The following is a 243,793-nucleotide window of genomic DNA, read 5'->3' on the forward strand; positions in this document are numbered from 1 at the left end:
GAAAGATTTAGTACAATACTTAAATTATTTGGATAAAAACGACGACGAATATTTAAAGTATTTTGCATGGCGTAATCTGGAACCTCCTGAAAGACAACCTAACATTTATTGTGCGTGTGGGAAAATGAACCTGGTTGATGAAAAATTGTGCGGATTATGTAGAACCGTGACCGATGGTTCGAAAGGAAAATCGAACTTAAGTTTAAGTGAATGGTGGTACGGTGGCGAGAATCCAGAGTGTCTTCAGAATAATCTTACACATTTGGAATTGGATTTCAACAAACAATACGGCATCAAATAGAAGAGAAGATTTGCAGTTTGAACCTCTCCACGTTATAACAGTTGATATTATATAGAAAAAATTGACTGCGGCGTGAGACTCTTAAACATTGGAAGTAATCGCAGAATTTGATTATCGAGATATAAAACCTACTGCCCCACGAAATATCCTCACGCGCACCCACCAATTCCCCTGCACTCAGTGATGGGATTCAAAATTTCAAGAGCGATTTCTCTTTTTGTACTGTTGACGTGAACATACACATTAGTTTTAATTATTCTTGTCTCGTCGATCATGTTTAAACTTTCTCTTGTCTATTTATTTCTGTGAAGAAAAAGTGTGACATATTATTCACTGTATTGCCCTGCCTTCCTGGATGGAATTTCACTGGACTTTATACTTGTTTATTAACTTTCATTAAAAGTTCATTTTATATGTGTTGAATCAACACGACACGCTTCACATAAATCTAATAAATAACTTTTGAAATTTCAAATATATATAACGCTAGTTGTCGGCCGTAGAATGGGTGATCGGTATAATATTACTCTAACCCCATAATTGTCCAATGTGAAAGTGGCAAAATAAATTAGGGACCTTTTAAGGAGAGACTTTTTCGTGTGTTTTAAGCTCTTTCGGATTTCTTCTATTGATGCAGAGCATGCAATGTCATGGCCCCATAAAAGCGTCTCGTGTCATGTAAAATTTTCCACCACATCGTCTTCATGGTGTTCCCCTAACATCGTATTTTGCATGAGTCTTCCGAACTACCGAATAATTAATATATATATTCGTCTGACCAAAATCAGACTTCCTCAGACAAGCAGTTTACAACAATGACAATAAAAGAACAATCATGTTTTCATGTGGTTTATCATTGTTGTAAACTGCTTGTTTTAGGAAGTCTGATTTTGGTCAGACGAAACGTTACAAAAATACATTTGTGTTAGCGTGCAGCAGGACTCATGAATTGCATAGCCTGGTGTTTTTATTCCTGCTACAGCATCCTTGCATTATACGCCTACGGATCCACGGGCGCAAAGGCATTGTGGAAGGATTGGGAGTTAGCCTCGCGCAACCTACTGTTAGTTAGGGTTTTGTTTTTTATTAATTCTAAAAAAACATCGTGTTTTGAAACAAGGACTTGTTTTAAATCAATTTTTTTCTGTATTTTTTTTATTGAAATACCCCTTGCATCGCCGTGAAACTAAGCCAAAACGTTGCATTCTGGCAGCTGCACACGCAGTCGCAATTATAATTTCAAAAATGTAAGTTAAATTTTTTATTTTTACCACTATTGCGTACATCTATAGCCACTTTATATATCCCCTGAAGTCATAAGATTTTACCCGGAATGTTTAGCCGAGATATCAGAGAGACGTTTTGAGTGAGAAAAATCATGAAAATTAGCTCACGAGCCTACTACAAAAGCAATTCGATCAAGTGCAGGCAAAACGAGTGGGTTGCGATAATGAAGAATATGCTTATATCGGCGGTAATCTACTGATATGAACGATGAGACACCCTAACCTAGCTAATGTTAATTGTAAGAGTTATCCGATGCAAAGACGCCACAACTCATCTGTTATGACGCCATAATATGAATTCCGAGATCACGTATTGACATTTTTCTCATAAAATGAAGTCATTGTTACGGTTAATACTGTTCGGTTAATTTATGCTTACCATACTTTTTTTAAGGTTGAAGAGAGTTTTTCAAGGTTATACAAACTCATTTATTCGATCGCATTTCAATTTTCGCAAGGTGGTTTCATCGCAGCAGGGTCGTTCACGTAATGGCTTTTCGGTTGCGTCTTACTGCGCCAACCACTGAACTACAGCTTGGGAAGGTCCATTTTTCTTCAACCTATTTAATACAAAAAATCAAGTAGTACAGCCATTTTAAACAAAACAGGCAAATTGTTTTAAAACAATTCTTTTTGAACAAATTCCTACTGATAGTTATATATATACATTACTAAACTTTGAAATGAATAGGTTTTTCTACGAACAAGTTCGCTAAATGTTCGTGTTATCATTTTAATTCCGGGATTCATGTATTCATTTTAAAGTTTAATAACAATAAAACGCCGCCAAAGTAATTTTATTGTATGGCACAAGCAGTCGTGCTATTAAGGGGGTTTGCGCGAACTTGTTCCTGAAATGTGTGATACACAATGAAGCCGTCATTGATGTTTTCAGAACACGGGCAGCGCCGCTAGTGTGACATCTTATGGATCATCTCACTAACATTTCATGTCTGCTTGCTAAGCGGGAGATTAGATGGCTCAGCAAATGGGATACGTGTACCGCAGCTGACAACTAGCGTTATATTTGGCCTTTAAAAAAATTATGTATTAGATTTATGTAAAGCGTGTCATGTTAATGCTAACCTTAGAATAAATTGACCAATTCGTAGTTATTAGCCTACATTACACCAATTGAATCCTCAAACAAAGTTACTGGTAAAAACAGTGACGCCTTTTATAATTCTTGTCAATGCGCCGCTTGTATGTAACTTGTTTGTTCAGCGCCGGTCGTTAATGCTCTCTGAAAACAGGTGTAAAGACCAGCGATATAATTGCATGTGATGATATGACGCGGATTTGAGCCATGGAGATCATGCATGCGAATCGAAAGTTAGGAGACAAGCGTATTTATAACACTCATGACAAGAGTTTTACTGCATGCAGAAGCCAACTTCATAAATTTTTCCCAATTATAGCTATCGCGTAAATATTTTCCTTACGTTGACTCGTTAAACTTTGATCGCACAACGTGTTTAGAATAGGGAATTCTATACCTCACTGTTACTGTTACCCTTTCTGTAGTCCTTTATCCGTTTTCAGGAAATAAGTGCGAATGCAGTCATTGTTTTCGCTAGCGAGACGTATTCAACAAGCCGTGACTGTGACGAAACACGCTTTCTACTGAATGAAATATCTTTTAGTCGAGATGGCAAGGTTGAGTGCAGCGCGAGGCAAACTGGATTTAATGTTTCTGGAGGATTTTCGTAATATATATCGAGGTGCATATTAGAATTTTGCTGAATGAAATAATGAGTAACTATCTCAATGTGACGAATTAGGACGCAAAAATATCGCGTGGGGAAATGGTCATCGATGCCGTCATAAATTTTTCATGGGATGCTTGGTTCAATTTATACATTTTTAGGAGCAACAACTGAAGCCAATCGAAATCATATCACTAAATAAATTAAAGGGATTTAACAGTCGCAACTGTAAATATACGACTTGTTTTCGAGATTAACGGAATGAGGAATGTTACGAATTTTGAGTATATTTTAGTTTGGCATTGGAATAAATGATGACATGAATAAAGGGTTAACATTTCAAAAAGAAAAAAAAATTCATCGAGCTTTTCATTGCGAATACAAGTTAGGTTTACAACCCGCGGCTGTGCTGGTGTGTGTTTTAAAATGAGCATTCGGCGCCATTTCTGAAAATTACCTAGAATTCACGCAATAGCTTATGGCGCCGTTGTACTTCCTTATTGTTCACAACTAATTGCAACATCACCATGTTGTTTAGGTAGCAATGTCAAAAAAGGTATTGAATTATGTTTCGCGTTGTTGCAATTGGCTGTTGCGGCAAAGTAGTAATTGTGAATTTTAATTGCGAATGGAGAAATATTACCGATATCAGGATTCCAATTTCAGTTGGTTTGCGTGAACCCCTTCTTGCAATACCGTGATACCCATTCATGATTAGTTTGTTCTAGACGTTAGAATCTAACGTGGGCAAGGTTTTTGAACCGAGGGCCAAAAATTTTGCCCACCTGTACTAGCGGGCCATGTAAGTCTGACGTATACAGTAACATTTTATAAACAATATTTACAGTGTTACAAAGCAGAGGTGGAAAACAATATGCCTCGTGCCAAAACTGAATTCAACCACAATCTCAACAAATTTCTTGAGCTATTTTTAGCTGAAACATCAGAATTCGATTTCTATTTGATTGTGGCAGCATCAGGCGGACCAGATTAAATTACCCGATGGGCCGGATTTGGCCCGTGAGCCATACTTTGCCCATGTCTGTGTTAGACGATGATAACGAATGTGCAAAATGCACCGCACCTGCCAACGATCGATTCATTTTCCATTTCAAAATTTGTGTATTCAAATTGATGTGAAGAATGTTAACGTGGCATATGAGCGTTGGAACATAATACATTTTCTGAAATGAGAGAATCTTTTAGTAAGATCGATACAAATGAGAAACTGCTTTTGAAATTTAGTATCCCCTTACTGACAGAAGCACATATTTCTCTCATGTGTAGTCAACTGTGAATACAATTAATGCAAAGATAAATTTTTGTCGCCATATATTTTCGCAAGACTTCTCAAAATTATCCACAAACAAGCAACATCAAAGGTGTGATTATTTGTGTGAATCGAGTTACGGAAAGCCAAAATATATGAATATTGAATCGAATATTAAAGTTCTTGAATGGCATTTAACTATTCGGATAAATGATGACACGCGAACTATGCGAAGCTGAGTGAAACAGAAGTCGGTATCAAACGACCCGATCCCATATGGGAGTTTTCTCACGGCTGTCGACAACAGCATGAGACGTGAAAATCGAGTATATATGGATATAGTTTTACATGTAATGCCAATGATATCGTTTTAATTTCTTACTAAGACTAATGCGCACCATCACCAGATGAATGTCCACGAGGAATGTGAAGTCGGTTATGGGCATGTTTTCACCACGGATCCCTCCGCCATCAAGTCCATGCATCTGAAAACAAATACCTGGCTAACTAATGATATGAGGTGGTATCCGGACGAGAGGCCGTGGTTCGCCATATTATTGATTAAGCCGTCTTATTGTCTTTCATTTCTCCCAGGATAAATATGTAAATCCTATCCTATCCACTAGAGCCCAATTTTTAAACTGCACGGAGTCGGCAGTTGGATTCGAATTTTTAATTCGTCGAAGTTGGAATTTCATAATTTCAATGGTGTTTACTGAGGCTTACCATACCAATGATTTTGATATGAAAATTCGATTTAAAAAAAAATCGGAGCTGGAGTCGGTGTCGATAATTTTCACGACCCAGACTCGAATTTTATTTCGATTTCACCGGTCTGATTTAACTTTTCATGTGTCGTTTCGTAAATTCAAAGGCAGCAAACCAGGTAGCTAGATATTATATGAAAAATATCTTGGCTACGTGAAGATGCCATTATTGATTTGATCAACAGGGAAAGGTAACAGTGGTACATCAATGGCAGGCTGGCCACGTTACCGGTGACTTCGTGGAACTTTTATTTTAAGCGAAAATGCCACAGGCGTAATAAAAAAAATACAAGCTGAAGAAAGTCAACATCGTCTTCGCGAATATCCGAAGCCTTTGGTTTTCAACGACTTCCTCGCCTAAAGTACTTTTTGTAAGAAAGAAATATCGACACAAAGCGTATTTTCACTTCCGGCTGTAGATTAATACTATCCGCTATTCGAATATTTGGTATTCATTGAAAATATTCGGCAACCCACAGAAACATTTATTCCGTAAATTGATCTGAATTGTAAGATTTTCATTCAAGTTTTACGCAAAATAAAAACCATTTAGACTTAACTTTTCAGCAACTCAGATTGCACATCTCGGGCCCATATCTCATTGCCCTTCTTTATGTGTAATAAATTGAGTAGGTAATGCCACATCGGAGTTATTACGGTACTTTCAAATAATAAGTAGCTTCTTGCATATAGTTAGATGTCAATGACTGGTACAAGGCCTAGTTCTGAGCAAAAGGTAGAATAAGTGTCGTATACCAAATAACTATAGCTCATGAAAGACCTCGGCGAACGTAGTCCTTTCATACAAACTTATTGCTATAGAGAAAAAAAATTTACCCGCTTGATTTCGATTCACATGCAGTATTTTATGTAATTATGTTATTATTTCGGATACTCAGCGATTCAAATCCATTAACAGCTAGTTGCATCTTCAAACGTTGTATATCGTATTATGATCGTATTTTGAAATATATATTGACTAATATATCTTATAATATATAACTAAGTAACTAATATATAACTAATATAACATCGATATCTTACTACATATCATTGCACGATAGTCAACTCCAGCAGTAACGTGGGCATGATATACCGTATTCCATAGTAATGAGGGCGTTGGTATTTTTTATTAAGTGTAAAGCAAATTATTTCTGCTCGTGGGCAGGCAAGCTGGATGACGTAATCTTTTACCGTTATGCTTTATTTAGTTTGATAAACCCAATGTATAATTTCTCATATCTAGTTCAATTAGACGGCATTGGGGTTTTCTGCGCTGTCTGGTTTCGACGCATCTATTTATATATTGTTTTTGTGTTTACTCATGCAACCGTTGGTTGTATTAAGTCAATTTCTGATCTTGGAAATCGTGGTAGCCTGATAATTTAGGTATGGCCGCTTTGGTTCACTAGCTATGATAACAATTTACTTCATAATTTCTATCTATCGCGGACCTTGAATCCCCGAAAGAATATAATTGATCGGTCCCGCGTGTGTGTGTGTATATCTATATAAGTTGCTCATATCATTTATGTTTAATATTTTCTATTTAAGCAATATTCACTATATACGATATGTTTAACACTGTATTGCATACGATTTTCACTATGTTCTAATCAGACTATCATTTAGAAATTGAGCTACATCATACAGCGTGATATTCGTGAAATTGAATTACCTCTGTTGACCTTTGTTGTCAACTGTGAATCAATTGCACAAAGCGGGAAACGATACGCCAGTCATTGACGCCAGTCACAGTACTGCATAGACGAAGATGGTCCAGACGGACAAGCAACAGTACAAACGCATCAGGCAATATGTTATAAGGACATTTATTTTGTAGGTGTTTTCGCATGCTATCACAAAATAAAATTCGAAAGCGTGGTGCGGGAAAAGGATATTGGATAGGGTAAATATACGTAATTTTGTAGACGAAAATGTACGGCTTGGCACACAAATTATACAGTTTGAGGGTAATTTTTGTGAATGCTAAAAAAAAATTTTTTTCACAAGGCCGTTTCGTAATTTCACTCTGAGGATGACTCTACAATTATTTCACAAATTGATATGTAGGAAAACATAGGGTAGTTTTTTAAATGTATTGAAATGTCCTTCTCAATACTGGCAGATTTTGCCGATTGCATTAATCGATCGTATTTACTCTAAATATTCCATTGCTTTGTATGTATTATTGTACGCCTGCCCATCGTGGTAATAACATTATGTTTTGGAAGAAATGTTCCATGACTTCTTTTGAATATGGCCATAGACGCACCTTCACTAGTGCGGAAAGATCTACTATGTTTATTCAGCCTATATGAACTGACTGTTCCATCTTAATTAAGCGAAGAAAACGATAACCCAAATCACTATATTGTGTAGTGTTTTGCCGAATTAATATGCATTTTATCGTAATCATAGATTGTAAAACACGATGATTAATGTTAGCGTTTAGTTTTTACGTGATAGACACCACATTGCTGCATGATGGCTAGAAGAAGAGGCGAGAGATCACTACAGAAGGTATTGAATGATTGTCAAGGAAACTTTCTTGAAGTTTGTGAAGATTGTTTCAAACTGGATCCTCAAATTATCGCAGAAATAGATAAAAGTGAGTTAATATTGAATCTTTTCACGTGGACAAAATACCGTAAACAGTTTCTATTTAGATAGCTCGAACCTCTATTGAAAGAATATTATATTATGCACAATATTTGTGTGGGCTCTTACTGTAGAAAGAAATTATATTGCTATGCCATTCTTAATTGTTGTATTTTGAGATGTAGAATATAAATCAAAGCTTCGGAGTTTAAAGAAAATTTTCATAGTCATTCAAAATTTTACGCACTTAGGATTTGAAAAAAGGTTGGATTGCACCATCAAATGTTGTCAACTTTAGGAAGAGTATAATATTTAGACTTACAACCTTCGAGAAATCCAATATACTACTCTGACAACAAAGCCCTGAAATAAACATAATAATATTTTTTCATACATTCCATGGCATTTTATTTTGATTGGTAACTATAAAAATACATGCATATTAAAATTGATTTTTCTTCTAGAGGCCTCCAATCATTGCTCATTTAATTATGCATTACATAGACATGAGTCAAAAAAGTTTTTAAAAATATGAATGATAATGACTAACTATTATGACTGAGGTGAAAAACAAATCAGTTAATATATAATAAAAAAGTATTAAGGTATAATAAAAAAGCAGAATTTGACTCATTCAGTTGATTGCTTCCTTGTTAATGATGTTCCCAATATGCTTACTCAGAAAGATTGTTAAATTCTTCAATAAATTAGGATTATTGTTTTTTATTTTTCCAATGATTGTAAAATTTGCCACCATATAGGTTACTAAGAATTATGTTAATGAACATATTATTTATTCTAATTATAGTTTTCTATAAGTTTTTTTATGAGCTTTGTCCACTTCAATTTTAAATTTTTTTTCTGAATTTGTTTTCTATAGACATGAGTCAAAAAAGTTTTTAAAAATATGAATGATAATGACTAACTATTATGACTGAGGTGAAAAACAAATCAGTTAATATATATTAAAAAAGTATTAAAGTATAATAAAAAAGCAGAACTTGACTCATTCAATTGATTGCTTCCTTGTTATTGATGCTTCCAATATGCTTACTCAGAAAGATTGTTAAATTCTTCAATAAATTAGGATATTTGTTTTTTATTTTTCCAATGATTGTAAAATTTGCCACCTTATAGGTTACTAAGAATTATGTAAATGAACATATTATTTATTCTAATTATAGTTTTCTATGAGTTTTTTTTATGAGCTTCCTCTATTTCAATTTTAATCTTTTTTTCTGAATTTGTTTTCTGTTCACCCCCTTTATCTGTCATTGATCATTCATTCATTATTAATGATGGTCGTGCATCTTTGTTAATAAAATTTCAATACCTGAGTCAATACCTGAGTTAATTCCAATACCTGAGGTAATACCTGAGTCAATACCTGAGTTGATAATCAATACCTGAGTTAATTCCAAGAATATGCGCTATTGTAAATTTATTATTTCTAAGCTGTTTCATTGACTGAAATGACATTAATCTGTTCATTTGGAATTACCACTGATACAAATATATAAATAATTTTATTTTACTTTTAAAAGACTCTAAATTACTTGCATTATTTGTATTTTATTTAGGTCGTGGTTCTCATTGTCCCCACTGTGATGGCGACAAAATAATTCTGGTGTATGAAACTAAATCAACCAATAAAAAGGATTCCATATTTTATGAATATCAAACCATACGTAAAAGAATGTCAAAACATCCTAAAGCAAACAGATATTGCAAGTAAGATTAAGAAATTGTATTTCATTATCAATAAAAAACTAACTGACTAAGAGCAATATTCACACAGCTTCGAGATATGATTCATCATTGTCCTATCTGCTCAACATGAATCATTTTTTATTAAAAACAACAGATTTTGTACAGTAAATTTGGACCTACACAACAAACCATTTTAATTAGTCATGACTCATGACTATACATTACGCGTTTGCTTTGTAATTCATCAAGCCTTATGCGTGTGTGTATTCCATCTTCATTTCAAGGCTAATTTACATTGTTTTAATGAACTGTGAAAATCAAATAAAAAACATTAATACACCCGACATGGACTGGTAACTTAGAGGGTCTTTGGTTTGCGAAATGCTTGAGCTGTCTTATCAGATTTCCTCTCCCTGGGATAAAAATTTAAATCTTATCCTATCCTTTAGCCAAAGAAACTCATGTGATCAACAAGCCTGCAGATTTGTTCATACATATTTAGAGATGAAAATATGGATTTTGGAATCATGTAGAATAACTCGAAATACTTTATCACAACATTCAAAGAAGAAATGTGCTCGAACAAAAAGTGAGCTGTACCTAAATGTAGATAATATATTGATACCCTGCTTTGCGGTTGCATCAATATAAACTTTGGGGCTGGCAACATTGCTGGACTGGTATCGCGGAGTGCATACATTTGGAACAAATAATTGGATAACTATCGCTATATCCAGGATACACTGGCAACTGAGAGACAAGTTGCGAGGCAGGAATAAGCTCTCTTTTCCGCTTTTTCTCTCTCCTTCAATTAATTCGAAAATTTTATTCTGTTACATGTATCATCAATATCTGTCTTTTTAGGAATTCAAGTACTGAATAGTACGGGATGTTTATTCTTCTAGTATTTACTGGAACCAATAAAACTAACACAGACAATCCAAAGAATCTATTTCGAATTTCACATTTCCAAATAGTTTTGCATTTGAGTAGCATAAATTATCATAAATGTTCTAATTATCATTTAATAATTGCTATGGTTAAAATTAACCCATAAGTTAGTAAACTCAGTAATAGCAGCCATTGTACATATCAGAATTGGAACAATTCTGGATATTTGCTAAGATATTATGTCGTTAAACTTTTTCTTGGTCAGATAAAATTGAATTAATATTGAAGTTTTTTTTTTCAAAATACGAATTTCAATATCGTTGTTGCAAACTTGCATTATAACACCTTGTCTTATACTGATATTTTTACTTGAAATTTTTTAATACAGTTCTAGAAAATTAGTTTTAGTATTTTGTGAATTCAAATATGGGTATTTCATTGCAGATATTCAATATCATTGTTTCCACTGTTCTTGTAACTTTGATGACTATGCAAGCTACTCAACTCATTTGGAATCACAGCTCCATACTCATATGCAAAAAATAAAAAGAAAGTATATTGTTTGGAAATATAAGGATTTTCCAGAGTCTTTCGATGTAAAAATATGTGCAAAGTGAGTGGCAGTACTGTAATTGTCAACATGAGTGATGAATCTCGTCGAATTTAGCAGTTTTATTGTGCGTCTTAAAAAAATACCTACCGGTACTTCAAATAGTATATATATATATATAATTTATTTTCATGGAAAGTGTCACATTTTTGGTTTGAATGAGAATTTAGACAAGCATTCTGATCATAGTCATACCTCAATCAGAAAGGGCCAGAAGGGCCAAGTTTATTAATATGCAAACATAAGCACAACATGCAAGTGGAACTTTTTTTTATTTTACTGTCTTATATATTGCTTTAGGTTACCTGTGGCCTATCAAAGCTGATTTACTTTTAAAGCGACTCATTCGACTCATTGCTTCTTATTGATATATTCATTATATACAATATTCTGATACTCTTTTAGTATTGAGTTCATTTATTTCTCTTACAATCTGTGGGATCATCGTGCTTATGATTTTTACAAAAATATAATTAATATGATGAATTCACATCTACACTTAGAATGCCATTTTCCATATTTTATTTTTTACTTTATGTTTGACATGTTCAGGGAAAATGATCATCATGGGTATTTGAGTTGTGAGTTTGCTCACAGTAATCTGGAATTAGAAGAATGGAGAATGAGAAGAAATATCGTTGCAGCAAGAAACTGGTAAAATAGACTAAATAGATTCTATGCTATGGAATTAGAGTATCAAATTCGATTTCGTTACTGTTAGTGCTAATTCATAACAGCAGTATTATGCGGTTTGGGTCTGTGGCTTCATTGAGTGGTTAAAGAATTGAGAATTTTGAGTAGTTGGTATAAAATATAGAAAATAAGCTTTCATCGCATTTTTATTTTGGTGACACAGTGGTACAGGTAGGATTTACAGGTATTTGTATAAAGTTTTTCAGAAAATACTTCAGCAAGTAATTACATTGATGAACTCATTAAAAGAACTCAAAAGCAGCAACTTCAGGTCAGTAAACGGATTGCAATTATCTGTAGGATGGTGCTGTGACATTTTGTCCTAGTATATAACTCTTAAATATTTGTTGTTTTATTTTTGAAGGAACTTGATGCAATACTTGAGAAGAAAACCATTCATATCGATGACAGAACCGCTAACTGGAAATTTCGTATATCTAATAATTCAAAGGTATTTTTTGTTTTAGTTTATGAAGTCTTCAAACGGAAGATTGTAAGTCTATATTTAAAAAATTATATATTTCTCTCAGAGGAGTCACAGGATGACAACTGCAGCATTAAAAGCTATAACCAATATGGGCAAGTTGGTATATATTGGTTGACATTGGACTTGGTTGTATTTAAGTGATTGCTGTCAGTCTAACAACTTTGTAAAAGGAAATTCTTCAAAGTAAAAAGCTGAACCATTTCGTTCTATAGCAGAAAAAAAATGTTAGTCTTTAAACTTGCATTATATCATATTTACCATTTCCAGTTCATTTTTCAGATTGAATATGCTGCTTTTTTGCAACCAGTTTTTAAATTGAAATATTCAGCTGCAAAAGTTTATACTCAGCATGTAGAAATCAGCAGCAATACCACTGCATTTGATGTAAGTAATTGTATGCGTCAGACGGTCAGGGTGATCCAAACTGTGTCAAGTGAGCCACATACGGGGCCGAACAATACATTGTTTTGCTTTATATATCTTCCCTAAAATAAATAATAAAAATGCCACCGATGCAATATAACAATAGCCTGATTAAAAAGGTAAACTCTCATTCAATAAAATATTCAAAGTATCTACATTTGCAGTGTTTTGATCACTTTTAGGTTTTTCCAACTGCGGCCTGCAAGGTCTCCTCAAAATTTTTTGTGACCCTTCAATCTCGCAACCTTAGACCATACTTTATTTTAGTTTAATCTTTTGGGATTGCAAACTTATCACTATGTACACCAGACCAAAAGTATCACTTATTTAACATTTTCTCTGACTTGTCGACTTAAGTAACATGTATCTAGAAACATGTACATGAAAAAAGACAAAGTAGAAAAATATCCAATAGAAGGTTGTATTAGGGTCATGTCATCATCAACCATTTTTTGTTTGGTTAATTAACAGGTTCAGTTTGAAAATCCTGGAATATATGGAGAATATAGTGGAACTTTGGTGTTTGATGTTGGGCCATCATCACCGTTGCGAATTCTTAATATAAATGTCACTGTAGCATGTTCTGGCATACAAACACCACAAATTGAAGTTTTGAATCAAGATTGGAGTGTTAACAGGTATTTGTTATAAAAACACTCTGTTTCTGTTTATATTTCATGATATTTTAAAATCATTGAACATTTTCAGAGTTGTCATTGAGTATCCCGAAGAGGTCTTAAGTGAGGTGCAATATGAAAACAATATAAAAGAATTGCAAAACAAATACAAAATACCAAAGGCAGAAAAACTGGATGATATTTGTCTAGATGACTTAACACCAGAAAACTATGCATATCAAATGCACAATTTTTTGTATAAAGAAGAAGCTGCAAGGCAGTCTGTACTTACAGGGTAAAATAATATGATAGATCAAAAATAGCCAACACCAGATCAGAAATATAGCTGATTTATTCTACAAATCAATATACAAAATTTTGTTGGTCGAAAAAATGATATATATTATGATTATTAATCTATGCTGAAATAATAAAGTAGAATATTAGTACTTCCCGAAAAAAAGAAAGCTATTTTAAAGGCTATAACTATATAATAAAAATGGGAATTTTGGGAACGCATCTTCACTAAATATAACAAATATGAATTCTTCTGAGGTAGAGGAATTGAGGTGTCATACTGGTTAATCTGTTATTCATTCATAATGAATAAACAAAGTTGGTAGAGAAAGCTGTAGGTTACTAGTGACTTTACGAATTACCAAGAATTATTAATAAATCCTGAAATACTTATTCACTTAATTCTTTTAATTGAGTTCCTAACTGCAGTTACAAAAATTAGTGTTTATCTGTAATATCTATAGAAATTTTTTTCAACAGATTGAATATTGAATCTGAGCTGGTATTTTCAAATCATGTGTTTCTTCAAAGTGGGGATTTTATAGGATCAAGAAATTCAAAACAACTGTTTGCTCAATTCTCTAGTCCTGTCAGGTAATATTATTGCCTTTCTGCCAAATGAAACTGGTAAAACAATGAAAGCAAGTTGTGTGTTATATACTTTGACTTTTCTGTTACTTCAGGTCAAAAATGTTGTAGCTTTTTATGCTTTTGTTGGTTAAAATTTTACCGATTTATTTCATATTGATTCTATACATACAATCTTTGTAAAGCATGTGCCAGTCAAGGTTAGAATGACATTGATTTTTTTGTGTTGAATATTATACCAATTGCTAAACAATTGCATTTTATGTTACTGTTTCTGAAATGTGTGAATTTTCAATGTTCTAATGGATCTCAATTAGAGAGGTTTGTCACAACGATCACTTTATATAAATATGAATTGATAATATTAGTGTTATTTATATATGGCTAATATCTGAAGTTTTGTACCTTTTTTGCCTGCAGACTTTCAGCTGATTCTGACGAAGGAGGGTTAATTAGAGATAGCTGTTCAAAGGTAAATTAATTTTAGTTGACCAATTATTCAATTAATTGCCAAGACTTTTACCGTAAGATTCAATAGTATAGAATTCAATTCAATAACTGAAATGGAATATATATAGTATATAAAGCCAGGAAGGCAGAAAGCACTTTGTTTAATGTTCCTTTTTTGCATTTTATGACGATTATTATCAATCCAGGTTCTCATTGGTATGAAAGAAATCTCTGCTATAGCATATGAGTGCAAGATCAAAATGTGGGAGAAAAACATCATTTACATTTATTTGTCTGAGAGGTTTGTAAATACTATTCAATAATTATTTTTTTTGTGTATGTATATTGTTGCGGTTGTGTGCATTGCGTTGGATATTCTGTGTTATAAAATTTTGTGCATGTGCACATATGTGTGTTTATTAGTCACAAATACCAATTGCTTGGAATACTCACAGGGATTGCTGCACCTTTAATATTCAAAAGATATAAGTATATAAGTATTTTTTCTGAAAAGGCTAGGCGGTTTGGCGCATCTTTCTAGGCATTAAGAATTCGCTTGCCACAGCACTTCTGATTTCCTTGCATGGGTTCACAGGTTTGAATCCTGCTGGGGATAATTATGTGCGAGGGGTTTTTCAGACTCCTCGCTGTCGTAGGGTGGTTCATGTAACCACTGGTCGGTTAAGGCTTCCAAGTCCGTGCATCTCAAAAGAAAATAACTGGCTAAGTAATCCCATACCCAACAAGGACTGGTAACCAGACAAGAGGCCGTTGTCACCTTGAGATAAGCCGCGATATGGGCTTTCTTCTCCCATGGAATAAATATGTGAATCCTAATTCTAAAAATTCTTTTTTCCAAACAAAAATAATTTGAATTGTAGAATCTCTGCTAATAAACTTTTTTTCATTTTTGAAGATGTGTCAGAGAACTCAAACTGAGTTCCGGTGACAAAAGAACTATGATTGTTCAGTTCAAATTGAACAGGAGTATTTTTTGTCTAAGGCATTTTGCAATAGATAACTTGGGTCCCAGAATGAATCTTATTTGCCCACTAAAAAAAGCATATGCAAGATTGAAACAATCTACAAGTGAAGTGCATGAATTGGATGAAAATCAGGTTTGTGATATTGGATAACTTTTGATTGTTTTTTCTATGAATATAAATATTTATGTCAACTTTTTTTCAATTATTTTCGATGTTTTTTTCCATAAATCTGAGTTTAATTTGAAAATAATTTTTTTTTCTGATTGGATGACTCATTGATTACCCTTGTTTTGTCTACTATTGAAAAGAAATTCCTAGATTGTTTTCAAAATGTATTGTCATTATTTTTTAGAATAGTGTCCTTCAAGGAATTCTCAGTATGAAACTAAACAGTCGGTTTGATGCACAAGACAATAAAAGCTATCCACCACTTGTTGTTGCTGGACCTTTTGGAACCGGAAAAACACACACTATCAGAAATGTAATTTTGAATATCTTGGAGTGTAACGGCACTGATTCGAGGATACTTCTTTGCACACATTCAAATGGGTGAGATATTTTTTATTTCAATATTTTGTTAAAATAACAACTTAATAGTCTCAAATTCACGGAGGTTTGGAAGGTTTAAATTTCCTAATCTAATTTTCAGTGCTGCTGATCTGTATATTAAAGATATATGTCATGATCCTCGCTGGCTTGCTTGGAAAGATAAAATTTTACGTGTGATGTATCATGGACGGGATTCAAGAACAGTTTTGGTATATTTTTTGTTATAGGTCAATCCAGAATTTTATCATTATCTTAGCAGGAAGGATGATAAAAACTGGATTTCCTTTTTCAAACTTTTCATCTAAAGATACGCTAATAACAAATAAATTGCTGATAGGAGAGTTGCAATATCTATCCATACACTAAGGCTACATTTGAATATTTGTTGATAATAAAACTTATGAGGTGATAATAGAGCTCTTATGAAAAAGATTTTATATTCATTCTTATTTTTAGGTTAAAGAAGTGAAGAATTTCTGCCTATTCACAAATATCCATACATTCCGTTATCCAACCCTTGCAGAAGTTCGTAAATACAAAATTGTAATCACAACATTTGCTACATCACCTGCACTTGGTCCACTTGGTACTGGACTACATGGGAATGCTTTCACTCATATATTTTTAGATGAGGCATCACAGGTACAATAGACTGGTATACCTTTTTATTTTAGAAAGTGTTGTTATTTACCCTGTTTTATAGCAGCGAATTTTATTTACCGAGCGTGTTTGGCATGGAGAATACGCTTACCATCACACCACTGATTACTGTGCATGGGTTTGCATGTTCAAATGTCATGGGGGATAATTATAAGCTAGAAGATTGCTGGTGGTTGATGTGATAGCTGGGTGGTAACAGCTTCCTCCACCATCAGGTCCATGCATCTGAAACAAAAACAGACTAATTTCATACCCATAGACTCGTAACCAGACAAGGGGCCGTGGTATGCCATGGGATAACCCCATCTTATCAGTTTTCATCACCCCCACGATTTCTATACAAGTTCTATAATTTGTAATTATAATTTGATTCTATAATTTTGCAGGCTATGGAACCAGAGGTCATTATGCCAATCTCACTTGCTAGTGTGACAGATACAAAGATAATTATCGCTGGAGATCATAGACAAATAAATGAAAGAGTAAGTGTTCTTTGTATCAACTAAACCCTGTTAGCTACATTTGGATCTGATTCATTCAAACCTATTTTATAGTGTATAAGTATTACATATCAAATAAAAATCCTGTCTTGACAGATGTTTCTATCTGATAAAGTAAGAATTCCAACTTTACTAGAGCGGATGTATGAAGCATATTCTGAATCGTTGAGAAATTATAGAATCCTTCTTTGCAACAATTATCGGTGAGCCAATAGGAACAATCTTTACGTTACTTACAACTCTAATTCATCTCCTTTTATTCGTGACTTTTTGATCTTTATTATGAAAATGATTTTTATGATAAAATGATAATTATTTATATGTTATGTTTTTATATGAAGGACTTAAAATAATCAAAAACTAGTTGCTTCTCACATATCATTAGATATCAGTGAGGCTTGTAAAGGGTCTTGTACACACCAAAATACATTAATAAATTTATCAGGTTGTCTGTCAAATTCATTTTTCACATGATCATGTCCAGCATTTCTAAACGTTTTGAATCTGCATTGCAATAATGTTTATACTGCATTGTGAGATTGATTTTATGAAAATATTATTTCATGCAGAATTTTGATGCAATATTGATAAAATGATTTTCATTAGTTATCTTGTGTTGAATATATATCTATTTTATTATTCTCAGATGTGTTGATGGGATTTTGCAACTTATTTCTGAGTTGTTTTATAAAAAAGGTATTTTGAAAAAGACTGGCAATGTACAATGCATTCCTGGATACAGTTCGGTGCAGTTTATACATGTTCAAGGTATATTGAGTTTTTTTTTAACAAAAACATAATATGTTTCAGATGTCTGATAATCCCCTTCTAACTACCAAGAGTACTAAATGCTAAAAGTTTATTCAACTTCTAGCATTTGTTTTAACACAATTGAGGACAACCAATATTTTTGTTGATGTTATCTAATATATCTTCATGCTCATTCATTATATCTTTTTGTATATTTACCTAGGAAAATAAAAAATGATGGAATAGCTAAATTACATGACAAACTTCCATACAGTTTTTATCAGTCCAGTTTTGTGTATGGGAATGGCTAAGAAGGTATTTGTTCTAAATGCATGGAATTGGATGGTTAAGGAAGTCATACCCAACTGAAAGTTACTTGCCACAAAATACAAGACAATAGCAAACATGTACCAAATACTCAGCATAATGTATCAGATTCTTTCTAATTCTAATTCATTCACGTATTTGAAAAATGTTTTTTCAGTCACTTTCATGTTATGTTCAGGTGAATGCAGAATTCTGGATTCTGGAGATTTCATTAATGTATCAGAAGCTGAGCAAATTTTACAGAAAATTGAAGAACTCATCTACCATGTTGATCCAACTGAGATTGTTGTTACAACTGCTTACTCAAGTCAAGTCTGTATCAACATAATTTATATATTTATTCTTCTTCACCTTTTAAATTGGCATTTGAATAGAATACTTTTCATATGACATTCAATTATGTACTTTTCTTCATTGATCTTGTTTCTAGGTTACTCTGTTGAGAGATTTGTTGAGAAAGAAAGGATACAGATCGGTTACTGTACATAATGCAAGAAATCTTCAGGGTAGGTATTTTTTTGCGTGCGTAGAGCTGTATTTTACTAGTTCTTTACTTGGTATTTTGATACTCTGGGTAGTGCAAGTTTTCTCAAATCTGTCGGTATAATTTTCTTGTGGTGTCCGAGTTTTTTTCAAAACCAGAGGAAACATTTCATTGAACAAGATATATCTCAATAGGTTCAAGGTACATGGGAACAAATTAATTATCTCTAACAAGAAGAACCTGAACACTCAAACAAAATTTTTAAAAAATTGTGTCATATGCTACTTCATGACCAAAAATAAATTATTAAAAACAGAAAAAAATACTAAAGAATCTGTGAAATCGTTTTAGCTCTACAGTACAAGGTTGTGATTCTCAGTTCTGTATTAAGAAGAGTAACTTGCCTTTCATGTATTGGCAAGAATTTCGGATTTTTATCTGACGGAAATCTTCTCAATACTGTTTTAACAAGAGCAAAATCGCTTGTCATTGCTGTTGGAGATGCAGTTACTTTATGTTCAACTGGTAACTGTGATAAAAAATGGAAAACATATATTGAGGTAAAAATGATTAAAATTTTTTAAGATTCTTGATTGTTTTTAAATATTTCACTTTATAATTAACTTCCCCAGGCCCACCTCATTTTTTCATCAGAAGACACACCAAGTTATGATACCGAAGGCTTTAACTGAGCGCAAGCTATAGACTTGTGAGTCTACTGAGACTATCGCACACAAATGATAACATTTTTTTTATTATGCTATCCATTTTTAAGGCAGCTTTCAGTGATTCGAGTAATTGCTCCTAATTTTAGTTTCCATCTTGTAACACATTTTAAATTATGTCTTTGTATTATATATTGCTCTCAAATTTGATTTGTGTCAGTTATTTGTAACTCTTCTATTTTTGTTATTATATTGAGGCTCTTTCCGAATTTTTCTATTATTCAATCTTTACATTCATAGGGTCATCCTTGACAAATTACAGCTAATGCTTTTTTATTCTTTTCAGCACTGTGAAAATTCTCAAACAATTTATCCTCAACACATATCTTTGAAGTCAATAAAACAAGAAATTCAATTTGCTAAACTCGATCTTAGAGCTACTGCAAGTGAATTCATACCCTCCCATCTACAAAATGATACAGTAAGTGCATTATATCATACATGGCTACTTTGAAACTTGTGAGGATTGATACTGTGCGAAATTCCTCGCCCTGGCCGGATGGTCTATATCTAGCAATATATACAAAATATGGTAGGGATACCATCCAGATAAATCATTATATTTTCTTCCATAAGATAAATTCTTGATTCTAAACTTTATCTCTTGTTAGATATTGTGAGATACTCAAGTGATACTTGTGGTTTAAACACAACTATCATGTCTGTTAATATTAACACATAATTCAAAATTCAAACAATTTTCCCTATTACAGAAAATTTTGTAATAAATAAGGTTGTTCACTCACTGAAGACTGATTGGAAACGTTATTTCTTTAAAAAGTTTAATTTATTATATTGAGCAAAGTTGTTTATTAATTATTTCAAGAATGAAATATCAACATTGCAGTTACTTTTACAGAGTCAGTCATCACATTCAGAATTACAGCCCTCCACAGAATTGGATGAGGAATATTTGGAAGAAGAAAATAGCGATCAGAGCTTGAGCAGTTATGATGATTCCTATTCTGATGTGAGAATAAAATCTATTTTGTTACAATATTTTTGATACAACACTGATAAACAGAAGTGCATAGTATATTGCATTATAACACCAGTTCATTGACTACCTGATTTTCCACAAAATACATAAATAATAATGTAAACAAAATTTTAGATGTACATGAAGTGATACTTGTCATAATGATTTCTCTTTGTATGGTCTTCGCATTCCTCCCCTTTTTATTTGATTGCGTAAAGGTGTGGTATCAATAAATAAATTTCTCAACTGCTTTTCCGACGAAGTCTAACCTTGGTCAGACTGAATGTTACAGAAATGCATTTGTGTTAGTATGCAGCAAGACTCTTGAATTCGTGTTCCTTCTTCTTTATTCCTATTACAGCATTTTTGCAATATACGTATATGGATTCAATAGAGCATAGGCAATAAAGAAGGATTAAAAGTTTGTCTCGCTTAACCCCAACTGACGGTTTCGAAAGGTAGTTTCGAAAGATAGTTATTGTATTACGGGCTTTACGGATATAAGTTAGTTGCAATTATGACCCAACACACAATATAATTTTAATATTATTCATTGCTGATTTTTATCGTTTATACATCTAGGAATCAGAAGAAGAAGAAGATGATGATCCTATATTGAATGACATGCTGCAAAAAGCAACAGGTTGCGATCCAAACAAATTATACGTTGAAGTTGATTCTCAAGGACGAGAAATGTTAAATTATGATACCGATTCTGATTATGATGACAATGAAGATCCAAATGAAATTCACATGAAACCATCGAAAATGTACAAAATAATTTACTTTAGCATATTTTGAATACTAGTGGAGTGAAACAAGCATATGTAGGTAGTTATCAATTTAGACTTGGTTTAAACCTTCTGTAGATGTCGAAATATATTTACTTATCTATAAGTAGTAATTCTTTTTGAAATTTTGTAAGAATAAAGTAGAGATTGCTAATACAATTCTTACATATATTTATTTTTAAACATGATTTGTTTACCAATAATATAAAATGATATTAAACTATTGTGTGGGTAGTTCTTGGGATAAACTTGAAATTGGAATAAATACGGGCATAGTTTTTTTATATATGATGTGAACATATTTTTGTAATTTGATTCATATCAGGGCTGTAAACTTTTTCTATAAATTATTTCTTGCGATAGAAGTCATATAAGGGTTATTAGTAAACAAGAATACGGGTAGTTCATTTCTAAGATATCAATGTGTTTAGGAGCTTCAATTATTTTTTAGACATGAAAAACATAAGCCAATTTTTCCAAAACACAGTTTGGAAGAATTGGAAGTTATGCTAGCAAGATATCCTGAACAATACAAAAGATGCCGATTGCATATCAACAACTGGTTTTCAGGAGAAGCATTAGAAATTGATGGTATGTAAATATATATACAAGTTATTTTGACAGTTAGGCACTAGAGACATGCATAACTGTTCTCTATATTGGCTTGCAGCTTCAAAGTTTTTATGAGTTGATTATTTTTAGGCAAATTGCTGAACTCTCTGAACTCAATTGCAGGTTTTACATAACCAATGCTCCTGATACATCTCTAATCCACATATCTGTAATAATGACTGATTAGCTATTTTCGTACCTTACCTTGAATGTTAACTTGGCCTTCAATTACTCATCCAACGCTGTGGACATTTAGGCCTAGTGTATTATTGACTTGTCACTGAGCGGTGATTAAACAAATTAATGTCCAAACTCAACATATTACAAAAAAATTGTCAAAAAAGATTAGAATCAGATAAAAATCATTCAAATTCTTGAAAAGCGAAAAATATATGAATAACAGGTAAACATCATTCTAGGCCAAATTTTTTCTTTCAAGAGATAAAATATTGAAAAACTGTACAGTGTGATATCTTGACTTATATTAACAGCTTTTGTATTATTTCAGAATTTTCAGGCCTCGAGAAAGAAAATTCCGCAATCCAGATAAATTCCAAAAACAACCTTGGAAGAACTTTTCATCTTGATGAAGTTGTTGTAAAAGTAAAATAAGTACTTTTATGTTTTGTTTAATAGTTACAGCATGGGAATTATTTTTAAAAGTTGAATATTCATTTTCATCAGATTTTAGACCCAAAACCAACTAGAGCAACTGAAAAGAAAATATTTGGTCAAGTCATGGGAGTGTTAAAAAGGTATTATTGTTATTTTTCATTAACTTGAAAATTTTTTTTATTTACGCATAAACAGTGTTGAACGTAGCAATGTTTTCGACTTCAAATTTGACTAAATTTTGTTTTAACATAAATAATCGATAGATTCTAAAATGTTCATTATTTCCAAACTTTTTTCTTAATATTTATTAATACGAAATGGACAGTGTTGGTCAGAGAATAGAAATAAAACAGCTTGTCTTAAGACAGCTGATGTTGTTTATTAAGCAATTTAACAATTCAAAATTACCCAACAAAGTACACATTACAATGATCTTTGTGGGCAAGCAAAAAATTTTGTAATTGTTGGGTAATATTCCTGTAGACTGTAACTTATATTTAAGTGCTGGTGAAATAATTGCTGCTCTACATACACTTACTTAAAATTTGTTCACAGAGTTTTATTTTTGATTCAGGCATAAAAATCCAAAACAAGGATATTACCTGTGCAGACCTGATGAATACAATTCTGGAATAATGTCTCCTATTGATAAAACTTGCACAAAATTTGCCATAGTGTCACCAAAAGATCAGAGAAAAAACAACCCAAATAAAGTTCCAGTTTACAGCATTAAACACAAAAGTAATCTTATAACATATTCTGGCTATAGACGTTTGGCGTATTATTCCACCCAATTGTCCTACGAACAGTAGGATTGGATTTTATATTTATATTGGAGAAGTGGAAAGCCAACGGTGTGGATTAATCATATGATAAACAGTGATGAGTCCTCCAAACACATGAATTACTGAAAACATAGATTCCATCACTCAGTCAGTTTGCTGAGTTTACACAAAATAAGTAACATGTTTCATCAATTAAATTAAATAACTCGCAGTGAAGAAAAGTGTCATATGTCACAATTGCATGTTAAAAATATGGCTTCACAAAACATTGTGGGATTCACCTAGAAACAAGATGGCGGCAAATCGGTCGATTTTCGTTTTTCATACTTTACTTGCAGAATTTTCTTCTTTACATAGAATTTTGTTGACTTGTAATCTTTTATATCTTTTTGTCTTTTTATTCTTTATACAGGGCGAGCATTCACATCACTTGAACTAATAAATTATGAGAATGTCAATTGGAATTTTGCTTATGCTGTAAAGTATTTAAAATGGGCAGAATATTTTCCTTATCCTCTTGGTTATGTGGCAAAAGTGATTCCAATTGAAAATTACCAAAAGTGTCTTGAATATGAGTTTGGGATTTCAAAAAAAGAAAAGTAATTTTTTTTTATTTATTTATTTTTTGGATTTAATTGTGATTTTTGGTTTTGAAACAATTTATAAAATGTTGTCTGTATTCAAATATTAATAAAGAAAATTTGTAATTTTTTTCATCAATTTATCTTGTTTTTTTTTTGTTTTATTCAAATAATACAGGGTGACCTCAAAAAACAGAATGTGGCAAATCATGCTAAGCGTTAGTAATACGCTCGCTACCGCACCTCTGATTATGCTGTGTGGGTTCACAGGTTTGAATCCCATACAGAGTTGATTATGTGCGAAGGATTGCTGGGCTCCTCGCCATCGTAGGGTGGTTCACGTAACTGCTGGTTGGTTGCCTCTTCCTACACCATGAAGTCCATGCATCTGAAAACTGGCTAAATAATCCCAGACCTGACATGGGCTGGTAACCAGGAGAGGCACCATAGTTAACCATATGATTAAGCCGCCGTATCGACTTTCCTCTCCCCCGGGATAAATATGTAAATCCTGTAAACCCTATCCTAAATTTCTCAATCACTTCTACGGAAATGAACAAAATTTATTTGAACCAAAGTTATGTTCCATCTGGAATATGTTTCAAATACCTTGGGTTCTGTTTTGAGTCACTCTGCAATATTTGTACGAATATTTCTCTTATGAATAGAATATATAATAGCCTACATAAATTAATTACTGCATCTTATGAATAAAATATGCAAAATTTACAGAGAATCTGTGATCAATCAAACAAAAAAAATAAAACTACCAGAACCTGATTCTGAAGAAGTTGTTGATGTTTTCACTATTGATCCCAAAGGTGCAATGGATTTGGATGATGCCCTGAGTTTATCTAAATGTACAAAACATAAAAAATGTTTTATTGTAAGTTTTACATTTCTTTTTTACCCTGTTAATTCGATTGTATTCTATATAAATATATATTGAAATGTTTTATGATAATATCAGCTTGGAGTTCACATCACTGATGTAGCATCGCTAGTTGAGAAAGGAACCCCTATTGACAAAGCTGCTAAAAAGCAGGGTGGTACTTTATATGGTGAAGATAGCGTAACCCACATGCTTCCTAAAGAAATGAGCACTGATAAATGCAGCCTGTTGCCTGATAAAGTTCGATCAGCAATTTCAACCTACTTTCATTCAAGTAGGCCTCCACCCCATCTTAGTGGTGAGTCTTGAATATTTAAATTCTTCCAAATAGCCTATATTAAAAAAATCTTTAAATAGTGGAACTCAATGCCTAATTAGTACATTTATTTAACATGTGAAATGTGTGATGATATGCCAATTAAAGATAAAAATGAAATATTTGAATAATTTCCAATTTAAACAATGCTGTAAAGCTGATATTACGTCAATAGAAAAGTAATTTGTGTTCTGACTTGTACAATCGTTGAAACATAGAATTCGAAAGCCCATCACCAAATATAATTTTTGCTACTACATGATCTACTCATCTGAGATTTCCACCAATTTACTCCAAAATTTCTTGTGAAACTGTTAGACTGATAGCTAGCCCTCAGTCATTCATGTGTTCTTTCATATTGGCTAAATTACCTGACTTCTTTTTCTTGCCCTAGTTATGTATTTACGTCAACTATGTTTCCAAAATAAATAATTAAATTAATATTTCGTTGCTGAGCTCTATTTTATTGATGATTTCACATTTTGCCCTAAATTTTGTCAAACATTTAGAATTATTTTAATGGTTTGGGGCACTAAATTGTCTAAATAATATTTGCAGGAAATGTAGATGATTTCAATTCACCTCAAAAGTCATTTGTTAAATCAATAAAGCAATACACATATGAACAGGCGGAGAAAATACTTTGCAGTTCTTTATCTGAACAATGTTCCACTCATTCATTACAAAATAAGAACTCATTAGATGTTGCAATGGGTGAGTATGTTTAACTCTATACATTTATTAATGGATTACAAGTATCAGTATAGCTGAAATTTCAGTACTCCCGTAGTATGTTAACCAAGGTGGCAGACACCAGAACGTAGTATGTGTACCAGGTTAGGGTTAGGTATTAATTTCAGGTACAAATACTACGAAAGACATTTGGCTAGTCCCCAAATTCGTAATAGAACTAAAATAAGGAAAATTGGAATAAAATCACTTACTACGTTCCGGTGTCTGCCATCTTGGTTCACATTATACGGGAGTACTGAAATTTTGATCAAAGCAAAGTTATTTTAGCAAATAACTTATTTTTTACCACTTTCTTCTCAACCACAACTTGTATCTTTAGTAATACAATACTTGTCTTAGTATTTATAGATATTTCAGCAGATTTTGAAGTTTAAGCTTTGCATACATTTTTGACCCTCATTGTTTCAATGAAATCTTCCTTTGAGAAAACGAAAACTAATTTAAACTGAGTATTGCATAATTTAAATAATATGTGAGAAATTAACACACATTTTTGTGTTCTCCTAATTATCAAGTTTGTCTTAGTTTCTCACCGACTTTCTCCATGTTGGTATTATTGCCTTGTTATTGCATCTAGTAAATTTACGCATTTTATTAATAAAAATGTGGCATTCATTCATTTTTTTCCATCACAGGTGAAATATGGCAAATTTTATGGAGTTGGAGATGTACTAGATTGGGTGGGGCAGCTTATTACAAAGAGCCACGTAATTATTTTGAACTTTTGAATGAAGGCCGAGCTCATATTTTGGTAGAAGAAGCAATGGTTGCATCTAATGCCAACACTGCCAAATATTTATTGTCTAAAGTAAGAACAAAGTGACTCATGTGCATTTATACTAATGCAACTACAATGATTTCATTTATTATGCTGTGTGTTTGTTTTTGTATCAGTTCTTTGCATTTTTAGCGCAACATGTATGTTAGCAATTCAAAATTTTGTTGTATATTTAGTTTCTCATAACTCATATATCACCCCTTATTGGTGCGCCTTTATAAACTTACCTTCGAAAGGGTATTATTTTTACAGTAGGCTTACCTGTATTGGTAATATAATTTTTTTGTAAAAGCCAAGTGTATATAAAAACCGTAACTCTTCAGAATTTTCAAATAAATTTACGAGTACAAAAGATTCCTGAAAAGGAAAATTGGTTATCTTGGAAGCGTGGAAATGAGGAAAATATTGAAACTTCACCATACCTTTCATCCATGTCTGAATATCTCAAAAAACAACATGAATTGCAAAGAAAATTTACTCGCACTGTTGACAGTCGAGGACAACAATATGAACAACCCTCACAAATCAGTGAAAATCATTCTGATTTCAATGTGAGTATACCGATATTTATTGTACGAAGGCTTTGACAATATTTTACTTACATTTATCTTGATTATCTATTTTTTATTATATTATGTATTAGAATGGAATACAAATCTATGCATCAACTTGGAAAAATATTTTAGAATGCAGAGAAATTGGTGATCTCGACATATTGCTATTTATTATATCTCTTGCTGATATTCATCCATCTCAAGTAGCAGCACTTGACCAGTATGTGTAAATTTTCATTTTTTACATTTCTTGAAGATAGTGATGAGTGATAGTCTGATAGCCGCCATGGGAGCCCAGCAATCATCTTGCACATAACTTTGCGAACTCGCACAAGGTAATGAGGGGTGCAGTGGTGAGTGTAAATTGATGCTTAGCATGATGCGCCACTTCGTATCTGGAGTTCTTTATGATTTTTTATATTTCAAAGCTGCACCATATTTTAATAAAGTTTAAAAAACAGTAATTCAGAGATTTATCTAAAATAAGATTGCTTGAAATTTGAAATTACCTATACTATTTAGTTACAGGAGTATACAAAACAGATCTGAATGGGTTTCTAATCCCGGATGTAACTCTGTGCATTCTTCAATGCGATTGCTAAAATATACAAAATGTTCTTCTCCGATACGGCGCTATTCAGATCTTGTCATACAAAGATGCATACATCGTGCTTTAGAGGGACTGTATCCCATTAATGAAACAGGGTTCGTGAATACGTATTGTAAATTTTGTTTCTATTCTAAAATTATATTGAGATTGACAAACAATGATGAGTTCATATTAAAAATACTAATTTTTGTTATGCGTCTTCTGCAGTTTCGATTGTGATATTGATAGAAAATTGAACAGTTATGAACAGAAATCTGAAATGGCAAAACTTGCTAAGAGTTTGAGAGAACAGCCTACAGTCTTGACAATATGCATTTCACAAGTGGGTAGTTTTTATTTTATTTAATTTCGGAACTCCACAGGAACGTAGTATGTGTACAAGTTAGGGTTAGGCTAATATTTCTGGTATAAATACTTGGTGAGTCATTTGGCTAGTCCCTGAACTCGTAATAGAACTAAAATATGGAAAATTGGAATAAAATTATGGCCTAATATACCCTGGTATACATTCTACGTTCCGGTGTCCACCATCATGGTGCACATACTTCTGGAGCACCCTTATTTTAGCAATATTTTGAGTGTTTGTATATAATCTTCTAGCAATCAGTGTGGTTTCAGATTCTATTTGAACTAGCCAAATTCAACATATTATCAGTGTCATTTATGACATTATTAGTAAGTTCTATTTCATAAGCATGATTACCTTTTATTATTATGTATCTACTTAAAGTTAAAACTATAATTCAACTCAGAATGTGTCATACAAATACAGTAAATTATGGAATGAATATTAAATTTTTACTCGGATCTCTTTCTATTTTTGTTATATTATTGTTTGAAGTTGTTTTATTTATCTTCTGTTTCCAGATTACTGATGCTAACATAAAAATCCATTTTTCATCACAAGCCAAATTGATTCCAAATATGGCTAAACATTTGGATTTTGGCCATTTAATGCTTGATATGGAAGCTAAAGACTTTATTGAGGGTCGATCAGAAGAGGAGATTGAAAGAACCAAATCGGGAGATGTTTTACTTGATTTGCTAAATGCCATTTGGAGATTCAGGTATGAATTCATGTCAATATAAATCATAATTGTTGTAATTAAATTATGATAGATATCAAATGAATACTTATTTCTGATGTTATCAAAACTTCTATTTGTATAACAAAATTCAGCCATACTGCACACCCAATAGATATTTCAAGACTGATTATTAATTATTTTAGTCTGGATTTTAAATCGATTTTATCCACATCATGGATTAATTTGTAATTTTTTCCATCACCTCTCATTTGCAGCAAGACTTCTGGTTAAATTCAAATTGTGATCATTATTCTTACTATAAGGTTGTTACATTTTATATATACAAATTCAATAACACTGAAGCATATGGGAAAGATAAGAGTCTCTCATACTTAAATAAGAGAATTCACAAGTAATTAATATTGATGGATTTTAGAATGTGGGTTCCAAGATTCTCGTTAGATATTAATTCATAATAATGTAGAAAAATATAGGCAGATACTGTCTGTAGATGTCATCAAGATTTTAGAGGTTAGAAATAATATGTAACATAAAATAGACATAAGAAAATGATCGGTATATATTTCAGATTTTATGATTATGCAAAATCACAAGGTTACAGAGTTAGCAAAAAAATATTGCAGAACAAAATTGATAACCTTGTTGTTACTATCCCTCGACAAAATTGGCAAAACCTCATTGATATAATGAAAAATCCTCCTCGATGGATCGCAATAGATCAAGAAAAAATCGATTATCGAAAAAAATTGAAAAATGCTGTTGATCAGTAAGTACAAGTTAAATTATATATTGTAAAGATTAATTTAATTTTATTGTACACATTTTCGTTTTTATTTATAGGTTGTATATTTACATCTATAAACTGAAACAAGAACCAGCCAATGTCCAATGTTCGAAAATACCAAAACCTTTTGAATTTTCATTACTTGTTATTCAACTTGCTATAACTTGCTATTGTTTCACTTTGGATAGTTATTGACTGATTGAAAAAATTCATGATACATTGTGCTAAGCATTAGGAATATGCTTGCCATTGCACCCCTCATTACCCTGCGTGAGTTAGCAGGTTTGAATCCTGTGAGGGATAATTACCCATGTGTGAGAAGATTGCTAGACCCCTCATCGCCATGGGCTGATTCACATAACAGCTGGTAAGTTTCAGTTCCCATCACCATCAAGACCACGCTTCCGAAACAAATAATTGGCTAACTAATCTCATACACAACATGGACTGGTAACCAGATTAAAGGCTGTGGTACGCCATATGATTAAGTCGTCTTATATTTCCTTTCTCCCAGCATAAATATTAAACTCCTATTTTACCCTATTGTTTGATTTTACTTTTGTATTTTAGATTATACTGTGAGTCTGAAAGCTCAAAATACAGCGACAAAATGTGTGGTCAAACTCGAAATAGTCCTTTTCCTATTTGTCACCATCGGGAAATAAGAAAGAGTCTTGTTTCTGGAACTGCTATTAAAATTCAGCTTTCAAGTTGGTTTGGCAAAAATAGGCTTCCGGAACCTTGCGCTCAATTACTTTGTGTGGCAGATGATTTGGACATTTGTGTACATCATAATCGGGAACCTTTACATATATTTGCTCATGATGCTAGAACTATAAAAGGTATCATTTAAATTTTTAAAATGTACATACAACTATCAGTAGTGATTAATCCTTATCGTTCCTCCAAACTTTTGCAGTAGTGGGCACGTATACATATGTGTAGAATGCAAGAATGGTGTAACAAGAATGAAGATGACTGTCTTATGTAATTTAAGAGACTTGCTGCACACTATCATAAATTATCAATGGTCATTGTTTGAATTGCGGTACTTATCTGGGGAAATCCGATGTCAGGCAGATGAAACGTTACAGAAATACATTTGTGTTAGAGTGTGGCAAAACTATTGAATTACATAGTGCATAAAATGGTTTTCTTTTAAACTATTTTAAAAAAGAATGAGATTTTATGATTTCTGATACATATAAGTATACAGGGTTGTCAATAAAGTTCCTTTACAATTTCAATTTTGTCAGGAAGTCAGTTCTCAATCTATCTTTATTAGGTTTGTTGTATTCAAATCAGTAATTATTTAAGTATTATTACTTCTTTTAATACACCTGTGAGGGCCATCGATAAATCCCCTTTTCAATTTCAAAAAATTTAAGACTTTATTGACACTATGTATATATATGACAATTTCAGTGACATTGTTTTATCTTATTTTTTTACAAGTATTCATAAATGTAAATTAAAGTGATTTTTTAATTATTGTTTACAATTTAGATCATACTCCTACCACAATGAAAAAATATCAGAAAATATGGGAACCTTTAGTCAGAATGGAAGCTGCTTTTAATTCAGTAAAGGATGGTTCTTCTTTCATCTTGAAAGGAGTCAAAATATCATGGGATATTGGTGGATTTACAGGTTAAGACTTGAAATGCTTCATACTTTCATTTTTAATTTAATTAAACAATGGGTTTAGATCATTCTACTTATACTCATGAACAATTATTTGGCAATTATATTGAAAAGTGGTAAAAAATGCTACCTCATTTTATATAAACCTTTTATTTAATTAAATCATATATTTTGTTATTCAATATTATCCGATAGCTTATTCAAACCTTACAACTACATTGCTATCTTTCATAATTTGAGTATAATTTCAATATGATGAAATGTCATGGCATGAATAGGGGTAATTATTATTGGACACGAAGTGGACATATCGTTTTGTAAATTTGTATTTTGCTTCTTGGTGTTGTGAAAAAAATCGCCTTTGCTTGACATTTTCATTGGTTTAAGATTGCTGTTGTCACTGGAAAGCTATTACTTTTATTTATTTCCAAAATTTACTTGGGCTCTATGGAATAATTAAGTTTAAGTTTTTGTGCGATGATGACATTAAACTAAAAAATTTGCACCATGTTCTGTGATCGCATTTCAGCCTATTTTGTGGTCAGACTACCGGTACTGTGAGATTTGATGCTGCTTCATCTTGGCCGTTGTGTCCCTATATTGAGCCTTGTTGTGTTTATTGTCTCAGCCATAGCCATGTCTACATGTCTTAAATATTTTTACTGAATTTGTGTTTATTTGATTCTTCAAATTTATGTTTAAACTAACCAGTAATTTGTATGAATTGTGTAATCACCAAACAGTGTAGTATTCTGTTTATTTATTTATTTTTTTCATTCCAGAAAACACCCCTCAAGAAGAAATAGAAAGTTTGGATATTGGTTCTTCAGAGAATCATTTTGCTGTTAGTTTATCATTCTGCAAAGAACGATACATAGAATTTAACAGCAGTGATTTGTTATGCCTAAGACTGAAAGGTGTTCCTATTGCAACTGGTATGAATTCTAAAAAATTTTCAACATCAACAAACTTTTACTAGTATTTGTGACTTAGTAGACCATCCAAAAAAGTAGCAATTTGATAAACTTTATGTATCCTGCTTGTTTTCTTGCTAGAGATTAAACCAACACATTGAATTGGCATAACACAATGTCCAACCCAACTCGCACGCTTTCAAGCCAGGCCAAAATTTTAAGCAGGGCATTGTTGACTTGGAATCATCATCGTCTTTCGAAAATTTTTTTTTAAATATCTATGTATATTTGAGCAATATATTATTGAGTTGTCTTACCAGTACTTTTAAATTACTGAAAAAATCTTAATTTTTTAACAAAAGTTTGCTTGCAAATCAATTTCTTTTCAGTTATCTTATCAATGTACTGCATTTGCGATGTTATTTACATCTACCAGAAATAATTTTTTTTATATTTGCTATATGTATATGTTGAACTATTTTTATCAATATGTCTTCAGAAAAATCATCGCTGACGTTGGACAATTGTGATCCAAGTTATACAGTTGTAGTGCATGGCATTATCACTTCAGTGGAAGAAAGAAAACCGGTAAATAAGCATTCATTCAATGTTTATAAAAAAATAAATAAACATCACTTTTTGTGACCATGCAATATGTAGAATAATTAGCATCTATAAAAAGGATCTAGGGGAATTAGAATAAACTTGAAAACAGTTCAAATTTAGAATTATTTAAGTTAGTGAGTGGATTGGTCTACTTCATGTCTGGTAATGTTGACGTATTCAAAGAATATAAATAGTTCAATGTATACTTTGATTATTTCAGAGTACTTCAAAAACTAGATTACAATTTTCAAACTATGCTGTTTTCTTCAAAATTTGTGACACAAATATGGGTAATATTCAATACACTCTTCAAAAAGAAAACTTATGGACAATTGAAGTTATTCCTCTCAGTTTGATGCATCGGTATGATAAAGAAGTTCAAATTATATTATACAATAAATGTTCAATAAATCCATATTTGATATCACTTTTAAAATTATCTGATCGGATTGTCATTTTTTAAAAGTAAATTCACCTGTTTTATTTGTGCGATATTTTTCTCTACAAATACTTATGTTTAAAGTAATACAAGAGTCTTGCTGCACACTAACACAAATATATTTCTGTAATGTATATTTGGCCAAGGCAAGACATATGAAGATATACATAATTCCACCAATTTCTCAGAAAGGTTGTCCAGACTAAACTTCACAATATAGTCATGTTAGTGTGCTGAAAGACTTGAATAACTTAAAATAGTTATTTTCACTCATGCTGCAGCATCATTGCAATATATTCATATGAATCCTCTAGCGCAAGAGCATAGGAACAGGATGAGTAATCCTGTAGATACTCAATCAATAGCATATTTTATATTTTATTCCAATTACTATAAAATTATTTTCTTTTAGATATATGAATATTTATAATGTATTTTCAGTGGAATGCAGAGTTCTCTTAGAAAAGTTGCTAAGTCTAAGCACAATTTGGTTGAGAAAATATGTATGGAGACAATATCTCCTGCTGAAAAAATTGAGTTACCTGAGGGATCAGATCAAATTTTACAACAACGAAAACTAATAGGATTTCATTTTGATTTGAATGAAATTCAATACAGACAAAAACTTAATTCTGCTCAACAAAGGTTCACTGTTATTCAAGGACCACCTGGTAAGTAACCAATTCGGACATGACAACTTGATATATCATTTTATTTTGGATAAAATTTCACCCCATATGTTGATGAGCTTTACAGTTCTCTTGTTCTTTCGGAAACATTGCACTCCATGTTTCATTGGCTTTAAATATAACTAATGTCTAAATGAGATTACAATAAAAAAAAGTCTATGCCAAAGAAATTAAATAGGGATACAAATATATATGGAGAACTAACAGTTGTGGGATAAATATGTAAATCCTATGTTTAGTGATCAAATAATTACACTGCTAACAATTTCACAATCATTACCAAAAACCAGATACAGTACAGTTCACCACCAATCTTTTTCTAGGAACTGGCAAGTCATATATGGGAGCTCAAATTGCAGCAACTTTTGCATTCATCAATAGATTAAGAGATCCTAAAAATCCAAGAAAAGTGTTATATTGTGGTCCATCTAACAAATCCGTTGATGTTGCTGCAGGTATAGTTGAACATCGTTTTGTTTCTATTGTGAAAAGCATTTTGTGTATTTTTGATAGTGTAATATGATAGAAATTAATGTAGAAAAGCTAAGAAGATAGAATTTTGAATATGATACACAGACGAGGAAGTTTATGTGAGGAATCTGCATATTTATACAGAGGTAATGAAAGCGCATATACGTTTGGGAATGCATATAGATAAGTAGTCGTTTATTTACTTATATAGGGGGGTCGCTAGAAAAGCAGAAAATTTGGAATAGGAATACGCTCGCCACCGCATCTCTGATTACTCTTCGTGGGATCGCTGGTTCGAACCGCATGCGGGGATGATCATGTGCGAGAGGATTGCTGGACTCCTCGCCGCCGTAGGGTGGTTCACGTAACCGCTGGTTGGTAACGGCTTCCTCATCATCAAGTCCATGCTTCCGAAAACAAATAACTGGCTAACTAATCCCATACCCGACCTGGACTGGTAACCGGACGAGAGGCAGTGGTTCGCTATATGATTAAGCCGTCTTATCGGCTTTCCTCTCCTCCGGGATAAATATGTAAATCCTGTCCTATCCATATGGTACAATTAATTAGTTACTCTTAACCCATTAAGCCTCCCCATACTGTCCTGCAGTGGTAACCAGAAGAGATTTTGTGGTTTGAAATATACCTAATTAAGTCATTGTTTATTCTAAAAATTCTTTTCTTGCTAAATATATTTTTCAGGATTTTTAAAGAATGCCGGACATTTAAAAGTCATTCGAATGTACAGTACAGGTTTGGAAGAAAAAATCTTTCCAAACCCAATAAAGCCAAAACCTGTGTTTTCTAATCCTGGGGATGATTTAAAACAACCAGATCCGAAGCTTGAAAGCATTTCACTTCATAACATAATCAGAAGGAATGGCAATCAATGGGCAGAAGATATAAAATCATTTGATTCAAAGTAACTAAAAGAAAAAAAAATTGCAAGAACCATATTCAAAAATGAAACAGACATAATTTTTTGATGTGTTCATGTGTCGAATTTCATGTTATAGACATGGAACAAGATGAGAATAACTTTTCCCAACCAACTTCTATGTTGCTTGATTATTTTTACCCTTAACTTGATTCCAGTAATGAAATGCTAGAATAAATCATGAAAATTGTATTTGTTAATCATTTTTATTTATTCTTCGTCTTTTTCATTGTTTTATATATGGTATATTCTCATCTTGATGCAGAATATTCGCTTCTCAGTGTGCCTTTAGGTAACAGTGAATTTGACTTTTTATTAAACCAACTATGTGTCCAACAATTTCATCTCCCAGATGCTAAAATTCAACTTTGCTCTATAATATGCAATTGACTTCAGTATTTGGCGTTATTTGCTTAAGTCCATGATATTTCGGCTTATTGCTGAAAATCTCTTTTCTCAATTCCAGGGTCAAAGATCTGAATAACAGATTCACAAGAAAAGAAGTTGATCAATACAAAGGTTTAGTAAGGAAAGCTAAATATGAAGAATTAGTGAAGTGTGATGTGATAATATGTACTTGTTCATTGTCGTCTTTATTGTCTACACTCAAAGAAGAAGGATGTGAGTCTTTTTTAAATTGTTGTCTGTCAGATTTGATGCATTGTTCCATTATTCTAAGACAGGGGTTCCCAACCTTTTTATTTCAATTTCCCACTTCCGATTAGGCTGAGTTGGTATTTCCCATTACGTATGGACTTGTTTGAAAAGACTAATTTTCCTGTCAATAATAATTAGTATGACTTTCTATAATAAAGGCTTGCAATTGGTGTAGAGGTTGAAACCCCGTGAAAACATTCCTTCCGTCGTCTAGCATCCCAATACACTGACGATTCGTGTAAAGAAAATCAGTGTTATCCATCGAATTCAAATCAATTCTGCCATTTTTTTATATGGTAGACCGGAAGTCTGAATCTATTTTTGAAAATGCGCAGTGCTGTTGTACAAGAAGATTCGTTCATCTTTGGCACCGCAGACTTGCTCGGCAGAATATCATCACACTCCATGAGACAAAGTTTCATTTATGTCCCACGGATGTTATGGAACTTTTGGTTCTTGCTATTCGCAGGACATCTACAAATGACGCAGTCAATATCACCTTTGAACTCATTTGAAATTGCCCATGTTGTCGAATCTTATCCTGCTTTTCTTTTGCATTTTTTTAGCAAACTGAAAAGCGAATGGATATTTGAAATATTTTGCCTCATTTCACAGGGTTACATAGAGCCATTGGAGATGGTCTTAGTGCATAAAAACGCATTGCGGCAGTTGCTCAAAAATTTTCGTTAAAAACATGAAACGTAGCCGAGATGACTATGATCGTACTTTATTTTTACATAAGCCATTACCTTTTATTAACAATTTAGCAGAATGGAGGGACGGGTCAAATATTTGTTCATCAGCGCGCGTGCCTACCCAATACTTCTGAGACTTTTGAATAAAAACTGTTCTATTTTGCGCCTCTGCAACGAAAATCTTCTTGCGTAATGTTCAAAGAATTGGTGCTCGTTCAAAGATCAAAATGAGTTGCTTAGCACGATCAGAATATCATGCCCAACAACGTGATATTTTACTAAAGTTTTGATTAATTGAATGGGAATCTTTTCCCGCTTCATGGCATATGTTGTGATTTTCCTTGTGTAATATTTAATAATTGTGTTGTTGTGCGTACATTTTTAGAGGAGCATTAAATTTCCCACCTGCAACGTCCGAATTTCCCACTAGTGGGAAATTTCCCACCGGTTGGGAACCACTGTTCTAAGGAAGAGCAAAGCTATCTAGATCAAGGGTCGGCAAACCGCCGACCGCGAACTAATTTTTTGCGGCCCTTGAACGTTCCGACTTTTAATGCATAAAACAAAATTTTGAATATAAATTTATTATTGTCTCTACACGGATTTGCGTGGCAACGAGTGCTGCTGTACGGCGCTTTTTTGTAGTAAGTAGTGTCAGTTGTATGCCATGCACCTGATGTTGGTTGTAATTATAGGTTTATTTTGAATTTTAAAAATATAAAAGCGTACGGGAACGTTAGGAAGTTTGCAATGAGGGTCGAGCATTCCGAAGTGCTTCTTTTGCGCATTTCAAAACCAGTTTGCCTGATATGCCACGTCAACATCTCAGGTATTGAGATATTCAATGTTAAACGTCATCAATAACTTACAAATAGAAAGGTGAAATGAATTTATTGATTCATATACACAGCATTTGGAAGAAGAAACAATTGAACATTTAAAGTAAATACAATTTGTAGAATATTCAATCATATTGCAGTTATGTTTATCACAATTCTGTTAATTTTCGCGGCGCATCTAGCAACTCGTCACGGCGCACCTTTTGGGAACACCTGCATTACACTAAGAATGGGTTTCGCACTCGCTTGTCAGATCGTCATTTGGACCACTTGCCATTTAATTTCAACGCTTTGGCCATGACAAAGAAAAAGCATTATCCGAAACATTGATGATAAGTAAATAAAAACAATGTATTGTTTGATAATATATAAATTAAAAAAGGCAATATACACGTCTCACTGTGGCACAGAATAGAATGTGCTGGTGCGCCGTAATTTGAAGTTTAATGTCGTGATTGTTCTCAGGTGGAAATTAATGCGGCCCGCACGCTACCATAAACGTGTATATTTGGCCCGCGAGTACATAAAGTTTGCCGACCACTGATCCAGATTATAAGGCTATCTGTAAGGAAATCCATAAAAATTTTATCTATATATATGGTAATAATTTGGGTTTAAAGAATAGATTAGGACATATTTGTTTAAAAAGAGAACTGTCAACTTCTGAAATAAAACAAAATTGGGCCCTCCCGAAGTATGTGCACCAAGAAGGCGCACAACTTGAACCCTTATCTGGTACACATAGGTTGTGCGCCATCTTGGTGCACATACTTCTGGAGGTCCCAAAATTGTTATTGTTTAGCTATATTCTTCTCCTCTTACTCCTCATCTTGTTTTGGTACATCTTGGAAATCACCATTCTGTTTAAAATTTGTCAAGGACATTATTATTTTCTTGTCTTCACAGCTATGAAGTTTGGTCAGTGTATTATTGATGAATGTGGAATGTGCAGTGAACCGGAAACCCTAATACCTCTTACAGTGGCTGACCCTGATCAGGTATAAATTCTCTATAAATAGGGAGTGTTTAATTTCAAATAATAAGTAAGAAAGTAAGCACAAGTTACAATGTGAAACCTGACATTGAATTAGTTTTGTTATCGATGATTAAGAATTTTACTTGGGCTGAATTATGGTAAAAATACTTTTGAAATTAATTGTTTACTCATTCAAAATGTTGAAATCTTTGATACTATTGAAATCAAAAATAAGCTGAAAAAATCATTTTCAGATACTTAACGTAATATTATGCACTTTGTAGAAGATTCTTCATGGGTAAATCTAGAGTGGACATTGTATTCTGTCAGAATCCTTGTATTTTATACGATCCAAGCTATAAAAGTGATAATATATAGGATAGGACTTACACATTTATCCTGGAGCAGAGGAATGCCACTAGGACAACTTAATCATATAGCGAACCACAGCCTTTCGTCCGGTTACCAGGCCAGGTGGGGTATAGGATTAGTTAGCCAGTTTTTGTTTCAGATGCATGGACTTGATAGTGGAGGAAGCTGTAATCGACCAGCGGTTATGTGAACCACCCTATGACGGCAATTCTCTCTCACATAATTCGAACATGCGAACCCACTCAGGGTAACAGAGGTGCGGTGGCGAGCGTATTTCTAACACCACACCGCCGATCCTAGGGCCTATAGGGTTTAGTGAAGTTGATTTTCCCATTTTATTCCCAGGTTGTTATAATTGGAGATCACAAGCAGCTTCAGCCTATTATCAAATGTAGGAAGGCTGAGAGACTTGGTCTTGGAATATCTTTATTCAGTAAATACAGTGAAATGGCTGAGATGCTGACAACACAATACAGAATGGTATATTGCGTATAACTAACGTACCTTGTAAATTCATTAGGGTGTCTGAAATTGAAGTGATCATATTAATTTAGAAGTCAGTCAGTAGTTTATTTTTTCACCCAACTAAAAATACACTTGATATGAACATTGAATAAGAAAAAACATAAACATATTGTATATATATATTTATTGTCATGTACCGTAAATAGTGTAACAGCCTTCCAATGGTATGTTAAGTATTTCAAATGCAAATCTAATTTCATAGGCCATTTGAGAAGTTATATTTTGTGTCAATTTGTTTCAAGGTATGTATTTACACAATGTGAGTGAAAGTGTCCAATTAATATTGTCATTTTTTAAATGCCACAAGAAGTAGATGTGGAATTTTTTTTATTTAGGAACCAGATATAATGGAATTTCCATCAACTCAATTTTATGATGGTAAGTTAAATTGTGATGCTACAGTTCTTCGTAGAAAAAGAGTAATATTACTTCCTGGAAGTGAAAAAACGATGTTTGGTCACGTCGTTGGGAAAGAGAAAATACAACAATTCAAATCAATTCATGGTGGAGACAAATCAAAATACAACCTTGAAGAGGCATTGGCAGTGGTAAGTAATATGCGTATAGTGATCTGCGAGTTTGGTACAAAGTAAGAAGAGCTATAAGCTGAAGATTGAAAGCTAATAGAAAACATTCTACTAAAGGATTGAATTTGTTTCATCATATTTCCATTAGTTGATCCAAGTAGGACGAGGTCATTTATTAACTTTCTAGTATCAATGTTTTTATAAGCAATATTTAAAATTGCAAGATTAGAGATTGAAGTAAACTAATCAAGCTCTATGAAGATGGGTGATAACATTGAGTAATGTCTAGTTATCAGAAATTTTAGCTTGTCAATTCTAATTTTTCGAAGTAACCTCCATCCCCTACCTAGTCAACAATGTAAGAGTGGAATATCTGAAAGTCGTAAACTGTTGCAGCTATGACAGAAAAGATACCCAATACCTAAAAAGCATGCACCAGCAAAAAAATACATCAAACTTTAGTGGTTTTCTGTTTGATTTTATTTAAACACCACAGAAGTTTAGCATGTCCTGCTACTAAAATTTATGCCAAATCGCATCATGTTTAATGCATGCTTTATCTTTCCAGGTAAAATTGTTGGTCTATTTAAAAAATGAAACTTCTTTGAAAAATTCTGACATTATGGTATTATCACCATATACTGCACAATGCCACAGAATTAAGGACATCATCAAAAGAAATCGCTCTCAATTGAATGACATTCATGTTGGTACTATTGTTACAAGCCAAGGTAGGGAATATGTTTCTTGTTATACATTTAAAACCTGTAGAATACCTGTAGAATTAAATCATCATTGTGAAACATTAGGGAATTTACTACAATTAATTTTGCTGTTGTTCCCTCTTTTGAAAACACTATCTTATCACAAGTTTACTGATTGTTTTTATAAAGCTCTATAAATTTGTTTTATAGATTTCATCTTTCCCTATATGCGAATTTATGCATTTCTAGTTAGTAATTTTTGAAATTGCTAAAAGGTTTGTCAAGTTCCCAACTTGGAAAATAGAGAATATAGTGGAATATACCTAGTTATTATTCAAATAACGGTAATAACACAATACACAATGAACTAGAAAATAGAAATTGGTCATTAAGATTTCACACAATATTAGTTTTTATGTATCAAAATCTATCAATTATCAGCCAATATAAAGTGAATGTTATAATATCAAAATGACATATCATGAGGAACAGTGTTCACTATTAGCGCACTTTTTTGCGAAAATTGCGAAGCACTTTCGCAACTTTTTTTAGGGACTGCGAAATAGCACTTTTTTCCGATTTTGAAGAGAAATAGCACTTTTTTTCGATTTTGAATGGAATAAAAATTCAAAGTTGACAAATGTTTTTGTGTGCGTATCAAGTTGACAAATAAGTAACATACTAGTACTTTTGTAACTCAATTCTGCATATCATAACGATATTTACCGGAATTCTAACCTATGTGGTGAAGACATGGAAGATAAAGCTTTTGCATTAATGGCAAAATTCTTGTTTATAATATGATTATTATACAAGCACACCGATTCCGCTTCGACCGCGAAAACGCTCGGCGGCGTCTTTGAAACCAGATGTCCGAATGCAAGGCAGTGCGTTTCTCTAAACGAGAGTGGTCATGTGACTGTCAATGACATCGATGAATTGTGACCAAAGTACACGATTTTCTAGTACTGGTTTGACAGGTCTGTGTTTTCTTCTTAGTGAATTTACTGGAGCCATTCAGAAATTTCTGATACTCGACGCGACATTGTTTAGTAATGGAATGTAAACTTGGGCCATTGTTTGTTAAATTAGAAGAAACTTTTAGCAGCATCTCACAGATTTGCAAAATCGCCAAATTGACAAAATACATACCTCGTATTAACATTTAACAGCCATTTTATTGTAACCACGAATGTTAAAAGCAAATGGCGTTTCGCGGAATTTTGCGATATTCAGTATTAGCTAGTCTAGTCATTCACGATAAATCAAACTCAGACCAGGGTCAAAAATCAATCTAAACTATTTCCTCATTAATATGCGAGTAGGGGTGGGCAAAATCGAATATTTTTTCGAATTGAATATTTTTAACGAATAAGAAATATTTTTTATGCACAGCAGGAGTCTAGAACGTCGGTCGAAAAATTAGCAAGGAAGCCTTTTCTACTGGTTAATTTCGTTATAATAGCTAATTGTTTTTGTCACCGCAATCGTTTTGGCGACTATATCCTGGGTTTGGCAATCCAGGCTTACGCGTGCGTTCACATCGGCAACAGCTGTTAAGGGCATCAACGACAAATTTCAAAACCAAAATAAACATTTGCGTTGACTTGATATTACTTATCAACGTTTGTAAATTTACTGTCCCAATTTTATGCGAATGGTATTATTATTATCGATGCCGGAATGCAAATATTTAATACGATAATTAACTTTTATAATTTTTTTATGGTGTCTGTATTAATTTACAGATAAATCTCGCAAATCTGAGATTGTACCAATCCTGAATGTTGATTTAAAATTGTGATTAAATAATTCTGCAATAAAGGCATTTCTGCGTGGCCATAGGACGAGATGACTTTAATAAACAGCACTTCTTTAAGGATATTTCACATATGCGACTAATGCTAAAAACATTGGGCTCGAGTGCTCTGGTGCCTAATCAGGCGCTAATTGCAACTAATTCAACTCAAGTTTCAACGACTTTTTTCATCTTCACGATATGTTATCTTTTTTTATTCGGTACTGATAATGATAAATAAAAAATGTGTAATTGTTGATTGCAATTCCGGAAAACGAACGAATTTAACCGCGGTTAACCGCGCATTGGAAAGCAAAACACAATTTATTAACATTACTTTACAATGAGTTACGGGTAAGAATTAACCAGACGGCTATCGCTAACATGTAGAAACAATAAATTTGAAACGATTTTGTATAAAGCGTGTCAACATCGTTTTTGCAAATTTAGAAACGTCGATAAGTAAGACAAGTAAATAATGTATTTTATGGAACTTTCATGAGATATTGGTGAGAAATATTATTTTGACCATGTCGAAATGCCATTATTGCCGATTTATTCACGTGTTTAGTTACTATCAGTGTTTTAACCCAAAGCTGAGTTACGTAAATACTTAACACTGAGTACTCAAGAGATAACCAATTTGCGGAGTTTTTCAATTATTATTTAATACGAAAGTAACACAGACACGATCTAAAATTAAAAGCATAGAAATGTCAACTATCTGCTTCACAAATATCGCATCCCGGGGTCAGTAATAATATTATTGTTCGCTTAAACTCGGGAGGGTAATTTACGAACTGATACAAATCCTACACAGAAGATAAAAATCAGAACAAAATCAATTTTCGTTGTGAATACGCTCATTAATAGTTGTCTTTAAAATCTTCGCCGATGTGAATTCACAATTCTATCCGAAATATAAAAACCAAACTACGATGTCCGCCGTTACGTAGAATTAATATTTGCTAGTGAATAAAAACATGCTTTAATATAGTTTAACAACACGATCGCGGCGACAAAAAATTTACTGCAGCCTTCGATTATGACAAAATTATGAAATAATCATTGAATGGCAATAAAAATTTAACTTCATTAACAATAATTCTCAAGTAATAGTTTCACATTTTCATGATTTTGATCGTCGCTACATGCGAGCGAGTTTCTGTACATATAAACCATGATGACACTACTGACATCTGCGAGTTATAGATCTCTCCAAATTTAATTTTCGCGATTTTTAATGTTTCACTTTTAGATGCGGATGCCCGTTGACTACGGATAAATGGTCGATGTTTAAAAATAGGACTTCGGACCGTTGGGCAAAGAAAGCGCATTACGTCGTCGCGAATTGCAGTTTTGGTGTAATGTTTTAACTTCCCCCTAATCTCCCGTTGAAAAAATCCTGGCTGCGCCCCTGCCCGGTGATAATTCTAGCTAAAATGTTACAATTTTATTTACGGAATTTGCAAATTCACCATTTTGATAATCACGCCCTAATTATTGGTGCAAAAATACTCAAAATATCACGAATTTAATCATTTCCGATGTTACTAGGCGCAATTCATGACGGCGACAGTGTGCGTTGTTACATCGAAATTCACGATTGATTTTACGTTATACTCTTGTTCACGATTTCAACACTCCACCCGCCATGCATGGCTGAGTGGAAGGTTAACATTTTCGAAACATTACCTGGCCAAGGATGGGAGGGATCACTAACGAGCTAATTGAAAGCACATTAAAAGGATTATGACTTGTCATTTTTTTCTGGTTATAGCCTGTACATGTTATACCATGTGTGGGCTCTCGGAACGTCAATTTAACTTTTAATTTTCGACAATCAATTGTATGTGCGGCTCCTACATGAAACGGTAAATTCATGCTGCCAATATACGGAGTTTGAAATCTGGGATATTTATTTCGAATAGTCTATTTATTTTGACTCTTCTAAAATTAGGAAGCTTTGTTGGTACCTTTTTTGGTGCAAAGTATGAAATTGAAACGATACGAATATTTTGCCCAGTCTTATAGGCGAGGTTATGATATTAACGCAGAGAATATTTGTAAGCATATCACTGGATGGAAATATTTTGCACCAAGACTGTTTGCAGAAGTTGATTTATCGAATACACGGAAAGTATTTATTTATCATCTCACTTGCGAACATCGGGGTTTGGGCGGAATTATACGATTATGTTGTTGTTCTTAAATAATAACTTTTTCGATGAATGTTTATTTTACTTTTGTGTATTAATTATGATATGTTGAGTTTTCGTTTATTTCAAATTCGAAATTGTCGGGAATACTCAAACAGGTGTAATAAGTGTAATATTGATAGTATAGTGTAATCGAGTAACTAACTTAGAAGTCTTTAGAGATGTCTAATGAACTTGATGTGTTACGGGTGTCGTAACCCCCGTTTTTTTTTTATTAAATTTGATTGTTCTACCTTCCGCTTATAAAACAACATCGTTATACGGTCATCTAAGGTAACTCTCGCGACCAAATCTTTTTGTTCTGTATGGCATCACCTTAGCGCCATTTATTACCGACTGAATTTTAATTGTGATTTATGATAAGTTATTTTCTGTTAGTTGGCGCTGATAACGTGGCTAATTTCTTTATAAACATTTTTAATATGTTTAATTTTAAAATTTTTTTTAAATATGTTCCTTACGTCTCTGCTATAATTGACAAGCGATAGCACAAGATTCAGCAGCAAATGATAAGCAAAGCTATTTTATAATCATGGGTTGCTTAATAAAGATTTGCTAATTATGGCAGGATATAAAGAACATGGCCTGAAATATATAATCAACAGAACGATGTTTATTTTTCAGTCGACGAAAACCCTTAATAATAACGATTGCCGAAATCGCGAAAAAAATGAATACGGATTTTCGATTGTGATCAGATGAATGAGAGAGCACATGTTTTTTTCTCTGTTCAAAGCAGATATAAAACGAATACCATGTTGCCGAAAAGCGGTTACGTGTTATCTTTCTTTAGCCAATCAAAATAGTGGTAATGGTATATACAAGAGGTTTCTAAACTTTACAAACTCGGAACGCAATTAATATTAAAATTACAAGTAATGGTGCATGGAAAAACGAATTTGATTTTATTGAAATTGAAACGCACACACATAAGAGTTTTATATTTCATGCACAACTAACCGATGCTACATGTGAGATTTGTGCACATGAACGATTATATATCGCGATTATTTATGTGAGAATGCGTACTTCTCTTTCAACTTTAATTTCCAGGATTTCGGCGTTCATGTGGTCGACTAAAAAAGATTTATCAAATGGATTGGTATTTCGCGTCACACTCAAAATTATTTGGGAACCACTATCATGTCATTCGTTTATTTTTTACATTCATGTTTTTTTCAAGAATCACCCTGTTGTATTTCCTGTACCTTCGCAAAGGAAAACTCTTTGGTGTCATCATTACTATTAGTGTAATTGAAAGTGGCGTTGAGATGCGAATATTTCATACTAGGTCTGCAGCATTAGAGAGAGCGTTATTTATAAATGCTGGGAGTACATGGCATTTCTAAAAAAAATTGCAAATATATGATGTTTTCTACCCGATTTGAACTAACTGGCACGCAAACCAATGCAAGTCGATATTTGAAAATTACACGTCTTAGCGTAATCCGTGAGACAGTATAATATAAATTAGGCCAAGCTAGCTCATGAAAGGGATTTCAAAGTGATCTTGCATAATATTTCGGAAAAAAAATCTTCGATAGAAAGTAGGTCACTCTATCTATAAAAACAGCGGTCCTTTCATGGTGATCTTGCGTTATTTCCCAAAGAAAAACTGGCCGGAGAAACATGACGTTAACCAATCTCTTAAAAGGGAAGAGGGCGGACTACTTTCAAGCATATTCTTTCGGACGAGGAAGCGTGTTATACTAAAGCGATATTGGTGATGGGTCATGGGGATGTCATTTTGCCCGGGTTTTGTACAAATGATCCCCCTCCCTAGCTATGGCCGGTAGTAACTAATATCTGCATGTATCAATCGGTGTCTGTTAGATGGAAGAAACAAGTTTGCAAGGCTTGTCTGTTCAGGCGGGAGTGCGCTTCGTTACTGACGCTGGTGGTTGATTGCACGAAACTTTTATTCCCGACAAGTGTTGCTTATCAGGTGTCCTTTGATGAATTCGCTTGTTTTTAACAAGAGTTTAAACGAAACTCCGTTAACGGAAAGACTTCAATTCACAATATTAACGCAAGGAGCGCTTTTTCGAGTATCTATGCTGTTTGAAATGAGTTTAAACGAAAGCTAGGGCACCTAACTAGTTAAAATCAGAAAAAAGCACTTTCGCACTTTTTTTTTCGACTGCGAAGCACTTTCGCACTCATAATTTCCTTAGAGTTAACACTGATGAGGAAGATTCATTTAGATCTTTTGGTGCAATTTGCAGATTATGTCACCAAATGAAATTAGATTGACCAATTGATGACCAAGGTTGATATTAATCATTCTAATTTGTTTACCCAAGTTTTATTGAATCATGTTTACATTTTCAAAAGGCTTAATTGAAAAAACGAACAGTATTCCTTCTTGTAAGAGTAATATAAAAAATAGAGAAACTTTTGAACAGGCATACAGAAAATGCTAGTTAATTCAGTTATCGAAATGAAATTAGTTACTTGAGATTTGATTGACAAACATCGAAAATTTCAATTGTTCTATATGCAGGAAGTGAAGCAGATTTTGTGATATTATCGACAGTTCGTTCACTGCCGGATGAGGCAATAGTTGATGAGCCAAGTTTGGTATGGCAATATAAGCATCTTGGTTTTGTGTGTGATCCACATCAAGTTAATGTTGCTATCACTCGAGCAAAATATGGAATGTGTATTATTGGTGAGTTATTCAGAGAGATCACAGATCAGTACAATACATTTCTTCATTAGGCTAATTTGAGATAATGCAGATGACCTTTTGTATGCTGGATAAAATAATTTTTTGTTATATTTATCATTTATCATGCCTAGTTACCATATTTGGCTTTGATAGGTTACTAGAGAAAAACTTACAGTTGGACTGAATAAATTTGTCGGTAGTTTCTTTTCTAATCCAAGTGTTTATTTTAAGAATGTTATTAAATTTTCAAGGTCTGGCAGGTAATGCACAAATTTTACTTTAGTTCCCACAAGTTACTCAAAACCTTTTTTGTTTGTTTTTTACTTCAAGATAATAAAAAAAACGTGAAATTTGTTCTAGGAAACAAGAACTTACTTGGAGTCAATTCTTTGTGGAAAGAATTAATCAGCTCATATGAAAGAAGAAGAGCTGTTTTCAAATTTACTGATCAGTTCTAGACAATCATAGCTGCGCTATTTCTTCAATGACAAAAATTTCAAAGTTAGCATGCATTAGTGGTTCATCTATGCAATTCTAAAGAGCGAAAACAAGGAAAAGAGGAATTTCTTATGTTTCATTGTTGATGGTACTTATAAATCCAAAAAAATATAGCTCAAATTACTCAGATTGAAAGTAATTATCACTTTTATGTGTATGTTTTTAATTTTCAATTTTATTGTGTGAATAATGGGGTGAATTTTTATCAATAGCTCCAAGCATTCATTAGTTTTAACCAGGTGTTTAATGTGTTTTGTAAAGTTTTTAGACGTGAATATATTTTTTCAGTTGGTTTTTATGTAGGAGATAATCATCATGTTCGAAAGTATTTTAGCATTAGCATTACTTTTTATCGATCATATTTTATCAATGGATAGTATAACATTATACAGTTATTTATTGGGATAAAAACTGCCACTTATTAGGCTACCACCAGTGCTTGTTAGAATTAATTACCGTAATCAGTTTATTATATTTTGAAGAGGAATTTGGGCCCATTTTGAGATTGATTTTTCTAATCACGATACATTCTAGTAAATTCTTGATGCACTGACTGTTTTGTAAGTCAATTTTTTTTTATATATTTCTGAATTTTGTAATGAAATTTTACTAATATGCAATCAACCCGCATCACTTCAAATCTTACAACTTTTTAAAACACATTGCCGAAAACTGCATAATCTGTGAATTTTCTGCAGTTTATTCAAATTTATGCATACCATTACATTTTACATATGTATTCCTATTAAGTGATTTGACAACAAGGTTGCATTGAGGATGGCGATTTTGTTGATTGCTTCAGGGCTTGTATGTCGCTTGTAAATTGATTTTTTCTGGGCTAATATTAATTTGACCTCTTTGTGATATTTAGTTATGGTGATGAATATTTCAAAGTAAATTAGTTTTTGTAAAACTATGATATGCATACTATTAAACCTTCCAAGATTTATTTGTTCGTAATTTTGATAGGACTCACAGCAGGTGGCAGAATGCATCTTACAACTGAGATAGCTTTGAAAATTCTGTTCCAGCATAGCCAACTTATTTACAATAGGAACTTATTTATTGTCAACGAGTGGAAAACCACACGATTGGAAGCAAAATCCGGCATTACACATTTTCTTTCATGTACCCACATAACTATGTCATATCATTAGGAAAGAATTTTCTTTACCCATAGACTTGACTACAGATCAAAATCAGTTTATAGAAGGCTGATAAATCTTGTACTTAGTATTTCCATATAGCTCATTATAAATTCTCCTCTCAATGTGAAGCCTGTCCTTACAACTATTATTATTTCAAGGCAAAACACCATCGTGTGTCATTTTTATCCCTATCACAATTTAAATATGATTCAATCTCTTCTGAGCAAAGTCCTAAATCTAAATCCATCATCATATGAATCGACCTATATATGTTATATTAAGGAGTGTTGTAGGAATTGTCTCAATTGATAACGAAAATGGTGAATGTTTGAAGGGCATTTACGGTATGTGAGTTTCATGCTACTTGATGAGTTTTTGCTCACCAAGGATAAGGTTGTAAACTTAGAAGTCTTCACATACCCATGTATATATCTTATCATACCTAACACCTGACAGATAAATATTTATCAAAAATTTATTTGTAATTTGTGTAACACACAACAATCATTAATACATATATATATACTGACTTGAAAAATGAAAGCGTAAACAAAACTGGTGAGAACGAAATGTTTAGTTTGCAAAATATGAACTGTTAACTTCACATTTGATAAGATTAAAATCAGTTAATTAAATTTTATAAGTTTGAAAATCTCCGTTATAAATCATCATCTCGAGTAATTGGTGGCTGTGCTGGGGGTAGTATGTGGCCTCCTTTTCGAGATAGTAAACCAATTTCTTCCTTCAAAGCCTGCAAATCAAGCAGTTTGAAACATTAAAGATAGTGAACTTAAAGGCAAAGTTGTGGATAATAGAGTATTTTTGTCAGACAATGACATGTATATATATAATCGATAAAACAAAAAATCAAAAAATATGTGTGGCGGCCTAGTGGTTAAAAGAGTTGAACTTGATTATATTGGCATCATAGGTTTTATAAGTCTTGGGTTTGAACTACGTGCCCACCAACTCTTCCATGATATAATAAATTGGGTAGTAAGGCTATTTGGAATGATTCCGGTTTTTGCACAAATAGTAGCTCTTATGTAAAAGTAGCTGGTAGTATAAAGCCTTGTTTAGAGTGGCAGATGCATAAAAAGAGCACATGAATCAACTATTCTGCTACGCATAACATCAACATTAAACTGAATCATGATACATGTTTTTGTATCACAGACTGAAAGATTGTAAAAGCAAAATATTTTCCAATATATATATGTGTCCTTAATTGATATTATATTCATCTGTGAGTAAATATACCAACAGTCAAATTTACTTTGAAAACTATGATGACAAATACCTGAATTTCTTGAGCTTGCAGTTGTACAAGTTGCATTAGTCTTTGTCTTTCTCTTGTATCTGACTTCTTATCTCCATTTTGGTCAAAATTCTACAAAAATTAAATAAGTAAAAAGTCATGAAAACTCTCTTGCATAAATCAATATAATACAGTTTAAGAGTTATTTAGCTTTACTGCATTTTCTGATTCTATAGGCTACCAGTCTGAGTTTGACCAAATTAGATGGTTAACCGAAGTCAGACTTCTCCAGAATTTATCACACATAAGTGTTCAAGTAAAGTAAGGAGGTGTTTTTTACATTGTAAACAAGTGTCTTGATATTAGGTGATTCTATTTTTTATTAGTTTGCACTTGACACGAGTATTTCGAAAACTAAGTTTTTCCTAATGCATTGATTTCCAACCGCTTTTTTGTGTAACACTAGTGTGCCGTGAAAGACCTTCATGTGTTCCACATTTTTTTTTTCAATGGTAGACTTCAAACTAATATAAACTAATTCCAAGTCGAAAATATAATATTCAAAGTATTTGACAGTGCCAAATCTTCTGCTTTAGAATCCCAGAGTATTGCTTTATGACATTATGAGAAAATCATTGGAAGACATTCAGTTTTTTTAGGATACTGTCTGGTCATCATCCTTATTCATAATGTATACCACACTTTATATCAAATACACCTGTCATGTTGGATAGATATTGGAAAGGGGAAACTAAGAGTGAAAAAAAAATGCTGAAACCAGAGAATTACATGTCCAAGATAGTTCTGGTAAAACTGAATGTTATGGTGTTCCGTGAAAAATTCAAGATATTCAAAATGTTACACAGTTCAAAAAAGGTTGAAAATCTCTGTCCTAGTGAAATAAGGTTAATCAATAGTATAAGAAGTAACTAGGCTTATATGAATCATCTATTTCACCAGATAAATTGAAAATGAAAAAGCTTTTTTACAAGTTCTCCGCTATTTCATTTATTTACGTACCAAATCTTTTTGTCGTTGATCCAAGTTCTTTTCAAGACTAGTTTTCTGATTCACAAGAATATTGTACTTTTCCAGATGACGGGTGTTCACTCGAGTTAGCTGAGTTATTGTGTCTTTCAATTCACTTATAAGGTTCTGTAAAATGAATTCTATGGAGGTTACAAAAAGAAGCAACTATTCAGACAACCAAACAAATACGCTGTTCCATTGGAAACCATTGTTCTATACAATTCTTACACAATACTTACATCAAGCCTCAGAAGTTTTGCTGAATTTTTCAACTCATTCTGATGAACTTTTTGTTTTAATTCCTCAACAGTTTTGTTGATTGTGATAGAATCAAGTTTATCGAGATCAACAATTCTTCCGAACTGTGAAAGATAATAGAGAGACGAACTTATTACAGTTCTCAGTGAAATAAGTTCAACTAGACTATTAGCGCCTCAATGAAAGGAGACATTTTAGCACTTTTATTTTCCTCAATACCTTTTTAAATATGTCACTATGGAAGCAAATTGAAAAATTGTTTCAAGGACTAAATTTGTGTATTCATTGATGTGTGAGTGAGAAATTTCTTACCTTGTACCACTAGCAAGGCATGTTGCAGTGATAAAGATAGATGGGGTGATTATAATGAATTGTAACTTTTAAATACAGAAATTATTGAACTATTAATAATTATATATTCCTGAGTCTTTGCATGATGCGCCAACCAACAAACCCGTTATGATATCTGCAGTTATAAGGTCCAAGTGTGCTTAGTAAGGGAACTGTTAAAGTACAGCTGAGCCATACCTTCAACATCATCATTTGCTCGCATTTTTCTTCCAATCTTTCAATTTTCTGTTCCATAATCTTTCGGTCTTTGATTAAACGAACATGTGACATCCGAGCATCCCTGGAGAGATTTTGATAATAAAATTATAATGTGATGGATAATAGTAGTAGAGTGATTAGCAACATTGTGTCTCTGTGAGCTGTGTTTGTGTGTATTCATCTTCTACATGGGAGGAAAATTATGAGTTTTCTATATATTTCTCTGCTTTGATACTCAAGCTTTTATAAGACATGGCCAGGAAATTTAGTAAGTCTTTTGAAGGAGGAAGGGACTTCGAAATCAGAAATTCCATGCAACGACTTCTGAAACAGCTGCCAAGACTATACCAATCTCCAGAAAAAAAATTTTTTTCAGTGGATAATGATATTTCTGTAGCACAAAGTATTTAATTCATGATCAATACCAGCATTTAAAATGTCTTATATTAATTTGTGCTCAACATAGTTTACTCATTTTTTGTCTCTCCTAAAATAATAAATGCTTAAAAAGACATTTTCAAATGAAAATATTCTAAGTTCCTAAGTTCTATTATCAAGAATTCACTTAATCGAATATAACCAATTATAATGTATTCGAATATTCAATTTGTTTTGGATATCCCCGAGCATTAACACTTTGAAATACCACGACAATCAACGAGCCTAAAATGTGTGGTAAACTGCTTGATTATATTCAACTTTGATTCATATTATTGAAATCTAGCAAATTTATCAATTCTTGCAGTTGGCTGCTTGGAATGCAACCAATATTCTTATAGTATATAAAAATAAACAAATAAAAAACCAACTTGAACAATGATCTTTGTTCTGCTTTTTCGTGTTGAAGTTCTTTGATTCTTCGTTGAAGACCGATCAGAGATTGGTTTGTGAATACAAGACATGAAGACAGATCAGCAGGAACAACACCATTTGATACATGCTCTACTTGGTGAAGATGTAAAGGAACTACAACGTCTAATTCATTCAATTTTCCTTGTTTTTCAACCTGTTGAAAGGATTTCAAGTTCGAAAGTTTTTAAGGCAAATGGCAAATGTTGAAATTTATAAAAAAATTTTCATTGAAACATATTACGAAGATATGGGTGCGTTTAAGGCTGGCATCCAAGCAATATTCTATTTTAAAGCAATAAGTATTTCAATAAAAAGTTATAGTTTAGAAATAATACATTTACTCATTATCCCAAATCAGCTTTTTTCGAATTATTGTTTTTCAACCCCTCGAGTTTATTATGATAGAATAGGAGTAAGTTAATTTTTATTTAAAAACAATTTGCATACATATCTATTGTAGGGATTCCACACAATACAGGGCGAATATCACTGCTAAATATATACCAGTAGTACACAAACCTGAAATTCTTCTAATGCATCTAATGCGGTTTTCAGTTGGCTTTCCATAACTTTTGATTTTTTCACAAGAGAATCCATATCTTTCTTCTGTTGATCTGCTATTTTCTTCTCTTCCACCAGAGCTTCTTCAAGGTCAAGGCGTTTTTCTCTCAAGTTTAGAACATCATCGAATAGTTGCTACAACAAAAATGGAAGCAATTAAAATATATTGGTTTATAACGTCGTTGGCAACTTACAACTAGCGTACCTGGTCACAGCCTGGTGGACATACAGAGTCATCAAAACCTCCCTCAATAGAGTCATCTTCTTCTTCTTCACTTGACCAATCAGATTCATCATCTGATGACATATCACTGCCTTCTTCTTCCTCTCCTATAATAATATGATTTGTCTAATTATAATAGATAGCATTTGAATGTTGAATACAAAACCTTCAGATGTCTAGTAGGCTGTCACAACTATGTGGAAATTCTTGTTAGAAATATTAGACTAGTTGTTGGTTACAATACTCGATAGAATATGATGCAAGAGGATTGCTCGACTCCTTGTCGCCTGAAGCTGCACATAACCCCTGGGCAGTCACAACTTCCTCCACCATCAAGTTCATGCATCTGAAAACAAATAACTGGCTAACTAATCCCATACCCGACATGAACTGGTAAACAGATGAGAGGCTGTGATTCGCGATGCAATTAAGCTGTGTTATCGACTTTCAAATCCCCCCGCAATAAATATCTAAATCCTATCCTAATATCCTACCCTCTTCAGCTTTCTTCTTTTTTGCTCTCTTGATTTTCTTCTTAAAGACTCTAGTTAGAAAATCAGCAAACTTATTGTTGTCTCCAAGATAGCTGTTGAATGTAGCATACAATTGCTTTTCTCTGTCAGTTAGCTTTTCAATGTCACGTCGCTTTGATTCCAGCTTCACTTGCATATCAGCAACCTATAAGCATATGTTTACATTTACATATAATTAGCCTTGAGTTTGATAAACTTTTTCAAATCTATCAGCTGGAAAAAATTGGCATAGAAAAACAGTATTTCCTCAGAAATTGTCCTGATAGCATCCCAACAATATGATTTAAGTTTAGCAAATATTCTCGTTCACACAAATAAGAAGCAATCATGAATATTCTCAAACCCAGTCTGTTAAATTAGAACCTTGTCTGCCTCTATTGTTGCATAACTGTTATGTACCAATAGAGGTAGACACTACTTGCTGCTGAACTGGGTTTAGCGAACATGAGTGATTTTCATATTATTACAAAGGAAAATCAGGCAGAGATGACGAAGAAGAGTTGATCTTTTGCCTTTTACAGACTTGAAAAGGCATAAAGTACACATTAACAAAATTAAGTTTTAAAGGCAACACTAAGAAAGTGTAAGTTTCGCAATGAGTGTTTTCCCTGATGATTTGGCACTACATGTACAAAAAGTTTGGAAATCGCTGAACTATGGCATTATTTTAAATTCTTATAAATTTCACTACAATATAAAAAACAAATTGACCTTAGTATAAACATCATTCAACTCCATTCTTTTCCCAGATACTCTTCCCGATAACGTATTTTCACGTTTCTCATATTCTTTCAAAAGAATCAGTTCTTCAAGCAAGGTAATTTGCCTATAACAAAATATTGAAATTAAAAAGTATGATATTAACAATTATTTTGTGACTTTTGCTCTGAACAAGGAACTGCACAAGAAGCCACTGTTATGTGTAGAGCTACTATTTTTGTAGAATCTTACAGGTTCTGCATTCTCTACCCAATTTATTACACTCTGAGTGAGGTGGGGGGTTGAACCCGAGATGACAACACAGTTGAGTCTAACGCTTTACCCACTAAGTCAGTCAGTGGTTGCAAACCTGCAGCCCGCGGGTCAAATGCAACCCACAAGAAAAATTGTGTGGCCCACGTGGAAGTGAAAATTTTGAATGGTGTGCGCGCAAAACGAGATTTTTTTTAGTTTCATCTAGTCAAGCAAGTAATTCCAATCTCTTTGCGTTGAAAAGGTTATACCCGAGTCCAATTTATTATCTATGCCAATAACGTTATAATGGGCTAACAGCTAGCCTGTGCGATGCAAACAACGCATGTCATGAGATCAATAACCAAAAACTTTGTGCCTGCAACTACCAGACAGCCTGTTGTAAATAAAGGTGCGGACCGGGGTTTCACCCAGTCATTTGTATCTGGCACTCCTGTATTAAATGTCGCACACCCCTGCACTAGGCCACCACTAAGTTTAGCTAAGTTTTTCAATTACAATTAATTAGTAATCCTATTTTCAATTGTTTGCTTTGAAAACGGCCATGTAAAATCAGTTACGCAGATGTTGGAAACTACTAAATTTGAAAGGATTGTTGTTTAACAATCAAACTTAAAGAAAGATACTGGATTTAAGTGGAACAATCGACTGACTGACTAATTTATATATTCATATAAATTTGAATTGCATCTAAAAAATTTACAGTAAATGGTTTAAAAAAGCTGATTACATAATGTATAAATATATGAACATTAATTAAAACCATTTCATAAAAAAAAAATTTTTGATATACCTTAAATCTGCCATTTTAATATCAACGTCTAAATGTGTTTTCTCATGTCTTAACAAATGTAACTCTGCATCAAATGCTGTTATGCTTTGATTTATCAATCTCAATAACTTGTTTCGTTGATAAACGAGTTTGATTTCATTGATCTTCGCAATCTCAATTTCAAGACGACTTTGTGTCTTTGATGCCTGAATTAGAACATAGAAATAGATTAGGTTATGCCGAACTGCGTAAAATTTAGTTTTTCTAAAAAGCACATATCGGTGGCTGCTTTAAAGAGCCCTCTTTGGGGTGAAAAAGGGTGTTGTATAAAAATGTATTCTTTTGAGATTCTATTTGAAAACATATAACATAATACTTTTGACAAATGTCTACTTCGGCTTGGTGTACTCGAACTTTTGACACTTTTTGTGGTTTGTTCTTCTTTATCTCCTTCTGCCTCACCATCTTGTCCACCTTCCTGAATATAGAAATAATTGGTATTAGTGATATCACAATCACAATTTACAACAATGTTGTACAAATGTAGATTCGACTCGACTTGTTTACATATCATTGCAGGAAAAAATTAACTTTTGGAAAATATTAATTTTTCTTTCTGCACCGAGTAGCCTACCTAAAAAAATGATCATCAGGATAATATTTTGATATGTTCAGAGTTTCAAGACAGAAGGGCGAATGAATATTGGAATAACAATAAATTTTCATTTGAAAATAGCATTAAGAAATAGATAATCTCTAATAAGCTGGTATCTAATCATATAAAGCAATATTCTATTTAACAGAGTATTTCGATGGTAGGTTACAGAAGTATAGAAATCAAAAATATTCATTTTTCTCGATTTTCTTTTGGCCTTCATATCAATGGAAGTTTATTTTTTCCAACCAGTAAACAAAACGATGAATACGACAAACAACAAACTGGTGTCCAATTATCAGTGTTGTTAACACACCAATAGGCTAGCTCAATTTAAAATGCGATCCTCAACTTTAAGAATACATTTATTTTGAAACTTTGATCCGAACAGAATACCAGTTGTAGGTAAAACAAACCGATATATTGGCGAGAAAAACTTGTTTAATTTGTTAACATAAGGCTGATAACATACAAACACTTACATCATCAAAACCACCAAACATTCCCATTCCAGATCTCTTTTTACTTGCATCAGCCAATTCTCTTTCTTTTTCTAGAGCCTGGAATTCAAGTAGAGTATCCCGGGTATAATCATATTTTCTAAATAGAAAAGGATGATTGAAAAGCAAAATTAAAGAAAAGAGGATTTGATAGTCAGTGTTCTTTTCTATTACAATGGAGATCTTACCAAGCAAACTGCCTAGCAGTTAAAGCGTTAGACTTAACCATGGTAGCATTGCAGATTACACACCTCAAATTCAAATTCCACCCTAGTTGAATTACATCTATACTGAACTACTTAAGTTGTCTAATTATTTTGCTAATTTAATCAGTAATTCTATTCAATTCAAGAGTCTTGCTGCACACAACCACAAATATATTTCTGTAACGTTTCGTCTGACCGAGGTTAGACTTCTTCAGACAAGCATTTTAGCAAGACTCTAGCATTCAGAAATACTCTTGAATTGAATAGAAAAGCCATTTACACTCTAGCTACAGCATCCTTGCGTTATACGAATACGGATCCACCTGCGCAAAGTCATATAGAGCAAGGAAAGGTAGTTAGTTTCACGCTCAACCTCAACTGTTAATCAGTAATCATCTCATTATTTTTAACCATGATGAAAATATTCACTAAACGAACACAAATGAAAGTAATTTTTAAAAAAATCGCATTACATAGCAAATGCAGACACACGCAGCGCCGAAAAGTCCAACGATAAATAAAAGTATGTTGAAGCAACTCACTAGTTGGACATTTCAACAAGCGAAAAATGACAGACCAGAGAAACAATATTTTATCTTTCTCTACCTAAGTTACATAATCACCTTTCTGGTAATTCATCTGGTTTCATTTTAGGAACTTTTGGAAGAGTTTTTCTCAATGTTCCGTTTAATTTCTTTTGAATTTCCTTCAATTCTTTCACCCATTCTTTAATGTCACCAATTCGTGATTGCTTGTTGTCTCTCAATGATGTTAACTTTGTGTTAAATTCTTTTTTTGCTTGAAATATCTGAGAAGATAAACATTTGATGTTCAGTTTCAACAAGCAAAATCATGAAAAAAACGCTCAAATATACACTAAGTGGTACGGGTATGCAATATGTCACTGTAACCTACTGGTATCGGATCACAGCTGAGCAGCAGATTTGAATTTACGTGTAAGCGGAACAACCTTAAATAACGCAACTTTAAAGCACACAAAACTCAACCCAATAGAGGAAACAGAAATTTTAGAGATAAAAGAAGTAATACCCATTCAGCAAAAATGCAATTTTCAACCAATAAAAATTTCGAAGCAATTGGTCCAGTAATTGATGAAAAAAAAATTGTTTACCCAAGATAGAGAAAGGAATTACTAATATGATAATCAACAACAAAATAACAAAACAATACATAGTTCCACTTCGTGTCCAATAAATAATCACAAATATATTCCAATTCTCAGTTCTAATTCTTATTCATTCGAGAATCACTGCTCACATGAAAAGCATATGTATGAGACTGATGTCTGTACTAATGGTTTGAACAGAAGATTTTCTCGAACAAGACAACAATTCGTAGACAATGCTTTTCGTGCATCCTGTATTTCAATAAAATCAAGCCGCCCAAACTTTTAATAGTTCGATGAATAACAGACCTCGAAGTTGAAAATACATAAAAAAACATAATAAAATTCCTCCACAAACCAAAGACATGTTGATTATAAACTATATCATACCAAACCCTGCAGAATCAATATCTGTGTCTTCTTTTTTTCAGTGTCCATTCGTAAATGTTCTGGTACAACATAATCAGAAGCAGTCTTCAATTTGAAATCACCAATATTGGCTTTAGCTTCTTGAATATCTGATATATCAGCTGGATCTTCATAATTCTCAGCAGGTTTGCTCTTGTATAAATCATCCCACTAACAAATAAGAGATTAAAAAGTTTAGTATCTGGATAGTGAAAAAATTTAGTCGCGTTTCTAAAACAAAAAATTGAAACGTGTGCAGATAAAAGTACGAATTGTTTTTCCTAGGGCAAAATATAAGATTCTGGAGATTACACTAAGCAGTTATTTTGGGGCCAACTTGCAAGGAAACAACATCCGTAACATTGATAATTTTACAAGCGATATTTACACACAGATGTGATAAAAAAAATAGATAGGTATTAGATATTTATCCCAGCAATGAGGGAAGTCGATAAGACAGCGCAATCATATGTTGAACTACAGGCTGTCATCCAGTTACACACCCCATATCGGTATTGAAATAGTTTAAAGCAATTTCCATTTAGCTGCAGCAGTTACTTACGTGAACCACCCCAAAACGGCAAAAAGTCCAACAAATCTCTAAATATTTCCCACAAGATTTGAATATGCGGACGGGTAATCAGGAATGCGATAGCAAGCGTAAATATTAGATTCTTATGCAACTTAAAATAATCAGCAAACCTCCTTCTGTCTTTGTTCTCTTTTCTTTTTAGCTTCTTCAGCTTTTTTTATTGCCTTTGCTACTTTTTCTGCCTGTCTACCTTGTAATGTAGTTCCTTTTTGTTTTTTGACGGCACCTTGAAGGAAGGATTGCTGGTGCTCTAGTTCTTCTAGATAAAAAAAGAAAAATAGGTAACCAATTGCTTATTTCAGATAGACTTGATGGTGGTGAAATTCATAGAGGACCAGCAAATCACCCTATGCTGAGGAGTCCAGCGATCCTTTTGCACATAATTATTCCCCATTAGTTTAAACCAACACAGGTTAATAAGTTGCAATGACAAGCGTTTCCTACCACTTAGCATTTTCCAACTATAGTGGTAATACTGAAAAAATCACATCTACATTTAGGTATATCTGATAAACATTACTGAAGACAAAATAATACAAACCTTTTGTGCTTTGCTTTCTCCCTATATCCAAACCATCGGATAATCTTCGACCTTTTATATTCCCTCCATCCAAACTACCGAGTCGAGCTCGTTCTGCGATATTCTTTTCAAGCTTGAAATACTCGTCAGCCAATCGAGTGATTCGATATGAAGAAACGGTGTGCTCAGAATTTAAAGCATGTAGTGTGATCCGTGGACAATCTATCATATCCGAAAATCGATTCTAAAATACAATTGGACATAATTTAGAATGAAAATGTGAAATAAATTTATTGACAACAAATTTATTCACTGATAATGCAATTACTTTGACTTTTAAAGTATTTTATTCCTTTACATATTCTTCGAAATTTCGACTAAGATCGCTTACTTTTTATTACCGTAACGATCTGGCCTACACTGGCTAACGTCAGTCAACCCGAACGAAAATAGGTGCAAGGAGTCGGAATCCGAGAGTATCTGCTACATTAATAGTTGATTCAAAAATCGTTCAGAGTGGAGAGCGATAGCTTATTGCCCTTAACCTACGTTCGCTATTATTTTCAATGACCAGGCCGTTTTATCTTTTCCTCTTTATTATGTACATTATATAGATGTAATAGTTTGTTTGTATTCCTCATTAGACTCTATCAATTTTTCGTAAGTGTCTCCTAAATTGCATTTGCTGTAAATATTTTCGATTTACTGTTTGCCTTATATTGCTTTTAGTTGCATATTCCGCCAAACTTGCCCTTCCTATATTTTTTCTGTGCTTTTATCTTGCTGTAGGTGTCGCTGCTTGAAGACCTTCTTAGGTCCCTCCGGCGACCCCTTCTTAGGCGACTCCGGTCACGCAAAAACATGATTAGTACTGTAATTTATTCATTGTGTCACTTTATGTTTGAACGTGTTTTTTTGTGATGACAAAATAAACGATTGATTGATCGATAGTAAACTATACATGGGTTTTCCAGAAGAGGCCATTGATTTAAAAAAAGACAAAAATTATATATGTCAATGCTTGGCGCATATCTTGATTGTGATTTATATTCTATATTGATTCACATGACTTTCACAATAAAGTAAGCGAAGAAATTTTTGCCATTTTCCTGACCTTTAACTTCCTTGTAGCAAGATTCAATTTTTCTTTTTCCCATTGCATTTCCAATCTTACTCTTTCAATTCTTTTGTTAGTTGCTTCATGCATGTTTACTCTCAATGATGGATCGAGCTCAAAATCCTAAATTATATTTTTAAACTTTTCACACAAATTTTGCTAAAATCGATAAATTTTACCAGTAAAAAAATTTTCAACCCCTTGGCCTCCCTCTCACCTTCATTCAAGGCTGATATAGAATTGATGATTTGAGGATAGGATTTTTGAATTTATCCCAGGGGCGAAAAAAGTCAATATACTGTCTCAATCATGGCAAACCATGGCCTCTCATTCAATTACCAGTCTGTACCGGGTATGGAATTAGGTATCCAGTTTGTTTCAGATGCACAGACTTGATGGTGGAGGAAGTCAAAACCGACCAGAAGTTTAGTGAACCACTGTACGGTGCGAAGAGTCCAGCAATCTTCTAGTACATAATTTATTCCTCATTCAAACCTGCGTCACCCACGCAGGGTAAGCAGAGATGCAATGAAAAGCATATTCTAAACGCTTGGAATGATGCGTTGCCAACAGCCTTTTCAAATGGCGTTTCAATCATCATTTTTATAATTTATTTAAAGCTATTATTCCTCTAAGCAGCCACCACACAGATTCATCCTTTCACATCAAGCTATTACCAGAGCTTAATTTATGTTACAAACAACAATAAAAAGCATAACTTGTCAACTCACCTCTCGTTTCAGTCTCACATTTTCAGGTAATTGATCATTCTTTTTTATTATATCAGTAAAAATATGCCGAAGTTTTTGAATTTTTTGTCTTTCTTCAGCTTTCTTTGCTTCAGCTTCTTTCATATAACGATCATGTTCAGCTTTTAATTTTGCATCTTCAATACTGTATGCTTGTGGATCATCAATGTCATCTGCAGGAACTTCATCTGCATCTTTCTGTAACGGGTAAAATTTTATTTCGCTGGTATTTGCTTTGTATTGCTTAAGGCTAATGAGCAAGAGATTATATAGTGTATGCAGCAGGTCGGGGATGGTCGGGCAAGCCATGATTTAGAATCTGGAGAGACAGTTTAGCATGCTTTCATAGATATCGTGATGGGAGTCATGTTTTCAAACTCGGAATATAACATCTGAGCCAAAGTCGGGATTCTATGGTTGTAATACAACTTTGAACTTTTGATGATGAAAGATGAAGAAAATCTACAAAGCGCTCTACAAAATGACAAGTTGAAGAGAAATCGCATATCCCAACTTTTTTGTGGTCAAAATTTAATTTTTTTTTAAATTGAAAGCTGGATTTGGATTCAAAACTTGCTGATTGATTTTTGGAGTTCCAGAACTATATTTTGAAATTCTTGGAGTCTGGAGTCAGAGTTGAACTCTCTGAATGTCGATTTGCTAAGACATAAATCAGAAACAAAATTTTCAACTGAAACTACAACAGGACTGCAAACGCCAAAGGGGTCAGAAAAAAATTTCTACATCTGGAAGCCATTTCCCAGTTTATCGTATTTCAGATTGTCAGAATTTTTGTTTGAATCACGACTCGAGTCGAGTGCTTACAGACAAACAAATTCATTGTCAGTAGAATAAAACTTACTCTAGCCGAAGGCAATCTCGCTCTTTGTCCTTCCATTGCTTTATAAACTTCTTCAAACGGTAGAAAGTTATATCCATAAATATTACCATCATTACCACCAGTGAATAAGAATGCACCGTCATTACTTTCACATATGCTGGATACGAATCCTAAAAACGAAAATATCTGTGGGTGACATGGCTTAGGGGTTAGTGCAGTATGGGAATAGTTAGCCTGTTATTTGTTTTAGGTGCATGGACTTGATGAAGAAGGAAGGCGTAACCGACCAGCGGACATAATTATTCACCTACGAAAATCAAACTTGTGAACCCACACAGGATAATCAAAGGTGCAATGGCAAGCGTATTCCTAACGCCTACCATCGATATTCCAGACTAGAACTCACCTGTCTCATTGTCATGCATGCTTAATTGCCAGTATGGTAAGGTGATGACGTCCATTTTGAATGTTTCCATATTGATATCCTTTTCCAATGGATGCACTCTTATTATTCCATTTTGAAATCCAACCAATAGACAATGTGCATTTTGACTATGGTAAATAGTTGTCGCAGGTATATCATTCGACTCTATATAAAAAAAAGTGCGGTGAGTCAAAAAGTGAATGAATTTGCAGCAAGACTCTTGAATTAAATAGAACAGTCATCTTTATGCTTGCTACAGCGTTCTTGCGTTGTATGCGTATGGATCCATTTGCACAAAAGAATAAAGCAAAGAAAAATAGTCAATCTTGCGTAACCCCAACTGATAGTAGAAAGAATTGAAAAAAAAAAGATTGTGGCTGGCATTTTGAATAAACCATGTTGAAAATAAAGATTCGAGATAAAGGATCAAAGATGTTTCATTGGTAAATCCAAGCCCACCTGAGCCTTGTTTAGAGCAGTGAAGTGAAAATTCAACACCATGGAATTCAGAAAAAAATAATTGAAAAGAAGAGATATTCATTCGGAAAATCAAAGTTTTTGGCCCTTCATACACCGGTTTTTCAAAAGGCCACACAGGGATGATAATTTGAACTGGAATTTGTAAGTATGGCACGAAAAGAGTAAATCTTGGAAATCTCTGTGAAAAGACACAGTCGGAACACATATCGTAATCATTGGCAAATTAGAAAAATGTGTATCAGATTACAAAAATCTGAAATAACTTGAACAGTCCAGTTGATGAAAACTATTAAAAATAAGTGCAATCCACGTACCTGGGACAGCAAGAGAGTTGATAGGTTCTGCAGGAGCAATGTCAGGATTTTGCACTGAGACTGCATCAGATGAAAACTCACACTCATATAAATATCCTGCATCATAATCCCCTACTGACAAAATAAACTTGTTTTCTTCGCTGTAAAAAGCAGCATGAAGTAGTGAGGGTTTTGCAGGGAAAAAGAGTGGTTCCTCCTCTTCTTCTTCCTCCTCAACATTGAGAAATTCTCTCTCTTCCTCCTCAGAGAATTCCTCACCTTGAGTAAAATACATTTTTTGTAAATATAGAGTGCAATATTTTATATACATAATTTGATAATGTATTCTGTATCAAAAGTGAATGTAACTTCACTTGGAGATGTGTCTCCTCTACTTGAGTGAGTGCATGATCTTGCTTTGAGCGTACTCTCTTTGGTATGCAGAATTTGTAAATGTAGCTGTAACTTTGCTCAGAGATGAGTCCACTTTACTTCTGAGTGAGTATATATGACATTGCTCTGAGCATATTCGTTTTAGAAAGTATTTTTTCTGTTGGCGTCTTGAGATAATCGCAATTGTTTCATCTCTACCTCTATCTTTTCTTCTTTTTAGTTCTTTCTTTTTTTCTTTCAGTTTATTTTCTTTTTCAATTCTTTTCCTCTCCCTTGCTTCATCTCTACGCAGCTGTGATTTTATACTTTGGAATGAAAAATATCTAAAAAAAAAAGAACAGAATATTTGAGAGATAAGCTATGTCTTGATTGCCAACAAGCTTTCAGAAATCTGACAAATCTGTCCGAAGACGTTAACAGAAATTGAAATACAATACTTACAAACTTTTCCAATCATGTCACAATTATTGGATTTAAAGAGTAGGTAAATTGTCTTGAAGTAGAGAAATTCTAACAATTCGATAATCGACCAAAAAATTATATTAAAAAATGCTGAGAGACCCGAAAGGAAATTCGATGCTCGAACACCTGAGCGGGCTGCCGAGTGAGATGACGTTATCCAAACCACACATCTCAGCTGCCTTTAAACAATTCAACAAAAGGATGATGCTCGAATATATGGACATGAAGGTCAAAACGGAGTTGTACAGGTATGCAATCTGTCACAGTAGGCAAACAGCACAGCAATCTTCATGACTAACACGAAAGCGAACCGCCACGCACAATTTTTGATGACATCATCACACTCAAAAACGAATCCCATAAAGCCCACAGAATATTGGTCAAACATACAGTAACTGATACAAATCTTTATCTATATTATGTACACATTTAAATAATTAATTTTGATTAGGTGCACGCTTTGTTAATATTTTGGGTATTTTGCAATGCGCAAGAACGAATTAAAATAATCACCATTGTTTTTTATGGCAAAAGTTTCGATACTCTGTAGTCAAACACCAATCCTGAACGGATCACTATAAATCAATAATTCTTTACTAACTTCATTGGTAAGGTCAGTTTATATGAATGAGATGTATCGAAAGCACCTATACCAGGTTTCGCCACCTCTGCTACTTTTCCATTGGAGCAGCAAACAAGCAGAGTGGAAGATGACTGAAAAAAAAGAATTCATTTTCAAATATATTGAATTGCTTGAATAAAAAGGTCAAAAGAAGATACTTTGAAACATCCAATATACAATCCATGCGCCTGAAACAAATAACTGGGTAACTAATCCCATACCTGACATGGACTGGTAACCGGACGAGAGGCCGTGGTTCACCATTTGATTAAGCCGCCTTATTGCCTTTCCTCTCCCTACAAGATTAATAGGTATATCCTATCCCATATCATCCCGAGGAGTCCAGCAATATCCTCATACGGATTTGAATAAGCAATCAACTTATTGGATTTGACCAGCGAACCAGCACAGGGTAATCAGAGATGTGGTGGAAAATGTATTCCTAATGCTAAGCATGATGCGCCACACTGCAACCACACCATAATGTCCAGGCTTGAATGCAATACAACAACTTTTTTTTACCATTTTCTATGCTAAGTACAATATAAAACCAAATTTTAACACACTCACAAAAGAGTCGGGTGACCATTGTAAATGGGAGACAGGTCCAGGAACTGAGACAAATCCTATTGGCTCAATGACCGAGTTGAGTTTGAAAAAGAAAACAGTTTGATCTTTGCTTCCAGTCGCAAGTATCCTGTCATCAGGATGAATTGCCAAAGCAGTAACTTCTTGAGTGTGTGGCTTGAGAACCTAAGCACATTGTATAAGATGATAAATATGAGTAGGGATTGAGTAGGATAGAATAATATGAGTATAATATGATGAGTGGGGTGTGATGAATATGAGTGTGTATATAGTGTGATAAAAGTATATGAGTAGCCTATATCATGAGTGAGGTGTGAGGTGATGAATGAGTTGCCAAAATACAGATATGACATGTAAATTGACAAATATGAGTACGTGGTGACCGATGAGGGAAAAATGATGAGTGACTATAATATGAGTACGATATGACGTGAATATTTTAAGTGAGTAATGCATGATATGATAAATAAGACACTTGATAAGATATATATAGGAGTATGTAAGTACAAATTTCAAAACAAGTTAGATAATTAAAATGAGTATATATTGAGAAAGGTATGAGATGAGTTACATGAGTATGAGGTGAAAAATAGGTTGGGTGAAGAGATGAGTAATGCATGAGATGATAAAAATGAGCACAAGATGAGTGACTCATGAGATGATAAATATGGATATCCTCAGAGGCTATGAGTGAAAATAATTAGTAGGCTACAACATTATTTTTTGAGATGAGTTCAAAAACAGATAATATACTCAAAATAATAGTTGTACCTGCTGCAATGTTAAACTCTTCTCATCTTCATTTGTCTGAAGAATTAATGATCTCAACAAGCCATTTGAAAATCCAACAAGAAGAATATTTGACTTGGCATAAATCTAAAATGTATGAAGATCTTCATTAAGAGAAGAGACAGTACATCAGCAAATGGAGAGTTCCTTTAAAATCTAAGTTTACTTATTAATTGAACGAAAATTTGACAAAAAAGCAAGATCTGAAAACAGCAAACGCACATTGGAAGTGCCTAACTCAGACTTCGGGCTGACCCGCCAAAAAAACTCAGTTCATTTGGAACATATCTTAGAGAAAACGTAAGTTTTGTGCAAAGCGTCCTAGATTGATAAATGTTTGAATACAATCATACAAAAACAGAAGTTCGAGTGTCATATAAATTGTCTTTATTTTCATAGAAGTAATTAAGAAATTTATGTGTTTTAATTTTCGGGGGTCACCCTGTACTACATTCAAGTATTTTATTAAACGATCTGGTATAAACATACAACAAAATATCTCCTACCTACGCTAATATAGAATAAAAAAACCACTTACCAACTTTCCAGGCCATAATATGGAGGAACTGTTAGACAACATTGGACATTTGTATTCACAAAGAGCATCTTTCGTAAGGTAATCATAAATACGAACACTTGTATCTCCAGTTACAGCAACCATATGACTTGCAGGTGACGCCGTAAGCCCGCTAATTTTTCCAGCTGTATATGAATACAACTTTTCTGGAGGTTTTGTCTGAAGAGATATAGGTTATGAGTACTTTTCAGCAAAAATTCCTTTTTAAATTGATCAACAACAGTTTATATGCTTCTACATTTATATTACCGAGGGAGTGATCATGATGCCAAATAAATATTACCTCATAGATTGATAGGACACAAATTAGTTTTTCACCATATAGTAAAGTCAATAGAATTTCAATAACATTAGTAATAATGGCAGTCTTATTAGAGGAAACTGTGTCATGCATGCCATAAAAATAGGAATTAATGCAAACTGCCTTTAGTGGGAATGATTGTTGTGAGGGTGCAGTTTTGCAAAAACAGATTTTTTAGCAAATGCAGTTTTTCGAGTACAACCTTTTACAAATTGCAGTCTTGCAAAAATTTGATTTTGCATGAAATTGAACTTTTGAGTATATTAAACATATTTCCACAAAAACATTTTGCATAAAATTTCACTTGAAAATAAGTTGGCTTTTGCATTTTAGGCAAGTAATGGAGTGAATATTTCGAGAGAAGAGTATGGTGAGCTAGTTTGAGTGTAATTTTCACTAATATTCTTATACTTATATTAGTTTATTTTATTATTTCTATCCTTATACTTTTATACTGGTTTTCATTACCAAATTGCCGAAATCAAAGTTGCGAGTAGTTCAACTCAAATGTAAATAAATCACTAATATCACAAAGCATCAATGATGCCTTGGGAACGATACAATACAGATCTTATGTTCCAATCACAAATAGGATAGGATTTTCATATTTACCCCAAGGGAGAAGAAAGCTTTTATTAAGAGAGCATAATCATACAGTGTGCCAAACCCTTTTGTGCAGTCCACGTCAGGTATGAAAACAGTTAGTCAGTCATTTGTTTCAGATGCATGGACTTTATGGTCGAAGAGACCATAATTGACAAGTGGTTATGAAAATGAGTATACTTTGCTAGATTCAAACCTGCAAACCCACATAAAGTGTGATGGCAAGAGTATTCCTAAGGCTTAGCACGATGCGCCAACAACCGAGCTGAGATATCCTTTTACACAGAAGATTCCTTGCCCACGGATAAAGTAAACAACTAATATACAAACAACTTACAGTGTGTGAAAATGACAAATCAAGTTTCCAAATGCCGCCATTAGCATCCTGTGCAAACCATATAGATTCAATTGATTCTTCCGATTCATCTGCAGGTTTTGTTTCTCGCAGTTTAACCATACTTGTCAATTGAACCTCAGATCCAACTTTTAATTCATTCATTGGTTCGACTTCAAAAACATCAGATTCATCAGTCGTATCTGCCGTATCAATTGACTCCATTTCCCAAACCTTTTGAAAAAAGAACTTGCTTCAAACATCGAAAACATACTTAAAAATCTAGACTAAAAGGCAGCTAAAATACAGCCCAACATAGAAATGGACATTAAACATTTTTGGGAAATCAATCTATCAAACTACATATTGAATTTGATAAAAATCCTAATAGACTTTTCAAACTGGTAAGATACACTAATGTGACAAGACTGCCAGTCAATAATACATTGAAAATGAGTATGGAAACCCTATTTTGACAACTTGACAGCGAAGATTATAAAGCTAGGTATACGCAATTCAGATTTTTTCGGGCAAATTCGAACGACAACAAGATATCTTCAATAACGACAACAATTTATTGAAACAATCCATACTTCATAGGTCCATATTGTGTCTGAAAACTGGATACTTACCCTTACAAATCCATCAACACCAATAGTAATCAATTCTCCTTCATCAATGACAAGTTGTTGTATAGAACCTGCATGACATGATTTTCTTCCCTTTCTACAGATTTCAACCTGATCAAATGTACATGTTATAATGAAATATGATATAAGATTGGGTTAAAAAATGTAGAAAACAGTCAAAATCATTTTAATGTCTTTCATCCTATCTATGCTGGTGTCTAAATTATCATCTAGCGTAGGGTTTAATTAAGATGGTATGTTATAATGAAGTGGGAATTTCAGAAAAGATTGCGTCATCTTTAATTTGTATGTATCAGAGGATGTCTATCTATAGCTATCTATATAGAACATACATAACTCTCGTGCAAAACGTCCTAGGTCAGGGCTATTCACCGGACCTTTCGAGTATTAGAGTTGGACCACACCTAATTATTTATTTTGGGTCAGTAGCCCTACTTTTTAAATTTCCTATTATACAATGACTCTTATAGTTTTGAATATACATGGAAAGAACTATAACACCATACAAAAAAACAATCCTGTTTAGTTAATAATCATTAGTCGGCCTAGGAAGTGCGCGATTAACGATGCCAAAATATAATTTAGGAAAAGGCTGGACCCAAATAATTTCGAAGTTTTGTATGCGGATCCTCGGTAAAAATAGTTGAGTAGCCCTGTCCTAGGTTACTGACACTTTTGGGTACAATCATACATAAACAGAACTCCAAATGTTAAAAAAATTTTCTTCATTTTCAGAACTGTAATTAATAAATTTATGGGTTCTGTCATATTGGGTTACCCTGCATGTATCACCACACAAATAAGAAATCTTTTAAATGAAATCAAGATGCCTGGGTAAGATTAGGTACAAAAGGGTTTTCAAACTTCTTTCTGCTCTCTAAATTTCTAGATATGCCTTCCTCCATTAGTCATGCCCTTGCATACAGGACATTGAAATACATTCACATCTTTTTTTCCATAAATTTGACTTTTAATAGTATGGGGAATGTAATTTATTTTCCACCCATCTGCTATATTTATATAATTTCATCCTAGCATAAGACTCCAAATGTTTCTTTGATAAATAAATGGAGAGAATTTATGATTACAAATCTAACAAAAAAAAACATTCCTAGTACCCCACAAAAATTCAAATTCAATTCAATAATAAATTATAAATTACGTTACATTAAAAAAATACTATTAGCATAGTTCATACCTTGATCAACCCTCCATCCCAAAGTAACAGATTTCCCCACTCAGATCCAGAAAGCACTTTGCCGTCAGGTAACTGCACAAAACCACCAATGTCAGATAAAGAAGTTTTGCCAAAACGTCCCAACTCTCCTTTCAACTTCAGTCCAGTAAAAGTGCGTGCCATCTTCCAAAATCTTGAAAATTGAACAATTTGAAATAATACAGTGAAAACGATATAAATTGGTCTACAGAAGAACCCACCAAGCAATTAAGCTTAAGAAATTTAGCTATATCAGGAGGGAAAGCTGATATAATGCCTTAATAATCTGGTGAACAACGTTCTCTGACCAGCAGTGACATGAAGCACAGTACATCGGCGAGGAATACAGCAATCCTTTCATACATAATTCTAACATACATACATGTATTCATGAATAATTCCCACAGGATTCGAACCCATGAAGGCTAACCAGAGATGCAATGGCAAGCATATTCGAAACAATTAGCCTGATGCGCTAACCACATAACCATAATTTAGTTATCCCGCCTACCTGATATGTCCTGTTCCACTAGAACAAAGCTGGCCTTCTTGTTCCGGAGCAAATTTAACTCTGAAAATATCTTGTGAAAATGCCTGTAGAAGTAGAATGAAACGTCAAATCTTTTTTTTCCAAAAAATCAACAAAAACAACTTTCTTTATATTACAAAATATAAGTATCTTATCTTATCATCGCAAGTTATACATGTTGGGTTCATATCTCATGGGGACTCAGGGTGTAATAAATAAGGTAGAAAATGTCGAATTGGGAAGGTGCCGGCACTTTCAAAAATGGTAACTTTTTATATATCATAAGATATCAGCAGATGCTTGTACAGGACTTAGTTTGAAGCAAAGACCCAAATGACCATAAAAAATAAAAAATTTATGATTAAGATTCATGTGAGAAAAACTGAACATAGACAATGCCTGCCATATACTAATGAAAACACCCAAAAAAAACACAACAACACCGATGTGTGTAAAGTAAACTAGGTAGATTGATTTCATTTTTGAAATAAGGTATATCTGGGAAAAGATGGCATATTTGAATAATTACCTTCGTACGCAACATAATTTTTTCATTTATCCAATCCCACACAGTAAGCATGAAATCTGGTGCACAACCAACTGATGCCAGAAGATTTCCATTTGGATTGAAGTCAACAAATGAATAAGCTCTTTCTGTTCCCTCTGTTGAGAAAAAAAAACAAAAGGATAAGACAAGTATTACAATTTTTATCCCAAGGGAGAGCAATGTCAATAAGACAGCTATATTATTATAGTCCATTTACAAATACAAGAATAGTTGACAAGTTATTTGTTTCAGATACATGAAGATGAACTTGATGGTGGACGAAGACATAAACAAGCAGCGGTTATGTAAAACACCCTACGTTGGTGAGAGGTCCAGACAGGTAGAGGTACCGGTAAGATCGGGTCTAAAAATTCCAGCCCGGCCTGACCCAGGCCCTGGTATGAAACCCGACCCGAGCCCAAGTAAATAACTGGATTTGCAGGCCTGAACACGAAGCAAACCTGAAATTTCATATTTTATTTAGGTGTTCTTTGAATTGTCACTGCAAGAGTTAGTACAGTATGTGTCGTGTTGATGAGGCAACTTCTGTTTTTTTGCAAGACATGGTCTCTCCTGGCCAAAACAAGGCCGAAACGCCTCATTTGAAAAAAAAGTCAGCGATAAAGAAGTCCGACCTGACTCGAACGTAATGATTGACATTTCAGGCCCGAAATTCGGGTCGGGCTTTCTATCTTAGCTCTACAGTCAAGGGCATAGCCAGAAGAGGGGAGGCTAAAAAAAAAAAAATGCATATTTCCTTATCATAGATAGCAATTTAGCGTTGCACGAAACACTTTCATACCCTCTTGGAAACTCAAGTTTTCCGGCCTCCAGACAGACACGCTAGCTGTTAGGGTCTAACTTGGCACCTAGAAATTTCAGAAACCCCTTTCGGAAATTCCTGGCCTCGCCCCTGGGTCCAGAAATAGTAGCTTTTTACATCTTCTTAGATATCTGTGGCTATTTGGGAGCAGAAGACATGATTAATATAAGTATAAATATATTTTACCTTGCAAAATCCTGAACAACTTGAGTGATGGAAATTCATAAATCAAAATATGAGGTTTTTGTCCTTTCTCAGCAACAGCAAAATGAGTCAGCTCAGGATGAACCTTAATAATAGGAATAACATGATATTATAAAAAAAAAATATTTTGGTAATGAAATAAATTGACTAAATGCTGTTTGATTGAAAGTTTGAATTTATTTTTTAGGAAATCTTTCTCAAAGGCAATGCGAACTCAGTCAGAAAATAAGGAAATTGGTCTCTAAGCGAAATTACAGTCTGTGTGTGATGGAGATCTACTGAGACTATAAGAAATTATAGTGTAGATGTACTCGTTGGTAAATTGATGCATAACTTGAAGCTCTTCCTGTCAATATGATCTGGAAAACAGCTATGAGGTAGTGAATTCCACATAACTGAAGTTCTTGGTAAAAACTTCGGGCATAAATCTTTTTTGTCTGGTAGGTGGGTGAGGATGGTTTACAGCCAACCAAGGTTGACTATAAAGCTGACTGTAAGAGTCGAAGGTGGAAATCTGTCTGAATATAAGCTATTTGAATATTTTTATTGATTACTCACAGTTACAGCACCAATACCTCCTCCACTACTACTTCTCAAAAATTTGTGAGTATTCGCCGATAGATCAAGCAGATGCACCTAAAAAATCAAATCAATAAATTTAATAGGTGCTCCCGAAGTATGCGAACCAAGATGGCGGACATCGGAACGTAACATGGATAACAGGTTAGGGTTAGGCGATAATTTTTTTCCAATTTTCCTTATTTTAGTCCTATTATCAGTTCGAAGACTAGCCAAGAGCCTCCCGTAGTATTTATACCTAAAATTATGGCCTAACCCTAACCTAGTACACATATTACATTCCGATGTCCGCCATCTTGGTTCGCATACTTCGGAAGCCCCATTTAATATGATCTGCACATTTACTGTGGTAAATTTATAGAACTAAAATATAATAAGAGAATTACAGGAGTAAAAAAGGAAACATTTGCATATGCATTGAAGATACTGGGACCACAAACCAAAACCTCAAAGAATTGATTAGCAAGATGGTCCAGTTATTGTTGTTGAAGGGTTGAACTTAATAATCATATTATGTAATTCAAAAGTCTTGCTCCACACAAACACTAATTTATTTCAGCAACATTTCGTCTAATCAAAGTCAAAGCACAATTGCATTAATAAAGAAGGATATGGAGTTAGTGTAGCATAAACCCAACTGATATGACTCAACTATAATGGCCAGTGTAAAAATTCTCTATTTTAATGTGAGCCACCTCACCCAGGGTATAACAAATTGGGTTGGCAAAGCTGAACCAGAAAGATCCGGTCCTTTCAAAATGATTGTATATTTGTAGTAGCTTATAATCTTGCAAAGAGTAAAAGGTGTAGAAGTAAAAGGATGTACTATGATAGAACTTCTCAGCATCTAATCTCAACTAAAATCTCTCATATTATATACTGAATCTCAGCAGGTTTACATGTTATAGTGAAGTTAAATTTAGTTTTATTCATAACGATCAATTTTAACGCAAGATGACCTAGTATTCTAAAGCATAACATTCAACTATGATGGAATCGTAGATTAAAATCTCGGGTTCAAATCCCATGCCCTGTCCTGGCTATAGTATTGTATTTCCTTACCTAAAAGCAGTTACTTGTGCAGAGTGAAAAGCGTATACATATGTCAAATAAAAACATATACTCAGTATTTCAGAGTTGCAATTGTAATCAGTAGATATGGTGTAAAAATGGCAGAGTTCCTTACGCATAAGGTGACTTCAGAATTATATTTAAACAATAAAGTTAAAACACTAAGATTCTTACTAGATTTCCAGCAGCGAAGACAGCTGTTGGCCCAGGTAACAAACTTAAGTTGGATTTTTTCTTGCTATCATAACCAAATGAATGAAAAAGGTGTAAAATATTTTCAGGAATGCCAGATTCTGGAGAGACGTAACTTGTTGAAGCATATTCCTATATAAAATAAAATTTAAACGTTATTAGCTAGAAATATTATATGCAGTATGATTGTATAAATGTGTTAAAATTCGAATGAGCAAGATTTCACAAATATAAAGTAGAAATTCAGAAAATGGGGATTATCAATATTAAAGAATACATATAATTCTTTGCAATTTTCTGAGTCGATGCATCTGAAACGAATAACTTGCTAACTAATCCAAAACTGGATGTCGACTAGTAGCAGGGCATAAGGTCGTGGTACGCCATTAGATTAGGTCGTCTCATCGTCGTTTCTCTCTGATAAAAATGATAACTTATTGTTATTCTTAAATCAAATAGAGCAACGAGAAAGCCCTTGCATGTCCTTCAACCAAAACTGTTGAGTTAGTGTCTGGAGCGGGGGTTTAGAAATATTTTCAGATTATTAATGATGATAATTACCTCATAGTCATAGTAAAAATCTGATGGCTTCGAGTCATCTCCTTCTGAATAGAAAAAAAGTTGTTAATTACAACAATTTGGTTTTGAAATTCTACATAAAAAAACGTAAAAACTAAAATTTGAGCAAATTAAATTGTGAACAGTGATAGTATTAATTACGGTAGGTAAAGAAGTGCATTGAAAATTACTCAACAATGCAACTGAATTACTGGATTAGGCTTGGTGAAGCTTTTTGAATGCACAACAATTGCAAGCTTACATAAGTAGTAATAAATAATTAAATTTCAATACATTAAATTGTGTATTTAATAAATACTATATTCAATATCAAACGAAACTTATGCATAGTTAATGACAAAAAAAAAACACATCATAACATGTTAAAAATTATTTGACTAACTACGTTATTTATATAGTTAAAATGGAAATGATCAACATAATTGAATAATATTAAGGGCAATAGCATGCAAATAACAAGTGTTACAATTAGTAACAACTAAATTATATTTAAAATTAGTACAACAGTTAGTTAACAATTAATGACAGTAATATGCATGTTGGAAAAAATGTATTCTACAATAGCCTTGAAAAATGAAAGAAAAAGATTGAAGGAGTATGTAATAAGGAATAGGTAATGATTGTCGAAGGCCTACCAAAAATCAAGTGAATAGCAGCATGGTACATGAATTATAATGAGCAAACTAAATATTTCACCAAAATAAGAGATATTAGTAAAATTACATTGCGGTACAAGGTTGACCGAAAAAACTAACTTTTCCACTAACTGGAGATGTTAGTTAGTTAATGATTATTACATGTTTGCAATCTCATTACATAATTAATTAATAGAATAAAGTTATTACGATGATTATTCAAGCAAAACCACACTACAGCATGCAGTTTCAAATTCAGTCATGCAAGTTTTACCAGCATTTTCTGTTGGTACGTCAAAAACAGGCGGTTCAATGTTTGCTTCGTCACTTTTTTCCACTGATTGTCCATTCTCTTCCTGTGCTTTTTTCTCTACTCCTGGTTTTCCATCCTCTTCTTCTGGTTTTCTATCCTTTTCCTCTGGTTTTCCATCCACTTCTTCTGGTTTTCCACCCTTTTCTTCTGGTTTTCCATCCTCTTCTTCTGGTTTTCCATCCTCTTCTTTTGGTTTTCCCTCCTCTTCTGTGTTTTTCTCTTCTTTTACAGCTTTATCTTTTTCAATTTGTTCTTCTTCCGCAGGTTGTGGTTTTTCTTCCTGTGCAGAAATCTTTTCGGACTCTTCCACAGGTTTTTCATCATTAACTTTATCTTCTTCATCTTCCTGACTTGAATCTTTTTCTTTCTTAACTTCGGAAGCTTCTCCAGAGTCATTTTTTGAGATGTCGTCCTCTTTGGTTTCCACATCAGAAGAATCTTGTACATCAATCTTCTCAACCACTTTCTCGTCATTTGCTTCCTCTTGATCAGTGGATGCCACTGTAGAATCAGGTTGTTCATCTTGTTTCACAGCTTCACTGACAATTTCAGACTTTTCAGCTTCTTTAACATCCTCATCTTTTGTGGATACTTCTTGTTTTTCTTCAGTTTTAGAAGAATTCTGCCCTTTATCTGGTTCTACCGCATCTTCAGGCTTCTCTGAACTCTGAATATCTGGTTGTGGAGAATCCTTTGACACAGTATTTTCATCCTCGTGTACACTTGGAAGTACATCAACATGATTCTCTGCACCTTCTTTTGCTTTATCCTCATCCACCTTTCCATCTTGTGTCTGGTCTTCAGTTTTTATTGAAACCTCGTTAGAATCTTCTGTAGTTTTCATCTCATCATCTTCTGTAGTTTTTATCTCATCATCTTGCTTTACAGGAGATTCTTCTGGTATTGGGTTAGCATCACCAGAAGGAGAATCTTCTAATTTTTCAGATTCACCTTCATCTTGTTGCTCAGTAGTTGGTGCTGGAACTTCAGTCTCTCCAGTAGGAGGGTCAGCGGAGTCTTCATTACCTGCAGCAGGAACAGTTACCACATCATCTGTTTTAATCTCACCTGTTTGATCTTCATTCGAAGACATCGTACTCTTTTGAGAAAGAAATATTCAGTGCTGCATGGATATGAAGTTGTGAAGAAAACAAAAAATGTACTATGAATATTAATTAATAACTGAAACAAAATCCTTATTTTAAAAGGTAAAAGCTTCAAATTCTTAGATTTAGGTCATGCAAGTGGCATAAAATTGAATAATTTTGGTCAGTGATCCCAAATTAACTCTTGTGTACAAGCAATAATATAGAAATACCACTACCAGCTGAGTTGGTAATTAGATGAAGGTATAGTCCATAATGGTTAACTATATATGTTTAAACAGTATTGACTGCTTCACAGTTTACACTGAGATAGTATTTTGAGATGATTTTTAAATACGACTACTACAAAATTCTAAACTATTTTAAATAATGTATTAAATAGTTTGAGTACACATATATTGAATGTTTGTAACCTGTGGTTATTAACTAGATATAAGTATAAGTTGATTTCAAGAAGCTTCTTAAACATTAGATAATTAGGTACATCAAAACAAAACCCATAAATTTCTTAATTGCTTCTACGAAAATGAAGGAAATTCATTTAACACTTAAAATGCTTCAAATGACATGGGTTCTGTTTTTTGGGTCCACCTTTATGCCTTGTCCCCACTAGCTGTTTTGTCTTGGCAAGTACAAATTGCAGGAACCCCACCTTCAAAAATTTTTGGTCTGCCCATGCACCTGGCATTCATATCAATAAAGGCTCTATTCCACTTCAGAAAATAGTCAATTAGTATTTATATATTTTCAGTTCTACATTGTAAAATCTTCTTCCTATATTAAGGTAATATGTGTCCTCAACTCATATATATTACCCACACATCAGTTGCTTCTTAGTGTATTTGATTCAAATAATTTATTGAAAAAATGAAATGATGTCATTTGTGAACAAAATGCATAAGATTTGTAAGTTACCACTATTAATTTCTATAGTTCATACACACGAAAGATAATACACTCTCGTTTTATTGTTGTGTTATTTTGGTATTCCATTGTTTATAAGCCAAGGATGATATCTAGTTTACAACATTTGTAAGGTTTTTCATCCTTCTAGCTTTCTTTTTTTTTTATTTTAGAGTCATTAATTTGGCAGTATTTGTCATTTCCATCACAGAGTAGTGTCAAAAGTAGAATAGTAGGTTAGACCTTAGTACTGGTATTAGTAGTAGTATTTTTTTCATATATTCATTTGTTTTTGTCTGTTTTTTTCGCCCAAATCGGTAATGGCTGAATGTTGCAGTCAAATTCTATTAGAAAATAGAAAATGAAAAAAATAGAAAGCGTCAAAATCTTTTCAAGACTATAACTTATGCAAAATGTCAACATGATTCAACCACTCCGCCAGGCCGAAAAGGAAATGCAAAATTATTCCGACTATACATCTTAGTCTGATATATGTACAGTTACATTATTGCAGTCATAGAAACTGCCTGCGAATTTGCACACTAAGGCAAAGACATTGTACTGCAATATCAATAAACTGAACACAACACACGGGAAACTTTACTGCGAGGTGAGTGTGACCATGGAAACGAAAACTCAAACATGAAGCGTTTTCTCGACCTTTGATCCCAAATATTAAACTTCAAGCTAAGGATGGAATTTCGAAGCCAGCTTTTTACAGTATCAGGATATCCCGGGACTGATCCGTATAATCCTGGGATTTTTCGGATTAAGTAAAAGATTGAAACAACTTGCATGGCAATAAAATCATGTATTTGTATTTATTTCATGTAATACAGACGCAGAAATGTTAGAGCAGTGGTTCTTAACTTTTTCTTTTTTTATATATATATTTTACCCCTTCAGCAAATTTGGCTACGAGATTTACCCCCAAATACAGACATTGGTGATCATTTATTAAAAATTTGTCAAGCAAAGTATAAAGATGTGGTATCGATTGGGTTTCTACAATACTACCAGTAACAACTTCTACGTCTTCTATTCTTTTGCGCCGGTGGATCGGTATGCATATAATGCAAGGATGCTGTAGCAAGAATGAAGATAACTATTCTAAGTGATTCGAAAGTCTTGCTGCGCACTAACACAAATATATTACTGTAACGTTTTGTCTGACCAAGGTCAGACTTCCCCTGCAGACATACATAGTTCAACATTGAGTTGTGCTTTAAATTTTGGTTCTAGGAAAATTCACCGCAGAAAATTCTCGCCGCATAGAAAAATTAGCGCATGAAAAATCGCTTATTTAAAAAAGATCCGTTATTTAAAGAGCATACCCTAACCCTATAAACCTAAATGTTTTTATCACATATACTTGTTTTACCGTAAATATATACTAGCCTACTACGTTTTACAATACTTGTTTTGGTTTTGCTCGCCGTTCCATATTACGCTCTTATTGGACACGTCCGTGTACATAACGATCGTTCTAATATCATGTTGTTGTTCTTGATATTTGTCTCCTTCGTCGTGATAAATTTGCATTCTTCTTCGAATACTGGACCAATTGGATAGGATAGGATTTACATATTTACCCCGGGGGAGTGGAAAGCCAATAGGACGGTTCATTCATATGGCGAACCACGTCCTCTCGTCCCGTTACCTGTCCAGGTCGGGTATGGGATTAGTTAGCCAGTTATTGGACACGTAGTGGACATAGCGATCGTTTCAATATTAGGATAGTATTTACATATTTCTTCCGGGGGAGAGGAAAGCCGATAAGACGGCTTAATCATATGGCGGACCACGGCCTCTCGTCCGGTCACCAATCCAGGTCGGGTATGGGATTAGTTAGCAAGTTATTTGTTTTCGGAAGCATGGACTTGATGGTGGAGGAAGCCGTAACCGACCAGCGGTTACGTGAACCACCCTACGGCGGCGAGGAGTCCAGCAATCCTCTCGCACATCATAATTCGAACCTGCGAACTCACGCAAGGTAATCAGAGATGCGGTGGCAAGCGTATTCCCAACGCCACACCGCCGAGATAATATGTTGTTGTTGTGCTTGTTGTTTTTATTTTTGTTGTTCTTGTTCTTTGACACGTTTTTAAAAAGTCGCTTTTTTCTTCGATTACTGGACCAATTGCGTAGAAATTTCTAGTGAGTAAAAAATATTACTATTTTTTGCTAGAGGGCTATTACTTTTATTTTCCGCTATGACGTCATCAAAATTATGTTGTGCTACGTGTCCATATATTTGAGCATAGCTCTCTTGTTCGTTATCGGAAGCATGAAGTCCATGGTGGAGGCGGCGAGTAGTCCAGCAATCATCTCGCGCATAACCATCCCCGCAGGGGATTAGAAACTGCGGACCCACGCAGGGTAATCAAAAGTACGGTGGCGAGCGGCATTCAAACTTTTTCGTTCAGGATTGGTGTTCGACTAACGATTAGTTCGAGTACCGAAACTTCATTTGCCATAAACAACAATGGTCATTATTTTAATTCATTTCTACGCATTCCAAAATACACAAAATATTAACAAACCGTGTACCTAAACAACAATAATTATTCAAATCGGTCGGGTGTTCGGGCACTGAATTTCCGTTCATTTAGGCTACCGGTACCGTAGCATTCTTGACTGAAATTCTGGTCGACTACCGAATTATCCGAGTATCCAGTCGTTCAACTACAATGTTGGTTTTGTTTGAAATTATGTATTAAAGTTTGGATTCCTTTAACATCCGAGTATATGTATCTGGATTACGACAAGGGGTTTGGTTTGTAAGTATGACCTTGTCCAACATCAGCAATTGTCAGCTTAAATATATTTCTTTTTATTAGAAGACGACTAAACATCATACATACATACGATGTTTTTGAAGGCATTTAGGAATTTAAATCTTTTATTTTCGTTTTTATAGAAAATTGTTCACATGAAACATGATATGTATCATTAATTCGCTATACGCATTTTCAGAATTTGATTCTCGATTTTCAGAATTGAACCTATGAATCAATATCTTTCTGTCAGATAAATATCGTTTTGAATGCCGGTGAAATCTTCTCCACATGGTGTATCTTGAATAGGATCTAACTGTGTTTTTAATGTTCGTCAAAGCAAAATTTCATTTTCTCTTGTCATTTTTTATTCAAACCATAACATGAAATACAATAATCTCATTCGTGTTTTAAAATGTGTGATAACCTTGATATACTTTATGTTTTTATTCTTATCAATAATGAAGGTATTGTATCAAATTTGCACTTCAAACATAGTCAAGTTCAGATTTGCACCGAAAAATTTTCGACCTTCTTATTATTAAACTTTCTAAGACTTTTTTAAAATTTGATGGCTAGAAAACGCTCATGCTTCATGCACTATTCAGGGAACACGCAGATTCATAGAATAGTTGATATTCCCGCCAACTGAACACAAGGAATGTATTAATTGTTGACAAATATTAAAATGAACTAATGTGTTAATTTAACTCGTTTATTGTTTCAAAACTATTCTAAAACCGAGTTTGCATGGCCCGAAGGAACAAGCACGCAGCGAGATTGAGCAAGACTTTATTACCACAAAAATAAAATAAGGCCCAAAAAGTATTTCAAACGTATTATTCGATACAAAAAATAAGAGAGAATATAAATATGTTTGCTACTATTGAACAACACGAAGCTGTCAAAGTAGTTACTGTGTGTAGCAGCCTCATAGATCAAAGGTAATTTATGAAAATGATGAATAATTGAGAATGAAATGTCATTAACAAGAAGTAAGGATACTATTTTATTCCGAGGACGATAAGATGATAATTCTCTTGAAAAACAAGCCATAGTGCTGAATACGTAGTTATTTTTTCATGCTGTCAATTCTTGTTTCATCTATACTAGATAGACAGAAAAATACTAGCACAAACAGGAGTGGAATTCATACGCGCACAAGTACTATCGCACATGAAATACATGGTGCATACGAATGCCTATTGGACAGACAGATTACCAAAACGTGATTCAACATTGTGTTTCACGATTTACATGTTTTATTTCTCATTGAGACAGGCATTCTTCATACTTCCTTTTTTCCTTTCTTTTTCTGTATATATGGCGTTTCAATTCGGCTTTCAATTATTACGAATCAAGGCTAACACACTTTAAATGTTTTAATTTAGATTGACTCTCACAGAATTTGGGGTAGCGAAAAACTTGATTTGAAATAGCCTACGTATCTAAGCCAAATTTAAAATAAAAATACGCATTTTTATAATTCAATTCTTCACTTCATATTCTGCTTTTTCTATAACTTCTACATTTAAACATTTTCTGAACTTATACCATGAATTTTAGCATCATATAATTGTTTCATTTTTGTATACTTCCAATTTTTCAGAAGAGGTTAAATCTTTCAACAGTTCTAAAGATTTTTGGCGTAAGGATAACAGAGCTTCAAAACACCAAATTCACCCCAATTCGAATTGAAATTATGAAAATGTTGGAACAGAGTCAGTTCACGAGTTCGTCAACTAAACCTTGCCAGTCAATCATATCTGATCGCTAGAAGCAAACTCAGTGGTAAAATCAATATTCAAATGTAAACTGATAGGAGTTTTAAATTTAATGAAAACAAGTGAAAGAAATGATTTACTATTGTATGAACATATGAATGATCTCATACATAGGTCAATCATGATGTGACATGACATTGACAATTTCTATGCAACACCAACTTAAATGGATAGTACATGAAAAGATTCCAATGTCCAAATTTATGCATCATTTTGATTTAATTGATACATAGATAGTGAATAGAGAAATGCCAAAAAACCCACTTTGGCTGTTTTCTGATTTTCTGTCTAATTTTCTATTTTCTAATTTCCATGCAAAAACTAACTAAATCGATTAATTATTGGTAACTATATATAAAATGTGTGCACGAATTGGATGACCACTGATAATATGGATTAACCTATATTCAATGGATATAAATTGGACTATATATGACACAAAACTCCGGTAATGGTATGGTTTTATATTTTAATTGTTACATATATTATTGAACTTGTGGGCAATGTGTTTGAAATTATGAAATTGTTTTAATTGGGTGCAAATTATACTTATTCGACAATAAAATTAATATACGAAAATTCCGTTTGACATTGGAATTTATTTGGCAAAAAAAAAAAGTGGTAAAAACAAGTTCTTGTAATTACCGGAACGGACCCTAAATTACCTGAACGGGGTGGTGTATTTCAATGTAAATTGTTAACTTCTCTAGTATTTCTTCAAATCTTAGAAAATGCGGAAGTTTTAAAAACAGGAAAATGAAAACCTATCTCTTGATTTTCTTTTCAATTGTAATTCAGTGTGCGGAATTTGTCTTCTCGTTTAAACTTCATGTTACCGAAGAAAGGAAAGGCGAACCGTGCACCCGCACATCACCTTGATCAATGGGAACACTTCATTCTCACGAATGTATGGTGCAATTTGGTCACAAGATTATAAAGAAAGATGATGCGATATTTAGGTATTTCTGTTATTCTGTACACAGATAGGCTCCAGCTATACATATGCTGTGTACGTCGCGATAGCCAGGCACAAAAGTGTAAACGCGGTAACGAAACTACCGATTTATGTGAAAATTCTACTCGATTCCCGTGTCCGTTAATTTAGGATTCATTCAATTAATTCGGTATACCGTAAGTTAAAGGAGTAAGGTACCGGTATGACTTACAGACTTGAGTTATACCTGTATACTGTTATAGGCAGGGCTGCCATACGGTAACGTCCTTATTTCTAAGATTCGTCCTTATTTTGAAGGTCTTTGTCTTTGAAAATATTTTTTTGAAACGTCCTTATTTTGACATGTGTCCTTATTTTTGTTTTAATTTAGGGGTACGGTAGAGGTCACTTCGAGCTGTCGAGTGATTGATTTGCTAAAACATGTCAGCATGTAGAAATAATGTTAGAACCTCATTCTGTCATTCCAGCATTCTGTCATTGATTGCTATGAGCATTCATGATGTAATAACAGCATTTTACTGTATTAATTCACACAATGTCAAAACAATAAACAACTTAGAAGTGAGATGGAACAGATACCGTACCAGTAGTTTCTAACAATAAAAAACTGCTGGAGAAGATCCTTTCTAACATTTGCGAAATTTTGAAATATGATGAAGGAAAAGGTATAACAAGTAAAACAGTACAAATCATGTCTTCTTTACTGTCTTTATGCAGTTATGAGACCGTTTGGCCACCACAGTCCTAGCCTATATTGATACAAAAATCACAAGCCTGCAAGCAGAAGCTGTGCGATAGCCCGTGCTTAGAAAAAACGCAATTTGGATATCTGAATACCAAGAGCATTCTTGTAATCCGCGAGCTGTGAGATACTGAATCTAGTTTAGCCAGTTTGTCTCGATATAAAATCTGAGCTATGATCGATAGCGAACTTCACAATTTCCAAACTATGGGAATATCAAAAATTAATCAGGATTGCAAACTGGGGAACCACATTAAATATGAATAGTGTCACACTGTCACTTTAAATTGGTATTACAATACCTCTGTGTCAAGGTATATACGGTAGGTATATAAAGGCATGTCGCGATAGGTATCTTTGTGGTGTTAATTTTTTTTTTTTTTTGCTTATTATAGATTCTATGTTACATCTGTACATATTTAAAATAAAAATAATACTTTCAGAAACAATAAATCAATCCGCACTTCATTATTCAAAATTTTCCTATATCAGTATGCCATATATTTGTATTGATCATCGTGTTGCATTAAAAATTTTCCTTTACATAATGTACAACAATAAAAAAATTTTAAACGTTGTTGTTCGAGGTTTGTGATGAACCATTTTAAAATACGACCTTAACTTATGTTTAACTGATAACAAAAAATGAAAACTTAACTATGTGGAATTCTTATATATATATAGCTTATATTTATTATGACAGAGACAGATTATGATGAGATTGTACTATAAGTATATTTAAACTTTATATTATTCTAGTTGAATTTCTTTGTCATATTTATCTATCTCTCTTATTTTTTTAACTTGATTTTGCTTACGTTTCTGTCATTAATTTATTACACGGCTGTCGAGGTTTATACTTTGTCAATGTTTATTAAGAGAACAACTTCAATATTTCAAACATGAATCATTATTTTTGTTTGAGTATATTTTGTGTATAAGGAAAAGGATATTAACTCAATCTGCAGTTATCTCTTATGTTTTCAGTCATAGTTTTTTTCTGCTGCTATTGTTAGTTCGTTACTGTCTACCACATTGCATGACGCTTGCCCACACATGACTTTTGTCATTCAATTCGTATGTGGCTGATAGTAGAGAGCTATGAATATATTGTTTTATACTAAGGTAATTATTTTTAAGAAGTAGAAATGCAATTTCTGTTTCAATGGCATTGTTTATGATTTAATAATAAACAATAAGATAATAAATAATATCTTAATTGACTCCTTTGTTATTTGTTTTTCTTCTGGCACATGGTATTAGCAGTGTGATACTAATGATGTCTCTTCCGTATTTTTCCATTTTCCACCATATTGTTTAGTATTTTGATATGGTGCTAAACAAACAATTGTTGCCTTTTTATTTTTATCATGCTCAAATCAAACAAGTCAGTATTGTCAGTGACTCGTGTCTGGTTTCTAGTAATGATTCCAAGGTAGAGTCATAAGGTTATTTTCGAAGGAAACTGTTGAGTTTGGTTTGTGGATTGAGCTGTTTAATGAGTACATTTCATCTTTATTATTTACTCTATACTAAATTTAACCAGACAGAAAATGGTGTGAAGATTATATATTATTCAGGGTGAACCTGAGAAAAAACAGAAACATTAATTTATTGTACGAAAAGGGAAAAAATGTATTTAATACTTGAACTTCTGTTTGTGTATAATTGTACCCAAAAGTTTCAGGAATTTAGGATGCTTTGCACAAAAGATGTTGTTTCTAGAATATGTTCCAATCGACCTGATCTCGTTTTGAATTTGAATACTGCGACTAATAATCAACCTAACAACCTATTGCGCATTTTTATTACAGATCGTAATAGGCATATAACTGGAATCCTACGATCAACCTTTTGTTGTCAGAAATATGTCCTGTTTGCCTTGGAAAGGGCATTCGAGACATATGGATGCCAATGATGTAATAAACAGTATCTATCACGAAAGACAACGATATGAATTATGTGCTCTTCACGCTCTTAATAATATATTTCAAGATCCGAATGCGTTTTCGAAAGAAATTCTTGACGACATATGCTACAAGTGAGATATTTTGGTTGTTTGTTATTTAGTCAAATATTAACCGCACTGTTTCTGCATGTTGATCTAGTGCTGCCTTTGCCAATAAGAATAGTGAAAGTACATAATTTCTATTCATTTGAAATATATAATCATTCTTTCATCTAGGATGTTATCAAATTTAAACAGAGTTGATCATATCCTCCTCATTGAGAAAATTTTTAGATAAGAGATATTTCGAAAATCTATATTAACAATTATGTTTACAAAAATGTTTGTTATTTGATATTTTGACAATCTATATTGTTTAAATTGGATTGTACCTCTTTGTAATTAGTGTGTAATTTCACTGCTAATTATGCCAACATTTTTGATGAGGATTTTCGATTGATACAATAAAAACTTGAGAGGATTTATGCATCACCTTGTGACGGGATGAGAATTTTGAAAAGCGCAATTGTGAGAATCAATTATAGTATTCTGAGCTGTGCCAAGCCAAAACTCAGAAACAGCTAACCAGAGTCAGGTCAAGTTTCAATATTGACAATCCAATGATGTGAAAAATTAGTTCTTATAAGTTTTTGGAATTCTTGAAATTTGACTCTTAGTTTATCTATGGCTCGGGTATGACTTGGTATTAACTCCACCTTCCATCTTTATTTTAGTTTCAAACTTGAAATACAAACATGCACTTGATTTGAAGATACGTAATATAGTAATGAATTTGTTCCATAGGCTACTATTATTATATTTTTTTGTTATATTTTTCAGGTTATCACCAGACACAATGTTGAATCCACATAAAAGCGTACTCGGTACTGGAGATTATGATGTAAATGTTATCATGGCAGCTTTACAATCGAAAGGTTATGCTGCCATTTGGTGGGATAAACGAAAGTGAGTTTTCATGTTTGTTTCATTATCAGTAATGCTAAAATTTTATTGACTTAATAAATTAAATGGTCATTTGGTACTTACTGGTTACTGATTTTTAGAACTGACTCTTCGATTTTAGACTTAAAAAAACACCAGGCATAGAATTTTGATAATTATCAATGAAAGAGTACACTCATGAGAGCCGAAATCAAAATTGAATACCCTCTCCATGATATTCTAAATTAGATATATTAGATGCAGTAAGTTGGTTTAAGAACATTTCTAAAATATTCCTGATATAATTTTGTTATTCGAAGCTATTGACATTGTGTAATTAAAGGAGAATAATTAACATATATTAACTGTATAAATAATAAAGAATATTCAAAACAATGGTTATTTCGACATTTCTACGTTTTCAAATTCAATCGCTATGAAATTGAAATGATTTATGCATTTTTCTCTATTGAATATGGCCTGAATTCTTCATTTCCGAATATTAGTTCAAAATGAATTTTAAATTGTAGATTAATATTAAGTAACAAAGAATATGAGTTTTAATGAGGCTTGTTATTGATTTATTGAATATATGATTTTTCTAGGTTGCTTACTAAAGTAATTATTATGCTGTTTGAACAATTGCCTATTCATTTCCTGATTTAGTAAAATTTTATTATTGTTCACATCACATTAGTATGTTAATCTCTACTAGCGCTTATCAAAACATGCAGATATGATTGGGGTTATTACTGAGTGAGATTTAAAACCAAGTAATGTATAAAGAATATAGGTCATAGGTTTGTTCAATGTTTGCATCAATGAGAAACTTGCTGTTACATCTTTTCTGAAAGTCTAATAATCTTGGGGTTGGTAGGTTCTGGCTTCACTCGTGCAATACTTATATCCGGGTACTCGATTTTGTGAAATTCATGTGAAGATCAAATGAAGATAAGAACCAAAAATGTTTTCAAAAGAGTGTGGGAGGAAATGGATGTTTCTGCAACCTTTGAGTTCACAAAAATTGCACCTTGCGTTACTATTGCGAAATTTTCGAAGTATGTTCGCAAGTTGGCATAAGCAAACTGGTGCATTTTCAATATCACCATTTCACTCAAAAAACATTCGAGCAGGTTTCATAAAAATGTATTGAGATTTAAATTTTTGATTTTAAAAGCCCTGTTTATCTTGCTTTTTGATTACTGTAAAACCTAAAGCTTACAAATAACTCTGGAACCTACAAAAGCAAATCAATGTTGCAATCATGCTTGAAAATCGGTCTTTGTAAAATGTATCTGAGCGTCTTTTTGAATTTTAATTGGTATGTCACTGTGGACTTTTTGCTGATTAGTCATTGTTACAAAAATAAACAAGGAAGTCGATGCTCTGAGAAAACGAAAACGTCAATATCCACTATGAGATAATTATATTTTCTGCTCCACTTTCAACATCACTCCCAACCCAACCAACTCATTTTTATAGGCTTTTAAATTTAATAAATTTTGTTTTCAAATAGGACTCACTTGAGAGTCTTATCATTTACGTTTTAATATTGGAAAAGCAAATTATTGGAGAAGCAAATCCACGCGAACTTGAATAATTCTAAATAATTCAAATCCATGATTTGTATGTGGGGGAAAAATGAACTAGGGAAAGTATCAACCAGGGATCTCCGAAGAGAATCGAATATTTGAATACATTCAAATTTCATTATATTCAATACAAATAATTTTTGCTTTCAGTAATTTTTTCTTTAAATTAGAGATTTGGAGCTGTCAGACAAGCAGATCAACTTTGTAAAGAAAACAATTACCTTTGTATTTACGTTGTTTCAGACATGTTCAACCTGAAATTATTTTCCACATGAACTTGCCTCCAATTTAGAATGTACCGGTAATCGTTAGTGAAAATTTTTTTTTCAAAATATTTGGATTTGGCCATCCCTAGTGTCATCCAGTTTTTATTACTGAATAAACCTTCAGAAATAATAACCTTAAGCGGCTAAATATCATTTCATCACTAGGAAAGTCACCCCAAATACAAACTTGGGACACTTTGTGATCCACCTGTCAGTGATTTGCCACCTCTGCCTTATAATATACCATTGTAACAGTCTTAATCTTCTATTTCAAATGTTATATCAGTAAAAACCAAAGCTTCGGGCTCTTGGTGCACAGTATTTTTCCACTACTAGTTTGTTTGCGTATTATGGCATCGTTGGTATTTTCCATAGAAATTATACTTCATTCTTTACCAAAAATGAATGCTAATATCTAGTATGATTGGAATGTTATTTGCATTTATATTTGTAGGCCACTGGTATTTGGCTCACTCAATGTATTTTAGATTTAAAGAAAATGCATACCGGTATTTATAAGCAATGACATAATACCATCATTTGGTCAGGAAATTGATTCAAAACATCTGGCTTGAATTTTTGGTAGCTCATTATTTTTAATTTGAATACAGTGTAGCATAATGAAGCGAGAGGGAAAAAATGAGATTTTTTTTATCCTGTATTATATCCAAATGGCTGGCAGCAGTATGAACTTTAGACGGATATTATAGCAATAAAACTTTCAATCATCTGTTCTATTTTTAAATTTGAAAGTGATTTCAACCATTTGATGAATGTTTTAATTATTCATATAATTTGCTAAACTGAGTAAAACTTATCTAGATCAGCCAAATTTGGTTCAATAGCAGGTTAAATGTACTAGTAGAATGTTCATGTATTTTTTTCAATATACTACTGGATTTCAGTATTCAAATTCAAAAAATAATTATATTGGAATGCCCTGTGATTTTCCTACACCTCCCAGATATGCATTCTATGTATTACATAATAACATAATTTGACTCTGGGTGGCATATTTGCAGTTACCTAATTTCAGTATTTGTGTAATTATTTTATTTCATCTGGATGGCGCAATCGCCTAGCGGTTAAACTATTAAGACTTGATAACTGTGATGGCTTGGCAGAAAACACATCTCAGGTTAAAATCCCATGCGTCCAGCTCACCCAGAGTGTATTAAGTTGAGTAGGCAATGCCGAGTCCTTTCAATTAATAATAGCTTCTTACATTTTATTAGACATCACATCAGTGGCTTCTTCTATAGGGCGTTAGGGACTAAAGGCGAGAAATAAGTGTTGTATAATAAAAAAAATTATCAGCAAATTGAATCTTAGTGAAATGACAGGTTTGGAAACAAATAAACTCTTTTTCTCATCTTCTATTTTACCTGGTTGAATGTAATTAAATTATTCAACTTTATTTTTCAGGAACATAAGTTCCCTTCACCTACCGAGTGTCAAAGGTTTAATGTTGAATATTCCATCCGAAATTGATCTTGGCCTTTTCAAATTACCTCTGAAACGAAGACATTGGATCGCGTTGCTTGCAATAGATGAGGTTTTTTATAATCTTGACTCAAAATTGAAGAAACCATCGTTAATTGGTGGACGAGACTTAATAAGGTGAGTTGAGAGTTTAATATGAATATATTCTTGAGAATATTTTATTAATTTATGATACTTTAAAGTGAGTTTGAACTAATGCTTATTCTTAAATAGCGTTATTCAAGTGGGGTTTTCGCAGTCTTAATGCTTGACAAAACAAAAATGGGGTTCTCTAAGAGTTCAATTAAGTATAGTGGGTTTCTGTAATTAAAGGTTGTTGCATATGCTCATTGATTAGTGACCATGATAAAGCAGACAATGAGACAAAAAATTGTGTGAAATAATGGAAACAGTTTCCTTCGCTTTATTCTAACCCTCTATTCCTTAGAGTGGGTAGTGTTAATATAGTCTCGACATGGGCAAACTACTCCCTCTGGCCAAATCTGTCCCGTTTCATGACTTAATCCGGCCCTGCAATAGGCTTGTTAGATTATGATTGTGTAAGCTGTATTTTTGGTTGCCACAGACTTTCATGATATGGAATTTTGACAAAACTTTAGGTTTATTTGCTTACTCTATTGAACAGTGTGCTTTTCACAGCTTGTTCTATTTCTCGCTCGCTTGCTGTGTGTGGTCACATAAAACATTTCACGTCATACTTATATGGCCCTGGTCCAAAAACCTTGGCCACCCCTGGTAAAGTCTATATTGTATGAATATTCGAAAAGTTGTCAAAACTTATCGCTTCTTTTTCAATAATATTTCATTTGCTGGCTATTGATCGCTTTTATGCCGTTACAATGTTAGCAAACTTGTTATGTACAAACATGCGCTTTTTTTCACTACAGGGCTTACCTCGAGAAACTACTCGGTGCCAAGAACAGTGAACTACTCTTGGTTGTTGACAATGTAGTGGAGCAAACTCGAGAATGGAAAACTGTGACTCCCAATAATTCTGAGAGTAGTTTAGAGACAACATAGCAGAATGATCTAAAAAATGCGCTGCCATGAGAATTATGTTTGCAGTAATTGACATGTTTATAAATACCGTAATCTGGAATGCCATCATTGATGAGGTATAGCCGTTAGCATTTTCTGGTAGAAGTACTGATAGCTGAACTGAGAATGGTTAAGCGATTCGTCGGAACGTTTTGTCTAAAGTTAATTTTTTCTGTGAAATGTTGTGTGTGTATTTTATACTTAATCTAAGATTTATTATCTTGGATAACATAATTAAATTTCATACTTTAACAAATATTGAACTATCAAATTATTGTGAAATTTGCATTGTTCGAATCGTTTCGTGAGGCACATCATATCTTATCGGTATTTATAATTCAGTCTTTTTCATCTTCCTGCTTCCTGTTTTGTTTTGTCAATATTTTATCATTCAGAAGGCTTATGTTTGAATGGAATTACACTTGCAATCATCGTTTAAATCAAACAAATATAGCTAATAAAGTATGCTTTTATTCTGATATTATAACATTTTCAATAAACCACTTAGAATTTTACGGTACTTTGGCAACAAGAAGTCTGGGATTTTTCATGCAGTTTTTCATGCCTACCTACGATTGCCTTTGATCGCTGTAAAAATGATCTCGTCTTATATATATCATTGCCTCGCTGTATACTTAACGACCCTATTAATGTAATTCAAATTTGTAAGTTTTGTCACCAATGTGATTATGTGTCACCACAAGGCATGGTTTTTGCACCATCAGTCTTTTTACTTTATGATGAATACTTTCTCGTCCAGTGCATATATGTAATATAGTATAACTTAGCTAACATGGCATGTGAAATGTCATTGTCATTCTCTAATCAAGTGTGCAGTTTAACTTGTTTGTTTGTCTGGTTGAAAATAGCAATCAAATTGGTAATCCAAGTTTTTCACTTTCACATGTTTCTGTATTTAAGACAGCAATTTCTTCTCGCCTAATCTATGGTAATTCATCCATTTTTGATGGTTTACCCGAAGATTTCGTTTCATTTATTTTATTTTCAAATCTGTATATTGTTTTCATGTACTAGGCTTTCTCGAAAAGTCGTTCATACAAGATTGCTCAAGTTCAAGATGTTTTAGCAACCGATTTACTAATGCTAAACTTGAAATTGAATGAAATATCAACACCCACAAACTGAAACTTAACATTGAAACTGAATGAATGCATATATATACTGGCATTTGCGTAAGAACTCTTTCCTAACTTGAGTAACTGATGTATTTGGGTTTCAAAATAAAATGATGAGGTATGGATGTGGCTAGGTGGAAGTTGATTATTTTCTTTGGTACCCTATTTTGGTGCATTTGTTATTGTTTTTTTTTCTCTCAATATATATTTCACAAAGTTTAAATAGAAAACGATCTGATATGTTTATCATATATTGGAGGGTAACCAACCATTCGCACGCAGACTAGGTATTTTGCAAGCATGTGTGAGAAATCGTTGCTGAATAATTTGACCCAAGTCCGGAAGCTTGTAAAATTTTATATTGTAAAAAACCATTCGTTTTTTGGAGCGTATATCGGAATACTGCAATTTTCTGCGCTTGCCCTTATCGTTAGATTCCTGCGTTGGTGGACGCGAGTCCTCTTATTTGAGGCCAGCGATGTGAACTACGATCGCCCGTGACGCGACTCCGGGCTTTTAAAGACCTGTATTGTATCCAACACTGTGATACTCATCCACGTCAAGATACGAATTTTACTGGCTTGGCTTTTATATACCGGAAATCACAAAATAGCATTTAGCGCGAGCTAAGCGTTGGGAATACGCTGGTCGGTTACGGCTTCCTCCACCATCAAGTCCATACTTCCGAATAGTGTAACTGTAACTGACTAATCCCATACCCGACATGGAATGGTAACCGGACGAGAGGCCGTGGTTCGCGAGAGGATTGCTGGACACCTCGCCGCCGTATAGTGGTACACGTAACCGCTGGTCGGTTACGGCTTTCTACACCAGGGCTACTCAACTATTTTTACCGAAGATCCGCATACGAAACATCAAAATTATTTGGGTCCTGTGTTTCCATAATTTATATTTCGGCATCCGTGAACTCGCACTTCCTCGACCGGCTAATGATTAATATCAGCTAATCGAGATTGTTCATTATGGCGTTACAGTTCTTTTCATATATATTCAAAACAATAAAAGTCATTTTATAAAATGAAACGTTAAGAATTGGGTGCGGTCCGAATCAAATTGTCGCAAGGTCCGGATTCGGACAGAGATCCGCCAGTTGAGTAGTCCTGTCCTACACCATCAAGTCCATGCTTCCGAAAACTGCAGTGCCGAATAAGTAAGTTAACGTGTTCATTACTAATTGAGGGCCAAGTTACGATTAATTTGCACGATTTAGTTTTCTGGAACAGTTCCGATACTTACAAACATCGGTAGAGAGATTTAAAACGAATGATACTTGAGAATTTTATTTCAGCCGGGCCTCTATTTAGGTCTTCGTCGTCTGATCAACTCAAATTGTTTCATAAAACACTGAGGAACCACTGAAAAATCCTCTATGGAAATTTCTGTGCTGCGCCCTTTTCCTTGTTCCCCTGAGCACGTGCTTATTTTGTTTAATAGTTAATCCAGCACTGTATGTAGGGTAGGATAAGATTGACATCTTTATTCCGGGGGAGAGAGAAGCCGATAAGACGGCTTAATCATATGACGAACCATTGCCTCTTACCCGGTTACCAGTCCATGTTGGGTATGGGATTATTTAACCAGTTATTTGTTTCAGGTGCGTGGACTCTAATCTCGGATGAAATTGCAAGATAGAACAAAACTAACTTATAATATTCTTCGAGAAATAACATTCTTTTATCTAATATCGTAAAAATAATAACGCACTAGAAATGAACGTTCAAAAACATTGCGCATGTGCGATACTGAAGAAATCGTTTTCTGTTTGAACTTCCTTCGACTATTCAAGTGGTTTTCGCTCGCAGTTTGAATTTCAATTCCAGAGTATTATTCGTATTCCCGATTCAAAATATTATGATTTTGACGTTTCGCCTTACATCAGTCCTGCACAACCCAAATGAACGAAAGGGCTGCAACATACAAAAACAATTGTTTACGGGCCAAAAGTTATCATTATTACCGTATAACCTATATCGTGTAATATTTTTCGTAATATTGAGTACAAACGGTGTAATATATGATCAATTCGACACAATTGTGTTTGTCGACGACAAGCTCCTTATACATATCCATTCAATTGTTTGATTTATTTAGTTGAATAGTATTTCCCGTCAAGTTGAAAAAAGTTACTATTACATTCGCCCCTCACAGCGCATGAGATATTATGTGACAAATGATCATAGTGCCAAAATCATACGTCATGTGCAAAGGAATTTTATTGAACAAGTTATAAGAAAATGGGCAACTTGGTCGCTATTTGAATATTTAGAATTTAGATTATTAAGTTATCTAGAATTGATCTTTGGCACCGATCGTCAGATTTTTGTATGCACAAGTACATTGGAATAACCTCGCTGACCACATGCCTTACATCGTTTATAAGCTTCTTATCGGCATCGGCAGTTATGGAGCTTCGTCCATACGAAATATCTTCTCAAACTCAAATAAAATTTCCTGTAACATGCACCCTGAAATCAAATACACACATCCCAAAAAACATTCAACATGAAGGTTGTGTACTATTACAAAAACAAAGGCACTAAATAATGCAATGACGGAAATATCAGTACCGGTAAATGGCAGAACAGAACCTGATAAAAAAAAATACAAAATTGAACAACTGCTCAGAAATAACAGTAATCAAACACCAAAATGTTCCCATATTGGTTTTACATCAATGTATCACTAACTACACTCTTGAAGCTGATGATTTGCAGATTTGGTTAGTCAGACTTCTCTATGTGCTCCATATTCAATTGTGAATGGTGGTAAAAATGGCTTGCTTTGTCTGTTCATAGATCATGATTGTCCAGTTGAACCAAAGCCCCCCTCACCTCTGACAGTGTCATCGAGTTTCTAAAGAAAGAAATATTTTAATGCTACATACACATTACATCTCAAAAAGGCGAATCCAAGATTTTGATCAGAACATAGCTGTAATATTTTGAATGGGCTAGTTGTGTCCCAAGCCAACTTTAAAAATGGCAGATAGGATTTGCATGTTAATCTGCTTTATAATCTGGTGAAGCATGATTCCTGGTCCGGTCCTTAGACGGGTGTGGGATTGATTAGCCAGTTAAGTGTTTAGGATGCATGGACTTGACTGAGGAGGAAGCTGTAACCGACTAGCGGTTACGTGAACCACCCTATGGTGGAGAAGAGTCCGGAAAACCTCTTGCACATAACAATCCCCCACAGAATTCGAACCCACTCAGGGTAATCAGAGAGAGGTGCGGTGGCGAGCGTATTCCTAACGCTTAGTACGATGCAGCACACAGCCAAGATTAGTGAACATTACCCAGGCAAGATGGACCCGTTAGTAATAATTGCGACACTGCTAATTAAACTGTTATTCAAATTGGTGATCGAGTATTTCAAATTAATGTTCGCATTGCTGTTGATCAATGTGGAAACAGATAAACCTGAATGGTATTTTTAGAAACCTGGGCCTAATCAGTGTTGAACAAAATTAGCTTTTCAGTTGTACTATTTTGCAGCAATTGCTTCAGCCTTCAGATGTTATCATTCAATTCATTAGTCTCTCAAAATTAAGACATGGAGGCAACAATGTTAAAAGAATTGGGAGTGGTATTAGGTATTTACAATGGAGGAAACTCACATCAAGTTCTTGCAATTTAGGAATGAATATTCTTTCACAAATCAATTGTGCGATACGAGCACCTTTCTTTACTGTAAAACAAGTTTATTTTGTTTATTGCGAGAACATGAACTGAAGAAAGAAAATGAACCTGTATGATATTGTCACTAAACGACTTCAAAAAACAAAGATAATTTTAATATTGACTACTTTGGATTAAAAAAAAACCAAGTACACATTTCGAAGTTAAAACGTCGTTAAGCATTGATTTAACTCCACAAAATTTATGACAAAATGGAAAGCTGTGCAAAGAACAAAAATTACGATTATTCCAGACTTTAGTACCTCTATATTAACTAGCTAGTAGCTACTACTACCTTCATTCTAAGTAGAATTTTTCGCATAAGACTTATTTGGTGTGAATGTAACAAAAAAAAAACAACCTTTTTTCCATTTTGCCACTTCATAGGTAGTAAGAGAAAGGTGTTTTATCTATTTATCTTGGGGGAGGAAAGAGATAAGACGTCTAAATCATATCGCGAACCATGGCATCTCATCTGGTTACCAGTGCATGTTGTTGAGTATGGAATAAGTTTAGCAGTCATTTGATTCAAATACTTGTGGTGGAGGAAGCCATAATCCCCCAGGGATAACATAAACAGTGGGAAGGGGTACAGGAATCCTCTCACACATAATTATCTTCATAGGATTCCAACCAATTAACCTATGCAGGGTGATCAAATGTACGATGGCAATCATATTCCCAACGCTTGGTATGATGCGCCGAACAGAGAAAGTTTCATGGAAGTTCTAAGCAATTCAGTAGTTGATTCAATAATATTACTTCAATGAACACGAATATACCTTCAAATTCTTCATCTGAAAAATTGAACAATATGACACCAACATTCCCTCTGTAATCTTGATCAATCACTCCAGCCCCAACATCAATAAAGTGTTTGTGAGCTAAACCAGATCTTGGTGCGACTCTTCCATAACAACCTTCAGGTAATGCTATTTGAATATCAGTTTTTGCAAGAACCTTCCCTCTGGATGGGATTTTATAATCATATGCACTGAAAAAAGAGAATCATATAAATTAAAACAAGTGGGATTGTGAATTGGAATTGATTAATATTGAGTTTACAAGACTGAGTTATATGACCCAAAACAAAATCAGCATGGATGATTATCCATGCTTCTATAATAAAAGAGCTTGTTTTTTTTGTCTATGATTCTTAATAATTGTAAAAAATATTCATTTTATTAATATAGGTAGCAACAGTATAAATTAGTACAATGCCATACTCCCCAATCAGGAAATCTGAACAAATCATCATATACTCGTAGACTGATCATTTTAGTGATGAAAACTTGAGTCTAGTATAGTTTAGTACCACAAGTACTTCCAGTGGGCGTAGCATAACGATTTTTGCATATGTTATTCCTAACCCTCACCTGACTAAAATTACGAAATCCAAAAATTACGTCACTACGACGTCACCATCACGTCATAGGGATTGCCAAAGTATAATTACGATCGCCCGGAATGGCATCTGCGCCGCCAATAAGAACTTGCTAAAGCCGGCTCTCTCTCTCCTATCGTGATCGTTGCAACGTGAAAACGAGAGAAATAGATTGCTCAATTTCGGGTTATCGTCTGCGCGTTTTGGACGGCCATCCGCATACTTCGGTGAGCCTTATTACGCCACTGTGATGTCGGAATGACGTAATTTTTTGGTGACGTAGTCAGGTGGGGGTTAGGATTGACATATGCAAAAATTGTTGAGCCAGGCCAACTAGAAGTGGATGTGGTACTAAACTATACCAGACCCGAAAACTTTTCATTTGTTTCATACAACTGTCAGAAATTAAATAGGCATGTTTAGTCTGCAAATTAAATCAGTAGATGGCAATTGTGCAGAATGAAGGTATTCTAAATTATGTCTAAATTGAGTAATTTTAATATCCAATATAACCAAGTTTGAATGTGAATGTATGGCTTTCGAAAATTCAATTCATTTAGGACATCCCTGCTCAACAAACAGCACTGGTTTATTGAGTCTGTTTTCACCGTGAAATACTATTCATGCTGTATGTAGGCTACAATGTGTGTTTTCAGTATGGTGAAAAAAAAGGATTGATTTACCACCTCATTACTGCATTAAGGCACAAATCAATTAGGTGGGTTGAGCCCTTTTTCGAATATAACACTACAAATTGACTGTATACTGGTATGTATATGTAGAATATTGTTTGAAGAAAATATACGAAAACACTGATAAAAATACCTGTATAAATCAAACCCCGCAGCAAGTTCAGATCCTCTGGTTGGTGTAGTTGCTTCCTTAGACAGTTTGGCAAATTGTAATGTTGGGATGCTAGCATCTGACATTCTAGGTTTCTTGTTGATATGCCCATCTGCATAACCTGTGTTTGTGTCAATTTCTTTAAGTGGTTGATGGACAACTTCCATGATTAGATATATGTATGAAGTTTGCAAGGAATAATGAAAATTAAAACTAATAGGAAAAATTAGGGAGGGAATGCGACTGAATATTAGTGAAAACAAAGTTGGTTATATTATGTTCGTAATCACTTTTTCCATACCGCTGTACTGACCTTAGCTAGAAAATGTCTGTTGGGAAAAGAATAGAGAAAAGGTTTGTAGTCTGATGGCTGAGAGGATAGAGCCAAGGGTACGAAGGTTGGGAAGTCTGAAAGTGGCGTAGGCCACGTAGTCAGGTGGGAGTTAGGATTGACAGGTGAAAAAATAGTTATGCTACGCCCACTAGAAGTATGTTAGGTACAAAACTACATGAGACCCCTTTGTCAAGCTCTATGACATGAATGTCAGGAACAACATACAGACATATGCAAAATTCTGAAATTTGTTATGCTACGCCCACCGAAAGTACCGTACTTCTGTCAGTACTACTAAACTATACCGGTACTGTACCCCAAATTTCGGGTGGATATTCATGAAAAATTAAATCTGTTAAGTCTAATTCAATTGCTGAACTGTTAGACTGCTTTTCACAGATTCAAGGGGTCTGCCGCAAGGGTCAGTTGCATTTTTACCATACTGCAGTACAAAACAAAAAGTCAGCATACCGTGCAACCAAATTTTCTCCAATACCCGTACCGGTACCTTTGGATCTTGCTCACCCAGCTTGAGTTGGGAAGGCGAAGGACGCGCGTTTAGTACACGTAACGTTAGGTACCGGTACCGTACGTGATGCAGCATGCCAATTGCAGAATTGAGACTCAAACCATTTGTGAACACAATGACAAGAAAGTAGGGTTCGCCAAGTAGACTAAAAAAGAACGATGCGATACAGCATACAAGCTTGCGAGAGAAAATAAGAGAATACCTAAATGGGGTAACATTACCCCCAAAATTATAGTCAGTTTGCGTTCACCCTCAACAGGAAATGACTTTCTTTGTTACCCAAGTTCTTGGATTTTGCCGCCAATAACGACTTTATTAAGAACCATTAAGAGATACACCGCTAGATGGCAGTGCCGATTTTTGATTTTCATGTTTAGGATTTGGATGTATTCGCTGACAAATCAGCAAAGTAGGCCTACGCGTTTTTGTACATGCCGGTAGGTAGATCAGAATACCCGGAAATGGTGTCTACCATAGGGTTTTTTAATCCAAATCAAGTCGTTTAAATTCTCGCTGAACAGGGTTGGCAAAACTTTTGTTGCTGGTTGAGTAAAAAAAATCATATTTTTATCACGAAAAAAAAAATTGTGGGTTATAGATATTTAATTTATGTCTGCCTAATTGATAAACTTACTGAAACATCTTTGAGATTAATGTAGGATATATATATTTATGATATTGTGTAGTTTTGAGCTTTACCGTTAGTTTAAATTAGGGACGGAATTTATGTAGGTGCAGCAAAATAGATCTCTGATGCAGGTTCACTTACCTGCTTTACCTTTACTGCCTTTTGGTTGAACATTTTGCGGATTTAATGTGGGTATCTTGATAATTGGACACGATTGTAGCTACAGATCATTTTGTTATTATGTTGTTGTTGTTCATATCGTTAGTATTTTTCTTCTTCTTGTTTTCACTAACGGACCAATTGCTAAGAAATTTTCAGGGGTTAAAGATTATTGTTATCGCCGAAAGGTCATTACTTGTATTTGTTCCTAAATTCTCCCTGTTTATTTTCTATTTAGGAAATTCAGGGAGGCTTTCAATCCGCCAAACGTGACGATTGTCTTTTGTTTTGACTTTGGAAACTCGTGCTACGCAAAAGTCGGAAATTTTTCGATACCGGTGTAACCGTAACGCACTGTAGACTGAGGATGGTAAGTATGATTATATACAAGTATTCGATTCTTATCCGATTCCTAAATTTTCGATTTCGATTTTCTATTCCGAATCTCGACTCTTGGACATAGCTTATCGAGAGAACATAGCCACTTAACCAATATCATATGAAATCGGACAAAAGAGCGATGTTCAAATACATGGACATAAAGCCCAAGTTGAATCGCACATAAAAAAGGAACCCTTAGAACCCACAGAAATTTCTGAAATACATAAAATAAACGTAATAGCTTTCTAGAAAAAAGGTTACAATTTATAGCCACTGAAATTTTCAAAGTAATTGTTGAAGTAGGTGAGAAAAGTTATTTTTTCATAACAATACCAAGAAAATTAATTCTAACAACAACAACAACATAATAACAAAACGGTCTATATGTTCACTTGGAAATAAAAAAATCACTGTTGTAGCAAACAAAAATCTATTGCAATCTAAAGTTCATTTCGTTCACATGCCTTCCTGAGTCTTGCTATTTGGAGACAGTAAGCTCCACTGAGCTAAATGCTCATTCCGATGCAGCGGATGTTGATGAACGCAGAGGTACTTTTGGATGAACTGCGATGTTCAGATAAGAATTTTTGTTTTGTTGCCACCATTGCAACATTTCTTCTTGAATCGCTGATATGCGAAAATTTATGTCATTTAAATATTTTGATATCTCAGCTGAAGCCTCCACCGCTCTGGTCAATTCACCATTGTCGCCACCCCTTGATTCGAAGCTGTCAATACCATCGTTGATGAGATTCTCCATATATATATGCTTAATTTGTTCTATTGGAGAGCTATGTTGCTATTCCGATCTGCCGTCATAATGGCGCACTGTGACTTAGGCAGAAATGTGTCCATTACTTGGGGACATACGCAATTTTGCAACTTTACTATATGCACCAGTGCTGAAAACCAAACATTCCAAAAACGAATGTAATTCCCAGTATCTACAATGTCTAATCCCAAAAATACTTAATCAGTTTCAATTACATTATTTTTAATGTTTAAAAATATATATTTCATTTAATATAACACGTTCTGCACACCCACCGAAATAAGACCAAGATTAAATATAAAAAATAAAACAGCAATGCACCCAATATAAAGCCATCCAAGGTGAATTGGACTCGGACAGTGAATATCACAAGTGCACGTCTTCCTATATTGTAGTATGATTTATTGAATTCAAATTAATACGCGCTAAGCTAAATCCGAGATGCAAAAACTCGAAAATACTTCGCCAAGGTTATTTTGCTTTTTGTGACGTCACAATAGTACTGCGGTAACAATGATAATTTATTATGACGAAACAATTGCACAAATTTGCATGTCATACTAAATCTGCATTTTTATGGTTTTCGGAATTCTAAAATAAAATCTGAGTTAACAGACATGTGCGCAGCATTACATAAATACCTATAAAAAAAAAAAACTCAAAATCGCCAAAAATGACTTACGCAATTCGGTTATTAGCGTGGCGATATTTATGTGTAACAAATCGTTATACATGGGCTCACCATAAATCTGAAACCAAAAACCGGGACGGTGCGATTTGGCAAACATTCGGCCGATTGCCAGTCTTTGTAATATTGAAACGTCTACCATGCCATTGCGGGCCATTACATCTGTAAATCTCTACTGATCATTGAATTAGAAAAAAACACAAAAAACTAGTTTGTATTATTTATTTAGACCAAAAGTATTTGTTCGCAGATGGAACCCTTCTCAAAAGTTTTTTTTTTTGTTGTTTTGAGACATCGCCATTAAATTTGCAGGTTACGAGTGCTTTTATATTTTCTTCTGGCATTCTGAACCTGCTTTCAGACCAAAAAATTCTAACAATGGAGAAAATCCGCTCAAAAGATGCCGATGTTCCGGCAAACAAAATCAACGAGTTTCTGCAAATTCGAAATGCTAATATTTCTGTTAGATAAAACGTTAAATATCTCTGTCCACTTAAACTCAACCGCAAAATAGGCTTGCACGTAATTGACAAAAATCAATTCCGTAATTACGGCCAAATCGATTACGTAATGACCCCGTAATTGCGATATTTTTTTCACACATTTAAACCTATCATAACAACCAATTTAATCCACTTTTATTCCGAATGGGACATCGAAGTTTGGTTTTCATATTCCCGGCAGTACTACACGCCGGCGACAGATGTTAAAGACAAATATCAAGGAGTGAATTCAAAATAGTTTTGTTCTGATTTTTATCTTTTGTATTAGCTTTGATTTTTTTATCCACTTTATCACCAAATTTTATGCGATCAATTTTATCATTACCAACACTGGTAATATATTTAAGAAACGATAGTTCACTTTTTTAAAATCGTATTAACGTATTAATACGACTTTCGTATTAAATGAAAATTCCGGGTTGCTAATTTATCAATCAACTACAAGCGTATTCTCTCGTTTGATTATACTTTCGCTTGCCTCGCGACGAAGACTTGTTATTTCACCGTTTTTTACAATATCCGACTTTACTACTTAGTTAGCATTTTATAATAATTATTGATGCCGACTTATTGACGATATTCCGAATTCCATGCTTCATTTTACATTAAATCATTTCGCGGCCTAAAAGTTATAACATTATTTGCGATAAATTTAGATCAAATATTAATTATTTGCGCATTATTTAAAATACCGTACTTATATGACATGCCTTCTCCGAAAATACAAAGTTATATCGCAAAACAATGCATTTTGTGACATTTATTTTGCACTCATGAAAATATTAATTTATTTTTCTAACTCAAGTCGACAATCCTATTTGCCAAGATTGACACAAGTTTGGTCGAGGGCCGGTGGTATTCGAGTCGACGATAAATCAAAATAAGTTGCCGCATTTGGTAAAGACAGGTAATCATATTTGGCCGACATATTGCGAGGCATTGTGCAAAACATATTGAGCAATTCCAAGTCCGGACAGATATATAACGATAAAATCGGTAACAGAACATCAAGATTTTGTAATAGAAAATGGATCTCGCGCAGAATAAACACAGAAAATCCCGTCGTATTGTTGTTTCTCTGCCGTCTCAATCGCTTTACCGATGCCGAAAAGACTAAGTTGCGTTGGTTCATTACGCAATTTCTCTTCCGTCTTTATATTGCTGTTTGATAAGCGCGACATTAATTATCACGGCATTTACAAATAGATCATGTTTTATAAGTTGATCTCTTACATTCTTTAGTCATTTCACCCGAAGAAGTTGAAACCAGGTGTGTTGACGTCCATCGGTCTCAACACAATTTTATTCCTTATCTACGGTTAATATGTACATTGGCCATCCTAGATAAGTTGATAATAGGTTAGTAAATGACGCGTTATGCCTTCCCCATCTGCCTAACAAGAGAGAGGAAAACGGCTGCGAATACCGGAACTCTAACTTCCTTAACTTAAACTTTAATTTTTTACAATCGACGGAATTGGCTGCTCTGAAGAGAGCTCGTTTCAATCGCGAAAGCGCTCGACCAATAATTACGACTTTACGTAATTCGTAACTTCGCTTCCGTAACTCGAAATAATTCCGTAATTCCGTAAATTCCGTGCAAGCTTACCGCAAAGTAAGCCAAATTGCATTCGAACCATGCTCAGATAAATATCTCTTTATCAGTATTCATTGAAAAGTGCATCGCTATTCAAAACCTAACTAGAGCTGCGTGCAGCTTTAACGGGCTTCCCGCGTAAAAAAAAAAACTGAAGACGCGTTTTGCTCACTGGAGCGTGAAAGCGTGGTCAGTCATGCATAAAATTTGCAATTTATGATGGGGGACTTATTATCTGCATGTGATGTAAATTTCAAGTCTCTAAGTAGTGTCGTTCTCGAGAAGAAGATGAAAATGTAAAATCCTATATTTCTCACTGGAGCGTATCGCCGAGGTCACTTAGTCATGTGACCGGGAGTGCTACCCCAAAAGGCTAACATAAGTTGTGGTGTATCAACCGACCTCAAATACCAAGTTTGAGTTCTTAATATTCAATAGTAATTGAGATATGCGGAAAAAACTGAAAATTATGCTATGTGCACTGGAGCGTGAAGCCGTGATCAGTCATGCATAAAATTTGCAATTTATGATGGGGGACTTATTATCTGCTTGTGATGTAAATTTCAAGTCTCTAAGTAGTGTCGTTCTCGAGGAGAAGATGAGAATGTAAAATCCTATATTGCTCACTGGAGCGTATCGCCGAGGTCACTCATGCGTATCCTTGACATATCGTATCCGGAACATGTCCATTAATCATTGTTATGAATTTCAACCCAATAGCATGTATCAATTTTGAGAAATAGCAAAAAAACTGAAAACGCGTTTTGCTCACTGGAGCGTGAAAGCGTGGTCAGTCATGCATAAAATTTGCATTTTATTGCTAGCTGAGAACTTCTGCACATTTGAGGTGAATTTCAAGTTTGTAGGACCAATTTGAAAAAAAATAATAAAAAAAAATAATAATAAATAAATAATAATAAATAAACGAGAATATCGGTTGGAAACCGAAGACTTATCGATCGATAGTTAGGGGATCCCCCAAAACAGAAACTGCAGTTTCGATTCATCCGCTCTTGTAACTTGCGCACTGCGCATCGCACACACACACTCGGCGGGTTTCAAAATTCTCTCGCTTTACAAAAATCTAGATCACTATATCAATAATTGATTGATAACTCGCTAATTATACGACATAATTCGCCCAAAATCAATAGGCTTCTGGTCCGAGATAAGATGAATGCACATGCAAAATCTGGAGCAGATTCAATCTCGCTTTCGTGAGATATCGCGTGCATCTAACAGACACACAGACAGACAGACAAATACCTATCAATATACTTACCGATCTTAAGATCGATAAGTAATAATAATAAATAAATAATAATAATATTAAAACACAGGAATACAATAGGCTCCCTGCTGACAAGCAGCGGGAAGCCTAACTAGCTAACCGAACATATCATTTATCAATTTTGGAGACCAAACACTTTAGTCCAGTTTATCTCACCCTTCAAATTTGTCCATATGTGGGGCCTGACAGCATTGTAGGCTTCATCATGCAGCCTCGATATACGATAGACATTTCTCGTAAAAATCGCAAACATTCTTTTTTAAAACAGTTACGTCGATTTTGCCAGAGCGTTCCAAGGATTTCAGAAGTACAAGTGATTGCGACTGAATTAACAGACTTTACCCTTTTTCCTGCAAATTTAGCTTCAACTCTGACATGATAATTTGCAACATCTACAGCAAGGGTCGGCAACCTTTTGTCGCTCGCGGGCCAAAATTAAGGGTTGCAAGTCATTGGCGGGCCGCACATATCTTTAGAAAGTTGAAACCGAACGGATGATACTTCTTATAATAAAAATCAAGCAGTGATACATCTTATACAGTATAACTTATACAGTACTGTACTTTGTTTGCAATCCTAGTTTTAACACTTCCGTCTATTCCGCCATCCCTACGTAGACTAGATAGGGTAAGTTATGTAAAGTGAGAGAGAGAGAGGAGAGAGAGAGTTCATTTCGTCAAATATATGTAGTAGTATATATTTACGGTCAAACCAAGAAAACAATATATACATACATATATAAATATTGTAGCGTACCGACAGTCTATGAAATAATTATCCAAGTTCAGAATATCTTCCAATATGATCTGACGTCAAGTTTCTCCTCAATATTTACTTCAAGTTATGCTATTATATTTTATTTAATAATTAACAATCTCAACACAACCAAATACTCCAAACAAAACGACAAGCATACAATAAAGCGACAAATGGGCTACCAGGAAGCACAATGCAAAAAAACAGAATATACACAATAAAAACACTTTGAACAGTACTGATGATAGCTAATTCCTTAACAACAACCAAAAATACAACGCTAAAATTACTGCAATGGCGCTGTACTGGAACAATAATATCAGCATACTGTCTAAGTGTCTAGCATAAAAACAACCAACAAATCCCCATCCCGCAGTCACCAAACCACAAACAAACATCCCTGATAACCCACCGGAGACCAGAGGCACTCCCACAGACACTCATGACCAGAATCCAACCGAAAACCTACCACACTGTACCGGTACCAACCATTGAGGTGTATATAACTAGAGAGCGCATAGGAGCAAAAATTTTGTGCCGAATTGAAGGTCGCGGCGGCCATCTTGGTACGCGCGATTTTCTGCTTGCGGATGCAGTGAGTAGGTTGCATTTGCTGTGTCAGTGGTGCAAAATGTAAGATAATTTGAGGAAATTCATCGTTCTGCGCGTTGTAGTGGATTTTCACGCTATTGTTGGTGGTTTAGCCATTAACTTGGAAACGGATAATACAAAACGTGTATGCACATGAGTTGAAGAATCAAGTTTTGAAAGTCAGGTGGGTACGGTGCCGTACCGGTAGAATTTATATATGTGATTCGGTATAGATACCGGTAGTAATACCATGACACCTAATATACGGAAGCATGTTCTGTAAAGTAAGTCGGCTGAAATGCACGGTTTTGTCAGATTGCTGACATACCGGTACAGGTACCGTATTATTCGCTAACTAGGTTGTGCTTGATTCTGATGTGTTTATACATAATGCAATGGCAGTCTAGGTCTGAATCAATGAACAAGCTCAAATTGAAATCTGTTGAATAGACATTATTTGTTATGACTTATTTTGCTTTTCATTTAAAAATAAATTTTACTAGAGAAACAACATTCACCCATGTAAAAGCAAATACCAGTAAGTCATCTAGCAAGCAATCTGAACCTAGTAAGCCATTTCCCTCCAAATTCGAATTATTAGATGGTTCTTGTTGTGTAGTAATCGCTCTTCTGTTTATCAAGCCTACAGTATCAAATGATTCGAATTTTTCAGAGGAAAAGATTGTTATTGTCGCTAGAAGGCTATTACTTTTACTTGAACAGAGAAAATACGACAAAGACTTATCTCAATTTAGGCTTTCCGTATCAAAATATGTTGATAACAAAAATTCAGTATTGATATCATATTCATGATTATATCGCATAAAAACAAGTAGTTGTGAGCATAACGCCACTGCTTTAAAAATCATTATTCCTTTCGTCTCTGCTTACACATGTGGACATGGGTTTTCTATACATGTTCAAATTAATACGAAAACACGGAACAAATTTGGTGTGCAAGATCACATGAGATAAATAAGTACATGTACGCTATTTTTGTTGAGTGGCAGTGGCAGCTAATTTAATTGTTGTTTGAATAGCACTATGCTATGTTATTCTAATGTTTTTTTTTCCGGTTTGAAAATTTTGCGGGTTCGCAGATACTTCAGAGCAGCATAGGCCCCCAGCGAATACAGGTTGAGAACCACTGGTTTAGTCATCTTGCACTTTGACACGTCCCTATAAATTTCAATTTCACATATTTTTAGTATGCCATATTTGCTTATTTCTCTTTTTACACGTCCCTATAAATTTCAATTTCGCATATTGTTAGTATGCCATATTTGCTTATTTCTCTTTTTACACGTCCCTATAAATTACAATTTCGCATATTTTTAGTATGCCATTTTTGCTTATTTCTCTTTTCACACATCCCTATAAATTACAATTTTGCATATTTTTAGTATGCCATATTTGCCTATTTCTCTCTTTACATGTCCCTATAAATTTCAATTTTGAGCATTTCAGCTGTACCGCTGCACAACTGGCAGCATGACAAAAATAGACCTTTAAACCAAAAATCAATCAAGTTCGATATCTTACGTATTACTAAATTGAATATCTATTCAATTCTGTTTTTGCTAGATTTCACTATTAAACAAGACCTTAATTTAGAATATTCCGTATTATTGAATTTAAAACATCGGTCCAATTTGGCGGTTCAAGATTCTATAATACTCTCCTGATTGATTCACTAGGACAGTAATTAGATTTATGGATTTCAGACTTGAATTAGACTTAAAATTGTCTACTCTAAGAAAACCCGGTGTATCTCAAATAGAACGAGAGCTTGCAAACTTTTTTTAAGTTTTAATTGCATTACAAATTTTACAAAAAATAAACAATGCAGAAATGAAATGAATGTGCTTTGTGCTGTGTATTGAAACTAGTAGAAAAGCTGGTTAATTGAAGAAACTGGAGACACTTCAGGAGTAGGCAACAAATGACTTGTTTCACTTAACACTTTCACCTAGCAGTTAAAGAGGTAAAATGGCTTACTGGTATTTTGCTTTCACATGGATGGATGTTGTATTTCTGGTGACAGTTATTCAACAGTTTCCAATTTGGGCTTATTCAAACCTAGACTGACATGGCATCAGGTATCAGGGTATTCCAGGGTGGTCCAAGATTGCTCCGCGGGCCAAAAACTTTGCTCGTTTAACTTCGCTAGTTGCCTCAGCAAGCTAACACTAGTCAATTCAGTGACATTATTGATGCAAAAATATGTTAAAAGATTTTTTGGTTAATTTTATGACGAAACAACACGAAATGCGATTTTTTGATTCCTCTCCGAATGCGATGCGAGCCTGAGCTGGGACAACCCAGGTAAACCCCCATCAGAATCGAGCAAAACCTAGTTAGCGAAGCATCATTAGCTATTGCAGTATTGAGATATAGTCTATTAGGTATGGTATTTCAATAATCTTGCAAAGCCGTTCATTTCAGCCGACTTAATGGACAGAACGTGGTTTCATATAGTAGGTGTCATGGTATTACAACCATTATCACTACCGATCACACATAAATTTTACTTGTATTTCACAAGCTAGACCAAATACAGCACCGTACCCACCTGGTTTCCAAAACTTGACTCTTCAACCTCTATGCATACACGTTTTGTGTTATCCTTTTCCAAGTTAATGGCTGAACCAACAACAATAGCGTGAAAATCCATTTCAACGCGCAGAACGATGAATTTCCTCAAATTATCTTACATTTTGCACCATCGAAACGGCAATTCCAACCCACTCACTGCATCCGCAAGCAGAAAGTCGCGCGTACCAAGATGGCCGCCGCGACCTTCAATTCGGCACAAAATCGCAAACGTCTAGCGCCGCCAATGCGCACTCTAGTTATATACACCTCAATGGTACCAACCACATCACACGCTATCAGGATACCAAATGACAGATCGACAGCGTCACAGCGCTCCCAGTGTCAAAAATACAAAATATAGCAACAATATCACATGACATCATCAAACAGACAAAACAAGGGTCGTCATAATACCAAACGAACAGATGTTTTCAGTACTGTACTACAGTTGTGAGTCGAATCAGTTTATATTTCAGTTTATGTTGGTAGTCTGGTAAAGCTAAGACAGAACGGGTACCGTACCAGTAGGCTACTTGTAAGTTACGATGCTCCACAGTCTCAGCTTCGTCCAGGATATGATTTTTGAGGAGATGGTGCGGAGACGTGCCAGCGATTACCAATTGACGCGTGGCTTGAAATCAATACCGGTACCAGATTTTATTTTTGATGCGTTTTATCTCCATATAATTTTTATTAGAGGAAAGATTCAGAAATATGATATTGTAATCGATGAAACACTGAGATTCTCAAGCAATATACTGGTGGTTGCAGTGTGCTGAATAATAAATTCACATTCAATATTGCTTTCCTAAGTCTATGTTTTCTATTGCGTTATACAGATATATACATTGTCACTGGCACTTGTGCGTGTTTCAATCCTCAATAAAAATTTGAGCACTGATTTTCCTTATCTTCTGTTTTCTTACGTTCTACGAGAAAATTAAAAAGAACTAATGCAGAAACCGGGAAGAAGAGACTGGGGGCAATCAGCGCCCATCAACAGCCTGAACCCTAAAACACCCTAAAATTAAATGAACTAAGCCGTAAAGACTTAACTTCAGGGGTCGGCAGCCCGCGGGCCCAATTCGACCCGCGGAGTAATGTAACCCGGCCCGCGACGCTTCACTGAATTGTAGTAACAAAACAGCTGTTTTGACGATGATATTCGATGACGATGAAGTCGAGGGTTCAGAAGTGCAAAGGGTTCAATAGCGCAGAAAACATTCAAATGGAGCTCCTTGAGATGCAATGCAATGAGGAAATAAAATTCATATTCTATTCGAGAGATATATCACTGCTTGACATTTATTATTGAAAGCATCTTCTTTATAGAAAACTCCATCCAAATTTGACAAACCATGCAAAAAAATTCACATCGATGTTTTGAAGTACATATATATATGCATGCAAACAATTATTTTCGAAAATGAACATTAGGAAGAAACAAGCTGAGAACGGATTATTTATTCCGATTTATGAAATGTTTTAATCGTGGCCTCATTCAGTGTTCCATTTGAAAAAGCGTGATGCAACAAAAAGTGTCACATTAAATGTCATTTGTAAATTTTTTTCCTCAAGTAAGACGACCAAGTTGAGTTCACGAGTTGACGCAATCTTCGCGCGCTGCTCAAAATTTAACTTCTGATCTGTGTGAAAAAATTGTGATTCATCGGCTATCGGTTTTGAACTTTCTAAAATTATGTGCGGCCCGCCAATGACTTGCAACTATTAATTTTGGCTCGTGAGCACCAAAAGATTGCCGACCCCTGCTTCACACCGAGTTATTTATAATAATAATAATAATGCGTTTGCAAAAAGCATTTTTTTAGTTATGCAGCAAATTTAAATATTGCTAAAACATATATATGTTATATTGGATATTGAAATTGAGCAAACACGCATTTTAAAATTTTCAACGAGCATTGACTGAAACGCAAAATTATGAACATGTTAAATCATATACTGAGTAAAATATTTTGACTTTGCGTTAAGTAGGCTATCTAACGTTTACAATATTGTCATTCAGATTTGTAAAAGAAAATAATTCAAATTACACTGTTGCTTGAGTATATATATATTGATTTGACAAACGTTGAGGGAGAATAAATTTTCAGCAGTATGTGACGATGAAAGTAGTTAGACCTTGACGCAGCTCCCTCCTTGTTCTAGCTCCCACCCATCTTCACAACCGCAACGAATTCCCTGTTAAATCATGAAAAGCATGCATAAATTACAAAGCTGTTGCCAAGTTTCATCAATGATATCACTTTGTAAAAGATTTGATACTGGTACTACTTCTTTTGGGTTTTCGTGTACATATATTTGAGCATTGGCGGAAATATAAAAAAGTACGTGGGCCGGAGGGAGGTTTTCGTACGTTAGATATTCCACAGTTACAGCTTTGTCCAGGATATGATTTTTAAGGTAATTGTAAGTGGAATATTTTGTTTTAGCTTTCGTGTCCATAAATTTGAGCAATGCTTTCTTGTGTTCTAATTCTACTTTTTTCTTTGTATTGTTTTAGCATTGCTGTAAGCCTACTAACCTCAGGTGTGTTGAAACACAAATGGGCACATCTCCCGTTATCCTGACCACACGGACTTGTTATGCCAGGTGGGGGATATAACTTGGTAGCCTTAATTCCAAATGGCTGCATATCAGAAGGCATAGTCGCTATGTAGCTATTAATAGAGTCTTCTGCTACATTAAAACGTTCAATTTGATTCGTTTTCCAATCCGTCCAATATATGTAATCGTCTAGGTAGCTAAATTGAAGGCAAACAATATCCGAGTTATTGCCTCAAGCATTGCATCATATTTATAAAATAATAACATTTGAATTAGTAAAAAAAATATGAGAGTTATGACTAATTAGAGACATTAATATCTTGAATAATATTTCAGTATCTGAACGTTTTTACTTAAACACTAGTAGGCCTACAGCGTTACTGACCTCATTCCAAATATGTGAGGATTATCACCCGTAGACAAGGTTTTTCTTTCAGTTCCATCAGTATTAATGGAGTATATTTTGTCAGTATAGGCATCACCCCAGTAAATTTTGTTTCTTTTGATGTCTATTGCCATTCCTGATAAAATAATTAGAATTGATTATAAAAATAATATTGTAAATAAAACTTAGTCCTAGATAGTGTTTGAGCCATGTCTATACTCTACAATAAATAGAAATAAACGATCCTAGGATGTAAAAATCGACACGTCTTGTTTTTATTCTGCGTAATATTAGACTATTTAGGAAACATCAAATTAGAAATTATTATTTTGATTAAATCATTGTTGTTTTATTATTTTATAGTGTTGGTTAAAAATATCCAAGATACCTACAACGTTTCTTACCGTTTGGCCATTGAATATCATCGCTGACTAATGTTTTTACATTAGATCCGTCCATCCATGCAGACGCAATTCTAGGATTGTCTCCCCATTCAGTCCAATATATCTTCCCTCTTGATGGATCAACTGCAATGGGTCTATAAAATTGTAAATAAATAGTTTTATGTAAGTCATTAATGTGATTTTGTGTTTTTGAAATGGAGACCATACCCTACAATATCTTTCATTCAGTTGTATCAAACGATTTCAAACTAAATTTATCGGACACTTAGTGGACCTATGGATCGTTTCAATATTATGTTGTTGTTGTTCTTGTTCTTTGACACGTTTTTGGACACCTAGTGGAAAACCTAAAAAGTCGCTTTTTTCTTTGATTGATTCTTTGATCAATTGCTCTGAAATTTTCAGTGGTTAAAGATAAGATTTTTCTTTTATTTATTTCTAATATTTCTGTTAGCTCTGTGAGATTTGTTATTGTTTGCTATGACGTCACCGAACGTTCTGCGGACGCATAATAGGCTGGCACTCCTCTTCATGTTTTTTAAATCCCGTGCTATCGAACGTCGGTGGTTCGTAACAAAATCTTGGCTTTGCTAAGATTTGAGGAATGGTGAATGGCGAGTAGTGACTCGGATCGTTGGTGTTACTACAGTTGTGAGTCGGACCATCTTGCAATTTCAATTCACGCTGTCACAAGGCAGGAACTTCTAAAGATAGGGCGGTTCCGGTACCGTAACACAGCGCGGCGACACTGAACTAACTCGTAAGTGTCTTGTAAAAGCGGGGCTTGCAGTCACTGTTATAACGGATGTCTTTGAATGTTGGTGCTTTTCTTGGAATCAGTAAACGTGTCAATATATTTCAACTACGGTATATTTTACTCATCTTAACTAAATTTGAGGTTATTGCACAATATATTATCATATTTCTTTTCGTACCTGACTCCATCTAAAGTATCATTTATTAGCAGTTTTTTTTGTCTGCTCCCATCCATTCTAGATACTTTGATAGCATCCTTTTCCGTCCAGTAAATGTTTCTCGCAACCCAATCTATTGCTAACCCTTCTCCGGTTACCGTAGAATTGAACACTATAGAGTAGTCTTTTATAAAAAGAAGTGATAGAAATTAATTCCAAACGTTGATGGGATATATTCGTCCTGCATAAATATATTATTCATTCTTTTTAGGTCTAGTACATGCAAAAAATGAAACAAAAACTTGACCGAAAGCTACAGATTTCCACTTTGGAGTTTTTAATAAAGGGCAACAGTTAATATCAATTGCATTTTCTTCCTTAATTTGTGTTTATGTGGCAATAAAATTAGATTAGACACAAATCATTTTAATACGATTTTGTTATTTAAATGACTCCAAGAAACTGTACCTGAACCATCAAGTCGTGTTTTATAAATTCCCTTTTCTGTACAATACATAAAGCCTTCAACTGGATCAAAGTCAACGGCGATTCCCCCAGGAAGACTGGTAAGTTCAGTGGAATTGAAATCACCTTGTCCCGTCACTTCCTCAGTAAAAACCAAATTGTCAGTCCGCAAGAGCACAGCTAAATATAGGCGCTCATCTGATTCTAAAAAATAAATGGTATTTTCAGTATTAGGTTTTGGATCATTTCACTCTTAAAATAATGTTTTATACCATAAAGAGCAAATCCTAATCGTATCTGAAACAAACAGTAACATAATATGAAATATTCATATTATTGGACACTACAGTGTACATAACGATCGTTCCAATATTATGTTGCTGTTCTTGTTGGTATTATTCTTCTCCATCACCATAAAATCGCTTTTCTCTTCGAATACTGGACCAATTGCTTTGAAATTTTCAGGGGTTAAAGATTGATTTTTTCTCCAGAAGGCTATTTCTTTCACTCATTTCAAACATTCCTGTGGACTTCCAGAGATTCGTTTTTTGTGTGTCATGATACAAAAGAGCGACACCCTGTGGCGTGTCCATATATTTGAGCGTAGCTCTCTTGTATATAAAGTAGACATGGTGGAATAAGCATTTTTGCTTGTCAAACGTGCAATATAACTAGCAGATAAAATTCTGACTTTTTCACGTAAACGCATTTTATATTTAAATGTGGAGATGTGTTTATGTTTTTATAACTGAATGCGTGATTTATGGTAGTATCGCACGATGAAGATTGCAGACGGAAAAATATACTAATTAATGTGATTAGATGGGCAGTTGAACTATCATTGCACTCCCTCCTTGATTAACTTTGGTATGGGAATTTAGGTTTTGAGTTGGCATGATTTTCTCTTCAGACGAGAGTATTGTGTGAAAAGTTGGTGGAAGTAAGAAGATTACAATATTAGTGTGTAGACGGCTGAGAAATATTGCCTTAGTTACAAGTATCAAGATCTGATCCCATCTACTCACCAGTTTTATTTGATTGTGAGTTCTTTATAATGTCGACGATTCGGCACACGGTGATCAACATTTGAATTACCGGACTCTCTTTTGGTACATCGGCAAACTTTTCCTCGCACCAATCTGGAAGGCGATGCAAAAAATGTCTATGTTTAGTAATTAACTCAAGAGCATCATTTCGTGTCTCTTACATAGTGCTATTCTGTATCGACCGGTATGTCTAAAAAGGCGATGGCCTATAAGTTATCAGATAGAAGTAGTGGATATAACTCTAAAATTGTGTTTTGCGTCACTTATCTCCTCAAGACAAACTTTTTGTATAAAAGAAAATGTAGATTGAAAAAAATCTAGATTGGAAACAACGATAACGTTACCTGCATATGCCAGAGAGGAAACTCCCAACAGCAATACAAAAAGTACTGGAACACTCGAACGCCCGTGCATTTTGTTAGGTATGGCCTATACTGCTTACCTATGCTAAAATAAAACATCCGACGTCGATAAAGTAGACAAAAAATATTTTTGCTTATTTATTTTTTTTAAAAGATCACATGCCAAATTTATCTATAATATAGGCGAATCATATAACACCCGATTGCATGTAAAAATGATACGTCTACTTAAATTTCGGTATAAACCTGTATATATATGAACACTGTACTTGGATTTCACGATGTAGAATGATCCCTCGTAATTTTGAATAAAAAAACATGCGGCACGATTCGCCTATATTCAATGCGATCCACTGTTAAAATCAAAAATGAGTAGGTTTTTATAGTTTTATTGCTTGTGCAGATGCACATTCATATGTTATTGCTAGTCAAGCATTGCCAAACAGTTCAAAATTGAAATATCTAATAAAATGTACCACGAAACACATTTTATCGACAGAAGACCGCATACCTCAATTTGAATATGAATATACCGCTATGAGTTTATACTGCAAAATACCCTATTACTGTAACCCTTAGCAGATTATTATGCTATTTCTGTTCCATTGCACGCAGCACCTCGCAATGCGACACATAAATTTATACCGGTTTTTGAAAGAAGTATTTGATTTCCGATTGCTCGGGGCGAGAAACGGCAACCACAGAGATTTCTTATCATAAAAGTAAAATAAAAATGTAAGAAAACAATTTCCCACAAATAATAACGAAGCCTACATAAAATCCCATGACGAATACTGTAAAAGCACCTCAGCTGTCGAAATAATGAAATATGAATAATAGTCGATTTTGGGCAATTATAAAAGTTAAATATAAACGTTTAATTTGATAGTCTTTGAGCGCGGCGGTATGACGTGGCCCGCCTGTTTTTCTTTTTCAAACTCGAACATGCTACAATCCATTATTTAGTAATAAAAGTAACAATTCATTCAGTTTTGTAAAAAAAGCTCGATTTTGCATAAACATCAATGGCCGAAAATGCGACGTTCTTTTTAATGGAGGAATTGCTATATATATGGAATTTTTAAAATGATATCTTGTGCATAATCATACTTTGACCAGATCATATTCATTATAATGATAAATAAATGATAATTCAGCATACGAAGATTCTGCTATGGCAAAGTATAGAAAATTTGGTGGAAACGTCATCTTAAAATTTGCCTTGTGGCGCTATCATTTGCTGTACCAATGATATGAAAATTTATTTTACCTATGTTACAGGTGATACACTTCATACTGCAGAATTATAAATCTATAACAATGTAATTCAATCAATATCGTTATTTTTACGAGATTTAATTTAAAAAATTCATGACTCAATTTTCGAAATTGGGTATTGAGTTGGCGATTGCTTCGCTCTCGATGCATTGTAATAAAAATCCCCTCTGTAGTTATTATGCTGTACAATAATTTCCTGATTGTGATACGCTCATTGTTTTGAGTTTGAAGGATACATTCGATAGAAAAATAGTCACTAACTCCTTCGATTTAATTTTTGCGATTTTTGTTTAGAACTATATATATTCCATGTTTAATCTGGAACACTTGATTACTGAACAAATTGAACATCTGCCGACAATCTGACAAATTGACGAATAAAACTTTTTACTTTTATTATCGAAACCTCTTTAATTAGGTGGCATCAAATAGCAGAAATATACGTGAATTCGAGAAACACACTATTACTTGTTGCACAAGGCTGGCAACATACGCCTGTTTTGGTAGGTTTGGGAAACACCATTATATTTCCGCATTTGCACCAAAAATAAACAGAAGATTGTGACCTATGTAAGGCAATAGTATTGGTGTTGTAAATACTCGACTTATAGTCAAAAATATTCGCCAATAAGGTTTTTCATGTCCTACGTTGATTAAAATGCAGTATTTAATGACGAAAACAGTAATTTCCGGTAGAATCGGATATGAAGATAATTTTAATATAATTTATGAGCATATATATTGAGGTGACGTTGGAATAAAGTTGCCCCATGGAGACAAGTACCTTATTAAAATAAGGTGATGTCCTAATAAGCAGGTAATATCTTGCCTATTCAAAGACTGAATGTTGAATCGTTGGGTCGAAATATTATTAATATTTAAGACACAGTATTTTAATGTGTTAAGGGAAATCTTCTGTGGCGTGCAAGCCCATAAAAGTATATGCGATCATTGATTTGCAATTTTGGTACTTTGATGCCAGAGGCTGAAAAAAGTCTCCACAAAATTGCACAATTTTGTAACACTGTAAAATGTCTCGCATAATTTTCCGAAGAAATCACCGATTTAGACAGACATGAATAAGGTTGAATTTATCACTGGCTTATACTTGTATGCTGATAAAATTGATACAGAGATTCACATGATCGTATCGCTGCGTTTATACAGAACTTATTATCCTTTTTTTTGGTTTGTTGCAACATAGCTTATTCACGCCTACGCAAAACTTCATTCAATTATAGTCAAAAAGAAATGATGTAATCGATTTGATATTCTACAGCAAAACAAAAGAGAAGATAAAACGTCATTATAAACGCTACAAGCAAGTAGGGGGTTACCATTATCTCAACAACTTGCAGTTTTGGCATTTATATTACAGATATTTTATAAAAAAGTGAACCAGATTCGGATCTGAACTATTCATTTTCAAAATTTTAATGTGAGGTATCCGATTTCGATAAACTTTATAAAACTACAACCTCATTGTCACAGTACTACATTAATATGAAATTCAATTTTAAACGAATTTTTCCGTGTAAATATTACGGTCCGCGTAAATTGAGATTACTTAACGTCGCTTACCTAAAATTATTGCGATTCAATGACTTTTTAATCTGATCTGCATAACGAAAACAGCTCCTCCGGTGGCCGTTATACAATACACAATTACACAATTCACCCAATGCATCATACATTCTCTTTTGATAGCACGTGATGTTTTTCACTTCAACAATATAATATATATATATAAAACCAATAGACAGAGGCAAAATAATAATGACTCAAATATTAGAGCATTAGCACTTTAAATGTAGCGACGTTACTGAGTCACGGTGGTGCAGTGACTCAATGCTTTTGCATGTATTCAACCTTACTGCCGACGTCATCTTCTTTTAGTTGTTGACAGCCTAGCTTTAGTTACAGTTTAGGTGATAATAAAACCTGAATGATATCAGTTGTACTCTCACAGAGAAATCAGAGTGGATTGATCTACTGTTTAATGATCGTGTTCAGGGCATTTGTTTCAAGTTCTTGCTGAGCTTGTACTATTTGTGATGGGTGAGAATAGAGTGGTCCTATTGGCTTGCAATCTAACTGTACGACTCCAATTTTATTTTATTTTGCTTACTGTATATAATAGAGATATTATTATCATTGTGATCATTGTTCTTGAAGGCTCTATAGTTGTTCAACGTTTTCATTCATGTGTTTAGTCTGTTCTAGTTCATACAGAAAATGATTTATTATCACACATGCATTTCAAGCTATATGTGACAGCATCTGGCTCTTTCTAATTTGTATTTCAAACAAATTACGCAGAGTTAGGAATTTTCTTGGTTTTATGTAACGTTACTTTCATTACCACGCCTTTTTGTTGCATTTTAGGTACCGCACCACTGGAAAATAAACGTACATTATTAAGTTTCTTTTAACATTAGGTCCATGCTGGTAAAACTCCCAATTAAAGTTCATGCCCATTCTATAATTACAGATGACTTTATTTCTATTATGCTCTATCTCAGTCTAATTTTACGATTTTCTATTCCACGTAAAGTATTCGCATATATTTAGTTTAAAACATAATGGCTAATTTATATCATCCAATCAAAATATGAGCGTCGCATGCTTTTTGGACACAAACAAGTGACTCGTTGTCACGACACTTAATACTCTGATGCAATTGTTATAACGGAACCATGTGGATAATGAAATTACTCTTCATTATAGGTAAGACTGTCTACACTCAAATTTCATCTTAATCGACGTAGGGTTAGTAGTATATCACAGAATTGCATCAAGCAACAAGATACAGTTTTAATTATGTGAGATAAGACAGTTTCAATCTTACAATTCTCGCTACTGTGGTTCATGTAAGTCCGATTGCAAGCTTTTACCACCAATGTAATAAGAGCATTGATTGCTATATTGTAATTAAATAAAGCACTTAAGCCACCGCTGCTATTTCAATTGCCTTGTCACAATTGGTCTTTTTAACTGTCATCTGGCTTCGTTTCTTGATGGGTTGATGTACAAGGCGCGTACATGTGGTAGATATATTTTTGAGGCGTTTTCTAACGACATCATCAATAATAAATTTATTTTGTTCAACAGGTTCCACTGCTCATTGTATTTTCTCTCATTATGTGGATTTGTGTGAAAGCCAAACAGGATATTTCGAAGCGGAAAATTCCACTTCACCGATTTTAAAATCGATTTCTCTATTTTCTGGAAAATGTACTTCCAGAGAAAATGCGGTTATACTAATTTTGAAGGAAAGTGACCTTCTAATCGGGAAGCCCAATTACCTTACTGCCTGTGATGGGTCGCTCAATTTTATAACGCCAAGTAATTACTAGATTTTTATGATTTTTGTGATCATGACCTAAATCTAAACGTTCAACTAAATAGGCCGTACTTTGCATATACCAAATATGTAGAATTGTGTGGCCAAATATAGCAATAAATGTTGGACTTCAAGCAAAGTGCTGTGCTGAGCATTAAAGCTGTAAATTCCGACAAAGGCAACAAATTTTCAAGGGGTTATTCCATTACTCCATCATAAGATTTTATTTATAGATAAAGAGAAAATTAACGCATGAAAACTAGTCAAGTTCGCATCTTCCGATGAATTCGTTTTTAATATATATATATATATATAATGGAATTAATATGAAAAATTCAGTATTTTAAAAGTCAAATTAACCGGCGTCTAATAAATGACTGTAAATGAAAACACAGTCTGCGCTCTGATGCATCGTAAGTGATAAGTCTCCTATTTCCATGTTTATACTTTGCAGGCATGGCCAAAGTACAAGAGCTCTGCATGTTCGAAACAGGAGTCTGCATAGCACTTCTGCCAAAAAACAACAATTGTTTGAACAATGAAATATTACTTGGCTGCAAAAGTATATATTATATACCTCAAGATAACATATTCCCGTTGAATATAAGTTATAGTAAAAATTACACAGCACGTGATCACGATTTCAAAATAAAATATGCTCTTACATCATGCAACATATCGAAAACAAAAGTTGTTGGTGAGAACACTTATCTTTGTACATAACGTATATATATAAAACACGTGATTATTCTTCAGATTTGTAGCGATTTTGATTTATCAACAAGTGCCGCATTCGCTATCTTGTTTATTCATTCTCTTCTACCAGGACATTTCTGTGATAAACGTTTCAAATTCTTTTCTATAAGCAATTTATAATAATCAAACACCTTCCAACTTTGCATAGGTCAAGATTTATAACCCGTCAGACTATCGCACTGAACACTAAGTCATATGATGTCTTCTCCTATATTGCATTATTTATCATTAATGGTTTCACTGATACACTGCATTATTACTTACCAATTATCATTAATTCAGAACTTCATTCGACGACACTCAAGTCTACAACGCAAAATATAATAATTTATGATACAACGTCTGTTGCAGCTGAATTTGGAATTCTGTTTGGTATTACGTTGGTTCTCTTTATTCTGACATTAATAAAGTGAGTATTTAATAAATTAAACGATCCATTAATTAAACCTGTGGTACACGTACCACTATTGGTACGCGGAAAATGATCAAGTAGTACGTGAGCAGCTTTGAATTATTGCAACAATTAACTTTTGAGTTGGCCAAAATATGGCGACAGCGCTTTATCTTCCATACTGTATGTATTCGCTAAACGGCCTTTATGAATGAATGTTTCCCCAGGCATCAATTTCCTTGTTTTGTTTCCGTAACCAGCAACAATCAGTAAATATTGCCTCGTTTTGGTAGTTTTGCGTGTTATTTGTCAGTTTTCGGTTGCGTTTCAAAAAAAATAGTTATGAATTAAAATGAGGGTTTTAAACACGTAAACCAGCTTATAAGCGCCAACACAACAAAACACTCTCAAAATAAGTATGAAAATTTTTGCAATAGTGAAGTATAGGAAGAATTATTCTGGGGTCAAGGGTCGGTGAAACGTCTTATGGACCAGTCCAGTCTTTAGATATCGCCCTCGCCTGCTATTGTCCACGAACGAATCGAGATGGGCATGTTTTCATCTTGCAAATTAGGTCACTAAGAATGTAGTGCCACATTATAAAGTACTCCCATAGCGCGTGTCTTATGCCATTGTTCCCCGCGCCAAAAAGAGGTTTTTCGGTGGTACGCGGCCAGAGTGAAAAAAAAAACAGTAAAGTGGTACGCAGTCAGTAAAAGGTTGAGAACCACTGTGATAGAGGAACCCGGTATCCTGCCGAAACCATGCGAAGTACCACACAGCAAACCAAAAAAATTTGTGCACAGATTGCACTGTTTGTCTATAAAAGTTCTCGCAATATTTGAATAATATGTTTTCGAGGTTCGCATTCTATTTTAACTACTATAAGAACAAGTCTATTGTCTTTAAAGTGCACTTATCGCTCTAAAACTTATTTAACTCGTTTAATTTGATATTCTTAAAGGTTGTATCAAGTTACCAAAAGACTGAAAGGTGTTCGTAGAAGTTCTATTGCTACCATAACTGCCAACAAAGAAATGAATTTAGATTTGAAGAAAGTTGAACCCTGTTCTGTTCCGGCAAGTCCACCAAAGATCATTGTGACTACAGAATTATAATCATAAGGGTGGTAGCTGCGTATTGCACTGTGGACAGATAGGCACATCAGGCCACATCACCAACGGGTAAAGCAAAATACAAATTCGAGTAAACATAACCATTGGATGCATTGACAAACAACGAATTTCAGATTTTTCGTCTATTTCAATCTTCTTCGTTTATTATTTATATTTTGCCTGTTAGTTTTTTCTTTCGCAATTAAACTGTGAATTGCTACTCTACTATATGAAACTGTCTCGGGATATTATGAACTACAATGTAATAACACTGTTAGTAAAATAATATTTTGCAGAATAAATATATATATATATATATATATAATTTTTTCTATTTTATTTGCTAAAACTTGCAAAAATATTTTTATTTTCTACATTCTTATTATCACCAGACAGCGTCATAAATTTATGTAACTGAATCTTATTATATACCAACGTGTATTTCAATACATTTAAATACAAATACCCTAAAGTTATTAAAATCAAATTATTGTGTGACCTATTTAGAAATTCATATGCCTAGAAATGCGGATATTGTAAAAAAACGAAAAACAATTTCGAATATTGTTACATATGCTTATTTTATATACAAGCCAAATTTCCTGAAATGATATTTTACGATATCAGTATTTTCTAACTTTTACTGCAGTTCGTTCTCTATCTTTTTCTTCAATATATATTTTAGTGCAATACGGTGTTACTATACGATGTTGAAATATTTATATAAAACTACCTGTTTAAACTCGCGTACATGTTTATACTGTGCAGAAGGCAGAATTAACCAACAATTTTGATGATCTGTCGTGTCTTATTTTCAGAAACTGAGGTTGCACATAAATTTTGTTGTGTTTTGTTATGCGTTTAATAACATTTTGAATCATCTATGAATGTTGCTGTTATTGCGAATATGTATTAAATTATGTGTTTTAAAAAAAAATTTATTTTTGCTCCACTTAAAATTTATATAGCATTGTAAAAAATAAGAATAACGCGGAAATGCTTGTGACTTAGGCAAGTTTGTTAAAAATGCTGTAGCCAGCACATTCCGGGCCAGATCGTTAGCCAGTGGTTGCAGCAAGAATAAATCACGGGCGTGATGTGCATTAATTGAAGAACACAAAGACACAGCAATAGGCGGAAGAAAGGGTTGAATTGCTACAATTCTATTGAACTAAGGCCGTAAAATGACGAAATCTATATATTTTGCAATTTAAACTAGGAAAAATCCTATTTTTGTCCGTGTACATTTGTGTATAGTAGTATTACAGATTTAGCGATGAGTGTCAGTCACTGTACATTTTGCCATGTTTTCAATAATCAGAATTGAGAGTTTACTGTGTAACCCAACTATATTATTTCAATAAACGCACTAAAATCAGCTCATACATGGCAAAATGAGAATATTTATATTAAGCGCAACTAGGTTTATGTACTGGGCCCGGTTAATTTTAGTGCAACGCAATCGGAAACGTGGGCCAAAGACAATCAAAATTAGTCATTCAAAAAATGAAAGTGCATATCATTTGAAACACAGAAGGGTATGTATGAGTAATGGATGAACGATACAATATATTATTATTCTGTACACTGGATATAATGGTCAATGATTCATGAATAAGGACAGATTTTCATGCTAAAGTATTACCAGAATAGAGTAAGAGTTCGGTGTAGTTGTTGATAGTTTGTATAAACACTTAATAAAAACTTGATTATGGACTTGAAAACTCTTCTGGTAATCGGTAAGTATTGCATATCTTTCAATTTTCGTTCGAATACTTAGTTAAACGGTATGCATAATCGCAGTTTGAACATTTTTTCAGTCAATTTATTCGGAAGTACCTGTCCGTTGTATATCGACTTATGCAGGCAGAATAACGGAACATTCGAAGACGATGGAATGCCGACGCGATCAACAGTTTCAACAGGCCTATCTCTTGTTCTTGAAAACTGCACTATGGCCAACGAAATGCTAGTCATGGCACTTGATAAAATGAGTCTGATACTTGACGATTCCGGATATCTAACCGCATGTGGAGGATTGCTCAGTTTTAAACTTCCAGGTAATATTTTGTACACGATGTATTATAGCTTTTTTCTGTTTTACTGTTTTTGTATTTTTATCCTTGATTTTTGATTGTTTTCGTTAAAATTTTATACCCAGACAAATCGTCCGTCAACGAGCGTTTTTTCGTTCTTTTGCGTCCTTTCTTGATCACGTTAATGCTACTACTTTTATTATAAATTGTGACATACTGATGTTATTTGATCTTTCATGGAGTGTGGACTAGATCGATTTTTTTTATTCCAAGAAGACTTAAGAGAATCAAGAAATATAACTTAACGACTTTAACATTCCAGGTCACACTTCAAGTCTGGAACTCTGCATGTTTCAACAAAACAGTTGCATTGTTTTGATGTCGGAAAGAGTACAATGTAGCCAGTATGAAACCACGACAAGAAGACTTGGTTGTGGAGATGTTTTTGAAATTATAAACGATGTCATATTGCCGCTGAATATAACTTACAAAAAATTTTCAACCGACGATATATACAGCTTCAAAATGACATATCTGCTAACAAGATGTGGTTCACAGGAGGAATCAAATCAAGGTAATTAAATGTAAATATATGAGATATGATCTGTATATTATACTAGACTAGGATTAAAGATTAAATTGTGATGAATCAAGTTTATGGCATTTCCAGGCAAGTGTTCAGGATTTTCACTAATAAAAACAAGGGATATATTCTGTATCAACCTGTGTTTCTGCTGGGTGGTAAAAATGTTTTAAGATATCAAGTATTCTTTCAGTCTCGAGGTCTTTTGACTTTTCTATGCCTTGCTATGCTAATTACAAATCACTAAATCTCTCTGATTCAGCTCTCACTTTATCAATAGAAACATCTCAATATCCTCTATCTACCACGGCAAGAACTGGCGAGCAAAATGAAAACTATACTGGCGTTATATTTGGGATTTTATTTGGAATTACGCTGTCTTTCTTCATACTGGTCTTGTTCATGTAAGTACTATCTTAAATGCCGGTATTGCTTATGAATAAGGGTTTTATTTGTTCAGGTACGAAAAGTCTGTCCCGCTACATTTCTGACGAAAAACTGCCACAGGCGTATAATTATATTTTGCAGACTGTATCGTTGGAAAATGAAAAACAAAAATACAGCTAGTAAAAATGTTGGAAGTTCAGGGAGAGTGATGGACAATACTTATTCTATCGTTCAAGGTTCCATATCTCAAGTCAGAGGGGAGTCAGATACTAATCAAAATGATTTAGAAAACAATTACAGTGTTATACAAAAACAAACCGGAAAATCAAATATAGCTACCTCCAAGAAGGAAATGGTAGTTAATCAATTGTACCACATGTAAAAATGTGAGATTCCTGTCTTACTTGATCATTGCTTTCCTTATTATCTATATTTATGAATAAATATGTATAATGTAAGTGTAGCAAACCGCCCTAACAATTCCATATAGCTTCCAAGGGAAAACTGGGCTAACAATCGTCCGTATGTATTTTGGTATTTAAACTTGTTACGTAAATACTAAAATTTCAGAACTGGCTAAAGCTTCAGGCTACTTTGCCACTCAATCATGGCTATGTATTATTAAAATTGTTAAATTACCAAATTGAGTCAACGTTCTTTAACTGATCTTGTCCCACTTATAAGTACTGTCCAGTGTCCAATACATTTTCTATCGAAGGCTTAACTTATTATCCTATAAACAATATCATCAATAACTTTGCTTCTGAGTTTGCAATGTACAGATTTTTAATGTTACAATTATATTGAATCAAATTATTGGACTTTGTTATATATATATGTTATTTTACGTTGTTGAAAACGATAGCCAAGGTTGATTTGAATGGGTCATTGCCATCGTAGCAAATTAACTGTAGTTTGCATCACGAGAGAGGCTATTTATTTCAATATTGCAAGCATGTTCGGTAATTACCTGAAATAGTGTTTATTATCTGGTAGAGACAAGGTGAACTATTTACTCGGATACAATGTACGACAAAGTGAGCCAAAAACTACAAAAATCTTGGACAATCGGAAATCAATTTGTTCAGACATATTCTGGGAAATTCCAAATCTGGTGCAACTATGAATATCTGCCGCCAGAAGGATTAGCTTAGGAAGTTAGGTACTCGTTGCAGTGGATAATATCGACAACTAACGAGTGGCTAGCTTGTGATTGTTAAAACCAGGTTACTTTAATTGTGTACAGCTCTAGCCCAATACGGGAAGTTTAATATTAACTAGACGAAAGGGTGATATTGATTAAGCAGTTAACGGAAAGAAATCTTGATCTTTTTCTGTAAAATAGGCAAGTTTGAATAAGGTTAACAGGTCGTCAATTTGATTTAGTTGGACAAAGCTTTTCTGTTTCATCTCACTGGATGATCGGGATGAGATTCTCTGAATGTTTTGTCGTTCTTATGATATTTTGTGGGCTGTCGATGCGAAGATCAGCTGCAGGTAACTAACTATTAAAATGATGATAGATACAGTTTTTGTTTCAGAATCAGCCGAAGGTGTGAATTTTACCCAAAATTCAATCGTAAAAAATAAAGAACTTTTTTGAATTTTATAGCTACTATCATCACGAGCCAACTAAATAGATTCTATTCAAATACCCATAATCCCATTTTGACTATTCCAATTGATTTATATATAGCCTACTAAGCTAACTTTTGCGATCAATAACACCAAAAACATTTTCATTGGCGCTTCATCAGTATATGACTAGCAATATATTTCACACTACAGCTCAATATCCCCCGTGTGATGAGATGTTGAAGACAATTTCAAAATCTAATCCAGTGTACGAAATGTTGTCTACTTTATGCGATGTTGTCAACATTGTCGCCAGTAATTTTTCAATGTCTGTTTCTGATCCAGGTTAAGTATATATATATGACTCCATAGGTTTCAATGTTTAGTCAATGTTTAGTAACTATAAATATTTACCATTTTGGAATTTTTCAAGAAGAGCTGAAAAACTTAGTGAGGGTTTACCGGGTTGGTTTGATGACGACGACGCTGTCGATATTATGATGTTGATTAAATTAAACCATGCATATTCGAGACTTCAGGTCATAAAAGCGCATAGCCACATTAATCGGTTATTGTAACAACTAGATCAGATTTTAGTGCAGTGAGAAAGATGCGTCGATACAACACGAGCAGAATAACATGAAAGACACATTATGTTTACCATTAATATAAATAATTAGATTCAAACAATTTACATTTATTTCTGTTCGTGTTTTATAGCGGACAATTCCAATTAAATTCTAATGCCCATATTACAATCTACAGAATCAAGCCGCGATGAGCGACTAGTTGTGATCACAGCACTCAAACACGAAATTATTGTGATGACTGAACTTATTGCGGGAGAAAAAAACTTCAGTGTGTTTAAAGTTCCCGGCATGCAAGACGGAATATATGTTGATTACGATTCTGTCGAGGGCTATGTGTATTGGGCATGGGAAGGGTTTCATAAAGCAAGACTTGACGGAAAAGGTAATTTTTTGAATCCGTGATAATTTGTTTTGGACAACGTTCACAAATTTTGCATCTTTCAAGAATACAAACACTTTATGAATGCAAATGAAACGTGTGAGGGCTTGACGATTGATTGGGTGGCGAGAAATTTATACTGGGTTGAATATACAAACAAAATAAAAGTATCGCGTATGAACGGAAGCTTGCAGAAAACATTGGTCGGTGCGGATGATTTGGATACACCAAGGTAGGCAGAGCAATGCTTAAATTAAAAAGTTGTTTGAATTTTGTACATAAATATGATTATAATTTTTCTATCTCATTTAGGGGTATAGCCGTTGATCCATTGAGAGGAAAATTGTATTGGGGTGAATGGGGTTTCAAACCAAGAATTGCATCTGCATGGATGGATGGGACAAATTCAAAAACATTGGTTGACGAAGACATTATGTGGCCAAATGGGAAGACATAATTCTAATAGTTTTTAAATTTAATAAATAAATTTGAAGTGCCACAAAACAGCCTACTGCAATACATAATACTCTATACCAGTGATTCGTTCCTTCCTGGCCCACCAAGGGAGCGACAGAGCAATTGTAGGAGGCCACCATGCCACGCGCAGAACTGATTTCACTTTTTTTTTACACCGCCCGTTCTTCCTAGTTTCATTGCTAGATAAGCTTATATCACAGAATGTTTTCCTTTTGTTGAGCATGAAATTGTTTGAACATAATGGGATTCGGAATTTACCTATCAAAGTAACACTATAAATACCAATGGGGTGATAAACAGGGGCACCTTGAGTGATAAAAAGCTCCAACAGAGGGCCACGGGAAATAAAAGGTTTGGGACCACTGCCCTAAGCATTGTAGTCTTTTCATTGCATAAACAAATTAGATTTTGTTATATTAAATATGAAAATTTTTACAGGGGGAAAAAAACATCACCCAAGCATTAAAACAAAAATCACCATAACTGTTTAATTTTCATTTGGCTTTTGATCTAACAGCAAATATTTTAGGCGTCAATTTTCGGATTTCAGTGTTTCAGAACTGAAAAAGGTTAATTCTGTTTATGCCCACATAGCTTGGTCAATATTCACGGTTACCATAACGACCATATGTATTGTGATTGATATTTTAAACTGTTTTTCCACAACAGGAATTACATCAGACATTGAACGGAATGTAATATACTGGATTGATGCTAGGTTTAATACTATATCAGTCGTCAACACCGACGGCTCTGGTAGAAAACAACTTCTGTCGACATCTTCATTATCTCAGAGGTCTCTCCTATTTGGAATAAAGTTAGTTTGACTTACATTTGATCATTTTCTACGAAAATTCACTTGGGGTGTGATGACCTTGTTAATAATTTATGACTATATTTGATGATAATATTTGATGACTCTCGATGTAAACCTTTATTTCATGGTGTTAGGTAATAAACACCTGACCCGAAAACAATGAAGTAACAAAAAATTTGCCTTTTCTACATTTTATGCATATATATACTAGGAGTTATTCATCGAAATATGCTGAGCCGGACTACGAGGTCTAATCATCAACAAAATTTGATAATTCAACCATCATTACCATCGTATCTTCAACACGAGTCTGAGTTTCTCAACGGCGCTGAAAAACTTCACGTTAGGAAATGCTTCAGTACTCTATGAAGAAGCCATTTTTGCCTTTTTCATAACAAATACGTCCTTAAATTTGAAAATTAAACTCGTTTTCCTCTGTAAAAGCTATGTAGACAATCACATATATTGGACTGACTGGCTGAAAGGAAATCTCGAAAGCTTCAACGTGAATACAAATGAGACAAAGACCCTTCTACATACCAACATTCCAATAAATGGAGTCAAAGCTACGAAACTGTACCCCCCGCCAGGAATTACAAATCAATGTGGGGTATTTAACGGGGGATGTTGGCATCTTTGTCTTTATACACCCAAGGTAAATAACGAATTTTGAAGATATTCTATTTTAAAAAATATAAGAGTCTATATAGTTTACTTTGACCGTTGAATAGAAATAATATGGTTATATTGCGCAATTATGTCATCCAATGCTAAATAAAATTCATGCTTTGTTGACATGGGTATACTAAAGGAAGTTTATCCAAGCATATGAACGCAATTTCTTGTCTAGATAAAGCAATTACCGAATTGAACCCTAGTAAATTGTGGGAAGAAAATATTATTTTAATTTACCATTTTCGCCAAGTATATTTCTCACGATGTTTTAGCGCTTTTATGTTTCCTTTCAATCATATAAGTAAAGTAGCATAAATAGCATGCCATAGAACGTCGAAAGGAAGATATTCAAACGTGCACTTTTCATAGGGGCCAAGCTGCAACTGCGCGGATGGATGGAAACTCGATGTACACGGAGCATGCACTGAAACTGATATTGTCGTTTAATAAAAATTGGAATAGCGTAAATTGATTTGAATACTCTTTATAACAATGGCTGTATAGAATTGCAACTTTAAATGGCTTATTCATATTTGTGCGAATACTTATACATTGTTTTCAACCACAATATCATGTCTGTGTTATATTTCATTTGTATTAAACGGATCATAGTACGTGATAATAAATTGTGCATAGATTTACTAGATTTCAAGGTTTGTTTAGTTGAATAGATTTTGAAAGTATCAGTTATCATAAACTAAGAATCATTGCTTCATACATCTTGGTAAACAGACGCAAATACTGGCACAAAGTACATGTATTTTTGTCGTTCACTTGCTGGTCCTGAATAGGCTTCAGAAACTATTAAATGACGTACTCTCACCTCAATACAGTAACAAAAAATGCTTATTCGAAATCATGCAAATGATTTACTTCGTGATCTTTTTTGCTGCAAATGATTTACTTCGTGATCTTTTTTGCTGCAACTGACATACAGGTCATTGCACTTTTGTTTTTATATTTCATTATATTCCACTACTTTATTTTACTCATATACTCGAACCATATGACGTTGTATCTCATGACAACTCAAATTTCGCTGTTGATAAAAAAACAATATTGAAACAATAGAGTCAAGTAGTACGAACTTTAATCAGGCCGTGCCACTAGGTTCCAATTACTCTCCCAATTGCATGCAATACGAATCAATTCACAGTCCATAAACAACAGAAAATCAGTTTTACATAACTTTGAAATAATTGTAATTTATATCGAAAAAAATGGCCTTTTGTTGTAAGATACTGCCTTTTTTATTAGGTAGGTAGGTAATAGAATTTAATGTATATTTTTTTAGTGAAACGTATGTATTAGAGCAGTGGTTCTTAAACTTTTTAAGCCACGCCCCTTTTTAGAGTTTATCAAGTCCCGCATCTCAAAATAACTCAAAAGCAAAATAACAATAAGCTACGAATAACAGATAGATAGTAAGACGGAAAGATGTTTTATTTGAAAAACACGTTAAAAATTCTTGGATGGAACGTAAATAATAAAACAAATGAAAAGTTTTGAAATGAAAATATCAAAATTAAGGCGGGCAAGATCAAAGTTAACAAATATTTTTATTTTCATTTAGCCTCACGTCCCCTCAAAAAACTGTTTACCCGACGTTTGAGAACCACTGTATTAGAATGTAGTTCATCAATTGGTCACGTAGTATTGTTTTTTTAGAAACGATATCGGGTTTCAATACCTGGTACGAGTTTCCCAATTTAAGTATGAGCGGAACTATTTGTCAATCTTTTTCATAGGCGAGAAAAGGCAATTTGGCATGCTACTGGAGGAATTTATAATAAACAAACAAACATCAAAACATCATGTGATTTTGACTTTTATTTTTCATTTCTGAATAAATTTCTTATTGTTGGCATTTTTGTATCTGATCGTTATCGATTTCTACATAAAATACCAATTCAATTCTGAGAACTTCCATACAATTTTAGTGATGATCTGTGTGAATACAGAATTGAAAGATAAAAAATGAAACTTCTGAGTTGTGAGTCAATTTAGCAGAATGTATTTACTGTGATTCAATCTGTAAGACTGTGAATGTGAATAAATATAATATCATCTTGTGAGTGTAAACATATGTATCAGAAGTAAACGCTGAGCACCCTAGCACCTTACTATACAGTCATTCAGCACTTGATTGGGAGAGCCGCAATATATCAAACAAGTCAGCTATTTGTATTCCATTTATGGATAAGTATAATCCATAAGAATATTAACACAGAAAGAAAAACAATAGCACAGAACTTCTGGGGACGCTAGAGACAAATTTACTTTAGAATATTTACTGTAATACGTTACCTTTACCTATAATGATGCAGAAATATCCAGTGCGAGATTTTCAAAATGTTGCATCGAATTTTATAATAAATATAACTAATGTGTTACAAACTCGTTTGTAAAAGATATAAGGTTTTTTGTAAGACATCGGACACTCTTTATATATATCCGCGTTTCTCAGGTATTTGTTTTGCTTTTTTTAATTGATTTTAACAGCTCATCCATAATTAACTGGATCGCAATTGAAGCTTGAATAATTACTGATTTATTTTTATTAAGTTTAAGACATCATAAATAAACAACATGATGTTATATAAATTTATGGTCATTTTGGTCATGATGACTTTGTCAAAGTGCGACATATCAAGGCCAAGTACGAAAGTGTTATCTCGGTTTGAAATTGCAGGCAAGTATTCATTATTAACTATTCGTGGACTCGCACTGTCAATCAAAGATTAATTTTGAAAATCGAAAACTGCCGATAAAAAATGATTTGAATTTTATATTGTTTTTAAAATGATTTCAATCATATTTCTCATTTCATTTTGCAGTTTGAGAGTTTAAAAAAAATTCGACAATTCATTTCATATTCTTAATGCATTTTTTTGGCCATACTACAGTCATTCCCAACGCTCTCATGTAATAACAAATCTCTCTATTAATTTTTTCAGAAATTACTAGAATAGCGGAAGAAAATCTTGTTCATGAAATGGAAAATGCAATGGCCGACGAAGAAAAACCTCGTATGTATATTGCACTTTACGTGTAAAAAAATATGCATGATTTCAATTTCGTGAAGTATGATGCATGGGATTTATGGGCAGTAAATTATTACGTACCTCCTGAACAAATTAACCGTCAAGGCATGATTCTATAAATTCTACGGTGTGATCTAATCACTTCTAGTCATGGATATATTACTTTTTATCATTATTTAATATTATTTTTACATATAATTTATATTGTAAATATTAATGTACAAGAGAAATTTCACTATTTTGAAAATAAATGATTGAATGAATTTTTCAATATAATTTACAAATTCTCAGCGATTTTTGTGGAGCAGCCGCCTCCGGATGCAAGGGCGTATGCAGAAATTGAAACAATTCGGAAAAATATCAGCCGGAATAGAGATGTGGAATGCAATATAACAGCAGGATATATATGGGAGTTGTGTCGCCCAGTGCTTTTGAAAACTTGCAAAGAACAATACAGGACAAGATGCAGAAGCAGGTATGTAACATGAATATGATTGACCAATGGACGAATTAATGGTTGGAACCATGAAAAATGTGTTGCTAACAGCTTTTTCTCTTTTATTGTTCATTTTGTGAGTCAAATAGTCTTAGCCAGAGATTATACAAAATCATTGGATTTTTATTAACCTACGTAACAATATACTGTTTTAATTCAATTTATTAACAACGGTCAACGTGGTATCACGGTATCGGCAACGGCTAATATTTGATCGAAATATGGTGATGTTTGTGTTTGGGCCATGTGCAATTAGATTTTCTTCATTGTTTACTACAACGCAAGCGTATCAAATGTTTCGGTATTGTGAAAACTTTTCAATTTAACGGCATACATCTCGATATGTGATTATTTACAATTAGTCGTAACTGAAAGTAGTTTTACTGTAACTGATGTAATTCATGATTGGTTAAGATTAAGTGTTGTAGTTTCGAATAATACAGGAATAAAGAAGATACCAAACACTACCTAGATTTGTTAAAAAAATATTTTTCTTTTTCTCGTTTTATTATTGCTCCAATATTTGTTATTGCTCTGAATATTGCTTTGTTTGCAGAACCAGTCCGCGAAGTTTCCGATCATTCAATCGAAGACTTCAACGCATTTTCCCTATTTTCCGCCCACCGGAAATATTCAAACCTATACCACTCGGTGAATGGTTTGAAAATCAAATTTCTCACCTCAATGACGCAATCAAAAACTCAAGTAATATTCAGGTAACTATAATTCAAGAAAACGGCTCGGTCAGAAGTAGGTCATCAACATTTTCAGAGATATCCCAAAATAATTTTAAACCAATTACACTGCTTGCAACATGCTATTGTGACATCACAAAATTAAAAGTGAGAAAAACTTGCCTCATAATGAACAAAGTAAGTCACAACTCTATTATGAGTGGAAGTGATACAGAGCGTTTAAAAAGCGTGGATGCAACCATATATATTTTCATTCGATGTGTAAGTATAAGAGTCACCAGTTTGTTAAACGAAAACTTCAGATATAATTTTATACACCCACATAATTCAACGAACCTAACGATTCTATAATTCTAGTATACTCAATTGTTTTGTGTCATACAGGTCTCATTGAAATAATTAGACGAACTCAATTTCAATGAACGTCCATTTTCTCTATAATTAATTTCAGTTTACTGTTTCCATCACAAATAACAACAAAACCCACACATTCACTCATGAGGATGTTGCAGAGGAAATTGAAAACGTCACAGATCAATTCCAAAGATCAATGAACCGGGTGTTTGGAAAATACAGGGTATAATTTATAATCATTAAAATCTTCTGTTTCTGAAAGGCAATAGGACTCACTTGGAAGTAATAAACCTTGAAGTCGATTGTGAGTCTTCTACAGTACGACACTTTTACATTGTTTAACTTTAACGTATATATTGCAAAGTTATCTTGTGACCTGGGGTCCAATAAAGTTTATTTACTGAATTTTAAAACTGCCAAAACTCAGATAACTTACTGCGCAGTTTGGCTGCAGCTTGATAAAATATAAAATACACTGTTCACAACTTTATTTACACTTTGGAATTAAATGTAACTTGCTAATTTATGATTGAAAGTTCTTTTTTTGTGTTCAATTTATTTTCATATGTATTTATCATGTTAATGGATAAATTGGACTTAAACAAAACACTGCTGTTTTATTACAGAATCTTCTCAGAATTCCAGATTTACCTGCTCGAAGATATCACAATCGTTTCAGAGAAAGAGAAAATGAAGACTTCGGCGAATGGTTACAGCGATTTCTTTCTAGGATCACAAAGTGAGAAATGTTTTTAGAATTTTATTTTGCCCACAAACTTTAACGACAACAACACATGTTTATTTTGCCACAATGCAGTCAGCCATGGTTAATATTCATTAGATAGAAATAGAATACAGTTTTAAGTTTATATTAAAATTATTCTCAAGTGATTACGACGATGAAGATGACGATTATGAAGATGACGATGATGAAGATGTGGAAGATGATGAGGTTATTGAGAGGATAAGATTCTCTGGAGCAGAAACTCGCTCTGAAAAGTCTCGTCCTTTTGATCCTTCTGTTATCCTACCTAAACGTCTCCCTAAAAAAAGTAGAAATTTTTCAAGAAGAAAGAATACTAGACACAGAAGAAGCCCTCATCGTGGATATTACGGAAGGTAGGCAAATCAATTAAAACAATCAAAAAAATATTTTTTGGTTTAGATTTACGCTCGGTATACAAACTGACAAAGAATGCCGAAGAGATCTAAAATCGACCATAAAAAAGTATGAGTTCAGCAAATTAATAGAAATGTTAATACAATCAAAAATAGTTTGTCATAGTTGGTAATAATCAACGGTAACAAATGCATAGAAATAAGATTACCCAGTTTAATTTCGCGGTGGCGGATGAGCTTTTTTTCGACGGGTATGGTGTACTTTAATATGTTAACTACTAACGAGCAAGCGTTTCATTATTCTAAATGTTTAGACTGGAATGGCTTATACTTGTTTCCATCAAACTGCAATTGTAGAATACAGCCGTACTCTTTCGATATAATTATAACTATTTTTTCGCAACATTTAATTGCCGATGTTTCTTTATTCAGAGAAAGAACATCATTCAACCCACATATTCAGTACGTACGTGCACCGGTAGGTAAAAGCTAACAAAATTGGAAAAAAGTACAGCTGACGGCTCTTCAGCAAAAATACTCTCTAATGTTATTCATTAAGTACGACACTTATGTTTTGTTACTTTTTTGTTTTGTAGCAAAGAACTGGACACAGGGGCAATTATCAAAGCAATTTTATGCGACAACAAAGAATGCAGTAAGTGATAACTGCTTCTCAATATATAAAATTTATAAAAAAAAAAAAAAGTACAAAAAGGCTAGAACTTATTTTCAGATATCCGCCTAACTAAACAAATATTTACTATTCTGTAATATTATTTGGAGAAAAATATCAGAAATTGTATAGAATAAATTTCGAACTGTTTTCTTACTAACAAGTCGTTCATCTGGCAAAAAAGGCTTAAACATTTGAAATTAATTTCAATTTGAATTTGCTTTTTCATAGATCCAGGGAACCATGGCGCAACTTTGCAATGCCACACCCCCGCATTGAGTCCCATTTACCACCAAGGTTTCCACCAATTTTTCCGAAAATACCACATCATGGAACGGAATGGCCTAGGTGGCATCATCCAATTATGAGAAAGCCAGAATTTCCGAGAAAAGAAGGTAAGACATAAAAAATAAGAGTATAATACGAGATACCATAATAAGCGATAGAATAATATAAAATTCTATATTTATAATATTATATTACAATACTATCGAGTAGAAACTTTAGAGTAAAATAGCTTTGTTAACATTGAACTTTGACACAGGGAGGAGTATTTGCTTAGGGGTCAAAATTGTTGATTATGAAAGATTTTGTCCTAAGTATTTTTTTTATTCAGTAATATTACACATGGAAAATTTCTTCAATTCAGTATTTCTAATTAAATATTGAAGATTGTAGAGCCATGGCATAAAACAGGTTTATATTTGGGGGAAAATTTTGAGTTCGGAATCAAAACTTTTGTCAAGTTGTTTGCTGTTTAGAAAATATCCCAATGTCAATAATGTTTAGTTGTTTTCTATTTTCTCACAATTCACATAAATGTGTTCTCCGATTGGACATAATTTAACCAAATTCAGTATTCAAACGTAAGCCAACTTGATACCAGATTATGATGATAACAACGAATCTACCTGAAAAAACAAAAAACCCCAAAAACTGAATCTTATAGAATCATTTGTTATTGTTTTCATTCCATATTTTATTGAGGAATGATACGCTTTATATTTGTATATTTTTAGTTGTTAATAAAGCGATAAATGGTAGTGAATTTTGCAATTGAGCTTGAATTAAACCAATCTCGATCTCGCAGTAGTTCACTGGCCCTATGATATTCACACTATAATTCCTATTGTTACTTCTGCTATCACAGACATTGAAATATCTTGCGAAAAATTTGAAGAAAGTCCTGAAGTTTGTCTCGAAATTGCAGAAAGAACAAAAAAGTGTGAATCGGTGTTGCAAAATGGTAACGTTATATTGAAAATAACATAGATAAACGTTTTATTTTATAATGTTATTCATGAAGATAAGCAATTATTATATCGAAAGATAAAAGCCATATCCAGCAACATTTATTTATGTACTCTTAATCATCGATAACAACTTCATATATAATTTAAAATATCTCCACCTTAAAATTTTACTCAGTTTGTCCCAAATACATGGAAGCACGTCGAAGAATTTCTGAAAGATTGGATGAAGTTATTTCACAACAGCATCAAATTACTCACGTTGTTAGAGGTGACGATGACGACGCAGAAGAAGTGAACGAGAATTATCGATGGGAAACTCAAATCAGTGGAAAATCATCCATTGTTATAGAATCTGTGAGACATTTTTATACGTGCTACCTGATTTTGCATTTATTTTTATAAAAGTGAAATGTTTAAACAGGTTGAATTGTTGGAACTATTTTGAATAAAAATATAAATTTCTGTTGAGTTTCTGTTGTTGATTTGTTGTTGCATATTCGTACGTTACGATATCAACATTGATTTTGTTAAAAAACTGTTAAAAAAAGTTTTATCCCAAAGAAGTAAACAGAAATGTATATTTTTGATTAGTCTTTGAAATTTTCTAATCCTAATTTATATCTATCTATTCAATGTAAACGTCCAAAATTCTGAATATCGAAACATTACAGATTCGTATCAATCAACGTGGAACCCATGATGCTTACGTCATCGCTAAACTGTCTGACAACACTAAAGTTGAAATGGTTGTCCCTGGCTCTGATCACGATATATCGGCTAAATCGCTTGGAAAGGCAATTGGAAAAATGGCTTTCGATTCATACAAACGAAGGTTCGTGACTTTTATCTGATCCGCTCATCTGACTTTGTTACACAAATAGAGAATCACATATTTAAAGCACCTACTAAAATACAACTATTCAATAGTTATCGATCTCTTTCATTAAAAGTTTTTCTGTAGTTTATAATTTTTGTCACGATGAAATTTGCCATTGAAGTTGAATTGAATCGAAATGATGTTGAATGAGTTCTTTTTCGAGGGGTTCTATCAAATGAAATAATTACATTATGTTTTGTTATTAACAGGGGCATTCAGAGACACAAGAGACAATAGTTCAGATATATTCAACATCGGCAACATACGACATCATTTCAGACATTATATACAATGATCATCAGCTCACCAAACTTCGACAATGCTTCTACTATATAAAACGTAAAGTTATTGGTTGTGATTTAAATAGTGATTCAAATTAGTTATAGAAAACATTAGTGTTACCAAACAACAAACAATTAGATGTTCTAGATCAGTGTTCTTCAACCTTTTTGTTATTGTGGAACCCCTGATAAAATTTTTCGTTTTTTATGGAACCCCAATCAGAATTGAAAAAAAAACACGAAATACTCGTAACACGAAAAGCTGAACAACAACTCTATTTTGTAGTATATACTCTCTCTAGTCTCGAGCAATATTCACAGATCCTGAGTAATTCAATAAATAGTCTTGCTGCACACTAACACAAATATATTTCTGTAACGTTTCGTCTGACCAAGGTCAAATTTCATCAGACATACATATTTCAACTAAAGCAAGAATGTTAACTTATATTCCCAAATTGCTATTCTTGCTTTAGTTGAAATATGTATGTCTGAGGAAGTTTGACCTTGGTCAGACGAAAGGTTACAGAAATATATTTGTGTTAGTGTGCAGCAAGACTATTTATCGAATCACTCAGGATAGTTATCTTCACTCTTGCTACAGCATCCTTGCATTATATGCATATGGATCCACCGACGCAAAAGAATAGAAAACGAAAAAGTAGTTGGTCTTGTAGAAACCCAATCAATATCTACATACTTTGAACATCATGTAACTATGGTGCAACAATAGCGTTCTTGTAAGTTGCATAACAATGACTAAAGTAACGAAACAACCGAAAATATTTCTGTTTTGTCTATTAACTGCACTGTGACTAAACCTCCTGTTTAACGAATTGGCCTACTTGGAGTTTGGATGAGACACGGTGGTCTAAAAATATTCATAATGACGCATCAACATGCTGAAGCAAAAATGACTTTCCATGAAAAAGAAAAACGCGGAACCCGTGAGGAACCCTATAAACTCACGGAACCCCACTGCATGTATTGCGGAACCCTAGGGTTCCGCGTAACCCCTGCTGAAGAGCACTGTTCTAGATGTTGTTATATATATATGTAGAAAAATATTGTGCTTGAGATTTTTGTATGAAGTTTGATATTTTCAAACTCTCTCGATAGTATTTTCAAAATGTAGGTCACGATGAAAATAGTTTCATGACTCATTTGAACAAATAGTTAATATATTATTATTGTGGGTGATGATTCGGAAATGTTCAGGTTTCTTCTGAGCTTCAATATAGGAAAGGATCTAGGATAATTTTTTTGAAAATATCTTTTGCCTACATATTTTTTACAACATAGATTATACAAGGAACTGCAACCCAGTGTTACGTCCGAATGAGAGTGATATAATTAACATATATTTACCAGAATATGAAGATGTCTCTGATATATTATATGTATTCACAATTAAACTGCCAATGCAAAATCGTGAAAAACATCCAAGTGAAATTGCCAGATCTAAGGCCAGTATGCTCCAACTAATTGCCAACCAAGAAGCGAAACAGATAACTAACTGTACAAGTTGTGCATAATTTAAATGGTTCACATTTTATATGTGAAAAACTCTTTTTAATTCACACAGATAAATGTCGGCTACTCTAACACGCCAAATATAATTTATAAATTAGTTCTAGTGTGAAAGAAAAGGAGGCAACCAAAAGTTGGAGTTGTTTTTACAGTTTTATTTCACTTAGCTTTAAAATTTGTCAATAATATTCAGTCAGAATATAAAACATAGTCCATTTATGGACAGGTATTTCATCTGCCATCATGGACCATATAACAGTACATAACAGTAACCATATAACAGTACATTTGGTCCTATAGTTTGGAACTAAACTCAGACCATGTGGCATATATGCTTGTCGAGAGAAAACAGCAAAACAAAAAAAATCCATGATTGTTATTTTTCATTTTTTATTCTGCAATATTAAATTATTTATGTGTTTATGGGCATTAGGTAAACTGATGATCTTGAAGATTCGAGACATTTTTTTCTCTGTCAGTAGACCAGGATATAAGCATTTTAAATTTATTTGGTGACAGAACGCAGCTACTCCAGAGCATATGTTTTGCAGAAGATGATGCTTAGTTTAAAATAAGGTAAAAGATTGAAGGTGAAATAGAGACAAAGAAAAAATTTTACTCGGCTGGTATTTTTGGCACAGAAAATAGAAAAAAATGCATAGAGATACATCGGCTACATTTCATATTTTATGATCAGGCTCGATGTCTATCTCTCATTTGTTTCATGATACATTGCTTGCACCAGATAGATTTAGTGTAGTTATCTGAGGTGGAGAGAGAAGCAACGATTTATTAGAAGTTGCTAGTAATACGGCTCTGAAAGTTTACTTTAGTCGGAAGCTATATTTTTTCTTTGTTTTCTACGTTTTTTTCTATAAAATGTAAGTTAAAAACAAGGATCAATGGGGAGTAGTTCGTATTATGCATTTTTTTGTACGATGAGGCCTGATATCAAAATCTAGCATGAATTTGTGGTGTATGTTCGCTTTAATTTCACATTAGCTTATCAATGTCATCCCATTGGGTTGGAATTTTCCCGCGAGAACGTGTAATATACCGCATTAGAAAAGCGTAACAAATTTCCATGTCGGAAGCCGTAAAATTGTAGGCATTTAACGAATATCCCACTGCGACATGGTCGAAAAAATATTTTCGGTGATATTCATGCATTTTTAACTCTTATAATCAATTAATTATGCAAAAATTTGGTGAATATGGGTTGTAAAAATGACCTTTTGTTTATGTGAATTATAGTTACAGTTAACATTATGATTTCGCAAATTCTAAGGCACTATATGACCATGATGATCATATTTCTTTGCTGTTATAAAATACAATAATTATAAATATGCAATAATTACAATAATGTAATGAAATAGCATAAAAAATTCTAATAATTGTAAAATTGGTAGCTTTTCCCTTATCTAATATTTGTGCTGTGTAGGGTGTTTATTGTTTGGGATTTCCAATTATTTCACTCCACGACCATTGCCAAGTTTTCATTGTCAAACGTCAAAGTACGGATGCCATATTGTAGCCAAGGGCAAATTTGTAACCGACGCGGCAGGTGGTCAGCGTGTATCTCGAGTGACGTTGGAGTACTCAGCTTAGCTTGTGTCGATGTAGAAAACAAACCCTGATTATTGTACAGTTTGTTGTCTTCCTGGAACTTGGATGGGTACAGGCCAAGTGTTTGTAAGAGACGCAAACTATCTAAGATACGTCACATTGTACTTATCTGTGTACATATACATATATAGTTTTATTTTTTTACCGGATAGTAATCGAAAAATCTATATGACCTGAACTGCTAATTGAACTTGATTACAGGTTACAAAATGAATAGAAAAATAAATAAACGACAGACTTGGGTAGCGTGTTCGTGCGCTGGGTAACAATTAGCAGCTAATCACGGATAACGCAGAAGCATTTGTGTTAATTAAAGCACAATGTGAGACTAATTATACGGACAACACAAAGGATCTAATCATATTCGTTGTGGTTGTTTGTTGGTAATATGATTAGCATTCAAGATGTGTAATTGAATGGCACCACGTAAATTATTATTATGAAAAAGTAGGCCTATTTTTACCTCATTATTTTTATTTTTGAGTGATAACTGGTTTCCAGGTGTTCTATTTTCATGTTTCCAAAACACTATTAAAGTTAAGGGTAATTCACACATAACATTTTAAAACAAGGATTTGTCAAAACCATGATAATCGGGTGAATTTTCAAGTAGTTTTACGTTCAGAACCCATCCTGCCAGAGACAAAAGGTTTACATAGGATTTAATAGTTATATATTCATCTTGCCTCTGAATATTCTTGAAGTTATATTGCAAGTCGCATTTCAATCTGAGTTGAATCTTCTAAAATTATATAGTCTGTTTGTTTAAGGCCAATTATGATCTCGTCTCGCGAGCTTTTTTGGTGATGATATTCAGATAGGTTGTCGGTTAAGTGACCCATAATTCGAGCCTGTCTTGCTTGTCATGATCGTATCGAGTCTGAGTGTCTCATTAATATTAATAAAGGTCGCCTCAAAATCTTTATTTTTTAAATTTTTATTTGAGAGCTTTGAGAATTGCGAGTTTGGACTGCATATATCGTACTCTGGCAAATTGTGTTTGACTCAAAACAAAAACAAAAAATGTGTAAAAATATATAACAGAGTACGCATAACATTGAAGCAAAGAAAACCAAGGATTACATATTGTATTGTGATCAATGGATCGGTTCATACTAAATGAAAAAAATAACGTCGTCGAAATTTCTTGTAAATGATAGAGTTAAAGCATTCTACATACAGACAAAATAATATGAATTTGGGCTTACAACTGTGGTATTAATTTCGATATTATTTGGCAGAGAAATCATATTTTATAAATAATTGTTCTGGTCAAATTTTTACAAATTAAATCGACAATATAGTCCAGATTGAAGTCTGTTATCAAAATAATATTGTACGTTGATCTCTGCTTATCAAACACATGTTCATCTCAAGCGGCCCGTTGACAAAAGTGCTAACGCGATTACGTTCACGCCTGATTAAAATAACATTCTTCAAATCTGTCAACAACTAATCATATTTAATGCCTAATTAAGACATCGATTGCGCAGATAAGCGTAAAGATGTAAGACAAATAACGGTAGTTCACGAAATAAACATTCAATATGTGGTACGTATATTTCCCATCGGTCACTTGACATCAATTTCGGCTGCTTTAGCATTTTATAAGATGTTGTTAAATCTTTAAAAGTTCATTTTTTTCACAAACATATGATTTTGTATAAAAACCGTCATGTTTATCATTAAGTTGTCAACCGGCTCGCATTTTGAAATCAAGAATCTTCAAGATCAAGTTTTATACTGCATAAATAATGAAATCTAATTCATTTCTATTTAATTTAAAGCACTGAGAGCTGCAATGGCAAACTATTTAATCTTTTAGGCAGTGTACGCGATCTGTTTAACAGAGTTGACGACTTAGAGTTGCGGTTTGAAAATAAGAATAATATGTTGATTTCAACTCAAACCCAATTGATTTCGGCTCTTTCATTTTAAACCTAGCTCCGCAGTGCAAGTTATGCATATATGTGATATATGTATTATATTTAACATGTTCTAATGACTCAAATAGGTCCAGCTGGTATATGTTAAAATAATCATTTACATTAGCGTTTGTCAAGTTTTTTGCTCGTGCGGCGTCAAGTTATCAGGGAAAAAACTCACGGCGTACTTACACGACAAAAAGAATACTGCTGACCTCGAATAAAACTCAATTTTGTGATTGTTAATGGGTAAATTATGTCTCTAAAATTGTGAACATGTAGGCCCAACGAATAAAGGGAAAAGGTCAACTCTTCTTTTTCATCTCTGCCTGATTTTCCTTTGAAATCTAAAATAACCACTCATGCAGATCACAAAATTTCAGCAAGTAGTGTCTACCTTGATTGTTACGTAACAGCTACGTAATACTAAAGATGGACACTACGCAACAGAAAATAAATGTCATAGAAAGGTAAAATGAATTGGTTGTTCCATATACACAGCATTTAAAATAAGAAACAAGAAAACTTATATAATAACTACAATATGCAATATTTCCAATCATATATTAGTTATGTTAATTTTCGCGGCCTACTTAGAAAATCTCCCCTCTTTGGAACCTCTGATTTACATGATAGAATAACATGTGGGCTACATCATATTGTCTCATGTATTTACTCTTTAGAAATATTCCAAGAAAGGTTCTTTGAAATCTTACCAAACGTATTAGTTTCATGTTTCAAATTTGTTTGTTCGCGGAATCATTGAAGTAATAAAATTGCAGTTAAAGATAATTATAAATCGCTTCTTCAAACAAGTAATTATCTTTCATGTTCCCCAAGCAATGAAATATTGCACGATACACAGGAAGGAGAAATAGAATTAGAAACACATTGGAAGTGTCATTTCCTTTACGAAACGTGTGTGAATGTTTACATGATTTTGTAAATTTGCTCTCCAAGATTTGATATTGGGAAATGAATAAAAAAAAAAGAATCGCGTAATTGATTAATTCGAATTCGCAAATGATTGTTCGTAAATCTTTGTATGAATCAGAAATTTAAAATATTTTTATACTTTGCACCAAAAGCGACTAACTTCAGTTTAATTGAAAGAAAGTCTCTTACTAGCGCGTAAATTAAAATTTACTATCATATTAATGGATTTTGCGTTATTGGCGTTGGCAGCTTGTTAAATACACCAAAGCAACACAAATTGCTTGCTTGTAGGTTGTCGGTTCATTTAGAAAACTATTTGAACAAAAAAATTATTTAATTTTCATTATCATTCAATCTTATCTATGTCATATGGATTGTTTATGCAAAGAATTCCTTTGACAACAGACTACCATCTGGTATTTGAATGCAGTAAAACGTCGCTTCGTGGATGCTTTCGTTCTTGGTTTATATTTGAATCCCATGAGATATGCATTTGGGTTTCTTTTTATACTAATATAAATATTAAGCTTACATAAATATACTTGAATAATATTATTGAAATTTTTGAAAACAAAAATCACTAAACTATAATATGACGCCATAAGAAGTCCAAAATTTTGTTTGTAGTTGGCCATGCTTGTAACGAATCTGTATTTATTATAAAATATAACTGTATGTTGCATTTATTTCTGATTTGTATTTCCAAAGGATCGTTCGGGGTCATTGCACTGTACATTTTCATAAAATATTATTACAGATATTCTTGGAAAACGCATTTGTATATTGGGCATATAAAATTATTACCCCTCGAATATGATTCTCTCAACATACATATTATTAATCAATCAATTAGCACGATAATTAGCACTCTAGATGTTATTTTAATATGACAATCTTTCTGCAAACATCGAGGCAATCAAATAAATTACCGGGTGCGTAGACGAGGTTTAAAATGGAGTGCACGCAGAACATGCATTCGAGTTGTAAGCGTGTGCGTAAGACCCACAAATCGGATTTCTTCAAGGGTTCTTCGTTATTCACGTGCTCATGTGGATTATAAACAGTTGTCATGCGGAGTTGTTCAGGTTAATCGTTTGTCTTCTTTTTATAACAGAGTAGTGTATTATTCAATGCACAAGCAGAGAAGACTTTGGGTTATTCTAAGTGTTACATTTAGCTGTGCGTTGCATAAATGAAATATTATTGAAGTGTAGCAAAATTTTTAATTTAGAGCGACAACATTAGCTTAGCTTGTGCAATGATTACATGGGAATGAATATTCGAATATTTACAATATGTGTAAACAATATGTTGCAAACTCAGATTCTAGTATGGAAATTTGCAACTTCGTCATTGGAATCAGTCAGAAGTCTGGACGTTTTTGAGGAAATTTAAAATCAGAGGTAATATTTTTAAATTAGACAGGTGAGAAATGCACAGTCAAAATAATCAAAGACTACTTCAGTACTTATTGCTCTTTTCCAAAATTTCAGCTATTGTATACAGTTAGCTTCTTGAGCAAATAATTCACCTTTTTGCTTTGCTACATAACAAAATTTTAGGAAAATATATAACGCTTGAATAATAAAATATATTGCAAGTTTGACATATTCATTAATAATTTAATATTTTAAATGTTCAATGTAATGGCAGATGTAAACATGCAAACAAAATAACGGAAATTATGCGGTTACAAATAGAGACATAACGAACAAAACAAGTAGCCTTAAAACCGTAATTAATTATACAAAACATACAAAATTCTGTACCATTTACGTGTGCCGCATTCGAACTATGCCAGAATTTAAATTTGAATCAAAGCCAGAAAATGCACCAGAATAGTATTCGATATCAGTGAAATACTGACTTCTGACGAAGAAATAAAATTGGATGCCATCGTTTTTTTTTCCAGGACAAATTAGATATATATTTTCCAAAATTTTAGTAAGAGATAAATTAAAATAGTTAAATACGTTAGTCCTGGCGACCATCACAATTGCAAGGGATTTCAGGTTTATTTTCAAGTTTAAAATAAACTTTTTTGTGGAATTCGGTGAAAATGATAATATTTATATTTCTTTTAAGGTAAACAAAAATGCGCGACATCTGCTTTCTATAAACCGTTATGCATTTCCCAGCAGGAATTATATTTACAGCGTGCCACATAGAGCAGGCGCACAAACATCCGTATCCTCTGATATGTGTTTGTTCTTCGCTAATACCAGATTGAATGATATTAAATCCCGTAATCCTTCATACACGCTTTGTTTGTTGATTAATATATCTATATAATATGATACCCAGTCTGCAGCTAAACAGATATAATTTAGTCATAGGCTTTGCGGTTGTTAGACTTTATTCCGAAACACTTGGAAAGAGACACTAAAAAGAGAAGCATCGTATATTGAACATGAAGAAACCGTGGCGAGATTGACGTAGTTTAGCGAGGTCGTTATTTTCAGCATCTATTGAATTAAAATCTGTTTGTAACTGACTCCGGGAATTTTGGCAGTGTAGTTGGTTATCAAGGCTGTTTAAGTAAGTCATCAGGATTCAATCTTGGATTCAGTTTGAATCAACTTGGATTTAACAATTTAATAGGTAAGTCATGGCGAACTAGAAAAAATTGCCAGTATGTAATAACAAGTCGTAAATGTGCGAAACGATGATTAACTTCGTGCTCAGCTGTAGGATAGCATGATTTCATTTTTTGAGTTTCATTTAAATTGTCCAGTCATTTATCAACGCACAAAAAGTAGATTAATCAGGTCAGTGCTTTTACTCAAACCAATGTACAGCAATCCTCAATTTATATATTGACCTTGCCTATTCAAAGATGCCTTGATGAGAATATATTTGACAAGAATGTCATATAAGCAGAATAATTCAATTATGCATTGAAGCGAGAATACATTTTATTCCTGCGCCCATGGAGTTGATCAGATCAGACAGAAAATCTATTGAAAGTCTGGGATGCCAAAGTATAATCTTCAAGTGGAAAGGGTTTACTAATTATAAGAAGCAGCATAATAAGTTTTAAAGCGCAATATTGAATGCCATAATTCCATTAGTCAAATTTATGTAAAATTGAGGCCGAGATTAAACAGAGCGTTTTATTATGGACTTATGTATGTACGTTGAGTATGGAGAATACAGTTACATATTTAGGTAATTTTTTCGGCATGATGACCATAATTGCAGATCTTTTGGACAGTTAGTCATACAGAGTTGAACCAAATAGAAATTGATGTTATCTTTTTTTTTACAATTATATACTATTCAATTCAACAGGTATCGTTCTACAAGAATCATGCCCCTTCATAATCAACGTATATTGTTACCTAATAATATTTACGTTTGCTTTACAGATATACTTCAAAATGCCACCATATTTTTTAAAAATATATGTACTATTATATGTAATTTTTAACTTTCGTTTATGCGTTTCATCACCTCCAAAGATAAAATTGGATTTACATGTCGAAGAAGAAACAATGCGAGGTAAAAAGCAGTTAGTTGCTGAAGTTGGTTAGAATTATTTAAGTAGAAGAGTGAAATGGCTATTCCTATATTTATTTATATTTACCCTTATTTCAAAATGCTTTCACTCATACATCTTGCTATGGGACTATTGTTGCGAGTTCATGGCATCTCTGTAAATTTTAATTCATTCGAAATTATTGTTCATAGCGACGTAAAATCAGACCGAATAATACCGTGTTGCATCATTAACGAGAGCCAATGACGGAAAATTTGTGAAAATAATTTTGACAGTGTTGTGAATTTGTGCCCAGTAGAGGGTGAAATTCTAAATATATCTACGTTAAAAATTTCGTACATTTTTCAATAAAACAATACTACAATTCTTATTATACCTGAAATCGTTGCCGAGTAATTCAAAATTACATTTACCAAGGTCATAAATTTATGCTACCCTATAAGAGAATCGATTACTTCTAATTTGATATTGTTACTGCAAAACAAGCAATGCGATCCCTTTAATTACAAACTATATAATATTTTTAATTTCAAACAAAAATAAATTTGATTTGGTTCATCATTATTCGAGAATTATTTCCATCAGTGGTCAGCAATATATATCAGCTTCCCAAATCATCGCAGACGTCTTTTGGTTTGTGACTTAAGCTTATCTCATTCATTAAAAGGCCAACTCTCTTTATTCAGGACGAATATTGGCAGAAATCGACCCACTTGTCAACAAAGACATTTCCAGTCGAATTAATCGAAAATTTAGAATTATTTCACAAAATATTCTGTCGAAAAACACACTAGGAGCAATTGTATCTAACAGAGCAAAGAGAATTGAAGTGCTTAAAATAAATGAAAAAACTGGAACTTTGCGTTTATCACAAACAATCGACAGGGAGAAAATTTGTCCATCAAGTGCTGGGAAATGTATGATCAGAGCTCAAGTAAGTTTCTATTTGTAACCTAATAATTTATGTGAACCTTGAGGTTTATTTATAGTCACCACATTTCGAAATCGACACTGATCACGTGATTTATCACACAATTTTTATGGTATGATCGGTTTCACACTATATATAAATATATTTGTGAGCTTTTCATATTTTTCAATTTTAGTTTCCATACAATACATACAACCATATAACATATGATTTATAATCCAATCACTGATTATTACTTTTAAAATTGAAAAAATAAAAATAAAAACCAGCAACAACTTCTAATATTGAATTCAAGTGAAATACGATTTTGAGCAGTTCTACTTGTACTATGTAAAAATTGTGCATCAGTCGTAACTATGAAAACGGTCTGTCTGTCTGTCTGTCTGTCTGCCTGTCTGTCTGTCTGTCTGTCTGTCTGTCTGTCTGTCTGTCTGTCTGTCTGTCTGTCTGTCTGTCTGTCTGTCTGTCTGTCTGTCTGTCTGTATGTATGTATGTATGTATGTATGTATGTATGTATGTCTGTTAGATGCACGCGATATCTCACGAAAGCGAGATTAAATCTGCCCCAGATTTCGCATGTGCATTCATCATATCTCGGACCAGAACCCTTATGATTTTGGACGAATTATGTCGTATAATTAGCGAGTTATTAATCAATTAGTGATGGGACACAAGTTGTCACTATGGAGTAAAAGCGCTGTTTTGGGGGATCCCCTCACTTTCGATCGATAAGTCTTCGGTCTCTGACTGATATTCTCGTTCAATTCATTATACACTAAAACATATTGCAAAAATCTCTAAATACTAAAATCTTGAAAAAATAAAATATTCATAAATAAATGCCTAATTTTAATTTACAACGTTGTTTTACTCTACAGATTGTTGTTTTACCTCAAAAATATTTTCAACTGATTGAGACTGACGTCACTATCGATGACGTCAATGATAATACACCTACATTCCCACATGAAATTTTACACCTGAATGTATCAGAGAATTGGTCACTGGGTGAAGTTATTAACTTGGACTCGTTTCAGGCAAAAGACAACGACATTGGTAAGATATATTTTTAAATTAACACAATAAAACTACAGAAAGTTCAAATAATAAGAGGTTACTAAAATATAAATTGTATTTCAAATTAAATCAGTATTATGATCAGAAATAAAATTGCTGTACACGATGATCTTTTGTAAATGCAAGGGTGTGAAATATTGTAGCAAATTTACCATTCATTTTATTACTTATGGTGTATACAAGGTCCAAGTATGATCATCAAATAATGCGTGATTCAATAAACTGTAGCTGTCAAGCCTAATATGTGCGAATAAAAGCATTATTTAATAATACTAACTCGCTATTGAAGCATTGGATCATGTGTCTTTTTATGTCGTCACAGCTTACGACATTTCATCACAATCAAGTATTTTTTTATTTCAAACGTTTTTTTTTATTATCAGGTAACAATTCAAAATTGGAGTATTCACTCTCACCAAATCCTTACTTTGAGTTGAAACATTTTATTGACAACAAAAATTCTTCCCACCTGCAGTTATTCCTGTTAAGAAAACTTGGTAAGTCATAATGAAATTTTATGATTAATGCTATTCTGAAAAATATGATTTTTACTCATGTTTTATTTTATTCGTAGATTATGAAGACAACCCAGTCATAGAAATGAAAATTGTAGCTTCTGATCTTGGAATTCCTTCACTTAGAGGAGGAATGGATCTCAAAATACTCGTTCTCGATGTTAATGACAATTATCCAGTATTCGAGGAAGAGGTAACCTAAATGCATGTTGTTAATATAATTATTACAAAATTTGTAAATATATTCTTTTTCCTCAATAGCTAGATTATCAATTCTTTAATAAATTTCTGATTATCAATTTCTAGGAGTATTCAGCCACACTGAAAGAAAATGCTTCTCCGCAATCCACAGTAGCGATTCTCCGAGCCCACGATGCTGATAGCGGATTGTTTGGTGCTGTGAGATACTATATTTCTTCAAGAAATAGTAAAGAAATAAAAAACCTCGTCAGAATAGATGAGATTACAGGAGTAGTGTCGTTAAAAGAAACAACAGACCGAGAAAATCATAATGGGTAAGGTTAAAAAATGTGATATTGCAATATTCAAATAAAAAACATTAACGCTGAAAAAGAGTGAACGAATTAGAAAATTTATTGAAATTTATTTAAAGTTGAACGTTTCATAAATGCAATAGTCAATAATAGTAGTTCTAAAGACAACCAATAATCATTTATGTTATTTCTCTTTTGATAAATATGACATTTGTATCTAAAATTTACCTGGCAAATAAGTTGGGGATGAAATAAGTGTATCGTAAGTTGTGCGTGGATTTAGACAATATTTCATTCTCAATTTTGATCTACATCTGTTATTTATTTCTCTAGTCTTCGCGTCCTAGTTGGTGCAATGGACTTGGATCCCATGAATCCAAAAACAGGGGAAACATGGCTTGTTATTTATCTGGAAGACGTCAACGACAATTCTCCAACAATAAGTATTGACTTCATTTCTCAACATTCAGAAAAGACAGGTAATATTTTATTGAAAAAAAAAAAACCGTTCAGGTGTATTCAAAACAAACACAAAAACGAAAAAACAATTAGTTTGGACATTCAGAAGCACAGTATTATTATATATTTTTAGTTATTCAGAATATTTTGCTCAATTTCAGCTTGATTTGCTCAATAAATATATTTGACTAAATTCATTGATCTATTCGATTTTTTTTATTCGAATTACAATAATTTATATTAATAACCACGCCTATGAATAATTATTTATGTTTTAAATTTACACTTTTCTTATTTCACAATTTATCTAGTTTATCTATCGGAATTTTCGCCAAAGGGAACGTACATTGCAAGGGTTTCTGCTACCGATTCTGATTCTGGCGACAACGGGAAAGTAAAAATGACTCTCACCACTAAAGTCGAATGCCGAAATTTGAGAGGTAACTGATTAAGTTTTACTGTCTATATCGTTTGATTTCTAATTTTTGTTACAATTTTCTAATCATTTCCTCCTACTTGAAAAATATATTTTCAGACGATCATTTTATTTTATCAAGTGGCGGATTCTTGGAAAATAATTACTCCTTTGATCGAGAAAGTTGCAGCAAATATAAAATCGTTATAAATGCTTGTGACCATGGAACACCTGAATGGTATATTTAATATTTTAAATAATTGTTTCTTGACTGTTATTGAAAAATGTAGCTCATACATTCTGCGATAAAGAAATTCTTCGCGACTTTTGGTCGCGACTTATGAAATGTTTATTGTTTCTAGTTTTTTATACATGTAAATTATATTTTTATTATCCTCGAGTTGAAACTGTTATTTTTCACCAGGTTCTATTTATTTTGAATTTTTTCCTTTAAATGAGTATTTTCGTAACTTAAAAGCAATATCGCAAATCAACTACAATGACTCACTTTGTTGTTTACTTCAGTAATACATTGTATATATTGTGTAGCTTTCAGTGTGAGCGTGAAATAATGGGCTGGATATGTCTTTACATAAATTTATATATTGTTCAGGTGTTCAGACGAAACAGTCACCGTTATAATCTTAGACGAAAATGAGGTCCCGCCAAAAATTCATACTCCGTTTGAAAGAGTAGTTCTGAAGGAAGATGCATATTTGGGAACTGTTGTTACAACTATTATAGCGTCAGATGCGGATGCAGTGAACGGACCTGGTTTCACCAAAAATGAGGTAAGAAATATTTAGCTTGTTTTGTAGCTATGATAGTAAAACAGTAAGATTTTTACACAGCAAAATATCCAAATTAAAGGTATTATAAATTTGTTTTCTTCATATAAATATGAACTAAATTCCTTCTCAGAATGATGACATTATTACATCTCGAAATGGAGAAATCTTTTTTTCAATCGTGGACGACAACAAAGTTCCGTTTACAATTGGGAAAAAATCCGGAAAAATTCGGCTCATGTCACAACTAGACAGAGAAGTTAAATCGGAATGGAAGGTAATAAAAATAATATTTTTTCCAATGTGATGATATTTTTAATTTTTGTTATGGAAAATAAAATAGGATAGTAGGATATGCTTCAATTTGTTTCAAATTTGCTTCTAGTTGAAGATATTAGCTCGAGACGGGGGATTACCACCTATGGAAAGCTATGCTAATATTATTGTGGAGGTAGATGACGTCAATGACAACAGCCCTCAGTTTGTCAATCCATCTGCAAACAATTCGCTCGTGTATGTCAACGTTTTAGAAAAGTCAGCGATTACAAAAGTAAAAGTAAGTTTGTTACATTTCACGCTAATTATTAATATGGTGGGAACTAATTTGAACAACATTAATATAAAAAATCTATATTCTGTTTTTAATAACTATATGAATACATTAATTATATCAAATTGTCTTTTCAATCTGATGTCTATTTTTCATTGCATCAACAGGCGATCGATTCAGATTCTGGGATAAATTCAAAAATCATATATTCCATCTTTGAATATACGAACAATTCGAAAGCACATTCTGGTTCAATGGATAATATTTCAATGCTTGTAAAATCTGAAAAAACGACCCCTCGTAAAGAAGACAGACATTATTTTATCATCAATCCAAACAATGGGGAATTACGTCTTAATTTTAGCAGGAAAAATTTGGAAGATTCTATAGGAGCACATTATATACGAATCAGGGTAAATTATTCTTAATTATTGAATTTTAAAAAACTAATTTGAATGAATATTGAATTCCCAACAACAACAGCTTGCGTGTGTTGATTTTCTTCATATTTCATTCGAGTTACTGTGACCAAAAATTTTATTTATTTCCTTACTTTTTCAGGCCAACGATCATGGAATCCCTTTAATGTATTCTGATAGATTCTTAAAATTGATTGTCGGCAAATATCCAAGTCAAAGTGGGAATCTCTTTACAAGAACAAAACAACTATTTTCACATTCTGTTGATCCGTTTATGCTCACCGTTGCACTTGGATGTTCTGTTCTCTTTTTGTTGGTTGTTGCTATAGTGATAGCAGTAAAATGTAGAAGTACGGACAAGGTTAGTACATTTCTGATATTTTTTGTCTGATAAATCACATATTTGTTGCCATATTGTGAATTTGAATAATGCTGTAAATTTAAATTTTATCGATTAACTCCAAGTTAAATTTACAAAACTTTTCAAACTACAAATTTCTGCTCCTACTATTGAAGTTTTCTTGTTCTTTTTCCAGAATTTTCGAAAACGTAGCAGTTCCGTTACAACAAGTATCGAAATTAAAAGGAAGGGATTTAAAAATAATAAATCAACAAAAGTAACATTTTACGACGAAATTGAGAAAAGAAGACAAAAAGAAATGAAATCTTCACAAGAAAGGTAAATTGTTATATCATAGTATGGTATAAATGACATCTCAAAAATAGAAACTGACTGAATATATCATTTTCTGTCTTGCAGTCTTGACTCAATGAAGCCGAATAAAGCGAATGAAGCTGCAGATAATTTGAGTAATGAAGCAGTGCGTTGCAATCAAACGAGTACAGTGAGTATGACACTTTGATTTTTACTCGTTTACTTCGAATATGTTTATTACAATTCTCAAAATGTTTAGTATATCAATGAAATCTTATCTTTTGTTTCAGAACATATCATTTACGAATCATTCTGATAGTGACAGTGGAAAGGGTGATAGTGATCTTGATGCCGCTGTTACCTCGAAAGGTATGGTCATATTTTGGCACTTTTATTCATCGGTATAAAATATTAAAACCCAACTGAATTGTATCATAAAGCAGCTGCAACGTGGTATTTATTAACTGAGGTTTAGAGTCGTTAATACTCCAAATTGATCAAAAGATTAACTTTCTAGCCATTTTATTTCAGAACATATTCAACTGAAGCAACTTGCATCTAGATGTGGTGAACATTGTCGCATTTACGGACATAGTGATATGTGTTGGATGCCAGTGAACGGTAAGTAATGCAAGTTTGGAGTCAATGAAGAAAAAAAAATAACGTTATAGACAATAGCACAGACTGCTGCCATTGTACTACTAATTACTCTGTGTGGGTTAGCAGATCTGAATTTAATCTGATTGGAGTATAATTACGAAGGAAGGGATTTTGACTCGTCCACATCGTAGGTTGAATCAGTCTCTCTCTTCAAACTCTCCCTCCAAAACCAAGTACATGCATCTCGAACAAGTGAATAGTTTACAGTTTTTATGCTCGACCCGAACTGGAAACCGAAAAAAAAATGTGATTTGCCCTATTTCCCTGAATAGAGATAAAAATTCTATTCTATCCTATAAAACTATTCAAGACAAATAAATATTTTGTTGTTCAAATGAGTTTGTGTAGTGAGGAACTTGCTGAGCATAAGCACGATTGTTGCTTAGCAAGTGAACGTATATATTTTAATTACAATAATCGTACTATAAGTCTAATTTTTCGAAACTTTTTTGAACCTAACTCAAGGCAAATTGTTGTATAAATGTATTTAGTGTTTGACGGTAGATTTGAACCTGCAATACTTCTCTAATGTATAATTAACGCCAGAAAAGATTATAAGATATTATATTGTAAGGAAACTGTGAATAAAACATAGCTGTTACGTTTTACAGAGAGTCACGATGTACGACCAATCCTTACGCAATACAACTGGGAAAAACTGAAACCAAGATATATTAGAGATAATAATGTTAGAAAAAGCATGGCTTTTTCCTCATCGTCCTTGATGCTTGGAAAAATTCACAGTCCACCCAGTTCCACAGGAAGAGAAATTTACAGACCGCAACATAGAGTGTTTGAAAGAAGACATTCTAACCCCACTCTTTTAGAAGAGCAACCTCATCCTTATTCACGCAATGACATTGGTTTCACATCGCCTCCTAACTATTCATCAATACTTCAGCAAAATAATTCCATGGTACAGTACGTTTCCCCTCCTACTTCAAATATTTCCACCCGTACATTATGTCTCAAACGATCTTCAAAAATTGACAAAATGACAATGAATTCAACAAATATTGTATGCAACCTCGACACGGTTTACGAAACTGAGTCAGTATCTCATTTATCCAGTGAATTCGATTTGAGTTCACCTCAGTGCAACTCAAAAGAATTGAGGGAAACCAGAAACCTTATTAATAAGAACTCAATACATTCCGATGCGTACGGAAGGGATTTACATGAAAATGTGAATGCTTCTCATATTAATCCACAAAGCGCAAAAAAGCACAAAAGCTTATCGATGGAAGAAACGGAAGATATCATCAATAACATTGAAAATTTACTTCTTTAATCTTTTTTAACATTGTTTTTAATAAAAACTTATACTTTTTCATTGATTTTCTATTCGAATGAATCTAGTGGAACTACTTGATAATTGTTTAGGCTTATGTAGACAGAAATTGGAAGGTGCTTCATCTAGAAAGGCATTCTAAAAAAAAGCTTTCATAGGTATTTTTCTATAGTTTTTGGTATATTTGAAACTTCTAAATGTCCGCCGATGCGGTATTTTATTCCAAGTCTAAGATTAGGTTTTCTGATTATTACCGTCATCATCACATTTCTGCCAATATATACGAGAAGAGGGTATTCCTAAAAAATAAGTACAAAATACTGATCATATTTTACTCGATAAATTACTGCTTATTAATGCTGAACAATCTCGCAGTTTGTCTTCATCGTATTATATTTAAATACTATAGACATATTCGAATAGCTGGTTCACTTTTCCGAATGAGAAGAATTTAAGAAAAATGTACGAATATCGATTATTAAAACATATATTTTAATAAATAACAACAACAACCTCAGAATAATAACAAAACCATTTGTATATCCACTTCGGTTCGAAAGAGACCCGGAAACGTTGAAAATTAAATAATCGAATTTCATATATGAATGGTGAAACATGGATGGGTACATTGTTTATCTCAGCCTACTGAACATCCTGTAATTGCTGTGGTGGAATGCTCAGAGACGCATCAAGAATGTAATATTGCATGACTCAAATATCCTGTAACGTTATTCTTATGATCACACATTGTCAGACATACAGAGTAGAGATTTATTTTCTTTACGTTGTAACCAGATTGATAGGACATATTTTGTATGGCATTTTACATAGATATACAGGCAATAATCAAAAGAAAGGCCGGATATTAACTTATGTATTAGCTGTCGAGAATATTCGATTATTTTAGAATCTGATTCTATTTCGTATCCCATTATATTTGTCGTTAACTTTCTTTAAATTAGCATTAAAAACAGAGTATAAAGAATGAATAAGGTTAGTGAAAAGAATTCATTCAATGAATGCATCAAATACTTTATATAATAATGCCGAGATTTTCTGTTACATGAAGCTTCACTCAGTAGTACATTTATTATGTAAATTGGCTCTCCCGTAGTATGTGAACCAAGATGGCGGACACCTGAACATAGTATGTGTACCAGGTTAGGGTTAGGCCATAATTTCATTCCAATTTACTTTATTTTAAGTTCTATTACGAGTTCGGGGACTGGCCAAGTGACTCTCGTAGTATTTGTACCTGAAATGAAACCTGTTACTCGTACTACGTTCCGGTGTCCGCCATCTTGCTGGTCAACATACTAAGGGAGTATCAATTTTTGTTTGCGAGTAATACCGTGCCGTATAGTTATCCTTTTCATTTTAAAAATGACCCTAAAAACTCAATTAAATGATAAATGCTAGTTAAATGTGCGTTAGTGCCATTTGCGTCACGATTTCAAAAGAAACATTCATTACGAGAGAAACACATGATATTTAATCGATGGTTCGAAGGAACTTTTATGTAATGATATATTTGCAAAACTTCTTTTTAAATATTAGATTTCATTTCAAATATTCGAAAACGATTAGTTTCTTTAAAACTACGACCCATATCAAATATAACAACACCACAAGTGTTACGAATCGAGAAAAGATGCAAACGCAAGAAAAAGAAACGAAGAACGCTTTTGGTGGATGTTGAGGCAGCACCGCTGAGGCATGTAATTGCCTCGTGGTATTCGAATTATTGTTTTCTTCAATTAGAATGAAACTGTTTTTTTTTTTTTATATTGCTACTGACGGATTCAAATTAATGTCGATTTGAATCGCTTCAAAATTCTAAAACTTACATCCCTAACCGAGATTCCAATTGTTCTTGTAAATTTCTACAAATCACAATTGTATCTGTAAATTATTTTTCTTTCGATAAATCATGAATATTCCTTCTGTAATGCGTAGATATACGAATGCACAATTTCACGATGCTGTATATATCGTGCAATACTGCATCGTATGTTTAAATATTAAAAACATCCTTATCTGTGGGTGGATTGGTTAGAAAAATATATAAAGCGTCGCGTCATTAAACTGTATTGTTCTGCCATTTGAGCTGAATACAAAACCTAACATAGATTGGGTGAGAATAATACTGACTTCTCGCAATGCTAGAACATGTAACAAACAAGGAATCAGGTGATAGAATCTTTTGAGTCGTATTCTCAAGCGTTTAAATTACGTTGAAAAATAGTTTGTACTTTTGACCTATGCTGATGTAGTATAAACTCCCTTTTTTAAAGAATTAATTTAACACAAGGAGATGCAAGTCTTAAATCAATGACCATTGTTGTGCATAAAAAGCTTTATTACTGTTTCATTGTAACTAATTCGGATTAAAGACGCTTTATTCAAATTCATGGTAATAGACCAATCGCACTAAGCCGCTTATTGTCGTTTCTAATCTTACTAATAGAAACATTTAGTTTGGAGTGAACTGAGTATAATTTTTTCGGGTATTTGTTACAACGAAGACGCAGAATATACTTAAAGGGAGATTCTCAATGCTGGAATTGTTTCGTAGTGGATAGATTGATAAATGAGTTTTAAGAATCTGGTGGAATTTTTTCAGTTTGATTACCCCCAGATCAGTGCTTTGTTTCAATTTCTTGCAGTGGCTTGAGACAAAATAGATAGCATCATTGACAATGTCCGCCTCGGAAGAAACTCAAAGAAAAGAGAAGGCATCAAATATATCATTAACTTCTCACCAATACGAGACAAGGTTATATGCGGATATCATTTTAAAACTTTCATCCTGTTTGCAGAGTATTTTCAATAAAATAGGATTATGCGTTTTCTTACGTTTATAATAAATAGTACCTAACGCGAAAGCCATTTGTATAATCTGCAAACAAGCCTACGCATTCCAAAATATGCAGCAGTATTTTTTTAGCACTGTGTTCCCACTAAAAATAATTGCATTTTGACAGAGCAGAATATGGGTGGCCCAGAGAAGGCTCCTTTGCTGCATTTTAAGGATAACAAAATGAATAAAAATGTAAATCTATCTGAGGTACAATGGTTCTATACTAAAGGGTGCATGTAATATCGTAGTATTTCATTCTTATAGGTTTGAAAACGAGGAAGCTTTCCAAAGTTTGGTGGATTTTCTTGCAACCGATCTCGCTAGTGTAAAAGACAAGAGACATGGTTTCAAAAAAGTGCCGGTAAAGAAGATTAAATTTTCTGACGGTCAAGGTACGTTTAATATTTGATTGCTCCGATGCATTGAGTATTCTTAAGTAAAACTTGCTGCATGAATGTTTCTAATATAGAGTGTGGAACTCAATAAATGAGAGTGAATCGCTACTGTTATTTTATTACCCAGTGTGCTTTGTGGCTAGATGCTGGTGGCTAGTTCATCGTGAATTATCCAAAGCTTTAAATTCAGACTCTAAATAATAAAAGTGAATAAACGATCTTCTATACTCTACTATACTATAAAGTCTATAGAATGAGAAAAGTTGATGGTGCTTTTACACGACAGCAAGTTTGAAAGTGATTGAAATAAATTAGACCAAATTAATGACCGTCAAAACGATATATCTTGACAAAATAATTTGTTTATAATAATACTATTTAGGCATCGTCTCAAAAACCTCAATCTACTAACAATAATTTAGTGTCACCGGTTGTCGAGAAGATAAAGAAGAAATATGCACACACCGCGTGTCCTCATTGCCAGAGAGTTTACAACGATTTTGAGACTTCCGTCCTTAACGGTTGTGGCGTGACGAATCATAGAAGCAACAATGATCATATGTGCGTCAGACTTTTAACTGAGGTGGAAGAGCAAGCAATACCGCGGATATGTGTACCTTCTGTAAAGCCACTGGAACTTAGACTTGATTTGTTTAAATAACTTCAAATTACAAGTTGCTTTTTTTTTTTGATGATACTTTATAAAGAATCTGACTTTACGAACGCAAAATTATTTTGTCATCTTCAATGCTGTTGCCAGGTATTTTGAATAAATTATTTTAATTTTAATTTTTTGTGTGAAAAGTCTATAAGGCTTTCACATATATAACAATAAAATTTCAGATATTAATGTTCGATTTCTTAATGAAATGTATATTTAAATGTATTCATGTATTTAACAATAAAATATGTTAAAGATTGAACGCATTTACTACAACATTTTCGATTATTTTTCAAGTTTTGTATCAACTTTGTGAAATCGCTAGATGTCGCTCTGAAGCACTAATAGCAGATTAAGTTTCTCGGACATCCTGCGCTTTCTCTTATTTAGATAGGCGATTTTAGTTTTTTGTAGCTCCAATATTGAGTCAATTGCTCTTTTGAAATGAATTTGAGGTGTCGTTAGGAAGCAATTAACGTGATTTAGATGGCAGTATTCTACACATCCTATCTTCTCATCTGGCTGTCAATTGATGGATAATGTTGTGTTGAATATCTACAATGTCCCTCCTTTGTAAATATTGAATAAAATATACCGTTATTGCGCTTTTTTCATGTAAGTCGCCTTTCTGATGCAATTGATAATCTTTTGTCAAAAAACAGTAAATACAAGCTGACCCACATTAAAAGTATTTAATATTTTTGTTTAATATCAATCGTCAATTATTACAACATTATTGCGCTTTGTTTTTCAAAGTCATCAAACAGTAGGCCAACAGAATTCAAATTATTTCATCACTAAAAGACATATGACAAGAATGTGCATATTCGATTGAGCATGAAATTGAAATGAAGTGAACCCTGTTGTGAATAAATTATTCAGAAAACAGTTTTTTGCATTTTCTGACTTTGATCTTAAAAATTTTCAACCATTACGACTACCGCCGTTACTACAGTCTGCAGTATTGTCCTTTAGACGAACCAACTTTTGTAACTGAAAAGTAATTGCTTATTTCAATTTATCCGATCATATGCCATTCAAGGTTTCAAGTTGAGATAGGTTTGTGGAGAAAAATATTTTCTGCAATTCAGGGCAACTTTAGAGTATATATTTGCAATTCAGTTGATTCTTTATTGGAACTGGGATTGGATGATATCATAATTAATAGGTATCATTGTATGATAAGCTACATGAATAAGTAAAATACTGAATTATAGTACTCGGCTACTGCTCAACTTATTCTGCAACAAGTTCTTTGCCATAAAAGAATGACTCTTATTTGTTTATATTCTTTCTGATAACAAATGTGCCTAATAAACACGCGGTTAAGAATAGCTTTCTGATATCTCAAATATATGTATAAATGAAAATTTTGAAAGCGGTTTATTGAGCTATGATCTATCTCAGCGTACATGCTTGCACGAAAATCCATCGAGCTGAAATATTTTCCACTTAACTTAATTACGGCCAAATGTCACTTAATTTGGAGCAACAAAAATAAACACGCTTCGTTTGCACAAACAATAAACTCTTTGGATGCCTACATATTTCAACGGCAGCCATAGTTACTGCGTTGGATAATAAATGAGCTTCGTAAATATATATGAGGTACTTTCTCTGTCTTCAAATTATCAATTCCTTCTTTTTGTATCTTCTAATGACAATCACTGGAATAACTGAGTTGATTCAAACGCCCCAGACGAACATATTGTAATTCCTGCTAATGCTCACCTCAAACCTCAATCGATTATTTAATGGATGATCCCCAGCGTATGTTTTCAATTGAAACCCAGAGTTTGAATAATCTCTATTAACGTTAAAAGACCGTTGTATAATAATGATTACCGATAATGAATCGAGATCGCCTACTTACTGCAAAACTTTAATTGGTCAATATTCACTTGCTCTAAGAATAGGAGATTTCCAAACGGTGAATCCTGGTAGTCAGTAATCGTTTTTATATTATGTATTGGTGTCTGAATGGGGCCTTTCACTTCACACCTATGTGGACAGGTATTATGTGTGTGGTGTATCAGCATATTTAGATTGGAGAAAAAAATGACGCATCCACGAAGATATGAGAACATGTTTAAAAGAGTGTAGGGAGTGCAATTGAATGCTTTGCCCCCGTCCATAATATTATCCATGAGGCTTAAAATTAATTCAGTGCTTACTCTATGTCAATGTCGTTGGTAAATTTTTGTAATTAAGACTTGCTTCATTAGTATTTCTTGGACAACAGCATATCAATTAAAGATAAGATTCAATAAAATCATAAATCAATCACTGTGTTCGATGCTCAAGTATTCCAGATGAAATTGTGGCCTTATTATCGTTACGCTTTCTTCTATGAAGAGGCTGAGCATAGATTTTATAGCGGTCTTTAACCATACCCCGTGATACAATAAATATATATACGATGATATGATTTAGACAGTGAATATATTATATTAAGTTAGCAAATTTGGATTGTCATATCCTAATTAATTAAATTAGATGTAACAGTAGAAAAGTTCTTTTTGTTGACATATTTTTACCCTGGTAATGCTTCTATACCGTGTAATTGTGTTTGGTAGTTACGGATGCTGATGCTTCCATTATCTACGATGAGTCACAAAAGTTGATATTACGTCTAGTTTAATATAGATTGAAATTTGTTTAGTTCAAGTAGTCGATGAAATATATTCGATTCATTTACTTTTATTTGTCGGAAAGATTAGGAAGTATACAATGTCAAAACCAGGTAATCTTCACCAAACAAAAACATAATGATTGTAGGATTGTTCGCCTACTGACACGGAACACCACAAATGACGTAGTTCTAATCAGCAGATGAAATTCAGACAGTTGTTCCATATATATTCACCTAATTACTAAGAGAGGTCGCGTATTTGTTAAAATAACCCGTAACCAATATGTCATCGATATTGGGTTGTTTATACACGATTATTACCATTGTGTATCACTAAGAGGGATCAAAACTATTAATATGTAAAATGTGAATATTGTAACTGTAACAACATTTCGTATATAATCAGTTATCTAGTTCATAGGTTCTGAAAGTGCTCCATACTGAGCCCCAGGGCTGCGTGAAAGGAACCTAAGGGATCCTCGAGCTATTCGATCACTTATAAAAATACTGACTTGGTTAATTTTGTTACTGTCCAAAGAAGCAATAACCGTAATCATTAAATTTGACAACCGCAATTTGAATATTTTTTGAATACAAAGCAGCAAATACATCCGAGTCACTAAATACAGTAATTTATTCAGGAACATTAATCGGTAAGTAACGATTTTATTTTCATAAATTCATTGTAGGGCTCCGTGAATAATATTCAACCTCTTCACAGGAGCTTCCAGCGTTCATGTGAAATGATCCATCGCCATCCAATTCATACAATGATAAGTCAGTGAAGTCACTGCATTTTTTCAGTATATAGAGTGAGTGTCATTCTTCTGAATTGTCATAATTGGTTGTTGGTATTTTCTTACGTACGAGGATCGTCTGTCAGGGAGATTATGCATATATTTCTTGAGCGACACCTTATAAATTAATGATAAGGGTAAAAGTCATCTCCATCATAGCGCAGTGGACTTTCGGTAATTGCAATTTTTTGGTAAATCGATAATAAATTTTAAATTTCTGATTATGGATTGAAAATGTTTGTTTGATGTGGGTGCATTTAAGTTCAATTACACTTTGCTCTTTTAATATTCAACATATTCTTAATTCTTGAAAAGGTTCAGGATATAACGCAACCTTATATGAACTTGATAGGAACAAGAACATGTAAGAAAATTGATAATTTAAGATTGTAGTATGGAACAACAATGATGATATGACTGATATGGTCATTTTTGTAATATTAGTGATAATTTGTTTCAGTGAGTATTTGTGATTTGGAAACGGAATTAACAACCATCGGTTATTTCGATTCATGGAATCTTATTGTTTTTATCAAATTCACAAGAGTCAAGTGTTTCAGTTATTTACCTATTCAATCAAACTACTCCCCGGAATTGGGAAACAATGTGGGATTGTTTTGGAAATAAGCAACTTATAATTTGATGTTAGGTATTATTGAGATAAAACGAATTTTAAGGATTAAATATCATAACGTCACGCTAATAACCGAATTGCGTAATTCATTTCTAGCAGTTTTAAGAAAAACGTAAAAAACTTCCTACTGATATTGCTATGCCATTGAGAGTCAATTATTTTCCATAGTTCAATTTTTTGATTGTAGCCGGATTTAAGTTAATTTGTATGACCCAGTTATGTGACGTCATAATGGCGCACTGTGACTTAGACAAAAATGTGTCTATGACTAGGGGACATACGCAATTTTGCAACTTGACTATATGTACCAGTCCTGAAAACCAAACAATTCAAAAACGAATGTAATTCTTAGTATATACGATGTCTAATCCCCAAAGTAGCTAATCTGTTTCAATCACATTATTTTTTATGTTTAAAAATATATATTTCATCAATATAACATGCTTTGCACATCCACCGAAATAAGACTAAAGTTAAATATAAAGATTAAAACAGCAATGTACTCTTATATAAAAGCCAACCAAGGCGAATTGGGCTCAGACAGTGAATATCACAAGTGCACGCCGTCCTATACTGTAGTATAAATTGAAATTTATAAGCGCTAAGCTAGAATCTGAGATGCAAAAACTCGAAAATCCTTCGCCGAGGTTATTTTGCCTCTGTGACGTCACAATAGTCCTGCGTTAACAATGATAATTCATTATGACGAAACAATTGAACAAATTTGCATATCATACAAAATCTCTAATTTTATGGGTTTCGGAATTCCTAAAATAAAATCTGAGTTAACAGACAGGTGCGCAGCAGTACATAAATACCCATTTCATGGAAAACTCAAAACCGCCAAAAATAACTTACGCAATTCGATTATTAGCGTGACGATATGCAATTATTTATCTATTTTTTTTTTATAAATTTCCGTATGAGGATACCGATATGATGAGTTTTTCTACGTAGATCTGGATCTGCGTAAATACTGTTCACAAAGAGTACATACCTACTCAATGCCAACATCGTATCTGTAAACTATGTTCCAATAGAATAAACTGAACAAAATCTTAATATAGATGAAGTGCGGTAGAATTTACAATTGTAAAATAAAGTTTTGAATTAAAAAAAGTCATTTTTTTCGTAATACTTTTGTTAAATCTTTTTCTTTTTCGTCTGTAAATTTATCACATGGAATCAAAATAATGCAAAACTTGATTCAGAATATTCAAGTTTTTGTCTTCTCTATTTTTATTATGGTATAAAATTCACTTCTCCACAAGGTTACGTAATGACACGGGCAACTTAGGACTTAGGTGAATTTAGTAATTTTCTCATGCCTCAGATAGTTTTTAAGTAAAAAAGAATTTTTGGGTCTCAGAATTATTATTTTATGACTGACTTCTGGACTTAAATACTATTGATTAAACTTAATAGGTGTCAGTCAAGAATACAAAGTTTGTTTTCGATGAATAAAAGTAGGAAGATCAATTTTTTCTGGAGGTGATGACGTAATTCGGAAGAGTCAATTATAAGGTTATTGCATTAAGTTTTTAATATTTTAATATCTAACAAAGAAGAATGTTAGAACAAAATAATAACTAATGTTAAAAAGAGACATAAATTCATACATTATGCACATTTAGTCATGTTAATTAGATTCTGTATGTTTTTTTTGAAGTTCAATTTAGCAAGAACTTTCATTTGTGTCAAATATAGTCTAAATACTAAATTCAGAATGTGCATTTCATTATAGAATCCATACTGCATTTTTTGAGGAATATAGTCTGTCATTGATTTAGCATGATCTTGACTATCTCCAAGTACAATAATTTGTGCTGATTAATATTTATGAGAAATGTCATTCTAGAAAATTAGCTGGGAGTCAAATTACAATCCACCCCAAATGGTCCTGCCGATAATGTTATGCTTGTCTGTAAATATTCCTACTTTTGGTTCCAATTTAAGCTTTCAATTTTAATTTAAAATTTTAGAGTTAATAGGTGAGATATTCTCTTTGTTTGTATTCTAGACTGAGCATAAATTTAAAAACGAACATAACTGTCTTGATTTAAGCGACCGATTTTTTTAGGCCATCATATGAGACGGACTATTTGTAAGTATAGTTAATGTTCCGAGAAGAGGTTTAGCCTTTTCTATAATGGAAACCACAGATAAAATATCAGTTATAAGTGAACATAAAGAATTTTGTTCAATGGCCCGGTATCGTCCAATTAGATTGAACGACTATTGAGAATAATTTTTTGTAATTTACCAACTTCATTTTGATTTTAAGACAGATGACCTTAATACAATCCCAATTTAATTTAAGTTATAAAAATTTATTTAGTTCTGTTGGCGTTTGAACATGCATCACCGCAAGACCCCAGGGGGTCGAAGTAAGCAATTACAGATTTATTCAACAGGTTGAATAAAACTATTTAATTCAAAGCAAATTTGTTTACTTCTTCGGTATTTTTAATTCTATTTCGCTTATATATTTTTTAAATTAAAATATTTTTCAAATATTTTTGATTGCTGATAAAGTTAGAATCAGAATTAAATATGAAAATAATTTCAGATGTAATTGCAGATATTGTATAAACCCAGTCAGTTAAATAGCTCAGCTTAAGATTATCCAGATTAAGATTTAGGAATCGTAAATTTGTATTTGTTGGAGCTAATAATGATCTGGAATAATTTGTGATAAAGAGTTGTTTTCCTGTGTATTTTTCACCGAATGTATAGCTCATCTTCAATTTGTTGGAGGTCGAACAATACAGCATAAAAATGTATTGCCTCCATAAAAGAAAAGAATAGACAATAACGTTTTTAAGCTATTGACTGAGTGTTGGCACAATAATGCAACAGTATCAGGAGTAATTGAATTTGCGTGTTATCGGCAAACAGCAGAAGTGAGAGCTGACGAAATTTCTCGCTCAATTGAAGAGAAAAATGTCTCTAGAGATTTGAGAAACGCTTCAGGTAATACCTTGGACGATCGTGGATAAAGTTTGAATATGAGATCAGTCACTTGTGGTGTGCCAGCCACACGATGAATAAATCATATCCGAATGTTTTAACGTATGAAAATAGTTTTTCGTCCAACTTTTGCACCCTGTTTCAGGACTATGCTGTTCAGCCTATTCAACTGTCTATTGAAAAGTATATAAAAATCATAAATATCAACAAAATAAAAACCATTTAAAAAAATACTGTTGGTTATTTTTATTTGGCAATTTTTTTTTTTGGCAATGGAAGTATTCAATCATATTTCAATTATCTCTTGTTGATTGTTATGCAGAAATAAGCACCTGATGAAAGGGGAATAATATTACTATGCGACAACATATGAATAAATAATAGGGGTTAAAACTACATGTCAATCATTTCTTGAGTGTTTTACAATTACGGTTTACTTCGTATTTTTCGTAGAGACGCAAATATCAAAACATCAGATAGCAATTTAATCTAGTGACGACGACGAATGCGGTTGGTAATTTATGGGTTGGCAGTTTAGATAGATGAATACTAACATAACCAGTTGTGTATATAGATTAATGTAGAATATACAGTGAAATATAAGCTTTGAAATTGTGTGCAGCAGTATATCTAAAGAAAAGAAATGTACGACAAACATGATGAGATTTGTTATTTATAATCCTTCAGTCAATCTTAGGTCAAGTCGGTACAAATACCAACATTTTGATTTAAGTTTAAACAACTCTCAAGTTTTAATTTTATTTTTATAATCAGTTCCAAGTTGCCAGCATACATATAGAGATTGTGTACATCTAATTTTTAACGAGATTCTCTTTGTTCTCATTGATTTAACCGTCTCGCTATTTCATTCGATTATAATACCGGTATAGAATTACTCTATTTGCCCACTGCCTGTATAAATAACTAAATTAATGAAAGGTTTTGGGAGATGGATCTATAAATGGTTGCAATGGTCATGTAAACCCACACGTGACAAGACATGTCGGACGGTACAGAGCACGTAACTCATTTTTGACGAATATGTCATGTATTTGTAGAAAATTTAGAAATAAATAATAAAAATAGATGAAAAGTTATTTCAGTGATAAATTAAATTGACAACTTGAAAAGTAACATTTTTGAAATCTAATGACTATGTTGGCACAATGATGCTCCCGGAAAGTGCATAATTGATTTTGTATGTTTTTGGTCGCTTGGTAGCATTTTATTTTGAAAGCAGACATCATCCGCTGTGACGGCTCACTGACACTAAATTTTCTTTTAATCCATTAAAGATATAAATGGATCAATGACAATTCCATTGTTAGATTTGAGGTGAAGTTATACAGAAATAGATAGAGTTATTTAGACTCATTCGTCATTTCTTTATAAAAAGATAAACTATAGAAGAAAGGAGGTATAATGAAGGAAACAACTATACAGCTTAGGAATAAATTATGAGTAACGTTAGCAAACGTCGGGAAGATAATATTAAATGTATGCGATTATTCGTTGTAAAATAGCTATATTTTAATGTACCTCAGTTGTCTGAATATATATGACTAGTATTGGTTTATGATAGATTCGATGATTGATACATCTAATTTTTCTGGACCTTGTTTGTTTCTGGCAAACCAGTCTTGAGTGTGAACTCAGATTATATTAGCTTGGTAAAATAAAGATTAAAATGTCTTAATGTAATTTGACTCGAGTGAAGGTGCAGTCAACGAAAGAGAAATTTGTATACTAATCTAGTCGATACTTATAAAATTAAACGCGATCGCAGCCAGCGAACACACATTTTACCAGACCGCCAATGTCTAGATTGTGTCTCACAACCGCATCGCATCAGAAATGTCGTTGTAAAAAGCACCAATTTGAAGCGAAATTTCATTTTTGCTGAGATGCTTATAAAATAATTTTCATTCATTCGGCATACTTAAAATATTTTTTAGCTTTTTGACAAAATATGTTGTATCAAAAATCAATATTTATACTGTTGGGAATTATGTACATGGGAATTAACGACGTTTTGTCATCGATTATAAAAAGAAAAGTTCACATATCTGAGGAAATTGACGAAGGTGAGAAAATTGTGTCAATATATGTTACATTTACCTAAAGAATATACTCCAAACTAACTGAAACATTATTTTGATTGTGATATAATTCAAAAATAAGTTCAGGTTGAATAAAGTATGGTTTATATTTGCAACAACCCAAATAACTCAGTGTTAGTTTTCATTGTTTACATTTACATGTTTTTTAACATTTAAAACGTTTTTAACATTTAAGTACTAGAGAAATGTCAGTAAATACCATGTTAAGTCATTTGGTTTGCCATATGCAGTGTTGGAAGCTTCCTTTTAATAGTTAAAAGACAAAAGTTTTTTTTCCTGTATCTTCAATCCGATTCATATTGCCCAAAAATGGGCAGCAGATGATTTCCCTACCACCATTCCTATAGAGGGTGAACCCCTTCCCCCAATTATTTTCCCTCCCTAAGTTTGTGGCGTGACACCACATTTTAAATTCTTCACTTGAATAATATAGTATTGGAATATCCAGAAAGTGGCGCATGTACCAGTGCAGATGGTCAGTCAAATACACATCTCATTTTTATGGGTTACAAATAGTTTTTTTCGCTGATAAAAAAAAAGACATTTACCACCCTCCAATCTCGAAAACACCCCTAAAATAAAAATCTGGATAGCATATTGAACGCTGATTTCATTATATATTCAAATATGTCATTCATGCTATGAAATCAATAAATTACGTCGAATTTTTAGGAACCGTAATTGTTGATATTTCTGAAGTTTTGGGACACAATGATAAATCAACAACAAACCGCGAATACAAATTAATATCTCAAGAACTGGCTACGGAAGTACAGGCAATAGATACACAGCAGTGGTTTATAATCGATGAAATTTCTGGAAACGTTGAGACCAATCGTCGTATCGACAGAGATGATTTGTGCAGAAAGAGTAGCACTTGTTTAATTAAAGCCCAGGTAACTGTGTTTCGTTAACACTGTTCATTAATTAACAAACCAACGGAAATTATTTAAAACTTGAAAATATACAAATAAATAATTTAGACATCATTAAACATGTTTTATACTTGTACAATGAAAGTATATTAACGAATGTTTCCATTGTTCTTCATTTACTTAACAATATTACTAAGTTGACCTCCAAAAGCTTGAAACATATCTTGAACTCGCAATATTAACCAAACTTCGAAATTTCAGTATAAGTGGATTGTAAGTGACGTAACAGCGTTAGAAACTGTTGTTTTTTGTAACTATTCATTATCAAACCTTTAAACAATATTTTTCTAGATAGTCGTTCTTCCTTACGAAATCTTTCAAGCTGTTGAATTAGAAATATTCATTGAAGACATCAATGATAACAAACCGATATTTCCAAATGAAATTGTCATTATGAATTTGACTGAAAAGTGGAATCTGAATGAAATTATAAATATTGATGTATACCAGGCTACTGATAACGATATTGGTAATTAAGAATTAGTTGGTTAATTTATTAATTATCCTAGCATTCCATTTATTTTATTCAAATCGTTTCTGTTTGGGCAAGATGTCTTATAGATATCACTCATTTATGTTCCATTGTCAACATATGCATTTTATGCATTCCAATTTGATAAGTAAGTATTGATTTGATTGAATCAAATCAATTAATACACTTAGGTTAAAACTTTTTTTAAATATGATACTTCGGGAGTGACTCATTCTTTATATGCTATATGGTTTTATCATGATATAAACTGAATTTTCCGCTTCAAGTACCGCGGTATCTCAGATTTGAGTAAACCTTGCTTGTGACTTATTTTGTATATGCACTGTCGTTGTAGATAAGTATGCATGATGTGTAATGTATTCTCAGGTAAGAATGCGGCACTTCAATACAAGTTATTTCCGAATCGATTCTTTCGAATAAAATACTTCTTTGACAAAAGCAACTCAACACATTTGGAACTGTACTTGCTACGGAAATTAGGTTTGTTTAATAGTAATCGTGAGATTAAAAAATTATCATTCATTGACTTTGTCTTACGATATCAAGAGTCGATTAATTTTTTTTATATTAATTCAAGTTTAACGACATTTTTTATGTTATGTAACGATAAAACAATAATTTAATAACAAATTTGTGTTTACAAGATAGTATAATATCATTCAGGTAATCCGTATTTGACTGTTGAATTATCATTAATAAGAAGGCAAAGCTCAAAATATATATATTACGTTGGTACCGGTATCGTCTTAAGTTGTTGTTTGATCACTTGAGAAATTGCAAGTTCACAAACCTAGCTGAATTTGAAGTTACTACGGGTCACGGAATCCCACATTGAAAAACTAGGTAATAATTCAAAACGATAATGATACATCAAACCCTTCCATTTGCTCATGTAACTATGTATAAAAGCAACCAAAAAACAACATACCAACAACAGATATCCAAAATTATTATTAGTTCTATTTCATATTCATAAACCATATTCATTAGATTTCGAACAAACACCGAGAATAGAATTGATAGTTGAAGCAATTGATGGTGGAAAGAATGCTACGAAAGGAAGAATGATTCTCATAATCAATGTGCTCGATGCTAATGACAATAACCCAATATTTGAGAAAGAGGTTGGTAAATCTTATATTTAATCAATTTTCTGAAAATATGATTCAACGCAAAATAAAGATTGCAAAGGGGTTAAAGTTACTAAATTCTAAATCTCAAATAATTTTTTTCCAAATCTGCAAACGATATTTTCCGTAACTTTAGAATCTATTCATCATGACCAAGCTGAGAATGTTTTGATATTTCTATTTTATCAACAGTCACTGAATAAAATACCTTTATTACAACGAGACAAATAATTAGTTAAAACATCGTAAGTTCTTCTATGAAAAAACTGCTGGCTTATATTTATAGAAATATTCTGTCATAATCAAAGAGAACGAGCCACCCGGTACCCTTGTAACAGTGGTGCATGCAAACGATTCTGACAGTGACTTATTTGGAGAAGTGCGATACTTTATTTCAAAGAGAAATAGTTTTGCTTCCCTAAATGCCGTGAGAATAGATTCGATAAGCGGGAAAATCACACTGAAAAAACGTCTGGACAGAGAAATATCAGAACAGTTCGTATAATGATATTTTTTTAAATAAGGATTTTATACGATAGTTACAATTCTATGTGATAATAGACCAACAGACTTTTAAAATACTTTATGAACTATGATCTCAAATTTAAAAATATTGCTATAACTTATTTATTGTAGAATACATTATTCCCTAAATTTTTAAATACTTGTATTGCTTTTCTTTTGGGTTTTGATACATTACCTAAGTCATATTTATACCAAGGTAATGTTGGACCTTAATTATGTGTGAAGAATAAAAATGTAATGTGTTTGATGACACACTCATCTTTTGATGCGTCTTCACCAAATAAGATACAATTCGGGCTGCTAAAAGTAAATTTTATTGATACTAATAATTCATGTTCCGACGTAGTTTAGATCAAAGTGACTAGTCACTATGGTTTAGATACATTTCAATTCTAACCATGCTTTTCCAATTTAGATTGAAAATGCGTGTCACAGCCAGAGATATGGATCCTGTAAAACCAAGATCAAGTGAAACTTGGGTTCATATCAAAGTCATTGATGTGAACGACAATAAACCGAAAATTAAAGTTGATTTTGTGTCACAACATGATGGAGACACGGGTAAAATTGGGCTAAAATATGTTAATTCGAATGCAAACTTCTATTATTTATTTGTTCGCTGTGATATATTCCTTAACACTGGGTTGATTAATTTTTTTGCTTTCCGTCTAGTTGTTTGAGGATAGTAATATCTGGTTGGTATAACATATTGTAGGATTTTGTGATATTTACTTAAATATTTTAAACACTGTATGGAAAATTTGTAAAATTACCAGAAACATTAATTTTCTTTCACAGCTGTTTTTGCCTTGGAAATCGTAACGGAGAATCTGCCTCTATAAATATTTATTACTTTTATTTCGAAAAATTCGAATTCAAAATATTCGAATACGCAGAGCAAAATTAAAAATAACGTGGCGGAAAATAAAAAATTATTACTGCTTTTTCTCATTTTACAGTTTACGTACTTGAATCTATTCCAATTCATTCCTACCTTGCAAAAGTCAAATTCAGCGATTCGGATGCAGGGGAAAATGGAATGGTTCATGGTTACATAACATCTAGTTCAGTGGTTGGAAGACAGAAATTTGGTGAATATTTCATGATAAACAACATTCCACTCGATATCATTTTAAACAAATGTGTTCAACTACTTTTAGAAAATGTTGACCAGCGATTTGGAATATCAAAAGACGGATTTGTTGAAACCTTACATTCACTAGATAAAGAGATTTGTGATCATTACGAGGTTATGTTGCATGCTTGTGACGGAGGTTCGCCAAAAAGGTATCTTTTAAAATCCCAAATAAGCAGTTTTGATTATTTTAACAGCTTTATTTTTCTGGAAAAAAATTATCAATAGCAGAAAAATGACAATTACTCGTAAGAGTATAGACGTTTTTATTTGCAATACTGGGTGTAAGAACATAAAACGAGGGTAGTGTCTTTGTTATGTTTTGGAATATTTTAGTAGTTTAAAAAATTGACCATTCGATAAATACTTTCTCGATGTACTCCTGAATCTTTCTAATATATCTTAGAAAGATTTCTGCATATGAATCTGATACTGCCTGTTGCGTAAAGCAAATATCATATATAATATATATGCACGGAGAGATGAAATTAACAACTTAGAATTATTTGCACAGTCTCACGAAAAGTTGTTGTAGGCTTTTTTACTTACTGGTATCGTCTTCTAAATGGTGTCATAATTGCTTACAGCAATATACAGACTACAAGACAAGTTTATTCACGATGCTTACTGCGATTACTCTTGGCTAAACCATTTTGATACGTATACAGCTTTCAGTCAAACAAAAATCATAAAAGCAATACTAATGTATTTCTTGTAGGTACCATGATACTTGTAGGAATAGGTAGATTCCGTTTTTATTTTATCAATTTTCCTTTGAAATCATTACAGCTGTTCTACAAGAACAATTTCTGTTGTGATATTGGATGTCAATGAATGTATTCCAAGAATAGAAAAGCCGATCATACATATAAATATGAAGGAAGATACCTACATAGGCACAACAGTAACTCAGGTAGTCGCCGAAGACTGCGATTCAGTGAACGGCCGAGGATTGATGTTAAATAAAGTGAGAATTTATGATGTATTATAGTTTAAAAGTTTTCAACAAAGCTTGAATTTTGAGAAAAAAATATTCATGGTTTTCACCACAGAGCGGACATGTCGTGCCTTCTCGCAATGGCGAGGTGTCGTATTCTATTATTGATGACGGCGGAGGTAGTCCTTTCATTGTTGGTTCAAAGTCTGGTATAGTACGATTGCTGAAACCTCTAGACAGAGAAAAGAAAACGACTTGGAATGTAAGTGTATCATTTCCTACGCGTATTTGTAATTGTTTTCCAATCAAGAGATTTTGCAAAATTTTATTTTGCCAGTTAAGAATCTCGGTAAAAGATGGCGGCTACCCACCATTACATGAAGTTTCTCACATCAATATAGATGTTGAAGATATCAACGATAATGTGCCCATCTTTGTCAATCCAAGAAAAAATCATTCGACGATTTACTACAATTTATTAGAAAATGGCGAAATTATAAGCATACAGGTACATAAATATTATTACTAGTACAATTATATCGAACATTTTGAAGTCAACCAAATAAATAGTGTTCTTTCAGCAAAAACAATTTTGAAATTGAGTTAAAATATTCTCTTATTCTTTTGGGATTCGAAACACGTCTGTATTTAATGCACGGTCATTGTACATTTCTTCAATATCCTTAGTTATTTCCAGCTTTATATTACAGAAAGACTAAAACAGATAACTGCTTTCAAAATCATTCTCCTTGTGATATTTTGAAGACATCAAATTTTACCTGTTTCTTCTGCAGGCTAACGACCGAGATGCTGGTTTGAATGGTAAAGTTACTTATCATCTCAAAGCTTCATACAGAGTTTATGACAACTTGAATCCGAATAACAAACTACTGCCAAGACATGCTTTTAACTCTCCAATTTTTATATTAAATCCTTCAACTGGTAGCTTGAGAATGAATTTCAGTCATCAAAATCCGGTGGACCTCATTGGAATTCACGAGCTACAAATTCAGGTTTTTGAAAAACACAATATATATATATTTGTTAGGTGATTTGGAAAAATACATATAATATTTCGAAATAATGATAGTTTTTGTGTTGGCATAACATTGGTTATCGACCCTCCCATGTTCACATTCGCAAATTGGAAAGATCTTGATATCTTTGCATTCGGAGCATATTTTATTTAAAGCATATCAAAAACGAAATGGATCTGGGGTGATTTTGTAAAATTGTTGTTTTTCGTAGGGTCGGCGTTGGGCTTTAGAACCAATTTAAATTGTTAATAGTTCACGATAGAAAAAGTGATATATTGCGCCACCAGGTGTCATTCTGTCATGCTTGTCCTTCAGCAAATTTGTTTCTCAGCTGAGACCTCACCAGTAACGATGTGAGACTTTTGTCTTCACATACCTAATCATTGCTCGATAGTTTTTATTCTACTCATAAGATTTATAATACATTTTCAATCCACCACCCTGCCACCATTTTTTGCAAATTACGCAAGCGTTTTATTGAGAAAATCAATCAATTCAAAAAAATTTGTAACTGTTTTTTCTTCCTATTCAGATCGAATTTTCAAAAAGTATTATTGTGTGGAAGTAATAATACATTTTGTATCTTTATTTCAAAAATACTGGAATCAGTTACCTATATATTTCGTTAATTAAGGCAAAAGATGTCGGTAACCCGCCAATGATCAGCACTCTCTTTCTTCAAATAGCAGTTAGCAACAAAAGTCCTGTCAAAGAAGATTTAACGACTAAAACACAACCAAAAGAAACAAAGCTATTTGCTCTTATACTTTCAATAACATGTGGAATGCTGTTTACGGTTTTAATTGTTTTCATCGTAATATTCAAATGTAGATTAATAGAGCAGGTAAAGTGGTAGCTAAATTGCTTTACAGAATATTTATTAAGGGGTGCTTGACTTATAATACTTAAACACGTAACAGAGTATATAACCAAGCTACCAGCACCAAATATCTTTATCCGAAATCAAACCTTTGGACTAAAGGACATGTAATTTATTTTGTTTTTTTTACTTTATATCCATTTGTTTTTTGACCCAGAGCACTGAGCCTGAAAACAAACATCAAGGTAACGTGACGTTACCAAAATTTTATAATGAACAATCGGTTCATTCGGAACGAAATGATTCGGTACATGGATACTCAGTACATGAATCACAATACATGGAATTTCCAAGAAATGAGAATATTACTTCAAATGGCGACTATTTGGAGTAATAAATTTAATTTGCTGTATTATATTCCTAAGCTTGTATTTCAGTTTAGCAAATATCAATCGATCCCCAAATCATATTAAAATTAAACTTTCCAAGAATGACAACAAATTGGTAAAGCATAGGAAATCTGAAACATCATTGTTTATTGAATACGCTTTAACATTGTACATATATAATTTACTTTCAACTAACTCTGAAAGTTAACTCTAACTCTAAAAGTTCAAAAATATTACTAGTGTTTTGAGGATGGTACATACTCTTATGCAAACGTGATACTCTTTTCTGGCAAATATGCAGACTGATTTTATAAAATTAGCAACATTGGAACCAACAATTGAACTTTTTAAGATTATAGTGTTGTAAAGTTTATATTGAACTCACTGGAGCTATTTTATTGAATGGTGTGATTTTGGTAATAATTCCTAGCTCGTAGAAACGAATATAGCCTACAGCAGTAGATTTTTGTCTAGTATACTCATGTGAAATTGTCTTGAAAATAACTAACTATACTTTACCAGGCGCAACCAACGAGTAGGAATGATAGAAAAACAGACATCCTGCGACTCTCAAGATCAAAATTTTCTGCTGTCTACAGTAAGCTATATTTCTTATTGCTCTTAGAAATCAAAAATCCTTTTAGTGATCATCATTTATACACATAATTAATAAATAAATAATTGATTTTCCAACATTTAGCCCAGGCGTATAGATCTGGCGATTTCTCCACACTCTGATGCGGACAGTGGAAGAGGTGACAGTGACATCGACGCTGCCGTTTGTAATGTTTTTGATTCTAGTGGTAAAGGTACTGCCAAAAAAAAATTTCCGAACTACGTATTTTATAAATTGATTCAATATTGGATGCACATCAATTGAAAAATAAAAATAAATAACAAGACCTGAGTCATTTGATACATATATATTCTAAGGAGAACACAACTTTTGTGTCGGGTCCTGGATTACGAGGCTTTTCCATGGGAAACGCCCCATGATTTTCGGGGAAATTATGGTAAAACATCTCGTAATGGATTTCGTGTCCATATATTTGAGTATAGTTCTCTTGTTAGTTATAAAGTGCAAACTATATTCAGCTTTAACAATATACTTCGTGAAGGAGCTGATGAATACATGTATAATAGTTATGAATAAGGAGTTCACAAAGTCCGTAAATTTTGTTGTTTTACATGTCTATTTGTACATGCAGTCCTATTTAGTAAACGCTAAACCTAGATTTAACAATTTTTATTGAATTTTATTCTAATGGAAATCATATGGGATGGGACAGAAAAATATGTCCCATGGACAAGCCTGTAGATCACGTGTCCTGAATTACTGAAACCTTTGCGTACAATCATACACAAACAGATGTGCAAGTGTGATGAATAAATTTATTCGCGTGCGTTAAAGGAATTGAGTAATTTATGGGTTCTGTTTGGGGTAAACTTGTAATTAGGCTTCCAAATATAACTTTTTTGCTCAAAATTCTTATTAGTATGTATGTTTATCACGTGAATTAACTTTTTAGAATTCCGAGATAACCGTAGGCATCCGAAACATCATCCAAGACCTTCGCTACTCAATATACAGCACCGGGCTATAATAAGCGAAGATAATATGGGAACTTCCACAATGGAACGAAAATCAATATGTGATGATATAGACACAAGGGAATCTTCACAATCGTCGGAATGTAACCGCGACCCATTAGTAGATTCACTTCCAAATTCTGCAAAATGTATGAGGATTGGTAGTAGATTTTCAAATTGTGGGAGTGAAGATGGCTTTAAAGCTGGATGTACATTTTCAAAATACACTAGAAGTAATTCGATGGATTTAGCAATGAGACATTCTCAAAATAAATCTGCATTTGTTGAATTACCCGATGATGATGAAATTATGCAGTCAGACAAAGAAGAGTCGGAAAGTGGAACTGAACTGCAAATATAGACGTCATACAATGAGAGTGTTATTGAGCTGCGCTAATGTAGTGGTTTCTGAGAAATTCCCAGATATGGGTTTGCATTCGGATCTACAAATAAATAACCAATGCCTATATCGGATTATCTGGTTTTTCTATTCATTCTCGAAAACACAATTTCTTCAAATTTCATACCAAAACATGTTGAATAAGGTAACAATTTAACAATTTTCTAAGATGCTATTTATTACTACTTCATATCCTGCTAATATCAATATTTGATAGATGAATTTTATTTTCATGCTGTTACTTCTCAATAAAGGATACGCAAATGTTTGAAAATAAAACTGCGAGTGTTTCCCACAATTTCCAGTTCATTAGGTTTAGAAAATTCGAGGATAAATGACTTCAGGTGGGCCAAATGAACTAGCAATTAAATCGCTAGACTTAGCTAACTCGTTGGCATCGCAAATTACATACTTCTGGTTAAAATCCAATACCAGTCCTCTCGCATAAAGTGTAATAAATTAGGCGGCAATGCCTTATCTGAAGATCCCAAAAAATAAAAGCTAGTTAGTTACATGTCAATAGATCTAAGTGGTTAATTTTACAGCGCCTTGTTTATAGCGAAAAGCATCGAGCTTTATATTATCTCTAGGTTCATGAAATCTGTTGCTTTATGCTAAAATTTGCTTGCTTATGACCGATGAACTTACCGCGTGAACTTTGCGCCGCACGTGAAGTGAAGACTACAGGTACGCCATTTGAGCATTTCTTTATATTCAAATAATTATTCAGTTACTGAATGTTTTCCAAACATGTAAATCGTTATGATTATAATCATCCAACTAAATCGATCATGCTTCCTTATATAAATATGTGTAGACACATTACTTATCTGTATTCAATGGTCGGTATATCTATACATCATGTTTGATTTATTAATGTTTGCGTGGACAATGCAGTTTTAGCAGTATCAGTTGTTATAATGAAATCATAATACTTCGAAGCGTTGCTCGTCGTGTTTCCGGCGTGATTTCCAGTATCCTGTTTATTTCAGATTAAGTTAAATTAAATATGATTCCATTGTATAATAATATTTATGGCAACTATGTGGGAATTCTTCCCGTTGTAGGATAGAGTGGAGAAACATGTCGGGTTGTGCACTGTTTAATTAATGTGGTATTCAAATTTTCCCCAAATATGTTCTTTTACAATTTTCAAGGATTTGGGGGTACAGGGTGAGGTTATAAGTCTATATCCAAATAATTTAGAGATCCATGTAAAGGTTTACCTATAAGACAAATTCCAAGAACTATCCGGATTGTGAGAAGATCACCGACTATTTTAATGTTCAGATTGTTCGGAAGTTTTAGTTCAAGTACTCCAGATTTAATTAATGAAAATTAAAAGGATATAAATCGGTTCAGACCTCTCAAGTTAGGCCATGGCTCAAATAAAATGTGAATCTAAGTTTGAAATGAACAAAATAGTTTTGGATTCCATCATTATTGCAGGTTAATTCTGCTATAGAACAAGTGATTCACGATTGATTAAATTTATATTCAAACTTTATTTATTCTGCTTCGAGTCAATATGTACTTTTTATTTGGCGTGGTAGCTCAAAGATGAGCTTTTAAATCTTTTGCCGATTTTGTCTAAAAACGCGTGTTAATAATTCCGTACAAAGGCAAATGTGTAATTTTCCTATTGTGATGTAACTAGTGAGCAGCGATTGGATTGTTGTCAAATGGGCATAGTTAAAATCCCAACGATAATGATGAAATTCAAAATTTGGAGAACGGGTTCCCTTTTGTGTTGAACTCACTAGCAACGGGTTCGCTCATACCGAAAAATCATGCCTAAAATCTAAAACAATACTAAAACGTAACATGATAAAACCAACTTAAACGTCATATTCACTTATTTATGTAGCTAATTAACCTAAATTAACACACGCTTTATATAAATCTAATACATGACTTTCAAAATACCAAATATAGGAAATGTAGCTTGTCATCTTATTTGTACTTCTTACCAAATACTTGTAAACGCATAGTCGTTTACTCACAGAGAAAATTGTAAGGGTGCATTTAAAAACTGCTAACTATTTAATATTGTTTCTCTACAAATGTAAATTTTGTTATTCAAATTCACGACATGAAACTAATTTGTGTTTTAGTTTAACGAAACAACTTAGGTGAACAATTAGACAAAACTCATGCTCTATGTAATGGCGTCAAAGAGAAATAGTTTGGTGTTATGTGCTTTACTTTATGCATCGTTCATCACAGCTGACGGTAATGTACTCCTAGTTTTGCTTGTGTTTAATTCTAGTGTATTTGATAGACTTGTATATAAATAACATAAAATTAAATTTAACATTTCACTTGTTTAATTTTATAATGAAAACTTGGTGGTATAAAGTTAATGAATGATCAGACTGGAATCAAAACGTTGAGTAGTGCATGTGGGTAGTGAGTTTTGTAATATATTGACACATCTTTATTTTTACCAATATCAATTTTAAATTGATTACAAATATTGCTTATTTGAGAAAATGTGAGCAAAATATATGTGAGTCATCATAAATGAAGGCGTGGTGTGCGCGTAGGCTGATTACGGCTCAATGAGACGTTAAGTTGGTACCAAATTTTAATTTTTTTCGAGTGATGTATAACATTGTGACCAGGTTGCCAAGGCGGATCAAGAAGAAAAAGATCTGTAGCGGAAGCTCCAGAGGTCAATAGCGAACTTTCAGATTTCTTCACCACCTGTTTGCACCCGATCGTTTCTTTACTTTTCCCTTCAACTAGAAGTGTCGTGGATTTTTCAATTCGAGATACCATATGGTATAGAGAAGTTGAATCTAATTTGTGCACGTAAGTTGCTATTCTGCATCGTATTATTGTCGCATTGTATTCTACATTCTCTTGTATTATAGTAATTGTGAACAATGTTACCTATGTTTTTTATGATAGAATATCAGCTGGTAGCTGATTAGTTTTTATTTCTGGAAGTCGAGAATCTCGTGAAATTTAAATGCAAACAGAATCTCCAGACGGCCATTAGTCCTAATCACAGTTTATCGCGATTCTAAGTGTTTAGTGTGGATTTCATAAACAAAAATAGATTTTTTGCAATAATATCTGGTAACGCACAACATTCCAATACAAGAATATAATTCAATAAATGACAGTTCCGACTATTGCGGGCATTCTAGTAATTTTTGATACATTAGAAGCTTCTGTTTTTCAGCGGATCCGCCGATGTTCATGAATGCTGGATTGGTGCTGTGTTGTTTTTGATAGACACGGGATCGGTGCTTTATGAACCTACAAAACAATGTATATGTGATTGGGCGGACGACTGCCCCAGAGAAGGTTTGTTATGGTTTGGATTGTTTTTCTGTAATCAAATTACCAAATCGCATTCATTCCTAGAACGTAAACAGCTAGATTCCCGTCTGATTCATATACTTCCTTTATTGAATAGAAGCTGAAACCCATTCAGGATACAAGTGAGGTCTCAGTAATACGTCGAAAACATTGTATAGAAAGTATATAAGGTATATTACCTGGACGCCGTTTTCGAAAAATTGAGCAAAACCTGCATGAACTATGACAAAAAGTAAATAAAACAGCTTTTTGTTTTCGATTTTTAAATATAAATTTCATTGAGCTATATTATCCATAAATTATTAGCATAAAATGACTAACGGAATAAGTATATACTGTATATTAATTGTAATATTTTTTAAAGTCGCTGCCGCATACCGAAGGAAGCGTCAGGCTTGTGTTAGTGCTGCGCCCAGTCAACACTTTCTTCTGACGGAGGTTGATTTGGCATTTTCTGAATGCATCGATAATGATCTGGAAAATGATGCTGCTCTTCTTATCTCATACCCATCACTCAACCACTATGACGGAGAATCGGTTTCACTGTTTCTAGTTGGGCATTATTCGTATTGCAGGTGGGTTTTAAAAAATTCTCAGTAGTTCAAAAATGGTATATTTTTGATTAATGACATGAAAAAATATGTAATAAATCGATATTCGTCTTATTCATAATTCAAACGAATTTAAAATTATTAGAAAAAGTAATGTAATATGTAATAAATCGATATTGGTAATATTCATATTTCAAATGAATCAAAAATTATTACTGACTGCTCTGTGCAACACCATTTTTGTCTAAATTATTTCGAATTAGTGACACCCCAAAATTGAAGATAAATGATATTAATGTTTATTAATTTTGGATTTGTGAAACTGAAGGGCATTTTTCTCAAATCGATTTTTTGTTGGAAATATTGTCATAAAACGTTAATTATAATATAGCCTGGTTCTATAACTATGTGTTTTTGATATTCCACAGATGTATTCCTTATATTCTATGTAAGAAATCTTGAAAACAATAATAGAAAAACATGTTGAATACCCTTTTCAAATCATGAAGACTTGGAATTATTCCGAAGATGTCTTTTACCAGATTTCCAACTTCTGGTCGAAATCCATTTTGCGAATAAGCCTCCATATGTATTCACCCATTTCTCGCTCATTGTACTGTCGTTGGTAACGGACATTTGCAATCCAATATGCCGTGATAGTACATAAAACTGCAAATTTTGATTGCAACAGTTACATTAATATTTGTCTGGGAACAGTTATAGGATTCTATTTAAATAAAATGTTTTTGTAAATTTGCAGACCGACAGTCATTTCCAGCTCCAGTTTTGATTTCACAAATGTTGATGAATTTACACAGAACAGCCTTCCCACCTTATGCCCTCGTTCTGGTGCTAATGCAGCTTGGAGAAACAATCTTGTTGACACTATGAGTGAAGTTACAAGACAGGACAGTCCAGTGTGGGACTCGTATACAGTTTGTGCATCGCAACTTGCGTCACAAGGTGACGTGGCATTTGTAGGCAAGTTCAAAGAACATAATATATCTTCAGTTACAATTACTCATGCACAGAACCATTCTAGCTTGTATAATTTTGTTTATTTTGACTAAAATTCATTGACTTCGAGTTAGAAGTTATTCTATTAACAACAAATAAAAATAACCAAGAATTGCACATAACGAAAGATGTTGTTGGACTATTCTATAAGCTACTGAGATTTTTATTTCTCGAAATAATCCCATATGTGGAATTCAAACTCATTTTCGTTTTGTAGTTCAAAACAGACAGTCACAATTTATGTTTAATTTGTGTATGATAATACGCAACTCCATACTAGACAGGTATGTTTTCCATCAGAATTAAAAATGATCAAACAAACAGTTAATCACCGCCAGTCTGTATACATTTTCTAGGTAACGGACCATGTAATGATCAATTTGCTGGCTGTGAGGAATCGAAGTGTTACATAAGAAGAATTATGTACATCGAATGCCGAAAGACATGTGCAGCATGTACTTGAAAAGCATACATATATTCTTGGATGACCTCTAAATTATTATTCATTTATTTGTACACAAGCACGTTATTTTTTACGTATAATTTTACCAAAACACAAATTTGATACTATATGTATGGTATATTCTTTGACTATCTATATTTCGGCTTGTAGCATATATTAAATAAATAATTATAACATGGATTACCGTATTTTTTTCTTTTTCATTCTCTGATATCAGCTAAGAAAAAGTTCAATAAATCACGTTTGGTTTAGTATTTTCTAATGTTCTGTCGTATATATACTATACTATAGATCATTTCAGTCCTCCCATAAGAAACATATAATAATTGAGGGACTTATACATTTTTGCAAGCTATAACTTTTACTTAACAGTAATTTTATTGGGACTAAATATTGTACTATACAAAAGGATTGAATCGAGGGCATTGATTTTAAAATACATCTCTATTGAGATATTACCTGGCACTTGCTTGTGTAAGTTTACGCTATTACACAACTGAGATTTATCCACTGATAACGAATAAAGCTTTAGTTATGAGGGGATGTCAAGCACAACACTACTATTGTACTATACAAAAGGATTGAATCGAGGGCATTGATTTTAAAATACATCTCTATTGAGATATTACCTGGCACTTGCTTGTGTAAGTTTACGCTATTACACAACTGAGATTTATCCACTGATAACGAATAAAGCTTTAGTTATGAGGGGATGTCAAGCACAACACCAGGCGAGGATAATAAATTCACAATTGTTACTGTATTGATATTACAGACTGGGGTCATATGATGTGTAACTTTAAGGGTTCAGATTTGATATACATGAAAGAGATATCAGAGCCAAGTTGACTTTGTATGTTTGTCATTTGTACAGTTCATGTTCTTTTCCCAGTTAAATTGAAACTAATTTGGAATTTTTTTTAAATAGGTGAACATTTATCACGTATATATTATGCGTTGTATCACGTTTACCGTGGACACAATGCGTTCCATTGTATCACGTAGATTGGGTAGGTAGGCCTAAAACGTTATGGCGTAAACCGCGGATGTCATTTGTACTATTTTGGCATGTTCACTCCTTTTACATCGTGTATAAGGCAGGTATTATGAATACCATTTGTACTGCATATACTTTGTACAATGCACGTAGCATGTGCAGCATACAAACTACTTCTGCTCCATACAATCTGTGATTTACTCACACCATGTAGACATATATGGATGCAAATGATTTTTCTCTTTCCCTCCGATAACTAGGTTATCTCCAGTTTTTCTCCAGGATATGATATTTTAGTCCATGAGTGGAAATTCAGCCGTACGTAGAAAACATTTTGATCGTAGCAAAAAAGCTGGTGTGGCATTAGCTCCAAAGTTGAACAAATCAGATATAAAGGTAATATTAGTAATAGTGGCAGCTATTTTATAAATTGTTAACTAATAGAGTTTTTATCAAATTTGCTGGAAAACATAGTCTTTTTGAAAATAGATATTATGATTAGGGTGTAGCTCGGATAGTGAGGCAGATAGTACTAAAATTTTTCTCAAAAAACTCAAATCGACAAATGTCATGCCTTGTTAACGACCTCGGGTAGATCTGCAGGCTGGAATGGACTCACTTTTTGCGCTATATTTATTTATCTCAATGATTGATTCCGAATCCCAAAGGGGAAATAACCACTGTTGCGAGCACAATCCGAAAGTTGGTTCAACGGTGACCGTACATTTGAACCCATGTACATTTGAACCCATGCGTATATCCACGGGTTCAATCTATATTCGGGTGCTAAAACCCATGGGTTAGGGTTAGTATGGGTTTAACTATCCGTGAAACAAAAAAAATTCCATAGGTGCAATAGCATACAGGTGAAATTGTCATGGGTTCAAATGTACGTGGGTTCAAATGTAATGGAACCGGTTCAACCAATGCGTAAACGTCAAACGCGAGTGATTCACATCAAAAAGCTAAGTGACATTTAAGCTTTGTGATTAGAACAAGAGAGAAATTCTGAAATATATGGACACGAAAGCCAAAACGAATAATGTCAAATCATTCACAGTACCGGTCCGGTATTTCTACCTTAATAAAAAAGTCCCGATATCGCTGAGCACGAAATCACTAAAATTCGATGGCGCAACCTATAAACGGTGCAAAGTTTTTATTTTGATGATGGCATTACACAAAACTATGAAGTAAAAGACAAATTCTATAAAGCCCACAAAATTATTTGAAATGAATGAAAGTAATAGTCTTCTAACGACGATATTAAGCTTTGGCCAATGAAAGATTTGACCACAAAAACAATAATAGCGATAGGAAAGATACCAATAAGAATACTGACAACAACAACATAATTCTATTAATAATCACAAACTAATCCACTTTGTGTCTAATAATTTTTCACCCAAACTATAGGTAAAATACTTTTTAGCATTTGGAGCATGTGGATCTTCTAAAATCAAAAAAACAACTTTTGCCCGTTGCAGACGCAAGCATGCATTATTGCATTCATATAAAAAGCCACCCCTAACTTACTAATGAGGTTTAAGTAGACCCGTTCACGCCATGATGGTGTCATGGGATACCTTTTGCGCGAGACTTATTGCTCTTCGAGTCAACATTATCTACAAAACGAGGCTTTAACGTAAAATAAATTTTTGCCAAGCTATTTGCTGAACATCGACTTTTTTGTTTCTTCCGCAACAATGGCTAATCAGCAAGCTGGTAATTATGACGTAACATTTACTATGTTAGCAGTTTTCAGGCATGGTTGTAAACGTAAAGTCTGTGACTGGTTTTGGTGGTCTTGGGTATGCTCTTTATTTTCATTTGGTCTCATTTCGTCGGAGGTTCCAAGATGGAAAATTAAACCCTTTGGCAATATTTAACAACACGGAATTCTTATTACATTGCAAAACGAATTTGAACTCCAAAGTACAGTGTTTCATATTGATCGTCTCGAATGAAACCAATTTGAAATATCCTCATGTGCGGGGTTGGGTAAAAAGTATTTTTTCCTTTCACAGCTCATACTTCTACCATGACCGCGCTTCTACAGGACATGGGAAAGAGCATTGACATAAGATTGAGTCTGACTAAGCCGAATATTGCTAAGATGGTGATGTTTCACTATGCTGGAATAAAAAAATTATTATTTGATCTTCCATGGGGCCGTTTATTAGGCCAATTGTCTTCCAAGGGGTACTGACAGAAAAAAGTTTGAGAAAAAACCGCAGTTTACCTTCCTTCAGATGCCTGCAAGAATATTTGTACATGTGTTCTTTTTTTGACAATTTCATCATACTTTTTCAGAAATGATTTGTCTGAAACTTTATTTCCCAATTATTAAAAAACATAGCCAATTTTTGGATTTGAATAATTTTGGCAAACGTTCGGATTTGCCATTTAGCACAATGTCACTCCACCTGAGCTATACACCTATGAACGATATAGTTTCATTCAAAGTCGATTTTTCAGTCAATTTTTGATCGTAAATACTACAAAATAAACTGAATGCTTAACTAATCAATCTGAACAAATCACCAACGCCAAATGGATTCTTCGCTGTTTGATTGGGTTATATTAGTGTTTTCGGAAGCATTAAGACTATGATCTGACGAGAGCTTACAAATATAATTGCTATCTCGTGGGAAGAGTTCATGTTATTCCTAAATATCATTTCAATACCATATTTTTCATCATCCTTGTGGCAACGGCCACATACAGGTATTGCGTGTATAAAGAGAATAGACTTGCAGTCCACTATACAATATGCTTTCACTCCAAATAAAAATTGTTCTAGTTATTCTAAATCATGGATACAGTTTTCACTTTATCTCAGTTCCAAATTGATTTTAGGTTCACCCTCGAAGGGTGCAAATTCAAGAAGATATGTCAAACTTACATCATCGATATCACTTCAAAATGTATATATTTCATCTCATTTTTTACATAGCAATAGAGTGGTTACATAATAGAAAAATTTGAACTCGCTCTAAGAATTATTCACGAATTCTTTCAACTTTCTTTTTTTGCTAGTTTCTGACAAGCACGGTACATTTATAAAATCATATCACAAGTAGCTGATCATTATTTACTTACGCTTGTTCGATCATATCTGAAACCGAGTGTATAACAATATCATCATATACTAAGAATTGTTGAATATTGCATCCTGCTGAATTGTTATATCCTGTGTTTATATCCGTGTAACATCTCTTACACTGCAGTATTAGGATATAACTCGAGTCATAGTCTGGAGATTTACTGAACGATTCGTTTTGCTGAATTGTTATCGTTTGGGTCCGGTTATGTCCGTTTGGGCAAAATAGTTCTTGACCTACGCTACTTTTCCAATCGATTTCAGATTTTCAGAAGTAAAAATGGAAAGATTTCATCAGAAAGCTTTTACTTCATCTTTTTTGAATTATTTTGATTCTCTTGCAACGGATGACTTTTGCTTGATTTTGCAAATTCTGTAAAAAAATAATTGCTCCATCTTTTGGTTCCTTCATCGATCAATTTTGGCATCCAGTCTTCAACCAACTGCCAACAACGCGGTTATAACAATACCCCTTATAAGTGAGCAGTACACTGTTATCAAATACACTTTCTTTGGTTAAATCTCAAATGTGTTTGGAAGAGTGTACACTGCATAGAAGAACACTAAACAATGAGTTTAGCATATTGTTTGTGTGTATCATATTTGTGTCTGAGGTATTCAAAAATCATATCTGTGTATATATATTTGGGATGACAATAGTAGGTGAATTAACCAATTGTATTTTTAAGTAAAAATTCATATTTGGAATATATACAACTAATTTTATGGCTCTCTGCTACAAATACTGGGTTATCTTCATATCGACAAGTTACCTGATATTACTAGCAAAAGGTATATTGCTTCTCTGCTTTTTTATGTTATAAATGATGGCTCGTCAATATATACTTTTTAACAGCTCTAGATACAAATGGTATTTTACTTTATGAATTCTAATATAAATATTGGGTGCTCGTGTTCTCTGTCTATTTTACTTGTGGTTGACTCCAAAATTTTCGAGGTTGCTAAATAATAATGTAATTATAAAACTGCAAAGAAACCTAATGGTCGCATCCACTTAAGTCAAGTGGTATGATCTCCATCTGCTAAATCGTCCTTCAATTTTATTTATTTGCAAATAATTTATCATCCCTATTCGAAAACCCAAATCATATTGATTTAATAATTGCCTTATTATCACTTTAAATTGTTACTTTATTGCTACTTGCAGCTTGCCAGGGTGGAGCGAGAAAGAAAAGAGATGTTGCTCCTGACGTTAATGCAGAACTTTCTGATTTTTTCACTGAATGCTTGAAACCTATCGCTTCGTCATTTTTTTCCTCAACAAGAAGTGTCGTGGACTACTCGATTCGAGACTGTTTGTGGTATAGTGAAGTCGAGTTATCACTTTGCAAGTGAGTCAAGTTAAAAAAAAAAACTGTAATATTTGTCGGGAACTATGTTGTAACTAAAATAATTACAACAACTCATTGATATCGCAAAATGTATACATACAAATTCATTGAATACAACTTTATGATGATTGCATTTTTTTGATGGCTCTCTTGAATTCGTAATCATTTAATTGTTGTTTCAAGCAAAGCATCCGATCATGCCCTACCTCAATTCCTTTATAAAACCTGACCCTACTTCTTTTACTTTTCAGCGGCACCAATAATATCCACGAATGTTGGATAGGATCTTTGGTATTTTTAATCAACACGACGTCGGTTTTATACGAGGAAACTGCGCAATGCATTTGTGCCTGGGCTGACGATTGTGATGGTATGTAGGTTACTATTCTAATCCGGAGGTAGCGTAGAAAGAGGGATGGTTATTTTCACTACATGAGAAACTTTTATATTTATTAGACAGAAAAAGGAGAGCCGCTTGTCCAAATGCTGCTGCTGGTCAATTGTCTACAATTCAAGAACAAACATATCTCCCTACTGAACTGGAGATAGCAATTTCCGAATGCATTGATTCGAAATTTGAGCCTGAAGATATGGCTGCATATGCATCTCTTCAAAATATCAACTCGCAGTCTAACACCATATTTCTTAGAGAACATTATTCATATTGCAAGTGAGAATGAAACAAAATGAGACAACACGACAAAAGGTGCTTTAGATTTTGAAAGAATTTTTTTTTTCAGGCCGACTGTTATTACAAATAATAATTTCGATTTCAACAACGTTGATGGGTTCATCAATAACTTTCTCGAATCTTTGTGTCCTACAACAGGCGTTGGATCGCTCTGGAGACATGATTTGCAAAAAACCTTACCGATGGTCACAAGTGTAACCAGTCCCTCGTATCAACCATACACCACATGTACCAATGAACTGAATAACGTGGGCACAAGAGCATTTGTTGGTATGTTAATTGTTAATGATCAAATTAGCGCTGATGGGATGGGAATGAGATGTGAAGGCTGTTTGGGAATATTTGACTTCGTATTTTAGTCATACGAAGGAAGGCATTTGCTTGCATTAGTACTCCTAACTGGATTAGATACTATCACTTGCTTATATATTATTCTTAAGTCAAGGTCAAAAACTCAATGTATATATAAACACTTGAGAGCAGCAAAAATCAGAATCGTAAACGGCGAAGATGCTAGTACTATACTATTAACATAAATATTCATTGACAGCGCAGTATCGACAACCAAATAGCAAATAACCACTAAGGTAAACCCATCAGCGTGTATTCGAGGAGAATAGAGAGTTCTAGTTACATACTCACCTTAATCAAGATTGACAAATTCTGACTATATCTGTGACGCGTTACTCGCGTGCAAGGAATTGCCATAGCAGAAATTTTCAATTTTGTAGAAAAATATTTCCTATTCGTTTATGAATTACGGGAAAAATGAATAGAAGTGAATGAATAGATGATATTTTAAAGATGACCCCATATTTACCCCGATTCGAGATAAAGTCATGAAAAAAGTTAATTTTTTCCAAATTTACACAATGACAGAAGTTTAACCCAGGAACATATTACGTTCTGTCAAAGTCAAATTAAAATTCAAGTTCCCATACTATTGTATTACAGATAGAAATAATTTGAGACCGGTACGACTCATTCGAATACATTCTAATTACGATACTGTTTATAAAGTACGTTTGTTATTGATTTGCTGTTTGATTGAGGTATATATATATACTGCTCAATGTATTTTCAAGGGTGGTCTAGCTAGAATCTTAATCAGTGGTTCACAACCTTCCTCCCCTGGCGGACCGGTAAAATTAAATTAGTTGTACTTGCGCACCGCGGCAAAAATTGAAATGATCGGAACAGAAAAGAATAACAATTATTTGCGTAATATAATGCAATGTCGAGTACTCGACATGCTTTTAGACAAAAATGCGCCCTTGGAAACATTTTATACGAAGAAACACTATCCAATAATGTACCGGCCTGAAATTGAAATGGGTGAAACATAAAACGAGATTATCGGTCAGAGACCGAAGACTTATCGATCGAAGGTAAAGGAATTCCCCAAAACAGCGCTCTTACTCCATAGTGGCACTTTGTGTCCCATCACTAATTAATTAATAACTCGCTAATTATACGACATAATTCATCCAAAATCGATAAGCTTCTGTTCTGACATATGATAAATGTACATGCGAAATCTGGAGCAGATTCAATCTCGCTTTCGTGATATATCGCGTGCATCTAACAGACAAACAGACAAATACCTATCAACATACTTACCGATTAAAATCGATAAGTAATAATACCATAATATATTTGCATAATATAATACAGTGCAAGGCACTTATTAAGCGTAAGAAATGCATACATAAATCTCACATTTAAAACATGTACATGCCAAATCATGTACAAACACAATCAAATCTAGTCATAATTGTGCAGCTGTTTCGTTTCCAATATAAAATTGCAAACGAGGCTTCAAAGAAGTTTCTGCAACACGTAGCTCTGCAGTGGCGTCAAGCCGATTTCCTTGCTTGGTTTCAATAAAGCTTGGGATGAAAATGTTTTTTTCGCATACCGCATAAGTACCTGGTTGAAAATTAAACACAACAATTTGATGCTCGATTACTTAGCGATGGGTATTCGTTATCAAGAGGTATCCAAAATTGTGACAGTGGTTTTAAATCTGGACTATAGAGTAGAATCTTAATTTTTTTCCAAGATTTTACTTTTCCATCGGGTTTATCATATTAATCGATTAGTGGTCGGTTAAATGGCACCAGGCTCAGAATCCTAATCTGTCTGCTCAAAATACGGGGGAAAATCTCTGCGCCCATGCTTTTTTGGGCGTCTTGTGACCACCTGCAGGGTCGTAACAAGTTCATATCTTACTGGAATATTATACTGATCTTGACTGGTATTCTGGTTTAAACAAAGAAATATGCATAACGCTTTATATGGACGGTCATATTAATCAGGAAAAATACGCAGAACAGAAAAAGCACGCGTGCCGATTTTTAGGTTTCTGAACCTTGCGAGATTTGATGGAAAAGTGTGATTACTCGGCACCGAGATGTCGCGAAAGACATTCTCAAGATATCGCGAAAGACGTCGCAATATGACGGCGGAAGAGAAATTGCGTAATAAACCAACTGAACCTCGTTTCGGTAAAGCTATTTAGACCAGTGATTCCCAAAGTAAAACGATACAGAGGGGGGCGAAAAGGTCGAAGGGGGCGATAGGGGGACGATTTCGCGAAACCTGTTTTATGTTCGGCGCATCGTGCACTTAATTCTGTACTCTGTGTGCATTCGCAGGCTTGAATCACGTGGGCGATTAGCACACGCGAAAGGATTTCTGGACTCGTCTTCGCAGTAAAGTACGGTAGTTTGCGTATCCCAGTGGTCGGCAAAGTATGACCGGAGTAAAATAATCTGGCCCGGGACGATTCACTGAATGGACCTTTCCCCGACCTTTGACCGCGGAAAATTCTTCCCATACTTTACCATTTTAAAATTTTCGGTGCTTATTTTAAGAGTGGTTTTCCGACGTGTTGCCTGTAAAATGGGGTATTTGTTTCAAACAATCATTCCAATACACACCATTCAACAATCTGTTTTTTAAAAGTACCGATAAAGAATTTTAGCCTAGTCTGTCACAGATATTTCTACACTAATTTTTGATTACTGTATTTAAACTGAAATTCATAGGAAGACAAAGTAATCATTGACTTATTTGGTTTTTATTTAAATTTCCGAAAAACAACTAAAAACTAACGAAAATAATACAAAAACGCGAAAATGAGGTAATGTTCACGACCACGCCTGAAAATCTGTCTGAGTGACTTTGTCTGAGCGGATGCGAAAGGGGGCATTGTTACGTTTTTTTTGCATATCGCTGATTGGCCAATGTCACGAAGTAAACAAAAAAGTCTATGCCGGGGGAAACATTCAAACGGCGGTTTTGACGATGAATTTTTTTTATTTATAATCTATACGCTCGAGGAATAAATTACATTTTTTTAACGTAACAGAATTTATCGTGAGACACGTTTGGAGTAAATTTTATTATATCCTAAAAATTCTACTACTCGTTTAACGAGCCTACATTTTAATTATAATTAAACAAATGGAAACACAAAGAAAGGTTAATGCTGAGGGCAGGGGTTCAATAGCGCAGTCAATATTCGAATATATTGCAATGCAATAAGAAAATCAAATTCATATTCCATTCGAGAGATTCATCACTGCTTAATTTTTGTAAGAATGTATCTTCTTAAAAAAATCTTCATCGAAATTTCACAAATCATGCAACAATATTCACTTCCATGTTTGGAAGTACATATTTGTGCGAACAATTATTTTCGAAAATGAACATTACAAAGAACAAGCAAAGAACTGAGATTAGTGATGCCCATTTAGAAAATGTTTCAATCTTGGCGTCGTAAGCTATCCAGCGTGATGCAGCAACAAGACAATGTCACATTAAATGTCATTGTAATATCTTTTTAATAAGACGACTGAGTTGAGTTCACGAATTGTCGCAGTTTTCGCGCGCTGTTCCGTTTTTAAATTTTAAAAAATATATGCGACCCGCAAAAGACTAGCAACCCTGAATTTTGTCCCGCGAGCGACATAAAATTTGCCGACCCTTGGGCTGTAGCCGATAGTCGGTCACGGCTTTTTTTACATCCGAGTCCATTAATCCAAAAACAAATGGCTGAATAATTATGGACTGGAGACCGTGGTAGGATGAGGAATCGGGGATGAATTTTAACGAAGTATTTTGGTGCAGGTCATCAGGCTGTAGGAATGAATGAGATGTACGAAAATCATTATTATAAGTTTGGGATAATTAACTTTGTTTTCATAAATTTAATGTGAAATGAGGTTAATTTAGGAAGTGAAATGCTATAAGGCAGTACACGCAAGAAAGCGGTTTTTGAGGAGGTAGAACCCTGGATTCTTTCATTTTCGACCTATTATAGGGTGGAAACGGGGTTTTAAGCCGTGCTACTATTGCTATCAAAACACCGAAATCGCCTTTCCACCAGTAAACGAAGTAATTTTAGATATAATAAAAAAAAAACTCGCTGAAGAACACCAAGCTCATCTATCTCATTAAAAAACACTATAAACTATATGATTTGTCTTCTTATTTGGTCTGTAATATATTCGTTTCTGACTTTACATTTTTTTGTATTGTCGGGGGGCGATGAAGTCGTATGAACTCATGCAGGGGGGCGATGGTGAAAAAAGTTTGGGAACCACTGATTTAGACGACATAAAAACAACAACGAATTTTCTCGCGGACCGGCAAAAAAGTTTCGCGGACCGGTGCCGGTGACCAGATCGGAAACCACTGGTCTAGATTAGTAAACAATCCATTTCAAAAAATTTTGCAAAACGATCCCTTTACAATTTCTCCAATGAAGCGCGGTCCACTGAAGAATTCAGAATAACAACAAGTTATCGAGCACTCATTTATTGCATGTCATTAGTACAATGGGTACAGTTTAATGGGATGAGTGCAATTGCTTGGTTTCCATCAATTCATCAGCAACAAGATAATTTCGATTTCGGAACCACTTTCCTTGCATTATTCAGTCGTAATTGCGTCTGAGCTGAGGGACTTGCGGCCCGGGTCCCACGAACAATAAACTTTCATACTAAGGCGGAAGCCTGTCGTTCTGCGGGCCGAAATTGTTAGCACTGGTTTATTGTATTTTAGCAGATGAACTATGATGGGAAATAGCTTCCATTATCCCATTGATTTCATTTCAATTTATTTCATCTATATAACCATAAACTAATTATATTTTTTGAATAACAAACTTCAATATTTATCGCAGGCAAAGGACCTTGCTTTGACCTATTCCAGACCTGCATGACGTCGAAATGTCGGTATCCACGAATGTTCTACGATAATTGTCGCAAGACATGTGGAGCATGCTCCAGATAAAAGACTGCTTATTAGTTGAAAGGTTAAGATAGATAAAAATGCCGTTTTTGCATACGCGAAAATATAAATTTCACGCACGATCATTTTGTGAATGTTTCAGAAAAACATTATGTTTTGAATCACAGAATGGCCCAAAAAACAGAATCGAAAATTTATTAACTACTCCTACGAAAAGGGAGTGATTATTTAACTTTCTCTACACTTGAACTTTTGTTTGTGTAAGATTTGTTTCAAATATTACATAAATCTAGGATGTTTTGCAAAAAAGTTATGTTCTCTATAGTCTATATAGAATATGTTTCTAATGATCTTATCGTCTTTGTAAACAGACTTGCACCGGTTGCACAAAAGTGTCAATCACTTGCACATGCTACTCTATGAGGATTTCTGCAATTGCAGCCTTGAGTTCACAAATATGTTTGAGGATTGTTTTAATACAAATTGTCTTTCGAACACTCTCACAGATAAAAAATTTAGGGGTTTTAAGTCAGATGGATGAAGTAAGTCACTGCTTACTTCTGACCAGCCTTTCCTGAAATCACCCCTGGTAACCTCTACCAATCTTTCTACATTGTCCAGATGATATCTAAAAATTCCTCGGCACAACCACGTATAACGTTCCGTATTCGCCGCTTGAGCTTTTTCCCTTTCGTCTTCAAACGAATACGGATTACGGAACCAATTATGATCATGTCAGTTTTGAAAATGATTACCCATGCCGTGCACTTTACTGATTGTAACGGTCTCTGCGAGACTTTCCTGGATGCTGTGCCCCGGTAAACCTTACATGCCCTGACACGCCCTGGCAGCAGAAAGTGTGCTGCAACAGAAAACCACGTGAAGTGAGAGATTGAAAATTTTGCGCAACGGGTGCACGTATGTCTCCAAAGACAATAAGATCATTAGGAACATATTCTATAGAGAACATAACGTTTGTGCAAAACATCCTAGATTTCTGTAATATTTGAAATAAATCGTTCTGAAATATTTGGGTATAAGTTCGCGATTAAACAAATTTAAATATATCTATTTTTATTTTAATAGAATTATTTAAGAAATTTATGGGTTGCGTTTTTGGGTCACCCTTGAACTATTTTTATATCTAGATTCTTAGTGTTTTTTGTTCAATCGTATCAAAATTATCGAATTAGCACGCTGTTTCACCGTATCATTGCATATCCACAGCAGACGACATTTTTAATATTTTTTAGTTACCAGAAAAATTTCAGAGAATGTTTAAAAGCTAAAAAATTGTATTTAATAGTAAAAGTTTTCATTCCGTTGAGTGGATGTATTTGAGCTGATCTGTTAATTTATTTGTAATAGTGAGAGTATATAATAGAATGTTGGAGATTAACGACCACCCTGAAACCTTTTAATATGACAGATTTTTCTTTCTACGACAAAAAATGTTCGGCTGTAAACCCCGAGATGATATTCTCAAATTATAAAATTGTGTTAGCTATTTTCTTCTGACCTAATTTTAAGTTTTTGATTTGTTTTCAGCAAACTCTCATAGTTATTTGCGCTTGTTTGTGTCTTCTTGCATGTTTCTATTAATCGGAGTCTAATCTATTAATTAATTAATCTATTAATATTAAAAAAACAAACATTGATATATATATGTATGTATATGTAGGTTTTCAATTAATTTTATATTCATTAGTACTTTTTTTTAATAGTCATACATTTAGAAATTTCCATCGTTTTGTTAAGAGAATAAAAACTGGTATTCCTGTAAGATTTTCCCTTACGTTTCTTTAAAATGAATGTCACCGATTTCTATGGCAACCAATTTCTATGACTTTTAAGAACCGATATATACAATGTACGTTCTCGAGTTAAATAATGGCGTGTAATTGCTTTCTCTATAACAAAAAATATAATAAGGAAAATAAGCAAGGGAATTGCACGATATCTTGCAAAATCGTAGTATGTAACTTACAAGTCCAACCGCCAAATATCTAGAAGAATACTGAAACTTAAGCACACGTGGTGAAAATTGGTAATACAAATTTAGAAGTTTAGTTCTCTTTTTCGTTTATTATTATGTCAATTATGCTAGTTTACTTTCACCGTGCAATCAGTGTAGTTCACACTGCAATCGAAAATGTAATTATCAACTTTACCTGACATATTTCAAAGAAGGAAGCATGAGACAACTTATCATCTACCCTATAGTATAGAGCAGGGGTCACCAACGCGTTGCCCGCGGGCACCAAGTCGCCCGTGAAGACCATATGAGTCGCCCGCAGGTCTGTTCTAAACTAAGCTTAATAACGGTGACGAGTCAATTAACACTCTTGCAATTATGACACCACACTGATATCACTTACCACGAACCCGCGCTTTTCTTGTCCGTTGGTTTGTGGAGCAGCAATAATATAACTATTGAATTCAAAGAAAAATGACAGAAAAACCCATTATTTTCATGAATGGGGGTGGATATATTTTTACCACCATGAAAACAGCCTGCGCGTTTCTCATTTGTGGGGCGATTGTAGCGACGGCAAAGCGAAAAGATATTTCACGGCTTGTCACGCAATCTACCGCGCTAACTATCCACTGGTCAGCGCAGTACGGACAGAAAAAACTCGCGATTCAAATCATACAGCAATTCTATTTTACGAGACCATTGTTTCGTTCAACCTTTCTTTGTGAATCAACTTTTTTGACATAAACTCAGGATAGGATAGATTTACATATTTATCCCGGGGGAGAAGATAGTCGATAAGACGGCTTAACCATATGACGAACCGAGGCCTCTCGTCCGGTTACCATTTCATATCGGGTATGGGATTGGTTGGTTATTTGTTTTCGTAAGCATGGACTTGATAGCGAAGGAACCCATCCCAACGGCGGCAAGGGGTTCAGCAATCCTCTCGCACATAACTATCCTCGCATGGGATTCTAACCTGCGAACCTAACGCTTAGCACACTAACGAGGGCCACACAGCCCCGACTTTTTAGAACAATACATTGCATTGGTAGCCCGCGGCTTAATCTGTACCCAGAAAGTAGCCCTCGGCCTCAAAAAGGTTGGTGACCTCTGGTATAGAGCATTTCTGACCGAGGACCAGGGAAATTGAATCGTTTGCTCGGTTTCTGAAACAACCAAAATTTATTGAAGTCGACTCCCCTGTTGTTCTAACAATTGGTAACCATTATTCATGATCATGCAATCACCTTTTCTTATCATGGTTGAAATAGGCTCGTCTTAAAAAATATGATTTCTTGTGATAGTTTGCAGCAAGACTCTAGAATCTTTTAGAACAATTTTATCATTTCCAATTAATTTTTTACATTTAGTCCAATCCTTAGCGCTTCCCAGTATTGAAAATCAAAGTATTCGCAAGACATCCCAGTTCCGAATATTTACTTGTGGTATATATAGACAACTAATAAACAAACATAAATCAATAAACATGCAAGTTTTCAACATATATGCAAAATAAAAATTCGTTGCCAGATATCTGAGTTCACCGAGTTACCCAAACAACTATCAATAAGAAAAGTCACATTTTCTAGAAAGACAGCTCTGACTAAAGCGACCAGGAACACATGAAGTTTATGCATACCTCCCAAAAAGTTTACTTTATTTGACATTCTCATCGAGATAATTATATTTTTGTATTTGACTCAATTGACCACGAAGTAATCACAATGTCTGGTATATAACATCACGTTTTTGAGTACAATTGTTCACATGCAAAAAGATAAAACATTGGTGTAAAAAATCTCTTCCAAGTTTATTTAAATAAAGTGAATTCAGACAAAAAGTTTTTTATCGACGGATTAAGGATGAAATTTATTCGAAAATTCCTCTACTTTAATATTGTAATTCTTCTTCAGTAGGAGGTTTCATTTCAAAGAAAATAGCAAATGAATTGAAAAATATGACACGGGGTGTAAAAAGTAAATGTCAAAAAGAAGAAAGCAATAAATAAAAAATAAAGTCGAAATAGTTTTTACGCTCCTATACAATGGATCAAATATTTGACGGGTAGTGAATGACAAACGACTTACGATTTTCTAAATTGTAACAGAAAAGTAAGTAACAAATGGGAGTATTTTTTTGATTAATATTACTTGTGAATTACAATTAATTGACAATTCCGTAACATGACTTTTAATCGACAACATCATGGAAACTCAGTTAAGAGGTAATCTCCGTTGATTTGTTCTGCATGATGAGCTTTATTTCATGGTCTGCTTTCTGAATAACAAAACACAAAAAAGCATTTAAATAATCATTGGAATAAATAATCAACCACCCACAATACTACAACAATGAGTAGCATCATAGTTATCGGCATAAAATATTGTCTTGACCGTTGTGTTAGCTTAAACTTTGAATGAGAGGACAAATTTTTCCATTCAGACTTTCTTGGAAAATAATAGTAAATAAAAACACAATCCGTTATAATAATTAATAAACAAACCAAATATTCTGAAAGTATATAAATTTGACCATACCTCAAATTTTGCGATAAATTCTCCAAAAATGCTGAAAAACTGCTGCATGCTGACATTCTTAGCGTTTTCACCAAAATATCTTGCGGTTTTATGGAACTCTTTCATTGTTGCGGCCAAAAGCATTTCTAAACTTTTGAGGGCGCCATTGCTCATTACTAAAAAGTTCTCCATTGCTTGCCTGTCGAGACAAAAGAATGCGTTATTAGGACATTCAGCATACTTAACTACAAAGTGGTAGAAATTAGTTATGTTCCTCGGTTCTATCTATACTTACCGCATTCCGGTGATATATATAGTTGAACAGAAATTGTTGTATCTATATATTTTAGTCTAGTTGTTTAAAATGTCGTTCGTATTATATATATACCCAAGTACAGACAGAAGTAACAACAAAAGTAATGAAGATATGATTTTGTTTGCTAATAAGTTATGATGTCTTGTAAAGCATCAGTCATTGGCCGTTGATTGAAAGTGTATAGAGTATATAGAAATGTAAAGACTGATACAGCTGGGTCCTTTTTTTTTATCTGAATCATGAACTGCTTCAATAGCTCATACACTAGAAAACGTCACAGCAACTTACTTGAACCTGTCTCCTCGAACTTGTTTTGTTAGCGCTTCGGGCATTCTATCTCTTATTTCGACCCATTCACTTCTCATATCTTGTAATTCTTGGAACACTATTGGATAAACAACTAAAAAAAAAAAATTTAAACTTGAGATAGAAGAATTAAAATAGATTATCTCAAAAATCAATTGGAGTCTGCACAATAATCGAGGATGTACTATTATTCACTAGACATCAGTTGGCTAGTTTTTTTTAATTAAGGACGTTAGTTACCCACCCTAACCCCTACACACCATGAGAGGATTTTATGACGTTGAACTGCTTTCAATTAATGCGAATATTCTCCTCCCCTTTTTGCGGTCTTATACATGCAACTCCAAATTTTATGTCTTGTCGCCAAGTTACTTGAACTTAAAACTTATGTTTAGTCTCCTGTATCGTATTAGTTTCGTTTACCTTCCCCAGAAGCAGGAATTGGGGGTCAAATCCACAAGACAATGTTACCAATTTCCGCTATCAAGATAATTTGCGTCTAGTTTGGCGATTATCCAAGCGTAAACATAACATGCCTTAAATAACTAGTATTTTAGTCATTCTATATTCTTTGACATAGTACCCTCAAATGTAACTGAATCCAGCAGTCGACCTAGTACGGTATGTTAGGTACGTTAAAATTGGCTTAAGAACTTTTCTGTTCGATTTGGGAATTTGAGGTCATAAAACCGTTTTTATCGCATTAAATATAACAGTCATACCCAATATGAAAAAAAAAACATACATATTGTTTTGACCAAATTCACTCATAATTCGTTTTGTATGAAATGTTGACACACAAATAGAGATAAAATAGTCAAGTAGTTAAGCCGCTTCGCGTTACGGTGAAAAGGTACACTAGTTGCCGCAAGGCTGTAAAACTATCTTTCAAAACAATGTGGTTTAGGAAGTTTTAAGATACAGACTGATGTAATCAGGTCTTGCAGTGAACCATTGAACTTTTTCTACCATGTCAGCTTTTAACGTTTCTGCAACCATCGTTGCAGTTGGATCAAATTTATAAGTTTATTTAACTTACACGAGCAACACCTGTATCCTTTTTACGAGTGACCAAACTAATGCCAGCTACGTTATTGTACCGAAAAACTTTAGAGTTGAACATTTTTAAAGAAGTACCGAAAAATCGATGGAAGGTATAATAAAGTAAAATAGAAATGTTCGTATTGTTTAGCTTGCGTTGGGGGGAAAGTCTTGTATAAACATAACGAATTTCACCTGATTTCGATCAAGTCATTTCCATAAAGTTTCCAAATTCTGTTACTCGAACAACTATATTCCCAGTTTTGCGTGTAATAAGTAGCGAGCTAGAGCGTAATTTCCTTCCGGATACAACCAAAACCGTGGTATGTCACCGGACGAGTAGGCGTGAAACGGAAAACTCTAATCCCGAATTTCACGGTCTTGCACAAGGTGTCGAAAATCGTTGCTAAAGCACACTAATATATCATAGCTTTGCCAATGGGCCGGAAACAACAAGCAAGTTTTATTATAGCCCCTGGGTCTACTGCATATAATTCGTTGCTTTGAAAAACCGACCTCTGGCGAATTTCTGGTATTCAATAGATACCCAATATTTTATTCATATTAGCGTTAAAACAAAATTAGAAGACATCCGTTTGCTCGGTTTATGAATCAATTAAAATGAGACTGGTTTTGTACAAAACAATGTTACGACTTAAAGAGCGATATTAGTTCGAAAAAATACTGTATAACTGTTGTTTTTGCCCAGAAAACATTGCAATTTAGCCGAAATATATTTGTATTTTGTAGTTAAAGTAATTGGACTTTGACTTCAAATGGCTTTTTGAGATGATACTAAAAACGGAATAAACTGGGGAATATCCTACCTCTTGATGCTGGTCGGACATCTTTCAAATCTTGTGAAAAATTACAAAGTTCAGGAAATTTCGAATACACTGCTCTGGCAAGAATATGAAGAAATGTCAACTTGTTGTCGCTCGTTTTAGTAGAATCCATCTGATGTACAGAAAATATAAATCTTTGTTTAACAAGATAGTCTAAATACGTTGGAAATTTAAAATCAAAATTGTTGAAAATATTTTGAAGATAATAATAAATTATGATGTCTGAGTAAACATACAAATTGAAAAAAAAATAGTTAAACTCACATCGGCAAGAAACTGAATTTTAAATCCTGTTGCTTTTGAGATTCTAGTGTGGCCTCGATTCATATAATTCCCCATCGCTAAAACAAATTCAAGTATTTTCGCAAGTTTTTTGCTCTTTCGTAGTTCTATTGACGCTTGCTGGATGTGCTCAAGATTCTATAAAAAGAAGATATTGTGAACAAATGTAAAGTTGTGCAATGGAGTACTTCATTTGATATACAGGGAGTCCCAAAATAAATGAAACCCATTAATTCAATTACCAATTTTGTGGGTTTCATTTATTTTAAGACACCCTATATTTAAAATTCGTAAAATTTTAATTAAATAAGAAGAAACCTGATTTTTTTTATTTAGCGAATAGTATTTTGACGCCAATTACTATAGCCACTATCCTAAGTCATGCTACATTGAGATGGAAAAAGTTTTGAGATAGAAATTAACTATCTATGCGTGTAATATTTTATGAAGTGAAATGCCTTTGCTAAACTCTCTATCACCTATCTCTTGCTCACGTTTTGCGAGGATTAAATAAAATATAGAAAATGTATTTAAGATTTTACAACAAATCGAATTTGAAACCTTGACCTCAATGCTATCATATTCCGCTTATACTAAAATCGGAACTTATTAAGAGATAAAGTTGTCAAGGAATAGATGGAATCCGTCACGAAAATTATAATAACTCATATCAGGTTACAGTATTTTTAGCATGCCTTCATAAAACTCATTTTCTGCTTTCTAAGAAGAGACTATGTCGCACGATTTGCTGCATCGAGGTCAGGTTCGGTGCGCCTTTTCAAGCCGTACTAAAGTATCCAATCGAAAGATATTTCCAAAGTCTACTCAAACTAATCCTAGTAGCTCATGATCAAACTAATCTTCATATACGTACAATTCTGACGTCTTTTTCTCTGTCTTCAAAACCTTGTTTATACATCAGTGCCTGAAGCCGGAGTCGATATCCTGGAATTGTCACCATCTAAATGTAGTGTATATAATAAAATAATTGTTAAATAGGTTGACCATAGATTTGTTAATCAAGATTTGGAAGGCGATGTATATCTTACTTTCATTTATTTCATTCGCATATCGAATACGCGGTAGGCATGAGTATATGAGTATAGGCACACCTGGCAAAGGCGAGGTGATGGCATAACATATCGTACTAAAATATTCACTGTAGTATATGCTCTAAACTGGTAGTGCGTGCAAGTTAAATTATTAAAAACTCGAAATTTATTGCGATTATACGTACGAACGTTGCAGATCTTTAGAAACCCAAAACCCATATCGTGACAACAGACGAACGAGCGTTAAACGTTTCAAGCTTGCGTGGAATGTCAGTAATGGGGGAAGAGGTGGGCCTAAGGCTTGTAGATAATAATAAATAGTTGGTTTGTGAATTCCAAATACTCTTCGAGCAAACGATTGACATCTATATATACTACGCTCCAACGGTCCGCCTTCAGCAAGCATTCAAATGTCATTTAATGGGAAACTTATAGGATCCCAAATATTTCCAGTGAAACTCAAATTTGATATTATGCCAATGTAAACATATATACCATACATATTTCGTTATCTATATGATCCATGTTAAACATAAACACAGGATTTGAAGGTATTATCGTGAAAAATTTATAAGTACGGAAGAGCATGTGATGACAGGTTCGTAGGTCAAATATTTTTATGATAAATTGTAATGGACCGTGTGAAGATTCATACTATCAATGTTGCTTCTTACAATTATTTTAATATGAAACAAGGTATTTCTTCAAAAATATCATGGTGAAGATAAGCACTTGGAAGTTTGTTAATTATGTTGGTATCTCAGGCTCATGTTTATCAGACTCAAATCTCATTTACATCTTTTTGCTAAAAGTGGGAAGTATGGTTATTTATTTAAAAAACAAATAGGCTATCACGCACAATGCAAAGAATGAATTCACTGGGCAATATATCGTGTTATTGGATTCTAATCAATCAAACAGAAACCTCGAATTAAATATGATTGCCACGGCAAGAGCATTTAGGCGCTAAGATCAACTGAATATCAAGGGAAATCAAAGTTTAGAGTGGTAAATCTGACATCAGAGATATGAATCGCCATGTACAAACTTCGCCATGGCCCATGGGCTATTAAATTTTTACTTAATGTCAGATAAAGTCATACTAAACATGACGCTGACGAAGGTGCTTTGAATTGCGATATTACCAGTTTGAGAAACAATACGCTGATCTAGCTTAAGCGTTAATTTGATTTTTAGTCGCAGTCACAGTCGTTTCGCAATCAAGTTAAATAGCTCTTAAAAACGATATAATCGTACTGCTAACAGCTGGTAGCCGGTACTCCAAGAAGTTACTTACTTTTCGCGCAAATTGATCTGCTTCATTGAGTTTTGTGACGTCACCATGATAAACCAATAGTTTCGTGGCCTCGTCGTCATCGGGCGCGTACATTAACATTTGCTTGTACTGAGACGTATCCATTCGTTGGTCGTTATTTGATAATAGGACTCCACGTAGCTGGCTCACAGTCATTCTCAGATGTGCCAAAAGAATAGCTGAAATGTAGGACGATATTTAGAAGACATAGGGAATGAAACTTGACCGGAAAATGTATGGAAAAGATGATACTCACAAGTATTGTATGCTTTCTTGTGTGTGAGAATAGAAACGGCGCTGCTTTTTACCGGCAGTGATAAGCGTTCTAAAAGTGAATTTGTAATTGTAATTAGATTATAATACTTTGATTGGAATAGCTTCAGATAATAATTGCATAATATGTTTGCCCAAATATTTGTTACCTTATAGCCTAAATAGTAAAGAAATTACCAAACAACTTACTTAATTCTCGCGCTTTTTTAGTTGCAAAATGTTGCTCCAAGTCAAGGTACTTTACAACATCGTTGATCGTGTCATAATCCTCTCCAATTTGGCCCCAAACAGTTTCTTTGAGATCTGGCGGTTCAATTTTTTGCCAGTTTAGTCTTTTAACGTTCATTCTAGTGGGACTAGCAGGTCCTTGCTGATACCCCACCATTGAAGGATTGGGAGGTGGGGGAGGAGGTGGCGGTACGCCTGGCGGAGGGGGTGGAGGAGGCGGGATACCATTTGCTTTGGGGAAAAGCGTTGCTTGCGGTTGGTCTTCGTCATCGCTCTCTTGTAATAAGGAGTTTATGTCCGTAAATGATAGATCACCGTTAAGAATACTATGTGGTGGGTATTCATGCGAACGCTTACGCAATCTTACGGCAGTGGAATTCGCGGAACGCGGAGCTGCGTAGACATTTTCGTCATCGACGTATACGTAATTGTCACCAGGGCCATTTGCAGAATTGCTAGTTTTTTGTCCAACTTCGCCTGCAAAGTCGGAAGATGATTGACTGTCCTTTCTGTCGACAGGAAAAGGTGCGTCTACCGTGTCATTTTCACTGTGAACTGATTCGTCAGATGCAGAAAATACACTATCTGGGTTTCGAAATGCACGCCGCTGAAAATGATATAACCAGTATTAAGTATTACCATTATGAAGATGGATTCATAGTAAATGAATGAAATGATAGACACTGAGATTTGATAAGACATTTGACGCAATCTACTACGTTTACTGCAGTTTTTAGGACGATAAAATATTTTTTCAAAAGTTTTAAAACGTTATATAAAACGTTTAATATAACTTGCACTTGATGTTGAGTAAAACTATCCCAATATTATTCCGTAAATCTATTGTCTCTAGTGAATGCAAACCTAGCACAGTAAACATATATTGATTATGCAAAATTACCATAAGAAAAAAACCTACTTTTGGCTTTTCAAAAACGTCATCTTTTTCCTTGTCCAACTGATTTTGGGAGTTTTGTTCTGCTGCTTGCAACATTGCAATATATTCCTCACTGACGTTCCGCTGCGAGGTCTGCACATTATCCAGCTCCATTCCAGCATGACGTCTTGTAAATCTCGTGTTGGGTGGGTATGAAGTCTCTGCAGGAACCGATTCGGATCGATTAGCCATTGCTCCCCTTCGTGCTCTCCGGTTACCTCTAGTTCGTGTTTTAGTAGTTGTTGTGGTTGCTGTAGTGGTCTTCGGTATATCGTATATTTTTTCATCGTCCTGATACACATTCACAGCAGGTTGTGACTGAGAGATAGAATTATTCTGAGCCGATGGCGTGGTTTTGACTCTGTCATCGGATTGTGACGTCAAGCTTTCGAATGCCTGTCTTCTCTTCTTTTTGCGGTTTTGCCTTTCTCGCTCCCACTCGAGTTCACGATCGCGATATGCGTAGTGAGGTTGAGGAGGAAGAGTGATAGCATCCATTGTTCCTAAACCGCTCTCGTCTCCGCTATCCAATATTAGTGGAAATGGAGGCGTTTCGTCTTTTTTGTTGTCTTCTATGTCACTTAGATTCAAGTCACTCATGTCATTTGTGTTTGACGATTGAAGAATTTCTTTACCTCCTCTTTCTCCCAAGCCGGGGAGATAAGTCCACTTTGATCCGAAATTTGGATGCGCCGAGGCATCTGCCTGCTGTTGCAAGGCTTTAGCAAGATCATCTAAAATATTCAAGTCATCATCAAATTGTGCACTCAACTCTGTCAAAAATGCTTCCGTGTCAGAGTTTTTAGGGGGTCTTGAAAATGTTAATCTTTTTTTTGAGTTGCGACCAAAAAATCCATTTTCTAGAACAGGAGAATCATTTCCCATGAAAAACGAATCGTTTATAGTTGGCGAGGGCGTTTGTGTTATGTTTAAAATGTCTTTCTGATGAGCTTTTGTCGGTACTGGTTCGGGACATTTACTATTGTTATTTGTTGATTTTGAGGACTTTGACGACTTAGCTTCAGAACTGCTATCCTTTTTACTCGATTTCTTTCCGAAGAGTTTTTTACTTTTACTTTCGTCTTTATTTGACGAGTCAGAGCTACTTTGATGTTTTTTGCCCATTCCCATTCGTTCCAGCAACCCAGGTTTTCCGCTCTTTTTTGACTTTGATTTTTCATCATTCGAGCTTCCATGAGATGTATCAGCAACTTTCAATTCAGTCAAGTCCTTGTTTTTACTACTTTTGATACGAAAGCTTGCCCGCAGCCCTTTCATAGAGAGCGGTGATTTTAGTGACATGTCAGAATCTTCTTGCTCCTGTTCGTCTGTTGTTTGCTCCAAACTATCCTCGTCAATATACAAGCTATTTGCGTTGTTATTATTTCCGTTTTCAGATAAAATGTAATCTGTAATATAAATTCAAAACTAAATTAACTACCTTATATATATACTTTATTTATCTTTATATACGTCCATTTAATTAGTATTACTATGCTATAATCTTATGCAAAATAAAGAAGTACTAACCAGATAAGGACAAAACAGGGCCATTATATATTGTGATATTTAATTAGAATCGACTTTTTCTAGGGAATTCACCATCAATTTTTATTCATTTCCGCATTGCAACATTCAGTCGCGATGCAATTTGAGTCACAATTTGAGTGAATCCGGAAATAATATGCTTGATCATGAGTTCGTGTATTGTTAGTGGTAATTCCCCGAAATATCATATTGGTGATATTTGGCAATTCTTTAATTTAGTCGATGATGTAAGCATAAAATGACAAACTGAAGAATTTTTTAGTTATCATTGATACATACACCCTATATTTCTCTTTGGACCCTAACCAACACAATCCAAGATAAAATGGTAGGTTGGTGTTCCTCACGTTGCGCCATTCAATCACGAAAGTTTTTGGCAGACAATGGCAACGGCAAATGTATTTTGCTTATACTTTATACTGAAACTCTAAATACTGTTTGATTGAGGTGTAGCAAATATATACAATACAGCAATTCGCAGTACGTTCAAAGTTAGTTGACCATACTACCATCATGAAACGGTTAAATCTGATTCCTTGCGTTGTTTCTTACTTCACACATACGTCTTCGAATATCAGATTTCGCGCGACATGATACCAAGGAATTGCGTGATCAAGATTTCATTTCGGCTTCAGGGTTTACCCATGTAGGAAAAACATACGTCATCGGTTTTCACCAAATATTTACCAGACAGTAATTTTTGTAGCAGGGGTAGAATTGACGTTGGTTTAATTGCCGTTACATTGGGCTTACCGTAAGTAAACTTGATAAATTCAGTTTCGAAACAACAATAACAAAAATTGGTACCAGATTCTCGCAGTAATAAACACGATCTCGTAGAATAAATCTGAACTTTTCACTGCAAGCATGATGACAATTTGCAATTACTGATCACATTAAATAAAATATACTCAAAACTAAATGAAATGGAGTTTTTATTATAACTGGCAATCATATTCTCCATTGCTGCCACCTGAATTTCAAACTGTGCTCAGCCCAAAATCTACGTATAATCAATACAATAACATTGAAAATTGTAATCCATAATCTCATACATCCCCATGAAACGATTTTCAAAATTGAATATAGTTGGAATTAAATAGCTTTATAAGGATTTTTTTCACGACAACGGAATTATCTAAAAAAAAAACGCTGGAGTAGGATTATTCGACTGTTAAAAATAAACTACAACCGGAGTGAAAAATCACACACAATTTTACTAAGTTAGATGTTTCGTGCATTGTGGTCAAATCATCAAAATATTTCTGTTACCATAATAGAGTAGTAAGTTTACGCGGAAAACCATTATTATTCCACAGATAATTCGAACGATAAGGCTAAATTGCTAAGCGGTATTTGCAGATTAGATTTTATTTTACACCCAAACCCAAAACGGAGACTTGATGGCTGGTAGATATCGGGTGTCTTAAATTGTATATGGATAAACTGAGTTTTTATGGGAATTGAGAAAATAAATTTCAGTCTCGCACAGGCATAATTCAGAGTGGAAACGCGTATAGAAACGCCTCAACAGTCAGTGGAATTTATCTCAAAGGGGAATGTGCATTAGGTAAAGAGTACGATATTATGGGTGCAAATAAATGAAAGGGCTTATTTTTTCAAAAATCATTCAAGTGAAAAATTGAGCTGTTAAGGCAACTCAAGAGTGTTATTTTTCGAAGTGAAAAAACAACGCAATGTCTTTTTGTGAACGAAATTTACGCTCAATATTATCGTGAGTAAGTATCTTTTTAAAATATGGGAGCAGACAAATTCTATACTGAAAAAGTTGTGCAGCGTTTAGAAAAGACTTCTTCTTTTGATACTAATAAGATCTTTATACCAACTCGCAGCTGTTTTCGAAGCAATAATTTCTCACCAAACGGTAATATCAGTCATGTGAACTCGTCCAAATCCGATACTTTATCAGCTCTTTTAAGTCTAACACATCAACGTTGTTTTCTAACCCCATTGCCATGCTTGATTTAACATGATCTTTTGAATATCAGCAGTTAGTATAAGAAGTATCAAGATTGTTAATCTGATCTTTAAGTCATTATAATGTCTTAATTCGCCGTGACGATGCTATCGCAATGAAGTGATATCAGAAAATGTTTAAATGCTAAAGGCGACACTAAATGCAAAAGGACATTCATCTTGGAACATTAAACTGCTGATATACTACACTATTCACGAAAATTGTCTAATTCTACTGTACCCGAGTAATAAAACTAAGTGAGGTTCAGCAAAGAACTCGTCGCCTCCATGATCCTTCTTGTTTGCCTACAGCAATAGATGAAGTGCTAATATCATGTGCATGCGCCTCTTAATTTTGATTGAACGCAATATAACAATATTTAACATCAACTTGGATAATAAAAATATTATATTCATATTATCATGATGAAATAAGCTTGTTACATAAATTTTCAAAATACCTTACTTAGTCAATGCCAATGCGACTTTGACAAAAATGAACTGAATATTTTTTACAAATTTCATGTTTATCTTCATGGGAATAGAAATTTTAATATTTATCTAAAATCTCTTCTTCATCATTAATCTCGTAATATTTTATGATAATAGTGACATATCACTGGTATTGATCTAAAAAGTTAGAAATATTGGACGAACTTGAATTCGTATTCAGTTTGTATGTTTTTATAGACATTGTAAGCCCGAGGCGTTAATGTACATTACTGCCATAAAATATTAACCCATTCAGTATTAATTATTCGTAATTTATCTTGGGGTTCAGGTTAACATTCTAGAGAAATGAATAATTTCAACGAATTTGGAAACTTCATCTTATAAATACTCATTAAGTAAGGTAGATAGCTATTGAATATTTAGTTTCATCTTGATATAGTCAGAAACGATCCCAAAATGCTAGCATTTGAAATAAAAGAGTTTGCTAAAGAGCAACTTGTAAGATATTGTTAATAATTTAAAAAAAAATCGTATGCTATCTTCTGTATTGGAAAAACATATCGATATACTGTACACCTTCTACATCGGAGATTCTATAATATAAGGGTTAATTTGTTCAATTGTTTATGATTGAGATATAATTTGATCAAATGACTGATTTTAAAGAAAAAATCCACAAAGTCGTGATTTCATCCTGTCGACATTCCCCAAGAATGTTGCCTTTGCGTCATATTACCTACGTTATTGTCCTTGAAAGGAAGCGGGCAACCCACAATGCAAAGTTAAGATTATTGTCGTTATCGTGTATCGATGAGATAACATTGATAAAATGTTTAAATAAATTCTGTAACCCAATTGTTTTGCAAACTACAACAGGAAAGTCTCACAGCATTTGAAGCTAGGAAAGCCGTCATCATCCACATGGTATTGCGCAAATTTGAAAAATGAAAAAGCTACCTAAGTATTGAGGAATTTAAAAATGCTTTTAAAAGGCATTTCGTACATAGGCTTGGATTGCCGAATATTCATTCCAAATTACCATTTTAAATTTGCAACATCCCTCTATTGTGATGATTTGACGTCATTATAATTTTTATTGCTCGTGAATTTTTTTGGACAATTTTCATGCCCCAGACTTTATTAAACATTACCAATAATACAAATTTACAAGATAAACAATTTTTAAACTGGTAATTATATTTTACATCTAGTTAGATCACACTCAGAGATGCCCTAAACTAAATCTGTCCTGCGACCGCAAAGAGGAAACAGTCCTAGTTGAACATCCTTCAATAGAAAGTAGCTATCAAACACTTTCCTCCTACCATTGTCTAACTTTTCACCAAGTACACGAAACTCGTAAATCCGACTGGCACACTCCTCTTAATTGAACACCAAAAGTAATCTGTGTTAATACCTACTTAAGCACGTGTTGAATGTAATGTGTAATTGTAACAAGGCTCAAATCGATGGTATTAATCCGTGGTGAATTAAGCCATCAAAATTGTGTGTTTAATTTGTGATGCTGTTCTTGGAAAATAGGATAATGAAGATGGAGTGTCTGTTGCAGTCTAGTATGAAATGTTTAAAAAAAAATTGGAAATTATCCAAATTTAAATATTCATTATATATATATATTATTCGGAGAAAGTGAAAGCCGATTTACACCCTATTCTAGGTTGCAAAATGTTACTTAAATCATGATTCTATTGCACACAATTTTATAATTTTTTCTGATATTCAGCAAAACATAAGCTTAGTCGCATAAATCGACTGTTTAGTGTTTTAGTTTTACAAGTGGAATATAAACATCATAACACAATTTTATGTAAAACGGTTTCCTATTTATAAAACAAGCCAGAAGCTATATAAAACGGGTTGATTTTCTCTAAACCGGCAAGGCAGGAGAGTTCAAATGTGTTTTGCCTAAAGATATGCCACAACAAACTGAATTGAAAACATACTCAGAAAGCTTCTAAAATCATCTTATTCAAAAAGTGGATAATATAAAAATGAACAAACCATATATATGCCATGAGAATTTTAAACAAATTAGGGAAAATGAAAAAATCTCAACTCAATTAATTTTCTTGAACCTAATTAAATTCAATTAAATAGTAAATTAGAATAGCACTAAGGACTCTCTACTAAAGCACTAAAGTTGTTCGCTTTATCATTTACCCACACTCAGACAGAAACTCTAAATGACAAATTTGCTGAATGCTAATTACTGATTACTAATTATAAAAAAAAAATTCTACTGCAATGCTGTCATGTAGTAATGCATGCGAAATAATAGAATAATAGTCAAGTATATAATTACTGATAATATACTAACATTAATCTGTAATTCAACAACTAATGTATACAAACTATAAAATAAGACTGTTTACCGTCTATGCTCGTCTCCGGTACAACTGTTCGGTTACTATATTGATGGTTGGCGGCTGTTCTTCTTCGTCTGCTACGCGTGGTTTCCTCCGACTGTGTCGAACCTTCGTCCGGGAAAAAAGAAAAAAAGATTTTTTTAACACAGTATTTGGCGAAAAACTCATCTCGTGTTTCGCTTTATCTTGTTAACAATCAATGTGTCACGATACTGTTAAAAATCTGTCATGGTACTAAAATCGCTAAAAAATTCACAAAAATGATCTATTAGTTAGATGCATTATTAGTTTAATAAAAAGCCATTGCGTAGCAAGGTTTTCTGTAAAACTACCACGATAAAAACAAAAACCCAAGTTGTGATAAATTTAATTTGAATAAATATTATAGTATTAGGCAAGTAAAACAAATAATGTGCTTTTACAATATTTTCACATACTTTAGACGGATTCTGGTTTATTGATGCATGGAATGCAAGTAAACTGAACGTTTTTGGCCGTATGTCAATGTAAAATGACACCTTTATGCTTGCGTGCACCACGAAGGTTCACGCGAGTATCCACAATGGGGTACTTGTGTGCGTATTTAAAAAAGATAAAACACGAAAAAATGCGAAGAGTTTTAGCTCCAACAAAACACTTGTAACGGGACAAGTTACCCGTGTCTAGATATGTAAACCCTTTGAACACCAGCCTACTCACCAGTTTTTAAAGCGCGTAACATACCTTCGCATCACATAAATGTGTTAAAATAGTGTTTGTTACCCACATAGCCAACCTGCAAAGAATTAACTCCTCTCTTACTGGAGTGCCATTGTTCTGCGCCAATAGGTTTAGACGATAAATATTATTAGCGTCTAAACATTTTGTAAGCCACACTGTCAAACGCTGCTTAAAATTACGATTTCTTTTTTAAATGTGTTTTATCCCAAGAACCAAGCTGATATTGAAGTATTTCAGTTATTTTTCTGTTTTAATATTGCCACAACTTCAAGTAATTTCAATTTTCTTAGCCCCAGTTTAACGCACTCAGTCACTTTTAAGCTTTACTCAGGATTAAAGGTTCACGTTGAATTGCGATATTCGTTTTTAATGCTCCGTTAAGATTCCATTGACGTAGTATATAGTAGGCCTCACATAATTGAACGTAAACACTTATTCACAGGCTCTACGGTCCGCTGCTATTTTTAAAATAGCATGTGCCCCATATCCCAAACGGCGCCACAAAAAATTTACCCATTTCTAAACAAAATATCAACCGGAAGAATTCTTGTTACAGGTTAAGTACGCAAAATAGTTGAAATCCATTTAGTTTTGATATCTTTTCAGTAATATATCTACTATTTGAAGGCGTTAATATAATGGAAGGTGTTCCTTAATAAGTGGACACTTGTTTTCATTTTTTTTTGTTCTTCAAGATTCTACATAGACGTTCCTATTGAAACAATTTTTCTTCGCATTTATTTTTTGCATATGAAAAATATCATGTATACCAGCTTAGAATTCAATTTAAATGATATGTTTTTAAGAAACATCGTGTACACATACCATAGAATTTTGAGTTCGTACTTCTCGAGCGACATTTGTTTATATAGCAAACTCTTGCCATTGTTAAATTAGATGTGAACTAGTCGAGTTCGTTTTTGGTTAAAACACTAGAGCTAGAAATTTTTTTTTGCGGGTGATTTGGGTTTGGAAAGAACTTGAAGATTAACTCGCACCTGGTTTTGGCAAAAATGACTTTTTTGTGACGTCGGAGTCAAATACTTCTCAATTGCTTCACAACCATACATGGCCTGAAAATGTGCGCTGTCAATGGTTTTTATTGCTTTTGTCTGAATCGATATTAAATACTGTAAAATTGATTTAAAACAAAATACTATAGAATACCTCTTTTTTGTTTTAGAACAATATGACGCATTTTGCAGTGACTCGTTGCCCCTTGCATGACCTTTGACCCACATTCAATTTCTAATTACGTTGTTTCACCAACATCTCGTGGGTTTATAGTACATTGTTATTACATGATGATGCAGGCAATGCAGCGCTGTATTTAACTGTTTTCGTATTCAGAAATGCTAATATGCGTTTCATCTCTACTTGGAAAATGCATGCCAATTTTGTTGACGTATCCACAGATTTAAAGTATGTGTGTGGCCTCAATCAACGTGTTCAACGTGTTTGTATTAGTTATTTACGTAATAAATCGTTGATTTTACTGCGCCATATTTTGTACCAGGGACGAACATTTTTATATTTTCCTGTTTGGATTTCAGTTGGACTTCCACTTGTTGGACACAAAACGTGACATTTGTCAAGCTAATTTAAATATGCTAAACACAAATTACTTTTCAAAAATAAGCATGATCAATTTTATATTTTCACAAAAAGTAAAAACACCACTCAATTTCATTCGCAGTTTCCCAGCTCTTTGGATTATATTTACTTAATGAATTCGCAAACCCGTAGTAGACATTAAGTATGACACTTCGTGTTTTGCTTTGATTTAACGTTCTTAAAACATCGTTTCTCAAATAATGTGACAAGTTTTCAAAATTACATTTGCCATCCTGTTTGTATTGACAGAAAAAATACCCAGTTTTGACACTAATTGAGCGATGAGCAGTGCAGTTTTGTACGACGCTAAATACTCACACGCGCAATTTATGTTTAAAAGCTTAAAGCGGCAATTTTAAAACATTTTCGTTGGCGTCATCATAATTGATATTGATACAGTGACAGTCGACGCTTGCATACACTCAAAATATTCCACATTCTTTTGCGCTTATTAGCCACTTTGTGAATGGACGGATAGAATATGTAAAGACGGAAATAGACATTACGAATTTATTCTATCTGCATTTACTCCATATTCAAGTTTATTGTAGTGATTTTCTGTTGCATTTATAATTGTCAAGTTTTGTTCAATATACCTAATTTCTTCTACCTAAAAAATTAAAAAGACATGAAGTTTTGAAATCTCTGATTATCTCGGTGACGTGTCAAGTGTGAAACTAAAGATATTTGATACTTTCCATTCGCATGGATATGTTTTATTTGAACAAGATGTTTTGATTCTTGGATCAGAACAATTTTGTTGATCGATTTATCGGTAGAAGTACTTTGTAGGCGGAAACATTTCAAAAAACGTCAAGCTACTGCAGTATGCGACATAAAATTTCTAATAATATAATAAATTCTGTAGTTACATTAACAAAAATTTATGTTGTTTATGTTTTTCTTTTTCCTAAAATAAATTATAGGCTGTAATCAAGTAGAATTAGTATTACGGCGTTTATAACTAACAATGTGCATATGTATATATTCATCATATTAGAAGTGCCCAATTAATAGCGAGTAGGCGATTCAATAATATCTGTAATTTATAAATAGTATTATGTGACTCAGATCAATTACTGTCACATGAAACTCGATCAAAGGCGAGAAGCTGAATCATTATCGACATGGAGATATAATGAATCGATCTTCAGAATTTTGTATATTAAACTGGAGTGCATTGTTTTAGTTTGTATATTTGTTCGAAAAGACGAAGCAATGCTAAAACCACGATACAAATATTACATAAATAGAATTTACAAAACGAGTAGTACCTGGTCTGATGTAAGAATCAATATGGGTCTCTTTTGGTTTTTCCGTCCACGCCTGTTCCGATCTACGTCTTACAATGAGTGCTGCCCGTTCGTGACAACCGATTGGATCTTTGGTAGAAAGAGTGTTAGTACCATCTAACGACCGACGGAATGAGCGTCTTCGACGTGCTCTCAGGGATCCTGTATGTTGTTCTTCGGGGGTGGTAACGAAAGGCATAGAATTTCGAGCTGTTAGGGCATCGCGTTCCATGCTGATTTCCTGTGCATGCACCGATTCCGCACTTTGTAATCGACGCAACATGGGGTCTCGCCGTCGGCGACGTAAGCTACGACCGGTGGTATGAAACCCAGTTCCAACTGTATTTTCATTTTGTGAGAATACGGGTTCTGTGTCGACATCTGCTGGTAGGTGCGTTTCTATTTCATCAGGATATTCAATCCGCAAGATGTCGCTAGGGTTGTGTGTAGACTCGTATGATTTGCTCAAGTCGATCCCCGAAACGGTGCGACGTCTTCGAGGCCGTCGAACTCGGAAGGTGTCTCTATCAGGACTGGGACTAGTAGCCGGTTCAATTTTGTTTGAATCCACGACAGAACGTTCATTCATATCATCACATTGTTCCCGATTGTAACTAGCACGCATAGTCCTTCTTCTGCGAATTTTACTTCTTGTGTTTGCTGTTTCCTTAGAATTATCTTGGCATGACATCCCTTCGTTGGTCGAAGTTCCCCCAGAAAAATCTTGTTTCGATATATGCGAAGTATCTGAATATTAAAATCATTGTATTCAATAGTTCTCTAAAAATAGCCATCAGTACATGTATGCTGAAATCGACGGTTTTTCTCTTAAGACATAACTTACCCGATGTTTGGCTCTGTAACAGTTCTGCAAGTTTTCTTCGACACGTGCCTCTGTCCTTTCCTTTTAATGATTGCACAACAAAATACCAGACAGGCCATTTATGTGGATTATCCAAAACTGAATTTATTGACAGCAATAGATTATCCATATTTTTGTTGGTATCATAGGTTTCCATTGCTCTCTTTACTATTCTCCTTTCACTTGGCATGAGAAGATTGTGAAGCTAATGTAGAAACAAATACAATGGAAAACTTTGAAAATAAAACGTCACAACTTTTAATGCTTATTTCACAAAGTTTGGTCAAATTTGAATAATCAAGATCCATATTACGTATACTACATATATAACAAAATACAAGTTTCTCGTACGTTTTACTTCAAAGCACTTTTAGTAGTAGTCATTGATGAAACATAAAAAATTACTCTCCAGTTCAAAACTCTTAAACTGTTTTTGTACGAAATTGAATAAAAAAGTGCATCAGTATACTCACATGTTGATCAAAATTTTCTCCGTGAATCTTGAAGTCAGGTGAAACATATTTATGGGTCCAAGTTGCGTTCAATTTTGTAACTTTCATCGGAGATGTTCCCTTGGTATCGCTATTGTTATTGTTGTTTTGATCTCTTTCATCATTGGTCACTTGTGATGTAATAGTTGGCTTTGTTGATAAAGGCATGTTTTCGAGCGTTGTAAAAACTTGAGGATCAATTGCAGGAGAAGCGTGACATGGCATTTGATGCAGCGACGTTCCTACAAAAATATAATATGAATTCATTGGGAACCTGAAATTTTAAGTATTTTTTTATTGTATTTAGATTGATATTTCCACTGCCTTTGGTAAAAGCATATAGAAAAATATATAGAATACTTCTATTTCCAACGCTATTTTTTACGACAGGAATGTTCACACTCCACCTGAAACCTTAGTCGAAACTTCGACTCACATGAATTCGACGTCAATTTCTCAACTAGATTTTTTGTATCTAAATACAATAATGCTTTCATTGTTCCTATTGTAAAATATTCGAAATCACAAATGAGTGACTTGGAATTATATATACTTTGAGACCTAAACATAATCTCGGCGTCCCTATATGAATCTTTGTCTTTTTCATACATGTTCAGCATGATACAGTTGGCATACTTAAACCGCAAATATATGCTTTCCAACATTTTGAGAGACGAACATATTTATCTTCAATGTTAAAGTACCTATATTGTCGCATTCAAGCTTTCAACAAAAATATCACATTTTCCTAAACGATAAAATCGAATTCCGGCTGTTTCCATAAGAGTACTTGAGAAATATCTACAAACGAATTATAACAACACAGAGTGAAGTTAACGTAACGATACGTTGTGGAAATATTTCTTCAATAAACTTCATTCTCAGCTTGTAATCAACCGATCACGCAAGATCGTAGAAACATTTAGCGACGAAAATCTAATCATTTAACGTGCAGGCTTGCTTTTATTAAACCACTTCCGCCGAAGTAATGGTATCTGACTTTGAAGAATGATATGGATATAATATTTATGGTTATCAACAAGCCAGCTTGTCTGTGGAACTGATTTTAAAACAGCCGTGTCGTCGTTTAGCAGGATATGATGAATGAGTCGATTTGGATAGATCGATATAAGGAAAAGTTACATAAGTAATCTGCAATTCATTTTCTGTTTGTTTTTCTCTAAATATTGTATGATTTAATTTTATTCCAACTATTGTAATTTATTCTCGTTTCATAACTGTCAAAATAGACCCATTAGTTAATTATTAATACCACTAACAAATAATGTGAATGAAAACTTAAAAAATGAGTTTCTGGCCATTTTATAGGTGGATGATGAAATGCAATTTCCTAATTATTACTGGTTTCTCATTTTTCTTCGTGAATGAATATTTCACTAACGGAGTAGTAATCAGTGTAAATTATATAAAAGAATGATGATTTGAAACACAATAAATTTCAATGATTCATGTAAAATACTATGTGTGGGATGTAAATAACAAAAAATAAATGAATTGTAATTCAAAAACAGGAAAATAGGTTTCATATTACAACCTCATACGGTTAGTAATATTGATTTGATGTCGTGACATTCGGTATCATGTGATATTGCTCTAAATTTAACTGGAGACTAAAACAACTCAGCTGCTTACCTGGTGGGGCCAATGCACCCGAAGTCGTCTGAATCACTAATGTTGGCATGGAGCCGCTTCCTTGTAATAGTGCTATCGCCCGTTCGTGTGGAACGTGCCTGCAATACGAAAAATACGTCAAATTATTGTTGTTGTCTCGTTAATAATTTGTGTGTCTATGAAGAGTAATTAACAATATTTCTTGGAATGCTACACTGCTCAAAAACTTAAACATAACTATGGTGGCCCATCGTTGTCACGCGTAAAATTGAAAATAAAAATAAAAAATAAAATAAAAAACCGATAATAAAAAATTTTTTGTAAAAAAACATAAAAATAATTAAAAAAAAAATGAAAAATTAAAATTAAAAAAAAATAAATAAATAAAAACGAAAAAAAAAAAAAAAAAAAAAAAATGAAAAAAAAAAAAAATTAAAAAAAAAAAATTGAATAAAAAGAAAATAAAAAGGTTGACAACGATGGTCCGCCTCGTGGCCCATCGTTGTCACGCGTTTTTATTTTTAGAAAATTTGCTTCTGCTTGGGACCAACGTTGTCAGGCATAATCCTACGCGCACAAATGTGTTCCCTGGGTTTCAAACTCACTACTGATTTTCTTGAGCAATATTCAATATGAAAATGTTCTATAAATTCTCCATGCTACAAGTTCAACAAGAAGTAATATATTTATAATAATGATAAGAGAATATAGAATTGAATACGAAAATTCGGAAAATTTGTTTTTACGTGTATAAGGTAATTTAATTGGAGAATGCTGCCCAACTACTCAGTTGTCTGAACACTCGCGATGCTGGTACCGTACCGTCTTACCAAATACCGGTAGTCGGTTATAGTCGCTTTGCGTCTGACCGTACCGGTAGCCATACAATCACTCATCATCTCCCATTCTTTCACGAGTGATTGCATGGGTACCGGTACGGTCAGACGATACCGTACCGGCATCGCACGAGTGTCTGAGCAGTTAAGCAGCATTTTCCAATTAAATTACCTTCTACACGTAAAAACAAATTTTCGTATCCAATTCTATATTCTCTTATCCTTATTATAAATATATTGCTTGTGGTTGAACTTGTAGCATGGAGAATTTGTAGAACATTTTCATGTTGAATTTATTGGATATTGGTCATGAAAATCAGTAGTGAGTTAGAAACCCAGGAAACACATTTGTGCGTGTAGGATTAAGTCTGACAACGTTGGTCCCAAGCAGCATCAAATTTTCTAAAAATAAAAACGCGTGACAACGATGGGCCACGAGGCGGACCATCGTTGTCAACCTTTTTATTTTCTTTTTATCCAATTTTTTTTTCAAATTTTTTTTTTTTTTTTTAATTTTAATTTTTTTTTTAATTTTTTTGTTTGTTTTATTTTTCAATTTTTTTTTTTAGTTTAAATTTTTTTTTATTTTATTTTTTTTCAATTATTTTCATGTTTTTTCACAACTATTTTTTTATTTTCGCTTTTTCATTTTATTTTTTCATTTTTTTTTTAAATTTTACACGTGACAACGATGGGCCACCATACATAACACACCAAGGGAAAATTCAATTATCATTTATATGGGCCTGGGTGCAGAATATTCTCGGGAAAGAAAATAATATTGGCAAAAGATATTTTTTCATGCTAATACATCTTCACTTAGCCTACTGAACTGCGCATTTATACAACTATCTCGCAGAATCAGTGGAAATTTTTGTTATTGAGAAAAACTCATTATTATGAGTTGTTTCTGCTACCTAAAGACGCATCACATGACGGCTAAAACAAGAGTCATTCTGTTTGCGTTCACGCAAATCACACTGACGTAAAAACACTTCAAAAGCGGATGCTTTTAGTTGTTTTGCCCAAAATAACCGGTCAATTTGTGACAAACTTGTCAAAAATGCTTGACTAATATCAAATAGTATGTGAGATTTATTGCGAAAGCTGACTAGAAGTCAAGCGTGTAGACTGACTGGTAATGAAGCATGTGGGGTGTAGCAGACGAATACCGTTCGACGGCTAACCAAAGGATGGATGCCTCGTAACAAAAGTTTACTAACTTGCATTCACTTTTTAAAAGTTACGTAAATGCAATTATCAGCATATGAGAAGATAAGGGCACCACGATGAACATCGCGGACATATTGGGTCCATTTTTATTTACTTAGATTCCTGCAAAAACGGCCAATTAAATGTATAGGGTTTGATTGTTTGTGAACATAGATAGAATCAAATATGACTTTTGGGGTCAGAAAGCTTGCATGAGCTGATGACATTGTTAACCGGCGCCCAAACCCGAACTAATTCGAGAAATAGGGTCAGTGTGCTTAACAGTAATCCAAATATTTTAAACCATCTCGACCTATGATTCTGATAAAATATATAGAAATGAAAGCTGAATAAATTACTTCTCATTTTCACGCCGCGCAATATATCTGTTTTATCGGAACGTCCAAAAATTGATCAAAATATTTCAGAATGTTAGATTTCCTCAGCTTCACTGCACATATATATATATATATATGAATTGCCAAAGGTCTCCAGTAATTCCAGCTGACAGAAACGTCTATTTTTATTACGTAATTCAGAATCAGTTTCTGGGGTTACCTCTTCTAAATACGCTATTGTGAGATTCCGTTCCAGTCGACATAAATTTAATCGAAATACATAATTTAATAAAGGTTTTATACAGGTATTTTACAGCTTTAAATCTGTCAATACACAAATACTAGCGGAACCTGCGCAAGATATGGGGCACATCTGATTTGTATGTCAAATATACGATGTTGGCGTATATTAATTTCAAAATAAAACGGTTAAAAAATCTCAAATTTTACTAAAAACAGAGTGAAAAAGTCAAGTTGTAATGTATCTGCTAACCGTAATCTAAAACATTTAAATGACTCCTTGTTAAACTTGTAATCCTGTCGCATTCTGCCAGGAAGAATTTTTATTTGCCAATAAAATGAAATTTGATTGTACTAATTTTGTCAGTTTTTCAAACAATTTGTATTATTTACCTATTTCCCTTTATTTACCAAACACAACAATGTAGGCATATATACAATGGTATCAATGATGCCAGTGTACAAGTAATATCAATATGTTGACAGTTGTTTTCATGTTCACATTTTACGCTACTTTAAAATTAGCTTGCTAGTTTCATACACACTAAAACTAAATTATACTCAAAGCAAAGCTTACACTTAAATTTGCTTACTTTTTGGCGGTATTCTGTTTTTACCGCATCCAATTCAAGATAGGCGCAAACAGCTGAGACGGCGCTCTAGCAGACAACCATAATAGGATACCACCTGAAGTAAATCAAATCTTATTGTATATATAAACACTATTTCAAATTTTACAGGATTTTCTGTGCTTTACTCTGTCTCACATCTAACGACATTCGATATAGTCAATTCGAATAAAACCTAAATCTACCATAAATCATTCAACTTGTTAATCGGTTTAAGTTATTCGATATTGTTGTCGTGAGAGATTTTAGCAGCTTACGCAGAGGAAGTCTGATACAATATGTTATTTGGACTACGATTGAGTTTCCTGGATTGTAATCCTTATTAAAATTAACAAGTTATATTGCCTTTTAGTACTGTGGCCATATGTTTGTGAATCTTTTCAGTGTATAAACTTAAGGTATTTGTTTTAAAAGCTGTACATACGACTCCATAGGTGGAATAACCTAATAATAAAATATATCTGTAACTGAATTAAATATTCGTTCTGAGAATTGAATATGGAAATTCAATTTTGCTTAATACTAGAAATTAGAAATCCAGGACCCGATATACCAAATCTATCAACTGACATTATGTTCATATTCAAAAATGTAGTTATACTTAGGTTTGAAAAAATAACAGACTGCAGACGTGATTACATTGAAAGTTTAGTGAATTGTCGATATTTTTTAAAGGCACACAGCTGACGTCATATATCTCCGATTGCGATTCAAGGCGATTAGTATTCTAGTTTTACGGTTCACAAAATTATTCATTAGTTACAAATCAAGCATAATCATGCATGATAAGACGTTGATTATTTTCTCCTCAATGGGAGCAGATCGTGGGAATTGTCGTTGTTTTGGATATTGTTTTGCTAAGACTTGACCATTGTGGGTAATACTACTTGGAATAAAATACAGTCGATCATAATCAAATACTAAGCAGCCAAAATGCGATTGATATCGATAATGTTGAGGAATGTGCAAAATTAGGGCTTTTGTGGAAACAACATTTTTGCTTCTACTGCGACGGAACAGACTAGCACACTAACACCAACTAATTCAAATTATGAAATATGACCCTAATCGCGAATTGTAAAACCACAGTTGTAGCCGCAATTGGACAACATTTTATAGTGTTTATGACTAAAATCCCTCTATCATTTGCTATAACCAAATTGTGCGGATAATTAAACAAGCTATTGAAGAATTAATGATGCCTATATTCAAATTGGAGTGTAATGGTTTATGGAAATTTGAAATCTGTTAAGTTTAATAGATTACAAACAAAAGTATCTCGCAGGTGTAAAATTTAGCTGTGAACAATTATTTGGTAACAAGCATCAAATGTAAATGCTAAAATACAAATTGTGCACAATGATAAATGACGACAGATGTCAGACGATGTAAATTTGATGCATAAAATTTACAATAAATTAAGGACACGGTGTTTGAAGTCAATTATCAAATTTTTCTTTTGGAAATTAGGGAAAATGCGACCAAGCATATATTTTTGGAGTGTTACATTACATATTGGAAAATAAAATTTGATTGTATGTTTTGTGTTGTTTACATTTTAGCGGTAACATTTTTGTCATATTCCTCTGATTGATAAATAGATAAACGTTTGATTAGGGAGATAATATTCTAAGCGTATATAGTCAACAACTAGACAACGGAACTGTATACGTTACACACAATTCGTTTTTTTTATCAGTCCTGGAAACTAAATATTTTAAATTTAGTATAAAGCAGACAAAATGTAGACTCGAACTGATATGAGTCAATGTTTATACTCCCGGTTACTTTTCAGCTTGATAAATTACGTTTCTGGTTTCCTTAATTTAACTAACATTCCTCAAAACAAATTTAAACCAGACTTGAATCGTCTAGGCTACGATGAAGTAATCGATCAAATATGAACTTGAACTTGCAACGTTTTATGATTTCAATGTTATAATTTACATGAAGTTTACTGTACTGAAACATTGTATTTTCTTCTCTTTTCTTTTCTTCTAAAATAGCACAGAAATTATTTAATAAATGGTTTTAGAAAATACATGCTCAGTTTTAAGACTACCAATTGGACCATTTGTGAAAAAACTCTATCCAAAAAGGGTTTAAAATGATACATATTACATTTTTGAAATAAGTGTTTCATTTTGTCTGGGAAAATCATAATTACCATATAGGTAGATAGATTTTCTTTCACTTGAGTGACCTGATCGGCACACATTTGCTTCTCGATAGTATGTGCTTGCGAATTACTCGAATGGAATATGGTTGACAATCTATTCATGTACCAACATTACTTAATTTTCATAAAATGTCCATATTTGCTGACGAATAAATCAATCATGTTTTGTGACAAAGAGATAGGGTTTATATAATGATTATAAAAGCAAGTGTGCGAATGTTTGATATTCCCAGCCCACATAATAGTTTTCATAAGCTGATATCAATCTATATCATGATATCAACCAAAACAATGAAATAAGATAAAATCAAAGCACACACCAGCAAACTTCTTTGTCCAAATTATTTTGCACTGCCATAGATTTTTTTAAATTTTAGCAAGATTAACTAATTCTACTCAATTTGTGAAAATGTACGAAGTAACTGGTGTCATTTAACAAGAGGAAGAAGACAGACATCATCATATTGTCAACGGTGAACCATATAATGCATCGTATGATATTAAAAAATGTAGTTCTTATTCTTTCATTCACTATATTGCGATATTACTAAGTTTAACTTCAAGTAGATGGTTATTGGTTTAATCGAAATGTGTGATAATATTTTCAATAGCATTTGAATTACAAGCCTGTCCCAACAATATCTCGAATTATCTTTTCGTAAACAAACCCATATAACTGTTGAAAATTTCTTCTTCAATTTCAAATAATTTCATAAATTTCCTAAACGTAGGAGGGCGAAAACAAGCTCAAAAATAACTAGGATGATAGGTGGATTATAAAATGAGCGATAACCGCGATAAATAATATCATTTTAAGTTCTATATATAATTATGGACTGAGCGAATGATACGCGTCACGTAAAATTATCGTCTTCGAGGGTCGCGAGGTCAAGTAGGTCCAGTTTCAATTTGAATTGTTGGTTGGGATTAACGTATGATATCTCAAGTCTGGTAGATTGAGTCATGGTCCGCCCACGATCACCTCAGGTCAAGTTCTATTTTCTTCTATATGGAAACATCGATGGATAAGCGGGAAATAATGAAGAAAGATAGCTACGTGGAAACGTATCTTTAAATGTTTTATAGAGCCCAGAAAATAAATTCGTTCGAGTACTGATCACTCATACCAAAATTACAGTCTGAAAGGGACAGGGCGCGTATTTTGTTTCATTCATTTGTACTGTGGTTTTTAAGGACGACTATAAAATTTGGATAATGAAATTAAGTTGAGCAAATTGTTCTGTTCTTCAAAAAAAATCAATGTTTTACAATGCAATGTACAATACCTAACATCGGGTATTTATTTATTCATTGTCGTTCAGAAACAGACTTCCTGTCTTCTCAAATTCAAGTGCAACTTACAGTTGCCTATTAAATTTCGTAACATTAAACAGACGCCGTATTCTCACCATTTGCTGATTTGGAAAACAAAAACAAGACCACCGACAATGACTGGATGTTTAAAAAATGTACAAACTTGAGAAGACGAATGAAAAGCTAACTACAGAGCTCATGTTTCAGTTGTAAACTTGCTGACATTCGAATTTATATTTTGAAGTATTAACAGAGATGATTGCTAAATGTGTTGATGTATATATTGAATTCTCAAACGCTCGAATCTTTTTTTAACAATTAAATAATTTTCCATTATACATTACACAAACATTAAAAAAAAAATTGGGAACATGCAGTTAGTAATTTAAAACCCGAGATGCTCTACCATATACACAAGTGCCGAGATAAATAGCTTTTGAAATCGTTTCGTGAGCATTGTTAAAACCTCAGCATATTGAAAAATATATTTCAAGCCAGCTTACGTTATGTCAAGTCCGTTTAAAGAAAGCAATTCGTCTCCCTTCTGTAACCCGGCCTTTTCAGCAGGTGATCCTGAAGATAAATAACAAGTAGTTAAGAACAAAAGACGTTAATAAGAAGTTAAAACAAACATAATGAAATACACTACGAATGTGGTTTGGTTAAAATGGTGTTGTAGCAGCATTTTTGTCTGAACTAAAGATAACAATCCGGGCTGCAAACAGATGATAACATAATTAGAAAAATGTAGATTTCACAATTAAGCAACTGATATCAATCAAATTCAAGAGCGCTTCAAAGTATAAAAATTTAGGTAAAATCTTCATTCCGAGGCAACATGTTATTAAAAATCGCATGATGTCATTTGCTTACTTTTAACTAAATGACAAATATAATTGAAAAATATAAAAATAAACCGACTGTCTTGAAAATTTACTTCAAAGCCAAAACTATTACTATGTTTTTGAAGTTGAGGATACGAAAGTGATTATTTGCAAATATCTTATAACAGCAAATGTACAATAGTCGAACTAAACATTTTTTTCTCAGATGTTTGGCGGTGATTACAAGAATAAATGGAATTGCGTGTATTGTAATATTGCATTGACTTCAACGTAGAGAACGATGCCGGAACTGTCAGCTGCTAATACACTCAATATTGGAAATGATCGCGTCACCTCGGATTTGTGTTCAAAGCAAATCGTTTAACTTTGCCAGAGATTCAATAAAAAATTCGTTTTATTACACAAAAAATTAGCTATAGGTCGAGACTTGTTTTATCTACCGGCACATGAATTGAATTATTAGTTTCATCATAGGTTGAAAATAATTCAGAAATGGTATTTTGCTTGACTACTATTATGAAGTGACGTACCTTTTTCCAAATTTTCGGCAACTTCAAATATTGTTTAACGTTTTAAAGCATAATATATCCCATTGCATGGATAGCCCATTGTTTTGAATTTATCAACCGTATCCTTTTAAAAATGTACTTTACTCTAAAATACCAATCCAAACGTAGGAATGTAGGCCTACCTATGTCAAAGTGGTAGATCAGAATATATGCAACGTTTCTGAACGGTAGAAAAAATTGGATTAGTGTGAGCGGATTATGGTCCAACGGCAGACAAAATAACTATCAAAACCGACACACAGGTGCCGATGGTAATTTTCGAAACCGTATTTTGTCGTAGGATGAAATCCCGAAGTATGCATCGATTGGTAGTTACATTCTAAAATGTTACTAGATTGCTGCAATGTTGAATTAAACAAAATGAGCCAATTTCGTTGAATACAATTTTGACGTTGCCAAAAAAAAAAACGTTTTGAACTACTTTTTCTGAAATAAGACTTTTTGCTGATTGAAAAGATCACGTTTCAAACGGACCTAAAATAGTTGAGTTTGACCTACGTGTCAACCTGACATGGGTGTAAGTTAATAGCTGTCAATTTAAAAAGAGATGAAAAGAAAAAAAAACTAGTGGTAAATGTGTTTTATTCGCATCAGGCGGAGTATAACGTCTAAGCTAGGTATAACTCAAATTCAGTTAAATTAACATAAAATCCTTAAGTAAATTCTTTCCTTATTTGGTACTGAAACATGCCTGACAAAAACGCAAGATATTTTCTAAAGTGCTTTCGAAAATATTCCTGATGAAAATAACATGGCGCAAACAAATTTTCTTACATTAGTCAACGAACGAATTAGAGAAACTATTTACCGAAAAGTAGCCAAAAAATTCGTGCAATTTAATTGCCGGTAGCGGCTTCAATTCATATTCACCTGTCCAAATTTTTTGTGTAAATTAAAACAGTATGAAGCCAGATGCGCCGTCATCAATAGCGCATTATATACAGTGCAACTTGCGAAACTGTGAAGACTAAAATCACTACAGAGTCGTAATCACACCGGTATGGCTCACTTTCAAATCATTCAAAATCAGTCTATAAAAATTTACGAATATCTACATTCATAAGTTTATTGTAAGATCGTCAGGACACTATGCATTAGTGAACGTAACACCATCGGTTATAGTTACGTATTAATCTTACTTCAACTTCATTTCTAAATGCAAAGAAAAATCAAAAACGGCGGTACGTGATCAAAGTCAAGTCTAGAAAGATTTGATCTTGCCAATTACAACATGACGTCACATTTATTACTGCGTCGTAAAATCTCCAAAATCAACAAATTATCCGTGTGAACAAAATTTTACATAAGTTGGAATAAAATAATATATAGATAGGTGATCAATAAGGCGTTCAAAATGACGGATTGGACCCTCACGAATTTATACGATACTATAATTTTGGTCACTGAGTCTCCATTTATTAGAATCTAATATTTTCTTTCCTTTAATTAACAACCTTCCCATCGAAATTCTGTTCAAAAATTTGTAACAAATTCAACCCCACGGACCGATTCACGACAGAAATGCAATAAATTGTATTCAAAATCTTAGGCGATGATGGAACAAAACTTCCTCCTTTATTTTCAACACTTGAAACTCGTTAAAGATGGCACATGGATAATAAAATACTTACGGAAAAAATTATCTGTGGCCCATCTGTAAGACTATGCAAGTACTCAGGACGTTATTTTTGGAGTCACGTCATTTCTCATTTATATTCACGAAAACACAACGGATGAGGTGACGTAATGCAACATTCATTTATACAGTGATAAACGTAAGATATAAAATTACTTCAGTATTTACAGTTTATTTCAAATATTAACTCAACTATTCTTGTTAATTTTTAAAATCTAATTCTCTCTCTTAATCGGATTTCTTGTCACCTGGGCAATCGTTTCTGCACCAAATAAACTGGATTACCTATTATTATTCATTTCATTCAAGTAACGTTTCCCATGACCCTCACAAAACAGATTGGCAAGTAGCCTTTACGATCAAGCGATTTTTTTCTAATCCAACACCTGTCCCATAAATAGATTTCATATCAATTGACCAAGATCATATATATATACAAATTACTTTTACCTAATTCATTGAAAATTGTCTTGCTCTCCCAAAAACAAAAATATTATTTAGCTTAATCTCACAACCTGAACCACCTACGGTTTTGGGGGACTGGGCGTGCTATACCATACCATTAGATTTCTCGACTCCTTCAATAAAGAAAATTGCTCAAAACCTCTGATTCAACGCGATGAAGTATATATAATGCTAGAAGATGTTAAAATTAATATAAAATTGGAACGCTTTGAATTATAATATTACCTCAAACTAAAAATTCGTTTCTTGCAATTATTTTTCGAGTTGATACATAAAATGTTGGATGAATATCACTCGTATATATATGTTAGCAATTGATTTTGTTTAACCAATCTGCCTAGCTTTTTCTTTTCAACCGAAAGCACCATTATACGACACAATACAATACTGAAAAATGCAAATGGGTAACTATCTTTTGCTATTAAGTTAAAGTGAAGTATTGGGATTCACTGCCTGAGATTTAGCCGTAAAATTATCCAAGAAAGAATTTTTCAGTTTTCAATGTTGCATGTGCTTTTGGTCAAATAATAGTGAACGTCAAACCGTAAGATTATCTTCATTTTTTGCACTTTTATCACAGATTTCAGTTACAAAACGTCTCCAAATTACGTTTTTGTAATGTCTATCTTTAAACTCTGACAATCAACACCAAAACCGCCAAGAATTTACTTTTATTGCTCCAAACCACATCACGTAACCAATTTTTGCAACAATAGCAATTTGTCATAAGCCCCATTGAAACTGTGTTACCTCAGATGACGACAAAATATGTCACCCATGCGATTATGAGGGTGCAATATTCCAGGCCCCCCAACAGAGGGTCTATTGTTTAGAAACTTTAGACCCATCTGACATTTTTTCCATTTATTTTGTGATGCAAGACATGGACCGTAGGTAATGATCAAAACAAAATGTCTAGATTTCATTGAACGAGATATGTACCAAGTGTGAAGACTACTTACTCTACTGACATACCATAGAGATAGAGACTTAGGATAATTTACACTTATACAGATGAGCTAACTAGTAATTGAGTTTAAGAAGCGCTTTTGAGGTGAGATGCCTGCTCTAAATATCAATGCATATTTGGAATAATGTAGAATCCTACACAAGAAATACTAAATTACGTAACGGCTAACGGGCATATTAACACTTGAGGATTTTACCTTTACAGGTTATAAAATGAAAGGACTTATAAAACGTGTCTTATAACAAGCATCGGGCTTTAGATATTATGCTCGTTTCCGTACTTTTGTTCCAAATTAGCACTATTTCTATCTTTTTCGAGAAAACATTACAGGAATAGATTTTTGGCCTAGCAAGACCGCATACCACCACGATAATGGGACGACTTGTTGAAAGCACGTACCACAATATGCAGTTCCAATCCTAAAAGCGATTCTGAGCGATGCATATTTGGCCAAACTTAAATACTACATAATGTACATATTGCAGTCGTCATGCCACCAATGCGACGTCCACTGGATTTAAAAAATGCTATCATGGTGCCGATGAATAGTCCGAAGTTGTATTATGTGACTAATTCACCCATTAACAAAATATTAAAATGATGAAACCAAAATAAATGATAAAATTCTTGGTACTTCCATACACACAAATCGTTTAACATAATTAACCATAACTGACACAGCACTCAGACATGGTAAGCTGTGGCATGAACCATGTCATGCGTTAAATGAAGACAAATTAAACGCTTGAAAAAGAAGACAAATGGCATCGCTTTCGAGTACAAAATATTGACTTTTAAGCTTAAGACTTTAAAAACAGCATTCAAACATGGTCAAAGATGTAAATCTAGTGAGAGTTTCACTTTGTATATTGCAAATGCTTGGCGCAAATAATCAGTGTTCGACCTGATAAGCTTATTACACTAATAATAAATCGCATTACAACCGCTTACAAGTTTAGGAAATTTGAGAAATGGAAATTAGGGTTAACTAAATATGACCTCTGGGTAGCATGTAGGCGCCAGGCAGTCCTATTTCAACTAACCATATATATTTCACGCTGTTTATTTACAAGGATATCTTTACCAGCAAGCTCGAACAAAAAATAGAACAATTGTTTATTTCAACTGCAAATTCTGTTCTGATACTATCACCTCGTCCATTTTTTAATGTGTTTTCATAACTATATAATTCATAAAATGCTAGTTTACGGCCACTGAAATTTGAAAGCCAAAATGTGATATCAAATTGACAGTCTAGACATTATTTGATACATTATCCTTTAACGACTTTTTGCTACTTTTTCCAATCTAAATAAATCGGTATCGCATTTTTCTTTTGAAGTTCTCGTAATCGAGTTAGAACCAAATTGTAGGTAATTTTCACGCTGGCTGTTTTCTACTTATTACGTACAGATGCTTTCTCGTTGGTAAAATTGGGTAAATTTGAAGAACGGTTAGATGATGAAGACGAAACTATCCCGTTTTGTATAAGACACATACAACATAAGCAATTAACATATAATATACACCCTGATACTAATTTAAAATAGGTAATTTTTCTGAACGCGAAAATGAAAGTGTTTCGAATAACATATTGAGACTAGTAAAATAGAAAAGATAAAACAACTGCCCATATTCTTCAACCTGACATGAAATAAAACGTAGTTCATTGGATACCTCTCGCAATGACAGCCACCAATAAAAATATAGTTTGTCAACTAATTTTTCCCTTAATTAATACAATAGATCAATTTGCAATACGAAAAGCATTATTCTGAACTGAATCTCCACAGAAGCTTTCCGCTACCAACAAGGTTTGCTTTTACATATATAAGCTCAATTTTGCGTAAGCTGCTAAACAAACTGTATAATGTATGTTCTCTTAGCTAGGCTTAACTGAGTCGATACAAAAGTGCAGTGAACCCGAACATATTATATTTTACGACCCTATTTGTGTCCCCTAAAGCGAGAACTAATTGATTGAATTCATTTGTGAAATGAACGTCAAACGATGTCTCAGATGTACACAAATAGCTTATACTTTAAATATCCAATTGCGTGAAGCGCGCATTGATACTGATTCCAATCGGACTATCTAGGAATATATTTGTTTCTGAGCAGCCAATCTGACCTCGCCTTAATTTCTGTTCTTCTGCATAAATTTGATTCTGGTAAATTATCAAATATTTTGTGACTAACTCATCTCCTTTGACCGATATAGTACTTGTACAAAACGAACAAGGTATAAAAACTGATATCTATTTATCCTCGAGGTCCAGACGACTATTTGAGCGCATACTGGGGTGTGCGACAGTAAACTGGTTTTGAATTCTAGAAAAAAAGATCGAGTCGCTTGGCGACGAAGCGAAAAGGCCGGAATGAGGAAATGACATTTTACGGTTATGAAAACGAATGACGAATTATCTCGTAGACTTGTTGGCTCTCTCAATACCATAAATAGACTATTTATTCACGGACAGAACTGTTTTAAGTTTGATTGTCTCACAATTTTCTAATATCAATAGATCCACAATATTGAAGAACTTGGAAAAAACTAACATAAAATTTCATGTTTACATCCATTTTATGCACATCTAAAATGAAGGGAAAATGTAATAAAATATCGCCACCAGATAAAGAATGTCCGTGCTATTACTTTCTTGCAGTCCAAAAATCCTATTTTTGCACATATTTTTAAAATATCCATGTAGGAAACATTAAGCTTTTGAAATTGAATTTTATTTCAAATCTTTGTCAAGTTAACCATCACATTTAGTTTTCATGGATGTTTTCATAAGAATCAATTACTTAAGATATGAAATCGAAATATATGCATATGATCGAAATAATCGAAACATATGCATATAATGGACAGCTTTAGAAGGAAGTTCCACAGAATATGCTGACAGAGTATCAAAAATTATTTATAAAATGTTGCAAAATATCTGTTGACTCTTGAACAGTATATATATGATAACAAAATTGGATTGTTCGTTTATTGAAGTAGAGATTGTTATTCAATTCAAATTATGCCTATTTTTCCATTCAAAAAGAATAGGAAAGCATTCAAAATTTGGCAATCAAATTCTTCGTCAACCTCCTCGCCAATGAATACATGTCTCCTACCAATTCAAGCGGACAGCCATATACCATGACGCAATCACTTGAATTTTAGTCGAATAAACAGATTCGCGTGATGTTTATTTGTCGGACAACAAACGGCAAAATTAGCCCCAAATCACTTCAATCGCCTTCGTTGAATCGATGACACATAATTGTTTTCTATACCACCACGAAGTAAGCACTAAAAACACATTTGTCAGAAATTGCGTTTGCAAATCATACAGTTATTTTGTTGTGAAAATATCATTCGTCATTTAGATTCTAGCCCACAGATTTCAACGATAATAAAAAAAAATGAAATATTCATTTCAACCCAAAATTTTATTGAAATATTTACCGACATCTGACTAGATATGAATACCTATTTTGTCATCCTGTCTGTAATGTACCTGCTCTTTTTGGCACTCCATGCTCGACAACAAAACAATGAACATAAATGACTTATAAAAGAAACGTGATCCTCTCTTACCAGCGACATGCACCAAAATGCTTTATAAAATATATATGTTATCTATGCCCATTCAAGCTCGACCTGAAAACTATTTGTACACCCACATCAAAAGCATTTTTGTGGTCGCCACGTCTCAAGATGAACTGCGTCTTAGTTATGGGTAAAAAGAACTAAGCTGGATAGGCAATTTTCAACACATTCGTAATGGTGTATTTACCCAAATAGCGCGTTTAAAACAGCTGTATTTACATCATTTCCATTTTCTACAAATAATATATAAAATTCTCTAAAAACTAATCACGTTATCGTGATTTTTAATCCCAAATTCACACAACAAACCATTTTTTTTTCAAAATCAATCTTCCGCAATCGGACACTTTTGAGAGTCAAATGCTTCCAGCCTAGTTCAGTAAATAACTTTTGGATCATTCAAAATCCAGAAAAAAAGCCACAATTGTTTACAATTCTCAAAGCATATCTATCAGTATTGAAAAAACTGGAATGTAAACTTATCATCTAATCTCAGTCAAATTTTTAGCAACTTTAGCAATCATCGTTTAGTACATCCTATTACATGAAGAATGAAACAACTGTCCCCGAATTTCGTCTTTCTAAACTGAATGTAGCGAATCATAAACAAGCGGAAACGTGAAACGCATGCACCGGCGAATTTTCAGATCCAGTTACAGAAAGAATTTTTAATAATTGGTAATTAACTTTGGCCCTGCATTTATTCAAGATAGATGGAATTAGTTCGATACCATTTATCATCCTCGTATGCTTGGTTATGTCACAACGTCAAACATCCTGTTATAATTTCCTCGAAAAATTCTAAAAGCGGAAGAAAGTCATTGTTTACGCTTATCAAATATTTCAAAAGCATATTTCCGCGTGCGGTTTTCCACCTTCATAGTCAAAGTTAATACTTCTTATAAAGAAACTGTTAAAGAAAACTATAAATAAATGGCATCACACTGATAAATTCATTTTGTCATATTTAATTGTGGTCAAAGACGAATTTCTTCGAATACATTAAAATAGTCTCAAATATGAAGGAGTTATAGGTTAAAATCAAAGTCAAAATGCTGAAGGATAAAAATGTAGGATTGAATGTATATCCATCAACAAGCATTTCTATTCGCAATGCTTTTTTTATTTTGACGTATGAACCCCAGGAATACTAATCACGAAAAAATTGCCGTCTTGCAAAGAATAAATAATGTACTGTTTCACTGGCATGAAAACACGATTCGCAATTTGATCAAGTAAAGTTTATCAAGAATTAAATGCACATTCAGCATTGTTTAATTTTCGTTAAAACTTAAAATATAACCGATGTCAGTAATCGTATGTATTTATACGAATGAGTGTTTACTTATGAAGATCTATATCGCATATGTAAAGTGAAAACTATGACAACAGAATAGTCAAATATATGATAATGATTACGGATATTTATTTGACATGTTTTAGATTCAAAATCGATGAAGTTCTATTTTTATCTAAAATTTTTTTTAGACGTCTCTGTGCAAGTAAGAAGTTAAGAACAAACATCTGTGTGGTAATTGAGCATAACGATTCGTTTCCCGAGTTGAAGCCCATTCATCGATTCATTTGGTCAAGTATGATTCATTATTAACGCAACCATCGGAAGAAACTCATGGTTGAACCATTCTTAAATAACAGTACTTCTTTACCAAATTTTTTAAATAGCTTATTTTCATTTTAATGCATTGCTTGTTTTGCAGTCTTGCAGAAAGTTATTTTTAGCTTCCCCCATTTCTTGTTGGGATAATAAGGCGGGCCATTTCTTTTATCTTCGTCGAGAACAAAACGTTAAACGGGGTCATGATTATTAAATATCAGGATGATCATGAAATTCCATTCCAACCAAATTAAATATTTATTGAATAAATATGAGTATAGTTCAATTCATTGTAAACATACACTCGAAATATTTAATTGTAGCAAAAAACTTTTAACTTCTGCAGGTCACTAACTTAACTACGCGATCTGGTCTGACCTGCTGCAACCACACTACTTTACTAATGAAATAATAAGCTGAAATCATAAAACTGAAAATGGTAAATTCCAATTCTTCATACCCCATATAACTTAGCTTTTTATAAAATGGCTGCATGTCCTGACTCTCCTTCGGGAATGATCAAATAAACAATTAGTTTCTAGAGTTTGAATCATACTCATATCAGTCAGAATATTAAACAAAAATATTTGTTCGAATGATTTAAAAAAATTAATTGATATTCCTTACAAGATGAATGAAATTTATTGATAATATATGAATATTTTTCTAATTCTCCATTTGTTTGTTTTGAATCATGTTAAAAAACACGGCTTTTTAATCATTTTTTCATATCAATTACCAAGATTTCGGAACTATTTGTATATGTAATATCATTTTTTTCGTTTTTATTTTTCACGAAATGTTTTCACGATTTCTCAATTGTAAATATGATCTCATTAACAACAATAACTTACAACAACTCTAATAATTCTATAAATGCATATATATAAAAAAAAGTTATATTTGTCAAAAGACATCATTTTGTAGGAGACATGACTTGGATTCAATAGCATTTTCCAGGTTGAGGCGAGTCGTAACTAAATGCTTGAATTTGTTTTAACTAGAAAATTTCAAAATTCACCTTTGTCAACATCTTGAACTTGCACCGGATTTTCTCCTCTCAAAGTTATTCCAAAACTCATGTGTCGACGAACAACTTGAACTTGTCTGCAAAAATAATATTTTTTTCAATAAAAAGTATTACATATTACTACATTCACTAGTCTTTTAAAATTATTCTCTATCGAGCAAATACATTTGATACGGGGGTCATCGTGTGACATATTCGAAAAATGATGTCATGTTTAAAAAGCGGGTTACTAGTATTTATTAGTATTTGGCACAGCATATTTGTTTTGTAATCACACAAAGGCTGTGTTGTCGATATTTTGAACGATTTTCCCGACCATGACTCCAGTGCCGTTATGGGCCACATGTGGAGATGTAAGAAGCATTCAGAAGAGAGAGTATAGGATGCGTGAACTTAAAACTGCATATACTGTTACAAAATATGAAGACTGGAAGGTACACGTACGAAAAATATCATAAATTCTCTTATTTCCAAGGCATAGGAAGTTATGAATACATTGTTTAATGATTAGTTGCTATTTAGCATAGTTTTAGTTTCACTATATCTATAAAGCATTTCCGAAACTTATATTTCTAGTGTATGAGGCTGAAATCGAAACTTTTCTTTTATTTTCGATTGAAAAAGCAAGGTAGTCAAAGACGTATTCACACAATTTGCAGAGTTGATTTGGCACTGCTGCATATATATTGATTTTGATATTAAACATTATGCCACCTTTATCAACATTTTGATAAAATATACTTTTAATTAATAACGCAATAAATTGTCTCAAAAGTATTTCTATTTACGAAAATGAGCTTCATTTCCGCTTTTTCTGGGAGTAGTTCTGTGAATTATATTTGGGTTATTGTTGAGGCTAGTAACGAGAGAAAATAATTAGATATCGCAATGACAAAAAAATGACTTATAAATTGGATTGTATGCGGGCAGCAATATTTTTCATGATCGTCATGTATCGTAATTCAATGAAATCTTAAAACTGGGTGATAAAAGGTTTCTAACGTTTTGCGTTTTTCAGTATTACGCAAGTGCCAGTTTGTACATAAATACTCAAAAGCCACTAAACTCTACTTTATTTACAAAATATTTAGCATTAAGTTTCAATCCGATACCAACAATTTACCTCACTGTTGCCACAAAATCATTTTGACCAGCATCGTGTTGAACAACTGCATGCCGTTTTCCGATAGGTGGCAGTGGAGAACTGCGACTGAAATTCTTTAAACGGGACAGTTTGACCTATCACAGAAAAAAATCATTAAATTTCAGGCCATGATTTAAAACATATCTTCAGGCCAAATCATTGCCCTTACCTTAGAATTCTTCTGGTTTAAAGCTTTCTTCACTAATGTGTCATAGACGGACTTGTGTTGACGGGGTATGAAAATTCTAAAATAAATAAATAAGCATCCAACAATTTATTCTTAGATTATTTATTGATAATCGACCCTGTTGGATGTGAACAGATTGCAAAAAAACGTCCAATATTGTGGTCGTGATGGAATTGGACTGACCGACGGTCGATTCAAGCTGGCTCATTTATAGACAACTGTTCATTCAGAAAAGACTCGCTTAAAGCGAATATGTGGAACATGAATACTTCTACAGTAAAGAACAGTAATTGAAACATGGAAAATTTTGCATCAATATGATATAGACACTTTTAGTCACATTCAGAGCATGTGGAGAAAAGGGAAACACAGTAGTGGTGACGTGACTGTGATCGTTTCATGCCGAATAAATGGTGCTCCCGAAGTATGCGAACCAAGATGGCGGACATCGGAACGTAACATGGGTAACAGGTTAGGGTTAGGCGATAATTTTTTTCCAATTTTCCTTATTTTAGTCCTATTATCAGTTCGAAGACTAGCCAAGAGCCTCCCGTAGTATTTATACCTAAAATTATGGCCTAACCCTAACCTAGTACACATATTACATTCCGATGTCCGCCATCTTGGTTTGCATACTTCGAGAGCCCCGAATAAATACTATCTCGAAAAGAATCAGATATCTTTATATATATGGATTATTTTAGGCCAATTCATCTGTTACTTTGCTAGCATTGATTTTGTAGTAATTTTTTACCTCAGTTCCTCCAAAACCTTCTTTTCTTCGGGTGGATCCAAAATGGCTGTAAGTGTAAACACAAATGGTTCAAGATTCCGGTCTTCTGAATATTGCTTTATTGAGCGAACAATACCTCCAATCACAGCTGGACGTTCATGAAAATATTTCTTGATCTGAAGGTTATTATGGAATTTGTTTTAAACAATATAACACAAGTAACATTTGATTTACTATCACGCAAGTGAATATTACACAATATCAATGCTTGAGAGCTAAGGGAAGTATCGAATAACAAGATTACCCTTGGATGAGACATAACCAAAAAATAATAATTGAAGTATGCAGACCTGCAAGACAACCTCACGAAGAATTGTTTTAATTATTAGTAACACTGTAGAACAAAATGATTTTTTTATGAAAATCATGACTGTAAAACGCAAACAATGTTTTACATTTGTATTCACCTTTTCAATAAATGTTTGTGCCTTCACTTGTCCAGTACGAGGTGCTTCAAATCGTTTTACAAATTCCTTTACTCGATTAGTTGCAGGCATTTCAGTTTGAGAAATTGCACGTGACGGCGCAGCTGAAGGAGCGGGAATGATGCTGAGCTTTATTCCGCCATTCCGAACAGCATTGTCCGCCAGACGACGCGCTTGAAACAGAGAAGTAATGAGATATCCATCGATCTAGAAAATGTCAATGTAAGCAAAGAAAACATTGACGATATATATTTACTGAAATGATGATGTAAAAGAGGTTAAGGAAACAAATGTAATCGCTTGCAATTGCTGAGGAAACAGCTAGCAAGAATTCTGCTAGGTGATTTGAGTGACATTTCAGCAACAACGCGTAGTTTTTTATTATTTGATGTAAGTGAGGTCAAGAGACAATGAACTTCGTGGCTAAAATGACAAAGCCAATTCAAGTAATCTTGTTACATAGAAATTATGCAATTCACAGTGATACAAACCATCCACAATTACCAGAATTATAAAAATATCAAAGATAGATTTCATACCAGAATGCTTGAGAAAAATATAAAAATACAGTTCTGTTATGTTAAGTTCAGAAAATTATAATAACAGAAAGAATAAAGTTCTGAAAAAGTAAGATTAAAAATATTTTGTTGTAGTTTTTTTTTATGTATTGACGCTCTGCCGGAACTATACGTTCGGACAAAACTTTTACCAATTTGTATGATATGCTTTGGCTAAAGTCTATAGGCACCTAAATTCATATTACATTCATAGCTTGCTGCATTCATGTATTTACATAACGGCGCATATTTTAAACGGAGGTAATTTAAATAGATAAATTTGAAAGAGGCTGATATTTTAACACCAATTTACGTTGAGGCGCATTCCTTTTTTTATATCACTGCATCAAGTCGCAATAGACAGGGTTTTGTGATTACTTTGTAAATGAGGCAACAGACCGTTTACATTCATTTTTACAATGAATCAAAGCAATATGCGGGTATCAAATTTGAATATCCGTTTTTTTTATTCATCAAGTCATAGGGACACTACAAAAACGAACATAAAGTTTGACTATTGTGTTACATATGTTTCACCTGCTCACTCACTTAGAATTCTACAATTATCGGAACATAAACCGGATTAAGAACAAGAGGTAAAACGTTTTTGATTATTAATTACACGGTTTGCAAGTTCGTTGAAATGCATAATTATTGGTTTAATTGAAGGGCAACCTCCGCCTAACATTCACTGCAGCATAAAACATCAACAAGCTTCCTTTACATTAGTGGCATACTGATATTATGTTATTCTTTATGTGTGTTATTTTTTTTTATATTTTTTTCCATTAGTTGTGACGTGTCATTCGTTAACATAGAGCATAAAATATAAAACAGAGATAATTTGAAACAAACAGAAACAGAACATCGACTATTAGGTATTACTTATAAATATGTGATAAATTGTGGAAACATGAACTATTCCTTTTCAAAATGAATTTTAATACTTCTCAACATTCAGAGACATGGCAGAGACATCTATAAGCACAATTAAATATATCAGGTTAAGAATAACGCAGTGTTTAAATTTTGCACTCAAATTGTAATATAATCAATTGTCTACGGGTATGGAGAAAAGAATATGTTTAAAAAGTGATCAAAACTATAAAAAATAACTTCGGTGCTTCAAAGTAAATTATTTCACAAATAACAACGAATTATGAACAAAAATATTATTAGAAATTCTTTATATACTAAGGCAAACAGACAAAACGTACAATTATACCGCAATTGCCCAACGGTCTAAAAGAGCAACCTGTGTAACATCAGTATACAGTGTAGTCATGCACTGTATATTATTTACTTATTCTCACGCGTATCTTTTGAGCCAGTGAAAATATTTTGCTAATATTCTGTGAAAATTCGCGTTAATACAGTTTATTTACATCACGCGGTCGGTTCAATAAAAATGCTATGACATCAATTAATTTACGAATTTTGTCAAAAAAAGTGGTATATTTTCCAGTCGGAATTGCACAGACAGATGATAAACATATCAATATTTAAGTTGAGATGATATTTTCAAATATAAGCATTTGAGAACAATTTTTATTATATAAATTCACGAGCAGCATTCCAAATTCGATGCTTATATTTTGTCTTATCTATAATTCAGTACATGTCACGCAAGCACGACTAATTTTTGAACCCGCTATTACCATGCTGTATATTATTATGTTTAAGATTTTACTTTTGGTACTATCATACCCACGTTACTGTAATATATATATTTTTGACAATTACACAATTTAAATCCTACCGGGAAGCGGGGACGGCAACTTTATATAGCGACGTTATATAGTTTTAACTATAACAAACATATTGTTCATACAATATAGCATCACAAACAGTCTAACTTTGTAACAAAACAAAGAATATATGTCAGTCGTCATATTTGAGCAATGGGATGTAGAAACCATAAACGCTTATATTGAAATAAATTCTAAAATTGTTATAAATTGATATCCAAATATTTCAGACGGTCGAGTACATTACAAAGCAATTTACTTGAATTTAATACCACTGCACAATATGTACAAACAGAAGGACGGACCTTTATAACGAGATCGTTTCTAATAAGATTTGCTTCGTCTGACGGACTCTCTGACTTAATTTGATGTATTTTCACCGGAAATGTTCCTATTAGGCTGAATCCAAATTCGTTCGAGATTGGAGACGGTCTAAAATATGAAAGCATCAAAGTTATAATTATTTTTATTGTAGTATAATATTTGCAACAGAAATTATTATTTTATTTATCTTTATAAATTTTGTTCTGACAGGACACATAAGAAAACAAGATCATGCTCACTACTATATTATGCATATATTAATTTGGTCGATATTAAGATGCACATTGTTCAATAGCAATTTGAAGCCTAATGAAATATTTATGCAATTATGAAAAGTAGCGTGAAGGATATTGCATCAGATGACAATGCCCGAATAATGTTATAATATAAAATTATTTACTGCAAGGTAACTTCTCGGATCCTAGAAACTACCCCAAGACTTGGTGGATGCTGTGAAAGTTTTGATACGTGAGAAATGATGTCATCGTCTCCCCATCCGCTAACGTCGTGCGAATTAACCTGAACAAAAATTGATTTTATGCACTCCATTAAGTTCATTTATGTTTCGGAGCAAAGAAAGGAAATTGATTAAATTGATAAAAAAACTTCTTATGATATTGTGATTCGTTGTCATTCTTTAAATACCACACGTTTTTGGAAATGATATCACAAACTAATCGAAAGAAAAATCACATTTCGAACAACTCCGTCACCGAATTAGAGATAAAATATACAATCTGCGTAAAATTCACCTGTAAGATCTGATCTCCTGCTTTTAACCCTGATTGAGCTGCAACGCTTCCAGGTACAACCTTTATAATATGTGTTGGGCCTTTTCCATATATTGTAAATCCAAATGCTTCTGGCCATGTGTCTGATTTTGAAAACGAATTCTGAAGCTTTGAAGATTTCATTATGAAATTTAACAGAATAGCTATTTCAATTGATTCAAATGTTGTATTTTAGTCTGAAGAAGTTCTCATATCCTTTATACCGCTGTGCCCCGGAACCACTGTGACAATAACACGAGGTATGGACTTCACGTTATATTCGCTCAGCCGATCGATCATCTCTTAAAATTTTAATGAGGTTTGCTGTCACAGGCAAATTAGTATACTTGGGCTACTCACATTTAATATATTCAAGAATTGAAACAAAATTCATTTTGCATTATTCTGTTATTAATTGGTATTATTAAACAAAGATCTATGCAATAAATACTGAGATGTAGGAGGGGGTGTAGGACTGGGATATGTAGT

At 33.5% G+C, this 243,793-nt stretch overlaps 16 protein-coding genes and 1 long non-coding RNA gene across 26 annotated transcripts in view; 12 read left to right on the plus strand and 5 right to left on the minus strand.

Moving 5' to 3' along the window:
* The window catches only part of LOC120333431 (4-galactosyl-N-acetylglucosaminide 3-alpha-L-fucosyltransferase FUT5-like), a 6,124-nt gene extending 4,991 nt beyond the window's left edge, over nt 1–1,133 (plus strand). Inside the window, exon 4 of the mRNA XM_039400854.2 lies at nt 1–1,133. This exon is cut by the window's left edge and continues 237 nt beyond it. Coding sequence (XP_039256788.2) covers nt 1–301 — 301 coding nt within the window. The 3' untranslated portion in view covers nt 302–1,133.
* A 6,210-nt stretch (nt 1,134–7,343) lies between these two features.
* On the plus strand, nt 7,344–48,907 carry LOC120333388 (3'-5' exoribonuclease HELZ2-like). Its single transcript, XM_039400800.2, has 56 exons — nt 7,344–7,941; nt 9,512–9,662; nt 10,091–10,230; nt 10,977–11,145; nt 11,695–11,796; nt 12,034–12,106; nt 12,200–12,286; nt 12,602–12,706; nt 13,217–13,383; nt 13,454–13,657; nt 14,140–14,253; nt 14,668–14,719; nt 14,904–14,998; nt 15,614–15,815; nt 16,036–16,232; nt 16,333–16,441; nt 16,689–16,874; nt 17,279–17,374; nt 17,489–17,595; nt 18,039–18,160; nt 18,648–18,781; nt 18,900–18,975; nt 19,305–19,513; nt 19,965–20,099; nt 20,538–20,648; nt 21,240–21,427; nt 21,900–22,039; nt 22,569–22,663; nt 22,745–22,815; nt 23,250–23,416; nt 23,873–24,059; nt 24,774–24,927; nt 25,012–25,231; nt 25,808–25,963; nt 26,638–26,810; nt 27,104–27,331; nt 27,424–27,554; nt 27,857–28,039; nt 28,152–28,266; nt 28,812–29,011; nt 29,562–29,759; nt 30,348–30,619; nt 31,284–31,427; nt 32,204–32,356; nt 32,835–32,923; nt 33,162–33,304; nt 33,822–34,051; nt 34,393–34,524; nt 35,243–35,462; nt 35,944–36,098; nt 38,575–38,666; nt 39,362–39,496; nt 39,877–40,089; nt 40,637–40,799; nt 47,293–47,460; nt 47,821–48,907. Exons 1-56 carry the CDS (start codon nt 7,815–7,817, stop codon nt 47,916–47,918), a joined length of 8,283 nt encoding a protein of 2,760 aa, XP_039256734.2. The 5' UTR covers nt 7,344–7,814; the 3' UTR covers nt 47,919–48,907.
* A 658-nt stretch (nt 48,908–49,565) lies between these two features.
* Nucleotides 49,566–77,811, minus strand: LOC120333390 (cilia- and flagella-associated protein 44-like). 6 transcript variants are annotated; one of them, XM_039400803.2, is made up of 38 exons: nt 77,790–77,811; nt 77,100–77,154; nt 75,066–75,109; nt 74,487–74,636; nt 73,221–73,298; nt 72,645–72,747; nt 71,618–71,751; nt 71,071–71,153; nt 70,542–70,713; nt 69,326–69,433; nt 68,697–68,927; nt 67,417–67,614; nt 66,861–66,965; nt 66,072–66,254; nt 65,481–65,593; nt 64,616–64,740; nt 64,046–64,303; nt 63,234–63,416; nt 62,849–62,997; nt 61,969–62,184; nt 61,235–61,360; nt 60,142–60,364; nt 59,711–59,859; nt 58,991–59,179; nt 58,098–58,282; nt 57,251–57,368; nt 56,490–56,591; nt 56,135–56,319; nt 55,081–55,195; nt 54,331–54,514; nt 53,819–53,943; nt 53,572–53,748; nt 53,010–53,206; nt 52,180–52,282; nt 51,633–51,755; nt 51,385–51,519; nt 50,407–50,496; nt 49,566–49,857 (listed from the first exon to the last, which is right to left on the minus strand). In XM_039400803.2, exons 2-38 carry the CDS (start codon nt 77,122–77,124, stop codon nt 49,765–49,767), a joined length of 5,277 nt encoding a protein of 1,758 aa, XP_039256737.2. In that variant the 5' UTR covers nt 77,125–77,154; nt 77,790–77,811; the 3' UTR covers nt 49,566–49,764. The 6 variants fall into 6 exon arrangements, with proteins under 6 accessions (XP_039256737.2, XP_039256738.2, XP_077975454.1 ...); XM_039400804.2 differs by having other exon boundaries at nt 75,066–75,106; nt 77,790–77,803; XM_078119328.1 differs by lacking the exon at nt 77,790–77,811 and having other exon boundaries at nt 77,100–77,240.
* Nucleotides 77,812–86,112: 8,301 nt separating this feature from the next.
* On the plus strand, nt 86,113–93,772 carry LOC120333451 (josephin-2-like). Its single transcript, XM_039400883.2, has 4 exons — nt 86,113–86,339; nt 87,087–87,212; nt 90,472–90,666; nt 91,437–93,772. The coding sequence occupies exons 1-4, from the start codon at nt 86,167–86,169 to the stop codon at nt 91,567–91,569; spliced, it is 627 nt and encodes a 208-aa protein (XP_039256817.1). The 5' UTR covers nt 86,113–86,166; the 3' UTR covers nt 91,570–93,772.
* Nucleotides 93,773–95,240: 1,468 nt separating this feature from the next.
* On the minus strand, nt 95,241–98,916 carry LOC120333456 (deoxyuridine 5'-triphosphate nucleotidohydrolase-like). Its single transcript, XM_039400887.2, has 4 exons — nt 98,631–98,916; nt 97,204–97,415; nt 96,361–96,431; nt 95,241–95,597 (listed from the first exon to the last, which is right to left on the minus strand). The coding sequence occupies exons 1-4, from the start codon at nt 98,813–98,815 to the stop codon at nt 95,541–95,543; spliced, it is 525 nt and encodes a 174-aa protein (XP_039256821.1). The 5' UTR covers nt 98,816–98,916; the 3' UTR covers nt 95,241–95,540.
* Nucleotides 98,917–111,272: 12,356 nt separating this feature from the next.
* Nucleotides 111,273–115,936, minus strand: LOC120332500 (low-density lipoprotein receptor-related protein 5-like protein). Its single transcript, XM_039399753.2, has 9 exons — nt 115,886–115,936; nt 115,599–115,701; nt 115,234–115,347; nt 114,212–114,412; nt 113,765–113,927; nt 112,830–112,963; nt 112,426–112,561; nt 112,018–112,237; nt 111,273–111,674 (listed from the first exon to the last, which is right to left on the minus strand). The coding sequence occupies exons 2-9, from the start codon at nt 115,666–115,668 to the stop codon at nt 111,609–111,611; spliced, it is 1,104 nt and encodes a 367-aa protein (XP_039255687.1). The 5' UTR covers nt 115,669–115,701; nt 115,886–115,936; the 3' UTR covers nt 111,273–111,608.
* A 2,963-nt stretch (nt 115,937–118,899) lies between these two features.
* Nucleotides 118,900–123,441, plus strand: LOC120332469 (uncharacterized). The gene is made up of 5 exons (XM_039399719.2): nt 118,900–119,621; nt 120,006–120,239; nt 120,692–120,934; nt 121,276–121,402; nt 122,349–123,441. The coding sequence occupies exons 1-5, from the start codon at nt 119,591–119,593 to the stop codon at nt 122,500–122,502; spliced, it is 789 nt and encodes a 262-aa protein (XP_039255653.2). The 5' UTR covers nt 118,900–119,590; the 3' UTR covers nt 122,503–123,441.
* Nucleotides 123,442–124,063: 622 nt separating this feature from the next.
* Nucleotides 124,064–126,223, plus strand: LOC144431425 (uncharacterized). Of its 2 annotated transcripts, none has more exons than XM_078119541.1 (5): nt 124,064–124,238; nt 124,320–124,559; nt 124,858–125,109; nt 125,381–125,522; nt 125,647–126,223. In XM_078119541.1, exons 1-5 carry the CDS (start codon nt 124,211–124,213, stop codon nt 125,885–125,887), a joined length of 903 nt encoding a protein of 300 aa, XP_077975667.1. In that variant the 5' UTR covers nt 124,064–124,210; the 3' UTR covers nt 125,888–126,223. The 2 variants fall into 2 exon arrangements, with proteins under 2 accessions (XP_077975667.1, XP_077975668.1); XM_078119542.1 differs by having other exon boundaries at nt 124,065–124,238; nt 125,399–125,522.
* A 531-nt stretch (nt 126,224–126,754) lies between these two features.
* On the plus strand, nt 126,755–128,538 carry LOC120332948 (low-density lipoprotein receptor-like). The gene is made up of 5 exons (XM_078119014.1): nt 126,755–127,002; nt 127,294–127,425; nt 127,846–128,052; nt 128,116–128,281; nt 128,362–128,538. Exons 1-5 carry the CDS (start codon nt 126,924–126,926, stop codon nt 128,504–128,506), a joined length of 729 nt encoding a protein of 242 aa, XP_077975140.1. The 5' UTR covers nt 126,755–126,923; the 3' UTR covers nt 128,507–128,538.
* Nucleotides 128,539–128,997: 459 nt separating this feature from the next.
* On the plus strand, nt 128,998–131,838 carry LOC144431449 (uncharacterized). The gene is made up of 3 exons (XR_013480015.1): nt 128,998–129,343; nt 129,788–129,998; nt 130,388–131,838. It is a non-coding gene; the product is annotated as an uncharacterized LOC144431449 (long non-coding RNA).
* A 739-nt stretch (nt 131,839–132,577) lies between these two features.
* On the plus strand, nt 132,578–139,191 carry LOC120332564 (uncharacterized). Its single transcript, XM_039399833.2, has 14 exons — nt 132,578–132,710; nt 132,976–133,047; nt 133,354–133,537; nt 134,115–134,274; nt 134,705–134,830; nt 135,234–135,346; nt 135,496–135,726; nt 136,159–136,204; nt 136,323–136,381; nt 136,631–136,794; nt 137,550–137,645; nt 137,828–138,006; nt 138,324–138,484; nt 138,739–139,191. Exons 1-14 carry the CDS (start codon nt 132,608–132,610, stop codon nt 138,764–138,766), a joined length of 1,722 nt encoding a protein of 573 aa, XP_039255767.2. The 5' UTR covers nt 132,578–132,607; the 3' UTR covers nt 138,767–139,191.
* Nucleotides 139,192–148,198: 9,007 nt separating this feature from the next.
* On the plus strand, nt 148,199–161,387 carry LOC120332631 (protocadherin alpha-4-like). 3 transcript variants are annotated; one of them, XM_078119296.1, is made up of 22 exons: nt 148,199–148,331; nt 149,016–149,263; nt 150,139–150,316; nt 150,721–150,834; nt 150,912–151,045; nt 151,159–151,367; nt 151,680–151,825; nt 152,117–152,245; nt 152,341–152,458; nt 152,834–153,011; nt 153,142–153,285; nt 153,394–153,564; nt 153,726–153,971; nt 154,120–154,338; nt 154,514–154,656; nt 154,738–154,822; nt 154,923–155,001; nt 155,164–155,253; nt 155,904–158,773; nt 159,250–159,359; nt 159,708–159,835; nt 160,261–161,387. In XM_078119296.1, the coding sequence occupies exons 1-19, from the start codon at nt 148,211–148,213 to the stop codon at nt 156,581–156,583; spliced, it is 3,432 nt and encodes a 1,143-aa protein (XP_077975422.1). In that variant the 5' UTR covers nt 148,199–148,210; the 3' UTR covers nt 156,584–158,773; nt 159,250–159,359; nt 159,708–159,835; nt 160,261–161,387. The 3 variants fall into 3 exon arrangements, with proteins under 3 accessions (XP_077975422.1, XP_077975423.1, XP_039255860.2); XM_078119297.1 differs by having other exon boundaries at nt 155,904–159,359; nt 160,221–161,387; XM_039399926.2 differs by having other exon boundaries at nt 155,904–159,359.
* A 7,846-nt stretch (nt 161,388–169,233) lies between these two features.
* On the plus strand, nt 169,234–179,786 carry LOC120332560 (protocadherin gamma-C3-like). Of its 2 annotated transcripts, XM_039399826.2 has the most exons (18): nt 169,236–169,616; nt 170,325–170,548; nt 170,879–171,056; nt 171,447–171,560; nt 172,071–172,204; nt 172,497–172,705; nt 173,151–173,296; nt 173,695–173,826; nt 173,896–174,022; nt 174,660–174,837; nt 174,923–175,069; nt 175,145–175,315; nt 175,602–175,820; nt 176,479–176,688; nt 176,882–177,054; nt 177,576–177,651; nt 177,754–177,862; nt 178,583–179,786. In XM_039399826.2, the coding sequence occupies exons 1-18, from the start codon at nt 169,502–169,504 to the stop codon at nt 179,002–179,004; spliced, it is 3,084 nt and encodes a 1,027-aa protein (XP_039255760.2). In that variant the 5' UTR covers nt 169,236–169,501; the 3' UTR covers nt 179,005–179,786. The 2 variants fall into 2 exon arrangements, with proteins under 2 accessions (XP_039255762.2, XP_039255760.2); XM_039399828.2 differs by lacking the exon at nt 175,145–175,315 and having other exon boundaries at nt 169,234–169,616.
* Nucleotides 179,787–181,116: 1,330 nt separating this feature from the next.
* Nucleotides 181,117–184,584, plus strand: LOC120332849 (uncharacterized). Its single transcript, XM_039400170.2, has 6 exons — nt 181,117–181,275; nt 181,668–181,857; nt 182,234–182,358; nt 182,738–182,948; nt 183,685–183,905; nt 184,298–184,584. Exons 1-6 carry the CDS (start codon nt 181,197–181,199, stop codon nt 184,402–184,404), a joined length of 933 nt encoding a protein of 310 aa, XP_039256104.2. The 5' UTR covers nt 181,117–181,196; the 3' UTR covers nt 184,405–184,584.
* A 4,616-nt stretch (nt 184,585–189,200) lies between these two features.
* On the plus strand, nt 189,201–196,075 carry LOC144431197 (uncharacterized). The gene is made up of 6 exons (XM_078119027.1): nt 189,201–189,296; nt 189,673–189,856; nt 190,108–190,226; nt 190,313–190,526; nt 190,597–190,817; nt 195,739–196,075. Exons 1-6 carry the CDS (start codon nt 189,230–189,232, stop codon nt 195,846–195,848), a joined length of 915 nt encoding a protein of 304 aa, XP_077975153.1. The 5' UTR covers nt 189,201–189,229; the 3' UTR covers nt 195,849–196,075.
* A 3,132-nt stretch (nt 196,076–199,207) lies between these two features.
* LOC120332437 (uncharacterized) lies at nt 199,208–240,095 on the minus strand. The gene is made up of 21 exons (XM_078119441.1): nt 239,888–240,095; nt 239,442–239,596; nt 238,670–238,745; nt 238,480–238,595; nt 237,348–237,433; nt 227,126–227,195; nt 219,896–219,993; nt 218,225–218,484; nt 217,734–217,956; nt 216,872–217,636; nt 213,270–213,371; nt 206,881–208,307; nt 205,923–206,568; nt 205,717–205,785; nt 205,443–205,639; nt 203,968–204,054; nt 203,076–203,231; nt 202,794–202,923; nt 200,908–201,019; nt 200,325–200,502; nt 199,208–200,064 (listed from the first exon to the last, which is right to left on the minus strand). The coding sequence occupies exons 1-21, from the start codon at nt 239,975–239,977 to the stop codon at nt 200,005–200,007; spliced, it is 5,103 nt and encodes a 1,700-aa protein (XP_077975567.1). The 5' UTR covers nt 239,978–240,095; the 3' UTR covers nt 199,208–200,004.
* A 1,682-nt stretch (nt 240,096–241,777) lies between these two features.
* Nucleotides 241,778–243,520, minus strand: LOC144431266 (Na(+)/H(+) exchange regulatory cofactor NHE-RF3-like). The gene is made up of 3 exons (XM_078119148.1): nt 243,287–243,520; nt 242,935–243,053; nt 241,778–242,642 (listed from the first exon to the last, which is right to left on the minus strand). Exons 1-3 carry the CDS (start codon nt 243,446–243,448, stop codon nt 242,414–242,416), a joined length of 510 nt encoding a protein of 169 aa, XP_077975274.1. The 5' UTR covers nt 243,449–243,520; the 3' UTR covers nt 241,778–242,413.
* Between the last annotated feature and the right edge of the window lie 273 nt (nt 243,521–243,793).

Source organism: Styela clava, chromosome 13 (assembly GCF_964204865.1).
Source record: "Styela clava chromosome 13, kaStyClav1.hap1.2, whole genome shotgun sequence".
NCBI lineage: Eukaryota > Metazoa > Chordata > Ascidiacea > Stolidobranchia > Styelidae > Styela > Styela clava.

Coding starts and splice junctions, on each gene's coding strand:
- LOC120333388 (XM_039400800.2), top strand. CDS start 7,815: ATGATGGCTAGAAGAAGAGGCGAGAGATCACTACAGAAGGTATTGAAT. Junction 13,384..13,453: donor CAAGATTGGAGTGTTAACAG/GTATTTGTTATA, acceptor GAACATTTTCAG/AGTTGTCATTGAGTATCCCG. Junction 27,555..27,856: donor CAAGTAGCAGCACTTGACCA/GTATGTGTAAAT, acceptor TATACTATTTAG/TTACAGGAGTATACAAAACA.
- LOC120333390 (XM_039400801.2), bottom strand. CDS start 76,875: ATGAAAACTACAGAAGATTCTAACGAGGTTTCAATAAAAACTGAAGAC. Junction 66,255..66,860: donor AGAGTTTAACATTGCAGCAG/GTACAACTATTA, acceptor CAATGTGCTTAG/GTTCTCAAGCCACACACTCA. Junction 55,196..56,134: donor ATTAAAATGGCAGATTTAAG/GTATATCAAAAA, acceptor ATTTTGTTATAG/GCAAATTACCTTGCTTGAAG.
- LOC120333451 (XM_039400883.2), top strand. CDS start 86,167: ATGTCCTGTTTGCCTTGGAAAGGGCATTCGAGACATATGGATGCCAAT. Junction 87,213..90,471: donor ATTTGGTGGGATAAACGAAA/GTGAGTTTTCAT, acceptor TTTATTTTTCAG/GAACATAAGTTCCCTTCACC. Junction 90,667..91,436: donor GGTGGACGAGACTTAATAAG/GTGAGTTGAGAG, acceptor TTTTCACTACAG/GGCTTACCTCGAGAAACTAC.
- LOC120333456 (XM_039400887.2), bottom strand. CDS start 98,815: ATGGAAGTTGTCCATCAACCACTTAAAGAAATTGACACAAACACAGGT. Junction 97,416..98,630: donor GCGGGGTTTGATTTATACAG/GTATTTTTATCA, acceptor CTCTTTTTTCAG/TGCATATGATTATAAAATCC. Junction 95,598..96,360: donor CTAAATTGCAAGAACTTGAT/GTGAGTTTCCTC, acceptor TTCTTTCTTTAG/AAACTCGATGACACTGTCAG.
- LOC120332500 (XM_039399753.2), bottom strand. CDS start 115,668: ATGCACGGGCGTTCGAGTGTTCCAGTACTTTTTGTATTGCTGTTGGGA. Junction 112,964..113,764: donor GATACTTTAGATGGAGTCAG/GTACGAAAAGAA, acceptor ACAATTTTATAG/ACCCATTGCAGTTGATCCAT. Junction 112,238..112,425: donor CCTCACATATTTGGAATGAG/GTCAGTAACGCT, acceptor CCTTCAATTTAG/CTACCTAGACGATTACATAT.
- LOC120332469 (XM_039399719.2), top strand. CDS start 119,591: ATGTGGATAATGAAATTACTCTTCATTATAG. Junction 119,622..120,005: donor GAAATTACTCTTCATTATAG/GTAAGACTGTCT, acceptor TTTGTTCAACAG/GTTCCACTGCTCATTGTATT. Junction 120,240..120,691: donor GCTCAATTTTATAACGCCAA/GTAATTACTAGA, acceptor TATACTTTGCAG/GCATGGCCAAAGTACAAGAG.
- LOC144431425 (XM_078119541.1), top strand. CDS start 124,211: ATGGACTTGAAAACTCTTCTGGTAATCG. Junction 125,110..125,380: donor ACAGGAGGAATCAAATCAAG/GTAATTAAATGT, acceptor TCTCTGATTCAG/CTCTCACTTTATCAATAGAA. Junction 125,523..125,646: donor TTCATACTGGTCTTGTTCAT/GTAAGTACTATC, acceptor TATATTTTGCAG/ACTGTATCGTTGGAAAATGA.
- LOC120332948 (XM_078119014.1), top strand. CDS start 126,924: ATGATCGGGATGAGATTCTCTGAATGTTTTGTCGTTCTTATGATATTT. Junction 127,426..127,845: donor AATGTCTGTTTCTGATCCAG/GTTAAGTATATA, acceptor TACAATCTACAG/AATCAAGCCGCGATGAGCGA. Junction 128,282..128,361: donor GATGATTTGGATACACCAAG/GTAGGCAGAGCA, acceptor TATCTCATTTAG/GGGTATAGCCGTTGATCCAT.
- LOC120332564 (XM_039399833.2), top strand. CDS start 132,608: ATGATGTTATATAAATTTATGGTCATTTTGGTCATGATGACTTTGTCA. Junction 135,727..136,158: donor CATCGTGGATATTACGGAAG/GTAGGCAAATCA, acceptor TTCTTTATTCAG/AGAAAGAACATCATTCAACC. Junction 138,007..138,323: donor CATCCATTGTTATAGAATCT/GTGAGACATTTT, acceptor GAAACATTACAG/ATTCGTATCAATCAACGTGG.
- LOC120332631 (XM_078119297.1), top strand. CDS start 148,211: ATGCCACCATATTTTTTAAAAATATATGTACTATTATATGTAATTTTT. Junction 148,332..149,015: donor CGAAGAAGAAACAATGCGAG/GTAAAAAGCAGT, acceptor CTCTTTATTCAG/GACGAATATTGGCAGAAATC. Junction 155,002..155,163: donor TGCCGCTGTTACCTCGAAAG/GTATGGTCATAT, acceptor ATTTTATTTCAG/AACATATTCAACTGAAGCAA.
- LOC120332560 (XM_039399826.2), top strand. CDS start 169,502: ATGTTGTATCAAAAATCAATATTTATACTGTTGGGAATTATGTACATG. Junction 174,838..174,922: donor GAGGATTGATGTTAAATAAA/GTGAGAATTTAT, acceptor TTTTCACCACAG/AGCGGACATGTCGTGCCTTC. Junction 175,070..175,144: donor AAAAGAAAACGACTTGGAAT/GTAAGTGTATCA, acceptor TTATTTTGCCAG/TTAAGAATCTCGGTAAAAGA.
- LOC120332849 (XM_039400170.2), top strand. CDS start 181,197: ATGCTCTATGTAATGGCGTCAAAGAGAAATAGTTTGGTGTTATGTGCT. Junction 181,276..181,667: donor ATCGTTCATCACAGCTGACG/GTAATGTACTCC, acceptor CATTGTGACCAG/GTTGCCAAGGCGGATCAAGA. Junction 181,858..182,233: donor GTTGAATCTAATTTGTGCAC/GTAAGTTGCTAT, acceptor TCTGTTTTTCAG/CGGATCCGCCGATGTTCATG.
- LOC144431197 (XM_078119027.1), top strand. CDS start 189,230: ATGGCTCTCTGCTACAAATACTGGGTTATCTTCATATCGACAAGTTAC. Junction 189,857..190,107: donor GTCGAGTTATCACTTTGCAA/GTGAGTCAAGTT, acceptor TTTACTTTTCAG/CGGCACCAATAATATCCACG. Junction 190,818..195,738: donor GGGCACAAGAGCATTTGTTG/GTATGTTAATTG, acceptor TATTTATCGCAG/GCAAAGGACCTTGCTTTGAC.
- LOC120332437 (XM_078119441.1), bottom strand. CDS start 239,977: ATGCCTGCAACTAATCGAGTAAAGGAATTTGTAAAACGATTTGAAGCA. Junction 213,372..216,871: donor TGATTCTTACATCAGACCAG/GTACTACTCGTT, acceptor TCCCGGACGAAG/GTTCGACACAGTCGGAGGAA. Junction 200,065..200,324: donor AATTTATCGCAAAATTTGAG/GTATGGTCAAAT, acceptor TTTGTTATTCAG/AAAGCAGACCATGAAATAAA.
- LOC144431266 (XM_078119148.1), bottom strand. CDS start 243,448: ATGAAATCTTCAAAGCTTCAGAATTCGTTTTCAAAATCAGACACATGG. Junction 243,054..243,286: donor CAGGAGATCAGATCTTACAG/GTGAATTTTACG, acceptor ATTTTTGTTCAG/GTTAATTCGCACGACGTTAG. Junction 242,643..242,934: donor ATCCGAGAAGTTACCTTGCA/GTAAATAATTTT, acceptor TTCATATTTTAG/ACCGTCTCCAATCTCGAACG.